We start from the raw sequence: 244,912 nt of genomic DNA on the forward strand, positions 1-244,912 counted from the left end.
GGATGGCATCCAGCTAATGTATCTACAACGCTGTCATTATCCTTTTAATTTTTTACTTTTTGTCTTTTTAGGGCCACACTTGCAGCATACAGAAGTTCCCAGGCTAGAGGTGGAATCAGAGCTGTACCTGCCGGCCTACACCACAGCCACAGCAACCCTAGGATCCTAGCTGTGTCTGGGACCTCTGTCACAGCTCATGGCAACGCCAGATCCTTAACCCACTGAGCGAGGCCAGGGATCGAACCCGCATCCTCATGGATACTAGTCGGGTTCATTACCACTGAGCCATGACCCGAACTCCTGTCTTTATTTAAATCTAAGCTTTCAGCTAGGAGGCCAAAGACACAGCCCCTTTATAGTCTATTAAACCTGAAAAGTGAGTTCATTCATCAAAACAAGTGTCTATCCATCATCTACGGATGGTCAAGAGAAACCTGGGCCCTCAGGGATCACACAGTCCGTTGGGGTAGACAGATGATTTTTACGGCAAATGGACTGAAAAAATGAAGAGCTAAGTGCTGTCAACTGCGAGGGGGTTGAGACGCTGCGGGCAGGAGGGACGAGCTGAGGACAGGTTCGCAGGATGAAGACTCTGGGGAGGGGAGGGCTGAGGCCCTCGCGGCTTGGACCGGTGGGAGCCTGGGGTACGTGTACGGCTGCGCAGCTGAGCGGGCTGTGGATTTGTGGAGACGAGTGTGGAATGTTAATCCGACCCAGAGGGACGCGGGCAAGGGTGTTGGGGGTAGAATCAGTGGTACAATCAGCCTACCTTAAATAAAACCTCTTGTTCTCCGTAGTGTCAGCCTGGATTCCCAGCCCTGGAATTTGCTGAGGCCGAGCGGTGGCCAGAGAATCTCAGACTAACAGGTCTGGAACCGGGGAGCACACCTTGCCTTCTGGGGAGCACAGAGGGAAACCAGAATGTTTTCTTGTGTGCTTCGCTCCTCACCCAGCAGCGCCTGACTCCAGGAGGCTGGGGAGCATCTGGCTGCTTAGAAAAGATGCAAGAGTTGCTGAGCTTAACTGAGATGGGGACGCCTCTTCCAGGGCTAGCAGCAGGCACCCCTTTATTCTAGGGGAGAGCAGAGAGAGACAGAGCCAGAAAGTGCCAGCCTTGGATGCAAACAGGATCCGGTCCCGTCCTGCGAGTCCCCAGTGATGAGCACCGAAACCCCATTTTTTCAGTCGGTGCTTATCCCTTGAGTGCCTCCGACTCCGGAAGGCTTGTGGGAGCCCCTTGAGGAACAAGAAGCTTGTTCCATCACAAAGCTTGCCGCCAAGTTGAGAGAGGAGACGTGTACACAAATCACTTTTTTTTTTTTTTTATTATTTTCCCACTGTACACAAACCACTTTAAGTTAGATAAGTACCAATTGCATGATTCACAGTGTTATATGGGCTCAGAGAAGGGATTGTTTATCCTGTAGGTCATCCTAAAATGCCACGGCTGGAGAGGGGGCCACCTGATCCAAAGAGAAAAGCTGAAAATCTCCAAGGGTAACATAATTAGAGCTTTAAGTAACACTTGACTCCGTCCTGTTCCTCACACACCATCAAGCTCCGTGCCACCTCCGCACCGCACACCACCTGTTCCTGTTCCTTCTCCCGGGGACACGCTTCCGCCTTCACATGGTCACCTCCTCCAGGAGGCCCGCACTGATGCCGCCAGCTCCTCACCTCTCGCACTCTCACGTGAGCTCCCGAGAACTGGAACCGCATCTCTCTGCAGTTCTATCCCCAGGCCTGGGAAGCAGTGCAAATGCTCAATAAATAAATGATAGTGAATGATCGGAAACTGATGAACACCTACAGTTTAGGTATGTCCACCTCCGGAGCAAATAAAAATAGAATTCTGGAGTTCCCGTCGTGGCGCAGTGGTTAACGAATCCGACTAGGAACCATGAGGTTGCGAATTCGATCCCTGGCCTTGCTCCGTGGGTTAAGGACCCAGCATGGCTGTGGCTGTGGCGTAGGCCGGTGGCTACGGCTCTGATTAGACCCCTAGCCTGGGAACCTCCATATGCCACAGGAGCAGCCCTAGAAAAGGCAAAAAGACCAAACAAACAAAAACAGAATTCTGCTCCATAGAGGTGTTTTACGTTAACTAATCAACACAATTTAAGTCTCCCAAAGTGCTCACAGATGCTCTGCCGCTTGACTCTCTTCAGACTGGAGTTTCCCATTCAGTATTTGCTCAGCTCTGCTGAGAAAATTCATCAGAAAACAGGAGGGGGAACAGGAAAAGGTACGGGGAGGGAAGGAGGTGGAGAAGGAGGAGAAAATTCACTTTCTGGACTCCAGAAAGCCTCAAGCACCTACACCTAACCTCCCCAGTCAAAACTCTGATTTTCTTTTTTGTGCCCTAGGGTTTTTTCCCCTATGGAACCAGCTTCTCACTTCGTCCCGCCATTTCCCTATGACCCGTTTCTCAAAAATGTCAGGCTGGTTTTTCCACATGAGTTTAACCATATGCCTGGAGTTGGTATTGTAAAAGTTTGGCTCTAACTTGTGATTTTGCTGGAGTTCCCACTGTGCTGCAAGGGGATCAGCAGCCTCTTGGGAGCGCTGAGATGCAGGTTCGAGGATCCAGCACAGTGGGTTAAGGATCCATCATTGCCGCAGCTGTGGCTTAGGTCGCAACTGCGGCTTGGATCTAATCCCTAGCCAGGAATGCCATATGCCTCAGGGTTGCCCAAAAATGAGGAAAAAAAAAGGAAGGAAGGAGGGAGGGAGGGAGGAAGAAAGAGAGAAAGAGCTCAATATAACTTGTGATTTTACTGTCATTTTTGCATCTTGGCACCACCAGGCCTCCTTGCCACTTGACCGAATGGCCCCGTGTAAGGCACTAGTGTGGGGCCCCAGGGTGTACCCCCCGGGGGTTTCCTGAGATGCACAAGATCTGTCATCACTTGAGAGAAAGAGCATGGCTCCCACTTCTTCTTTTTAAAAAAAGACTCCATTAAAACAACCGAGAATTGCAATGTTAAACAAAAGGAAAAATTCCAAAATATATTTAGCAAATAGAAACTCCTGTTGAACATACAAGAAACTGTTCATGGTGATTCCCTGGATTGAGGAAGTGGGAATGGGTAGCCTGGGCAACAATGTTGAAAAAAGAATTTTTCTTGTATACTTTTTATCCTTTTGCATTTGGAACCGTGCAAACGTATAACTATTTTGAAAATTAAGTGAACTGAATTTTCTAAAAACTTAAAAGACATATTCATGTGAAACTATTTTTTAAATTACTAGGCACTAGCTAAACAATTTTTTTTCTCTTTCTTTTTTTTTTCTTTTTAGGACCACACCCGCAGCATATGGTAGTTCCCAGGCTAGGGGTCTAATCGGAGCTACAGCTGCTGGACTACAATCACAGCTCACGGCAACACCTGATCCTTGACCCACTGAGTGAGGCCTGGTATAGAACCCGCAACCTCATGGTTCCTAGTTGCATTTGTTTCAGCTGCGCCGCAACAGGAACTCCAACAATTTTTTTTTTTTTTTTTTTTTTTGGTAATGCAACTTAGTCCAAGCCTAGTTCTTCTTGTCTGAATCTGCCTACACAGAACACATACTCGAACTCCAATACTTCCTTAGGACTCTCTTTGGGCTTTTCTGCCTGCATTGGCTCAGACTCAGAGAGTTAAGAAAGAGAACAGTCTCTTTACAGAAGGGCGAGCTTTTTGGCCTGCCTCAAAGGGCTGGCTATGGGTGCTTTTCCTGCTCTGTCAAAAGGAAGAAGTTGCGAAGGAAGTGAGAGATGGGAAGAAAGGAAGTGAACCCAGAAAAATCTCTGTTCTCATGTCCCTGGAGCTCCATCCTCCAGGCCCAAACAGAAAAGAGATGAAAGGACCGCAGTGCCTCACGTGATCATGTAAGCAGTGATCACATGACCACCAACACTTGTCCTCAGAACAGTCCTGGGCTTTTCCCAGCACAAGAAGAGTGCTCTTCCTCCCAGGCACCTCTGCATCCTAACCTTTGCTGGGGTTGTTTGATAGGTTTTTCTTTCTTTTCTCTTTTTTTGGCTTCAGACTTTCCCAGTTCCCTCTGGTCAATTCTACCAAGCATGGTTGAAAATTTACTTTTTTTTTTTTCTTTTTAACAACAATTATGCACAAGAGCAGATATAGCTGCTTTCTGGCATAAACCTTGAGGATACACAATGATAGGTGAACCAGAATGTCTGTTAATAGGTCGTTCAGAGAAGAGGGAAACACAAGCCCATCTTTCCAGGCCTCAAGTCTGGGCCTGCTTCTCCTGACAACATACAGTGTCCCCAGAGCCACTGCTTCCTCATCTTTGCTGCCTCTAAGCAGTAAGGTGTTTTTTATTTAAGGATTCCATTGTCAGTCATTACTAAGAAATAGGAAATAGGCAATGAAAATAATAAATAAGAGAAAACACATTTTATAAAGGTCTGTGGTCGTTAGCAATGCTAGAAACACTAGCGGGTTGCAAGTGAAGAATTAGCGGCTAAAGGCTTGGCCGAATCCCTCCCCTCCTCCCCCATGGGATGTCCAGTTTGTGATCCTGAACAAGCTCTCACCCTCTAAGCTCCGGTTTCCTCATTAGACAAAGGGGGAGACCCCTACTTCACCAGGCCGTTGGGAAGATTAAGGGAGACACTGCACACAAGGACTCAGAAGCACAGGCAACCCCCAGGATGGATGAGATAAAAAGTGCATGGCTGTTCTGCTGGAATCTTTCGTCTCTTCTCAACAGGATAATTCAGTCAGAACAGTGCATGGCTGCTTTTTCAAAGAAGAAGAAATCCACAGTAGCCAAAGGTAGAATCAACCCAAGTGTCCACGATGGATGAATGGATAAACAAACTATGGCAAATACATGTAGTGGAATATTATGAATTCCTGGAAAAGGAACACATTTCTGACACATGCTACAGTATGGATAAGCCTTGAGGACACTGTGCTAAGAGAAATAAGCCTAAGCCAGTCACAAAAGGATAACTAGTGTATAATTCCACTCCCGTGAAGGACCTAAAAATAGTCAAATTCATAGAGACAAAAAGTAGGATGGTGGTTGCCGGGGGGCTGGGAGGAGGGGGAAAGCAGAGTTAGTGTTTGATGGGGACGGAGTCTCTGTCAAGGAAGATGAAAAGGTTTTGGGTACAGATGGCGGTGATGGTGGCACAACAGTGCTTAAGGTCATTGAACTGTATGCTTAAAACGGGTTAAAATGGTAAATTTTATGTTATGTATACCTTGCCACAATAACACCTGCAGCATATGGAGGTTCCCAGGCTGGGGTCAATCAGAGCTGTAGCCGCCGGCCTACACCACAGCCACAGCAATGCCGGATCCAAGCCACATCTGCAGCCTACGCCACGGCCACAGCAATGCCAGATCCTTAACCCCCTGAGCGAGGCCAGGGATCGAACCCGCAACCTCGTGGTTCCTAATTGGATTCGTTTCTGCTGCTCCACGACGGGAGCTCCCGGTGTGTTCATCTCTGCTGAGTTCCCTCGCCTTCCCGTCCCCAGAGCACAGATGTCTTCGGTCGGTCGCCACACTGATTTGCCTACACGCCCGCCTCTTCTGCTGCCCGCTGACGCTCCACCTGAGGCATGTCTTCCCAGAGCTCCCGAGCCTCTGCCAGGCGCCCCTGCTCCGTTGTGAGTCGCCACCGGGACGCAGGGGCTACAGATGCACCAGGCACATCAATGGGTCAGCGTGAAACCGGGCCTCAGGCCCCGGTCCCCTACCGGCCCTTTTCAAGTGCTTCTCCTTCATGGGCTTCCCTGGTCCCGAGAGTCACCTGGACTCCCTCTTTCCCACCCGTGCTGACCCTCTGGATGGAGTGACTCAGCTTTTGGATGGCGCACGAGGCTGGGCACTTGGCCCCACGAGACTCCGCTTCCTGTCTCTGCTCCCTGACGACTCTGGGTCTGCCAAGCGGCTGAGGTCACCCTCTGCTTGTCGCCACCTACGGCCAAGGAGAGCAGGAGCCACCAGAGCCCGAGGCTGGAAGGCTGAGCGCCATCCATTTCTGCCTTCCCTCCTCCGGCCCCCGTCAGTTCTGCCTCGGGACCTCCCAGGGTATGTCTTTCCTTCCGAAGCCGCCCTCCCGTCCTGCTGGTCAGGGCCGTGGTCCCCTAATGAGCCACTGCGCCAGCCTCCGCTGGCTCTCCTCAAGTCTCTGGCCCACCTGCCCTCACCCCGACGCAGGCCTTTCTCGCCACGACAGCCGGAGCCGTTGTCCCCAGATGCAAACCTGGTCCTGGTGCTCTCCTGCTGAGCCCACAGGCCCCCGGTGCTGCAGGACCAAGGTGAAGTTCTTTGCCAGAACAGGCCCCTCACTCGGCCCCCAGCCCCTCCCCCTCATCATTCCCACGCGCAGAGGGCTCCTCTCCCCACCGCCTTCCACCCCCTCTGCCCTGGCCCACGCTGCTCCTCTGCCCAGGGGAGGCATATGGTCTGGCCTGCCCAGCGCAGTCTCTGTCTACATTGGTTCTGTGCTATTCGTAACAGCCTGCCTTTCATTCTCCAAAGTGTCCTGCTTTGGGCAACAAGTGATGGGGCCACACTGCGTTTGCCCTCGTTCTTCACCTGGCCAACCTCTGCCCATCCTCCATGACCTGCTGGAGGTTGGGGGCCGGGGGCGGGGGGGAGCCTTGCCCGTCTCCTGCAGGGGACACCCCTCCGCCTTCCCGGGCAAGCGCGTGACAGTGTCCAGCACGGCGCACTGTTAGGGAATTGTCTGTCTGCCCTGCTGGACTCCTTCGGCCTCACATACCTGCTCAGCCCCAGCTCTCAGGAAAGTCCCTGACATAAAGCAGGGGTCAGCTTGCATTTGCTGGAGAGAATGGAGAAGATGAGTTCCTTTATTAAGTGCCCGGAACACTTTCTTAAGTGTTCCAGGTTCTTGGCACAAGAGATGAACATCCACTTTCTCCTGGAGTTCACCCTGAAGTGGAGGGGACGGGCATGAGTTAGTTTCTGAACAGAGGACGGGCGCAATTTCACCCCCAGAGCTGGGCTGGGGTGAGCTCCCCTGGAAGCACCAGGCTGTCTAAGGAATGAGGGCCGCTCTGGCCGAAACAAGCATTCAAGCAGAAAGGAAGAGGCACAATGCCATGAGCAAAGCCGGGTCAGAGAGAGGCGGGATGCCGGCTTTTAGGATGGCAGAAGCGGGCCCCTAGCGAAGGAATGCGGGTGGCCCCTCAAAGCTGGAAAAGGCCAGGAAATGGATCCTTCCCAGAGTGTCCAGGAAGAAATACAGTCCTGTCCAGACCTTGATTTTAGCCCCAAGACCTGGGTCAGACATCCCATCTTCAGAATAAAAAGATAATACATTTCAGTTCTAAAAAAGAAGATGCGGAGTGCCTTAGTGGTTCAGCGGTTAGCAAACCTGACTAGCACCCATGAGGACTCGGGTTTGATCCCTGGCCTCGCTCAGTGGGTTAAGGATCCTACGTTGCTGTGGCAGTGGTGTAGGCCAACAGATGTGGCTCCGATTCAATGCCTAGCCTGGGAACCTCCATATGCTGCAGGCGCAGTCGTAAAAAAAAGACAAAATAGGAGTTCCCATCATGGCTCAGTGGTTAATGAATCTCACTAGGAACCATGAGGTTGCGGGTTCGATCCCTGCCCTTGCTCAGTGGGTTAAGGATCCGGCGTTGCCGTGAGCTATGGTGTAGGTTGCAGACGCGGCTCAGATCCTGCGTTGCTGTGGCTCTGGCATAGGCAGGCGGCTACAGCTTGGATTCGACCCCTAGCCTGAGAACCTCCACATGCCGTGGGAGCGGCCCAAGAAATGGCAAAAAAAAGACCAAAAAAAAAAAAAAAAAAAGACAAAATAATAATAAAAAAATAATAAATAAAAAAGACGCAAGGAACAGATGCTGGGCAGACACATCCATCTGGGGTAGGACCCGGGACGGATGACCCACTTCCAGGCCAGAGCCACCTGTGGTGATGTCTTCTTTCCATCCCATCAGCTCACCTCTGGGACAGTGTGTTAACGTAATTCAGAATGTTCTGGTAAAGCCGGGGATGAGCAACTGCGCGCACACATCACGTCAGAGCCTCATCGCCTTTGCCCCAGTACGCGGTCCATCTTGGCCTTCCTTGCTCCCTAACTCTAACGTCAAGCACCCCGGTAGTCATGTTGAGTCATCACAATATCAAATCTGTAGAAAAAGAGCTACAGGCGGATGGTTACCATTCAAATTATTAAAATAAAAACTAATCAACAGACCCGAAAGTGGCAATACGGTCTGTTCCGTGAACAGCGTTCCAGCAGAAGTCGGCACCCTGCGGACGGTAAGCAGGGCGCCAGAGCTCTTTCAAATTAGCTCCACCCGGGAAAGGCCTCAATACCTTTCTTTCTGGGACTATTGTTAAATGGCCTGAGAACGTCTCAATCCTATAACCAAAGCACTTGGTTTTTTTAGGGCTGCACCTGCTGCATATGGAATTTCCCAGGCTAGGGGTTAAATCAGAGCTGCAGCTGCCAGCCTACACCACAGCTCATGGCAACGCTGGATCATTTATCCACTGAGCGAGGCCAGGAATTGAACTCACAGCCTCATGGATACTAGTCAGGTTCATTACTGCTAAGCCACAAGGGGAGCTGCCCAGAGCACATTCTTTTTCATTGTTGTCGTTGCTTTTTAGGGCTGCATCTGTGGCGTATGGAGGTTCCCAGGCTAGGGGTCAAATCGGAGCTGTAGTCTCTGGCCTACACCACAGCCACAGCCACGGCAGATCCGAGCCACATCTTTGACCTACACCACGGCTCACGGCAACGCTGGATCCTTAACCCACTGAGCAAGGCCAGGGATCGAATGCACAACTGCATGGCTCCTAGTCAGATTTGTGTCCACTGAGTCATGAAGGGAACTCCAAAAGCACATTCTTAAAGACAATTTCTTCTTAGTTTTTTCCTTAAGAGATGACGGATTAGCTGCTTTCAGACGAGAATATCAAGCAGGCATTTTCACGATATCGGTAATGAAGTTGGTTGGAAAAAGTGAGAACTACATCAGGAAACACCGAATGAGTGATTTTGTGATCTCTTCTAACGCCTAGGTCCAAACAACCCAGCCCGCCTGCAGGATGGCGACCCCCAGGGAGTGTTCCCATGAGGCCGGACCCTGCTCCGTCCAATGGTCCATCACCTGTTTGAACCTGAAAGGCATCGCTTTTTTTTTTTGGCCAGGTCTGCAGTATGCAGAAGTTCCTGGATCAAGGATCGAACCCATCCCACAGCAGTGACAATGCCAGGTCCTTAACCCAGTTAGCCACTAGAGAACTCCTAAAAGTTGTCACTCTCAATCGGTCCCCGTTCATTCCCCTTTCATCCTGCCACCACTCTAATTTAAATAATTGTCCCGCTTCCAATACTGGGGTATATGTCTTTCTTCTTCTATTTCTTTTCTTTCCTTTTTTATAAAAACTTTCAAGCATACAGACAAGTAGAGGGAATAGGAAAATGCAACCAATTTACTCATCACCTAGTTTTTCCACAAAAAAATTTACATGTAGTAAAATGCAGGGATTTTAAGTGTACAACATGTTTTGATAAAGGTATATACTTGTGGGGAGTTCCTGTCATGGCGCAGTGGTTAACGAATCTGACTAGGAACCATGAGGTTTCTGGTTCGATCCCTGGCCTTGCTCAATGGGTTAAGGATCTGGCGTTGCCGTGAGCTGTGATGTAGGTTGCAGACGCAGCTCAGATCCTGCGTTGCTGTGGCTGTGGTGTAGGCTGGCAGCTGTAGCTCCGATTTGATTCCTAGCCTGGGAAACTCCATATGCCACAGGTGCTCTGTAAAGAAAAAAAAAATTATTGAAGGAGCTCCTATGTGGCTCAGTGGGTTAAGGATCCAGCATTGTCACTACAGGAGCCGGGATCACTGCTGTGGTGCAGGTTCAATCCCTGGCCCTGGAACTTCCCCATGCCCCAAGTGGAGTCAAAAAAAAAAAAAAAAAAAGATTAGTTACATTAAAAAAAATCACCCACGGACTGCCAAACTGAACCAAGTGTTTAAGGAAACGTATGTGTGACACATTTTCAACTCAGCATAGGTGACTACAGTGCCTCAAGTACGCTCGGGAGAAAAGTTCACCTGTGAAGTAACTGGGAATTGGCCTGGAGATTAAGAGGCTGTTAATTTTGCCATCTTTTAGTTATTTTGTTCCATTACGGTATGTTTCTGAACTTGGCATGGGGAATTAAAAAGCTGATTTTCCAGTAGAAAATTGACAGAACACTGTAAACCAGCTATAATGGGAAAAAATAAGAATCATTAATAAAAGAAAAAAAAGCTGATTTTCTACAGTCAGACATTCTTAAAGGAGTTCCCTGGTGGCTCAGTGGATTAAGGACCCAGCATTTTCCCAGCCTGAGGAACTTCCACATGCCGCAGATATAGGTTAAAAAAAAAAAAAATCTTTTCTGCGATTATAAAATTTTGAAAAGGCATAAAGGTGTAAAGAAAGAAATTGAAGTCATCCACGATCCACCATTCAGACAAAACCACTGTTAACATTTGGGTGTATTTCCTTCAGTCTTTTTTTCTCTGCAATTTGAACAAGATTTTCTCTGCCCTGGGGCCCTGGATTTGGCTCTGGTGCTGAGCCTGCGGGAACTCACAAGGAGAACGTTCTGGTTTCCAGCAAAGCAGCGTGGTCTTCTGCCTTTGCTCACGGATGACTCTGCTTCTCTTTCCTTACGTTGTGTTCTAGCCCTGCCCCCACGGAACCCACAGCTATGGTCTTGCGACCCTACTTCAAGTCTTCACTCAACCTCTGGTCCCCTCATCACGTCCTGATCAGGATCTCCAAGCCCTGGCCCTTCTAATCCCTTCACTTCATCAACTGGACGCTGAAACCAAATTCCTGGAGCAGATCTGATCTTTATCGTACCTTTCCCCCAGTTACAAGCACTTTCCCACGGCATTAAGAAGCTTCTGTAAATTGAAATGCAGTGGTTGCATATTATTCTTTTTTACGTTTGGCCATAATTATCTCAACCATTCTCCTCATATTGACCTTATGCTAGTTTCAATTTGTCACTATTATGAATAACATTCCAATGAATATTTTTGTAAATAAATCTTTAGCCATATATCAGATTACTTTCTTATGTCTGGTGCATAGAAACAAAAGTATCGACATTAAATATGGCATAAAGTTATTTGATACATATTGCTAACTTAATTTCTAGGGAGAATGTGCAGATTCCCACAGCAAAATATCATGTGTCTGTCTTGTTGCATTGTTGCCAGTCTTGTGCATTGTTGTCAAAATAAAGAACAAAAGGGAATTTAGGAGTAGAAAGGAACTTTCTCAACCTGATCAAGAGCCTCTGAAAAATGTACAACAAGCACCATAATTAATGGTTTCAGATCAATGCTTTCCTCCTAAGATCAGATCAAAGCAAGGATGTCCACTCCAACCGCTTCTATTTAATGATGCATTATTTTAAAATATTTTCCAATATGAAATATTTAAAATCACAGTGCATTTTAGTTAGTATCTCTTTGTTTCTGAGAGTAGTTTATGTTTATTAGCTCTTTGTATCTCTTATGAATTATGTATCTGTAGTCTTTGCCTATGCTTCCGTTGGTGTTTTTTTAAAATTATTTCTGTGAGCTCTCTGTTTTTTTGCCTTAAAGATTTATTTCTACATAAACCAGCTATAATGGAAAAAATAAAAATCATTATAAAATTTAAAAAGATTTATTTGTACACATTTGTAGTTTGCATTTTGAATGCCATATTTTTGCAATACAGAATTTAGTTACATTTTTAACTACTGAGTTTGTCTCTTTTTACATTGCTTTTATGCTTAACCATTTCTTCTTTATGGTACTACCTGGTACTACAGAAACTATACTGCTTCCATATTCAAGAACTAGTGGGGTAGTTCAAAGCCCTATTACCAATTTTCCTATGAAAAATTTTTTTCTATCTGGCAACTGATGTTATTTGTGTCATTTTAGTGCATCAGCACGGAAAAAAAAAAATGCTGCATAGCACAGAGAACTGTACCCAGTATTCTGTGATAGTCTCTGTGGGAAAAGAATCTGAGAGAGAGTGGATATGTGTGCATGTATGGCCGGGACGCTTTGCTGCACAGCTCCAGCGCAGATCCATCCCTGGCCCCAGAACCTCCCTATGCTGTGGGGGTGGCCAAAAAAGAAAAGGGATAGATAAAGGAGACTAAATAAGAAGAATGGTTATTCTCATGTCCCATCAATCAGTACTTTATTGGATATACTGAGTATTGACGTCTCTAAAGGTCGTTAGTCTAAAAGGGAAGGATGATGATCTTTGTTTATTTGTTTGTTTTGGCCGCCCCGTGGCATCCGGAGCTCCCAGGCTAGAGATCAGATCCAAGACACAGCTGCAAACTAAGCCACAGCTGCAGCAATGCAGGATCCCTCACCCACTGTGGTGGGCCGGGATTGACCCCGAGTCCCAGGGCTCCCAAGATGCTGCCGATCCCATCGGGTCACACCGGGAACTCCCTCCGAGGATGATATTTTAACGATACTCTGTTAGTTTGTAAAAGTGACACTAAAGAATCTTTTATTTGACTATGTGTGGTTTAAGTCATGTATAGTATCACCAGGTGACTAGCTGATAAGTTACTGTATTTTTATTATAGTTCATATTTTTGTCTCATAATCAGCTTGGATGTGAGTCAGTAAGACAAGATGTACCTCAGAGTAACTACTTTCCAGAATTAATATAAGCATAAGATGAATAATAAGATTTTTATGTCAATGTCCTCAACATAAAACAAAGGGAAAGTCCAGATGAAGCAATTTAAGAGACTAATTTAGACCAAAGAGCAAGAAAGAATCCCAGATCACTGAGCTTCCAAAAAGAATTCATCCATCAAGCACAATTTCAAAATACATCAGTGGAAAGAGAGGAAAATTGCGCTACACAGCACTGCTGAAAGGCAGTCTGAACTGGAAAAGGTTTTAGCGCAATCTGAGCCCTTAGCTCCCTGGCCTGCTCTGCTTCCCCTGCACCCAGTTCAGTCCAGGCTTTCCAGAATGTGCTTTCTGTCCCAGCACAGTGCCTGCACGCAGCAGGGACTCAATGAATGGTAGTTCTTATGAACAGCTTTTCAGTAGGTTCTTGGGGAACAGAATCAACACTCCCGTGAATACCTAACCCTAACCCTAACCCTAACCCTTACCCTAACCCTGGGGCCAGGCTGTCTGGATTCAAATCCCACATCTGGGAGTTTCCATCATGGCGCAACAGAAACGAATCTGACTAGGAACCATGAGGGTGCTTTCAATCCCTGGCCTCGCTCAGCGGGTTAAGGATCTGGTATTGCTGTGAGCTGTGGTGTAGGCTGGCAGCTGTAGCTCCAATTCGACCCCTAGCCTGGGAACCTCCATATGCCGAGGGTAGGGCCCTAAAAAGGAAAAAAGAAAAAAAAAAAATCCCATATCTGTTATGAAGCAACTGTGTGACCTTCCGCGTGGTTTTCTCTTTTTCTCTTTCTTTTTTTCTCTTTAGGGCCGCACCTGCAGCGTATGGAAGTTCCCAGGCTAGGGGTTGCATTGGCGCTGCAGCTGCTGGCCTATACCACAGCTCATGGCAATGCCAGATCCTTAACCCACGGATCAAGGCCAGGGATCAAACCCTTATCCTCATGGATACTAGTCAGGTTCACTACCACTGAGCCACAACGAGAACTCCCAGCATGATTTTCTAACTTCTGGGTGTCAACGTACCCTGATTGAAAACGAAAATAACAGCATCATAGGTTTATGTCAGGTTGAAGGAAGACATGACATGCAAAATACCTGGTATACAGTAAGCATTTGAGTGAGCTATTCACACGCAAGGGAGAGCAAAGCACAGCCAGCTGGATAGTTTCGGTCTGTAACATTCCCTCCAAGTAAAACAAAACATATAAATACCTTTCACTGGCCACTGAATCAGGTTCAGCTGCACGAAATGAATAAATAACCCCTCCACACACACATACACCAGCAGTTTAGGAAAACAGAAATTAATTCCTCTCACAGATAAAATAACCCAGAAAGTAGGCAGCCCAGGACTTTTCCAGTGGACACATGATCTGGGTCCGGGGGCCTTTGGTTGTACTGCCCTCCCTCCACAGAGAGCGGCCTCATGGCCCTGGAGGTGCTCTGATCTCCTGTTCCAGGCAGTGGGGAGGAGCGGGGAGGGGGCGGGGAAATGGGCTTGCCCTTCCCCCTTTAAAAACACCTGTCAGTAGGGGCACCCAACACGTCCATCAACCCTCCATTGGTCAGAACTGGTCTCAGAATCCCATTGAGCTCCGAGGAAGCTTAGAAAATAGCCTCTCTTCGGCGGGGGTCAGGTGCCAGCGGATCACTGCGGGTCCGAGTACGAACCCAGGAGAACGGCCATGGGGGAGGCAAAGGGCGCTCCCCAGCAGAGCCTAGCAGCCAGCAACTGCTCCGAGCACGAAATAAAATACTATTTAAGAGAAATGAGGGCAACCCGCAAAGGTGTTCATTTGCTTCCTTATTTGTTAGGCCGCAGTTGTTGGGAGTTTACGGCGTTTTATGTTTTAATCCTAAGAGTTATGGAGAGGTTTATGCTCCCAGGCTCCCGGAAACGCTCGCCAGCGAGTGTCCACCCCATTCCCACCTCCACGCTCAGAGAGCAAAAGGCCTCAGGGAGGATTTCAAAGAAAAGCCACCAGACGGCTGACAGCTCCGAACGCTAAGACCTAGCGCAGACTTTAAGGAAGGGGCGTGAGTCAGGCAGGGCAAGAAACGGCTAAAGGTTGACAAATAATCGTCTCCTGCGGCACAAAGGACTCTGCCCCGGGAGAGACGGGAGCAGGAGCGGAAGGAGGAGGGCCGGTCGTTAGCGCCACTAAGACTGAAGGCAAGGGGAGGAGAGGCAGAGGCGACCTAGGTTGACCTGTAAGGAGCAAGGGTCTGGCAGGAAGGCTGCTAAATACCGCAGGTGGAGAGTACACACGGACGTCCCTGAACGCGGGGGTATTTGCATATGCTCCTCCCCCAAGGCGGGGCTGGGGCGGAGGGGCGGGGCACAGGTGGGGGGCGGGTGAACGCTTGCACCTCACGCGTTTCCTTTCCCGAGCCCGATTCGCTCACGGAATAACGATGTTTCAGGGCTCAGAGACGGGGTACTGTGTTGATCTGAAAGACAAGTCCTAGTTTTGCATGTATGGAAAAAGTAATAATTACATACTTTCAGTAGATTGAAGAATAGATCCTACAGAGAGGGAAGAATTTTCCGTGTTTTAAGATACCGGTAAAGGAGTTCCTGTAGTGGCGCAGCAGAAACGAATACGACTAGGAACCATGAGGTTGCAGGTTTGATCCCTGGCCTCGCTCAGTGAGTTAAGGATCCGGTGTTGCCCTGAGCTGTGGTGTGTACATCGCAGAGGCAGCTCGGATCTGATGTGGCTGTGGCGCAGGCCAGCAGCTGCAGCTCCGATTAGACCCCTACCCTGGGAAGCTCCATAATGCCACTCTCCTTTTAGGGTATGGTCCTAAAAGCAAAAAAAAAGATATCATTAAAAAAATTATAGGAGTTCCCGTCGTGGCGCAGTGGTTAACGAATCCGACTAGGAACCATGAGGTTGCGGGTTCGGTCCCTGCCCTTGCTCAGTGGGTGAACGATCCGGCGTTGCCGTGAGCTGTGCTGTAGGTTGCAGACGCGGCTCGGATCCCGCGTTGCTGTGGCTCTGGTGTAGGCCGGTGGCTACAGCTCCGATTCAACCCCTAGCCTGGGAACCTCCATATGCCGCAGGAGCGGCCCAAGAAATAGCAACAACAACAACAACAAAAAAAAAAAGACAAAAGACAAAAAAAAGAAAAATTATAAATTGTAACACAGTGGCTTTCCAGTCAAGATAGTACAGCAAGATGCATTTCATCCTCTGCAAAACATTAAGCAATGCCAAACAAAATATACCAAACAGAACATACACAGAGTAAAATAAAAAAGATAATAAGACAATGACTTAGGAGGACAAAAAAGAGGAAAGGCAGGAGCTGATGGGACCTGGGCCATGGGTCTCCAAACAGGCAGTAGTTCCAGACAGGCAAGGGTAACTGAGAATCCTGCCCCCTGTGGTGACGGTGATGGGGACAAAAAGTGCCCCACCTGAGACTAAAGACCAAAGCCAAGGTCACTGCCGAGGCCCTGGGCTGGGACACAAAACCCCGTTCTTCCTCTTTCCTCTCTCCTTCTCCAGACCCCAGCCCACAGGGGGAAGCCCCCACCCCGACCCCGGGGTGCCCTGCAGCTCCCCAGAGCTGAGTAAGATGCAGCTGCCCTTGGTGAAAGGGGGATGCAAAGGATGGGCAGGCCTTTCCACTTCTCTCTCTTCCCCTCTCTCTGCTCAAGTTCAAGTTTGCTGTTGCACTTATATCTTCATTTCGTCTGTAACGGTAAAAGAAGTGCCTCGTAGAGCGGTTCATCACAAAAACAGGCAATGTAACTGACCCCTTAGAAAAGGAAAAGCATTTTGTCTCATGATACCTATGCCTGATCAAGTAGAGTATTTTCTAGTCTCTATATCACTCAAAATCCTATTTTAGTGAGTTTTCTATTTGTTCTATGACTTCCTTGTACAGCATTTGTTTTCCTCAGTTTCTGGTTTCCTTGTGTGTGCATGTGCGTGTGTGGGCGCACACGCATGTTTGTATGTAGTTATGCAAATGTCTTCATTTTGTCATTAAGTACTTCCAAATTCTTAAGTATTCAGTGCGTGTAATGAAATCTATTTTCTTCCTCAAGACGATCTTCCGGGAGCCCTCTGACTTCCTGTTTCCATGCGAACCGACAGCTTCCCAGGCCTGTTACACACGTGACCCCCGCGCTCTCTGCAGTGATCTGGGCTGACTCCCGGCTTCAGCTTCCTGGGCGCACAGCCCCCTCTTTCTTAGATTCCTTCTCAGTCCCGGAGGAGCACATCCTCAATTCATTTTCTTTTTCAGAAAGGGAATATGTAGCAGTAAACTCTGAGTGCTTAACATTTTTTGTTTGTTTGTTTGCTTTTTAGAGCCTCACTTGCAGCATAAGGAAGTTCCTAGGCTAGGTGTTGAATCAGAGCTATAGCTGCCGGCCTACACCACAGCCACAGCAACGCCAGATCCTTAACCCGCTGAGCAAGGCCAGGAATCGAAACCGCAACCTCCTGGATACTAGTTGGATTCGTTTCTGCTGCACCACGGTGGGAACTCCCCCAATACACTTTCTGAAGTAAAAAAAAAAAAAAAATTCATTGTTTTCTATACTAATCGATTTTTTCCATCTGAACACTTGAGTTTTTCTTCAGGGAAATTATCATTAGTTGTTTCTTTAAACCTTTTCTTTCCACTCACTGTTCTCTCCTCCTGAAACTCCTATGATAGATTCTGAATCCTCCTTGTCTCTGTACTTTCCCTCCCTTTGCTCCATGTTTCAAAATGTTTCCACATCTGGAGCTCCCCACATGGCACAGCCCAAACGAATCTGACGAGGAACCATGAGGTTGAGGGTCGGATCCCTGGCCTCACTCAGTGGGTTAAGGATCTGGCGTTGCTGTGGCTGTGGTGCAAGCCGGCAGCTGCAGCTCCGATTAGACCCCTAGCCTGGGAAGCTCCATATGCTATGGGTGCGGCCCTAAAAAGACAACAACTACAACAACGACAAACCAAAATGTTTCCACATCCATAACCCCTGGATTACTGTTTGATCTTCCTTCAGACCTTCCACTTTTGACTTTTCAGCTTAGCAATGATGTTTTTAATTTTTGAGAATTTTGAATTTCCTGACTTCTCTTTTTTTCATGGCCATCTGTCCCTATTCTTTTTTCCAATAGATAAATAGTATATCTTTTGGAGCTCAGATTAGACAGTTCTTTTTTAAGTTTTGTTTCTCATCTCCCACTCTCTGAAACCATGTGTTTTACTTATTCAGACTGGTCTTTCATAGCAGTAGTTGCTTTTAAATGTCTTTCCATCTCTGCTTGACGTCGCTTGCCTTAGGAGTGATGGGATATATTGATTTTTTACAGGCAACTTAGATGTGTCTCCTTTGCAAACAGTAGGTCCATTTATCCCAAAGGCCGCTCTCTCAGCCTACCCCCACCCCCAACCCCACCCCCACCAGAACAGGGGGTGGGTACAAGTCTGTGTAAGTGGGCCTGTCCTCCCCACCGGCAGGCTTCTGGGAATTGCCGGAACAAACTGGAATCCCTGGGATCTTGGACACCTGTGCCTGGGACTCCAGGTGGGGGTCCCGAGTCTCAGCTCCCGCCCTGCCTCAATCAGCTTTGACCCCAGACCTTCACCGTGGGGTCTCCTCAGGCACAGCTTTGCCTTTGACACCAGGGCTCCCAGGGCGGCAGCTGGCCAAGCGGTGCTGCTCCAAGTACCTACTGGAGGGGGAGGGCGCACCGACCGGGCCGCTCTGTGGCTGGTCCTTCCCATCATCGCTCCTCTCCAAACCTGCTGACTCCACGTCCTGGAATCCCTCCAGAGCTCTGCCAGGAAGAACAGCCATCACACCCATGGTGGCCTGGCTTAACGTCTCCTTCTGCTGCAATCCACTTTCCACCCACTTTCTATCGTCTGTAAATACTCCATAGTGTCTTGTCTGTGGATGGAGCTTTCTTATTCTCAAGGTCTCCGTGTCCTTCCACTGTTTTCCTATATCCTCTCCCATTCCACTGGGATCTGCTGGGCTCTGGGCAAGAAGAAGACAGACACAGACACAGCCCCTCTTCTCATGAGGTTTAGACTCTTGAGTAGAACAGACAGCTCAGGGCGTTAGCAGAGCACGTGTTGCAGGAAGATGCCCCGACCGGATTTTCGGGTGAGGAAAGGCCTGCAGAGGAAAGGCTGCCCAAGCTGAGATCTGAAGGATGACCAGGTATGATGTGGGGGCCAGAGGATGGGTGTAGGGGATAGAAAGGAGGGCGGAAAGGCATTCCAGCCTGAAGGAAGGGCATGTGAAAACGAGTGCTCCCTGCGGGTGAGAGTGGGCAGCACGTAAAGGGCCTGTAAACATCCTTATGCCTCACAGGATAGACTGGCCCGAACAAGCTTCCCCAGAGAACTGCCCACCTGTGGCCTAAGACCACCTCTTTCCTGCGCTTTTGTTTCAAAGGACGGAAGGGAATCGGCATCTACAAAGGGCTCCTGCTGGAAACGCTGATGCCGATTACCTCCTAATTCTCTCAATGGCTGAGACGGACAGGAATTATCAGTGCCAATTTAGAAGTAAGGAGGAAATCAAGGCTCTGAGAAGTGAAGCAACTTGGCCAAGGCCACACAGCTAGGAAGCGGTAATGCTGGGACTTTGACCTGTTGTCTCCGTGGGTGAAGCATACTTTGCTACAGCAGCTGCCAATATCTTTTCTTTACAATTTTAAAAGTTGTGCTAAAATACGCATAACATAAATTTTAACATCTTAACCATGGGGTTGTATTTGCTTTTGTCTTTTTCGGGCCATGCCTGTGGCATATGGAAGTTCCCAGGCCGGGGTCGAATCCAAGCTGCAGCTGCCAGCCTACACCACGGCTACAGCGATGCAGGATCCAAGTCGCATCTGCAACCTACACCACAGCTCACGGCAAACCCAGATCCTTAACCCACTGAGCAAGGCCAGGGATCGAACTCACATCCTCATGGATACGAGACAGGTTTGTAACCGCTGAGCTACAACGGGAACTCCTCTTAACCATTTTTAAGCACACAGTTCAGTGGCGTTACGTACGTTCATATTCCTATGCAACTATTACCTCCATCCTTCCCTAGAACTCTTTTCATCTTTCAAAACTGAAACCCTGGGAGTTCCCCGATGGTGCAGTGGGTTAAGGATCTGGCTCTTACTGCTGTGGCTTGGGTTCAGTCCCTGGCCCAGGAACTTCTGCATGCTGCAGGTGTAACCAAAAAACCCCCTAAAACAAAAAACCCTGAAACTCTGTACCCGCTGAATAATAACTCCCCATTTTCCCCTCCCCGTAACCCATGGCAACCACCATCCTACTTTGTTTCTCTCGGAGTTTGATGACTCTCAGCACCTTCGTGTTCTTGGAATCGGGCAGAATTTGCTTTCTGTGGCTGCTTTATTTCACTTAGCATAATCCCCTCAAGGTTTAGCCATCAGCACCAATATCTTTTTAATACCTCATACTTCCTGATAATATCCAAAAGCAAGAATATGCCCCAACTGGAGCTGAAAGTGGGAAGAATTAGGTTGTGATAAAACTCAGCATCGTTAAGGAGATTGTTGAAACAGTGGTGAGTCAGCAGAGGACAGGAGAATTTTCAAAACCTCAAATCCTGCGCTCACTAGTGTGCGTGTAAGAGCTCTGACTCCGCTGTATATTCAATAGCCGGAAAGTGCATCCTGTCCTGGCAGCCGAACTTTAATTGATCCAGAGAGCTTCCTGCCCAGTAACATGACTCCTAAATTCTCTTCCTAAGAAAGGAACCCTCTCTTAACATTGGAGCAGGACCCAATTATTCACCATTTATCAGCTGTGCACTGTCACACACCAGTATGGTAACTCTTTCCATTTGCATCTCTGACCCAACCTCCACCTTCTTTTCTCTGCCTTGGGTCCCACAGGCTGAGCGATAGGATTGGTTTTTAGTTGGACTTGGCTAATTGGAGGCACCAGCAGGAGATTAGAGAGTGTTTGGCATATTTATTACCCTGGCTTTCTCTCAGCAGGGTTGCTGTGGGTTGGCTGCTCCAGAAGCAACAGTTCCTGACACCTAGTATGCACCTGCTGATCTGGAAAATGCTTTCACCACCCCCTTCTTTATCAGCAAAAGAAAAAAAAAAAATTAAAAGTAGTTTGTTTTCACCTGTCAAGGACGGCACTCTATCCTAACTTCCTGCCTCAGGGCTGGGACACATCCTGTTGTCATTATCTGGCGGGACCTTGTTTGTCCTAATCGTGTAGAGAGCAGGAGAATTTTCCAGTTGGTCCTTACTCTGATGGCATCATGCTCACTAGATTCAGGGAGCAGGAGGTGGCCAGCGCCCAGTGCACTGGTAGAATAAACACACTGTGAGCTGGGAGAAAAGCCCGGGAAAGTCCAGGGGCTGCCACACCAGTGATGGTCCTGGGGCCCAGTACTCTGGGACATGCTGGAATATCCCCTTCTACAAGTGAGGGACAGCTGTGGCACCCTGCCCCACGTACCACGTAGGAGACACAATATTTAGGATTTTATCTTATTTCTTGCTTTTTAGGGCTGCACCCACAGCATATGGAGGTTCCCAGGCTAGGGGTTCCCAGTCACACCAGAGCAACGCGGGATCTAAGCTGAGTCTGCAACCTACACCGCAGCTGAGGGCAACGCCAGGTCCTTAACCCTGCGGGGCTGAGATCTAATCTGCTGGCAATGGATCCACACTGAGACCCTGAATCAGCGCCGCTTCCCAAGGGATCAGCCAGAGACCTGATAGAAGATGACATCAACAACGGCCCGAACCAGCCTCAGAGACATAGATATTTGCTACCCTGATGGCTTTGCCTTCCCTGCACGCCCCCGCCCCCTGCGGCCCCCGCAGACTTCTGCCCGCACCAACTCTCCCGAACTTACAGAATGCCTTATCTACGACCACACTGTTGCCGCTCAACACCTCCTCCCCAAAGGAGACGCATTTTCAGAGGTGATGTAATTTACCAGTGGGAGTCACTGGCGTTATCACCTGCTTCGCTCCTTAGAAAGAGACTGCTTAACAGAGTGGCTGCAGGGCACAGGTACGGAGCCAGCAGGGAGGCAGTCCCTGCAGAGGGGTGCTCTCCTGCTGGATGCAGTCAGTTCCACAGACCAGCAGCCGCGCCATAACCAGACTGCCGTGGTCTGGGAACCACAGGGTGGGGCAGGAGTGGCCCTTCTTACCACGACACCAAACAACCATCAAATAAGACGTGCTTCCTGTGTGACCTTGGGCTTAGCAGCCTAGGAAGGCTATTTCTGTCAGGGAACACAGACTTCCATCCCGTTGGAAGTTGAAACCGAGTCTGATCCTCAGCCGTTTGGGGCTCCTCGTGCATGAGAACTTTTAAGGTCTACTCTTTTAGCAACTTTCAAATATAGGACACAGAATTATTAACTCTAGTCTCTGTGATGCACGTGGCGTCCAGGATGTCACGACCACCTTCACCGGGGCCCACTCCTCCCCTTCCCTCCCCCTCCCGGCCCACCCCCAGGCCGCCCCAGGAGAGTAAATACCATTTGTACTCTGTATCTATAAATTTGCTGTTTTATTTTTTAGATTCCACATGAGTGATATCATATGGTATTTTTTTCCTCTGTCTTATTGCACTTAACATAATGCCCTGATGTTTCACCTGTGTTATTGCAAATAACAGGATTTCTTTTTTATGACTGAATATTTACATGTATGTATGATCACATTTTCTTTAGCCATTCTTCCATTTCTTTGGGTTGCTTCCATGTCTTGGCTATGAAAAATAATGAACATGAAGCTACATGTATCTTTCTGAGTTAGTGTTTTGTATCCTTTGGATAAACACTCAGGAGTGGAATTGATGTATCATACATATTTGTTTTATTTTTAAATTTCTTTTCTTTTCTTTTCTTTTTCTTTTTTTTTTTTTTAGGGCCACACTGGCAGCATGTGGATGTTCCCAGGAGGCTAGGGATGGAATTGGAGCTGCAGCTGAGGCCACAGCCACAGCAACACTGGGTCCAAGCTGCATCTACAACCTATGCTGCAGCTTGCAGGAACTCCAGATCCCTAACCCACCAAGTGAGGCCAGGGATTGAACCCACATCCTAACAGAGGCAACATCGTGTTCTTAACGGCTGAGCCACAATGGGAACTCCAATTCTTCATTTCTAAGTAGTTTTTACATCTTCTAGAAATATCGACATTCTTTTGGCTGGATTTTCACTGGGTTACTAAATAATAACATTAACTTCGAATAGCATCCTTCCCACAAATTTCACACTAAGCTGCTCCTTTTGGAACTAGACAACAGCAAAGGAGGACAAAATTAAATAGTCTAGACAAGGAAGAAAAAAATCTATTTTCAGTTTGTATTTTATTAGAGGTGACTTGCCAGCCTGATGATAAAATTATCCAAAATAAAAAGGGAATGAGTAGCTCCACAAAAATCTTCTTTATTTGTTCTTAAGCCCTTCCCTGACTTATGCATAGAACTACAATTCTTGGTGACTTCAGCCAGAGAGGCAGAATTTGCATCTAGCTAATGCTCGCAGAAAAGGCAGAAGTACTGTTTCAGTCTTACTGTGAATGTCCTTATGGATGTTTCTTATGCACTTGTGCAGAAGCTTCTGAAATTTTAGGTTCATGTGTCCTGGGTTCGGCAAGGGCAACTTCAAGTCCTCCTCTGAGGAGGCTCGCAACCCGGAATCCGAGCTCCAAAGGCATAGAGAAGCTCCCTGGACAACATCAGGCTCCATGCGGACACCCAACCCATCCAGCCCGTGACTACCATCCTCCAAAGTGGCAGCCAGAGAGAGGGGAAGCGGAGCCGGGACGCGAGCAGCAGAGAGGAAAAGCCACCTCCTCGGGGCTCTCTGCCCGGCTCTGCCGGACACCCTGCAGGTCGCGGAGAATCCCAGCGAGTGGCCAGTGGCAGAGGCTGGATGCAGACCAAATTCACACGGATTTCTGCACCTGGCGGCGCCCACTTGGCACAGACGCTAGCTGGCCGACCTCTGCCTCCCGGGCCGCACTGATCTGACCCTCTGTGCCTGAGAGAGAGTGGAAAGCCATCCCCGATTCTCTCACCAAATGCCCGAGGCAGGGGAAGCGTGAGCGGGGTTTGCAGGATGTCAACAGGGAGGGGTCTTCAAAAGAGTCCAGGTGAAAGGAAGAGTGGACACTTTGCTGATTTTCTGCCCTGGTCACGTAAACCTCCATCCCAGGGCCCCCGTCCAGTGCTGGCCTTTGGGGGTCGGACACGCCGAAGAGGACCACCACGTGTCGCAGGGCCAGGCTGTCCTGGATTTACCTATTCCGAAAGAACTGAGAGCACTCGGGGCAGATGAAAAGCCTTTTGTCGGGCTAGCACCTGAGTGGGAAGCTGCACCCCTACTTCCAAGGTGGTCCCACGAAAGGGGCAGATTAGCAGCTTCCAACTCTGAAGACCCGCAGCCAAACCTGAAGGGGTCTGGACTGGATGCTGCTTATTGATGGGGACCAGTAATATCACACCCACGTCACCCACTCCCCCGCCTTGGACAGAAATCAGTGCAAACAGCAGAGCAGAGAACCCCAAACTCACAACAGCAGTGAAGACCCGGCAACAAAGATCGTGGTGGCCTTGTTCAGAACCCTAAAATCTACTTTTTAAAACTAACAGTAACAAGTGGAAAGCTTAACAAAGGAAAAAAAAAAAAGCTAAATTTTGGCAAAAGAGCTCTATGGCTTTATTTTTTCTTTTTTTTGGCCACAGCCATGGCATGCAGAAGTTCCAGGGGCCAGAGGTCAAATCCAAGGCACATCTGTGACCTACGTCCCAGCTGCGGTAACCATGGATCCTCAACCCACTGCGCCAGGCCAGGGATGGAACTCACAGTCCCACAGTGACCTAAGCCTCTGCAGTGGGATCCTTGACCCACTGAGCCATGAGGGAACTCCTCTGTTGCATTTTAACTTACCTTGCTACCTCCCCCCCCACACCCCAACACAACTGCAGACTTGAGGCCAGAAGCCCAGTTTCCTGGTGCAGGTTACTGGTACCAGAGGGCCCAATACTGACCTTATTCTCAGAGAACTGTGGTTCTGCACTCGACCCCTATGGTAGCTCCTTGAAGGATCTCTTTAAGGGTTGCACACAACTTCTTGGGTGACATTTACCGAAAACATTTAAAGGCAAATGTATTAGCTGCTGCCACCTGCAATAAAGGATAACCATTAGGTCAGGCAATAGAAAGACCAAAAATCCTGGGAAGAAAGAAGGGCATAGCTCAAGGAATAAAGGCTTTGAAAAGCTTCTGTGTTTTCAAGGAATCTAGAAGCCCCCATGCGTGCCCGGTCTGCACGTGTGCTCAGTAAAGTCTTGACATTAATAAACTAGCAAAATATGTTCATTACTAAAGCTGAAAAGGTCAACATGTATTACTTATATAGCAAATTGTTTAGAAAAAAAAATCTACATGTCCCGGAGAACCACAGAAATTTGTGGGTCTTTTTCCTAGACCATGTATCATTGAGTCAATATAACTTACAATTTGTATCCCCTGCTAAAATGCATACTTCTCAGGGGCACGGATGTGATTATCAAGTAATGACCAAAAACGGCGTGCTGAACGCCTCTGCCCCATGCTGGTCCCTTACTGCTCCCGCTGTGTGAGTCCATCTCCTCTGGGAAGTCTTTGTGGGTCTCCCAGAGGAAGGATTGTGCCGTTGGTGCTTTCACAGCCTCAGCTGGTGCTTCATGGCCCAGATGAAAATTATTGCTAAATAATCTTCTAATTACTAGTTAGGACTCTGTCTCCCCCGGAGAATGCGTAATTTCCCTGAAGGCACAGACTTTGTTCCCATCTCAGGAAGAGGTTTCAGTATCAAAAGGCACATTACAAATAGTTCAGTAAAAGATGAATGAATACATATGTCCTACTCTAGAGGATTTTAGCAAGAAGGTACCCTCTAATTTTGTAGGTGTTGTGATTCTGGTCTGCATGGAGAATGATGACGTAGAGGGGTGCATGAGGAAGGCACTGGGGACGAGGTGCTGGCATTCAAAGGTTTCCTGTCAAAAGTCAATAACGACAAAGTATACTTTTTATTCCGAACATTTGTAGTAGTTTCTCACTTTGGTGTCCTAGGTTTCAAACACATTGGCTTAAAATTTTCCTTCTTGGGGGGTTCCCATTGTGGCACAGCAGAAACAAATCCGACTGGGAACCATGAGGTTGAGGGTTCGATTCCCGGCCTTGCTCAGTGGGCTAAGGATCCAGTGTTGCCCTGAGCTGTGGTGTAGGTTGCAGATGCGGCTCGGATCTGGCGTGGCTGTGGCTCTGGCGTAGGCCACCAGCAACAGCTCTGATTAGACGCCTAGCCTGGGAACCTCCATATGCCTTGGGTGCGGCCCCAAAAAGACAAAAACAACAACAAAAAAAACAAAAAACAAAAAACAAAACAAACCATGTCATTTATTTATTTATTTTTGGCTGTACCACAGCATGAAGAAGTTTCAGGGCAGGGATCAAACCTAAACCACAGCAGTAACAAAACCAAATCCTTAACCCCCTGAGCCACCAGGGAACTCCTAAAACTTTCCTGATTAAAAGATCCCGTTGATAAAATATCCCTCAAATGGAAAGAGACAACAGTCTTTCAATAAGCGAATGATTAAACCACCTGGGGGCATCCATACCATGAAATACTACTAAATATTAAGAAGAAAGGAACTATTGAGAAACACAACTTGGATGAATCATCTGAGTAAAAGAAGCTGACCTAGGAATTCCCGCTGTGACGTAATGGTCTCGGTGGCGTCTCTGCAGCTCTGGGAAGCAGGTTCTACCCCAGGCCCAGCACAGCGCGTTAAGGGTTTGTCGCTGCTGCAGCCACAGCATAGGCCGCAACTTCGGCTGGGATCAGATCCCGGGCCCATGAATTCCATAAGCTTCGGGGTGGTTTAAAAAAAAGAGAGAGAGAGAGAAGCTGATCGGCTGTGTGATTATTTAACATCCTGGAGGCGGTAGATTCTATGGCTGAAGGACAGGTTGGTGGCTGCCACGGAAGGTGGGTGGAGGCTGTGGGGAGGACAAGGGGCGGCGGCAGCAGGGAGACTTTGCCGGGCTGGAAGGGCTCTGGGGCTTGACCGCAGTCGTGGTCTGGGAACCTCTGCAGGTGATAAAATGGCATGACACCACCCCCGCACAAGGCGTCCGTCACCTGGCTGGTTTCCACTGTAGCTCTATGAGTTACTGCCACAGGGGGAGACCCGGTGAAGGCACTCGGATCGCTTTGTACTTGTTTTACGGCTTCCACAATTATTTCCAAATAAAAAGTCAAAAAGAAAGGAGGAAAAATGTTGGCGCGGGGAGCTACGTTTCCCACAGGAAGGCCTGCAAATCTGTCGCACCGTCCCAGACACACGTGGGAGGACACGTGTCCCAGGAAGGAAGCGCATCTAGAGGAAGGTCCCATGGGACTCAGCACCCCGGCAGCAACCTGCATTGGCTCCACCGTCCTCCTAGAGGCAGCCGCTGCTTTGGCCGCCGGGTACAGAACGGACGCCACTTATCACGTGTACTTGGAGAGGCAGGAGCCTGAGAGAGGCAGATTCCTAAGGTTCCGCCTAAAAAGTCTGGAGGTTGACAAAGAATCTGCCTCTGGTCATCCACGAGGCTGACCGTCTCCCATGACAGTCTTTAGATCCCGAGGTCGAAGTCTGTCCCACCACCCCCTCTTGTCCTCAGGAGTAAAATCCTTCAATTCTATACATGAGAACCATAGACTCCGTTCTTTGATCACGAAAATAAAATGCCACCCACTCAAAATTCTAGAAGAGGAAATATTTTTTTTCCTGTTGAAATGTGAATAACACAGGTCCTGCTAAAGAATTCTATTTATCTCTTCTATGCATTTCATAAGAATTCATTAAAATATCTGAGGGGGGAAAAAAGGCAATGCTGAAATCCATTATCATGCGAGCATAATATTTGGTCTCCACGGCGACCTCAGTATTCTGTCACCACAGTCACTCAGGGCAGAGGCCTCCCCAGACAAGAGCCAGTGTTTGAAACAGCTTCACCGAGACGTAACTTACACGTCGTAACCTTGACCCATTTCAACCTTATTTACTGCATTCCCACAATCTAATTCTAGATGGTTTCCTTCCTCCTCAGACTAAACCCTCTGCCCAACAGCTGTCAACTCTCCTCCCAGCCACTAATCCACTTCCCATCCCCACAGGAGAGTCTATACGAATTGAATCACACGTGTTCTTTTGTGTCTAGCGTCTTTGAACATGTTTATGTGGCATGTATCAGTTATTTTATTTCTTATTGTCAACGAGCTGTCTTTGATACAGATTATATAACATTTTGTTTATCCACTCACCAGTTGATGGACATTTCAGTTGCTTTGACTTTTTAGCTACAGCGACTATGGGTGCTCTGAATATTCAATGCGAAAACTCTGTGTGTGAACATGCATTCATTGCCCCTGTTAGCCACTATAGTAGGTGTAAAGCAGTAGCGCCTGTGTGTGTTGTGTGTGTGTTTTCTTTTTTATCCTTTTCCGACTGCCCCGAGGCAGATGGAATTCCTGGGCCAGGGATCAGACCCGAGCCACAGACGCAGCAGCGCTGGATCCTTTAACCCACTGTGCTGGGCCGGGGATTGAACCTGCGTCCTGGTGCTGCAGAGATGACGCCAATCCAGCTGTGCCGCAGTGGGAACCCCTCCCACTGTAGTTCTGACTTCCACTTCCTTAATTACTAGTAATAGTCAGCATCTTTTTATGTGCTTATCAGCCGTTGTATATCTTCTTTTTAGAAACATCAGTTCAAATCCTCTGCCCTTTTAAAATACATGGGGTCATTTTTAGTGAGTCGTTAGAGTTTTATGTTCTTAATGTAAATCCCTTACTGAATACATATGATTTGCAAATATTTCTCCCATTCTGTGGGTTTTTTCACTTCCTGGCAAGTGTTTTTTGAAATGCAAAAGTTTTAAGTCTAATTCATTATATTTTCTTTTACCCCTGTGCTTTTGGGGCTATTTCTAAGTAATCACTGCCAAAAGCGACCTTGCTTTGTTCTAAAATTTACCGTTTTAGCTCTTACATTTAGGTCTATGATCCACTTTGAGTGAACTTTTCTGCGTGGTGTGAGGTTGAGATCTAAATTCAGTTTTTTGCCTAAGTGGATCTTCAATTGTCCCAGAACCATTTTTGAAGGCTCCTACTTCCCCATTGGGTTTTCTGGATACCATTGCTAAAAATCAATTGACCGTAAATGTAAGGGTTTATTTGTGGGCTTCTTAATTCTATCCTATTGATCTATGTTTATCCTCTTGCCACTATCACACATTACTGTAGCTTTGCATTAAGTTCTGAAATGGGGAGGTGTAGTTTCTCAAGCTTTATTCTTCTTTTTCAATATTGCTGTCTGGATCCTTGGCATTTCCATGAGAATTCCAGCTTGTCAATTTCTAACCCCCCCCAAAAAAGCCAGCAGAGATTTTAATAGAGTTTACACTGAATATGTGGAACAATTTGGGGGGGGGGGCATCTCTACACAATATTAAGTCCTTTTTAATCTATGGACAGAGAATGTTTTCCCATGTATTTAGGTCTTCAATTGCATTCAACAATATTTTGTAATTTATAATGCTGTAGTCTTGTATTTTTGATAATTTATTCCAAAATATTAACTAGACCTATTATGGTCATTTTGCAGTATATACAAATATCAAATCATTATGTTGTACGCCTAAAACTAATATGTTAATTATACCTCAATTTAAAAAAAGAATGTACAGCTGAAATTTTCCTCTAAGTACAGCTTTCATTGCAACCCATAAATTTTGGTATATTTCATTTTCATTCATCTCAAAGTATTTTTAAATTTTCATTATGATTTCTTCTTTGATCCATTAGTAATTTATAGCATATCATTTAATTTCCACATATTTGTGATCTCCAAATTTTTCCTTATGTTTCCATTGTGGTTTGAGAACATACTTTGTATTTCAATTATTTTGAACTTTTTGAGACTTGTTTCATGGCCTAGTATCTAGTCTATCCCAAAGAATATTCCATGTGAACTTGATATGTCTATTCTGCTATTGTCTGAATATTCTATAGATTTCAGTTAAGCCTAGTTGGTTGATATACACATTTTTTTTGTTTTGGTTGATATCTTCTTCTAATTTTCTGTCCGAGTGTCCTATCCATTACTGATAGGGAATCCACCTATTATTTTTGAATTTTATAATTCTCCTTTCATTTACCTTCTGTTTAGTCTTAACACTAACCTCGGAGTGAACTTTTACAAAAAATAAGTCAGATTATGTCACTCCTCTTCAAAATTCTCTAATGCCTTCCCACCTACCCCACCCAAAATTCAAGTCAAAGTACATACAATGCCTAAAAACCCCCTTATCTTTCACAGCATTCCACACCAGCTCCCCCTCCTCCTTGGCCCAGCCCACTGCCAACACGCCAAACCTAACACTGCTTTCATGCATCAGACACTCTTTGTCCACACTTGCTGTTGTCTTTGCTTGAAAGGCTCTTCTCTCAGACATCTGCATAGCTTCCTCCACTTTTTCAGATCTTTTGCTCAAATGCTCTTCTCAGTGAGGTCTTCTCCGAACACCCTATTTTAACTAGTGATGTTTCATCATTTCCCCTTTCCTGTTTGGTATTTTCTCCACAGCACTCATCTCCATCTGTCATAATATGGATATTATAACATATAGAAATAGTGTATTATTTCTTATACGTCTTTCACCTCTTAAATGTAAATTCAAGAGCACAGGGATTTTTGTCTGTTTTACTGCCACATACCTCCAGCACTAGATCAGTGCTGGTCACAGAGCAGATGCTCAATGAATGTCTGCTCCCTGAATGAATGAATAAATGAATGCCCTGAGCACTGCTGAGGAAACCAGTCAGCTGAGCAGCAGACTAAGTTGGACCCACTGTCAATCTCAAGTGGCCATAAATCCCAATTCATTCTGTTACTCTAAGACTCTGCAAGTGTGAATGATCATTTTCTTAAAATCCCATCATTTTCTTTAAATTCCATTAATACTATTAAAATTATTCGAATTAGGAGTTCCTGTTGTGGCTCAGCTGGTTAAGAACCTGACTAGTATCCATGAGGATGTGGGTTCAATCCCTGGCCTTGCTCAAAGGCTTAAGGGTCTGGTGTTGCCACAGGCTGCTGTGTAAGTTGGGGATGCAGCTGGATCTGGTGTTGCTGTGGCTGTGGTGCAGACTGGCAGCTGCAGCTCTGATTCGACCCCTAACCTGGGAACTTCCATATGCCCTGGGCGTGGCCCTAAAAACTAAAAAAAAAATTACTCATATTAACAATGACCCAATTGGATCACCCTGTGGCTCCCTTCCACTTCCATCTTTTCCAGCTCGGTTTCCAAATATTTTTAAAGCATTCACTATATGCTAAGCACTGGAATACAGAGTAGTACACCTATAAGGACTAAATCCTAACCTTTATGAAGCTTAGGTTAAAATTTTCTGAAATGCACTGCGCCAAAGAAATCAGACCACTCTCCTCAGAAGTTCCCCGTCTATTTTACTCTCTGGTTTCAAGTACCTTCTCCTAGATCAACTAAAATTAAATAGAATTCTAGCAAATGCTTTAAATTGAACCTTACCAGTTTCATGCACATAAATCGGTTTTCAGATACTAGCAAAACCAAGTTTTAAGCATCACAGATTCTTGAAAACTAGTTTGAAGAAAGTAGTTGGCAGTGGAATTTGCAAAATTTGAAAGCTTTGTAAAATTAGCAGCATTAAACTAAGGTCTGAAAAAGGTTATTTGCATAACATTTTATGCTTCAACTACAAACTCCAGTGCTAAAACTTTCTAAAAGCATTTCGTATCAGTTATTTTGCAGACGCATTTTGATGTCATTGTGGTTCATTATAATGGTTAAAGCTATTGTCCGTTTTCCAAAAAAGTCTATTTCAAAAATTCCTGGCATATATGAAACTGTAGCCAGAGTAATTTTTCTAATGGCTAAAAAGGTTTTAGTCTTTTGTCAGCAAGTCCTGTAGTCAAAATATTTCAACCACAGATTCTTCTTTATTCCATCAGACTATAGCCAAGTACCTGAATGACAGCAGAGAGGCAGAGACAGGACACTGTGCCAGTCAGCAGAAAATTCTGAAGCTACTCAGAGGACAGAAGCCTAATTGCTTACCTATTTCATTTAACAACCAGTTTTGAGAAACTTCTGTGGATTTCTTTTTAAAGTTTCTCCGAGAGCAATTTTAATAAGCATAAGCAAGTCCTAGCTCCATACCTATCTGATTTTCCCACAAATCTGACCTGCTGGACTAATACGCAGTTCCACTAGAAATCTACAGTCATGACAAAATAACAGTGAAGCAAATCTAGCTTACAAGATAAATTAAAAATCCAAGAACTTCACTTCCAGGCAATTCAGCAAAGTTGTACAGTTGCCATTGGAATTGTGATAGGAACTGAATTGACTCTATAAATCGTTTTGAATAGTATGGACATTTTAACAATATTAATTCCATCCCAATCCATGAGCATGAAATATATTTCCATTTATTTGTGTCCTTTTCAATTTCTTTCTTTAATGTCTTGTAGTTTTCAGTATATAGGTCTTTCACTTCCTCGGTTAAATTTACTCCCAAAGTATTTTATTCTTTTTGATTTCAGTTCAGATTTCAAGTATCTAAGTTGAAGTCCCCAGGCTAGGGGTTGAATTGGAGCTGCAGCTGCCAGACTACACCATAGCCACAGCATCGTCAGATCTGAGCCGCATCTGTGACCTACAGCAGAGCTCAGAGCAACACCAGATCCATAACCCACTGAGCGAGGCCAGGAAACAAACCCACATCCTCATAGAATACTAGTCGGGTTTGTTACTGCTGAGCACAACAGGAGGACTTCGAATGAAAATTTTAATGTAAAAAAGATTATTTTGCATAATTATACTTCACAATATGTTTTTCAATTATTCATCGTACTTCTGCCTCATTATTTTAGCTATCATTACAGTGACATTTTCCTGGAGACATGAATTTTCATTATATACTTTCTACACTAGAAACTCCTCATCGGTTCTTACCTGAACTTGTCTTCCTGCCAGTCCATCCAGACGACGGGCAAATCCAACAGAGTTGACTGATGTCCTATGTGAGTTCCCAACTAAAGCCCCACACCTAAGAGGGCAAATCCATCTTTTTTCCAAGCTTAGAAAACTTGCCCTGCTGGAGATAAACTGCCAAAGTCACCTGAAAAGCCAAAATAAAGCAAAACATACTCTGTTAATACTCTTCCGCAGTGTAAAGTACAAAAACAGAAACAGAGATGTGAATTTAGGTTTTTTTTTTCTTTTTTTTCATTTTTGGCCACCCCATGTCATATGGCGCTCCACGGCCAGAGATCAGAGCTAGTCTTGACCTAAGCCTCGGCTGCCTAACCCACTGTGCTGGGTGGGGCTCGATCGAACCTGCGTCCCAGCGCTCCCAAAACACCACCGATCCCAGAGTCACAGTGGAAACTCCTGAATTTACTTTAATGACCAAAAGTCGTGGGGTTTTTTGTTGTTGTTTTTTTTTTGTCATTTTAGGGCCACACTGGCAGCATGTAGAGTTTCTCAGGCTAGGGGTCAAATCAGAGCTACAGCTGCTGGCCTACACCTCAGCCACAGCCACGCTAGATCCGAGCTGCATCTGCGACCTACACCACAGTTCATGGTAATGCCGGAAACTTATCCCACTAAGCGAGGCCAGGGATCGAAACTGCGTCCTCATGGATACTAGTCAGATTCATTTCCACTGAGCCATGACAGGAACTCCAAGTTATGGGTTTTGATAAGTATTTTACTCAAGTCTGAGGCAAGATCAAATTTGCTTCCTTTTAGTAAATCACATTCCTGCTCATGGGCTGAACTTATGTTTTAAAGCTACTGGATAACTTTCATTTGTCCGAGTTTTTAAAGTCGTTATCCATTTCTCTGAGTTTTTTTTTCTTTTTAGGGCCAAAGGTGTGACATATGAAGGTTCCCAGACTAGGGGTTGAATCGGGGCTACAGCTGCCAGCCTACACCAGAGCCACGGCAATGCGGGATCCTTTAACCCACTGAGGGAGGCCAGGGATCAAACCCACAACCTCATGGATACTAGTCGGGTTTGTTTCCACTGAGTCACAATGGGAACTCCCCTCTGAGTTGTTAAAGTTGAGTTTTTAAAGTTGTTTTAAACAGAGACTTTCATTTCTCTGAGTGTTTAAAGTTTTTGCATATGTACAATGCCTTTACATAAGCAAAACCTACTTTCTTGCAGCTCTGATTCAACCCTTGGCCTGGGAACCTCCATATGCTGCAGGTTTGGCCCTTAAAAAAAAAAAAAAAGTTCAAAACCCAAAAAACCTACTGTCTGCCTGTAATATCCTTACCACTTATCCTCTGGTGGATGGCTGCTGTTTCATCAAGTTCAACCTTTTTTTTTTTTGCTTTTTAGGGCCGCACTCACAGCATATGGAGGTTTCCAGGCTAGGGGTCCATTGGAGCTGCAGCTGCCAGCCTACACCAGAGCCACAGCAACTCAGGATCCAAGCTGCATTTGTGACCTACACCACAGCTCACGGCAACACTGGATCCTTAACACACTGAGCAAGGCCAGGGATCGAACCTGCATTCTCGATACTAGTCAGATTCGTTTCTGCTGAGCCACAAGGGGAACTCAACTCCTTTTTTCATGCAGGGGTTCTTCTCTCCCACTCCTTCCTCTAATACAGGTGCGCAGCCCCCACACTGCTCACAGCCAGCACCCGTTTCCCGTCTCCTTAGCACACTGTAGCACCCTCTTCCTCTGCAGACTCCTTGTGGAGCCTGGAGGGCAAGGATCATGTTTTACTCACGTTTACAGTCTCATCCCTCAGTGCAGTATGTGATTTAATCTAGGGCCTTATAAATACTGAATGAATTTTGAGTTTTCGTACTTTCTACATTTAATTTACTTCCTATTTCCATGTTTCAATTCTTTTCTTATTCTTTTTACTTAATGCAAAGTGATCTCAAACGAGATAAACTGACCGTTAGACACTTAAGAAACCACTTTGGTTTTCATATCTGTAGATGGAGCTGGTGATACAAATCTACTTTAAAAACCTGTCGTAAAAATAAATGCCTTACTATCTTCAGAGGAAAATGTTAAATAAATTTTTAAAAATATATTGGGAGTTCCTGCTGTGGCTCAGGGGTAACCACCTGACTAGTATCCACGAGGACGCAGGTTTGATCCCTGACCTTGCTCAGTGGGTTAAGGATCCAGCGTTGCCAAAAGGTGTGGTGTAGGTCGCAGAAGTGGCTCAGATCTAGCATTGCTGTGGCTGCGGCATAGGCCAGCAACTGCAGATCTGATTTGCCCCCTAGCCTGGGAACTTTCATATGCTGCAGGTGTAGCCCTGAAAAGCAAGAAAAATAAAATAAAATAGGGTTTACTCTGGAAAACCGTTTGGCAATTTTCTATGAAGTCAGACATATCTTATGATCAAGCAATGCTCTAAGTATTTACCCAGAGAGATGAACATATATTCACAAAAATATTTATGGCAGCTTTATTCATAGTACCGTTAAATTATGTTTTTTTTTTTAATTTTTTTGTTGTTGTTGTTGTTTTTTTTCCTAGGGATGCACCCTGGGCATATGGAGGTTCCCAGGCTAGGGGTCTATCAGAGCTGTAGCCGCCAGCCACAGCCACAGCCACAGCAATGCGGGATCCGAGCCACGTCTGCGACCTACACCACAGCTCACGGCATCGCCGGATCCTTAACCCACTGAGCAAGGCCAGGGATGGAACCCACAACCTCGTGGTTCCTAATCAGATTCATTAACCACTGAGCCATGACGGGAAGTCCCCAAAACCCCCCAAATTTCTATCAGGAGGAGAATGTGTAAGTGAACTGTGGTATACGCATATAGTGGAATACTTCTTAGCAACAAGAAATAAATGGAACTACTGGTATAAGTAACAACATGACTGAACCTCAAAAACATTAAGCTGAACAAAAACAGCCAAATAAAAGAGTACATACTGTACAGTACCATTTATATTAAAGAATAGGCAAATCTAGGAGTTCCCACTGGGGTGCAATGGATTAAGGATCCAGTGTTGCCCTCAGCTGTGGTGTAGGCTGCAACTACAGTTTGGATTCAATCCCCGGTCCTTGGGAATTTCATGTGCCAGGGATGTGGCTGAATTTAAAAAAAAAAAAAAAAAAAAAGAGGAGTTCCCGTCGTGGCGCAGTGGTTAACAAATCTGACTAGGAACCATGGGGTTGCAGGTTCAATCCCTGGCCTTGCTCAGTGGGTTAAGGATCCGGCGTTGCCATGAGCTGTGGTGTAGGTTGCAGATGTGACTTGGATCCTGCATGGCTATGGTTGTGGCGTAGGCCAGTGGCTACAGCTCCGATTCGACCCCTAGCCTGGGAACCTCCATATGCTGCGGGAGTGGCCCAAGAAATGGCAAAAAGACCAAAAAAAAAAAAAAAAAAAAAAAAAAAAAAGAATAGGCAAAAACTAATCTATGGTTATAGAAATCAGAATTGTGGATGGTTCTAGAGGCGGAGGGGGATTAACTGGGAAGAAGCATCAGGAATGTTTTCTTTCTTTTTTGGCCGCCCAGTGGCATATGTAGTTCCTGGGCCCTGATCAGATCTGAGCCTAAGCCGCAGCTGTGGCAACGCTAGATTTTGGAAAGGAAAAAGGATGTTAAGAAAAAATGTGAATTATAGACTTTAGTTAACGGAAACACGCAATACTGGTTCACTAACTGTAACAACTGAACCATTCTAACGTGGACTGAAGTTTGGGATTTGTCATCAGCCTCCACACAGAGTAAAACATGACCCACTGCACCTGCCAACCACGGCACCGACAGGCGGATCTCGGGGTGGAGATCAGGAGGGAGGTACTCTGTGCTCTGGGGACACTGGAAGAGCAGGTCTTCAGATACATTTTCTTTCTTTTTTTTTTGGTCTTTTTGCCATTTCTTGGGCCACTCTCGCGGCATATGGAGGTTCCCAGGCTAGGGGTTGAATCGGAGCTGTAGCCCCCGGCCTATGCCAGAGCCACAGCAACGCTGGGTCTGAGCCGCATCTGCAACCCACACCACAGCTCAAGGCAACGCCGTATTGTCAACCCACTGAGCAAGGGCAGGGATCGAACCTGCAACCTCGTGGTTCCTAGTCGGATTCGTTAATCACTGCGCCACGTTGGGAACTCCAGACAGATATTTTTAGGACATTTTATGAGCCCACTTCTTGCATCCCCTCATATCTAGAAAAACACTAACACCTTTCATGGTGACATCTGCCCCATGTGACAAGAAGTAGCCTTCACAAGACCAGCAGCAAACTTTGTAATATTCGTGCATGGCTGCACGCACCTCCCCCTCCCCCTTTATCACTTACATCTTGATAGTTCCCCTTTCCTCCAGGCGGCAGTATTTCAGAGCTGGCTGAAATACTGCCTTCTGGGCTGTACCTAGTGGACAAAACAAAAGATGTCAAGGTCAGTCACTCCAAAGTTGGGCCAGTTAGCCCTGAAGGAACTCAAGAAAGAAATACTGGCCCAGGGCTGGTGCGTATCAGAGGAGTGATTCCTGTAAGCCCAGACCGTTGCATCTTTCCAAAGAAACTGGTTTTCTGTAAAACTTTTTCTGCAAATCTGGTTTTCTGTAAATCTTTTGTTCCTCATACTCTCTCTTTGTTACAAAAACTCATATATCCTTGCTCCCCCCCTCACCTCTTTGGAGTGGTCTCCCAGGCTTAACTCCTAATTTAATCACCACCCCCCCAGCCAGGTATTCAATACCCAGCTCAAAAATAGTCAAGAAAGTTAAAGCCTCCCTTCTACCCCTTTCTTTATAGTCTCCTCCCTATCAGACAATACCACACTTCTAAATTAGATTTTCAGTTCCTTTTATTCCTGGACTAGTTTCACTACATATGCATGTATAACAAAAGCAATATATAACATTGTTTTACATGTTTTAAAATTGCACCTACGCGAATTCCCACCATGGCACAGTAGAAACGAATCTGACTGGGAACCATGAGGTTGCAGGGTTAGATCCCTGGCTTTGCTCAATGGGTTATGGATCCGGCGTTGCTGTGAGCAATGGTGTAGGTCGAAGACGCCGCTCGGATCTGGCGTTGGCCACCAGCTGTAGCTCCAATTAGACCCCTAGCCTGGGAACCTCCATATGCCCCAGGTGTGGTCCTAAAAAGCAAAAATAGAAAAAAGAAAAAAAAACTGTACCTACATAAATCTCCCTCTTTCTGCTTCATCACATTTCTAGGTTCAGTCTTGACTTACTGGCATATAATATTGCGTCCTGTGAATATCCCATGTTTATGCTCTTATTGATGGAAGTTTCCAATTTTTTGCTCCTACTCACAGTGGGGCTATGGACACCCTTGTCTACACAGCAAAGTTCCTATAAAATACACAGTTAGGAGCTGAATGCTGGAATTTGCTCTTTGGATATTTCGGTTTTACTAGAGTTTGCCCAATTGCTTCAAGGTGGTCTTAACATGTACGCACCTACCAGCAGGTGCGGAGGATGTTTAGACGCGTGGAGGAAAGAGCTGACTGAAAGACATACAAATTGGATAATACACTCTCTCCACCACCACTTGACTTCTGTGCCCACGCAGTCAAGTCTACAAGCGGCAGCTAAGCGCTCAGAGGAAATAACCAAGCGCTCCCAGCGGCCCCACAAAGCAAGCACCCGCCCGCTTCCGGCGTGGCGTCTGTCGCAGGCTTGACGTCAGCACGCTCGGGGCGTCGCCGCCCGGGTGGCGCCCTTGAAGGCCCCTTTCCGGGCTGTCTGGCAAGATCCAAGTGTCCGCTTGCGTGGGTCGAGCACCTCTTTTTCTCAAGAAAGGAAACCATTCTCACAGGCTCTTCTGGTTCCTGGGGACGCTACCCGCCCCCAGAAAAGAGTGGCTGCGGGCCGGCGTCCCCTCAGGCAGCGCCGCGGGCAGCCCGCAGGCCCTTGTAAGGCGCGCGCGCGGCCCCGCCTCCTCCTTTTCGGCCGGCACCGCCATCTTCCAGGTAGGGCCCGCGCGTGGCTCCCGGCGCCCGGCGTGCCACCGGCGTGAGCGCCAGCGCGGCGGCCGCGGCGGCCGGGCGTTGGGGTTCTGGAGAGACTGTCCAGTCCGCTTCGGGCCCGCTGGCTTAGGTTGGGGAGCTATGTCCGTCCGCGGCGGGCTCGGGCCTGGGCCGCGGGGCCGAAGGCCGGGCTCCGACGCCGCGGCCCTGCTCGGGGGACATGCGCTCGAAGCACCGGGGAGAGACACGTGGTTCTGTAATGTTTTCGGTGTGGTGTCCTAATCCCCGTTTGGGAACTTGCAGCGTCATGCTGTGGGGTAGAAGTTTAGGGTAGTGGGAGCGGGTTTAAAGTCAGCCGCCGGCCTGAAGCTCCGGTGAGGCCTGCGTGTGTCTGAAAGTCGGGGGTCGTGTGTCGGTGAACCACACAGGTGCCCACTGCGTCGATCGGCATAAGGAAGTCCCGGCCTTTCGTTGGTGATGCAGGAAATGATTTCTCGCGGCTTTAATTCTGGGCTGGGATCACAGTTGGACAAAGGGAGTAAACTGTGCTGCGGGTTCTGTTTTCGTAACGCCTGGACAAGTGTTGAGCGGAGGAGGGATTCATGAGTAGCCGAGTCAGACCTAACGTGAATAACCACTACATCTGAGTCTGGTTATGCAAACTGCGGGTTGCATTCCGTAGTGGGTCCCATTTTTGGAAGTATTACAGAATTTAAAGCATCGTTGCTTGGGACGTTAAGTATTATTTTTAAAAACGCGTTCGTTTGTGTATTCAACCATGTTCAATTTCTAGCTCAAAAAATGGGTCTAGTGGAAGGAGCGTGGATTCTGGAGTCAGAAGTGACTTCCATTACGGATTGTGCCACTTTGTGACTCCACATAGTGAGGTGGACCTGCAAGCATGTCTCCTTGTTTATGAACTTAATACAGAGTTGAGAATTAAAGCTGAACTTGTGCTGCATAGATGCTTAATGCCTTTTAAAAGGAAGGCTGCATTTGTTTTAACAATGGTTTGCTTCGAATGGGTTGGGTGAACCGTTCTTGTGTGTCTTCTTGCCACACAAGTTAACCTGAAAAAGGTACTTGGGTGTCACTGTTCTTTACGGTTAAGGGGTGGTAGGTAAAAAGAGACTGGTTTATGTTGGAACACTCTCAGAAACCTAAGCTGGCCTTCGGTTTATTTTGCCTTGTGGTAGGAGTAGTTGCTGGCAATGGTATGTTCTCCACTTGGATGATTTGAAGCAATGAAAACCATTTTCTGACCTTTGGGGAAATAAAGTGAAAGGTTCAACTTGTGAAAGCCTATTGATGAGTTCTTTGACTACTATTTACTAGTGATAATCCCTTTCCGAGTGCTAGGAATTGCTCCGTGTTTTGTAGACATTACCTTAGTTGTAAAAGCATTAACCCTATTTCACATGGGAGGGTCAGAGTTTAAGAGTAGGTCTCCCAGCAAATACTGGGCAGAACCTATGTCAGAATGAGTTCAGTGATTTTAAAGCCTACTGTATGTCCTCCTGTCTTATGTTTCCTTGTAAACCTAGATGTATGAAGTGAGCTAGTTTTGACAGTTAATAGATGTTGTATAATGAAACCTGTAGGTTGATAAGAAAGGGGCTTTAGTCTGTTGTGTTAAAACGCAAGACTGAGTTTTGTCATTGTCATGTCCCCGAACAGTACGTATATCTTCTAGTTAGCAATCCCAGTGCTCTTAGCAGTCTAGGCTGGGTTCTCCTGATTAGTGTGGCACAAGTCCTGTTGTGTTTTTATATTCTAATAGGAAAAGTACTGGTTTGGATTTTTAAATCCAGTTCGGCTTTTTAGGAGTTTTAAAGTTATAGAACTTAGGTGGTTTTGGCAGAAAGCTTACTTGGTAAAATAACTTGAGTTTGTTTCTGTTTTGTTTTTACCCTTTATAAGAACCATGCTGAACCGGCTTTTTAGATACTGGCTTGATTCTGATGTTTCTACCGAAATGCATGCATTTGTAATTACACGTTTTTTTTGGTTAAGGGGCAAGTAACAACTTTGCAGTTGTATTTGACTATTTTATGTTTTCTGGTTTCAGTAATTCGCCAAAATGACAAACACGAAGGGAAAGAGGAGGGGCACCCGCTATATGTTCTCTCGGCCTTTTAGAAAACATGGTGAGCAGAGTCACACTCCTTGGGGGCAAGCATGGCATACATTCGTGTTTTGTTTGCTGTTTGTTGTGGTTCGTATATATATATTTACTTCTTATTTTTAGCTTTTCAGTCTTAATATTGACTATCAGGTTTTTTGTTTATTCCGCAGGAGTCGTTCCTTTGGCCACATACATGCGAATCTACAAGAAAGGTGATATTGTAGACATCAAGGTAAATTATAAGATTGAGGAAATGACTCAAACGAGTTTGAGAGTGTAGCGTGGCTACTTTAGTTTTACTTGCAGAAACCTGAGTTTTAAAAGTGCTGTTTTGAATCTAAGAATGTTCTCGTTGTTCTTAACAGCTAATGGGAACAACTAGGGGAAAGGGTGGTGAGAGTTTGTGCGGCGCCTGTCCTGGCGCTCTGGAGCTTGATGATGATGCTCTTTTTGATTGCTTAAAGCAAAGTGAAAATGACATTTCACCGGCTCTGAAAGCTCTGGAGTTGTCGTTTAAAGCAAAGGAATCTTAGGCTGTCTTTCTTTGGGTTTAAAAGGAAGGGGAAATTGCTGGCATAACATTTATCTCCTTTCTTAACAGGGAATGGGCACTGTTCAAAAAGGAATGCCCCACAAGTGTTACCATGGCAAAACTGGAAGAGTCTACAATGTAACCCAGCATGCTGTTGGCATTGTTGTAAACAAACAGGTTAAGTAAGTGACGTCGTAGGATTCTTTGTGGCTACTTAGTCTTCCCTCGCATCCCCTTTTCACTTTGCCAATTGGACTTGTGTCTTTATTGGTCATTCAAATGGGGAAAAGAAAATAATCCTTTTAAAACTCAAGCGAACTGAGTGTTTGTCTTGTAACCTGTCAGAGGAAACAAGTTGTGATAAACTAACTACAGGGTCTTGTGGAATGTGTTACTAACAGCCGTAGTTTTCAGAGGATACAAAGTTTAATAAGCTGTAAATTTTATGAGCAGTAGAGTTTGAGTTCTTTGGTGTGCTTCATCAGAAGAGAGCCTATGTGGTGTAGGCCAGCAGCTATAGCTCTAATTCCACCCCTAACCTGAGAACTTCCATGTGCCGCAGGTGTGGCCCCAAAAAGACAAAAAAGAGAGGGCCCCATTTTTAATGGGGATGTTGCCTCAAGGCCCCATACAGTAAGGGTTAGTAAATAATTATAAATTTGCTATCATCTTGTTGGTTTTTCCTGTCTGTGGGTAAAAAGTTTCCTGGTTTAATTAGTAAATGAAATTGCCAAAAGAATTTTCTGAATTTCAGCTGTGGTTTTTTTGTTTTTTGGTTTTTTTTTTGTTTTTTTTTTTGTTTTTTTTTTTTTGTTTTGTCTTTTTTGCCATTTCTTGGGCTGCTCTCGCGGCATATGGAGGTTCCCAGGCTAGGGGTCGAATCAGCTGTAGCTGCCAGCCTATGCCAGAGCCACAGCAACGCAGGATCCGAGCCGCATCTGCGACCTACACCACAGCTCACGGCAACGCTGGATTGTTAACCCACTGAGCAAGGGCAGGGATCGAACCCACAACTTCATGGTTTCTAGTCAGATTCGTTAACCACTGCGCCATGACGGGAACTCCTCAGCTGTGGTTTTGAAGAAACATTTAAGAGTTTTTTTCTTTTCTCCAGGGGCAAGATTCTTGCCAAGAGAATTAATGTGCGTATCGAGCATATCAAACACTCTAAGAGCCGAGACAGCTTCCTGAAACGTGTGAAGGAAAACGATCAGAAAAAGAAGGAAGCCAAAGAGAAAGGGACTTGGGTTCAGCTGAAGCGCCAGGTAAGTGACTGGCAGGGGTTCTTGGTACTGAGTAGGTACTTAGCTCTGGGAGCACTTTGAAATTGAGTTGCAGTACTCTACATAATTATTCCCTCACCCTTTTTTCTTCACTAGCCTGCTCCACCCAGAGAAGCTCACTTCGTGAGAACCAACGGAAAGGAGCCTGAACTGTTGGAACCCATTCCTTATGAATTCATGGCATGATGAGTGTAAAGAAAATAAAAGACTTAGATTGTAAAAACGTTTCTCTTAATTGAATGGAAGTGTTTTCTCCTCCTCCAAAGAAATATTTAAAGCAGGTTTTGTGTTCAAATTCAGTGGGTGGTGTCTTTACTATTCCAAGTTTAATTTTTTTTTTCTTTCTGAAAGTTTGAGGTTGTTGAGCAATATAAAACGGACTCCTTGATAAGTACTGCCAGGTACTTGTTTATAAAACATTTGTACTAGTTTGAAAATAGTCTGAAGAATTACCTATTGTATTATAGTTAAACCCAAGGAAAGTTGATTACTCATAATTGCATCATAAATAGCTATGTTTCAAAGATTAGAAACTGAAACAGTTTATTTATTTATTTATTTATTTATTTTGTCTTCTTGACATTTCTTGGGCCGCTCCCACGGCATATGGAGGTTCCCAGGCTAGGGGTCCAATCGGAGCTGTAGCCTCCGGCCTACACCACAGCCACAGCAACTCGGGGTCCGAGCTGTGTCTGCAACCTACACCACAGCTCACGGCAACACCAGATCCTTAACCCACTGAGCAAGGGCAGGGATCGAACCCACAACCTCATGGTTCCTAGTCGGATTCATTAACCACTGCGCCACGAAGGGAACTCCCTGAAACAGTTACTTAAAAAACATTGTTTAAAGTACCCTCCTGCTTCTTTGTGAGTTATGTGCTGGTTCTTAGTTGTTGGTATCTTTCCTGCAGTAGTGTTCAGAAAAGTGTTTAAAATAACTATTTCAAAAAATAACTATTTCAAAGGCTAAACAGCATTTAATGTTCTGTGGCATTATAAGCACTTTGCTTAATGTACTTAAAAGATTGGAGGGGTTCCCCTGTGACACAACAGGTTAAGGATCAGGTGCCTCTACTGCTATGGCTCCAGTTCAAGCCCTGCCGCAGGTGTCACCAAAACTTTGAATAGGTATCTTTTGCCCATTTTACATAAAATGAAGCTAAAGCACAAATAACTTGCCAGCAGTTACAGGTGCAAAGCGTTGGACAAGGATTTGAACCCAGGCATCTTAGTCACTGGTGCTGTATTGCTGTCGTTGCCACCTTCCCCCCACCCTTTTTTCTTTGCTTTTTAGGGCTGCACCTATGGCATATGGAAGTTCCCAGGCTAATGGTGGAATCTGAGCTGCAGCTGCCGACTTATACACCACAGCTCACAGTAAAGCTGGGTCCTTAACCCACTAAGGCCGCGGATTGAATCCAAATCCTCATAGATACTAGTCAGATTCGTTACCGCTGAGCCACAGTGGGAATTCCCCTATTTATAACTTTAGTAAAGGCTGTGAATAGTTTAAAACCTTCGGTTTTATCTAGTGAACTTCAGTAGTAGTAGAGCTGCTTTGGAATCCAGCAAACCTGGTTTTAAATCTTGGTAAATTCCTATCCCAACGTAACTCAATAAATGGTGGTTATTAATTGCCCTTAAAAACTCACAGCATTGGGTTAAGAATCCTATTGCAGCTGTTCTGGTTGCCGTTGGGAGGAGCAGTTTAAATTAGTGGCCTCGCATTGCCACAGCTGTAGCTCAGATTCAGTCCCTGGCTGGGAACTTCTATATGTTACAGGCGTGGCTATTAAAAAAAATTCACATCCAGTGGTAGAGGGTTGTGTTTAAGTCTGCATTAGTCACTTTTATTTGCTACTACCACAGAAAATGAGAACCTTAGGACCTGCAGCAGTTGGCATTCCTATCTATCCTGTTTTTCAGTCTAAGTTGATGGCACCACTTAATGCACCCAATTGAAGTCATTTTAAACTATGGTCAGTCACTGCATGTTTTAAGAATTCTGTTTCCTGGAGTCCCGTCGTGGCTCAGCAGTAACAAACCCAACTAGTATCCACGAGGAGACAGGTTCGATCCTCAGTGGGTTGAGGATCCAGGATGGCTGTGAGCTGTGGCAGCTGCAGCTCTAATTTAACCCCTAGCCTGAGAACTTCTGTTTGTATAATCCTATTTCCTAAAGACCTTTCATAGCCATTTCTGCTTTCCTTTCTTGCCCCTTTAGTCTCACTCCATTTCTCCCTTAAACTACTATGGCAACTTCAAGGCTTATTGGTCCCCTTATTATGTTGTAAATTAACTATCACCCCCACCAAGGGTGGTTATGCAGATTCCGTAGGAATCCATGTAAAATGTGGTGTCGCAAATCCTCAGTAGCTGCCAGCTTTCACTTCATGATCTGCTCATGGAGAACTTGGCAGTTGGGGTTGATGGAATAAAATGCTCCTATCTTTGTTCCAAGACAGGGGTGTTTGCGTCCTTTCCTGGGCCTGAGATCAGGGGCTATGCCTTGTATTTTACACATAATAAAATACAAGGCACATAAAAACCTCTCAATGCTTCTTTTTTTTTGGGGGGGGGTCTTTTTTGCTATTTCTCGGGCCGCTCCCGTGGCATATGGAGGTTCCCAGGCTAGGGGTCCAATTGGAGCTGTAGCCACCGGCCTACACCAGAGCCACAGCAACACAGGATCCGAGCCGCGTCTGCAACCTACACCACAGCTCACGGCAACGCCGGATCCTTAACCCACTGGGCAAGGGCAGGGATCAAACCCACAACCTCATGGTTCTTGGTCGATTTGCTAACCACTGCGCCACGATGGGAACTCCTCAATGCTTTTTTTTTTTTTTTTTTTTTTTTTTAATGTATAGGCATCTTTATTTTATGTCCAGTTTTATTTTTCTGTGAATTTTCTGAATTTTGAGGAGTAACCATTTTGCTCAGGAGTAATTTAGATTATTAAATCCCTCACGATGTGGAAAGATCAAGAGCTCTCACACATTTCTTTCTTTCTTTTTTTTTTTTTTGTCTTTTTGCTATTTCTTTGGGCCGCTCCCTCGGCGTATGGAGGTTCCCAGGCTAGGGGTCCAATTGGAGCTGTAGCCACCAGCCTACGCCAGAGCCACAGCAACGCAGGATCCGAGCCGCGTCTGCAACCTACACCACAGCTCACGGCAACGCCGGATCGTTAACCCACTGAGCAAGGGCAGGGACCGAACCCGAAACCTCATGGTTCCTAGTCCGATTCGTTAACCACTGCGCCACGCCGGGAACTCCTCTCACACATTTCTTTGTTCATTCTCTAGCAAGTCATGTTATCCTTGCTTTCTGTTGCTTCTGTAAAATGCGGGTATCATGTATGAGTTAGGAATTGGACCAAGTGCTTCCTAGATCCTTTAGCGAATGTCGAGTCTGTAAATTCATGTTTAACTGATCAAATGAAGTATAATTGTGACCCAACCCGCCAAAAGGATATGGGCGAGCAGGATAACCTTTGGTTCAAGAGGGCTGCTGAGGCTGCACGCGCCCGGCTCAGGGGAGTTGGTCAGTAGGGCGGGTGACCAGAGTGGGAACTCTCCCATCTGGTGTGTAGAGCAGCAGTTTTGTAAGACATCAGCCAATGGCAATACTGCGAATATGCATAAAACATGAGATTTCTCACACACACATTACTGAGTTTAAAAGGTGTTTTTCAGATTCTTGGTTCATTTTGATTGCTTTCCTAAAGGGTGGTAGCAGTTTGTATCCCATGAGTGAGTGAAAATGCTTGTCTGGGCACTCCCAGCATTGCTTATTAGAATTGGGTCTTTGCTAATCTGGTAGGAGAAAGTGTTGCATTATTGAGCTTGGCTTCTGGCAGCTTCTGAAACAGTGTCCTGGTTTCCTTTTACCGCCAGTGTAGTCTTTGTGGGGCCTTTCTGACCTCCAAATACGAGGTCCCTCTGTATTCCTACAAAGTCCTGTATCATCTGGCCGTTAATGTTGTACGCTTTCCAGTCCAAAGTCAGATTCTCTATGTTAGGGGATATTAGTGGCTCTGCCCAGGAAAGAGGTGGAGGTCACGCACCACTGAGGAAGTTGCAGTGCAGGAGGAGCAGCACAACCGCACGTCCTGTTTAAATCAAGGCAAAATGAGGCACCATAGAGTAAAAGGGAGAGTGGATGTTCACAGGGTTCTTGTTTTCCATTATTATTCACGGTCTCTTGTTTCCTTGACTTCCTCCCCCTACAGACTTGTGGGCGTCAGCAGATTGAACAAGTGGCTTCTCCTGTGCTTTCCTAATTTCTTTAGTAGCTGAATTTCCCAGGCCCCCACTGCAAATCCGGCTACCGCCGACACTGCCATAAAGGAACTATTCCGAAAGGTTTCCCGGTCTTCCTTGATGTTCCACGTCTCACTCATTTGGAAAGCTCTGTGCACTCGCACATGGATGGAGCACGATGTATGGAGGCCCCTGATGGATGTCGAGTGCCTGGATCGGACAGTAGTTACATTAATTTTTTGAGGAACCTCCATACTGTTTGCATAGTGGCTGCATCAATTATAGGCCCACAAGCGCACAAGGAATCCCTTTTCTCCATATCCTTACCCACAATTTTTTTTTTTTTTTCTCTTTTTAGGGACGCACCTGCAGCATATGGAGGTTTAAGAGTTACTACAAAATGATGGCTGTAATTCCCTGTGATGTGCCATGTAACCTTCATAGACACAGTTGTTTATTTTTGTGTTTTTTTATTTTGGTGGCGTCTTTTGCTATGTGGAAGTTTTTTAGTTTGATATTGTCCCATTTGTTTTTGTTTCATTCTTTTGCATGTTTTGGCTTTCCCAGTGCCAATTATTGAAAGGACTGTCCATTCTCCATTATATATTGTTGGTTCCTTTGTCATAAATTAATTGTCCATACATGTTTGGGAAAAAGAAAAGGTATTTATTTTATTTATTATTACTTTTTTTATCTTTTTGCCATTTCTAGGGCCGCTCCCGCGGCATATGGAGGTTCCCAGGCTAGGGGTCTAATCGGAGCTGTAGCCACAGGCCTATGCCAGAGCCACAGCAATGAGGGATCCGAGCCGCATCTGCAAACTACACCACAACTCACAGCAACACCGGATCGTCAACCCACTGAGCAAGGGCAGGGTCCGAACCCGCAACCTCATGGTTCCTAGTCAGATTCGTTAACCACTGCGTCACGACGGGAACTCCAGAAAAGGTATTTAAATAGAAAAGTAAGAAATAAAACTATTTGCAGATGACGTGATGCTATACATGGAAAGCCCCAAAAGCTCCATCAGAAACTTTTAGAATAAAATGTATTCATTGGTTTAGGATTTAAAACCTATGTAGAGAAGTTATGTTTTTATAGAAGAAATATTGAGAGTTCCTGTTGTGGTTCAGCAGTTAACAGATCTTGACTAGCAACCATAAGGATGCAGATCCCATCCCTGGCCTTGCTCAGTGGCTTAAGGATCCGACGTTGCCCTGAGCTATGGTGTAGATCACAGACTTGGTTCGGATCCTGTGTTGCTGTGGCTGTGGTGTAGGCCAGCAGCTACAGCTCCAATTCGACCCCTATCCTGGGAACCTCCATACACCGCAGGTATGGCCAGAAAAAGTGTAAAAAAGAAAAAAAATTCAGAGAATCCCACTTAAAATTTCATTTAAAAAAAATTTAGAGGAGTTCCCGGCGTGGCGCAGTGGTTAACGAATCCGACTAGGAACCATGAGGTTGCGGGTTCGGTCCCTGCCCTTGCTCAGTGGGTTAACGATCCGGCGTTGCCGTGAGCTGTGGTGTAGGTTGCAGACGCGGCTCGGATCCCGCATTGCTGTGGCTCTGGCGTAGGCTGGGGGCTACAGCTCCGATTCGACCCCTAGCCTGGGAACCTCCATATGCCACGGGAGCGGCCCAAGAAATAACAGCAAAAAAAAAAATTTAGAAATAGAGGAGTTCCTGTCATGGTGCAGAGGAAATAAATCTGACCAGGCTCCATGAGGTTGAGGGTTTGATCCCTGGCCTCCCTCAGTGGGTTAAGGATCTGGTATTGCTATCAGGTGTAGGTTGCAGATGCGGCTCGGATCTTATGTTGCTGTGGCTGTGGTGTAGGCTGGCAAATGTAGCTCCTATTGGACCCCTAGCTTAGGAACCTCCATATGCCACAGGTGTGGCCCTAAAGACAAAAAGCAAAAAAAAAAAAAAAAAAAAAAAAAAACCCACTAGAAATAAATGGAAGGGGGTAGAAGACATACATTGAACTGAGACGTAGGTCACAGAAATTGAAGACACAAATGAGAAGATAGTTCATGCTCATGGACTGGAAGAAAATACTGTTAAAATGCCTCTACTACCCAAAATAATCTACAGATTCTGTGCAATCCTGATAAAAATTACAATAGTATTTTTCTTTTTTTTTTTTTAACAGAACTAAAATAGTTAATTTCTGATTATCAGAACAGTGTGGTGTTCATATAGGAACAGATGAGAGATCAATGGAACAGAATTGAGAACCCAGCTATAATCCTGTTCAGATTAAGTTCGTTGCAGTTGTACCGGAGTTCTCACCCCAGCCTGCTCTTGTCATTCCATTTATGGGACCAGTGTTCTCTGTCTTGCTCTCCACACTCTGGTGCCAAGATTTGAAATCAGAGGGCTTGCTTTTGGATAAGTGACTAAACTTGTCCAGATCTCAACTTAGAAGATAATTTTTGGAGTTCTCTTGTTGCACTGCAGGTTAAGGATCTGGCTTTTTTTTTTTTTCCTTTATTGCTGTGGCTTGGGATCATGGCTGTGGTGAAAGTTGGGTTCCTGATTTAGGAACTTCGGCATGCTGCAGGCACAGCCCCTCGCCCCCAAAAAAGGACACTTTTACCCATTACACAGGATACGGATTAAGAATTAAGATGGAGTTCTCTTGCGGCACAGCAGGTTAAGGATCCAGCGTCACTGCAGCAGTTCTGGTTTGATCCCCGACCCGGGGACTTCCACAGGCTGTCCCTGTGGGTGCCCCCGCCCCCCAAAAGGGAAGATAATTGAGAAATTTTTTTGTGTGAACTCAACAGCAATGTATAAACGTTTAATTCACAATGGGGATGTTTGTGAAAGCAGGCAAGAGTGTCTTACATGTTGTCCTCTCAGTAAATGTTTGATTAATAGCTGTTCTTCGTGTTCTGTACCAGCCCTTAAAGCAGAGAGTAGAGTTTCAGTGATTTGTGGCTTTTGAATTGAAATAAAGTAGGGAGCAGGTAGAGGACAGAGGCACATTTTTTTTTTTTTTTTTTTGGCTGGCGAAAGTACCTGAAGGCAGAGTCAGAGCCTTCAGCATCAGTATTCAGGGATTGAGGATAGACAGAGATGGTTAATGTGGGGTGATAAATGGTGCTAAAAGATATTAGCCCCTGGGAGAGTTTCGACTGAGGGCTAGAAATCAAGTTTATTCAACTAATGAAGAGTTAATAGCTTGCCAAGCCTGATGCTATTTGCACATTACCAAATTCTACCCTGCAGACTCATTCTAAACACCCACAGATTTGTGTATTCATATCTGTGCCTACACATTTCTATTATCTTTTTAAAACCACTTCAGCATGCCTGTGTTATATTGTTTGCACCACAATTTTACGTAACTCTGGACACAAACCCAAAATGAAATGGAATGCAAGCAGCAACAACTTAGAAAAGGCTATTTATAATTCCACTGTTGAGTAACAATGTCTGCATTAAAAGGTCATAGATGATCTTGTATGTTTGCAAATGCAAAGAACTTTCCAAGAGGAATGGATTAGCATGGATCCCGATTGAATCCAGTTGATTCCATCGTGCGTGATGCAATGGATCCCGATTGAATCCAGTCTGAGCAAAAGGGCAGTATAAGTGCAAAATGCAACATAAGCATCACCCGGCAGGGGACAATCTCGGGCATCTTCCTTATGAGGCCTCCGCAGCCTAAAATGATCCTAAGGGACTGAGGTGAAGAGAGAAGCTCCTGATTCAGCCAAGAAAGGGCTCTCTTCCCTTGAAGTTCTGCGTTTTTACTTCAGGAACGTGAAGGGTGTTTGTGGAGGATCCCAGCGACTGTTGCTCAGCGGGGGATCCCCTCTTCCACTGCTTGGTTTCTAAGGGGTAGCAACGCGTGTAGCCTCCAGGGAGATGCTGGGCTTCAGGTCTTTCCAGTCAAGCTGGAGTTGAATGGGACACTGCCTTGGGAACAGCCAAAGGGCAGTGCAGCTGAAACAAGCAGTTCATCTCAGGGCAGCCCCTGGACCACTTTTTTTTTTTTTTTTTTTTTTTTTTTTTTTTTGGTCTTTTTTTTCTAGGGCTGCTCCCACGGCATAGGGAGTTTCCCAGGCTAGGGGTCGAATTGGAGCTGTAGCCACCGGCCTACACCACAGCTCACGGCAACGCCAGATCCTTAACCCACTGAGCAAGACCAGGGATCGAACCTGCAACCTCATGGTTCCTAGTCAGATTCCTTAACCCCGAGCCCCAACAGGAACTCCTGCTGGACCGCTGATAAAGTCAAGGTGTTAGATACTGGTTATGCACGTGACTTCTGTCTTCTCCAGTTCACAGAGTGAAGACACCATCCATCACTGAGTCGGTGTGAACTCTCAGTAGGGACCTCGAAAGGCTGAGGTATCACTGTGAGCTGGGCACCCAAGACAAACTCTAGAGCCCCTGCCTCCTGGGAGACAGACAAATAAATACTCCACCAGGAAATAAGGACAGCTGGGATCAGTGCTGCTGACGAGAGGGCCCTGAGAGGGAGTAACTGCTGTGGGGTGGCTGCAGTGAGGAGAGCGCGCTTCCCCGAGGGAGGGACAAGTAAACCAGTCCCCATCTGTTTCTTCAAGTGAGAAGTGAGAGCAGGAGGGCTGGAGAGGGAGACGGAAATGGAGGCAGTAGGAGTGACGGAACTTGGCCATCAATCCCTGTGCAAGCGAGAGGGGTTAGAGTTCAGGCCTCCGGTGGCCCGACTGGGACTCTGGGCTGGAGGAGTCGCTGGGCTCCCGGGTGGGCAGAGGCGCATTCGTTAGTGTGGTGGATGCAGAAGTGGACTCTTCTCCTTGCCCGTCTCTGCCTCTCAGCCTTTCCTATGAGACCTTGCAGCTCCGTTCGCCAAGGAGTGCAGGGCGTTTCCCCAGCCCTTGAATTTGGGCTGGCCCTGTGACTTGCTTTGGCCAGCCATGCAGCAGGGCTGATGGGTCCACACTGGAGCCTAGGTCTCTGGAGGCCTGGTACACTTCCACTCACGCTCTTGGGACTCTGCTCAGCCTGCATGATTCTGGAGAAACATGTGACTCAGACACTGCCCGCCCCCACCCCCCACCCCCGGCCCCGCCAGCTGACTATTGGTCAGCTGTATCAGGACAGCTGTTCTGGAGCCACTAGCCAGCACTCCCTCTGACCCACCATCCTGCACTCTCCCCCTCCTCCCATTCCCAGCTCACCACAGCCAGCTCTCTGCAGATACACGAAAGGATGAGTGTGTCAACATCAGCCAAGCCTGGCCTGGGTGAGGTCGTCACTGACCCACAGACTTGTGAGCAACTGTGAGGGGCTGTTTTAAGGCATTCAGTTTAGTGCAGTTTGTCAAGCAGCGAAGGCTGATACGAGCAGGATGGAGAGGGGCCAGTAAGGATGGGAATGCCGGTACCGCAATTGGACCTGTGAGGCTAGAGCAGGGGTGGCCAGAGGCATGAAAGCGTTCCAGCCCAGCAAGGATAAAATCCCAAGATTGTTTTTGCCCGGCCACGGTGGGCACCAAGACAGCCGGGATTTGACTTTGGTGTCCTCTTCCTCGCACCTCCACGCCCACCCTAAACTCCACTTTATACCTTGAAGTAGGTGCTTGAATAATGAAGCAAATGCACGACTCAAGTCATAGGACTGTATTTGATGGAGAATTAGTCTAGGGCCAGCGCCCTCAGTGGATGGATGGAATGCCTAGAGAGCGCTGAGTAATGAGTCCAGTCAACCAGCGCCAGCAGCCAGGGCCTGCGCTGTAAGCAATTACTGCCCCCAAGGAGGGGGGGGTCTTCGCAAATCTGGAGTCAGGGCTCTTTCCCACTCCTCTCTTTTAGCTAATAATGTCACCCCGCAGCAGCTTTCCAAAATAAAAAGGTTAACACTTGGCAGGAATTTATCCTTCCTATCATTGCAAAAAAGGCGGCTGTCTGCCCTTTTTCCTCTTTGCTTCGTCCCCCAGCTCATAATTCTGATCTCAGTTTCTCCCACTGGTCTAGTGATCCAGGCTCGCCTCTGTGGGACAGAGGGGGCCGCCAGGGCTCTGCGGCACAGTGGAGGCTGGATCTCTAGGGCCCGGGGGCTGGAGCCGCGCAGGTGCCCGCAGAGCGCGTCAAACGGCTGGGCGATACGCACGCCGCGGTGACGGTACCTAAGCTCTGCGGCTCCGCCCCCTCCGCGCCGCTGCGGGAAGGGGAGGAGCCAGAGGCAGCTCCCACGTCCCCCGCCCCGCCCCGCGCGCCCAGCCCTTTAAAAGAGCCGGCCTGGACAGCGGCCCGGGCCGCCGCGGTCCCCGCACAAAGGTGTCCCTGCCTCGGACCGTGCGCTCCATGCGGCCGCCCACCATGTCCGGGCACTTTCTGCTCGCGCCCATCCCCGAGTCCTCCTCGGACTACCTCCTGCCCAAGGACATCAAACTGGCCGTGCTGGGCGCCGGCCGCGTGGGCAAGAGCGGTGAGTGCCCCGGGGACAAGTCAGGACTGGGGGAGAGCCGGGCTCCCGGCAGAGGGGAGGTCAGGGCGCAGGGAGGACCCGGACGTGTCTGAGACCGTGCCGGCCTCCCTTCGTCCACCCTCCCGGTCTCCCGCTGCTTCCCCGCAGCTTCCCCTTAGGGGCGTTCGCCAGGTGGGCACCTGTTGAAGAATGGGGGCTGGTGCGGCAGATGGCGCACCCACCTCAAAACCCGCGGGAAGCCATGGCCCCATCCGTGGCTTTGCAGAGCCTGAGGCTGCGGGCAGTAGCCGCGGCCTGGCACGCCCTCATCTCCCCGAGACCGTCCGGGTTCGACCTTCTGGTCCGAGTCCTTGAGGTGATTTTCCTATCTTTCCAGCAATGATCGTGCGCTTCCTGACCAAGAGATTCATTGGCGATTACGAACCGAATACAGGTTAGATTCATTTCGTGCTATTGAGGCTGCTGGCTCTGATTTTCTTTTTCCCGATGAGCGTGTGAGAATTGACAAACCAAACTCTCCCTCTTTCTCCAGGCAAGTTGTACTCTCGGCTTGTGTGCGTGGAGGGAGACCAGCTCTCCTTGCAGATCCAGGACACTCCCGGGGGCATCCAGGTAGGGACAGCCCGGAGCAGATGCCTCTCCCGCTGCCCCTGAACCCCTGAGCCAGGTGTCTAAACACGCCTGTTGTGCGTGTAGGTGCAGGAGGCGGCTGTCCCCAGGTGGGGCCAGTCCTTGCGGTGTTAGAAACCCTCCGAAATGCGGGGCGGGGAGGGAGAGTGGGTGGTTAGAGGCCGCCTCCACTTGTCCGCCACCTCGGAAAGTGATGCTTAATTTCTCTTTGCAGCCCTGGCCGGGGGCATCGCTGGTTACACCGGTCTCACCACCTGTCAGAGCTCAAACCCTGAACACAGCTATGGGGACGGGCCTGGGGAGAGGGTTTTCTCTCCTAGCAAGGGCAGCCCAAGTGCTCCTGTTTCTAGCTGTTCCTCCGCAGTAGTTGCTATTGGATAACCTCTTGGTGAGCAGTCAGGAATGTAACTTGATTAACAAGTTACTAATTGCTCTCCCTTCTAGGGCTTGCGGAAGGACAGAAAAGAGGAATTTGTTTCTGTAACATTCTCAAGAAGGACATGCTAAAAATATTTTTATGGGCTTGGGAAGAGATATTTATCTTGGCTTATTTTCAAAGTTTTGTTTATTCTGAATTGGTTCCCTAAAAATTGCACCATCCTGAGTTGAAAGTTCTCATTGAAGTCATTCTTCAGTCAATCAGCCCCTTGGTTAATCACAGACTACCTGCCAAGCAAAGGGGTTAAAAGAAATGCATTGTAACAGCTAATAAAACCATCCAGGCAGGGAGCTTGCCTGAGAACTGGCCCTTCCATCTCCGAAGCGTCCGTCCTTCTGCAGAAGCTGGAGAGAACCTGACAACTATATTTAGTGATGTCTTTTTCAAATATTCTTTCAAGAGCGGCTTTGATGTTCTCTCTAGTCTCTCCCACCGAGGGCTTCCTTGATCCCAGCTCTCTGTGCTCTTTTCAGGTCCAAGACGGCCTCACCCAGGCAGTGGACTCGCTGTCCAAGTGCGTGCAGTGGGCAGAGGGCTTCCTGCTGGTCTATTCCATCACAGACTATGACAGCTACCTGTCCATCCGCCCCCTGTACCAGTACATCCGGAAGGTCCATCCCGACTCGAAGGCCCCCATCGTCATCGTGGGCAACAAGGGGGACCTTCTGCACGCCCGGCAGGTGCAGACGTGTGATGGTGTCCAACTGGCCAACGAGCTGGGCAGCCTCTTCCTGGAAATTTCCACCAGTGAAAACTACGAAGACGTCTGTGATGTGTTTCAGCATCTCTGCAAGGAAGTGAGCAAGCTGCACAGCCTCGCCGGGGAGAGGAGAAGAGCCTCCATCATCCCTCGGCCGCGCTCCCCCAACATGCAGGACCTGAAGAGGCGCTTCAAGCAGGTTCTGTCCTCCAAGGCCAAAGCCCCCTCTGCCCTGGGGTAGACTCACATCCCAGGAACAAGGCTCCTCTTGGTGACTCATTCATGCAGCTACAAAGACTGGGGGTCGCCCTTTTTAACCACCCATTCAGAGTTTATTTTTATACAGACTGTTGGTTTTCAAGTGTATGTGTATTTCTGAAAATTCAGTGATCGCCTAGAAGTTGGATAGTTTTTTTAATAACATTTTTTTTTTTTTACTGTAACTGCTAGCCACTTTTCCATTAAAGGCAAATGGCAACATTGCTCCTTGTTTTTAAATGTCTTTTTATAGAAATCATACTTGCACTAGAGCCCAGAACTGCTCCCAGCTTGCCCTTGGTCTGAACTGTGATTGGTGGCTTTGGCAGGGAGGGCTGGGGGGGAGAGGCAATCTGCTGTGGGAGAGATGAGAGCCTGTGGGGGAGGAAAGGAATTTGAATAACTGCAGGATGTCTTTAATGAGGGCACTTTGCCAGGCATGAAGTCGACACCCTGTGATTTTCAAGGGAAGGGGTTTATTGTGCGCAGATGCCAAAAAATTATAACATGAATAACATTATTTATGGGTGCAAATGGAAATTTATCCTCTCTACCCATATTAAAAAAACAAGCTCGGAGTTCCCTGATGGCCTAGTGATGAAAGGATTTGGTGCCCCTGCTGTGGCCAGGGTTCCATCCCTGGCCCGGGGACCACTGCATGCCACAGGCATGGCCAAAACCAAAAACGAACAGGAGTTCCCATTGTGGCTCAGTGGGTGCAGCCCTGGAAAAGACAAAAAACAAAACAAAACAAAACGGGAGTTCCCACTGTGGCCTGCGGGATCAGCGATGTCTCTGCAGCACTGGGATGCAGTTTTGATCCCAGGCCAGGCACAGTGGGTTAAGGATCCAGCATTGCTGCAGCTGCGGTTTAAGTCACAACTGTGGTTTCTGTCTGATTCCCCCCCCCCCGCTCCCGGGGAACTCCATATGCCTTGAAGCAGCCAGAAAAGAAAGCAAACAAACAAATCTCTTTTCTGGCATTTCTTTTCTTTTTTTTTTTTTTCCTTTTTCTTTTTTGCTTTGCTTTTCAGGGCCGCATCCGCTGCATATGGAGTTTCCCAGGCTAGGGGGTCAAGTCAGCTACAGCTGTGGGCCTACACCACAACCACAGCAAACCAGATCCAAGCCACATCTGTGACCTATACCACAGCTCTCGGCAACACCGGATCCTTAACCCACTGAGTGAAGCCAGGGATCGAACCAGCCACCTCACTGTTCCTAGTCGGATTCTTTTCCACTGCACCACAATGGGAACTCCTCTTTCCCAGAATTTCCCTTGTCAGCAAGTGCACCCTCCCTGTCTCCCTGAGCCTCAGCAGTGGGATGCCTGTCTCTCTGCAATTTCTCCCTAAAGCATCACTCAGCCTTAGTCCAGGCCTTTTACAGCTCTTGGCTGGACTGGGAGGCAAGAGAGGTGGCCTCTGACCCTTTGTTCACCCAGAACCGCCTCACCCAAACCCACCATGATCCTTCATTGAGAAAACGCAGCAGGAGTTCCTGTGGTGGCACGGCGGAAACAATCCGCTTAGGAACTATGAAGTTGCAAGTTCAATTCCTGGCCTCGCCTAGTGGGTTAAGGATCTGGCATTGCCATGAGCTGTGATGTAGGTTGCAGATGTGGCTTGGATCCCGTGTGGCTGTGGCTGTAGCCAGCAGTTGTAGCTCCGATTTGACTCCTCGCCTGGGAACCTCCATATGCCACAGGTGCAGCCCTAAAAAGTTAAAAAAAAAAAAAAGAGAGAGAGAGAAAACGCAGCAGTTTCCCCTTAGGTACTGGATAAAATATAAACACGAGGCGTGGAATCAGGAGCATTCACCCACTTCTCCAGCGTCTTCCTCCTCTGCTTCCATCCATTCCAACAAGCTCTGCCTTTCCCACGCTTCCCAGCGCTTTCATGCCTTCCTGTTTTGTCCTGGTCTCCACCAAAGCATCTTTCAAGTCCCGAGTCACGTGGTGCTTTCAGCGCCTTCTCTGAGTCTTCCTCTATTCCTGTAACATTTGGGTTATAACCCAACCTCTTCAGGAAGCTATTTGTCACCCCCGTTGGAAGGAGCACTCTGTGAGGGCAGTGACAACATTTTGTGACTTTGTATTCCAAGCTTCCAGCCCAGGGCTTGCACACAGACTAGTAGGTTTTCAGTAAATATTTGATGAATAAATGAGTGACCACAGGATTTTTGGTGCCAAGGACAATAGTGGCAGGTTACACATGAAAAAAACATGTCAATTCACTTCTGTAGAAAGAGGACAGGCGTTGTTCTGAATAGTTTTCTGTGTTTGTCTTTTTTTTTTTTTTTGGCTGTGCTCAGAGCATGTGGAAGTTCCCAGGGATTGAAACTGAGCCACAGCAACCACCTGAGGCACTGCTGTGATGGCACTGGATCCCTAACCCTAGGAGCCACCTGGGAACTCCTCCATTACCTTTATTTATTTATTTATTTATTTTCTGCCTTTTGTCTTTTCTAGGTCACATCTGCAGCCTATGGATGTTCCCAGGCTAGGGGTCTAATCAGAGCTGTAGCCACCAGCCTACACCACAGCCACAGCCACGCCAGATCCGAGCCACGTCTGCGACCTACACCACAGCTTACGGCAACACTGGATCCTCAACCCACTGATAGAGGCCAGGGATCGAACCCGCAACCTCATGGTTCCTACTCGGATTTGTTAGACACTGAGTCAGGGCGGGAACTCCTCCGTTATCTTTTAAATGCGCCTAATCCTTGCTCTTGGCATATCCTCGGAACAAAAAGAGTTCTTCTTATCATTAGCCGCTCCTGCTCCCTGCTGCCCATCTTAACATCGAGTGTGGACAGAACAGCTGACCCTCCTAACCCTGGCCAAGCCCACAGGGTGCTCCAATTGCACCTGTGCCGGGGCTCCTCTGCAGCAAGAGCTGAGCTCAAACATCCCATGGGAAAAACGTAAATCACAATGGAACAGCGCAGGAGGTTTCCCAAGGCGGCCCCTGAGCCAGCTGATCCAAGTGAGTGGCCTTGCGGACAGGAAGTGCCCTTGAGCTCTCCAGGGTCCAGAAGGACTCGAAGGGTCAGAAGATGAGTCATGGGGCAGTTCCCGAGGGAGGAGCAGCCTCTGTGCTCCAGCAGCTGGAGAGCCCAGCAGAATGCGCGCCCCAGGCCGCTCTCCTCCTTCGGCATCGCGGCTGATCATTTAGGCCGCATGGCTGATCATCCAGCCCCGCACAGGACCTGGCCTCCCCATCTGGGGGGACCGCAGTCTCTCCCTCCTGGCTCTCCTGACAGCAGCAGGACCCCTCGAGGGCCAGGTGCTTGGAGAGCATCCAGAAGGTTCCTGAGGTTGCAGGAGAGGGACCACGGGGTGTCAGGAGGCGGCTGGGGGCGGATGTTGTGGGATTTCTGTGTTGGGCAGTGGCTCTGAGGCCTTGGGCTTGACTGGGCAGTGCGGGAGCCCCTGGAGAGGAAGCTGGGTGCGGAGGCAGGCCCTTCTGTCTGGGTGGGCGGCGTCATCGGAGCCCTGAGCATCGTTATACTAACGCTGGGGTCAGAGCCGACACATCAGGCAGAACATCAAACCCTTGGGCGGCTGTGGACAGGACAATTTATACGTTTCCATCTAGCGGTTTTGCCTCAACGCCAAGGGTCCTCCTCAGCGCGGGGTCACCTCTATCCTCACGACGGAGGAGGAATGGCAGCGCCTCTGGTCCATCTTCACCCTGCCTCTCTTTCCATCGCCACCGCCCATCCTCCTGCTCAAGGCTCTGCTTTAATTCGGCCCTTAAACTGCAGACTGATTTAATTAATGCGCCTATCAGCGAGGTTCTGGAGGAATGGACAGGATCCAAATGGCCAAATTGTACCTTCCCTCTGCAAACATTCTGTGCTTCGCATGTGACTCAAGAAAAGCAAATGTAACTGATGGAAAAAGAAATCAATCGTAACAGAAGAAAATAGACTTGTTTGCCTGGTGTTGAGGTGAAGGGTACAATGGAAGTTCTAAAGTCTATCAATATTCATTTGGAGAAATAGATGAACTAGCAGGGGACGGTGAACAAAAGACCAAATAGAAAAGACCAGATGACTGTTCAGGCATGAATGTGGGACTCCAACAGCTTTTTTTTTTTTTGTCTTTTTTGTCTTTTCTAGGGCCACACCCACGGCATATGGAGATTCCCAGGCTAGGGGTTGAATCGGAGATGTAGCCGCCAGTCTTCGCCACAGCCACAGCAACATGGGATCCGAGCCGCGTCTGCGACCTACATCACAGCTCATGGCAAAGCCAGATCATTAAGCCACTGAGTGAGATCAGGAATCAAACCCGAAACCTCATGGTTCCTAGTCGGATTTTTTTTCCATGGTGCCATGATGGGGAACTCCCATTTCACTTTGTGGTGCAGAGAGACTGGCAGAACCTCTGCAGTGCCAGGATATAGGTTCAATCCCCTGCCCAGCACTACCTGGTGTTGCTGCAGCTGCTGTGTAGGTCACAACCTTGGCTTGGCTCTGATCCCTGGCCAGGGAACTCCGTATACCGAGGGACGGAATTAAAAAAAAAAAAAAAAAAAGGGAGATAATACTACCCATCAGGCAGAATTGTTGGCAGGGCCTGGCATATACAAGGTACCCAGATAGTTGTGTTGTCTCATGATCATTATTTTTTAAAGGTACATTTTTACATAATGAAGATGTCTTAGGAAAAAGAGAGCTTCTTGTGCTTGCTTGTGTCCACTAAAAGATATGAGCAATTGCTTCAAAAGATGTGATTTTTCCCATTTCGTATCTGGGAAAAAGAAGGTTTGCAGAGGAGCAGTTATTCCTTCAATAATAATGCCTAAGAATGATTGATCTTTAGTATGTGCTTATTCCTTGATTTTCTCAATAATCCTTTGGGTACAGTTATCATCACTCCCATCTTTCAGATGCAGAAATTGAGGCTCAGAGAGTTCACACCATGGCCCAAGGTCACATAAGCCAGGAAACTAGAAGGCCTGGCTTAAGGAAGAAGAAAGGATTCCTGCCCAGGCCTTTGGGGGGGTGCCAACATCTGTGGGAGCCTCCCAGGGATTCTGTTGCCAGGCACTGGAGCCCTGGAGGCGGAATCTGCATTTTAACGAGCTCCTGGAGAGGTCCGGTGGCTGGATGTCTCCTATTTGGAGCTTCTTGCAAAGTCCCAGTCTGGACTCACCTGAGGCCTCCTGGGAAGTCAGACTTGATGGAGGAAGGGGAGGTTGCCACACAAGGAGCAGCCAGGTGCCCCTGCTTTGGGCTTGGTGCTGTGGCTGGTGAGGCTGGTGACGCTGACCCAGGGCTCATCAGCACTGCCTGGCAGGGCTGTCCTTCTCTGAGGGCTCCCTCCCTGAGTCGCCGCTTTGAAAACCACCTTGGGTTGGGGGCTCTGGGCGGGAGGTTTGGTGGTGGGCACTACAGACACCCGTGGACCCCAGGGGTGCCCTCCCACTGGCTGCACTGTCGCCGACCAGCACCTGCAGGAAGAGCCGCCTCCGCCCCAGCCGCTCTGCTTTCTTTTCTCCTGGAGGCGGGAGGGCAGTTAGCATCTCCAAGGGGACGAGGAAGGGTAGCGAAGGTCACCTCCCCCTCCCGGGGGGGCTCTGGGAGTGAAAGGTTTCCCGCTGAGTGGGAAGAAGCCGGGAGCAGAAATTCACAATGCGCACTGCGGGCTCCGCAGGCTCAAAGGAGGCCGAGAAAGTAAGTATCTGGCATTTGCAGCATCTGCTGTGGTAGGTGGTCCTCGCCTGCTCCCAGACCTACATAAGGTGAAGCTCACTCCAGATGAGACCCAGCCGGCGAAACAATTGCCAAAGGCCACGACACAGTAAATGATGACAGCAGCAAGGGCCGGGCCAAGGCGTGTCCTGGGGCCCCTTAAAAATGAAACCAATATGTATCTGACACGGGGGACACTGGGGCTCTAAGATATTAGGCGAACCCCCAAATTCTGTTAGGAAATAGCGTGCCATGGGTCGAATTGTGTTCGTCCAAAAAACGATATAGTGGACGCTTATCTCAGAAGGCAATTTTATTTGGAGACAAGGGCCTTACAGAGATGATGGAGTTAAGATGAGGTTATTAAGGTGAGCCCTCATCCCCAGGTCAGGGGTCGAATCAGAGCTGCAGCCGCCGGCCTATCCCACAGCCACAGCAACTCAGAATCCGAGCCGCTTCTGCAACCTACACCACAGCTCACGGCAATGCTGGATCCTTAACCCACTGAGCAAGGCCCGGGATCAAACCCACAACCTCATGGTTCCTAGTCAGGTTGATTAACCACTGCGCCACGACGGGAACTCGACTGTGTCTTAACAATGAAGGGAAATCCGGTTATGGGCGGACATGCACGGTGGGAAGGCGAGGTGAAGAGTCAGGGAGAAAACCACACAAGGGTGAAGGCAGAGACTGGGTGCGGGCCCGCCAGCCAGGGAACCCAGAGCTGGAGGAAGGCCTGGAGCAGACTGCTCTGCAGGATCTTCAGAGGCGGTTTGGCCCAGCCCTCAACCTGATCTTGCCCTCTAGCCTCCGGACAAGGAGACAGTGTGTCTGTTGTGTGAGCCCCTGGTGGTGGTGCTTCGTTCCCAGAGTTAGGAAATGGCTGAGCCCACACAGAAGGGGAATTGCTCTGCACCCAGACTGGGGCCTTACCCACTGCACACCTGGCAGCCAGCCCTGGCAGAGCAGAAGGAAATAAGACTCTGCATTCCATTCTTGAGTTCTGGATTAGTGGGGGTTTTTTGGTCTTTTTTTGTCTTTTTAGGGCCACACACGTGGCATATTGAGGATTCTAGGCTAGGGGTTGAATAGGAGCTACAGCGGCTGGCCTACACCACAGCCACAGCAACGCAGGCTCCGAGCCGTGTCTGCAACCTACACCACAGCTCACAGCAATGTCAGATCCTTAACTCACTGAGTGAGGCCAGGGATCGAACCCACGTCCTCATGATTCCTAGTCGAATTCATTAACCACTGAGCCACGATGGGAACTCCCTTGAGTTCTGTATCAAGACGTGGGGCTAGCAGCCATCAAAGCCTTGAGTGACAGCCTGTAGCCCTGTCCTTACTGAACACGAAGTGTGTCTAGTAGGAAGAGCTGCTCTCAAAAGTAGGATGGCCTTAAACACCAGGAGACACCTGCACCGTTATCCAAACAGAATGCTGTGTGTTCCTCCCTGATGAGTCTGCTAATGTAGCATCTTTATTAAATCACACGAGGGCACAAGTGACTCCCCGAGTGATCTGATTCTCAGGCTTCATAAACAAGAAGGGGGCACCTGACTGGCAGGTTTGGACAGAAAGGCCTTGGTTGCTCGAATGGTCCAGCTGCATCGACTTGGCACAGTTAGAGCCCATCAGTCCTCACAACTCCCCAGGAAGGGACAGTCTGGCCGCCATAGACACCTCTCCTCATTGTCCCCAATCCCCCGCATGCTTTGGGAAGCTACACCTGTGGTGCTCACCTGTGGTTCTGCATCAGGGGCACTTGGGGGGTTATGGGGGGCTTGCAATAGGCTCTCACTGGGTCTCAGAGGCCCATCACAGGCCACAGGGTCGGCTTCGCTCAGCTCCAGGCCATCCCAGGTTTGAAAAGCAGTATCTGTGTGAGCCACCCGCATTCCGTGAATGGTTTACAATAAAGTCATTCAACTGGTGACAGATTTAGATGCTCAAAAAACAGGCAGTCACATCACTTCTCGCACTGACATGCAAATCCGAATGCCCCCTAGGATGATGGGCAGGCCCAGGGCAGCACAACCTTCCAAGTGGAAGAACACGTGTGCTGCCTCAGCCAAGGCAGCCTGTCGCCACCACTGCTTCCTTCCTTCATCCTTTCCCAGGAGGAAGGATGCTGTGCCTTCCTCCAGCCCTTCTGCCTTCTCCTTGATCTCTGCAGGTTGACTTCGAGCTTGTCAGAGGCAAGGGGCAGGTGGTGAGGTGGGGTCCTCCCCTCAGGCAGCGGCAGTCTTACCTGCCCGCCTAGAGGGGCAGCCCGCAGGTCTCCAACAGAATCCTCTTGGATCCTGTGAGACCTTATCTACACATAGACTCTAAACCTGGTTTGTGTGTTCTGTTTCCTGGTCGGATTCGTGTGTGTTCCTCCATCTGGAATTCCTTCTGCCCATCAAGCTCTTAGCCTATCTGCATGTGCAAACTCAAATGCCCCTTCCTCCATGGAGTCCCCTCTGACCTGCTCACGCCTCCACCCTGGGCACCCATCGTGTGGCAGGTGCTTGATCGATACTGTTAAGTGAGTGAGTAGATGAACGAGAGGATGAAGGGTTCATTGCCTCTGATGCTCTTTGGGACGCTGGTTAGAGTCACAGGATATTAGAGCTCAAGTGGGCCTGGGGGACATCTGGTCCACAGGACAGCTGGTAGTTGCCAGAGGTTGGATTCAATTAATGTGAAGTTTACATCTTCTTATTCTGTCTGCGCTGGGAGGTTGGGCTGCGCGAGGTCCCTTGGCCCGGGCTCTTTGCTTTGACGTAGTTGAGGGTGTGCGCTTGCAGGTGCAGTGTGCTCAGGAACCAGGAGTCTGATGTTTGTAAATACTCCTTTACACGGAAGCATTAAGGGGAGAGATTGTTTGTATAAGTTCTTCCTGAAGAGTCTAAGGGTCATGGGATTGGCCATGCTTCTTGGACCTTGGAAGCCCTTCTGGAACAGTCCATGTCACTGGAGCCAAGCCACCCTCTGCCTCCATCCCCAGCTCCCTTTCCCAGCCATGGAACTGCTCGGGGGACTCAGAGAAGTTGGTCACGCCCGTGACTGTCGCTGCGTTTCTGTGGTTGTGCTTAATTCCACTGGGCACTTACACCGGGGGCAGGTGTTCTCCAGAAATGACACCCTTTGTTCGGGGCTGAATTATGTCCCTTCCAAATCATATATGGAAGGCTTGACCCCCAGGACCGCAGAATGGGGTGCTCTTTGGAGGCAGGGTCTCTAAAGAGGTGATTCAGTTAAACAAGGTCATTACAGCAGGTCTGAATCCAATCTGACTGGTGTCCTAACCGGAAGAAGACATTTGAATAGAGACGCACCCAGAGGGACGCCCATGTGGGGACATGGGAGAAAAAGGCAGGTACAAGCCAAAGGGTGAGGGCTCCGGGGGAAACAGCCCTGCCGACCCCTGCATCTTGGACGTCTGGTCACCAGAGTCATGGGAACTAAGATTCTCTTTGAAACCACCCAGTCTGTGGGGCTTTGCTGGGCAGCCTGCATAGACGAATGCCTCTTCTCTTAGGTCCAGCTTGGGGAGGTGCATGCGGGCTGATGTGCTCAGTAAGACAGGCAGGCGGTCCCTCCGTCTTCCCCCGGCCTTGAGATCATAATCTGGGGCCCTCAGCCGTGTGAAAACAGCCTACTAGCTGCGAAGGGTTACACACCCCTAATTCGTACCCTGGTGGAGACCAGGCCCCATGTCTAGGCTTCTCTGTGATGCCCTTGGCATCTCCTGGAGGGTGAGGCTCATGGTAGGTAGGTGCCTGGTAAATTTGGGGTGGCCAACTGAAAAGCAGTAACAGAGGGGCTTTCTGCACTGCCTCAGGTGCTTTGGGTCCGATGGGACAGTCCACCTCCCGCCTGGGTGTGGCAGCTGCCCTGCCCTTAGCTAGAGTCCTAGACTCAAGTTCTGTCTCCGTCTAGGTGGCAGAGAATTCCATCTTTGTCCATCCACGTCCCAGCTCCTGTGGAGCTGCACCAGCTTTCGGCAGTCCTGGGGACAGTCCCCCAGAGTCACTGATTCCATCACTGATCCAGAGGGCCTGGCTTCCCTGCCACTGCCCACTCCACCATGCAGCTCCATGTCACACATGGCCCGTCTGGCCCATGGCACCCAGGCTCCCACCTCAGGGCCTTTGCCTTAGCTCTTCTCTTGGCCTGAACGCCCCGCCTGGTTAAATCTCACCTTCTGGGTGAGGCCCACCCTGACCGGGCTCCTCACCAGCAGAAGCCTCCTACCCCACCTGGTGGTCCTGCCTTACTTCCTCCACAGCATCGTCCCTTATAACACGCTGTGTATGTAACTCACCCAGCGCTGATGCTTACTGCTTACCCTCCGTCTGCCCTCTAGGATGTTTACCTAGGCACTGACATATGCCAAGTGCCTAACCCAGCACCCAACCCAAAGCAAGCATAGAGCAACTGTTTGGTGAAAGAATGAACGAAAGAATGCTGAGGAGGACATGGTGGTGATATTCCTTCCTTATGGGAAGGATGACATATTCAGCCCAATGGATTTTTTGTTTGTTTGTTTTGACCACGTCCAGTGGCACGCAGAAAGTGTCCAGGCCAGGGATCGAACCTGAGCCACAACAGCCACAATGCCGGATCCTTAGCTCACTGAGCCAGAAGGCAACTCTGGATTGTTTGTTTTTTGAAACAGAGAGAAGCTGTAAGATTTTTGCCGTAAGCGTTTAATAATGGTCACAGGTCTTCCTTATGCATTTTTATATGGGCTTATTGAGATTTAGTCAGCTGAAAACAATACATGCTTCACTTTCCAGCTCCTACCTTCTTGGCTGGTTGAATGCTTTCTGCCATCCATGGTCTTGACTAGCTTGTTTTATCCCCCCATGTTGACCCCCAGCAGGGGACAAGGGGAGCAGGAGCCTCAAGACTGAAGGAGCAAGGCTGGGGGGGGTGGTCATCGATCCATTGCCCACAAGGGCAATCGGCAGAAGCAAAGGTGTTTCCTACTGGTAATTGCCGTTTGCTTTGGTGTAGCTTTCTGGGGACTTCACACAATTTTCGAGGATGTTCCCTAACTCAGCCATCAAATTACAGTGAGTGAAGCAATCATCCACCTTTAGGAGAAAAGAGGCTCGGAAAGATCACGTGCTTTGTCCACATAACTTGGGTGTGCTAGCACCTGTGGACCAGAGCCCTGTTGTAATGACCACTCCTCCACCCTCTCCACGCCACACGCTGCCTCGTGCAAATGTTAAGAGTTTTGTGCCGGAGCTCCCATCCTGGCACAGTGGAAACGAATCTGATTAGGATCCATGAGGACGCAGGTTCCATCCTTGGCTTCTCTCAGTGGGTTAAGGATCCTGTGTTGCTGTGAGCTGTGGTGTAGGTCACCGATGTGGCTAGGGTCTGGTGTGGCTGTGGGTTGGCCAGTGGCTGCAGCTCGGATTCAACCCCTAGCCTGGGAACCTCCATATGCGGTAGGTTCAGCCCTAAAAAAGACCAAAAAAACAAAAATCCCCCAAAAAGCAAAAGAGTTTTGTGCCAACAGCCATTCCATCCACAGCGTTAAGGTGGCATCTTCGGTGATATAATGCAATGGTCATAGTATACTATATGTAGTATATTTATACCTGCATATGTTGTATACATATCATATGCTGTATAGAAATAGGCATGGTTCTAAGTAATGCTTTACGTGTATTAATATTACTGAACCTTTCAAGTTGGGCCCCAGGGGTCCTCCCGCCGCGCATTACTTGTGTGGACAGAACAGGGCTGAGTTTGGTTCAGCAGCAAAGGAACTCCTCGCCTTCCGACTGCTCAAGCAGACGGGCAAGCCCACCGCGGGGCGCACGCTCTAGGCGGGGCTGCTTTATAGGCTCACTCAGCTGAGAAGGGGCGGGGTTCTTGCCCCGCAGGCAAAGGCGCAGGCGCAGCTGTGCGGCTTTCCCTCCAGATTGCAGTGCCGGGTGCAGCCTCTCTGCACACGGCCCGCCGCCATCTTGGCTTGAGTGTGGTGGGCGGAGCTTCTGCACACGGCCTCGAGCTGAGGCGTCCTCCCTCTGGTTCGTGGCGCTGTGTCTGGGAGGCTGGCTTCGAGGTGTCTGCACCCGCGTCTGTGCGCCAGGGAGGCTAGAGCACAGGAAAACCAAGGTCAGCCTTTACTGTATCAGCCAGATTCTATTTTCGTTCCTCGGGAATTGTTAAGCGGCTTTGCGGGTGGCATTGACACCTCTCGACCTCGGGTCCTGTTGTCATCACCCCATTGCACAGATGAGGAGACTGAGGTACAGGGAGCCGGCAGGTTTGCCTGGCTGGTGAGAGGCAGACCCGAACTCCCGGCCGAGCTGGAGCCGCCCCTCGCCGAGGTGTCTGGTTGGAGATGCGCCGGCTGTTTGCCTCCTTCTCCGCTGGTTGGAGGGTGAGCGCTGGGGCCTGGGGGGCGCAGCGAGGGCTCCCCCGCCGGGGTTGGGGTTTCTCGTTCCCTCCCTGTGGGATGGTTTCGGGTCCCCAGCACAGCGGGCACGTGGCAGGTGCCAGTGAGAGGGAGTGGCCCGAGCTTCCTGCTGCCTGTCGCTCCCTGGCCGCCTGGGCATCCCCCGGTGCTGCTGGGAGGCTCTGCGGATGAGGGCGGTGGGTCGGGCCGCTTTCCGGGAGGGTTCACACGGGCCCCGTGCCTCTTGGCGTTCTGCCTGCTCCTTTGTGCGTGTCAGGGACCGTCGCCGTGTTGGAGAGGTTTTATCAAGCTCGCGGGAGCTGTCGGGTGGGTCTCTGGTGTCCCCTATGCAGACTGGCACTCATCGCAGGGGCAGGTCTCCGTGCAGCCGGGGACCTGGGGGACGAGAAGCAGCTTGAGTGTAAACGGGCACAGCCCCAGGCCTGCGTCCTCACCAGCCATGCACCCTCCTCAGTAGCAGTAACAATGACATTCCTGGGCCCTCCCCGTGGGCTGTTGATCCTGTTTAAGCTGCTGGAGATACTGCAGTGAACACAACACAGGCTCCTGCCTTACTTAATTAACCAAACCAGCACAGCCTCCCACAGAGACAGCTTCCTCCGTGAGGCCTTCCAGAGTCTACCCTTGGCTTTAGATGCATTCAGAGGTGTGCAGGTTGAGGCTGAGAAGCCTGCGGGCATGTGAGCTGAGATACTGGGCCCTGGGATGCACTCTTTGAAGCTTGGGGAGAGATTTGGGAGTGAATGTGTTTGTCCAAAAGGAGGGGTGCAGTGGGAGGGCCAGAGGGAGGACAGCCAGGGATGGAATCAGGGGTGGGTGAAGAAGAGAAGCCCATGGCAGCGCCAAGGGGATACGTGAGAGGCCTAGGGGGAGCCAGAGGGGTGTGGTGGTCTGGAAGTCGAGGATGGCTGGAGTGCCAGGGCAGAGGGTGTGCCAACAGCAGCACCTCTCAGTGAACGTTTGGTGATGCTTCAGCAACAGCTGTTTTGCCAGCACACTTAATTCTTTTTTTTTTTTTTGTCTTTTTAGGGTTACACCCACAGCCTATGAAGGTTCCCAGGCTAGGGGTCCAGTCGGAGCTGTAGCTGCTGGCCTACACCACAGTCACAGCAATGCCACATCCAAGCCGAGTCTGCCACCTACACCACAGCTCACGGCAATGCCGGATCCTTAACCTGCTGAGTGAGGCTGGGGATCGAACCCACAACCTCATGGTTCCTAGTCAGATTGGTTTCCACTTCGCCATGACGGGAACTCCCAGATTTTTCTTTTTACTCTGTTGGGAGGGAAAGCATTTCCAAAATGTGCAAGTGTTAACGATGTTCAAACAACCTCTGAACAAATTAAAGTGACGAAGGAATAGTCATCCTTGACTCAGTCCCTCGAGGGCTTTGACCCAGTAGACAATCTTCCCGTTAGATTTCCAAAGGGCATTTAGTGGCCCAGGTTAGGATTCGATAAAGGACATGAAATGAAACATTGTATCTGGGCTCCCAGCTGGTTTGAGTTAGGGTGTCACTGTTCTGGTGCAAAGTGACATGGCAGAGTGATACAGAGGGCCAGTGGGCAGAACAGCTTCTTCAGCTTCAGATCAATACCTATGGCAGGAGCGCCTCAAGTAATTTAAGTTTGGCTTTTTAGTTTCACAAAGGAATAATTTCAGTGATGCTAAAAATGGGAGTTCCTGTCCTGGCACAGTGGGTTAAAAATACAACTGCCGCAGCTTGAGTCACGTGGAGGTGCGAGTTTGATTCCCCAGCCTGGCGCGGTGAGTTAAAAGGATCCAGCGTTGCCGCAGCTGTGGTGTACGTTGCAACTGTGGCTCAGACTCAGTCCCTGGCCTGGGAACTTTGATATGCCGTGGGTGAGGCCATAAAATTAAAAAAAGGAAGACTGGGAAAATAACAGAACATGTCAGAGAAAGGGTCACACAAAATATACCACTAACGTAGCTGAAAATGAATTGTAATTAGTGCTGAGGCCTCTTCCTTGCTGAGCAATGTCTGGTTGCAATGAAGGCTATGGATTCCAGCAGAATCCATGTTCAAGGGCAGCAAAAGCGGCTGACACGTGGAGGCCATCAGCCCAGCACGGGCGCTGGAACAGCAGGGAGTGGACAGACCCTGCCCTGGAGGCTGATGAGCTGAACCCTATGCAGGCTGACCTGGGAGGGGCTTTTCTGAAAGCCTCTCTCTCCCTTTTGTCCCAGGATGAAAAGGATTAGAATTGATTCTTTCCTCAGCTCTCAGTCTGTAATTACGTACAAGTCCTTTGATACGCGCTCCTGTCAGTTTGCATCAAGTGCCAGTGGGAGCAGACTGGGGTGCCTTATCATCGCGTGAACCCCACTGGGAAGGCAGAGAGAACGCACTTTCAGAGAAGTGAGATGGGAAATACTTGTCCTTTTTCAGTCATGCAAACTGGGGTGCGTAGGCAGGCAATAGTCAGCTGCAGAGGGACTCCGGCAGATGGGGAGCCTTGTGCTGTCAGCCAGTTATCGGGCTGGTTTGACTACTCTGAATCAGGAAAGCAGTTGTCTCCATATTTTCAGTGAGGTCTGAAGGAAAAGCTATTTGAAGTTTTCACCACTGGCAGCTTCAGAAACTCTCAGTTTGGATCTGTGGGCCCCCGTTCCAGACACTGTTATTCATTTGATGTGCTTTTTAATAAGCACCCTAGTTGTTCCCTCTGCAGAAGTCTCCAGAACATACTTGGAGGAATGTGGCCATAGGAGCCCAGAGTTGATCAGAGTGAGACTGAGCCAGGGAAGTTCCCACTGCTCTGTGGGCCTTGTGCTAGTTCCAGTTACTTGGCAACTAGCTCCTGCTGGCATTAGGCAAATCTAGGGTAGAATTCCCTCACCACCCCTTATTATGTAACCTTGATGGAAGAACCCAGCGTCTCCATCCCCTGTTCATAGTTTTTTTTTTTTTTTTTGTGAGGAGGAAGTGAGATGGCACGTGACGTGTGTAGCAAGGCATCTGGCATGTCTGAGCATCGGAGAAATTTGCATTATTGTTGTTGTTGACCTTTTCTCTTGAATGACTCCTGCTCATCTTCATATCCATAACGTGTGTTCCGACAGAAGTTTTATCACTTGGCTGTCATATAGAGCTTAGTCATGCAGGATAGGACGTTGATAAAGGTTGGTAAATCCCTTCCAAGAGAGTCTGCTCTCATTTGGCACCAGTTTTGCTCCTCGCTGGGAAAAGTCTTACGGAGGCTCTGCCAGTGTTATTTTTCAAAATATTCTACCTGTTGCTTTTCCTTGCCTCATACAGCTTCGGGCTGACGTACCACTGCTGGTACCAGGATGATATAGGACAGTGGTCTGAGGCTCTGTAGGGTGAGAAACCAGGCGTGAGAGGGGAAAGTGGCCCAAGTTCATGCTCCAAACACGCCAACGTTGGAGATGAAACAGGTAGGGGGCGGTAGTATGGTTGGAGTGGGCAGGTGAGAATACGTGAGAGTGTGATGAGTCAAGGGACCAGCTAAGTCAGTGGAAACCAGAGCACTCCACAGACCAGAAGCAGACATTTGAGGGGAGCCAGCACCAGCAGGGCTGAAGGGGTCCCCAAGGTCTGAAGCGTTGGGAGGTGTGAGCTTGAGAAGAAGTGAGAGGCTTCAGCACCTAGAAGAGTTGTGGTAGGGGAGGTCACCCCTTGCCCAGGCAGGGAAGCCAAGGATTCCTGCAGGAACCGTTAGAAATGATTGGACTGGAGCCAAGACGAAGAAATGGAAATACCTACCTGGCCGGTGACTTGCCAGGGGGAGAGCAGGTGCTCCAGGAAAACCACTGTTCGGTGCCTTGAACAAGTACGAATTATAAGACACAGAAGAAACACTCTGCTCAGTGCACAGGGTGCAAAGCACATAGTAGGTGAGCTGCAGACACTGGCTGGATTGGATCTCATCCAGTTAGGAAAATACGTTTCAGGCCTCTTTTTCACTTGACTTCTCTGTGGTGAGGAATTTGGGTTTGGAGAAACCTCTGTTTTCTGTGCAGTGTGAAGTGGAGAAAACACAAGCACTCCTAGTTCCTTAAGCCAGGCTGTGTGGCCTCCCTGATGAGTGGGAGTGCGCTGGCAGTGCTGATGGGGTTTCTGTCTGACAACACTGCCCTGACCTTCCTGTGCGTCAGATGTCCTGCTAATTGCTTGAAATGACGGCACAGCTCCGGAGGGCAGAGCAGCAAGCGAGGCTGTGACAGGGAGGAAGAGCAGGGGAGTCATGCCTGGAGACGCTGGGTCAGAGCAAACCCGTGGTGTGGGTGGTGCCTCTGTCCTGCAGCCAGTTAATGGGGCGAAAACCACTGTAACTACGCATCAGTGGCGGAGATGGGGGTGGGTGGGGGACCTCTGAAATCCCAGCCAGGTGGAGGGGTGTCTTCTCTGTCTCACCCTTTGCTGCTGACCATGCCTTGGCTTGGGAACCAGCGCCCAGATAATTAAGGTCTTGTCCCCTTTTGTGTGTGAGGAAAACACTTTGTTTTAAAACCACTATAGGAGTACTCTTGTAATAGTAGGTTAAGGATCTGACATTGTCACTGCAGTGGCTTGGGTTGGATCCCTGGCCTGGGAGCCTCCTCATGTCACACGTGCGGCCAAAAAAATAAAAATAAAACCACTATACATCTGCTTAAATATACAGTTTGTTACCAGGGTAGGGCCAGAGCGTCTTAGAAATGGTTTCAGCCACAGCCCAGGATTTGAAAACCATAGGAGAAGAGAGGAAATTGATAAATGGGATAGTTTTTTTTTTTGTTTCGTTTTGCTTGTCTTTTTAGGGCCCCACCCACGGCATATGGAGGTTCCCAGGCTAGGGGTCCAATCGGAGCTGTAGCCACTAGCCTGTGCCAGAGCCACAGCAACAGGGGATCTGAGCCGCATCTGTGACCTACACCACAACTCACGGCAACACCAGATCCTTAACCGACCGAGCGAGGCCAGAAATCAAACCTGTGTCCTCCTGGATGCTATTCAGGTTCATTAACCGCTGAGCCACGCAGGGAACTCTGATAATTTGTATTTATTAGTAGTTATTTTGTGTTTATGTGTCAGATGACAGGAAAGAAGTTTAAGGTAATTTGGTAGAAATGCCAACCTGTTACAAAAAGTCACTGTTGCAAAGTGTTTTTCTTCATCCATTCAGAACATACCTTCTGAATATTTGCTGTGTGCTAGGTGTTGTGTTGTCTTGCTGCACAGGGGCAGGAAGATAAAAGGGAGTTTTGGAGTTCCTGTTGTGGCTCAGCGGAAACGAATCTGTTAGTATTCATGAGGACACAGGTTTGAGCCCTGGCCTCGATCAGTAGGTTAAGGATCCAGTGTTGGCGTGAGCTGTGCTGTAGGTCGCAGATGTGGCTGATCCGGTGTGGCTGTGGCTGTGGTGTAGGCCAGCAGCTGTAACTCCGATTTGACCCCTCGCCTCAGAACTTCCATGTGCCATGGGTGCGGCTCTAAAAGAAAAAGTGAAAAGAAAAAGGTAGTTGCAGGCTGGGGTCATCTGATCACCAGTTACCTATCCTTGCTGGTTACTGCTGAGATGGCCACCATCGTGGGCTGCCTGCAGGCCTCTGGAGCTTCCTGCTGGGCGTTTCTTCTCTGCCTGCAGTCACTTCCCTGAGGCAGGGCTGCAGCCCTGCCGCCCACTTCTTCCAGCAGGAGAGACTCTCCCTCTAATCCTGGGATGAAAGAAAGCCTGATTCAGGAGTTCCCGAAGTGGGCTGAGGAGCTTGTGTTGCCGCAGCTGTGGCGTAAGTCACAGCTGTGGTTTGGATTCCATCCCTGCCTGAGAACTTCCATAAGCTGCAGGTGCAGCCAGAAAAGAAGAAGAAAAAGAAAGCCTGATTCTCACCACACCCCAGATTCTCCTAAAGATCTTTGGTGCATCCTCAGTCCTCTCCCCATTGTAAAGATACAATACGTATGCTTCCAACTCTGACATTTATGTCTGTCTATGGGATCCTCTAGAGGCCCTTAAGGGCTTACGCTTCTGGGACACCAAGCCAAGAGACTTGGCGGTGGGGTGTCTCTGCATCTGTTCTCTTGCATCCTTCATAGGGCAGATGGTATTAGTTGGCTACCAAATATCCATTTCAGTCTCCTTACAGGGCTTGTAAGGGTGCTGTTGTAAGAACACGAAATGGGAGGCCACAAAAGTGTTTTTAGATCATATATGCATTTCCAGGCATTTTGGCTGCAGTGTGATCACTGAATCAGGATATTAACTAGGGCTGGAGCAAGCTTTGGCCACTGGGAGGTTGTAGGTGAGTCAGGAAGATGAGTTCTTTTTTTTTAAATTTCTTTTTTTTTTTTATTTCTTTTTTCTTTTTCTTTTTCCATTATAGGGTTCTGTCAGTTTTCTGCTGCCCAGCAAGGTGACCTGGTCGCACATACATGTACACATTCTTTTTTCTCACATCATCCTGCTCCATCACAAGTGGCCAGACGTAGTTCCCAGTGCTATACACAGGATCCCGTTGCTTATCCATTCCAGAGGCACTAGTTTGCATCTATTAACCCCCAATTCCCAGTCCCTTCCTCTCCCTCCCCCTCCCCCTCGGCAGCCACAAGTCTGTTCTCCATGTCCATGAGTTTTTCTGTGGGAAGGTTCATTTGTGCCATATATTAGATTGCAGATATAAGTGAAATCATATGGTATCTGTCTTTCTCTTTCTTTCTTTCTTTCTTTCTTTCTTTCTTTCTTTCTTTCTTTCTTTCTTTCTTTTTTTTTTTTTGCCTTTTGTCTTTTTAGGGCCACACCCATGGCATATGGAGAGTCCCAGGCTAGGGGTCTTATCAGAGCTACAGCTGCCAGCCTATGCCAGAGCCATAGCAATGCCAGATTAGAGCTGTGTCTATGACCTACACCACCGCTTACGACAATGCCGGATCCTTAACCCACTGAGCAAGGCCAGGGATTGAACCCGCAACCTCATGGTTCCTAGTCAGATTTGTTTCCACTGTGCCATGACAGGAACTCCTGTCTTTCTCTTTCAGACTTACTTAGTATGAAAGTCTCTAGTTCTATCCATGTTGCTGCAAATGGCTTTAGTTTGTTCTTTTTTATGGCTGAGTAGTATTCCATTGTGTACATGTACCACACCTTCTTAATCCATTCATCTGTCTGATGGACATTTAGGTTGTTTCCATGTCTTGGCTATTGTAAATAGTGCTGCAGTGAACAGGCAGGTGCATGTCTCTTTTTCAAGGAAAGTATGGTCTGGGGATATGCCGAAGGGTGGGATTGCTGGGTCATGTGGTAGTTCTATGTATAGTTTTCTAAGGGACCTCCATGCTGTTCTCCAGAGTGGTTGTAGCAATGTACATTCCCACCAACAGTGGTGGAGGGCTCCCTGTTCTCCACACCCCCTCCAGCATTTGTTATTTGTGAACTTATTAATGACGGCCATTCTGACTGCTATGAGGTGGTATCTCATAAGTAGTTTTGATTTGCATTTCTCTAATAATTAGGGATGTTGAGCATTTTGTCATGTGCTTGTTGGCCATCTGTACATAGGAAGATGAGTTCTATTCATTCATCAGGGGAAAACCAGGTCTAGGCTATGAAAATGCAGATCATAACTGGAAATTATCACAGTATTTGTGAGATTTTCACTTTAGTTAGCTCCAAGTCGTAAAGGACTTTAAACAACATATCAAAAGTATTGCTGATTGGCAGGTTGAGTTCAAGATTATAATTGTTTGTTTTAAACAATGATTTTGGACAGAAAGGACGCTCCTCTCTTGTCTCTTGGTTCACAGTGCCTGCTGAACCCCGTGAGGCCAGTGAGCATGGGCACCGCGTTAGCTGACCTTTATCTTCGTCGTTAGTGCTTACGCTTAGGGAGATGCCAGGCAAGTGAGTGGTAGGCTCAAACCTCACATCCGTTCCTTGGTGGTAAAGCCCCCTCTGCGCTGTCTTCCTTGGGTGACTGCAGGAATGTGAATGTACCTCTTTGGAAACTGCTCGGCCTGGTCCTGGTCCCTGAAGGATGTTTGTCTTTCCGGAGGGAACAAGGACAGACACCAGTGACAATGGGATGAGTCTCAGAGAGCCCCAGCTGGCATTGCGCTTGAATTATTTAAAGGGCTTTTTGTTGCTGTTGGAACGCTTTTAAACATCCTGCGGAGAGGAAGAGAAAAAGAACGGAAAGAAATGTAGAAATGAATGAGAACTGAATTGCAAAATCATAGAGCAGTAGTTCTAGCTGCCGGATCTGCCGGATCTGCCACGCCAACCCAAGATCTCCCTGAACAAAATGATTTCCTTTCGTATCACTCTGTGTTGCTGTTTTTATCACTCATTGTTCATCTTAAACACAGGCTGGGCAGGAAGTTCTGTCTCAAAAAAAAGCTGCCTTCTGTGGTGCCTGGAGGTTTATGTGAGGGTAATACTAAGGTGATTTTCCACGACTGTCTTGGGTGAAGGAAACTGTTCATTGTGGATGATATAAGCAAATGAAATTTTACAGGCTCATAGTACTTAAACAGTTGTTTTTCATTTGTTTGTTTTTTAGCTGCTGTACCTGTGGCAATATGGAAGTTCCCACACTAGGGGTCGAATCAGAGCTGCAGCTGCTGGCCTACACTACAGCCGCACCAGATCCAAGCCATATCTGAGACCTACACCACACCTCATGGCAACACCAGATCCTTAACCCACTGATTGAGGCCAGGGATCAAACCTGTGTCCTCATGGATGCTAGTCAGGTTTGTAACTCGCTGAGCCGTAATGGCAACTCCTCTTTGCTCATTTTAAATTCAGGGTTTTTTGTTGAGTTTTAAGAGTTCTTTGTATACTTTGGCTATTAAGTTTTTCTGTCTTTTAGGGCTGAACCCATGGCATATGGAGGTTCCCGGGCTAGGGGTCTAATTGAGCTACAGCTGCTGACCTACACCACAGCCGCAGGAACCCCAGATTGAGGCGTGTCTGTGACCTATATCACAGCTCACGGCAATGCCAGATTCTTAACCCGCTTAGCAAGGCTAGGGATCGAACTGCATCCTCATGGAAATAGTCAGATTCAATTAAGCTGAGCCTCAACAGGAACTCCTGGATATTAATTCTTTATTAGATAGGTGTTGTGCAGTTCTTTTCTTCAAGTTTATGGCTTATCTTCTTATGGTCTTGACGTTTTTCACAGAGCAGAAGTTTTACATTTAACTAAGTTCAGTTTACCGATTGTTTCTTTCATGGATTGTGCCTCTGGTATTGTACCTTAAGTCATTGCCAAACCCAAGGTCTTCAAGACTCTCTCTGGAGTTCCCGTTGTGGCTCAGCGGAAATGAATCTGACTGGCATTCATAAGGACACAGGTTCAATCTCTGGCCTCGCTCAGTGGGTTAAGGATCTGGCGTTGTCATGAGCTGTGGTGTAGGTCACAGACTCAGCTTGGATCTGACATTTATGTGGCTGTGGTGTAGGCCAGCAGCTACAGCTCTGGTTTGACCCCTAGCCTGGGAACCTCCACATGCCGTGGGTACGGCCCTAAAAAGACAAAAAAAAAAAAAAAAAAAAAAAGAAGACTTTCAGTTATGCTATCTTCTATGAGTTTCATAATTTTGCATTTTACATTTAGGTATACGATCCATTTTGAGTTAATTTTTGTGAACTGTATAAGGTCTGGGTTTAGATTCTTCTTTTTTCTGTACAATGTCCAGTTGTTCTAACACCATTTGTTGAAAAAAACTATCTTTCCTCCATTGAATTACCTTTGCTTCTTTTTCAAAGGTCAATTGACTGTGCTCTTATGGGTCTATTTGTGGGCTCTGCATTCTGTTCCATTGGTCTACTTATCCTTTCACCAATATCCCACAATTTTGATTATAGTAGCTTTATAGTAGGTTTTTTTTTTTTTTCTTCTTTTTAGGGCTGCACGCATGGCATATGGAGGTTCCCAGGCTAGGGGTCTAATCAGAGCTACAGCTGCTGGCCTACACCACAGCCACAGCAACACAGGATCTGAGCCGCATCTGTGACCTGCACCACAGCCCATGGCAACACCAGATCCTTAACCCACTGAGCAAAGCCAAGGATCGAACCTGCAACCTTGTGGTTCCTAGTCAGATTCGTTTCTGCTGCGCCATGATGGGAACTCCTATAGTAAGTCTGAAAGCTGGTTAATGTCAGTCTTCTAATTTTGTTGTTCTCCTTAAATACTGTGTTGGCTATTTTAGATCTTTTGCCTTCTTCATATAAACTTCATATAAACTTTAAAATTGATTTGTTGATATCTGCAAAATAACCTTCTGGCATTTTGACTGAGATTGCATTGAGTGTAATAGGCGTGCGTCTTTGTTGAGTGTCTACCTAGTAGTAGAATTCCTGGATCATAGTGTAAATATATGTTCAGTTTTCCAAAATGGTTTTGCAAATTTACACCCCTACCAGAAGTATGTGGGAGTTTGAGTTGCTGTATATTCTTACAATATTTGGTGTTTTTCCTTTTATCTATTTTGGTAGCTGTATAGTTTGCATTTCCTTGATGCTAATGAAGTTGAGCACTTTTCAGATGTTTATTGACCATTTGGATATCTTCTTTCCTCAAGAATCTGTTCAAATCTCTTGTCCATTATTTCTATGAAATATTCTTTTCCTTATCAATTTGAAGGAGCTTTTTCCTATTCAGAATGTAAGTCCTTTGTTGAGCATGTATTACAAATGCTTCCTCCAATATGTAGGTTCTATTTTTACTCTGCTAATGAATAGAATTCTTTTACTATTATCCAACTCACTTTTTCCTTTTATTATCAAGGTTTTTGTGTCCTAAGAAATTTTCTTCCTTCAAACATCAATGTTCAGAGCAAAATTTAGTTGTCACAGTGGGGCTGTATGTGGTGGTGAATTTATTTATTCATGTATCCATTCACTCCATGAGTGTTTATTTCCTGGTGTCTTTATATAATGGGATTCTATACATCAGTTTAAAATAAATGAACTATAGCTGCATGAATTAACAAGAATGTATCTCAAAAGCAAAGAAACAATGAAGTTCAGAGTGCCTAGAAGATTCAAGTAATACAAAGTAAAATAGTAGGCAAAATTAAACAACATGTTCTGTAGAAACTTATATAATTGTGGTGGCCCTCAAGGAAAATGAGGGATTTATTGATATAAAAGCCAGGCGTCTGGGTACCTCTTGGAGGGAGGAGGCGGGGAGAGCACACAAGAGCTTCTGAGAGACTGGTGAAGCTCTTTCTCCTAAGTTGGTTGATGGATCCAGGTGTGTATTTTACAACTCTTACATCTGTCCATATAAAGACTGTGCACTCTTGAATGTAGGACACAGTTACAGCAATTTTAAATAAAAAGATGAGCATTTAGATTGAAGGGACAAACCAAGTCTTAAGCAGAATAGATAAATACATGTCCTCACAGGACATGGCAGAGTAGAACAGCAGAGCATCAGCAGGCTGGAGAAAATCTTCCAAGCCGCTAGAAGGACAGGTACCTAAAAAACAATGATACTTTTTGGTCTTTTTAGGGCCACACCCAAGGTATATGGAAGTTCCCAGGTCAGGGGTCAAATTGGAGCTGCAGCTGCTGGCCTACCACAGCCACGGCAATGTTAGATCAGAGCTGCAGCTTTTGGCCTCACCGGATCATTAACCAACTGAGTAAGGGCAGGGATTGAACCTGAATTCTCGTGGAGACTATGTCAGGTTCTTAACTTGCTGAGCCACAAGGGCAACTCCAAGGCTCTGATATTTTCAAAGAAGAAAGGTTGAAAATGAAAAAACCAGAAAAGGATGCAAAACTTTTACACAGAAAGTGGGCATAGCATGGACTGCATGGAGGTGGAAGTACCCCAGGCTGATGGCCTCAGGAGGGGAGAGGGGTGGAGGCCTGATGAGGAAGTGACGTGTGATTTGAGGTGAAAGTGACGAGGGTTAGTGGCTGTGCACAGACCTTTAAGCAGAACATTCCGAGGGTCCTAAGGGAGGAAGAAGCTGAAGATGTTTGAGGAGTAGACAGGTCGGTACACTGCTGAGAGAGGTGCAAGAACTATGTCAGGAAGGCTCTTGGAGGATGTTTGCATTTTATTTTGAGTGCAGTGAGGATCAATTGGAGAGTCTCTAGCAGGCGAGTTCCAAGATCTGTCTTTAAAAAGATCCTTCTGGGAGTTCCTGTCCTGGCTCAGCGGTTAACGGGTCCAACTAGGAACCATGAGGTTGTGGGTTCCATCCCTGGCCTTGCTCGGTGGGTTGGGGATCCGGCGTGGCCGTGAGCTGTGGTGTAGTTTGCAGATGTGGCTCGGATCCCGTGTGGCTGTGGCTGTGGTGTAGGCCGGCAACTATGGCTCCAATTCGACCCCTAGCCTGGGAACCTCCATATGCTGCGGGAGCGGCCCAAGAAATGGCAAAAAAGACAAAGTAATAATAATAAATAAATAAATAAATAAAAAGAATCCTTCTGGGTGTTCCCATTGTGGCTCAGCGGGTTATGAATCTGACTAGTATCTATGAGGATGCGGATTTGATTCCTGGCCCCTATCAGTGGGTTAAGGATCCGGCATTGTCTTGAGCTGTGGTGTAGGTCACAGACGCTGCTGAGATCCCACAATCCTGTGGTTTTGGTATAGGGTGGTGGCTGCAGCTCCAACTCGACCCCTGGCCTGGAAACATCCATATGCCGCAGGTGTGGCCCAAAAAAGCAAAAAAAAAAAAAAAAAAAAAAAGGATCCTTCTGGCTGCTGTGTGCAGACTGCATTCTAGAGAGTTACAGAGAAGCAGGAGGAAGCAGGGAAGTCACTTGGTGGCCAGTAGAGTTATTCAAGAGGGGGGAGAGGGTGGCTCGAACCAGAGTGGGTGGAGTGGACTATGAAGATGTAGACAGGCTGGAAATAGGTTCTGACAGTTAGGGCGGTGGGAGTTGTGGTTTATTAATTGCCTATACAGTCCACGACAGGGAGGAATCAAGGCTGACTCTCAGCCCAGGACTTGAACAACTGGGTTGATGTCGGTGTCTTTTTGTTTGTTTGTTTCCGTTTTTTTTGTTTCCGTTTTGTTTGTTTGTTTGTTTGTTTGTTTTTTGCTTTTTAGGGCTGCACCTGATGCATATGGAGGTTCCCAGGCTAGGGGTCGAATCGGAGCTACAGGTGCTGGCCTACACCACAGCCACAGCAACACCAGGTCTGAACCGCGTCTGTGACCTACACAGCTCATGGCATCACTGGATCCTTAACCCACTGAGCGAGGCCAGAGATTGAACCCACAACCTCATGGCTCCTAGTCGGATTTGCTTCTGCTGTGCCATGACGGGAACTCCTATGTCAGTATTTTTCACTGAGATACAGAAGATAAAGGGACTGCAGTTTGGATGAGTGGGTACCAGAGATTGCAAATCAGCAATTCTGTTCAGGTTTGAAATGATTATGAGCTATGAAAAGAAAATTATCAAGTAGGAAGGTTAGAGCATATTTCAGCAATCATCTTCTAACAATAACATTGTCCTACTAGTGAGAAATCACCGTAAGAAGTTTTCAAAAGTCTTCAATACGATCTAGTCTCCCCTCTTTGTTTAAATTCTCCTGGTTATTCCAAGTGTCTTCCTTTTTTTTTTTTGTCTTTTTGCCATTTCTTGGGCCGCTCCTGCGGCATATGAAGGTTCCCAGGCTAGGGGTCGAATCAGAGCTGTAGCCACTGGCCTACGCCAGAGCCACAGCAACGCGGGATCCGAGCCGCGTCTGCAACCTACACCACAGCTCACGGCAACGCCGGATCGTTAACCCACTGAGCAAGGGCAGGGACCGAACCCGCAACCTCATGGTTCCTAGTCGGATTCGTTAACCACTGCGCCACGACGGGAACTCCCCAAGTGTCTTTCTTGGTTGTTCTTTTTTTTTTTTTTTCAAGCCTGGATTTGCTGTTTCTCTCATTATATGTGGTTATAATGGCTCTTTAGTCTATTTAAATACAGACCAGTTTCTTACTTTTTTGTGTGACACTGATAAATTTTTTAAAGTCAACTGTATTTGAGATATAATTTAAATTTAATAAGCTGCAATCATTTCAAGTGTACTGTTCATATGTTTTGACCAGTGCTTACATCAATATCATCATCACCCCAATCAAGATACAGATTTCTCTTATCCCAAACAGCTCTTTCATGCCCCTCTGCAATTATCCCCCCTCTGCTCCTGGTCCTGGGCAACCATTGATCTGCTTTCCACTATCATATTGATTTTCCGAAGAGACGAGGTCAGTTTGTCTTGTAGAATGTCCCACGTGTCTGTCTAGCTATTGAATTTCCTGTGTGCTGCACTTAGAACTGAAGACTTCATTAAATGCAAGATAAACAGATCTGGGGAACATACTTCAGAGGTGACACGAGTACTCCATGTTGCATCACACCAGGAGGCTCAATGCCAGGTGTGCCGTCACTGGGGACACCAAGTTTGCTCCCCGGGTTGCGCCCTTGACCCCAAGGGCTTTTCTTTGTAAAGGTGAATTGTTCCCTTGAAGTTTGCAAGTCATCTATGGGGTGGTACTTTGTTTCTTTTTTGGGGTGGGTCGAGGTGGTACTTTGGAAATGACCAAATATTCTCTCTCCCCACAGCCTTTACCCAGTGGTTATAGGATTCATGGATGGTTCTTGCCTCAATCACTTAGTTCATAGGGAGTGAACCAAATGATGATTTACTAATTCTGCCACTTCTGTCTTTGTTATCTAGTGTTCTTTGGTAAAGAAGACCATTCTTTCATGAACCAGGGAGGAACTGCTGCTCCTAAAAAGGCAGAGTAAATACTTCTTTACTCTTAACTGCAGTTAGGGAAAATGTGAGCATCGAAAAAGGAAAGAAAACAAACTGTAACTGAATGTAAGATACTAAACAAATAAAACTCTGATTTAATTTTATTTTCGGATGTGTAATACAAGCGTTAAAGGTGGTTTAATGCAGGAGTTCCCGTTGTGGCTCAGAGGAAATGAATCTGACTAGTCTCCATGAGGATGCAGGTTCGATCCACGGCCTCGCTCAGTGAGTTAAGGATCTGGTGTTGCCATGAACTGTGGTGTAGGTTGCATACTGCTGAAGCTACAAAGTTTTAGATGAGGCCGCCAGAGCCAGCTGTCCCAGGGAAAGAAGCAGCCTTTTCTTGTACCACGTACAAGGAAAAAGCCAAGTATATCTGAAGAACATCACATTGTCAAAGTTCTTGTTGCATTAGTACTTGCTAACAAGCGCCAAGGAAAAGCCTGTCGCTGTGGGGAACTGTCTGGGAACAGTTTAGTTGACCTTGAGACACAGTCTTGAGGAGGAAGAAGGTCTTCAAAGGTGGCCTTCTGGTCCATGAAGCATTAGACATTCATCACAGTCTTCTTGCTGACATCGTAAGTGCACGTGGGTTGAGGGCTTTCACTTTCCTGTGTGTGTGACAAAAAGATGTGTATTCAAGAGGGCAGCTGGCCTTGAAGGTGTCAGCTGGAGCGATGCTGTCTGTTGGATGCTGTGAATCTGTGTGCTTTTGACAGTTCTAACATGTTACTCAGTTCTTGGTTGGTACGATTTTTTTTCCCTCTGAGAATATCGGAGGGTCCAGATCTCTTCGTTCTACCAACATAAGTCACTTACTTGGGTGCTTTGAGGACAAAAGGTCAAACCAGACATAGATGCTACCCTTGAGAGGCTTCCACAGTAAGACAGGGGTTCTCAACTTTATTTTTTATTCATTTATTTTTATTTTTATTTTTTGTCTTTTTGCCTTTTCTAGAGCTGCTCCTGAGGCATATGGAGGTTCCCAGGATAGGGCTCTAATTGGAGCTGTAGCCTCTGGCCTACGCCACAGCCACAGCAATGTAGGATCCGAGCTGAATCTGTGATCTACACCACAGCTCACATCAACGCCGGATCCTTAACCCACTGAGCAAGGGCAGGGCTCGAACCCGCAACCTCATGGTTCCTAGTCAGATTTGTTAACCATTTCACCATGATGGGAATTCCAGGGGTTCTCAACTTTGATCACGCGCTGAAATTGCTTTGGGAAGCCTTGAAAAATGCTGAAGCCAGTCTCGCTCAAAGAGGTCCTGACTCACCTCATCCAGGATGTGGCTTGGGCATCAAGTAATACCAATGTGCATTCAAGGTTGGGAATCATTTCAGTAAAGACAGAGGCTCCCGAAATCCATCAGCTAAAGAAGAGGAACACTTTCCAGCCTAGAGGAGTGACATTGCTACTCATTGTGCAAGTGAAATTAAAGTTACTGCTCTCTTTGAAGGTCATGCACACTTACTCATGCACGTATGTGTTATGTGTGTGTGCACGTATGCATATACCACGGAAGTCATACACTCTCGCGATGGAGCCAGTGACATAGACGTAATCAAAGACAATGTACCTGCCCTCACCCCCCACTCCCACACCAGCTCCCTAGCAGGGTGCTCCCCACTGTAAGTGCCCCCCACCCCCCACCCCGTGCAGGCACCAGGCTCCTTTCTATGCATTTTGAGCACCATTACACATACGTACCTCAATTTCTACAAAAGTGAGATCAGGTTATGTAATTGGATTTTTTTTTTTTTTTTTTTTTTTTTGTCTTTTGTCTTTTGAGGGTCACACCTGTGGCATATGAAAGTTCCCAGGCTAGGGGTCTAATCAGAGCTACAGCTGTCTGTCTACATCACAGCCACAGCAACGCTAGATCCGAGCTGCATCTTTGACCTACACCACAGCTCACGGCAACACCCGATCCTTAACCCACTGAGCGAGGCCAGGGATAGAACCCGCGACTCCATGGTTCCTACTCCGATTTGTGTGGTTTTTTTTTTTTTTTTTTTTTTTTTTCTTTTGCCATTTGTTGGGCCGCTTCTGCGGCATATGGAGGTTCCCAGGCTAGGGGTCTAATCGGAGCTGTGACACCAGCCTATGCCAGAGCCACAGCAACGCGGGATCCGAGCCGCATCTGCGACCTACACCACAGCTCATGGCAACGCCGGATCCTTAACCCACTGAGCAAGGGCAGGGATTGAACCCGCAACCTCATGGTTCCTAGTCGGATTCGTTAACCACTGCGCCACGACGGGAACTCCCCCTACTCAGATTTGTTAACCACTGAGCCATGACGGGAACTCCCAATTTTTCTAAAATTTTAACAATTTTCATGGCTGCATTTTTTTTTCCTTCTTACTTATTTATTTATTTATTGTCTTTTTGCTATTTCTTGGGCCGCTCCCGCGGCATATGGAGATTCCCAGTCTAGGGGTTGAATTGAAGCTGTAGCCACCAGCCTACGCCAGAGCCACAGCATCGATGAATCGTTAACCCACTAAGCAAGGTCAGGGACCGAACCCGCAACCTCATGGTTCCTAGTCGGATTCGATAACCACTGCGCCACAATGGGAACTCCTCTTCTTTTTTGGCAGCTCCACAGCACATGGAGTTCCTAGGTCAGGGATCAGATCTGAGCCACAAATGCAACCTGTGCCGCAGCTACAGTGCTGGATCGTTTAACCCACTGTGCCCCACTGTGCTAGGCTGGGAATTGAACTGTCGTCCTCGTGCAGCAGAGATGCCATGGATCCCATTGAACCACGGTGGGAATTCCTGCAGCTACAGTTTTTAATGGCTGTTCAGTGTTCCTGGCTGTTTGGTCTGGGTTATTCTCTGGTTAACTTAGTCTCTCCTGATACGGACATCTTTTTCTGGTTACTTTTGTTTTAATTGATATAAAAACTCTTAGAGCATTAACACAACAACAGAAACAGTTAAACAAGCAAAGTTAAAACTAGGAGTCAGAATCTCATTCAGATTTAGTGAAGGATTTAGTCATTGATGTCTTATGAAAATCACAAACCTTTGTTTTTAAACCTGGGACCACTTCTGACTTAATTAAATGCTCATGCTTTAGGGGAAAAAAAAAAGAAATATTGTTCTGGAAAATAAGTATGGTTTCTAGTGGAAACTGTGAGAGGAACATGAGTGTGCGAATTTTTGAGTGGGAGGAAGACAATTAACCACAGCTCGTTAGACTGAACCAGGAGGGCGCAGTGCTGAGCAGACAGCCCTCCCTCCATCTCAGATCCCTTCCTTACTTTCGTTGACGCCCAGGCTGGTTATGCGCGTACATCACTCGGGTGACTAATCAGATGGGGGCCTGGAAGGCTCATCTCTCCTCCTGTCAGTGGTGTCATCAGCAAGCGATGTTGAAGGGAAGCAAATAAGGAAACACTTTCACGAAATCGCCGCTGCTATTGTGGGAAGTGTCACCTGCTTCTGAGAAGTCCCAGCTGGCAGTGAAGCCCACAGGTAGATTTTCTAGGATAGAATGCACACGTGTAAGCCTTCAATTAGATGTTCGTTTCGTCTCAAGTAAAAATCACACCGTGCCCTGGCCCCCACTTCACCAGCTGCCTGGAGCACAGCGTGGAAGGGAGGTGTTGGTTTGGAGCTGAATGAAAATACCGAGTCACCCTAGAGGTAACAGCAGATGAGGTCCTGAGAGCTTAAGAGGGCCTGAGAGGAATTCTCTGATGCTCGAGCCTGGCCCTCTGCTGGCCCCCGGCTAGTCCTCGTTAATACTGTAGTTTATCAGGCTTCTTAGACTAAATGTGCTTATTGAGAAACATAGCTTCTTGGGGTTTAGTAATGGACCTTTTCCTAGGAAACACATGAGAGAAAGAAAAACAATCAGCATTCCCAGTCAGGCAGCTCAATTTCCCCAGAACGTTTTTCTCTTCTAGTAAATAACTGTAGCAGGGAATTTCGGGAGATATGTCTGGGAATATGCCCAACATACATCATATGCTATCCTAACGGAGCCAGGAGCTCCCGAAGCGTCTGCCTGGGTGATGCTTTCTTGGCCCAGTTCCACGTTCACACAGAGGGCTGCGCCACAGGCTGCAAAAAGACTCCGCTGGAAAAACGTGGATGTGAGCACGAAGAGGTGATGCCAGACCTTCATTTCAGACATGTTTTACATGTCATTTTTTCCTAAACACTTCTCAGGCGCGCCCACAGAAATGTAAAATGTCTTCGGAAAACACGCTGGGCAGCGGCGCGAGGTCGCAGGTGGTTAGGAGGGAGAGGAGATGGGGAGGCAGAGCGCCTGTGGGTGACCTCGAAATCCCCTGCCTCTGGAATGTCACTGCCTTGGTTCATCCCGGACGGTCTCTTTAATCTCATCCCATCTCTGCCGGATGATGCCAAGGGCTGGGGTGACAGCAAGGTGCTTGTGACCCACACCCAGGGCTTGGTCCCACGCTGGAGAGTCCAGCCCTGTTACCAAGGTCTCTGATGGCCTCACTCAGGTTCCTGGTATTGGGGCTTCCTCAAGCTTTGTTGTTTCAGTAAGTCTGGAGGTAACCGTGACATACTGTTGAGGGTGTGAGTGAGCATGTGGCGGCTTCAGTAGCAGCCTAGGGGATTTTCCCTGTCAGTGACGGCTGTTCTGAAACAGGCCGGCCTTGAAATGGGCGATCTTGGCCCAGAAGTAGTTCAGTGTCCACGCAACGCCCCTTTGGAACCTCCCGACCGGGTACCCTCCTGACATCACCTCCCAGGGCACAGGATGGCCTCTCTGGGAGGCTTCCCCCGAATAGCACACAGACATTTAGAAGGTCCCGGCAGCAGACAGCAGGGACTGTCTGGGGAGGGGTGTTTTACCCTGGCCAGCAGGCTGGTGTGCGAGCAAAACCTCGAAGTAGAGTCATCGAGGAGACGGCAGGATCTCAGGCTCAGGAACAGGACAGCACCTCTCTGGGGATAGGAAACTCCACTTAGCACACAGTAGCTGCTCAATAAATCCTTGCAGAATGAATGAAGAGCCAGGAAGCATCTTGGCCAGCAAAACAAATAAGGATGACAGCAGATATTCCCATAAAACAAATGCTGTGCTCAAAACATTGCTGCTCAATATTTGCACCAGAACCTCCCTCCCAAGGGAAGGGTGGGAGGATGCTTCCCCAAGGGGCACCTGCTGTGGAGCCCAGGGGACGGGGAAGACGTGTGCCGTGGACAGTTACCAAACAGCCGCACGTGTTTGTCTCAGGTCCTTCTCCCAGCCTCGCCTTGGACCAGCTCCTGCACACTCTCCATGAGATGGAGGCCTTTTGTAACTCCTACCCTCTGGGCGTCCTCTAAGCCTGTGTCGGTCCTGATGGCCAGAGCTGCCTCCTCCTGTCCTTCCATGTTCTTCCAAAGGAGATGCTGGCTGGCTGCTTCTGAGGCATGGCCCTGACCTGGGGCCACAACAGGACAGCAGTATGAGGGATGCCAAGGAGAGAGGCAGGGGCCATTCAGGGTACAGGTTGTGGAAATTAGGGCAACAAGAGGAGGGATTTCTTACCAGTCTGTTGACTATCAGAAAACCACAGGAGTTCCCGTCATGGCGCAGTGGTTAACGAATCCGACTAGGAACCATGAGGTTGCGGGTTCGGTCCCTGCCCTTGCTCAGTGGGTTAACGATCCGGCGTTGCCGTGAGCTGTGGTGTAGGTTGCAGACGCGGCTCGGATGCCACGTTGCTGTGGCTCTGGCGTAGGCCGGTGGCTACAGTTCCGATTCAACCCCTAGCCTGGGAACCTCCATATGCCGCGGGAGCGGCTCAAGAAATAGCAACAACAACAACAACAACAACAACAACAAAAGACAAAAAGACAAAAGACAAAAAAAAAAAAAAGAGAGAAAACCACAGACCTCTGCTTGGAAGGACTGTAAAACGAGAACAGCCCCTAATCTGTGCAGACTCCATAAACATGTGCTTGTCTGAAGGTAGAGGATGCTCCAGGCGAGCCCATCAGGCTTCTGAGATGCCATGATTCTGTGGCCCCAGCCTTACACAGCACCCACCTTTCGCGATGTTATGTGGCCCAGTTTCAGACAAGTTGTTTGATCTTATTTTTACAGCTGAGGAACTAGGTCATGGCATGTTGAACCATTTGCCCAAAGTTAGACTGAAAGCGGCCTTTTCAGCTGTCTCTGTCCTCTGAAGAGATTCCAAAATTGGTGAAGTTCTGGTTTTAGGCTTGTAATTAGCCCCCAGAAAATGATGACAGATCACCCTGCTACATTGAGGCCAGTCTTCTTTCCCCAGGAACTTCACACTGTCCCTACATGAGCAGTGCATGGCCCCGTTTCTTGTTCTCATAAATGGGAAGATCTGGCGCTGCAGAAAGAGCGGATTGTGGTTGACAGGAGCCCGGAGCTCGTGCCCATGCTCCCTTAGAGCATAGTTTCCGTGGGGAGGGGAGGTGTTGCATCTGACAGAAGTCCACAGGCTTAGCTTTTGGAGGTCACCGAACCTCGGCTTGCACACCTGGATTCTGATGGAACTCGGAGGTTGCATTGTGGAGTGTTAGTGGCCCCAAGTGTCTTTGAAACCCAGGAAGATGTGTCAGTTTAGGGGTTCCGATGACTTCTCCTTATGTCTTGGGTACGCTCCCTCATTTCAAAGTATTCAAGGCCATTTGATTGGCCCTGGATTTTCTGGGTTGACTCCTGGATTGGGAGGGACCTTAAGCCCAAAAGTAGTCAAGGCCATTCACTGCTCACTCTGGTCCAAAATCTGGGAATCCACACCTTCCCAAAACACACACCCCATCCACATTCTCAAATGTTTATAAGGTCTTTCCAAAGCTGATGCAAGTCTTGACTTCTGGTGAGTACCCAGGCTCTCCAGTGTCTGCAGTGCCACCCTTTGGCCACCAGCAACAGAGGCCACCGTCATTGTTGGGGTCAAGGTTGGAGGAAGGAAGTCCAACTTGAAGACATAGTTTGATCCATATTTCGATCAGTCAGAACGTTATGTGAATTGTATTTTCTTTGGTGCCCAATTCTTTCCATATTTAACGTTATATTAGGATCTAGTGACACAGAGGAAAGAGCATAACCTGGGTTTGAATCTTGGCTCTGCCACTTGCAAGCCACCTAACCTTGGACAAGTAACCCAATTTCCCTGGAACCTCATTTTTTTCTCTCTGTAAAATAGGAGTAATTACATCTGTGTCAAAGGGCTGTAGTGATGGTAAGAGCTAGCACATTGTAGGGCACTGGGTTTCCATCTGGCAAGTGGTGGGTGCTTAGTGAATGGTGGTGTAGACAGAGGAATTGGGTTGTTTGGTGAGTGTCCTCATCTCCCAACGAGAGGTGCTGCATCGTTTTCAACTTCCATTGGACAGAGTAGGGGTTCCCCACTTCACCCAGGAGCCAGCACTCCTCTGAATATCTGACACCTGAGCTCACACTGCTGGCACCTGAGGCACCAAACTGTCTACCCCATGAAAAGGCCACGGGGGAGTTCCCATTGTGGTGCAGTGGAAATGAATCTGATTAGTATCCGTGAGGTTGCAGGTTCGATCCCAGGCCTCTCTCAGTGGGTCAGCAATCCAGCGTTGCTGTGAGCTGTGGTGTAGGTTGCAAATGCTGCTCAGATCCTGTGTTGCCGTGGCCATGGTATAGGCTGGCAACTGCAGCTCCAGTTCGACCCCTAGCCTAGGAATTTCCATATGCTGCAGGTGTGTGCACCCCCCCCCAAAAAAAAGGCCATGGTCATGTTCCTCTGACGCTGTTGGAACCTAAGCCCTCTGCTGAGGACCAACCCTTTTCGGACCTCCCTAGGCCTCCTGCCTCTCAGCTCTTTCTCTGGAGCGGGCAGAGAGGACGGAGACTCATGCAGTCTGGCTCCTTCTTCTGCCTGAGTCCAGCATACCCAAGTGAGGGATGACTGAGATTGCTGGTCGTGGCCCACGGCGGTGGGTTGGGGGGTAGGCAGTTGTAGCATTATTAGTAATGGCAGTAGCGTCGAATTACTTCTGAGGATGTGTAAGCTATAATTACATCTCTTTGTGGAATTGATGCATGTTTTTAAAAGTGACCTGTGGAGTGAATTTTGGATCGTCACATCTTATTTTTCCATTGACTTGTGTTATTAAATAGAAATTTTTCCTTTAGAAGAAAAGATGGATTTTAATAAAATTCCATGAAGGAATCCATCACCTACACAGATTATTAAAGTATTTGTATGAAATCCTAATAAGGATACAGAAAATCGGTTACAAAATAAGCAAAAGCTTTTGGGTGTTGTTTTCATGTTTAACGCAATTGTCTAATGCTTTACAAAAGAAGCAACAGAGACAGCCCAGCTCCAGAGGACATTCTGGACAGGAAGTCAATTTTCATGAGCTCTTTTCTGAAACCATATAGCAGCATAAAGTGCTATTACTCTGTTACTCAGATTCTGTAGTCTAGAATTTTGAGAATCTAATCTGTGGCATAATTACCTTTGATTTTCTTAGCGTTTTGGGTCCGATTGAATCCAGAAGGAGAAACAAACGTATGATGTAGTCAGGAGCATTGTATCAGTCAGGATGGGCTAGGTTTTGCTGTGACAACCAGCAGCCCCAGCGGGTTCTTTGTAAATTGACCAGGAGCTGTACTCACTAGAGCCATTCAGGGACCCAGGCTGGCAGGGCAGCTTCGCCTGGCACGCTGCCAGCTGCTAAGAGGGAAACAGAGCTCTGGGGGTTCACGCCAGCTGTGAAGTGCTCCGCCCACGAGAACCAGAGACCTTCTGCTTTTCATTCAGTGCTGGAGCTAATCACACCGTCCCCCTCTGCAGACAATTCCGATGCACCGCCTGTGCTGCGCCTGGGCGGGGAAAGGGTGTTTGGGGAGCAGTGCTGATGTCCACCCGTGGCATTTGCTGATACTGTGTCTGCCGTCAAAGAGGCTGGGAGGAGGCAAAGCAGGGACGCATGCCCGAGGAAGGCAAAGGCAGGAAGCAAGTCTCCAGAGAACGTACATGGAACCAGCTTCCTAATTCCCAAACAAAACCTGAGAAAGGTCATCACCAAAAGACCTTCAATGAAGAAATTCATTGCGTGCTCAGTGCTGGGTGTAGGGAGGCTTCAGTGGGGCCACTCTGGTCCTTTACTTCAGGCAGGAGTAAGATGCTTTCAGATGGAAGGTCTGAGATTAGAGATATGATGAATGTGGAGTCTGTTGTTTGCCTGTTGCCGCTCTAACAAAATTCTGCAAATGTCAGGCTTAAGACAACACAGACCTATTTTCCTACAGTTCTAGAAGTCAGAAGTCAAAAATTAGTTTTCTTGGGCTACCGTCAAGGTGTGAGCAGGACTGGTTCCTCTGGAGGCTTTGCAGGGAGAATTGTTTCCTTGCCTTTTCAGCTTTTAGTGGACACCTGCATTCCTTGACCTGTGGCCCATTCCTTCACCTTCAGGGTGCATCAGTCTGACCTCCGCTTGCGTCACCACGCTGCCTTTTCCTCTGCTCCAAATCCCTCTTGTTCTGACCATTGGGAATACACTGGGCCCACCCAGATCATCCAGAGTAATTTCCCATCTCAAGATCCCTCACTTCATCGCAACCTTCAAAGTTCCCAACTCCATGTAAGGCGCCACGTTCACGGGCTCCAGGGATTCGGCACAGGCATCTTTGAGGGGAGGGTGTCATTATTCTGCCTGCCACGCCAGGTAAGTCTGTACCAAAACAAGGTTGGAGCAGACAAAGTAGACCTCAGGGCAAAAATCATTCCTAGAGATAAAGAAATACACTACTTATTTGCCCATCATTTGTTGGTGAAATTGTCAGTGTACCAGGAAGACACAGTAACTTGTAACATGTGCGTCCGTCATGGAGCTTGTCGACATCCTTCAGCCAAAGACCCGCACATAAACATTGGGTGCCGGCAGTTGCATGTACAAGTCAAGGAAGTACAGCCTGAGGAGAGTTAGCTCTTCATGCATGGTGGCTGCTCTGCCAGGTCCCGCTGCGCTGAAGAGGCTGTCAGTAAACAGCATTTCCAGGCCGTCGATCCGTGGGAAGGCCCTTCCCCGCTTTGAATGGCTGAGCCTCGTGTAAGCCTTGGTCCCTGCTCAGAGCTTCTGGGACTGCGTGTGGGGAGGGCTGTGTGGACCTCATGCCTCTGCCTCTTGGCTGACCCTGGACTTTCTGTGGTCCCCTGTGGAGGGGACCTCACTGAGGCCACTGGCTATTTCCGCATAGGTCCCCCTTTGTCCCTGACTGGTCAGGCAGCCCTCTGTCACAGCCCACAGGCCTGGATGACACTATAGCCCGCTCTGGCCCATTGTCCAGGACCAGAGCAGCCCCACTGAAGCCTCCCTACACCCAGCTGTGAGCACACACGCTCCTGGTGCTGCCATCCCTGACCAGCCTCTCTGCCTCCTCCCTCCTGCATCCTCAGCCTTGCATGCCGTCCACTCTTCCTGCACGAGGGTTGCAGGGCCTGTCCTGATGCCCGCACCTCAGAGCTGGCATCACACAGCGCTTCACCATGCTGTCTGGTTTACAGGCTCCTCCCCACGGCTGGCAGTGTTCGTGTCCTCATTTTGAAGCTGAGGAACAAAGCTTCAGTGGTTGCATTTCCCACTTTAGTGAGCTGAGAGGCCTGGCCACTGCCGGTACCACTCACATTTCACCCATCCTGGGGCACGTTCCCTTCTTTATCCATTTACAGGTGGTTCGAGTGATGAAAATGTGATGAGAACCAGGCCAGGTCAGGGGACAGAGAGTGGCAGCCTTGGAAGAGTAGGGGGCAGTCAGGAAAGGCTTCTTTGTAGAGGCAGTGAAGGCGACATTTGGCAGAGCCATGTGACAGCTAGGAGAGCAGTTTCTGCAGAGAGAACAGCAAGTATAAAGGCCCTGTGGTGGGAGCCAGCTTGGCGGGCTTAGGGGACCTTTGGTAGGTATAAGGGGACTGTGTGGGCTGAGCCCAGACCATGCAGGGCTTTTTCTAGTGGAAAGGGGTTGGAATTTTAGCATAACTCTGAAGGGAAGCTGGGAGAGGGCTTCAGCAGGTAACTGATGAAAACTTGTGTCTGGCACAACCTGAGAAGAGCTACGTAATAGGGCTTAAAGATGAATGGAAATTCATAGATTTGGAATTTGCAGTGTGGCTAGAAAAATGCAGCAACCACACACAAGGGCCATGCTTGTGTGGGGGCATGATTCCGTGCGTTCTCTCTCTCTCTCTCACACCCCCCCACAGTCTCCCCACGGGTGGGGCTTGGGCTCCCTGCTGCTGCTAGTTGTGGTCACCCCACTGCCCTCTCCTTGTCATCCTGGCACCTCCATCCCTCAGGTTGAATTCCTGCTCTAAATCATGGGGATGGGAGCCTGTTTTCACAGTTGGATGCTAAATTGTACCAAACTGGAGATTTCTACCCACTAGTGTCCAGTGAAGACTCAGACTGGGCCACATATTCTCACTAGAAAGGGGCATGGAAGAGACAGAGGGACAAGTCGTGTTTGAAGGAATGACTCCCAGTGAGGCTGGAGAGTGAGAGGAGAAATTCAGCAGGGGAGGCAGGAGCCCAGCAAAGACTTGATCTCAGGAAAACATGCTGTGGAGCCTGGCCTGGCCCCTCCTGCGAGCGCTCTGGGCCTGAGACCCCTGCGTCGTCCAGACCGAAGCTGTGCCCGGCAGTCACTCACCAGAGCCGGGGAGCTGAGGCTGCAGTAAGAGGGGACCCGAGGGACGGTTCGTGGGAGGGAAGAGGAGGGGCGGGCTCTTGCTGTGCTCAGGGGCGAGATCTCTGTAACTTGGCAGAGAAATAACGCTTTGGCTTCCTCCAGGCTGGAAGGAGACCCTGGAGAGCAGGGCCCAGCTCAGTGCAGGCAGAGAAGGGCTCAGAAAACCCCTGCCGAGCCTGGCTCCCCGTCACCAGGTCAGGAGGTGTCTGGGCCCCGCTGATTCGAGGGTGTTTGCTCTTGGGTTGTTTGAGCTCAGCAGGTTGAGGACCCACCATTGTCTCTCTGAGGATATAGGTTCAATCCCTGGCCTTGCTCAGTGGGCTAAGGATCGGTGTAGCCATAAGCCACAGCATAGTTTACAGATGTGGCTTGGATCTGGCATTGCTGGGACTGTGGTGTAGGTCAGCAGCTGCAGCTCCGATTTGACCCCTGGCCTGGAAACCTCCATATGGCACAGGTGCAGCCCTAAAAAGAACAACAACAACAAAAAAACCACAGAAACACACTTGGCAATGCTGCTCACAAAGCAGTCTAGGTTCTGCAGGTAAATTAAGAGTTTCTGGATCCAAGATCAACCTAAAAGCAATTGCATTTTGATACAATTGCAACAAACAGAAGATGACACAGGAATGTGAAAGTTTGGGAAAACAGCTATTTACAAGACTTCTGTGGTCTTTATGGGGCATGAAAGAGGACCCAGAGGATCAGCTGTGAACAGTATACACAGAGCAAAGACTCGATGGTTTAAAGATGTCAAGCCTCCCTAATTCATCTAGAGTCGCAGCAGCCTCTGTAAAGACTCCAACTGCATTCGCCCTGTGGGGCCCTAGAATCTGATTCTGGAATGTACGTGGAAATGGGAAAGCCCATTCAGGGTCAGGGTTGTGGTTCCCTCTGGGTCAAGGAGTGGTGTTCTTCTTCATCTGGGCGGTGGTGACTCTAGTGTGATACATGTCACATTTTAAAAAGCATGAGAAACCCAAGCAGCAGTAGAGAGGCTTGTCTGAAAAGGAGCAGGATCGCAGAGGGCAGTGATGAGCGGGCTACTCTGTGGTCCAGGCAAGAAGTGACAAAGTCTGAACCAAGTACTGGCTGGAAAATGGCGAGGTGAGGGCGGCATCATAAAGCCCTGGGCGGCTGGACCCCAGGGCATCAGCGCCTGATGGTGTGCTGATGAGGGCGAGGGAATTGTCTCGAACATCCAGCGATTCCCAGGTTTCCAGCTAGGAGACGGGATGGTCCGTGGTGGGCAGGGTAGCAGGGGTGGGTTGGAAGCGGTGATGCAGTCCGTTTAGAGCAAGTCGAACTCGGGGAACTTGCGGGAACATCTGAGTGGGTTGTCAGATGCGAGGATTGCAGCTCCACAGAGCCAGTAGCCAGCTGCCTTTGAAACGCCCTGCTGCTCAAGATTGCTCCAAGTAGTTACTTCCTCTTTCTACTTGTCAGAGGGGCCAGGCTGGTAGTTTTGCAGCCTGAGTCACTGGATGCCCTTTCTCTGGTGGTTCATCTTTCTTTCCCGCAGCACAGAGTTTAATGATTTTTCAGGTTCCTTTTCCCTCAGTTGTAATGTGGAGGTGCTCAGTCTGGTACTTAAAGAAGCTTATTTCCCATGTAAGCCTTATTAGAAACCAATTCCTTTGCTATAAAATGGCCATGAAATAAGCTCGGCTTCCCAAGCTAAGTGGAGGAGTGAGGCACAGGAAGCCCCAGGTAGGCAGGAAAGGCGGGGCGGGCGTGGGGTGAAGGAAGGCATTAGGTTTCTTTCGGCTGCCGGGGAGGTTCTGTCCGCTCTGTGGGCATAGACTGCCCCTCTGCAGCCGTGTCTGGGGCAGGAGGACCTTCCTTCACCTATCCAGTCTGGCGCCCTCTGTGTGAACAGACAGCCCAGGCAGGTGGAGTGACAGTCAGCTGGGGCTGGGGGCAGAGGGGCCCGAAGCCCACGGTTTGAGGAGCACTCAGCTTCCACTTTGATGACCCTGGGAGGACCACCTCCTTGGAGTTTGCACCCTGGGCTCCCTCTTGCCTTGGCTAGCAGTGGCCAGCAGGGCTGCAGACTCAGGATGAGAACTCTGACGTCCTGACGCCTGGTTCAGTGCTTTCTGCAGTACTGCTCTCTTTGGGCTCATCTTTGGCAGTTTGGCTCAAACTTTCTCCTCCGTGAGGCTGTCCCTCTTTACGCCAGGCCCCCTCTCTCTCCCTGCACTCTGCTCATACTTGGAGCATTAGATTGTGTCACTGAGAGGGGAGGCCCCCCTTCCAGGAGTGCCCCAGGCAGCGCCAAGCAAGGAGGGACTGAGAGGGCACCGCTCCGAGCAGTGTCTCCCTAACAGGGAGAGCGGGGGTGTGGGAGAAGTCCGGGCCCGCACTCGTTTGCTTCACAGCTTGTCTCTGTGGACTTAGAGGGTGTGACTGTTGACTAGACCTTCTATGAATCACATGCCCAGGGTACAAGCAGGCTTGAGCTCATCAAAATAGCCCCACAGCAGCAACCTCTAAGCTGAGTAACCAAGCCCCCCAGCTCTGTAGCCTGCCTCTGCTGGACTGTGTTCTGGTGGGTGGTCTTCCTGTTACCTGCTTTTTAGGAACTGCTCCACCCCCACTCCATCCAGCCTTCCATCCGTGGTGACCACCGTGTTTTTACTTCATTTTATTTTATTATTTTTGTTTGCTTTTTAGGGCCACACCTGCAGCATATGGAAGTTCCCAGGCTAGGTGTGAAATTGGAGCTGTAACTGCTGGCCTACGCCACAGTCACAGCAACGCCACATCCAAGCCGTGTCTGTGATCTACACCACAGCTCACAGCAACACCGGATCCTTAACCCACTGAGCAAGGACATGGATCAAACCTGCAACCTCATGGTTCCTAGTTGGATTCATTTCCTCTGAGCCATGACAGGAACTCCACGACCACCATGTTTTTAATAATGCACCCTGGCTTCCCCACTACAGTCCACTAGCCCGGGGGCGGGCAGACAGCAAAATCTGAGCCAACCGCTCTCACGGGAGTTTAGAATTGGGCCTGATAGAAACAGAAAGTGGATCTGGAAGGGAGAGGAATGAAGCAGAGGGCAGAGGGGAGCAGAGATGAGAGCCGGAGAGGTGGAGGGCCGTCTTCCTGTGATTCCATCCCTGTCTCTTCCTGGGCACAGTGTCCATGGATAGAATCCGTGGGCTTCCCTGGGTCATGAGGGTTGCTCCTTGTGACCGGCAGAGGCCTCGTGAACTCAGAGGTCAGCACAAGGGCCCTCAGTGGTCCCTCTACCCTGACGCATCCACCTGGCCTGCAAGGAGTCTAGGGCCTGGAGTCTGCCCTGCTCCCGCCTCCACTGTCCCAGAAGGAGGGGGGAGTGGGTGTTGAGAGCAGGTCCATCATGCCCACCTGCCTCCCTCAGCTTCCTAGGTCGATTAAGCAGTGGCCCTCCTAAGAGTTCAGATGCGTCCCGGTCCTGTGCCCACCTCACCTCAAGCAAATCCAAGAAACTGTCTCTTTTGTAATGAAAGTTCCAGCCATCAGAGGGAAGCTGGCTCTGAGACCATCCTTACAGCTCACACCTGAGGGGTAGCTTGCGACTCTGCGCTTCTCTCCAAATGTGTCGTTTTGGGAGAGTAAAGCCAATAGGAGAAGCAATCTCTTGGGGTTATGATGGCTAAAAAGACTCGGCAGGTGAGGATTTAATAGAATGCAAATCAAAGGGAGAGCCCAGCCCAGGAGGGTAGAAGGCACCTGGCTCAGCATCCAAGCCTGAGGCTGCGCTGGCTCTGAGTTCCTATTGCAGAGGCATTGCTGGGGCTCTGAGCAGACTGCACAACAGTGCAGAGGGCAGCTGGGGCCCAGGGGCCCAGGCAGGAAACCACTGCTGACAGATGGGATGGTTCAGAGGCCAGCCACTCCCATTTTGGAATTCTCCAGACTGGGTTCTTTCTCCCAGCTCCCTCGTCTCCCTCCCACCTTTCGGCAGAGGGGCTGGACTGGTGAAAGGTGGGAGGGAGATGCGGGAGCTGCCTTAGAGGGAAGCAGCTTCCAGTCTTGGCTTTGCCACTTGATAAGTCATCTAACTTCCCCACCTACAAATATGAGGGATCATTGTTGTGACTGGCTTTTCTTAGCTCCACTTTAACTCCACATGTACTGTAAGTGGGTCATAAACATTAAATACAAAGACGACACTGAATGGCGACAGGCTTGCGAAGGAGCCTCGCCGGGTGCCTCCGCCATTCCTGCCGTTGCCAGGGCACTGCCACGCTGAGGACCGCTCAGTCAGAATTCCCCAACACTGAAGATTCTGGAAGAGAAAGCTCAGTCACTGCTCACAGCCTCACCACTCCCAGTTCTCATCCAGGAAAAACTACTCATGCCGCAATTATTTTCAAGATGGGGAAGAGAGGAAGGAAATGAATAATTAGGAGGAATTGAAGAGATGCAAATTTCCCTTTGCTGGGAGCTGGTAGATGGCTTTTTTCATCCCATTTAATTTGCTTTACTTTCCACTGAGGAGAGGAAGGAGAGGGGGCTGGAGGTCAAGAAAGCAGAGAGAGAAGAGAAAAAGAAAAACTTGCTGCTCTAGGAAAGGCAAGTTCTTGCTATTCTATCAGAAAAATAAAACTACAGGAAATTACTGTGGGCGAGGAGGGAGCCATAATCCTGTACGGAAACCGCTGCAAGGGACGTGTGCCCACCTGTCTCCTGGGTCCCCGTCCTGGGGCTCTGTTCACTGCGCCTGGGGCTCCCGCCCCCGGCTTTCCTAAGCGGACTGTGCCTTGAGAGCAGATGACTACAGTCTAATCATACCACCCCTGATCTTTGGCTAAAAGCCCATTTAGCAACCGCTTTCCCCTTTGCTGATTCACGCAGAGCCAGGCACCACAATGGGTGCTTGGCGTGGACTCAGGCTTCCTGAGGGAGCCTACGCAGGGCTGCCCAGGAGGAGGGCGCCGGCTTGCCTGAGGATCTGGGGACCCTGGCAGGCAGTCTCTTTGTGGAGGGCTCCCTGAAGGAAAGAGCTGCTACTCAAGTTGGGCGAGCCTCCCGGACCCATGCTGTTCCCAGCACGTAAAGCAGAGCACCCCAGGCTCCCCATCTCGACACTTACTGCAGTGGGTTACACCTGTGCCCTGCTAGCCTGTGCTCCCCAGGAGGCCAGCTTGGCTTTTGTTCTATTCACCACTGTAGGCCCCGCATGAAGGGTGAATAAATAGAAGGTATAGAAGACTCATTGGTTGGGAGTTCCCTTCATGGCTCAATGGGTTAACGAACCCGACTAGTAACCATGAGGATGCGGGTTTGATCCCTGGGTCAGATCCTGCGTTGCTTGGCTGTGTTGTAGGCTGACAGCTACAACCTACAACTCTGATTCAACCCCTAGCCTGGGAACTTCCACATGCCGCCAGTGCGGGAAAAGACATCTAAGACCCCCTGGGGCCTGTCGCCTACCATCTTTTTGCCCACCCTGCACTTAGCTCTGTGGAAAAGTGCACAAAGAAATGGCCAATGGAGGAGTTCCCGTCGTGGCGCAGTGGTTAACGAATCCGACTAGGAACCATGAGGTTGCGGGTTTGGTCCCTGCCCTTGCTCCGTGGGTTAACGATCCGGCATTGCCGTGAGCTGTGATGTAGGTTGCAGACGTGGCTTGGATCCCGTGTTGCTGTGGCTCTGGCGCAGGCCGGTGGCTATAGCTCCGATTGGACCCCTAGCCTGGGAACCTCCATATGCCGAGGGAGCGGCCCAGAGAAATAGCAAAAAGACAAAACAAAAAAACAAACAAACAAAAAGAAATGGCCAATGGGGAGTTCCCATTGTGGCGCAGCAGTTAACAAATCCGACTAGGAACCATGAGGTTGAGGGTTCGATCCCTGCCCTTGCTCAGTGGGTTAAGGATCCAGCATTGCCGTGAGCTGTGGTGTAGGTCGCAGACGCGGCTTGGATCCTGCGTAGCTGTGGCTCTGGCGTAGGCCGGTGGCTACAGCTCCAATTAGACCCCTAGCCTGGGAACCTCCATATGCCCTGGGAGCAGCCCAAGAAATGGCAAAAAGACTAAATAAATAAATAAATAAATAAATAAAAATAAATGGCCAGTGGGAGTGGAGAGATGTGTCCTCTACAACCAGGACGGGGCTCAGCAGGTGCCCTGGGAGCCAGCAACTGGAGCAGCCATGGTGATGGACCAGTGTCCTCCACAGCATCGGGGGTTTGGTTTCTTCCACGGTGTCCGTGTTGCGGTTCTCCAGGCTTTGGGGCAAGCGCCAAAGGTCTCCTCTTCCCATCCCACCAAAGTGGGCCAAGGCAGCAGGGGGAGCTCATGGGGATGTGGGGGTCCAGCCCGGCACGGCCAGGGCCAACTGGGAGAGAATTGGGTGGAGAGAGAAGGCCTGTGCAGCCCAGGCCTTGGGGATGCCAAGACGAGGTCTCGTGGGCACGGCCTGAGGAACTCGGGAGCAACAGTTTGCTCTAATTAGCTGGACCGCCAGCAGGCAGCTTTTCTTCATCATCTCACTTTGCTGATGGAGAAGCGGCTGAGCGGCTGGGTTATTTGCGCCGGGTCACAAGGCTGGTGCCTGCCCGACTGCCTCTCTCGATGCCACTACATCTGCCTGAGTCCTGTGTGACCTTGAGGCCCTGAAAGGGGACCTGGCACTGGGGAGACTTATGGAAATCAGTTGAGCAGGCCCAGGAGGCCACCACACCTGTCCAAGGACGTGTCCTGAGAAAGGAGCTCTGGCTCCGCCATATGGTGGGATGTATCTGGCTGCCCTGGGGTTGTGTCCTACGGGCAGAGTCTTGGTCAGAGGAGAGAAGTTTGCAGCCAGGAAGGCAAGATAGGGTGTCTGCTCACACACCAAGGAAGGGGTCTGCCAGGCTCCGCCCGCGCGGGAGTGGGGAAGTGAAGGGATGCTGCCAGTACTGGGCACGCTGCTTCAGGGGTCCCGTAGCAGGGCCGTAAAAAGAGGTGAATTGTCAGAGGCAAAAACCCACGAAGGATGTTCTGCCACATGGAATAAGTCCAAAGTAACTGGTTTGCTGAGCATTACCCACCACAAGGGAAACCATAACACATCTAGCTTAAAAAATATACAGAAGATAAACACAAGCTGACTTGCCAACTGGGGCCTTCATGGTTATTTTTCCAGAGAGGGCTAGAGTCAAGGGCCAGGCCATCAGTTCAATAAATATTTACTGAGTCCTCGGGTTTTGCATGTTCCTGATGCTGCCTTGGCCCAGGTACCGCATGGCTGCTTGACATCCAGCCTCATCGTCATGTTGTTCTGCCTGAAACCCAAAAACAGGTCATCTGGGTTTGGAAGGATACATGTCTCTCTGGGAAGATAGGGGTTTGGGAGGCAAGACCCAGACCTTTTAAGGACAGCTGCAGAGAGGTCTCTCGTGCTCCCGCAGGAGGGCGGAGGAAGGCTGGGGTTATTGCAGGAGAGTCCCTGACACTGTGACTCATGCTTGACAGTTGCTAGAGAAGCCACTTTGCAGGTCTGCTGAAAACCTCATGTGTCCTACTTAAGGGACTGTGTTCTGGGTTGATGGAGATCTGATAACACGTAGTAGTTCTGTTCAGCCCTCACTCTGCAGCATCCAGAACAGCCTCCTCCTGGCTGAGGCCCAAGCATTCCGAGGCAGGGCTGGAGAGGCAATTGGAACAGCTCTCCCTTGGAGTGCTTTGCACATGCTGTCTCTGTCAGGTGAGACACTGACTTAATCCAACAGAGGACAGTGCGCAGGCTCAGGGAGGTTCAGTGACTTGCCCAAGGTGACACAGCGAAAGAGGAGCAGAGCTGGGATACGAGGCTCAAGCACTCCACCCTCTGGCCTCTCCCAGACAGGGAGGCTTCAAAGCTGGATAGTCTGGGAAACAGCCATGGGCTTGTGCTCATTAAGGCCACATCCAGGTCTGGAGCTTCCTCCTTTTTGGTGTTTGCTTCTCCCCAGAGAAGGAAATGCTGCAGGTGTCAGCTGCAATTTCCAAGGCTCAAGGAGCATCCATTAGACAAAGCATAGGTACCAGCAGATGCAGACTGGACTCACTGATGGAGAACGTTCAGATTTGTGAGAAGCCAGTAACACAGTTTACAAATGACAATGTCTAAATGGTGATTTATATGAAGCGGAGTTGATACAAGGTACAGGTGGTTTATATATGTCTCCTAAAAAAATCACTTGTTCAGAGGTAGAAAACTCAGGTGGCCTGTGGCCCTGGCAGGTGGCACAGAAGTAATAGAGACGAGCCGGCTTAATCAAGGTACCTCTGCAGCTCTGGGTCCTGGGGGGAGAGCGGCCCTCGCAGGCGCTGCAGTTGCAGGCAGGTCAGACAGTCCCTGCTGTGAGACCAGCCACACCAAGAGGGCTCTGGCGAGGCTGGGAGGATGTCAGGCGGGGGAGGAGTGCCTTCCACGCTCTCCTGTCCTTTCCCTGAGGTCCTGCATCACGGTACTACTCAGGCTTGTCGCCGAGACGTTCGTTCTCTTGTTCAGCCAGCCCCTCTGGTTCATCCTCATCCTTCGTTTTCTGCTCACAGCCTGTCGGGTGTCATGCTGAGCTGACATGCTGGTGATAAAACATGGAGAAGGCAGCCCCTGTCTGCAAGCTGCTCAGTGTCTAGGAAGGAGATGGACCTGTTACAGAAGTTCAGTTCTGTGGGTTAAGCGTGGGGCTGCTGTGCCTGGGAGCGGGGTTGGCCTTCCCCAGAGAGGAGCGCCTCCAGCGGGGTCCTCAGGATGAAGGGAGTGTCGCCGGGTGGGGGCGGCGGGCAGGCAGGCAGGGACAGCTCCGTCAAAGGCAGCGGGCAGCCGTCACGTGCGGTTGGCTAATTCAGCAATCCTCTGGCCACCCCGGTGTCCAGTCCCCTGATCAATCCTAAATTCACCTCGGGGTTGTTTTTCTGAAAACCTGGTTACTTCCCTGCTCCAACCCTTTCATGGTTTAGGACCAAAACCCCAGTGTCTTTTTATTTTTATTTTTTGGAATTGGAGAATATATAGTAATACATTGATTGACAATATTGTGTCAGTTTCAGGGGTCTGAAAGCTGACATCACCTCAGGTTATTTTTCCATTATAGGTTATTCCAAGATGTTGCTTAGAGTTCCCTGTGCTGTATTGTACACGCTTGTGACTCGTCTGTCTTACGTATCGTGGTTTGTATCAGTTAATCCCACCCTTCTAATTCATGCCTCCTCTGCCCTCGCCTTCCCCTTTGGTAACCATCCCTTTGTCTTCTGTGTCTGTGAGCCTGCCCACAAACCCAGGAATCGCCTCCGTAATGGCTCTGAGCAGTGATCTTCGAGATTATCGTCCATCCTTCTCTAACTGCTTACAAATTCTGTTTTGTGTGGTTTCCCAGGCCCTTCTTGTTCCTCTCACTTTAGCCACAGGATGGGTCTCATCCCTCTTATGAACGCATGTGCCATTATCTTCGTCCCCTTCCTCGGTTTAAACATCCCTCAGGTGTGTTTTAGGTGACATTCCCATGATGTCACCAAGCTGCCTGCCTCTTTTAACTTGTTCTGGTGCTTCTTAGATCTAAATTCCACTCAGTTCTGCTCTACAAAACCTTTCCTGAAGTGTACTAAGAAGTAGAGTGTCAGGATAATCACGAGCATGACTTCTGAAGGCAGGCTGCCTGGGGTCAGGTCCTGCCTCTTCCACTTCCTGGCTTTACAGCTCTGCCCTTCAGTTTTCCCATCCCGGACCCGTGGGTCAGAACTGCGGCTCGGCTCTAATCCCTGGCCCGGGAACTCCACGTGCCACAGGGTGGCCAAAAAAGGAAAAAACCAAAGACACCGTATCTGAGGACTTTGTCTATCTACTTGCCATTCAGAATGAAGGTATGTATTGATGGACTGTGGGGGTGGCACAGGTATTAGGACTGTATCTGATCCAACTTGGACTCGGAGAGATTTATCTAGTAGGTACGTCTGGGAAGAAAAAAAGATGTGATTTGAAAGCTGATGATTACTGAGACTAAGTGATGCATATATATGGGCTTATTAAACTACTTTTTAAGACTTTATGTATATTTGAAAATTTCTATGATAAAATTAAGATTTTAAATGTAACATTACATTCACACAATGGAATTTTATTCAGCCTTAGAAAGGAAATTCTGATACGGGCTGCAGCACAGATGAATGTTGAGGATACGGTGCCCAGGGAAACAAGCCAGACACAGAAAGACCAATACCGTGTGATTCCACTTACAGGGGGCACCCGGAGTAGTCAGATCCGAGACAAAAATTACGGCGACTGCCAGGTGCTGGGGAAGTGGAGGTGAGGAGTCAGTGTTTAATGCCGACGGAGTTTGGCTTTGCAAGAGGAAAAGAGCTCGGGAGATGGATAGTGGTGATGGTGACGTACGGACGTGGCTGTTAATGCCACTGAGCTGTTCATTTAAAATTGGTTTAAACGGCGAGCTTTATGTTATGCGTATTTTACCACAGTTAAAAATAAGTGAGATTTGGCGTTCCTGCTGTGGCACAGTGGGTCAGGGATCGGTGCTGTCTCCTCAGCGGCTTGGGTGCAGCGGGTTAAGGGTCTGGCGTGGCCGCAGCTGTGTGTACGTCATAGCTGCCACTCAGATTTGAACCCTGACCCGGGAACTTCCACATGCCATGGGTGTGGCCAAAAAAAAAGTTTAAAATTTTCTTAATAAGATAATTTGACTTTACTTAATAAGTAACTAATAAAATTAATTTATTAACTAGATTGCACCTAATTAACACCTGGGGGAACAAAAGTGAACACAGCGTTCCTGCCATCACTAAGGGCTCGGTAACTAGGGGAGTTAAACAGGAAGGTGCCGGTGTCGGCGCACCATTGGGACCGGGAGTAGGTCAGCAGTTACCGGGCCGTGTGTGAGTGTGTGTGTGAGAGAGAGACACACACACACACCCGCCACACACCGGGGTGGGGGCAGCTTGATGTCTCAGGGAGGGCCCCTCCTTCTCCGCAGTCAGAGTGTCTGCTTTCAGTCTGTGACTCCACTGATCTAACCTCTTTGAGCCTCGCTTCCTTATCTGCCTCGGGGCCAATAACAGGCCTTCCTCACGGAGCTGTGGGGTCAGCACAGCTCTGACCTTGCCAAGGGCTCGGGGGACCCCGCTCGGGCTCCTCAGTACCCCTGCGGAGTAGGGGATGTGGCGCCCAAGCCTGACCCTGGGACCAGCCTCCCCTGAGGCCAAGTAGGACTAGAGCTCCCACCCTTCCCTCCTCTGCCAGGGACACCGGCCAGGGACTGGCTGCTGCGGTGGAGACCTGGGGACACAGAGGAGGATGCGAAGGAGTTCATGTTCCGTGAAAGGCCCAGGCGGGAGGTGGGGGGAGGCAGGTGTTTGGCAGCTTCCCTCCCTCTGGGGACAGAAAGACCGGTGGGTGCCGCTTCTGCAGGTTTGAACCAGGCCCCACTTCTGAGGCCACAGCCCCACCTGGTGGCACCTCTCCATGCCATCACCTCTCTGGCCGGAGCCAGACTGTCACCGTCTCCAACAGACAATCTGCTTAGGATTTCAAAACCCAACACCATATCTAGTGTCCTTCCTCCGCTGTCAACCTTTGCCACTGGGAAAGTCATACTCACTCCTGTCCCAGTGAGACTTCCGTCTTGGGCAGAGCGTTCTTGTCTGAGGGGAAATGCCACTTCAGTAACATAAATCCAAGACACTCTGTGCCCCCTGGATTGTTGAGAAGTGCCCGTTTCTCTAGGATAAAAAGTCACTTTCCAGGAGTTTCCGCTGTGGCACAGTGGGTGAAGGATCTGGTGTTGTCACTGCTACAGCTTGGGTTGCTGCTGTGGTGCAGGTTCGACCCCTGGCAGAGGAACTTCCACATGCCTTGGGCATGGCCCTCAAAAAAGTCACCTTCAGAGTTCCCGCTGTGCGGTACTCAGTTAAAAATCCAACTGCAGCAGCTCAGGTTGCTTAGGAGGCACAGGTTTGATCCCCAGCCAGCACTGTGGGTTAAGGATCTGGTGTTGCTGCAGCTTGGAGTAGGTCGCATCTGCAGTTCAAAATCCATCCCTGGCCCAGGAATTTCCATATACCTCAGGTAAGCCATTAAAAAGTCACCTTCCAGGATGATACGTGCAAAGGTGGCCTCTGCCCTCAGCACATCTCCTGCCTCATCCTGTGCCCACTGCTCCCCCTCAGCATCCTGCCACAGGCTGTGCACCTGCCGGTCCCTCTGAGAACGGCCTTCCCTCCCTGGCTGGCTCCTCAATGTCATTCCAAGCCCCACCCAAATGCCACCAACCTAAGGTGGGCCTTCACACTGTACCTCTAGGACAAAATCATCACTTGTCCTCTCCCTTACAATGCCAGGAAGTATCTGCTCCTTATTTGTTGCCTGTCTCTTTCCCACCTACAACACGAGTGTCGTTCGTATTTCATGTCTGCCAACCTCGTCTTGTTCTCTGCTTTCCTGGCAGCAGATGGTGCCTGGGCTGTAGTCAGCCTCCAGACTGTTTGATGAATGAATCCTAATTTGTCTTTCAAGAATGACAAAGTTGGGAGTTCCCCTCGTGGCTCATGGGAAACGAATCTTACTAGCATCCATGAGGACGCAGGTTCGATCCCTGGCCTCGTTCAGTGGGTTAAGGATCCTGCGTTGCCATGAGCTGTGGTGTAGGTCGAAGACGCGGCTCGGATCCCGAGTTGCTCTGGCTCTGGCGTAGGCCGGCGGCTACAGCTCCGATTTGACCCCTGGCCTGGGAATCTCCATGTGCCACTAGTGTGGCCCTAAAAAGACAAAAAAAAAAAAAAAAAAAAAAAAAAAAAAAAAAGAATGACAAAGTTGGAGTTCGCATCGTGGCTCAGTGGTTAGCGAATCTGACTAGGAACCATGAGGTTGCAGGTTCGATCCCTGGGCTCGCTCATTGGGTTAAGGATCCAGTGTTGCTGTGAGCTGTGGTGTACGTTGCAGATGTGGCTCGGATCCTGGGTTGCTGTGGCTGTAGTAGGCTGGCGGCTGCAGCTCCGATTCCACCCCTAGCCTGGGAACCTCCAAATGCCGCAGGAGAAAAGGCAAAAAAAAAAAAAAAAAAAGAATGACAAAGTTGTGCATGCTCTTCTTTAATTGTGCAGAAAGCAGTGAGGTCACTGAATGTTTGGACTGGCCTGTCTCCCAAGAGATCCCTGACGTTGTCAACTCACTGAGCCAGCGGCCTGTACCAGTGTGGCTGGGTCTCCCTTTGCAAAAGTCTTTCCACGTATCTCAGCCATCCTGTCTCTAGCATGGAGTTTTGTGTCTGTGCACATGCTTGCACGCCTGCCCTGGCTCCTGTGCCCTCTGTGCAGGGTGAGTCAAGGAAGGGTATTTTGGTGTGGGCCCTTCTTAGGATATTTTTGCTGCTTAGGAGACTAAAAGTGCCCTAGGAGGGTGGAAGGGCAGTGATTAAGAGCCTCCCTCTTGTGCTTACACCATTCCCGTGTGCAGAACCTCAAAGAATAAAGAGGCCATTTAATTTCTGAGCTTTGGCGCCTGCTAACCGTGACTGCCAGCAGGTGTCGCTGTCCCACAAGGCATGAAGTGGGACCAACTGGTAAACCTGGGTGGGGGGAGGGAAATGGGAAGAGGCTGGTCCTAAAGCAAGAAGATGAGTGGCGGCCTCTTCCAGGTCACTTGTATCCTGGTTTACTGCCTGAAATTAGCACGTGTGTGGTCTGCTAAGCTCCCAAGAGGGTTCACCTTTCAGTTAGTTTAGTTAGCTTATTAGTTATGTTTTACCCTTATTTTTGTTATTTGTTTTCTTTGCACTTTCTCTGTTGGTGATCAGCACCAAAGCTGCTAGGGGTTGTTTTGTTATGATGAATGACATGGTTCTTTTGGCAAATATGTATTAGATGTGTACCTGGGGCCAGGCCTGGGTGATCCGTGGAGGAGCAGGTGTGGTCCCTGCTCCCAGCCTGGGGTCCTGCCCTGTGGGAACCCACTGCAGGAAGTCAGTGAACTGGTGGCGCCAACCAGAACTTTGGTCAAGGGGCGGCAGGTCTCCTGGTTCGCAAATAACACTGTTGAAGCTCTCCCCTCTTTAGTTCCACCTGTGCCCTCCTGCCTCTCAGGGCCCGGGGTTCCATCACCCTGTGTCACATGAGATGTTTTGCCAATGCCTGTGTCTTCAGGGTTTGTCAAACATAAACGACAGTGAGACCAGACTCCAGTGTGCAGAGCGCAGGAAGAGGGTTTTCTTCTCCCAGGTCCCCCAAACACCCCCCACGCCCTCCTGTCAGGCTTTCTGCTGGGCCCTGAATCAGCCGACCTTACGGGGGTCCTGCCTGCCACATCCGGGTGAGAGACGCCCTTTGCTCTCGGCCCCACCCCAGCTTCAGTCTCTTCTGTGTTTATCCCACCCTTGCTCCTTTGAGCTCATCCTTTCCCTGAAAGGGGGAAAAGAGGCGAGACAGCTGAGTAGTGGGGCTCCTCTCAGCCTCCTTTCTGGGGTTCGTTAGCATTCCCAGCATCTCCCGGCATCCTTACTTCTTTACGCACAACCTAAGAAATGCTCCCTAGGGAATCCCTTCCTGGTTGTTTTTCAAACTACAGCATATGTTAAGCCTGTGCTGATTTGGGCTGATCGACAGCACTTCCATAAACTGTTTGGGGCCAGTGGGTTTGGGCTCAGTTGGACCAAACCGGGACCTTTCCGCCAGAGCAGGTGATGGACACCCTCGAGGGGTTTCCTCGGCCCCTCTGGTCTCCAGCACTCAGCTTCCCTCCTTCCCTGCTTCCCACCCTGTGGCCCTGGCTTTTTTAATAGCATTTTGAGCTAATCAAGAAGTATAAAATATGAAAGTTACTGAGAGGGAAAAGTCTATAAACTGCCGCCTTCGTACAGCACTATCAGTCTTGGTTTTCAAAGCGAAGATCCTTTTGTTAAGAGCTAGTTTTTAAAAAATTATAGTTGGTTTACAATGTGCCAATTTCTGCTGTACAGCAAAGGGACCCAGTCATACACACATAGACATTCTTTTTCTCATCTGATCTTCCATCATGTTGTAAACTAAGAGACTGGGTATTAGATTTTGTGTTCTTAAAGGGATAAGGCCCAGAGAAAATACTTTTTCTGAAATAAGAAATGTTTGACGAAATCCTCAATTCCCAGTGACTCTCATAGAGATGAACTTGCTCCAGGTTATATCCCAATAGGCTGCTGTGTAAATCCGTGTTTTCTGGCCCCAGCGGCTGTGCTCAGCCCTGGCCGTGTCTCGCGTGTGCCCCTACAGCTGACCCTGTGACTTTTCTCCGGGTGTCCATCTACTGGCTTTGCGAGGCGGCGCCGTGGGGAGGGAGGTGTCGGTGTGGAGTGTGCATGGTTTGCTTCTTAGCTAGTCCATCCCTGGACCCGCTGCCTCAGTCCTGCCTCACGAGCATTAGTTTGTGGCGCCTCCTCTCGCTCCAGAGCCGCTGTAGCCCCCTGATTCATTCAGATGGGCAAGCTAGTGGCACTGCCACTGTGTGCACCCTCCTGAATCCATGGATCAGTGCCCGTGGAGGCAAAGATCTCACACACTGGGGCTTTCATCTCTGTCCTAAGAAATTTGACATTTTCAGAAATTCAAAAATCAATTGGCAGGGAGCCGGCTTTGTCCGTCAGATTATTAATGGCCCCGGAGCTGACTAACTGTATTTGCACAACCCTTCAATAAACAGCTTCGACAACAACTAGGGTGGGAAAGACAGCACACCCCCCCATCCAATCAGGACAAACGTGAAGTATTGATTTCACCACCCCCTCCTCCTTCCCCCCCGCTTTCAAAACATACTTAGAGTCTTATAGCAGGGGAGTTGATCATTGCCAAGCCCCTGTGTCACCAGGTCTTGTCTGTTTTGCTGCCATTGCTCCATTAGCTGGAGTCACTTGCAAGATTTCCTAGACCAGGGATGCAGACAGCTGACTCCTGGGGAAGGGCAGACATGAAAGGGACACCTGGTTGGGCCCCGGGAACTCCAGGTAGCCCTTCCAGATTGATCACTTCTTGGCTCCTTGGAAAGATGCTGCCGTAAACCTCCCCAGGAGGCTCTGGCCGTCCCAGAGCCACTGCTCCGAAGGCACTCCTCCTGGGAAGGCAGGGAGCAGCGCCTCAGTCGGAGCCTTCAAGATCTTTGTTAGGCTGCTTTCTGTCTCAGACTCTGTCTTGTGTGTGGGAAATGGGAGGGATTTCACAGGAAGGTCTTCTGGTCAGCACCCCGGCCGTGCTGCTCTGCTGGCCTGACAGCCTTCTCGGGCCAGCTGCAGTGACAGGCCGGCAGCGGGCAGACGTGCATCTTCTCCTGCCTCTTCATTGTTCCCAAATGTGATGTTTCCACACAAATTAACTGGCTCAAGTCCATCCGCTTTAATGACTAATTAAACCTGTTTTGTGTGTTCTTTTCCTCTTTCTGGTGTTTTTAGCTCCAGTGTGACGACACTGCCACTCTAATGTTTGGGGCTGAGGATAATCTCTTAAGGTCTGTGGGACACCTGCCAAACAATGACAGGAGATACGGTGGGGGGGGGGGGCAAGAACACGGAGGCTGTAGACAGATGGGTTTGTGTTCCTTCATTCATTCAACAAACACTACACACCAGGCCCCCAGCTGCCTCAGTGTCTGCCACTCGCCCCGATTCAGCAGCGGGTGGGGTGGGGGGTGAGTTTGGACGAATTCTTTAAAGCCCCTGAGCCACAGCTGTCTCACCTTAGCCACGCAAACACGACCCTTCTGGGTTTCCATGAGGTTTTAAGCGAATGACACAGAGCCAGTGTTTGGCAAGACTCAATAATTTTTTTGTTTCTTTTTTCCTAAGGGCCAAATGCATGGGAGGGAAGCAGTTTTGGAGGATAATTTGATCCATAAAACCTCAATTTTTTAGTCAAATGAACCCCGTGGAGACATGGCCACTCTCCTGTAGTTAGCACTGTGTAAAAAGCAAGGCCTCTGACCCCTCTTCGTATCTTTAAAAAGTTTACTTTACCTGGGCAAACACGAGGTATCAAAGAAACAAATAGGAGCAACACAAAAGTTTGGTTCTTCCAGGCGGGAGTTAATTAGACTTAAGCAGCCCTCAGATGGCGTCTGGACTGTCAAGTTTTAGGATAACAGTGGGAGCCGTCTTGGATGAGGGACCCCAGCGGGGCTCACTGCTTACCTAACCGAATGAAAGCATGTCCCTCTGGGCTGAACTTCCCTCCACCTGAACGAGGAGGAGTTACGTGCGGGGTGGCCTCCCGTCTCCCCTCTGCTGGCCTCCTTCCCTCCCCCCACACCCCCGGAGCCCTGCCTAGGGGTCAGGGCCGTGCTGCACCCTGAGGCACCTGCCCTTGTGGAGGACCACGGTGCCCTGCGGGAGCCCCAGGGTGTGGGAAGACACAGGTGGCTTGTTTCCATTCTGGTTGCGGCCAGTGCGGCCCCCACACGACATCGACGTTCTGTGAGCTCAGGCTCGGAGTGGTTGCTCATATTTTTCTGCTGGTTTTCCGAGTGATTCTGGAAAGGTGGACGAGGAGGAGAGAGACACAGCTCATCAGAAAGGGCTTCGTAGGGGAGACGCATCAGCGCAGATGCGGTCCCTGAGTGAAGCTCTGGGGAGACCTGGCCGGGAGGCTGGTGCCAGGACAGGCAGTCAGCACTGCCTGTGCACTCGGGGCTGGGGACCTGGTTATCTTGTCATCTGCTTCCTGGTACTAACTGATGTTTTAAAATCATGTGTCCGGTAACTTCTTTGTCTTAGACCACGGGATATAACATGACTCTGCCCTTAGATCTAGACAATAGCCTTCCTTCCTCTTTTTTAAGAATTGTGGTGAAAAACACATGAAGTTTGCCCCCGAACCACTTTAAAGTGTGCAGCTCCGTGGCCCTGAGAACACTCGCCCTGAGTGCAGCTGTCACCTCCACCTTCTCCAGAGCCGTCATTTGCCCCAGGTGCACCCACCATTCTACTCTGTTTCTATGACTCGGACTGCTCCAGGCTCCTCCTGCAAGTGAGCTCACCCAGCAGCCCTGTTCCTTCTGCTGTGGGTGGGGGGAGGGTGCAGGTTCACCCCGGACCCAGCCCTTCACGGGGAAGGAATAATGGCATGACCACTGGGCACCTAACGTGTCCGGACAGCACCGTTCCCAGGGCAGCCTCGTGCGCAGGCTCTGCTGCCACAGAGATTCTGCCCAGGGGTCGCCTCGGTCCTCAGGAGGAAAGGATTAGGGGTAACTCTGGAGCCAGTCACCCCTCTCCTTGGTCACTGGCTCTAGAGAGTCCCTTGCAAATCATCCAGCTCACTTGCCCTCTGAGCCTTGAAGGGCTCCCTCTCTGGGCCGCACTCCCTGCGCCCGGGGCCGCCTGGGTCAGGGGCCTCTCCCTGGTGAGCCTTTTCCTGCATCGGCCCATTCTGTGAGCCTTTACGCCTCCCCGCCCCGGCATTAAGTCCGTGGAACTTCTTACTCGAATTCACTGGCCCTTTGCGGGTCGCTCTCCGGGCACAGACCCTGCTGGAGCAGGGACCGCTGCTCACTGCTGTGTCTCCCAGGCCTGGCCGGAGCAGACGCCCAGGTCTGAGAGCACCCCCGACGGATGGAGGGCGTGCTGGGAGAGGGGCGGCAGGCGGGGGAGAGCCTGAGCAGTTCTCTGCCTTCCGCTGAAGTGTAGTCTCAGCCGGATCCCCGGAGAGTTCTGGACCGTCAACAGCACCGCAAAGCCGTCCCGCTGTGGAAGAGGGGGCCAGGCTTTTGTACCTATAGTTGGCGTAAGCTTCCAGGTACTTCCGGGGGATGTGGTGCCCTTCGGAGGAGGGCAGCTGTGTTAGCAGCCAGCACGCTCACCCGGGGCTCGTGGGGCGCCACAGCGCAGTGTTTGTCGAATGAATACTTGTCGAAATTCATGACGAATCTGCTGTCTCGCCAGCGTTCACCGCGTGTCTTCTCCCTGCACCGTCTCAGTCCGGCCGGGAGCCGCGCTGGGAAGCGGTGCTGATGGTGCAGGGGAAGAGGTGGACGTCCAGCAAGGCCGGGCGACGTGTCCAGGACACACGGACAGGGTTGGCCGCCAGGAGGCGCACCCTTAGTTCCGCTGACCTGTGTCCAGGCGAAAGGCATGCGCAGTACCGTTTGCGTTGCACGGGCAAGACCAGGTGCCTTCAGCCCGCGCGCTCTCTCTCTCTCTCTCTCTCTCTCTCTGTAGTCAATTTTTATTCAGAGCAGGCGTATCCTGTGGTTTCCTCACCTGCGTGCTTTTCTGAGGTTTGGGCCTGTGCTCACCTGCAGGGCTGCTAAGCGTGTAAATACCAAACCTGAGCAAACCCCGCCCCCTCCCAGGTGGCCTTTCCCTCCCCTCGGCAACGCTGTGAGCTGGAAGGGGGCCTGAGGTTGATGTCTCGGTGGGTGCTAGCCGGCGAGTACTGCCGGGGCAGCCCGGCCGCTCCTGTTCCACAGCCCTGCCTGTCCCAGGCTCTGGGCCGCCTGGGTATTTGTCCAAATTAGAGTTCGTTTACTCTGCAAACCACGCTCATGCTTCTGTGGACACTGAGCAGCTGCTGCCCTTGTTTGCACGGTGTGGTCAGCAGGCCGACAGCCGCCCTGGACAAGCCCTGGGAGCTTCCGGCTGGAGGGAGCAGCAGGCATGCGAGGAGCCTCGGCTCAGCATTCCAGAATAGTCCCCAAGAAATAAAGCATTCGTGCAAAAGTGTAAACAACCCCAAGACACCCGCGAGGGGCAGCCTCTGGGCCCTGACTCCACCAGGTGCCCTCGTTCTGAGCAGGCAGAAGCTTGGCTGGTGGTTTCTGAGGCAGTCCATACAGCAAGCCTCCTGGGTTTATTTACATCCTGTCCCCCTGAAAGTGGCTTAACCTCTCTGCTCTCAGTTTCCTCCCCTGTAACATGGGGCTGAGGATCCTGTTGGGAGGATGACTTCCGCTAATGATAGAGGGGCTTCCAGCAGGATCCGCTACACGGTGCATTCTCAACATAGAAAGTGAGCATTTATTTGTCTTTCTCTGGCTAAGAGAGTGCCCAGTGGTGAGGGTTTGGTGCTGGGAGTGGTGCGTTATTTCCAGTGTAAAGGATCCTTCCAGGCAGGAAATGGGCAGCATGGAATGCTTGTCAGCACTTCACAGCAGAGTTTGTTTGGAGCCAAGAACCGTGGCTGCTGGATGTCCTGAGCTTCGGCTCAGGTCTGCTTCCTGTCGCCTTATCCCTGATGAGCGTCTGCCATCCCACCGCACGTTGCAGGGACCCTTCAGGTCTCTCTTTGGAGACACTCACTGTGGGGCTAACCCTTGCTGGCCCCGTGGGGAAGTGAGCATCAGTCCCTCTGTTCATGCCCGACGGGGCTCCTCGAAGTTTGCACGTGGTTTCCTTACACATTCATTTGTTCCATCTTGAAAGTACTAGGCAGATATTTAAATTTTAGTGCTGAATTGAGTCTTTGTGGGCCCTCCAGGGTCAATTTCCAGGGGTCTTGCCATGTGAACCACAAGCAAAGTCTCCTACAGCTGCTTAACTTCCATCAGCAGCAAAATAAAATGCTATTCCATGAACAAGGCCCACAAGGATGGCGAGCTCCTTCTCAGACTTCATTGCCCGCTATGCCGCAAGCTGCACCCCACGGGCTTCTCCCCGGTCAGGCCAGCCACGTCCTTGCCTGGCCGTGAGCTGCCGTGCCCACCGTGAGGAGTGCCCTGCAGAGCCCTGACCTGGCAGTGGGGTCTGGGTAAGGGAGGGGGCTTTGGGAAAGCCCAGGTGATTCTTCTTTGGAAAGGCTGGACAACGAGGATCTGTCAGTGAGCAGTAGGCTTGTCACACCCCTGTGTCCAAGCCCAGCCCTAGACATTCTGGTGCCTAGCAGGGCCATTTCCTGGCAAAGGTGAAGAGAGGGTTGGTTGCTATCTGCCGTTGCTGATTCAGTCAGCTCTTGACCCAGTGAGCAAACACATGCCCGGCTCTTGGGCAACAATTAGTGTCTCCCTGACGCCCAGCCCAGCCCCACTCTGGTGGAGTCAGCATCTGCATGAGCCTCCCTTTTTATTGGGTGGCTCCCAGTCAGTAGGAATTTATAGACACAGCCAATCCTTCCAGGTACGATTATGCTCATAAGGTACAGGGGAAATTGTCCAGCCACACCCTCTATTTCTCAGCAAGCAGCAGGGCCCTGTCCTGATTTTGCTGCAGGTTTTCTGTTTTCCTGTCACGACCAGCAGGGGGCACTGTGTAACCACACAGCACCTTTCCAACAGCATCATGAACAGGTTCCCCAGGTCCTCAGTGACCTGGCCATCCCTCTACCTGCAGAGAGCGGTGCCAGGCTGTATCGACTCTGGACATCTAACCTACCTCTGACCTGCACCAGGACACCTGGTTGTGTGACAGCAGCACCTTCACAAGATCAGAGAAGTCTGTTTAGCAGTGTCCTTTTTCATTGAAATGATAGATGTCTTGTGCTGAAGTGACAGTGAATTTATTGACTTGGGTTGAATCACGAAATGATATTGACACCAGCTCTTTACACTTTTGCCCTTCCACAATTTGAAAATTGGTCTGTTTGCTCCAAAGAGGTTCAGAGCATACATCTTTAATTGCATGTGTATGTTTAGGTACTGTTAAGAATTGAGGAAAGAATTGTGTAAAAAGAAAACATGAGTATTTTTTAAAACTCAGATTTACTGAAGAAAAATAGACAACAATATTTAGCACTTTTGTGTCTAGTTCTTACATTGACCTAGCACAGAATAGGAGAAATTTTGGTATCAATAACAGCAGTATTTTGGCACCAATAACAAAACTGAAAAGCTTTTTTAAAAAAGCTATTCTGTCAAAAGATAACTGATGCACCCAGAGATGTACAGAACAAACAGTAGCAGAAATAAAATAGAGTTAGATTTGTGGGAAAGGGTTTTGCAAACTGTAAACTGCTAAAGCCGGGCCATGAGAGGGGAGTGGTATTTGAAATAACAATATTTTCCAGAGTTCCTGCGGTAGTACAGGGGGTTAAGGACTATTGCCGCAGCTCGGGGCCCTGCTGAGGCATGGGTTTGATACCTAGCGGAGTGGCCAGAGAAATGGTAAAAATAATAAAGCTGCTATAAATATCTATGTACAGGTTTAAAGAAAGAGAAAGAAATAACAACGCTTTCTAAGATAAAGGCTAGCTCTGAAATATCAGCTCTTTGCTGTTTCCAGGTAGCGATTTGCCGTATCCACCAATGAGCCTTGGCTGCCCAGACAGCCCCTACCCCCTTCCCCCACCAGGGGGCTCCCTCCCCTCCTCTTTTCTGCCTGGTTCTCTTTCCCGACCCTTCCTTTCACCTGGAGAGGCCCCCATCCTCCTTATCCTTCCCTTCCTGTCCCCGCCCCCAGCCTGTGGTGCAGCCATGAAGGCCTTTGGGAGCAGCAGCTGAATAAAGCGGGCCTCCAAGCCCAAACCCACCGAACTGAAACTCTTTCTGTGTCTGTCGCCTCGATTAAGGGGAAGGTGTGGGATGAATTTGTGTATCCCGACGCTCAGCACAGTGGGGTAGGTCAGAGGCATTCGGCAAATTTTGTGAGCTTCTGCTACACTGGAACCTCAAAAAAGGGTGATCAAGGTTGCATGGAAGCAGTACCTCGAGACTCCATTGCTGGTAAATTTGGATAATTTAAAAATCACCAGAGGCCTCCGCCGTCAGGTTTGACACAACTTTCTCTTGCGTTTGCTTTTATTTTAGAGCTCTCCTTCCCCTCGTCATGGCAAAGGGAGTACTTGGCATAAACCATGCTTCTCTAATTATTGGAAAGCTTTTTATTTTATGTATTTTACTTACATATATCTATCATATATTCGCTCACTCAGTGTTGGTGCTGTTATAAGTTACACATGATTGGCCTCATTTTCAAAAAAGGAAACTAAATTTCATGGAAATAATAAATGACATTGAAAGCCATGAGATAGAGAAGTGAATTTTTTTAGAATAAGAAAAGAAGGAGTTCCCGTCGTGGCTCAGTGGTTAAGGAATCCGACTAGGAACCATGAGGTTGCCGGTTCGGTCCCTGCCCTTGCTTAGTGGGTTAAGGATCCGGCGTTGCCGTGAGCTGTGGTGTAGGTCGCAGACGCGGCTCGGATCCCGCGTTGCTGTGGCTCTGGCATAGGCCGGTGGCTACAGCTCCAATTCGACCCCTAGCCTGGGAACCTCCAGATGCCTCAGGTGCAGCCCTAGAAAAGGCAAAAAGACAAAAAAAAAGAAAAAGAAAGAAAAGAAATGACAAAATTTTTAAAGCTGACGATACCATAAATACTTCAAAAATCTAGGAAGATATACAATACTACCTGATATACCTCTATAAAAGTTTTTCTTTCATTATAAAAATCGTAGGCTATACTAAGACAAAATGTACATTTTAACCATTTTTATTTTTTATTTATTTATTTATTTTTGTCTTTTTGCTATTTCTTGGGCCGCTCCCATGGCATATGGAGGTTCCCAGGCTAGGGGTCGAATTGGAGCTGTAGCCACCAGCCTACGCGAGAGCCACAGCAACACGGGATCCGAGCCGTGTCTGCAACCTACACCACAGCTCACGGCAGCGCCGGATCGTTAACCCACTGAGCAAGGGCAGGGACCGAACCCGCAACCTCATGGTTCCTAGTCGGATTCGTTAACCACTGCGCCACGACGGGAACTCCTGATGAAGTTCTTAATTCCTATAGTTGGGCGTGTGTATTTCCTTTATGGTTGATGATTTTGGTGTCCTGTTGAGCAAAAGTGTCCCCAGCTAAAAGTCGGGAAGATATTTTCCTATTTCGGTCTAGAAATTTTTAGTCCATCTGGATCTGATGTATGGTGTGGGGGCCAAGATGTGTTATGTATGTTTTATACATATTTATATGTATATGTAAAACCAGTTGCCCTAACCCCAATTATTGAGAAGTCCATCCCCTGCCCCCCTCTGCACTGGAACTTTTTTTTTTTTAACTAATAATTCGTTTGACCTTCCCCCAGTCTACTTTTTTTCAGCAGCTGGTGTGCCCTCCCTTTCCAAGATGAAATCCCTCAGCCACTCTGTCTTCCTGTTTCCCCTCCCTGGGACTTGAGATCTTCCTGCTAAAGCAGGGCTAGGCTAGGGATGATCGTACTGAGTGAAGTCAGTCAGAGCAAGACACGTCTCATATGGTATCCCCTGTACGTGGGATCTAATAAAAAAAGACACAAAAGAACTTTTTTATTAAACAGAAATGAACAGAAATTCACAGATTTCAAAAACCAGTTTTGTGATTGCTGTGGATGAAACCATGGGGGGAGGGAAGAATCGGGAGGGCGGGAGTAACACACACACTATCGTATAAAATAGCTGATTAGTGAGAATCTGCTGTGCCGCACAGGGAAATCTACTCAATGGCGTGTAATAACCTGTATGGGAAAAAAGAATGGCTATATTTATATGTATGACTGATTCACTTTGCTGTACACCTGAAACTAAGACACATTGTGAGTCAGACATACTCAATTACGTTTGGAGTTCCCATTGTGGCGCAGTGGAAACGAATCTGACTAGGAACCATGAGGTTTTGGGTTTGATCCCTGACCTCGCTCAGTGGGTTAAGGATCCAGCGTTGCCATGAGCTGTGGTGTAGGTCACAGATGCCTCTCAGATCTGGTGTTGTGGTGTAGGCTGCAGCTCTGATTTGACCCCTAGCCTAGGAACCTCCATATGCTGCAGGTGCGGCCCTACAAAAAGCAAAAAATTAAAAATTAAAAAATTAAATGAAAATTTAAAAATTACATGTGTATGTACGATTCGTATTTTCCCCTTTGAATTAAAATGGATTTTCAGAGGAAAAAATAGGCCGGGGTGGGGATGAGGAGGCAGTGAGGCAGTGGGTCCTCATGTGGTGGTGCATTTATCTGATGCGTCTGCATGCTGGGCTTCTCTTCATCCTCTCAACCCCCTGGAACTTTTTTTTTTTTTTTTTTTGTCTTTTGTCTTTTCAGGGCCGAAACTGCGGCATATGGAGGTTCTGAAGCTAGGGGTCAAACTGGAGCTACAGCTGCCGGCCTACACCACAGCCACAGCAACATGGGATCTGAGCCATGTCTGTGACCTACACCACAGCTCACGGCAACGCCAGATCCTTAACCCACTGAGCAAGGCCAGGGATCGAACCCACAACCTCATGGTTCCTAGTCAGATTCATTAACCACTGCGCCACGACGAGAACTCCCCCTGGAACTTTTGATGTAAATCCAGTGTCTGCGTATCTGTGGATTTATTTCTGGACTCTGTTCTGTTCCATTGGTGGCTTTTCTTTCTTTGCATCAGTACCACATCGTCTTAATTATCTATAATAAGTTTTGGTAACCGGTACTGTAGAAACTTTGATTTTGTTCTTAGCTATCCTTGGGCCTTGATAATTTCCCCATGAATTTTTTTTTTTTTTTTTTTTTTTTTTGTCTTTTTTGTTGTTGTTGTTGTTGCTATTTCTTGGGCCGAACCCGTGGCATATGGAGGTTCCCGGGCTAGGGGTCTAATCGGAGCTGTAGCCACCGGCCTACACCAGAGCCACAGCAACGCGGGATCCGAGCCGCGTCTGCAACCTACACCACAGCCCACGGCAACGCCGGATCGTTAACCCACTGAGCAAGGGCAGGGACCGAACCCGCAACCTCATGGTTCCCAGTCGGATTCGTTAACCACTGCGCCACAACGGGAACTCCTCCCCATGAATTTTAGAAGCAGATTGTCCATTTCTAAAACAAAATAAGTGGCTGGTATTCTAATTTGGATTACGCATGGGTCAGTGGATCAGTTTGTGGAGTAAAAGTCACTTGACTTTTCTGTGTCCCAGACCCTCTCCTGAAAGGACAAGGTAAAAACGCTCCTCGAGCCGTCATGAGCATCGCATGAGCAGTAGGTCTGCAGACTGAAGGAGGAACCGCGATAGAAATGCTGACTTTTTTAATGAAATGGGAAGGCGCACGTGTGAGGATTGGGGCACAGTCTTCCGACAACAGGTTGTGGGAAGGCTGAGCAGCCCTGGAGTGGAGGGAGGAGGGGCAGAAGCTCCCACTGCCCCCCGGCCTCAGTGGGTCCTCTCGGGGTGACCGTCTGCTGCTTGTCTTCTCATGTCTTTTACGTTGTAGCCTGGAAGCTGAGGATGGAATCGTGTTTTGATTTATTTGTCAAACACGCCTGCTGAGTGTCAGGTCCAGTTCTGTATGGAGTGTCCTCCTGGGGAGGGGGTGGCCAGGCACCACTGATGGGGAAAGATCCCTCTCTGTCCCCTGGCGCGTGCTCTGTTGTGTGTGCTTGTGTGATCCGGGCAGGATTTAGGGGCCCTCCTTCTCTCCTAGTCAGCCTGTTCAGGAAACGCTCCCAGCCCCAGCGCTTCCTTCAAAGGCTTTCCTGAGAATCCCTTGAACAAACACCTCTGCAAGGAGGACTCCCTGGCTGAGGCTCTGCAGCATCCTCTCATGGCTCATTCTCATTCCTTTGGCTGCCGAGCCGTGGAGGGTGACCACGTCTGTGCCACAGGCCGAGTCCCTGCTCCCAGGGCTGCTTGAGCGGGGGGAGCCAGAGCTCTCAGGGCTCCAAGAAGGGACGGCATTCTGTGTTCTCAGCCCCGCCAGCTGGCTCTGCTCTTCTGCCCTATCTAACCCTGGGGGCGCAGGGGGGTGCAGGGGGCCGAGGAGCTGAGCAGGGGGACCCCTGACCCCTGGGAGGGGAGACCCGCTGAAGCCTGAGCTCGGGCTGGGATGCTCCGTCTGCGGTTTGCTCCCCACCTCCTATCAGAGCAGCCCCCCTGAGGGGATCCAGACCCGGGCGGGCCAGCGGCGGGCAGGCCTCTTAGACGACGGGTACCCGGCAGTGGGGGTGAGGAGGAAGGAAGACAGCGAGCGAAAAGGGACACCCCCCCCCATAAAACCCGCCGCAGGCTGTGATCAGCGGGGCCTTTGTTTAGAGCGGGTCTAAACAAGCGGTGAGCCTTTGCGCGGGAGCCATAAACTGAAGCCTCTGGCGGCGGCGAGGGAGGGACGCCGCGCTGGGGCCGCGGGGCTGCGCCTGGCCGGGCTCCGAGTGGCCTCCTCGGGGTGCCGCCCAGCCCAGGTCCAGAGATCGCAGGCCCACACGGGGGGAGGGTTGTGGGTCCCCCTACTTGTTGCAGGGGCCCAGGGACAGTCCCACGTTGCCGGCTGGGGGAGAGAAGAGGGCAGGGGGCCTGGGCTTTGTGACATCCCGAGAGCCAGCGCCGCCGGCGGCTGGGAGACCCCAGTCAGCCTCCCCCCTCCTCTGCGAATTCCTTTATAAAGGACTCCAGGGCGTTACGCTAATGAGAGGGTTGGAGGGCAGTCGTTTCTGGAAGAAATGCCTCTTAGGCCCGACTTATCACCTGGAAAGGTGTCAGGAGGCAGGTTTCACCCTAGGGAGTGACATTCCTCAGGAGCGCTCCATGCAGATGTGGGAGAAGGTGGGGTGAGCTGGTCACACCTGACGGTCCAGGGAAGCAGCCCTGAGCTGTTCCTGTGGTCACGGGATCCCTGAATTCAATGGGCACCACGGCGGGGCTCGCCAGGACATTGTATCCACATAGGTCCTCCTGCTTCTCAAAAGACAGATTCTCTAGGGTTCCCATTGTGGTGCAGCAGAAACGAATCCAGCTAGGAACCATGAGGTTGTGGGTTCGATCCCTGGCCTTGCTCAGGGGGCTAAGGATCCAGTGTTGCCATGAGCTGTGGTGTAGATTGCAGACGCGGCTCGGATCTGTTGCTGTGGCTGTGGTGTAGGCCGGCGGCCACAGCTCCGATTCAACCCCTAGCCTGGGAACCTCCATATGCTGCAGGTACAGCCCTTAAAAGCCAAAAATAAGTAAATAAATAAATAAGTAAATAACAGATTCTCCCCAGGAGTCCGCGTAATGGGATACTTTTGGAGAATGGCAGGGTCACTTGAAGCCAAGGCAATTCTTGGAAAGGGTACCATGCTCATGTCATGGGGCATCATTTGTTGTTTGTGCCCGGAAGGAAAGGCTGCCAGGCTTTTTTGCAAAAAAAAAAAAAAAAACAAAAAACCACATAGGGAGTGCCCGTCGTGGCTCAGTGGTTCACAAATCCGACTAGGAACCCTGAGGTTGTGGGTTCGATCCCAGGCCTTGCTCAGTGGGTTAAGGATCCAGCATTGCCGTGAGCTGTGGTGTAGGTTGCAGACGGGACAGGGGTCCCACGTTGCTGTGGCTCTGGCGTAGGCCAGCTGGGAACCTCCATAAGCTGTGGGAGTGGCCAAAAAAGGCAAAAAGACAAAAAAAAAAAAAAAAAAGAAAAGAAAAAACCACATGGAAGTCATATTCGTACTAATAAGGAAGTGAGTTATGAGAGGCACCTGAAAGATGCGCCAGGTTTTCCCTTTAGAATTTTGTGGGGACTCTTTGGCTGGCACCATTTGTGGAAGGGGTGCTAAACTCAGTCCTCCCAATGCAACGCCCACATGGAGGGAGTCCTCAGACGGAGACAAGGATGCCACCACCACCAAGACCGCGCAAGGCTGTCAGCTTCCCCGCTCCGGGGATCTTAACAGAGGCGAGTCCCTGGGGATCGTGTGCCCTGGGTCCTGAAAACCAGGGCTTTTTTGTGCGGGAGCAAACAGGACCTGGAAGGATGTGGGCTTTGCGATTAGGCAGTTGGGTTTGAATACCATCTTCTCGACGTAGTAATTGGACGAATGGCTACACGTCCAAACATGTTTTCTCACCTGTAAAGTAGGGGTGATAATCCCCTCCCCGCCCCCGCCCCCACCGCCCTTGGTGTGAGATGGTGGCGCTCCGGGCATGACTTCGCTACCCCTCCATCCCTTCCTTCTTCCCAGTGAAGCGAAATTTAGCATCACCCCTAAAATTCTGGAAAATGAGAAACTGTGATAACAGAAGTACCAAAAGCGAATAGGTGAGCTCTCTGTCTGCCAGGAAACATCTCAGCCCTTCCCCAAGGACATGCAGTTTCAGGTGTCCACACATCCTGAGCAAAGCTGGTTCAGGACTTTTGTTCATTCATGCGGTACGTGCCGGGTGCTGGGCCCTGGCCAGGCCATGGGGAGACAAACGGATGACTTGATCCCTAGCCACAGGACAGATCCCAGGAGCGGATAAGCTCCCAGGCCCAAAGGACCTGGGGGAAATAGAGCCCTGCTCTGCCTTGCTTGGGGGCGGGGGTGGGGAGAACATGGTTCCTGCTTAAGTAAATCTGGAGAAATGATGCTTTCTTAGAAAATAAGTCTCAGAACTGTCAAAATGTGGCAACCAAGTACCAACAAGAGTAAAAGGAAGTAATTGGTGGTAGATTGGATGACTTTCAATAAGAGTTATTTCAACAGTAAGTTCTCTTGTCAAACATGCGTGAGGTGTCCATTTGCAGAACTGCACAGATATGAAGACACGGAGCCCGGAAAAGCGTAACAGAGAAGCTGGAGGTGGAACAGCCAGGGAGAACACTGACTCCCTCCAAACAGCTGACACTAGGCTGGAACCGTTAAGAGTGGAATGAGAAGCAAAGCTTTTTGTTTCCCAAGTGCCCGTTTTTGAGCCACTAAATTATTTTAGAGACCGTTCTCCCCTGTAGGTCACGTTCCTTTCCTGATCCCCCGCCCCCGGCCAGGTAGCAGGACCACAACGGAGGCAGCAGCACTTCTTGGTGAGGAAATTTGCACTGGTGCTGGCGGTCTCCATGGAGAAGGGAATGGGGTACCTGTCGGATGAGCAGGTCCGGAGAGAACGGGGAAGGTTTGGAAGCGGCTCGAGATGTACCCGTGTCCTCGAGTTGGCCAACTTTCTCCCACGTTTTCACGGTGATTTCTTGGGTCCCCTGGGGGGTCCTGGCCTCGCAGTGCTGGGGCCTGAGAGAGGAGCCCAGACGAGAGCGGGAAATGGAGAGGTTCCATGTGTGGTGAGCGTCGACTGAGAGGCAGGCAGGACATCGGACCGCCAGGGGACCTGGTTATGGTGGCCAAGATGAGCGTGGTCCCTGTCACAGCCAGGGAAGCTGGGGAGTCAAGGCCAGACCCCTGCACACTCTGCAGCTCCTCTGTTTCCCAGGCAGGCAGGATATGTGCTTGGTGGGGTGCCGGTGCTGGGGACCCAGAAACCAGCCAGCCAAGGAGACGCCTGGTTCAGTCAATGCTTTTTTTTTTTTTTTTTCCATGTGGCATATGGAGGTTCCCAGGCTAAGGGTCAAATCAGAGCTATAGCTGCCAGTCTACACCACAGCCACAACAACAGCAGATCTGAGCCACATCTGCAACCTACGCCACAGCTTATGGCAATGCTGGATCCTTAACCCACTGAGCAAGGCCAGGGATCGAAACTGCATCCTCATGGATCCTAGTCGGGTTCGTTTCTGCTGGGCCACGACGGGAACTGCAAGGTTTCCATTCTCTTTTCATTCTGGCACACAATAGAAACCTAAGTTTGACACTAAAGCAAACATGAATTTTTTACAGATTAGAATGCAACCTGTATGTGGATGTTAAAAAAAAAAATCTTCACAACATTTTAAGTTTGCCTGGGACTCTCTCAGGCCAGCCCTTGCTGCACTCAAGGCCCCTTTGTGGTCCCATCTTGGGGTCCTCTGAGTCAGCTCATCATCCACTGTGCCTTAAGCATCACAGGACACCAAGAGGGACTGAACATGGAAGGGGACTGCAGGGCTCAATGATGCCATCAGCATAGAAATACGGCGGGTTTGGGAGAGAGAGCTCAGCTCTGCCCCAGGAGGAGAGGGCGGGTGGGGCGGCAGGCCGGTGGGAGGTGGTGGTGTGGGGTGTAGGGGGTGGGAGGAACAGGAGAGAGACAGGCAGGCTGGAGTCAGGAGAGGACAGTCTGGGGGGAGGAGCATCTAATGGCAAAACTGGGAAGCTGGGCATGGAGTTTGGGGCTGATGAGGGAGGCACTGGGGAGCCATGGCCAGCAGTACAGTTCAGCGGCATGAACTCTGGACAAATAGCCGAGTTCAAATCTTGGTTCAGCCACTTCCTGGCGCTGTGACCTTGGGGTGTTACGTGGCCTCACTGTGCCTTAGCGCCCTCTTTTGTAACAAGTCCCTACGTGGCAGGTGTGTTGCGGGGCCAGTGCACAGCACCCTGTGGGGCAGTAACCAGCAAGGCTGTGGACGTGCTGGTGGGCAAACAGCGCTGAGGGGCCAGAGGTGGGCAGGTGCTGGGAGTCTGCAAACTTAGAAACTTTAGTCTAAATTAAGGGACATGCATCTGCTTCCCTCATATCACCTTCTAAGTCATGGGCATTCGGCAGCTGTCAGTCTGCTCAGGCGGCTCTAACAAAGCACTGCAGACTGGAGGCCTGAACCGCAGGCCTCTCCCTCCTCACAGTTCTGGGGCTGGATGGCTGAGATGAAGGTGCTGGCAAGTTCTGTCCCCAGAAGGCCTCTGGCCTTGGCGTGCGGACGGCCATCTTCCCGCTGTGTCTCATGCTGCCTTTTCTCTGTGTCCGTCTGTGACCTAATCACCTCTTCTTATGGAGACACCATCTCACGGGAGCAGGGCCCATCCTAACAACCTCACGTTAACCTAACCCCCCCTTTAGAGACCTGTCTCCAAGTACAGTCTCCTTCGGAGGTCCTAGAGGTTAGGACTTCAGGGTGTGCATTGGGGGGGGGACATAATTCAGCCCCTCAGAGTAACTGTAAGCTCTCTGGGCGCACCCACCAGTGCGTGGAGATCTGGGGAGGTGGGGGTGCGCTGTGGGGGCCTCCCAGCCCTGTCCCTCTGTCTGGCCCTCCACCGCCTCTGCTGGACAGGGGCTGGAGTTGGGGGGCAGCATTCCAGCCCCGTTTCAAGTCTTAAAGCTCCTCACGGTGGCTCTTCAGAATCTGCTTTACTGAAAATTTGTAACATGTATGTCCCAGCTGCAGTCACACCAGCAACCCCCAGAAAAGAAAAAAGGGGACGTGATTGGGGTTCCTAGATCTGTTACAGCCCAAGGTAAGTTTGCAGAGATGCTGGAGCAGGGCAGCTGGGTTCTTGAAACTTCTAGGAGACAGATAGGTACAAAACCAAAGGGAACAGAGCAAAGACGACAGCCCTTCCAGTTTGTGAAACGTGAGCTTGAGCCGCTGGCCCAGGTGCAGGAGGAGCTGTGGGAAGGGGCGCTGCTTGGTGCCCTGACAGCCAGGAAGCCCTTTGAACACAGGACGGGCGCAGGGCCTGGGAAGGACCCAGATGCTGGCCAGGGAGTGGGGAGAAGGGGTTGAGAAGAGGAGAGAGGACAGGGTTGGGGTGGGGTGGGAGGCACAGCTGGGAGCAGAGGGAGAAAGCTCGGTTTCTAGCAGATAAAAGCGAAACTGAATTTTTGACAGCTTCTCTTAAGGCAACTGTGGCCTATTTTGCTTCATCTGCTTCTGCTATCTAAGTGATGCACCTCAGGGCTGAGCTGAGATTGCTCTCCAGGTATTTAAGATCTGTTATCTTCTGCTTGGAAGATGCTAGGTGGGTTTCCTGTTTTCTTACGCCTGCTCCCTCCACTCCAAACATGGCTTGGTCATCCCTGCGGTCAGTGAGTACTGCCTGTGTGCGCCAGGCTCTGTGCCACCCGCCACACTGTGCAAACACAGCGACCTCCTTCCCGCCGTCAGAGGGAACGCGCAGACCGCCCTGTGCTTCTGTCTAAATGCTCCCCTCCCCGCCCCAGGAACCAGTGCCACCACCTGCCTTGCTTGAGTCATTGAAAGTCTTTTTCGTTTTCGTCTTTTTATTTTATTTATTTATTTATTTATTTTGAAGTACTTTTATTATTTTATTAAAAATTTTTTTTTAGTTTTAAAATTTTATTTATTTATTTATTTTGCCTTTCCTAGGGCCGCTCCCACGGCATATGGAGGTTCCCAGCCTAGGGGTCGAATCGGAGCTGTAGCTGCCGGCCTACACCAGAGCCACAGCAACGCCAGATCCAAGCCGGATCTGCGACCTACACCACAGCTCACGGCAGCGCCGGATCCTGAACCCACTGAGCAAGGCCATGGATCAAACCCACAACTTCCTGGTTCCTAGTCAGATTCGTTAACCACTGCGCCACGACGGGAACTCCTGTTTTTGTCTTTTTAGGGGCACACCTGCGGCATATCAAGGTTCCTAGGCTAGGGGTGGAATTGGAGCTATGGGTGCTGGCCTACACCACCGCCAAGGCAGTGTAGGATCTGAGCCAAGTCTGCAACCTACTCCACAGCTCATGGCAATGCCGGATCCTTAACCCACTGTGCAGGGCCAGGAATCAAACCCGTGTCCTCATGGATGCTAGTCAGATTTGTTAGCTATGAGTCACAACAGGAACTCTTCACTGAAAGTCTTGAGTAGGTGGGCTGATAGAAGCTCCACTGAGGAACTCCAGAATATTCCTAAACACGAGAACAGTGTAATGACCCCCATTCCCCCACCCCCATCTTCCTCATGGCTAAGCTTGTGTCTTTTCTGACACTACCCCCGCTGCCAGGTTATTTTGAAGCAAATCCCAGATAGCTCATCCTCTGTAAATATTTTAATAATTATGTCTCTCTCTCTTTTTTTTTTTTTTTTTTTTTGTATTTTTAGGGCCGTACCTGCGGCATATGGACATTCCCAGGCTAGGGATTAAATTGGAACCATGGCTGCCGGCCTACACCACAGCCGCAGCAATGCCAGATCCTTAACCCATTGATCGGGGCCAGGGATTGAACCCTCTTCCTCATGGATACTAGTTGGGTTCGTAACCCACTGAGCCACAATGGGAACTCCTAATAAGTATTTCTAAATGGTAAAGGCTCTAAAAACTAACCACAAAAATATCACGCCTAAAAAATGAATGATCATGTTCTCAATTTCATTCGGGTATCCAGACGATGGCCCCCTTCTCTGATTGCCTAATCATTGCTTGAGCAGTTTGCTTCTCTGATTGGGATCCATATGAGACACAAGGCCTGTGCCCTGGGATATATGCCTTGCGTACATTCTGATCTGTAGGTTCCCCCATCACTACCCCCACCACCGAAACGGGGTTTTCTCTTAGCGTTTCCGACAGGCTGAAATTTGCTGATCAAATTCTTGAACATCTGCTTCTATCCCTTGTATTTCTGTGGGGTTTTTGTTTTTGTTTTTTGTCCTTTTAGGGCCGCACTGGTGGCATATGGAGGTTCCCAGGCTGGTGTCGAATCGGAGCCACAGCTGCCAGCCTGCACCACAGCCACAGCAACACCAGATCTGAGCCGTGTCTGCAACCTACACCATAGCTCATGGCAATGCTGGATCCTTAACCCCCTGAAGCCGGCCAGGGATCAAACCCGCATCCTCATGGATCCTAGTCAGATTCGTTTCTGCTACACCACAACGGGAACTCCTGTCCCTTGATTCTTGATCCAGGGCTTGGTTAGGGTATGTGTGCATGTAAGACAGCTTTAAGGTGTGGTGTTGGTTTCCATTAGCAAGGGTATACTGTTTTTCTCTCTTTTGGAATGTTACTGATCCTTGTCTAGATTTATTAATTTGTTTGGAGTTGCATCATCCCCTAGCTGGAATACTGTAAAGTGAAACTCCCTTATAAATTCTTTGGTTGGGAGTTCCTGTTGTGGTGCAGTGGTTAATGAATCCGACTAGGAACCATGAGGCTGCGGGTTCGATCCCTGGCCTTGCTCAGTGGGTTAAGGATCTGGCGTTGCCGTGAGCTGTGGTGTAGGTTGCAGACTCGGCTTGGATCCCGAGTTGCTGTGGCTCTGGCGTAGGCTGCATCTACAACCTACACCACAGCTCATGGCAATGCCAGATCGTTAACCCACTGAGCAAGGGCAGGGACCGAACCCGCCACCTCATGGTTCCTAGTCAGATTTGTTAACCTCTGCGCCACGACGGGAACTCCCTGGAAGCTTTTTGATACACTCTTATATGTGGTAAGACTATCTCTTCTCTTCATCATTGCTCTTTTTGAGGGTTTTCCTAGTTCTTGCTTGTACGCAAACCATGTTTTTAAAGTTTTAAGGAGGATCCACACAATTGCAGTACATAGACATTGTTTAGATCTGCATTCACACAAAAAGTTATTTTTATTTTTTTTTTTTTTTGTCTTTTTGCCTTTTCTCCCGCAGCATATGGAGGTTCCCAGGCCAGGGGTTGAATCGGAGCCGTAGTTGCTGGCCTACGCCAGAGCCACAGCAACGCAGGATCCGAGCCACGTCTGCAACCTGCACCACAGCTCACGGCAATGCCGGATCCTTAACCCACTGAGCAAGGGCAGGGATCGAACCCGCAACCTCATGGTTCCTAGTCGAATTCATTAACCACTGCGCCACAACGGGAACTCCAAAAAATTATTTTTAATAAAGGTATGTATCAAAGCAAAGGCAATGCTCATATTACATATTTGATAAAATTAAGTGCTTATAGTTAATGTGTGGTAACTGATAACGGTATTGAGGGGTCTTTTTTTTTTTTGAGTTCTTATCCTTTAGAGATACACAAGGAAGTGTCACAGATTAAATCATAATTTGTATTTGCTTCCATGTAATTAGGTGGTGGCTGGAGGAGATATAGATGAAACAAGATGATCAGAATTGATGATTACTGAGGCTGGATGAAGGGTCCTTGATGTCCATTTTATTAGTCTGTTTACTTTTATATATGTTTGAAATTTCCCATAATAAGTTTTAAAAAGAGAAAGGGGTTTCAAGTTCTAAACGTTTTTTGAAATGTAGAGTAGGAGTTCCTGTTGTGGCGCAGTGGTTAACGAATCTGACTAGGAACCATGAGGTTGCGGGTTCGGTCCCTGCCCTTGCTTAGTGGGTTAACGATCCAGCGTTGCCGTGAGCTGTGGTGTAGGTTGTAGATGCAGCTCCGATCCGGCATTGCTGTGGCTCTGGCGTAGGCTGGTGGCTACAGCTCCGATTCGACCCCTAGCCTGGGAACCTCCATATGCCGCGGAAGCGGCCCAAGAAATAGCAAAAAGACAAAAAAATAAATAAATAAATAAAATAAAATCATACCCCCCCAAATAAAACTGACCAAAAAAGGTGAAAGATTTATACACAGAGTACTATAAAATATTAATAAAGGAAAATTTAAAAAAAGAAATGTAGAGCAATATGAAACTTTAAAAAGAAGAGTGTTAGCAGAGAGTGAGTGCTTTGCATCAGGAAATTTGCTCTCGGAAGGGGCACTGCAGAGCACGGAAGTGGGGACAGGAGGTTCAGTGGCTACGAGGACAGACTTGGCTGAGGGCCAGGCGCATGTGCTAATCTTTTTCTCTATTAAACATTTACCTGCAACTGAACTATATCCTTTTCTGGGACTTCAGCGTTCAATATAGGTAGGTGTGCCCTGATTTACACACCAGATGAGTTCCCGAAAAGTTGGGTTTAAAAGTTCTCTGTGGTAATTGGCAGCCTAGCATGTTGTTCAGAGTCCGCTTCAGGCCGTTCTTGACATTCTTAAGTGTTCCCAAAGGCCAGAACAGAAGGATGCCACAAATGGCCCTTTTACAGGACTCCTTTTATTTTTAAGAAATGTGGTTTTTCGAAATAAAGCAGTATTATAGGTTACCGACTATAGACTCCCTATTTTGCCCCTTCCACCCTTCAGCACTTACAAGGGGAATTTTGTTCAGGGTTTAAAACTAGCCCTCAGTGTTGCGGTTTGAGTTCCTCTTGATTTCCTATCTGAGGACAGGCAGATTGGGCTCCTTGCTTCCCGGAAGTTAGCACTTTCTGTAGTCTTTTATAAAACTTGAGTTCCTGTCGTGGCTCAGTGGAAATGAATCCAACTAGGAACCATGAGGTTGCACTTCGATCCCTGGCCTGGCTCAGTGGGTTAAGAATCTGGCGTTGCTGTTGTGGTGTAGGTTGCAGACGTGGCTCGGCTCCTGTGTTGCTGTGGCTGTGGCGTAAGCCTGTAGCTACAGCTCCAATTAGAGCCCCAGCCTGGGAACTTCTGCATGCCGACAAAACACACACACACACAAAATAAATAAATAAAGACTTAGGAAATTGGGAAAGAGACAAAATACAGACAGAAAAGCTGGGGTGTCGGGGTGAGGGAGGAGGGAAGCCAGCATTCCTTCATTCCCTTACAATTCGGTACTGTCTACATATATTGCTTGTTAAACATCAGTAGAAATAACTCCTTGAAGAAAACAGTTCTGCAGGGACTGAGATGAAGATGGACTCAAATGCCGCAGCCCAGAAACGGAGCTCCTGAAATGTCCTTCAGAGAAATGCATGTGCACCTGGACACCAGCACAAACTGCAGCAAGACTGTTCACGGCAGCCCTGGGAACAGCTAGCGGATAAACACAGAGCTGAGTGTTGACGGATTGAATGATCAGACGGCAGTACACAGAGCTGAGTGTTGACGGATTGAATGATCAGACGGCAGTGAAGACGAATCACACGTGGCTACGTTCAGTAACACAGAGGAACACTGCAAAGGAGTGTGGCCAAAAGACCAATGAGAACGCACGCGTTTTGTTTATAAAGGATGTTGCTAAAGGAGGCGTCCGTAAATGTTAAACAATAGGAGCAGTGACAAATAGGAGTATGTTAAACCCTTCGGTCGACTGCAGAGAACCGGGCCATTGTCAAAGGCAGGACGGTGGTTATCCTGGTGGGGAGCGGAAATAAGTCAGAGGGACAGAGAAACGTCTGGAGTCTGGAATGTTCTGTCAGCCTGATTGGCGAGTGTGCAACCTAAAGTGACTTCTTAAACTGAGCATGTATTTACACACTCTTTGCTGGATATGTTTTACCTTTCTCAGTGTAAAAGGTTAAAATAAAAAGTTAAAGTGCTTTTAAACATTCATGGAAATAGGATTTGTTTTATTTTATTTATGTATAATTTGATATGTATATATATATGTATGTATCACTTCTAAAACAGCCATTGTGGGCATAATTGTAATGTCACTAAATTGCTCAGCCGTGTCACTCACACTTAGGGAAAGAATGTTGGAGGCGTTCCCATCGCAGCGCAGTGGAAACGAATCTGACTGGGGTCCATGAGGACCAAGGATTCAATCCCTGGCCTCGCTCGGTGGGTTAAGGGTCTGGCTTTGCTTTGAGCTGTGGTGTGGGTCGAAGACACGGCTTGGATCTGGCGTTGCTGTGGCTGTAGGCCAGCAGCTGCAGCTCCAATTTGACCCTTAGCCTTGGCAACCTCCACATGCTGTGGGTGCAGCCCTAAGAAGAAAAAAAAAAAAGAATGTTGGAGAAACAACTAGAGATATATAAGGGGATTAAACATCTAAATATGTCAACAGCAGTGCTTTTTCCTGAATTAACAGTTCGGAAATGCACATCTTGAGTCCATAAGGGAAATTTGTAAAGAGAAAACATAAAATGGACAAAATAGTAGCTCACAGGGGGAGATTGAGAAGGTTTAAAAACCAGCAAACCCCATGTATATATATCTATAGATATATAGATATCTATATATATATATATATATATTTTTTTTTTTGGTATTTAGAATAATACTTTTTTTTTTTGGTCTTTTTTTTTTTAGGGCTGTGCCTGCAGCATATGGAGGTTCCCAGGCTAGGGGGTCTAATCAGAGCTGTAGCTGCTGGCCTACACCACAGCCACAGCAACACGGAATCCAAGCCTGTACCACAGCTTGCAGCAGCACCAGATCCTTAACCCACTGACTGAGGCCAGGGATGGAACCTGCAACCTCATGGTTTCTAGTCGGATTGGTTTCCACTGTGCCACAACGGGAACTCCACACTCCTCTTTTCCACTCTGTGTGTGTGTAGGGTAAGGAAGAGGAGATGGTTTTGAGTAACGAGGAGAAGTGTCTTGACTATTATGGCAAGTGCAGGCTCTGGGGGCCTTAAGGATTTGCCGTGTGGTCAGCAGCCAGCAGAGCCCTTTCTAGGAAAAGATTATCATAGCTATCAGCCAGTCAGAAACTAGCATAGGATGCCTTTCTAGATTTTAACGTTGGTTAAGGGAGTACATGCATATTAATACATTAGGGATTGTTAGCGCTATGTAGTGCTCCAGGTGGCTCTGGGTTTGAGAAGGGAGAGCCACCTGCAGAAATGCAATGACAATTCCCCATATTATCACCGTAAGTAGCAGAATCACTCTGAGCAAAGAGAAAGGAGGGAGCCCCTGATCCTTATTGCACGCCTGGTACCGTGCTCGTCGCTTTCATGTACAACCTCATGCAATCTCATCAGCTACTTCCTGCAAAGCAGGTCCAAACTCCAAAGGGCGGACTCTTTGCCCCCATGTCACAGGTGAGGAAACTGTGATTCAGAGCAGGAAATTAACCTGCACAAAGAAAGTGGCAGCACCTGCAGAAGAGGGTGAATTTCAATCAAAAACTTAAATTATGGTAATAGACAAGGTATCAAGAAAATGCAGATGCTTTATCTAATACATTTATAATAAATGAGGACTAACTGCTCAGCCGAAGTAGATAAATATTCAAAATGTGACCCACTGCAGTCTTCCTGACTTTAAGACTTACTACGTAGTTAAAATCATCACGACTGTGAGCTCGGTGGCGGGATACGTCTGTCGATCAGTGGAATAAAATAGGGAGCCCAGTGTATTGGATGTATACCAATACAGTCAACTAATTTTTTTTTCTTTTCTTTTTTTTTAGGGCTGCACCAGGGGCACATGGAAGTTCCCAGGCTAGGGATCGAATCGGAGCTATAGCTGTTGGCCCACGCCACAGCAATGCCAGATTCAAGGTTCTTCTGCGACCTACACCACAGCTCACCACAATGCTCCTTAACCCACTGAGCGAGGCCAGGGATCGAACCTGCATCCTCATGGATACTAGTGAGATTCATTTCCACTGAGCCATGATGGGAACTCCCAAATAACTAATTTTTGATAAAGGCATAAAAATAATTTAATGGAGGAAGGATAGTCTTTTTGAAATATGGAGCAATTACACATTCACAGGCCAAAAAAAGAGACCTTGACCTGATTCGCACGCCTTAAACAAAAGTGAAATGGATAATGGACTCAGGTATGAAATAGAAAGAGGTCCCGCTGTGGAGCAGTGGGATTGGCGGCATCTTGGGAGTGCTGGGACGCAGGTTTGATCCCCAACCCTGTACAGTGGGTTGAGGATCCAGTGTTGCTGCAGCTTTGGCTTGGTTTGGAACTGCGGCTCAGATCTTATTCCTGGCCCAGGAACTCCATATGCCGTGGGGCGGCCAAAAAAAAAGAAAAAAAAAAAGTAAAACTGAAACTTTTAGAAGAACCGTGGGAGAAAATCTTCAGGAGCTAGGACTAGGAAAAGTTCTTAAACTTGACACCCAAAGCATGATCCATAAAAGGACAGAGTGATAAATTTGACTTCAAAATTTAAAACTTTCGTTCAGTGAAAGACCCTGTGAAGCAGATGAAAAGACGAGTTACAGGCCAGGAGAAGATATTTACCAAATATCCAAGAAAAGACTACTATGTAGAATATATAGAGAACTCCTAACCTCAGCATGAAAAAAAAGCAAAAAAGCAAACGATTCAATTAAAATACGGGCAAAAGACAGTTCCTGGAGAAGGTATGCAGATGGAAGTAAGCCCATGAAAATGTGTTCCCATTATTAGCCATTAGGGAAACGAAAATTAAGACTACAAGACCACACCCCGCATTTCCCAGGATGGCAACAATAAGAAGCAGTGCCAACACCGGTGCCAACAAAGTTGCAGAGAAACTGGATCACACATATACATTGCTGGTGGGAACATAAAGTTGTACCACCACTCTGGAAACAGTCTGACAGGTACTTAAAAAAAAAAAAAATTAAAGGGAGTGCCTGTCATGTCTCAGTGGAAACAAATCTGATTAGTATCCGTGAGGATGTGGGTTCCATCCCTGGTCCTGCTCAGTGGGTTGAGCATCTGGCATTGCCGTGAGCTGGGTGTAGGTCATAGACGCAGCTTGGATCCTGCGTGGCTGTGGCTGTGGCTGTAGTTAGGCCTGTGCTGTAGCTGATTCAACCCCTAGTCTGGGAATCTGCAGCCCTAAAGGGGGGAAAACAACCACAAAAAACTAAGCATAAATGTACCACACGAGCCAGCAACTGTACTCCTGGACATTTATCCCCGAGCAGTAAAGACTTGCCATTCACACAAAAACCTGTACACCCGTGTTTATTTGTAACAGCCCCAAATTGCCACCAACTTCGATGACCTTCAGCAAGTGAAGAGAGCACCAATGGGAGCCCGTCCCCCCGTGAAACACCCCTCAGCAGGGAAAAGGAGCAGATGCTGATCCACAGCACCGCGCGGGTGAAGCTCCAGCGACTCATCTCGGGTGAGTGACTATCTTGCGTCTCTGCCACGTCCCTGGACCCAGGGGCCGTCTGCGGTTCTGCAGTCTTTGTCCGCCACGGGTCTTCCATCAAAGGCTAATTAAGGCTTTGGCCTTAGAGGCTTTCATGAACAGTTTGAGGACAATCAATATTATTGTCCAAACAAGTCAGCCTGCGGCCTTCCAAATGAAGGGTTAGAGAAATGAGCAGTGTTTACAGTTAAGGATTTTCCTGTCTTCCGAGAGCAGCAGTTCCGACACTTTTTGATCTCAGGATCTCTTTACATTCCTGAAAGTTATTGAGGCCCCAGAGTTTTTGTTTGTGTGGGTTATATCCATCCATATTTACTGTATTTGAAACAAAGGCCCAGGAATTCAACAAGCATTTTATTAATTCACTTAAAAACAGTAATAAGGGGTTCCTGTCATGGTGCAGCGGAAATGAATCTGACTAGGAACCATGAGGTTTCGGGTTCTATCCCTGGCCTCGCTCAGTGAGTTAAGGATCCGGCGTTGCTCTGAGCTGTGGTGTAGGTGGCAGACGAGGCTCAGATCTGATGTGGCTGTGGCTGTGGCGTGGACCGGCAACCATAGCTCCCATTGGACCCCTAGCCTGGGAACCTCCATGTGCCGCGGGTGCAGTCCTAAAAAGCAAAATAAAAATAAAAACAGTAATAAATCCTTTACATGTTAGCATAAATACTTTATTAAAAATAATTATGTTTAAAGAAACAACAAAACAGTGAGAAGGGTATCATTGCTTTCCTTTTTTGCAAATCTCTTTAATGTCTTACTTTCTAGTTCAGCCAGGTTCCCATGTGTGCTTCTGTCTGTTGTAATCTCTTGGTTGGGGTGAGGCATAGAAGAAAGCCCAGCCCTTCCCAGATATGTCCTTAAAAGGGGGCTCAGCCCGCCCCCCCCCCCCCCGGATCTGTAGACCACACTTTGAGATTAGTGATCTGGTGGATTTCCTCTGATTTCATGGAAGTTCTCCTTTCCTCAAGTTTCAGAAGACGTGCAGAGCTGGACTGTTTGTTCAAGTCTTTGGACGACGTAGTCCTCGCAGGCAACCTGGGGAAGAGTAAACTGAGAATTGAAGGTTGAAGGAAAGCAGTGTCTCCGGCAGGCTTTTGTGGGGAGGGGTAAGGTCTGTTTTTTCTTAAGAAGAGCCCTCTGAAGGCAAGGGTTCAGTGAGCTTCTGGGGACTGAACAAAGCTCCTGACCCAGCCCAGTGCCCAGGCTACACAGGTGACCCGGCCCTGGGAAAACGGGGCGTTTGCAGCCGCTCTGGAAAAGCAGCGTCCCTCTTAGCTTTCCTTTTAACGAGATTAGTCGTGCTTTTCCCCTCCTTTTTATTTCACTGTCTGTGGGCCCCTCTTGGCGCTCATGGTAATGTGATTAGCTGGCCTGTGGCCCACATGGAGGCCACTGTCACAAAGATCTCTGCTTACTCGAGTGCACCTCTCTCCTGAAAGCAGCATCTCGTGTTTGTCATCACGGGTGTTGTGAACCCCCGGATGCCAATGGAAGGAATATTTATGACACCCTCCTACCTCCCCCACCCCCATAAAAGTTGATTCAGGGAGACAGTTAGGGAAGGAATAGACAGAAGACAGATGTGTTTCCTTCCCCAGATGCCCAGGAGCTTCAATTGTTCTGCATATGTCATGACTTTTTACGGCTCCCTGGAAATGCCTCTTTTGACTTTTAAAAAGGTGCCAAAGTCAAATATAGGTAGTTTTAGTAATCTCACCGGATGCTTCAGCTGGCTAGAAATCCTCTGTCAGAGGATATGCACAAAGCGTACCTTCCTCCTCTGTCTGACGGACGGAACTGGGATTTCTTTGCGTTTGTATTTAAGACTGATCGTGCACATGCAAGAATCGACAGTGTCTGGTTTAGACAACAGATGTCTTTCATAAATATTTAGTGGCTCAGTAATTGTTTTAAAGGCAATTTATGTCCTTATAACAAAAAGACGACGAAATGAACAGAGAACGTGGACTTTCGTGTAAAGTTTTTAAACACATTTTAGTCTGTATTTCTGATTTTGTATAGCACTTTACAAAGCTTTTTGCTGTACAGTCAACTCATTTGATCTTTACAGCCACATGGTTTGGAAGAAGCTTTTTTTTAAATTTTACTTTTTATTGGCATACAGTTGGTGTAGAGTATTGCATAAATTACAGGTGTACAATATAGTGATTCACAATTTTTATAGGTTATACTCCATTTATGGAGTGTATGTAAAATATTGGCTATCTTCCCCGTGTTGCACAATGTATTCTATTTTTTATTAACGTCAGTTGATTTACCATGTCATGCCAACTTCCGCTGCACAGCAAAGTGACCCAGTCATACATATATATACATGCTTTTTTTCATACTATCCTCCATCAAGTGCAATATAATTCCTTTTTTTTTTTTTTTGGTCTTTTTGCTATTTCTAGGGCTGCTCCCGCGGCATATGGAGGTTCCCAGGCTAGGGGTCGAATCGGAGCTGTAGCCACTGGCCTACGCCAGAGCCACAGCAACACGGGATCCGAGCCGCGTCTGCAACCTACACCACAGCTCACGGCAATGCCGGATCGTTAACCCACTGAGCAAGGGCAGGGATTGAACCCGCAACCCCACGGTTCCTAGTCGGATTCATTAACCATTGCGCCACGAAGGGAACTCCCGAAACTTCTTTTCTTTCAATGCAAATTGATAAATCTGATAATCTCTGAAGGACAAGATGGGTTTTTGTGATTTTGATACTTTAGGTTAAGCTGAACAGGAAAATGTCCAGGATTGGAAAATTTTTCAGGCTGTGATGCTGCATTTTTATCCATTCTCGCTGTGCTCCTCTCTCTTTAAAAACTGTCTGCTTGGGAGTTCCTCTCCTGGTGCAGTGGAAATGAATCTGACTAGGATCCATGAGGACGCAGGTTTGATTCCTGGTCTCTCTCACTGGGTTAAGGATCCAGAGTTGCTGTGAGCTGTGGTGTAGGTCACAGACGTGGCTCGGATCCCACGTTGCGATGGCTGTGGTGTAGGCCAGCAGCTGCAGCTCCAATTCTACCCCTAGCCTGGGAACCTCCCTATGCCTCAGGTGTGGCCCTTAAAAAGGAAAAAAAAAAAAAAACAAAAGACAAAAGCAAGTCTCTCCGTTGGGAGTTGAACTCACGTCAGATCATCACGGTGCTCCTGTGTGCTTCCGGCGTGATTTCAGAGAGATGTGTGGAGGATGCTGGGTGTCTTAGAGACCTGCTCCACTGCCGTTTCTCCTTCAAAACCTGGAGCCAAGAAACAAATCCCTGATGGACAGGAAAACGACCAAAGAGAGCAGAGCCACGAGGAGATGTTTCGAATACAAATATCACAGAAGTGCGAGGCCCAGTGTCTTCTCCTCTGGGAATGTCCTTGGCACCCTCCATCTAAAAATGCTCATTTCTGGGCTCTCACCTCAGCGAGGCATCCTCAGTGGTTTGCTGGTAAACGTTCAACAGGCAGCTCTTTGGCGGGTGATGCGTCCGGATCTGTAGAGTTTGTGATGCCCTGGCTGATGGGGCATCACCATGACATGGCTGTGCCAGGGGCTGAGAGGAGAGGCCTCCCACAGGCTCGGGCCCACCCTGCCCCTGCTCCAGCCCCCCTCTGCCCACACTTCTGCACCCGCTGTCTCTCCAGGGAAGTCACAGGCGTGGTGAAGGCCAAGAGTGACCTGTAGGGTTTAACATCATCCTTAGGGCACGGCAGCCGCAATAGCAAGTCCCCCGTAAGTTGTCACCAAGTTGCATCGTTATTACTAGTTTTGTCATTGCTGTTGTTGTTGTTAGTTAATATATATTGAATTTAAATCTGCTCTTGTAAGAGCTTCCTTTTTATCATCTCATGTGCTGTGATGAAAGTTAAGTGTACTAGAGACCTTGGGAAACGGTGTAGCAGTTTCCTCCAAAAGGACAAAATGGAGTAAAACCTTTGAAGGATATACTTAGACAGTTGTTAAGATGATACATTCTATGTCGTGTGTAATTTTTTAGCCACAGCTAAAACATTTTTGCATACAGAATTACCATACGATCCAGCAAGTGCACTTCTGAGTGTGTTTATGCAGAAGGATTGGAAACGGGAGCTTGAGCAGCTGTCTACACCCGTGTTCATGGCAGCTTTGTTCTTAGTGGCCAAGAGCTGGAGGCAGCCCAAGTGTGCATCGACAGATGCACGGATACATAAGATGTGGTCTGTACAATGGACTATTTATTATTCAGCCTTCAAAGGGAATTCTGACCCAGGCTGCAACGTGGATGGACACTGGGCACACTTTGATCAGTGAGATAAATCAGTCACAAAGGAGCAAATATTGTATGATTTCACCTACGCGAGGGGTGTAAAGTGAGTCAGACCCACAGAGACGGAAAGCAGAACTGAGGCTGCCAGGGGCAGGTGCGGGATGGGGACGGGGAGCTGTTGTTTAATGTCTATGAGGTTTCAGTTTTGCGGAATGAAAAGAGTTCTGAGGGTGAATAGTGATGAAGTTTGCATAACAATCTGCAAATACTCATCACGAGTGATCTATACAGACTAAAATGATTACGATGGTAAATTATGTTATTCGTATTTTACCATAATTTAAAAAATGTTTAGGAGTTCCCATCGTGGCTCAGCGGTTAGCCAAGCCGACTCGCATGCATGAGGACGCAGGTTCGATCCCTGGCCTTGCTCAACTGCTTAAGGATCTGGCGTTGCTGTGAGCTGTGGTGTAGGTTGCAGGTGTGACTTGGATCCCGCATGGCTGTGGCTGTGGTGTAGGCCAGTGGCTACAGCTCCAACTGGACCCCTAGCCTGGAAACCTCCATATGCCGCGAGTGTGGCCCTAAAAAGACCAAAAGACCAAACAAACAAACAAAAAAGTTTGATGGCTGGGAGTTAGGGGTTGGTGGATGCAAACTGTTACATTCAGAATGGGAAAGCAGTGAGCTCCTACTGTCGATCACAGGAAACTATATCCTGTCTCTTGGGGTAGAACATGATGGGAAGATAATATAAGAAAGGGAACGTGTGTGTATGTGTATATATCTATATATCTGACTGGGTCGCTTTGCTGTACAGCAGAAATTGGCACAACACGGTAAATCAACTATACTTTAATCAATAATTTTGTAAAATTAAAAAAATATATAGAATGTATTATAGGAGTTCCCTAGTGGCTCAGGGGTTAAGGACCTAGTGTTGTGTCACCGCTTCAGCTCTGGTTGCTGCTGTGGCTCAGGTTCAGTCCCTGGTCTGAGAACTTCGTCATACTGTGAACATGCCAAGAACTTCCCACCCCCCCATAAAGGAATGTGTTAGAATAAATATCTTTAATGAAAGAATCGTTATCAGACTTACACTCTTTCTGTGTCTGGAAACCAGCGAGTGATGTTTGCGTCTCTTCATCTCTCCTCCTCTTGCTCCTTCTTGCCCTCCAAGCGTCTCATCCTCTGAGCGCCTCGTCCTCCCTGTTCTCTCTTTTCATGCTGCTCCTGTCTCCATCCTTTCTTTCTTTCTTTGTTTCAATTGAACTGTAGTCGATTTACATTGTGTTTCAGGTGTACAGCAAAGTGATTCAGTTATACATACATATACATCTAATTTTTTCAGATTCTTTTCCCTTATAGGTTATTACAAAATACTGAGCATAGTTCCCTGTGCTATACAGTTGGTCCTTGCTAATTATCTATTTTGTGTATAGCAGCGTGTTTATGTTAATCCCAAACTCCTAATTTACCTCTCTCTTCACATTTGGTAAACATAGGTTTGTTTTCTTTGTCTATGGGTCTGTTTCTGTCTTGTATAGTAGTTCATTTGCATAATTTTTTTAGATTCCACATATAAGCGATATCATATATTTATCTTTCTCTGTCTGACTTACTTCACTTAGTATGATAATTTCCAAGTCAATCTATATTGCTGAAAATGGCATTATTTCATTCTTTTTTATGGCTAATATTCCATTGAATACAAACACCGCATCGTCTTCCTCCATTCATCTGTGGATGGACATTTAGGTTGTTTCCATGTCTTGGCTGTTGTCAGTAGTGCTGCAGTGAACATTGGGGTACACTTTCAGTGAACATTGGGGTATTTTTTGAATTATGGTTTTCTCTCTGGATATATGCCCAGGAGTGGGATTCCAGGATCATATGATAGCTCTATTTTTAGTTTTTTAAGGAACCTCGCAACTGTTCTCCATGGTGGTTGTACCAGTTTACGTTCCCACCAGCAGTGCAGGAGGGCACCCCTTTCTCCACACCCTCTCCAGCATTTGTTATTTGTAAACTTGTCGGTGATGGCCATTCTGATTGGTGGGAGGTGGTGCATCATTGTTTCGATTTGCATTTCTCTAATTAGTGATGTTGAGCATCTTTTGGCCATCTGTATCCTGTCACCATTCCTTTGTTTTGCTTTGCTTTTTAGGGCACCCCCCGCAGCATATGAAGGTTCCCAGGCTAGGGATCAGATCAGAGCTGCAGCTGCCAGCGTACACTACAGCTACAGCAACGCTGGATACTTAACCTATGGAGCAAGGCCAGGGATGGAACCCACATCCTCATGGATTCTAGTCGGGTTCTTAACCTGCTGAGCCAGAACGGGAGCTCCCCTGTCACCTTCTTGATGCTGTGTGTGTATGCACAAGCATTTGCTAATAATTCTCAATCGTCAGATACAATTCTTCTCCATTTCACCTACAGTTATCAATGTCATCTCCCTGCAGAAACACGTGTCTGTGGCCTCCCTTATCAAGTTCCCTTATCAAGGACTTAGGCGAAGCCAAAGAGCTGCCTCAGATAAAATCTCAGAATCCCAGGACAGCAGACAAAGGATGAGGAGTGGTCAGAAGGGAGTCAGAGACCCACAGTTCTTTCAGCCCCCCTCCCCCCCAATTGCATGGTCTCAGAAGAGTGCTTTTGAGGCCTCTCCCCAGTTCTGCAGAAGCCAGAGTGGGCAGGTCCGTGAACTGGGTGCCTAGACACTTGAGCTCTCTTTTCATCTCAGCCACAGAATTGTGTAACTCCAGGCAAATCATTTCTCTTATATTCATTCAACACTTAAAAAAGTTCATATTCTGGAGTTCCCGTCGTGGCACAGTGGTTAACGAATCCGACTAGGAACCATGAGGTTGCAGGTTTGGTCCCTGCCCTTGCTCAGTGGGTTAACGATCCGGCGTTGCCGTGAGCTGTGGTGCAGGTTGCAGACGCGGCTCGGATCCCGCATTGCTGTGGCTCTGGCGTAGGCCGGTGGCTACAGCTCCGATTCAACCCCTAGCCTGGGAACCTCCATATGCCGCGGAAGTGGCCCAAGAGATAACAACAACAAAAGACAAAAGACAAAAAAAAAAAAAAAAAAAGTTCATATTCTAATTTATTTCTCTATAAACTGGAATAACACAGTGTCTTACAGTTTTTTGGTAAAGTTCAAATATATGAGTTTTTTTTTTTTTTTTTTTAAGGGCTGTGGGTGCAGCATATGGAAGTTCCCAAGCTAGGGGTCAAATCAGAGCTGCAGCTGCCGGCCTACACCACAGCCCCAGCAACGCCGCATCCAGGCTGTGTCTGCAACCAACACCGCAGCTCGTGGCAGCGCCGGATCCTTAACCCACGGAGTGAGGCCAGTGATCGTGGACGCTCGTTGGGTTCGTTACCTCTGAGCTACAGCGGGGGCTGTGGGGTTGCGCTTTCTAAAGGCACAAGATGTGACACGTGCTCACATGTGAAGAGATGCGACAGCCCTGGTTGCATGTTGTAAACACACTGGTGTGAAGGGTTATGTTTCTTTGGCTCTTAGGCCCGTGGTCTCAGGGCTGGTGCAGACCCGTCGGTACCTACCGTGCGGATCCACACGTGCGAAGCACTCACACTCGGTTTTATCGTTAGCACCAAACGTGTTTCTTTACTAAATATTCATTCAGTGTCCGTTTTTGTTGCATGGTGGTCCCTATAGTCTGGGTGACTGTCTTTGAGAATGGTGACCAGAAATCACAATCCTGTTTATCACAACCTATCGCAAATGTCCTCGGGGCTCTCCATTCCTGGTCCTGTACGTATGTTTTATCTAAATTTCCCAGATTTCTGGATTGGGCAGAAGAACAATATTTCCAGTTTCTGTTAAAGTTTTTTCCAAGTTCCCGTCATGACTCAGTGGTTAATGAGTCTGACTAGGAACCATGAGGTTGTGGGTCTGATCCCTGGCCTCGCTCAGTGGGTTAAGGATCCGGCATTGCCGTCAGCTGTGGCGTAGGTCGCAGGTGTGGCTCAGATCCCTCGTTGCTGTGGCTCTGGCGTAGGCCGGTGGCTACAGCTCCAATTCAACCCCTAGCCTGGGAACCTCCATGTGCCGCAGGTGCGGTCCTAGAAAAGACAGACCAAAAAAAAAAAAAAAAAAAGTTTTTCCCCTACGTTTTTATTCAAGCTGTTCTTTCCCATAATATACAATTTTATTTTCAGAAGTGAAATCTGGCCCAAATTTGAATGGAAATATTTCAATGAGAATTTTATTCCAATTACTTTGGCTATTTGTCTGTAGTTATTCTGGGCGTATATCAAAGGATTGTTTTCTGCTTTGGGTTAAGTATTGTTCAGTCACCAATTTCTTGTGAATGAATGATCTTCTGGGACTCATGGCGAGTCCCCACTCCCGGCCCAGGTGCTGCTTATAGAATGTTACTCGTTCCTCGTTCTGAGAAGGAGGTGCAGCTTCACCACCCCCACCCCACCCCAGTCCACCAGCCTCATCAGGGAACTTGGACTTCTGGTGTTTAAAGACAGATATTCTGGGAGTTCCCGTGGTGGCACAGTGGAAACGAATCTGGCTAGGAACCATGAGGCTGCTGGTTCGATCCCTGGCCTTGCTCAGTGGGTTAAGGATCTGGCGTTGCTGTGGCCGTGGTGTAGGCTGGCAGCTGTAGCTCTGATTGGACCCCTAGCTTGGGAACCTCCATATGCGTGGGTGAGGCCCTAAAAAGCAAAATGAATAAAGACAGATATTCTGACTGTGGTCCAACATGGACACCTGCATAAGCTCACAAAAGAGTCTGTGGTTCAGATGGCCAGCTCAACTAGTTGTGGAACCCCAGCCCGTTGGGCGGGGGCTGGGGGAAATGGGAGACAGGGTGGAGCAGCAGTAGGTTCCAGATAAAGCGTGTGCACACAGTGTGTCTTACTGGGCCTAGGAATCCTCCCCCCGGCCCCCGAGGACAGGAGGGAAGCCCCTGGTGTGTTAGGATACCCATCAAACAGGCGTGCAGGTGGAGGCACGGAGGGAGCAGATCTCTGACGGGGTGGTCTGGGTGCCCCGGGAGGTGAGGCAAGCTGCAAAAACCAGGCACTCTGTGGATCACTCCTGCAACCTGACCCTCACAACGTGAGATGAGCTGAGAGCTCAATTTAAGAGAAAGAAAGGGGAGGGGCATTTAAACTTCATCACTTAAGCCCAACAAGAAATGCTCCCTCCTCCAAAAACTAAAGAAGCGCATTTGTCATCAAACGACCTTTCATTTAAGCAGTGATGTCAATACGCCATCTGGGCACAAAGAAAAGAGTCCATTTGAATGTACGTAAACGCTGTTAGCATTCAAGTTGTTCAAACTGTGGGTGACAGTTGTGTTTCACCCAGTGCCGCCTGCATCCTTATCTCTCCAGTTGCTCTTGGAAACCAGATTGCGGCATCTCGAGGTGGGCGTTTCCCCTGACTACGTGAAAGGAGCTCATGAGGCTGCCTGCTTTTCCAGGCTTCTGAGGTCAAGGAGGATTGTTCAGTTTTTCTGTTCACGCCATTACTTAGAGCTGCCACGAATAGAAGGTACTTATCTAACTGTACCTTTCCTCTAGTCTCTTGCAAAGAGCAGACTTGAGTGTTCAAAGCTCCAGGATGGCTTCCAAATGAATGATTTTCTTGTTTTCCCAAGAAGATCACAGGTGAGGGTTCTTTTAAGAAGAGAATAGTTTCAGTCTCTGGGACTTCCTCACTGGAAGAGCACGTGGGAACAGAGATTGGGAGCAGGTCCGGAAGTGTCCGCATGGAAGCGGGGCAGGGAAACGGCCGTCCCTTCTCTGCAGGGCCCCAGCTCATTTCAGCAAAAGAAGTGGGAGTGGAAGATGGAGAAAATGTTTTTGTCTGGTTGTATTTTGAAATGAATGAGCCCTTTTTGAAAAACGTTAAGGCCTATTGTCATTAAGAATTAGGTACTCCTGGAGTTCCCATCATGGCTTGGTGGTTAAGGAATCGACTAGGAACCATGAGGTTTCGGGTTTGATCCCTGGCCTTGCTCAGTGGGTTAAGGACCTGGTGTTGCTGTGAGCTGTGGTGTAGGTTGTAGATGTGGCTCGTATCCAGAGTTGCTGTGATTTTGGCGTAGGCCAACAGCTACAGCTCCAATTAGACCTCTAGCCTGGGGACCTCCGGCCCTAGAAAAGACAAAAAGACAAAAAAAAAAAAAAAAAAAAAGAATTAGATACCCCAGAGATCCCGCTGTGGATCAGTGGAAACGAATCTGACTAGTATCTGTGAGGATGTGGGTTTGATCCCCAGCCTCGCTCAGTAGGATAAGGATCTGGCACGGCCCTGAGCTGTGGTGTAGGTTGCAGATGTGGTTTGGATTTTGCATTGCCGTGGCTGTGGGGTAGACTGGCAGCTGCAGCTCTGATTCAACCCCTGGCCTGGGAACTTCTATATGCCATGGATGCAGCCCTAAAAAGAAAAAAAAAAAAATTATGTACTCTAAATAAAAGAAAACCTTGAAAATTTCCACACTTGACCAATAAAAGGACTCATGCAACTGCAGGGTGAAAAGGTATATTTTTTTTTAGTTCCTTGATGAAACATCGCAAGACGTAGATGTCGTACATACGTATCCTGGGACGTGCCCTTTGATATTGGAATTTGAGTTTTATGATCTGCCTGCGGTTAACATTTTTGGTTAAGTTTTTAAGGAAGAGAAAGTTGAACAGTTTTAAAAGCCAACACCTTGCTTCTCAAGGTATAACCCGGGGCAGATATTTTTATGGCTGCACTCGGCTTTCTGTCACTGGCTGGCACTGGCTTCCTAATTCTCAAACTGCTTCTAGCATTTCCTCTTTATGGCGGGGCTGTGCTTCTGTTGGGGCCGCCAGTGCAGACCTGTCTCTTGGTGCCCTGTAGACAGGCTGTGCAGCCTCAGCTTAGTCCCGGGGTGGGCCCAGGGCCCATGGCTTTGCTAAAGGGGGGTGACACTAACGGGGGCGGGCCAGGCATAGACGTGGCCAGATTATAAGCTGAGGGAGGATGGAATGGGAAACACTGTGTCTGGAAGAAGAACAGCCTTTCCTAAATCACAGCTTCCTGCACTGGAACGTGCGCAAAGGTGTGCCAGGCCAGCTGGTATGGGCATCTTCAGGAACCTTCCAAGTCAGTTATTAGACATGCCATCATTAATCATAAATCATGTAAAAAACGAAAGTGGTAAAACTCAGAAATGGTCACTTACTATTTTTTTTGACTGCATGTTGACTGTTATCTCTGTTCTTGCGGTTATTTGGGTTCTTGAGGGGGCTCTACACGGGGTGCATTATCGGGCATCTCTTCCCAACCCCATGTCCAGTGATGTCATGTCCCTGGGTGGACATCGGCCTTCGGGGGGCTGGGTGCACCATAGAAATTGCCTACATGCTTGATTTCTTGTCGAATCAGTCAGGGCCTGATTATAAATAAGGGCTCGGTTTATTGTTTGTGGATCGTCTAGACGTGAGAAAGTGACAGGAAATGTTAGCCCTGCAGATTAAACTTAACACGCGCATTATGTGAGGCGCTGTTACGTTGTGAGTAGCTGCAACACCAACCCCTCTCCTTCCAGCACATGAAAATAATTGTCTGACGAGCAAAGGATTCGAACACATCATTGATAGATAACTGGAGTTTGGATTTAGTCTTTGTTGTTTTTCTGTTTCTCTCAAGCGAGAACATCGACTAGCTTGTGGGAACCACGTTGTTCATCATTTGCACCACGGTTTGGCCGCGGGAACAAGACTTCAACGAGAATCAGCTGAAAGCGTTCTGTGCGAATCAACTGGCTGGATGGAACTGACAATCAAGAGGATTGGATTTTTTTTGAAGTTCGCAGATTGTGTCACACATCTTCTGCCTCAGTAAAATTTATAATAAATGGATGCTTAAGTACATCACACATATTTTAACCTCTGAGAGCTCGTTGCTCGACATGTGCTGCGTTACCACGGTACACTGGTGTGAAGCCATTCCAGGCTTCTGGAACTTTTAGACAGCAGCCCACTTTGACGAGCTAAAACCTGTATGGCCTGCCTACTTCGACCAGTTTCCAGGAGAGAGAGAGAAAGAGCTCCTCAGATCGATCATTCGGCAGAATTCTGCACACTTTTCACTTTGCAGTGGAGGCATGGTGGGTTCACGTTTGAACCTCAGTGCGTCGGTGGAATGACTGGACAAGTATAGGCAGATGCTAACTCACCCCTACACACTGCAGGGCTCCTCGGACAGCCCACAGCTACCCAAGTGAACTGCAGCAAAGCTAAATCCACGGTCAGCTCTAACCTAAAGGCAGGAGAAGCTGCAGTTGTAAAGCATGACCAGCTCAAGACAGATATTCGGGTATTCCTCCCCCAAACTGCAGAAATCACAAGTTTGCCTCCCCCAGACCCAAGCGTCCTGCAGCCAGGCGGCTGGGGGCCCCGGGGGTGGGGTGGGGGCGGCCTGAGCAGGGCCCCCAGTTATCCAGTCCTGCGCTAATTTTACTTGGTGAAATTGGGCTAACTAATGACTCACGGTTAGGTCACAAATAATTAGGCATGAGTCATCTATAGATGCGAGTGTCTGCGACTTCCTGTCATTCATACATGAGAAAGGAGAGGTGGGTCCGCACTTGGCCTCGTTCCCCTGCTTGTCTCCTGCACAGGCGGGCCGTGTGGGGGTCTCGGAAGCCCCCTCCTGGCCGGGTCTGGGACGCTCTATGGACCCTGGACTTCTCACACTAAACGTGCCCTCCTGCAGATGGGGCTCAGCCTTGGAGTCCTCCTGGCTCAGCCGGGCCGGCCCTGCCAACTCCTTTCTCCATGGACCTCCTCCCGGGCACCGCCGCGCCTCTGGGGCCAAGGCGGTCGCAGCGTGTCTGCAGGGGGCACCTGGCCACACTCTTCCGGGCGGAAGGCCTTCCCCGGCCTCTGGTCACTGCGAAGGCCCAGCTGCGCCCCAGGCAAGGGGGCGCTTGGCCAGACGGCCCGCGGTCATCCGCATCAGGCCCGAGTGGCCGGTTATCTCTGCCTGGGAAAGTCTGGGCCGGCTTCGTGGTGTGCCTTCAAGAGCTTATCTTTCTGTTTATTTATTTCTCCCGATCGAAACAGCTCTGGCCCACTGACAGACCCGGCACCCGGAACTGACCCGGCAGGCAGACCTCCTCAGCGTCGGTTGAGAGTTGATTTGGGGGTTAAAGGTTGCACTTTTTGAGAAAGGTAGTCAAACATTAATGACAGGTAAATTTCTCTCTTTCGCCCCGTGAGTTGACTGGGTGATCCTGTTTGCTCTGTGAAGCGAACCGTGTTTGCTAAGGGTAATTGAAATCGCAGCGCAAACGACCTTCCTGATTTCCTGCCGCCTCTGCGCCGCTGTGGCAGGTGAGCCCTGCCAGGCGCTGTCGGGCACCCGGAAACGGCCTTGTCGTGCCCAAGACCCGCTCCTAACCAAGTCCCCTCCCTGGTATTTTTGAGAGACGTTGGATTGGAGGCTGGAGGACCTTGGACCCTAGGAGCTGGTACTTCACTTGTGAATGTGGTGCCCAGGAAATTGGAACCTGGGGGAGTTCCCCTTGCGGCTCAGCCGTTAGCGAACCTGACTAGCATCCATGAGGACGCGGGTTCCATCCCTGGCCTTGCTCAGTGGGTTAGGGATCCCACATTGCTGTGGCTGTGGTGTAGGCTGGCAGCTGTAGCTCCGACTGGACCCCTAGCCTGGGAACCTCCATATGCCACAGGTGTGGCCCTGAAAAGACAAAAGAGAAAGAGAAAGAAAGAAAGATTGAAACCTGAGGAGTCTGCCTTCTATTGTGGAAAACTGTTTTATTCTTGTCTCCGGCCCCCTGGCTCCTGGGTGACCTTGGACCAGCTTTGGAGTCGACATCTAGAAAGTGATATATTTCATTGATGTCCCTCGTGCTTAGAGCAGTGCCTGGCACTTAGCAGCCGCTTGTCGGGGAGGGGGGGTGTGCGGGGGTGGGGGGCAGCACCTGTTAAACCAGCAGGTGAGCCCTGTAACCCTGGCTGCTCACTGCCTCCGAGCCACCTACCATCTCCCTGGGGAAGTGGCTGTTACCTGAGATACAAGGAGACAGCAGGATGAGACGAGCAGAGCAGGAGCTGACCCCTGTGCACAGCCAGGTGGCCTCAGAAGGAAGTCAGCAGGCTCAGAGGCCCTCGTGGGCCAAGGGCTGAGGCCGGGCAGACGCCTCCACGTCTGCCGGGCAAAGATCAGGCTGGCCCGGGTGGGGACTGATGAGCGTAGAGGAGCAGGAAGCACAGCCCAGGTCAGCCTCAGAACACAGGGAAACAGCTTGTTTTAAAAATCTGAACTGCCTTCTGTCTTGGCTGACTTCAAGAGCGTGGCTGCCTGTAACAGAGTCTCTCCCACTCCAGGCTTGGGATGCTCCTGGGTGCCTGGAAGTGTCCACCCCTTCCTGAGGCTCTGCAGGTGCCGTGGTCTGTGGTCCTGAGGCTTGGCTTTCCTAAATACAGCCCAGGAGGCCTCCTCTCCCATCATGGGGCGGCTGCTGAGAAGGGGCCCGCGTCAGTGGAGGCGTCTGCAGGACCATCATGCTCTGCGCAGCGGGCTAATCCACATCAGTCACCACATGCTTAAGAAAACGTCTCTTGGGAGTTCCCATCTTGGCTCAGCGGTAATGAACCCGACTAGTATCCGTGAGGACTCGGGTTCGATCCCTGGCCTCGTCGGTGGGTTAAGGAGCTGGCATTGCTGTGGCTGTGGTGTAGGCTGGCAGCTGAAGCTCTGATTCGACCCCTAGCCTGGGAACCTCCATATGCATTGGGTTCAGCCCTGAAAAGAAAAAGTTCTCTTATAATGAGTGTTGAAGAGGGGAATACCTCTGAGGTGTTGGCTTATTGGAGGGCTGAGGGTTTAGTGCAGAAAAGCACAGATGCGTCTCCAGTCCCAGCTGATGTGGATTGGCCAAGCTGCTTAGGACAGTCCTGTAGACGCCGGTGACACAGGGGCTTAGAGGAGCAGACAGCCCGAGCTCAGGCAACATTCTGAAAGTTGTCCCCCAGCCCCGGGGGGTTTGCTCCCTGGGTCTCGAGGCCACAGCGTGTGCTGGTGTTTGCCCTGATGAAAGGTTCCCAGGAAATGATGGATGCTTCCAGTAGCAGGAATCCCTGACCCCTGCAAGTGGATGCTCTACACCTTGTCTCATCTCTGACGAATTGGACTCAGGGAGTGTGGCTGCACGGCTTTAAACAGCCTTGGAGAGTCATCTAATTATTATTTTTCACAGTATAAAAATCCAAACCACATCAGTGAGGCAAATGATAAATCTCCGGGGATCCTCATAAGCCGGTGTGGCTGTTTACTTTGATCAAATCACACACTAATGACCAAATCTGGATTTGATTATGTGTCTATAAAGATAACCAAGGACCCAGTGAGAATAACTGTGCAAGTCTCTTCAGACAACAGCGAGCCTTACAGCGCCAATAACATTTTTATCAGGTAGTTAAGTTAATTACCTGTGGTAAATGTGTTAGCAGGACAAGTGTAGATTGCTGTAAACATTTGCCGACCATTTAAAAATGCTGCCCAGCTGTATGGGAGGACTCGAGGGTACCAGGGTGTGCAGACGCACCAACACCACCTGACGTCATATGAAATCTGATGCAAGTTGTAGGCTGAAAGCTGTGTGTCTTTTTTCCACCACAAGGTGGCTCTGCATGGTTTCTTCTAGGAAGAAATATCAGCTCTAGGGCAAATGCATGTTTGCGAAGCAGCTGCAAGCCCTGGGTGATGGTATCCTTAAAACTAGAGGGCCAGTTCTTTAAGGAGCCTCTGTACTGCCTTCTGTGGTGGCTGCTCCAATCTACATTCCCACCAACAGTGCAGCAGGGTCCCTCTTCTCTACTCGCCAACATTTGTTGTTTATAGGCTTTTTGTTTTTTTGGTGTGTTTTTGTTTTTGTTTTTTATACTTTTTAGGGCTGCACTCGCAGCATATGGAGGTTCCCAGGATAGGGCTCTAATTGAAGCTACAGCTGCCAGCCTAAGCCAGAGCCACAGCAACGTCAGATCTGAGCTGCATCTGCACCCTCCACCACAGCTCCTGGCAACGCCAGATCCTTAACCCACTGAGCGAGGCCAGGGACTGAACCCGCAGCCTCAAGGTTCCAACCTAGTTGGATTCACTTCTACTGTGACCACAACGGGAACTCCTTGGTCCTTGGTTTGATTTTTTTGGGTTGTGTCTATGGCATATGGAAGTTCCCAGGAGGATTGAATCTGTGCCACAACTCTGACCCCAGGTGGCTACAGTGACAATGCCAGATCCTCAACCTGCTGAGCCACAAGGGAGCTCCTATTATCTGTGGATTTTTTGATGCTGGGCATTCTGACAGGTAGGAGGCAGTACCTCACTGTGATTTTGACTTGCACTTCTCCAATAATTAGGGATCCAGCAATTCCACTCTTGGGCATGTATCCAAGAAACCAAGAACACTATTTTGAAAAATATGTGGCCCCCTAGCGCTCTTAGCTGCGTCATTTACAGTAGCCAAGACAGGGAAGCAGCACAAGTGCCCATCAACAGGTGAGTGGATAAAGAAGATGTGGTGTATATACACGATGGATGGTTACTCGGCCACAAAAAAGAATGAATACTGCCATTCGGAGCAACATGGATGGACCTAGAGAATATTATGCTTAGTGAAATTAGTGGGGCAAGTACTATATGATATCACTTATATGTGGAATCTAAAAAATACAACAAACTAGTGAATGTAACAAGAAATACTCGCAGACATACAGAGAACAAACTAGTGGTGAGCAGTGGGGAGAGGAAAAGAGCAGGGACCAGACGGGGAGGGATTAAGAGGCACAGAGTCCTGTATATAAAACAGACTGTGACCATGTACTGTTCACCTAAGGAACACAGCCAACACTTTAGAGTAACTATAAATGGAGTAGAATCTTTCAAAATTGTGAATCACTGTGTTGATAAATCAACTGTCCTTCCATAATAAACACGGGCAAGTGATTCATGAGAATGCTAAGGGCAGGAGCCAGAGCATAGGATACAATGAAAGACAGATAGAAAACTGATAAATAAAAAACAAACAGGAGCTCCCGTCGTGGCGCATTGGAAACAAATCCAACCAGAAACCATGCAGGTTCGATCCCTGGCCTCGCTCGGTGGGTTAAGGATCCGGTGTTGCCGTGAGCTGTGGTGTAGGCTGCAGGCTTGGCTCAGATTACCAAGTTGCTGCGGCTGTGGAGCAGGCTGGCAGCTGTAGCTCGGATTCGACCCCTATCCTGGGAACCTCTATATTGCCATGGGTGTGGCCCTAAAAAGCAAAAAAACACAAAAAAACAAAAAACATGTAAAGAGAAAGAGACCAAATTTTTAAAAATCAAACGTAATAGCAGAAAATATAAAAACATAAAATATATAGTACAAAGTATGTATTTTTTAAATTCCATAGAAAGGTTTAAAAGATAAAGCTGGGAGAAATCTTACAGTAAACAGAGCAAAAAGATGGAGTTCCCCTCGTGGCTCAGTGGTCAATGAATCCGATGAGGCTGCAGGTTTGATCCCTGGCCTTGCTCAGTGGGTTAAGGATTCGGCGTTGCCGTGAGCTGTGGTGTAGGTTGCAGACACGGCTTGGATCCTGTGTTGCTGTGGCTGTGGTATAGGCTGGCGGGCTACAGCTCTGATTGGACCCCTAGCCTGGGAACCTTCACATGCCACAGGTGCAGCCCTAGAAAAGGCAAAAAGACAAAAAAGAAAACAAAACAAAAAAAACAGAGCAAAAAGGAAAATAGAAATGAACAGAGGAGACCCTTAGCGGATGAGGGCCTCGCTTAAGGAGTCACTCGAAGAAGGCTCCAGGGATGCGGGACATGGTGTGTGCCAGAGGACAAGTGTCCACTCTGCTCCCAGCCCAGTGGCAGAAAGGGGCCCCGCCAAGAAGCAGCACTGTGCCCGCTGGGGAGCTTAGGACTGCAGAGTCACAGCAGGCCTGGGGGCAGCCTGTCCAGACTGGAACAGGTCAGAAGGGCTCCGGGAGAAACTTCTCCAGGAAGGTAGACCTCTGTGGCCCCTGCTGCGCCGGAGCATATTGGCAGATGGGGACGGCCAGGCGCTGGGGGTTGGGTTCAGCTAGGGTAAGTACCAAACACAAAAGACCAGGTAAACAGAAACACTGACCGCTTTTAAACTCAGTAAATTCAAAAGTTTAGCAAGAGCGAAAGAGAAACGAGAGTTTGCCACTGGCTCAGCTATTGATAGCACTGATATCATCCCATTAGGAGAAGCACTGAAGGCTGGTCTAAGCGAAGCTGTGGCATAATCCCAGCCACACGGCAGGATGGAGTGCGCAGGTCCTGAGGCCGACGGCCCAGGTTCAAATCCGCAGCCAGCCCTGATAAGCCGCTTACGAGCTGCGTGTGTGGGCCGTCAGTCATGCTGACTCAGTTTCCTCATCTGTAAAACGAGGATTGTAACAGAGCCGTTGCGTAGGGTCTGGGGGAATGGTGAATGAATTAACACGTGTGAAATGCCTAGAACGACGTCTGGAATGTGGTTACATTCTTTTTTTTTTCTCGTGATGATTTTTATTTTTTCCATTCTAGCAGGTTTACAGTGTTCTGTCCGTTTTCTCCAGTGAGAGCCTGCTCTGCAGCACTGGGAACTGTCTGGTCACTTAGGATGGGCCATGATAATGGGAGAAAAAAGAATCTACACGTGTGTGTGTGACTGGGTGCCCCTGCTGCACAGTAGAATGGGGTTAAATTCTATATGAGAGAACCCAGTAGTGCCGTCCATTCAGAACCATCTAGGAGAGTGGAGAAAGGGTGTGTCTGCCTCAATCTTCACATCCCCTAGGGAAAAACAAAGGGAAACGCCTAAAACTGAAAAATCAGGAAGCACCACTATGAAAATGCTATTTAGGGACATAAAGGAAACTACCCCCCCCAAAAAAAAAGCTGAGATGAAGTCAGATTGTTGCTTCTGGAGAACTAGCGATTGGAGCGAGTCCGGGGCGTGGGGGTGGGGCCTGAGGGGGGCAGAGGCATATTGTTTTTTGGGATAAACCATATAAAATGATCTTGGTTCGCCAGGGCAGACCCTGAGACAGGATTTGCGGGCGGGATTTCTGAAGGAAGTGCTCCATGTGGAACTAGTGGGGGACAGAGGGTGGGGACCCCTACAGGCAGGTTGCGGGGCTGCCTCTCCTGTCCCCCTGGCTGAGGCCACAGGCCACAGGTGGGGGCTCTGAGCCCCAGGGTGCGCCCTGGGAGAGTGCTGGGCGCTGGCACCTGCCCCGAGGCTGGTGCTAGGCCTCAGAAATGTCAAACACCTGGGAGGTGGCCTTTACATCGATAAAGATCCTAAAAATCTAGTTCAAAACTTTTAAATTTGCATTTCCAGCCAGACTCTCCCAGCAGGGAGAGGAGCAATAAAACCAGCTCTTCCCCCCACAACCCCCGGGGGGCGCAGTCTCCCGGAGGCTTCACACCTGCCTTCCTCTCAGGTACCCGAAAACCTCAGTGCGAGCTTTCAAGCCTGAAGTAAAGGACCAGCTTCTTTCCTGAGCCGCTAGAACCTCCTTCCGCGTGAGGCCTAATGCTGGGTGACTGCTGCTCAGGAATTGTACTCATAATTTATTGCCCTCCCCCATGCAATTTAAATAAAAACAATAGCGCTTAACACCTTTAGTACAATTTTAGTTCAAATTTCAATACAAGTATACTCTTCAAACAGCACTTTTTTGCACATACAACCAGCAACAAAATTTTTTTTTATCTTTTGTCTTTTTAGGGCTGCACCAGCGGCATATGGAGGTTCCCAGGCTAGGGGTTGAATTGGAGCTACAGCTGTCAGCCTACACCACAGCCACAGCAACGCCAGATCCGAGCCACGTCTGCGACCCACACCACAGCTCACGGCAACGCTGGATCCTTAACCCACTGATCGAGGCTGGGATCGAACCCGAAACCTCATGGTTCCCAGTGGGATTTGTTTCCGCTGCGCTACGACGGGAATCCGAGCCACAAAAGATTATTGCTCCAAAAAACTCTGAAAGACAAAGCAGCTTTTTTTCATTTTCTCCCAGATTTACATACTTTCATCTATTGCTCAATAGAAGCTTCATAAAGAGTGTGTGTGTGATGTCCTAATTAAAACACATGAAATCTTTCTTCACCAACCTTGCTGTAAGCAAGGGGCGATGGTGCTTTTCTCACACTTTTAACTGCTAAAACAGCGCTGGCCCCAGCGACCTCGAGGTGTTAGCTTGGAAGCTCTGGGGTGCCACCCAGAGCAGAATGGGGTGCTGGCACAGCATCCCATGCAGAGACCGCCCCCCCATAAATCCCTGAAAGAACCAGCCTTAACCCATAGCAGGCGGGTCCACGCCCTTGTTGCTTTCTGCAGTCACCGGGCATCATGAATGTTACGTCTGTGTGGGAGGCGGGAAGTCAGCCACTTGTGTGTGAGCGAGATTGGTTGTCACACATCACCCCACGGGAGCACGCACTCCCTCGAGGGATCAGTGCCACCTCTCTGGGGCTGCGCACCCCTGGGGACGCTGGAGGAGCCACTGAGCAGGAGACCAGCCCCACGGGGAACAGTCACGAACCCCAGGACAGAATCGTGACCACAGAAACCAACCCAAAGGTGTAACATTCCAATCAAGGTGGCGGCTCCAGTTTGTCTCAGCTGCCCTAAGTGTTACTTTTGAGAAATCTTTGTGCCACTTACCCTCTGGGGCAGGAATTCTTAACCTGGCTCTACACTCCATGCAGTCGTGTGCTGCGATGTGTGTGGGTCCTTTCTGGGCGTGGCCCCCTCCCCCGTTGTGAAGGGGGGCTGTACCAGTGACAGAGGAAGAGCTTTGGGTGTGCACCGGAGTGTCCACCTTTCCTGCTTTTGGTGGAGGAAATCCCGTGAAAACCAGTTTCTCAGACCTTCTGTCCATGGGGCAACAGCATGGCAGAAGCCCTGGGGAAGAGAAACGTGGACAGAACCATCTCACTCCGCTCCGGCTGCCCAGAGACGAAGACGTCTTCTCTGTTCCTACAGGGCAGAGGCCGACACGGGCGAGGCAGCCGCTCCGCCTGCCTCGGCTCACATGCTCTTGCTGGAAAATTCTAACTTGAGACGGGCCGTTTTCTCTACACGTTTGAACATTGATAGAGGTCCTCGTAAGATTCTGGGGCCGGTTTGTATCATCACAGACATCAGAACAGTGGTTTTCTAGGATACATTCTGCAAGTTCTGGAACACGGCCCCCGACACCCCCAGGAGCCAGGAGGCCTGTTCCCTCCCCATCCTCTCTCCACACACCCCTCGATGGGGAGAGAGATGGCTGCTGTTTCTGAAGCTGGCCCCGGGGACCAGCAGGAAAAAACTGGACCGGGGCACCCCAGTGCTTTCATCATCTCCCTCTGTTCTGCACTGCTGATCAGAGCCACAGGGAGGCCGGGCAGCCCCAGAACACGGGTTTGGAATAAGACCCAATAGTGTGAGAGCACCCTCAGGGCTGGAGCCACCTGCCCCCCTGGGGGGAAGGGCTGGAGCCCAGGCGTCCCTGTCCTCTCTAGGGGGACTGATGTGAAAAGACATCCGTGTCACAGCATCTCTCTGCTCCCGAGGGAACTCTGGAGATACCGTGTTGCAGAGTTGGGGCTTTCTGATTGAGGGCTTCCAGGGAAGGCACGTGCATCTCGCCGGCTGGCTCCGTCCATCTACCTCCCCCCCCCCCGCCCCTCCTCCATTCACGCAGTGACTTCACAGCTACTAGAAAGGGCTGTGTAACAGGCCCTGCTTGGTGTTTTTAGCAGCTGCATTACAGAATCTCCCTTTTCCAATCTGTGATTCCCAAAGAAAGACAGAAAAGGGAGAAGAGAGGCTGTCACAGGTGTGTGGCCCTGGGCAGAGAAGCAGTGGCATTTGTGAAAGCTTGGGTGGGCGGCCGTGTGGCCATCACACAGTCCATTATACACGACTCCTCAGGCCTCCTCACCTGTGAGTCAGGAGAGTAAGGTCTGCCTCACAGTCTTAGGGGGAAGGTTAAGGGAGATGAAAGGCAGATATAGAAATCGGCCTTGGGAGTTCCCCTTGTGGTTCAGCGGAAATGAGTCTGACCAGCATCCATGAGGATGCAGGTTCCATCCCTGGCCTCGCTCAGTGGGTTAAGGATCCGGCGTTGCCGTGAGCTGTGGTGTAGTTCTAAGATTCACCTCAGATCTGGCGTGGCTGTGGCTATGGTGTAGGCTGGCAGCTGTAGCTCTGATTAGACCCGTAGCCTGGGAACCTCCATATGCTGCAGGTGCAGCCCTAAAAAGACAAAAAAAAAAAAAAAAAGAGAGAGAGAAAAGAAATTGGCCCCAACTGACTTACAATTATTAGGAAGAAAAGGGGGCTAGTATTTCAGAGCCAATTCATGGACTACAGGGAACTTGTGAGGCACAAGGACATTTTTAAAAAAGAATCATGAAGGATTTCCCATTGTGGCTTAGTAAGTTCAGAACCCAGTGAGTACCCATGAGGATGCAGGTTTGATCTCTGGCCTCGCTCAGTGGGTTAAGGATCCAGCATTGCTGTGGCTGTGGCGTGGGCTGGCAGCTGTAGCTCTGATTCCACCCCTAGCCTGGAAACCTCCATATGCTGCAGGTGCAGCCCTGGGAAGGGGAGGGCAGGGGAAGAATCATGGCCATGCTAGAAAGCAATCACTGGTTCAAGGAAAAAATTAATGTTTACATGAAATGCTATCCTGACCAGTAAGCGTTTGAGCAGGGGAAATGCCATAGAAACGTCCACTGTTGTTCCTGCTGCCTCTTAGCAGTGTGAGGAAAGCCACTGGCTCAGACAAGACGTTTCTGTTGGTGCCTCCCGTGTGCCCAGCTCCGTGCTAGGTGCTGGGACACAAAGAGAACCAGAGGCACAGACCTGCCCTGCAGAGCTGTCGCTGCCAAGAAAGATGAGCCAGGGAATCTCTGCCAAGCCCGTTGGGTGCTGTGAGGGGAGGGGCCGGGAACTTGGGGTTGGAGCGGCCACCTGGCCAGCTCTTAGGAGGCACTTCCCCAAGCTTCTCCCTGACAGACGAGTGGGATTTGCTGGTTTTGAGGGACAGCAGGGAGCAAGGAGGAGAGCATGATACAGCCCAAGAGAAGAGTGTGTAGGGGTGGGAGATGGCGGGTGGGACACGGGCAGCGGGAGTGATGAGGGTGCTCAGCGGGCTTGGACCGAGCGGGAGTGTGGAGTGGGCCAGGCTGGGGCATAGCAAGAGGCAGGGCTTGACTCGAAGGGCTCTGGGACACCACGGAAAGCCCTGGTGTTTGCGAAGGTGGAGAAAGGACTGGAGAGGGCGAGCCTGGCTGCAGGAAGCACCCGGAGGTCAGGTGAGACCTGGGCCGACTGGACAGAGGTGGAGGCAGTGGGGGAGAAGGGAGGTGGATGGTTGCCACCCCGAAGGCAAACCACAGAGGACTCCGGGGCGAGGACTGTTGCTCAGCTCTGCCGGGGGCTCAGTGAAAAAAGCTGGCTTTGGAAATTATCAGACACGACCATCTCGTGCAGGCTGTGGATGGAAGCTGTGCGCACTCAAGCACCTGATCCCGTGGGTCATCAGGGAGCAATTAGGCCTCGCTCACTAGATGCAATCTGGCTGCTCCCGGCTCCGATGGATTTGAAGTAGCTGGGAGTGATTAAGCCCAGGCCCGTGGCGGTACCCTGGCCGGGCAATTACAGCTGCAGGAAAATGCAGTGATCTGACTGAAGCGAGAGGAGGGCTCATCAGAGAAGCCAGGCGGGAACTGCGTGGTGAACAGACAACCAAGAAGGGGATGGTCCCGGGCCTCAGCCCTGTCCAGGCTGGTTCCAGCGGAAGTCGTGGAGGGCGGTCCAAGAACAGGTGCTGAGAGGGCGAGGACTCTGCTGACAGAGGACAGCCGGGAGCAAGGACGAGGGTGCAGCTGCCGCCGGGGGCTCTCTCCTGACTGGTTAGATCATCAGCAGCCCCAGAGGCTCCCTGAGAGATGGGGAGACGGGCTGTATTGAGAATGTGGCCGAGGGGTGGAATCGCTCTTGCTTAATCCTTCCTTGGCCACCCTTGGGCTGACCTTGGCCGACATGAGTGCTCATCCATGCATTCACTTTTTGTCAGAGCCAACATTCGAGAACCTAGTGTCAGCAACAGTTTACAGATGGGTAGAACTCCACGGTTGGCAAAAATGCTTTATGCATATTTTCTTTTCTTTCTTTCTTTCTTTTTTTTTTTTTTTTTTGTCTTTTTGCCTTTTCTTGAGCCGCTCCGGCAATATATGGAGGTTCCCAGGCTAGGGGTCGAATCGGAGCTGTAGCCACCAGCCTACGCCAGAGCCACAGCAACGCGGGATCCGAGCCGTGTCTGTGACCTACACCACAGCTCACGGCAATGCCGGATCCCTAACCCACTGAGCAAGGCCAGGGATCGAACCTGCAACCTCATGGTTCCTAGTTGGATTCGTTAACCACTGCGCCACGACGGGAACTCCTGTATTTTCTTATTAATCCTTACAGTCCTCACGCTCTGTGAGGTGGGTGTCATGGTCCTCACCCGGCTGATGAAGAAGCCGGGGTTCAGAGAGGTCAGTTACTGGCCGGGTTCCCATGTGATGCTGGTGATAACTGGGAGAGGAAGGCAGGGCAGCATCTCCTCAGTTTCACAGACGAGGCAAAGCAGGTTGGGAAGAGTTGCCCGAAGTCATACTCAGGTCGTTGGCGGCACTTGAGGCTGAATCCAAAGGTCTTGCTAGAGGCCTATCAGAGAAGGAACGGGGATTTAAGGTAAAGGTGTGTTTATGGGATAAGGTCCTGGTGCCTGCTTGATCTCTGAGGACGGTGGCCCCAGCTGACTGTCTTGGCTGTGCTGGACCAAAACAGGAGAAGTAAACATTGGGAGAAAAGAATAAAACTGGTGTTAAAGGGACAGTACACTGAAGGTCTTTACGGCTGTTCGCACCCGAGCTGTTTTGTCCAGTTATCGCCGTAACCACATGCACTCTTGTCACACGCTGCATCCGATCTTTGGGTAGGAGGGAGGGAACTCGTGTCATGGCTGGAGGCCGGGGCGTCCCTCCTGTCAGAACCCCCTGAGTTCAGGACTGCCTGGTCGAGAGTTATTCTGTGTATTGAAAGACGATGTGTTAGTTATGCTGCCTAACAAATCACGGAGTTCCCTTCGTGGCTCAGCGGAAATGAGTATGACTGGCATCCATCAGGATGCAGGTTTGATCCCTGGCCTCGCTCAGCGGGTTAAGGACCTGGTGTTGTTTTGAGCTGTGGTGTAGGCCGCAGACGCGGCTCATATCTGGTGTGGCTGTGACTGTGGCTAGCGGCTACAGTTCCGAGCCAACCCCTAGCCTGGGCACCTCCCTATGCCACAGATGCAGCCCTAAAAAGACGAAAAAAAAAAAAACAAACCCAAATTTAGTGGCGTAAACCAACACTTATTATTTCACAATTTCTGTGGGCCAGGAACCTGGGCGTAGTTGAACCAGATTCTCTGCTTCAGGGTCTCTGCCAGGCTGCAGTGAAGGAGTCAGCGGAGTTAGGGTCTCATTTCAAGGTTGGACGGGGGCAGGATCTGCTCCTCAGCTCCCATGGTCATTGGCAGGATTCAGTGACCTGCCAGGGCTGCTGGGCTGAGGGCCTCAGCTCCCAGTTGGCTGTTGGCTATTGGCCACCCCCCGTCCTTTGTGCGTTTCTGCAGCACGGTAGCTGCCCCATCGAAGTGCACAAGCCCAGAAGGTGATGCACTTCTGTTAGGAAGATGCAAGTGCCCGTGGTTCCGCCCCTTCCATCACCCGCTTCTTCTGTTAGTTGGAAGTAATTCCCGGTCCGGGCCACCCCCAGGAGCGGGTAACTGCACAAGGGTGTGAATGTCCGGAGGCGGTGATCGCTGGGAGCCGTCATCAGCTTGGCCAACCGCCACTCAAGTGCAGGAACAGAAGCAAAAGTCTGCAGCGCGTGGGGAAAAAGGAAAGGCTACTAGTTTTGGATGGCTTCTTATGCTGAGCCCTGTGCTGATAAGCACCACGCGGGAAATAATTGTCTCATGTCATTCTCACCACAGCCCTGTGGCATAGGTATCATCACCCCCCATTGCACAGACGACAAAAACTTCCGAGGGACTAAATAACTATCTCAAGGTCCAATACTAAGTGCAGAGCCGGGACGAGTTAGGGTGCCAGACCCCCAAGGCCATCCGTTTGACCACTGCCACCTCTGAGGGGCCTTTTTACCTGTGAACTCCTACCTGCCTCCTTTCTGGGCCCACGGTCACCCCCTCGAGCCTGGGCCTCAGTCCCGCCAACAGGGACGGCCTCTGAGCGGGTCTTCCTGACTCCAGGAGTCCCCTTCTAACCTACCATAGGCACTCTTCAGTGCCATAGTTGTTAGCCTTAGAAGGTATAAGACTTGCCTGACAACTGTGGGGGCAACTGAGGCCTGGAGCAGTTTGGGGGAGGATGACCCCCAGGCTGGATTCCATCCATGTGGTTGGGGAGTCGACTGATTTGATCCCTGGACACCTGTTTTGATGGGTCACAGCCGACTGTGGGAACCAGGAGGACCAGGCAGGGCCTTCCTCGGGTGTAACTGAAGAGAGTGAAGTAAAAACCAACCAACCATGACGGGTCCTTTAACAAATGCAGATGGTGAGAGAGGGGAGAAGCCGAGGGGGATGGTGGCCCCTCACTGGGACGGGAAGATACTTGGGGGGGGCGGGGCAGAGAGCAGTTTCGAATATGCTGAGTTTGAGGGTCTGTGGGTTTTAGATGATTTCAAAGAACTACTGTTCATTTTGCTGGGGATAAAAATAGAACTGAAGATGGAGTTCCCGTCGTGGCTCAGCGGTTTATGAATTGTGACTAGCATCCATGAGGACACAGGTTCCATCCCTGGCCTCACTTGGTGGGTTAAGAATCCAGCGTTTCCGTGACCCGCTGGTGTGGGTCGCAGACACGGCTCAGATCCTGCGTTGCTGTGGCTGTGGCGTAGGCCGGCAGCCTAGCCTCCATATGCCATGGGTTCGGCCCTAAAAAGCAAAAAAGAATTGAAGAGAATATTTTATGTATATGTGTATGTGTAGATACATGTTAGAGCGAATTGTCAGAACGAGAGGATGCAGCAAAGTGAGACGATGCGGTGAACTCCTGCAGGCATGTGAGTGAGCGAGCCGGCAAGACACACGCACACGCCCTTGCAGGCACACACAGGCATGTACACACGTATGCACACCTGTGCACACAGGAGATGGATGGGAGTGGTCGGGAGATGTCTGGAGAGCAAACAAAGGAGTCAGGCTGGGGAGCAGAGGCCACCCAGACAGACACGGACTGCAAACAGCTTGATCCGTGGGGCCTTTTGTGATGAGTGTGGTGAGAGCTCTGTGAATCTTTACACGAAATCCCCTTTCACGTGGAATAGTTTGCGTGGGATTATGTTCTTTGCACACCAAAGATTCCTCGATGAGGATATTCCTGTAAAACCTCTGAGAGTTCACATGATGGTTTCATGGTTACTTTCATTTCACTGAGCAATAATGATTAGGCCTTAGTGGGTACAAGTCAGCTTGCTACTGAGAGTTCAAGAAGAATAAGATCCTTGGATGGGTTTAAAAAAAAGAAAAGAAAAGAAAAGAAAGGAGTTCCTGTCGTGGCTCAGTGGTTAACGAATCCGACAGGAACCATGAGGTTGCGGGTTTGATCCCTGGCCTTGCTCAGTGGGTTAAGGACCTGGCTTTGCCGAGAGCTGTGGTGTAGATGTTGCTGTGGCTCTGGCGTAGGCCGGTAGCTACAGGTCCGATTAGACCCCTAGCCTGGGAATCTCCATATGCCGCGGGTGCAGCCCTAGAAAAGGAAAAAAAAAAAAAAAGAGAATGTGATCCAGTCTTTGCCTTTAGGGAGATTAAATCAAGATTGGAGAAGGAGGAAATTACAAGCCTGAATAAAAATAACCCAGCACTTTGGAGGGCTGGCTACTCAGTGCTGCAGAAAGGAAGGGCTGCGGAAGTTCGAAGGCAGAAGAAACGAGTGGAAGCTGGGAGCCCATCTAAGCACTGCCTTGGGATCTCTGGTCCCAGCGGGGCGTGGGCGCCTTCTGCTGGGGGAGGAGGAGGTCCTTGGCCCCTCCTTCCTTGCGTCCGCTCCTCCCCCAGGGCGGGCGGGGCCTGAGCCGGCGAGGGGCTTTCCCGGAGCATGCGCGAACTTGGGCCAGGGAGGGGCTTCCCGGAGCATGCGCAGACGCGGCGCCGGCGCTCCAGCCCCGCCCCGCCCGGGCCGCGCTCACGGAAGTGCAGGGGGTTAGCGCGCGCAGCGTTCCCGGGGAGTTGTCGACACCGGTTCGCGGCACGTGGCTCAGCACGTGGCTGGGTTCCTGGCTCCGGGCGCCCTGGAGCCGCCGGCTTCCGTCGCCGAGGCGGTGTCGTCCTTGACCATCGCCGACGCGTTTATCGCGGCCGGCGAGAGCCCCACCCCGCCGCCTGCCGCTCTCCCTCGGAGGTTCATCTGCTCCTTCCCCGACTGCAGTGCCAATTACAACAAGGCGTGGAAACTAGACGCGCACCTGTGCAAGCACACGGGGGAGGTAAAGAAGCGGCAGGCGTGGCCCGGGAGGGCGTGGCATCCAGACCGGGGACCAGTGATGCGACGCGCGCCAGGTGGGCTCTGCCCGACGGTCCCGCGCGTTGATCCGCAGGGCAGCAGCTCCTGGGGTTGCAGGGCGAGTACAACTTGGGCTTCACCTCAGAAGCCAACCAACTATGCCTTAGATCAGGGAAGGACCGAGGAGGTAGACAGGAAGTTCTAGGACCGAGGTGTCCTCGCCATGGGACCAGGGCTCAACAAGCAACCCTTTCCCCTTCTTCACCTTTTTTTTTTTTTTGTCTTTTGTCTTTTATTGTTGTTGTTGCTATTTCTTGGGCCGCTCCCGCGGCATATGGAGGTTCCCAGGCTAGGGGTCTAATCGGAGCTGTAGCCACCGGCCTACGCCAGAGACACAGCAACGCGGGATCCGAGCCGCGTCTGCAACCTACACCACAGCTCACGGCAACGCCGATCGCTAACCCACTGAGCAAGGGCAGGGATCGAACCCGCAACGTCATGGTTCCTAGTCGGATTCGTTAACCACTGCGCCACGACGGGAACTCCTTTTTTTTTTTCACCTTTTTTTTTTTTTTTGTCTTTTGTCTTTTATTGTTGTTGTTGCTATTTCTTCCTTTCCCCTTCTTTGCTCTTGAGTGGTGGCCAGTCACCATCCCGTAACATGTTAATATGTGCGTAGCTGGAGTACCCCGCTCCCCTGCCCTTAAAGGCCCCGCCTCCTGGGACCAGAGTGGAGGATAACTTCTGATCACTGAGGTTTTCAAGCAGCATGTGTTCATTCTTTGGTGATTCAGACTAGCCTGGAGAGCAGCAAACAGGACAGGCACAGCTTCTGCTGTCACGTACTTGTGCTTTAAGCGGGAGAAGTAGGAACTAAGACAGTGAAGAGGTCTGCTAGAGGGTGGTCAGGAAAGGTCTCCCTCTTGGCCTGAATGAGAAGGACAGGTGCCAGCCAGGCAGATACTTGAGGGGAAAGAGAGCTGCCAAAGGAGCCTGTGCTCCGGGGGAGTGGGCGGGTCCAGTGGGATTGGGTGGGGCGGCCTGAACAGCAGGCCTTCGTTGTAGGCCGGGGTACAAATGGGTTTAGAGCTTGGATTTCATTTTGAGGGTAGCAGGAAGCCTTTGGGAGGTGACAGGTGAGGAAAGGGGGGCTCGTGGAGGCCTAGGAGTCAACCCGGTTTCCTGGCCTTTGCTTCTCATGTGGCCTCAGCCGAAGGCGCTTAACCAGGGTTGCAGCTCCTGCCTTTGCCTCAAGCATCTTCCTAACTTAGAGGCCACTGCTCCACTTGGCCTTAGGCTCCCCGTCTTCCTCACCCTCTGCAGCATTTGAGGACTGACCGCTTCCTCCCAGGACCTTCTCCACCTCACTGACCTTATCCCTGGCTCCTCTCCCGCCCAGCTCTCTCTTGGCTTCTGACCCTGTGACAGGCTTCACTCCTGACATCCTTTGTGCTCTGCCTCCCTGTCCTTCCTCTCACCCATTCTGCCCACTCTCTGGGCTCTTATCACCAGGATATCCAAGTTAAACTCATGAGCTGTCTTTGGGATACTGACACTGCCAGCTTCTTTCTTACAGGCTAGAAAACTTGGAGTCCTCTCATCTCAAATCTCACACAGTAACATGACAAATATTTTTCGATCCTGCTCCGAGACAGGTTGTGCAGAGTTCTGTGAATCCGCCCCAGTAATCTGCCCAGTCTTCCTGTCCCTGTACTTTGCTGCCGTTACTGTCATAGGAGGCCTTGGTACCTCCTCCTTGGACTGTCGGGGGGCTTGTTTTCCATAGTTGAATACACTGGACTGGCTGCATGGGAGGGTGGGTTTTTGCTTTCCCTATGGATTCGGAGTGGAGGCCCTTCCTCCCAGCTCCTGGGTCCCAAGTGGTGGTTGCCCTTCGGGCCGTGAGCTGTGTGTGTGCCCTGGCGCCTGTGGACTTTCCCGGGAGTGACCCACTCTTCTGTAGGTGTGTGGGGCATTCTCTGAGCAGATGGGGCTTGTCCGGGGTGAGTCAGAGCCTGCCCCAGGCTCTGGGTGGGTGAGATGATGCTCTGAGGGATGGATCTGTGTGCACAGGCCGTGCCAGTGGCAGGCAGGAAGTCTCTTTGGGGGTCACTGCTGAGGCCTGGTGTCAGGTTAGGGGCGGGTCCACAATGCTCTTGTGTGGCTGCAAACGCTGCCTGCTTGTTTCACATGCTGTCCCTAGAGCAGAAGCTGCTACAGCAACTCATGACAAGTTGCAGCATCTTTGTTGTTGTGTAGTCCCAGGTGGGAGCACCGTGGGCCTCGTGTAGCAGGCGCGCAGCTCTTGCTGAGTGGAAACCACCCCTGTAGACAGAGCCCATGGCTTTGCCCATCAGTTTATTGCTTTAAATAACCCCAGAGTTACTGACGTGGGCAGGATGGACAGGCTTCTTCCTTCCCTGCAGAGACCGTTCGTTTGCGACCATGAAGGCTGCGGCAAAGCCTTTGTCCGGGACTACCACCTGAGCCGCCACGCCCTGACCCACACCGGGGAGAAGCCCTTCGTGTAAGTAAAGAGCCCACGTGAGGCCTTTGAAGTGTTTGGCACAGAGACTTAGTGAGAAAGTTGGGTGATGACTCAGGAGCTCAAGAATGTGGAGCTGCTTTTCACCCGCATCTGCTGACCAAGAGGGACTAGGTTTGGAATGTGTGGAAGAGTCGGGCTTGGGGGGGTCCTTGGGCATGACTTCCGGGATGCGTTGATCCTGAGTCTGCATCCTCTCGTCTCCCTCTGAGGTCTGTACCACATGGGGAATCAGCCTCGGAAAGTGCACAGCTCAGACCAGGTGGCAAGTGGTCCCCTGGCAGCTTCTGGGCTCTGTGCAGTCAGGGTCTTCATGATTGAGCGAGCTCCCATGCGCATGAGAAGGTGGAGCTTTAAGAGTTTATCTTACATTTCTTTCTCTTTTTTTTATGGCACATGGAAGTTCCCGGGCTGGGGGTAGGATCTGAGCTGCAGCTGCCGGTCTACACCACAGCCACAGCCACACCTGACATTTCTTTCCTTCAAGCACCTGCTCCTCCACGGTGCCAGGGTTCATTTGATTCTTCTCAGGGTTGCTCATTATCTCTGAAAGGGTGGATATATTGCTTGTCTTTTAAATTGGCTACTTTAAAGCAGTGGAGCTCAGATTTGGGGTGTGTCGGAATCACCCGGAGGGCTCGTTGAAGCCCAGAGGGCTGGCTGCCCCCATCTCCTTCCTGATTCATTGGGCCTGAGAATTTGCATTTCTAGCAAGTTCCCAGGAGATGTGGATGCTAAATTTCAGAAGCCTAAAAAAGTGCATCTCATTGTATGATAATCACATCTCACTGAGAGGCCCACATGGTGGGCTTAACACTTAGTAATTGGCTCAAGGCGATTGTATACTCTACTTGGGAATTTTAGGCTTTTATAAAATTGGAGGATATGCACAACTTAAAATTTCCCTCCCCTTGCTGTGTGGATATTTTGCTTTATACAATTTCCTAAAAGCTGTGCAGCTAGCGGCTGTGATCAAAAATTCAACACAAAATCAAACTTGAAGAAGCATTTTGAACGGAAACATGAAAACCAGCAAAAACAGTATGTAGTAAGTATGAATGATTTTCTATGCCTAACTTCTCTGAATATTTTTATGCTTCCTGCCTGTGTTTGTAAAATTTTCAGCACCCAACTTTATGCATCATATATCTGAATTTAGTCCAAAACTTGCTATCATAATAATGGTTTTTTTGAAAGGAAGTGTTTTTTGCTAGTTAAAGTATGTTATTGGTAGACTCCCCCACATGAAACATGTTTGCTCTTTCAAATGTGTCACTGCAGAGTTCTTGCTGTAGCTCAGTAGGTTAAGAGCCTGACTAATACCCATGAGGATGCAGGTTCGATCCCTGGCCTCCCTCAGTGGGTTAAGGATCCAGCTTTGCCGCAAGGTACAGCATAGGTCGCAGACGCAGCTCGGATCCCGCATTGCTGTGGCTGTGGTGGGGGCCTGTGGCTGCAGCTCAGATTCAGCCCCGCAGCCCAGGAATTTCTATATGCTGTAGATTCGACCCTAAAAAGAAAAAAAAACAAATGAACAAAAACCAAAAACAAATGTGACGCATAATTCTTCAGTGACTGCATGGATGAAAGTAGCAAGTATGTAGTCTCTGCGCTGTTTTCTTTGAGAGAATTTCGTTATGAACTGCTCTTTGATTTTTTTCAAGACTAACAAACCTTTACTAAACAGTGCAGCTTTGAAGGTTGTAAGAAGACCTTTAAGAAACACCAGCAGCTGAAAACCCACCAGTGCCAGCACACCAACGAACCGTTGTTCAAGTAGGTGCTTTACAGAGTGAGATCTCTTAATTCTCAGGAGGGAATAAGATTAAATGCAAAGGTTGGGTACAAATGTTTCGAAACAGTTTCTTTTTTTTTTACTTTTTAAGATTAAAATTTTAATTAAAGTGTAGTGGATTTCCAATATCATGCTAGTTTCAGGAGTACAGCACAGCAATTCAGTTACACTTATGCACACAGATTCTTTTTCAGAATCTCTTTCCATATGTGTTGTTGCAAAATATTGAGTATAGAGTTCCCTGAACTATACAGTGGATCTTTATTGGTCAGAAACAATTTCTTAACATTTTCCTGTTAACCTAAACAGTGTATGCCCATTTATATATTGGGGCATTTTAAGTTTGCGTTTCCTTAGAAAGGAAAATCGCATTTTATTTCTCTCTCTTTTTATTTATTTATTTTTTGGTCTTTTTTAGGGCTGCACCCAAGGCATATGGAGGTTCCCAGCACAGGGCTTTAATCAAAGCTGCAGCTGCCAGCCTGCCCCACAGCCACAGCCACGCCAGACTGATCCACACCTGCAACCTGCACCACAGCTCATGGCAATGCGGGATCCTTAACCCACCGAGCAGGGCCAGGCATCAAACCCACAACCTTATGGTTACTAGTTGGGTTTGTTACCACTGAGCCACAACGGGAACTCCACGAATCCCATTTTCATGACTGGTTTGGTTGTGGGAAGGGGAGGTTTGGCAGGATGAGGACAAGGCGGTACCCGTAAGTGCAGCTCTCTCTGAACATGGGTCAGCTGATACCCCGGTGTTAACCCAGGTGTGCCCACGACGGATGCGGGAAACACTTCGCTTCCCCCAGCAGCCTGAAGCGGCACGGGAAGGTCCACGAAGGTGCGTACGGTGGCCTCGGTGCTCACGCCGACCGACAGCGGCGGTGCAGGTGTTTGTTCAGTCCTCTACTCGAGTCCAGGCTCGTCCTGAGAAGCTGAAGCTCTGTAGGCAGCAGCACCATGCTGCTGGTTTCGCTCTTGGCCAAAGAGGCACTGAGTGTTGCTATCTGTCCTTCTCTTGCCTGCCTGTGCCATTCTTCTCCCTGTTGGCATGCAGAGGGCTTGGACTGCAGTTTGAGGTTTTCAGACTAATGGGATTGTAACTTTGTTCTAGAAGAATTGATGAGAGCCGGCTGCTTGACTATTATCTGTTTCCATAAGGGATTTTTTTTTTTTTTTTTTTGTGACTGTGCCCATGGCATGTGGAAGTTACTGGGCCTGGGATTGGACCCGGGCCATAGCAGTGACACCAGTTCCTTAACCTGCTGTGCCATCAGGGAGCTCCTCTGTGAGGGATTTTTTTAATAATGATTTTTATTTTTTCCATTATAGCTGGTTTACAGTGTTCTGTCAGTTTTCTGCTGCCCAGCAAGGTGACCTGGTCGCACATACATGTACACGTTCTTTTTTCTCACATCATCCTGCTCCATCACAAGTGACCAGACGTAGTTCCCAGTGCTATACACAGGACCCCCTTGCTCATCCACCCCAAAGGCAGTCGTTTGCATCTATTAACCCCCAATTCCCAGTTTCCCCCCCCCCCTCGGCAACCACAGGTCTGTTCTCCACGCATGAGGGATTTTTGATACCTGCCCTGGACTTTTTTTTTTTTTTTTTCTTAAAGGCAAAAGAGTAGCTGAGGCTGAGAGGAAGCCTGATTCTTTTAACTTCTGTCTGATATTTAGTCGGACAAAACTCTGGCTGGCTGTTACCCTGATTAATCTAGTTCTGGTGCTTTGCACAATATCCATTTTTGTTCCCAGAGTTTTTTCCTGGGGTCTTCTGTTTTCTTTTCTCCCTTCCGTTGCTTCTTCCTACTTATTTGCAGCATGAAACATATGCGGTACTGACAGTAGCGGAAGCTGGGGGGGAGCCCAGTTGTCTTTGGTGGTTCACCAAGGGCACAGGACTCCTTGGCTCTTCTGAGTGAAAAACAGAGGCAGACATGGGGCGGGGGGGCCGCACAGAGCCGGGGAAGGTGTGTGGGGGCAATCAGAGCATCTGGGAGTCTGCATGCAGTGCCCCCAGCCCCCGAGTCCGCTGGAGGGAGAGCCTCTGTCAGGGACCTTGCTGGGCAGTTGTTTGGTTTTCCTGGAAAATAAAGTTTTCTGGGTTTTTATAACTACCTTTGAGACTGACAGGATAGAATACTTTTGGGAGGTAGGAGAAAAATTATATAGGTACCTAAGTTTCCCTACAATTTAGGGTTTTTTGGGTAATTTTGTTGGGTTTTTTGTGATAATTATTTTCCTTACCATCTAATTGTGATTGATTTTTGTACTGAATATTCACAAAAGGCCATCCACTGGTCTCTCTCTCTTTTTTTTTTTTTGGCAATAGGCTATATTTGTCAAAAAGAATGTTCTTTTGTGGCAAAAACATGGACAGAGCTTCTGAAACACGTGAGAGAAACTCATAAAGGTAAGACAGGTGTGAGTGGCCTGCTAGAAACTCGGCCCTGTGGGACCGACCGAGTGCATTTAAAGGGTGAAACGCTAGACGCAGTTTCTGCGATAGCTGCGTTGCGTGCGGGTTCCTCAGCTGCCGCCGCAGGAGCCGGGACCCGTGGCCCCAGGTCTCAGAGGCCTGCGCACACCTGGCCTTTTAGAGGCAGGTGGAGGGCGCCGGGGGTGGGGGTGGGGGTGGGGGGCTGGCGGTGTGCGGGACGGTTTGGAAGCAGTGCCCCCTGTGCTGGAGGACAGGGAAGGACCCGGCTCCACCCCCCAGCCCCACGCACAGAAGCCCTGCTCCTCGGCAGGCAGGCGGGCTGACTTTATCCGAGAACGGGGGGGTGGAGACAAAGCGTCGAGCCATGAAAACGAGGTCCCTGTCCTCCGACATGACCGCTCTCCGTGTCATCGTACGGTTTTGGGCATCGCATGCACGACTCGGTGTATCTGGGGTCGTTGTTCCTCGCGGGTGCACCTGCGAGACGGGCTGACCTGGCCTCTGCTCCCCCAGAGGCGCTCCCGTGCGGCGTCTGCGGGAGAACATTTAAACGCAAGGATCACCTGCGGCAGCACGCGAAGACGCACGCCCCCGAGCGGGACGTGTGCCGCTGTCCCCGGGAGGGCTGCGGCCGGACCTACACCACCGTGTTCAACCTCCAGAGCCACATTCTCTCGTTCCACGAGGAGCAGCGCCCGTTCGTGTGCCCGCAGGCCGGCTGCGGCAGAGCCTTCGCCATGAAGGTCCGGGCCCCCCCATCCTCCCCGTCCCCCCATCCCCACCCCGCCGGCAGCCCTCCCTCCCGCCCTCGCCCTGGGGGGGGGGGCGGGGAGGGCCAGGGCCGTCGCTCTTGCTGCATCGGGAGTGATTCTTACTGCAAGTCTGCAAACCGCCAGACTTGGCTTTGCCCTGGTTTTCAACGTGCGGCTCGCAGCATCGCTGGGGAACTTGCTGGAAAGGCACATCCACAGGCCCCACCCCAGGCTCACCCGGCCCGCAGCTCTGGGGGTGGGCCTGGGAATTGGTGTTTAAACAAACGTTCCAGGTGATTGTGTATTTATTTTTTAATCTTTTTAGGGCCGCACCTGTGGCATATGGAGGTTCCCAGGCTAGGGGTCTACTCGGAGTCGTAGCTGCTGGCTTATGCCACAACCACAGCAACGCCGGATCCGGGCCGCGTCTGCAACCTACACCACGGCTCACTGCAGTGCCGGATCCTTAACCCACTGAGCCGGGCCAGGGATGGAACCCATGTGCTCACAAATACTAGTCAGGTTCGATACCGCTGAGCCACGCCGGGCACTCCTTCCGGGTGATTGGTGCATGACTGAATTTGAGCTCCTGTGTGGCTCCATGTGCTTCCTATTTACGAGAGCACGCTGATACTGCCGTCGTCTAGGAATTGAGAAGGGAAGCGGGGACCCTTGTCTGGGTTTTGGTGTGACTCCAGTGGGTGAGAAGGAGTCCAGGTGAGGGGCCTATGCAGCAGACTCCGCCTGGTTGGCGCTCACTGCTAATCCTGCAGAGACTGAAGGGGCAGGGGCTGGCTTGGCACAGCTCCGACCTTGAGAAAGCCACCAGAACTGCCAGCAGTTGGTTGAGGACAGCAAGACTTGGGTCAGACTGTCCACTAGTGTTGGGAGTGCTGCTGACACAGTCAAAAGAGACTCCTTCCACCGGGAGGAGTTCAGAACTGCCCCCAACTGCGCAACCGCCCTACCCCATGAAAGAACCAGGAAGCCACTGATGGTGAGAATGTTATCAATGCCTAGCCTGGGTCCTGGGAGAGGGCGGTGACTTAGGGAACAGTTCTGCTCCAGTGGTAGAGGTCAGATCCCTGAACAGAACAGACCAGAACAGAAAGAAGGCCGACAGTTTATTCAAGTAACTCGGGGGGTTTTCACAGTAACGGACACCAGACGGCAGTGTTCACACACACGGCTGTTTCTCCCTCCCTGCAGCAGAGTCTCAGCAGGCACGCCGTCGTGCACGACCCCGACAAGAAGAAGATGAAGCTCAAGGTACGTTGAGACCACTTAGCAAGCAGTTAATCTTCAAACATAAATGGCTTAAACCAGATGCAGTCTTTTTAGCCTATTTCCAGCTGCTAATTACTGTGTGATTCTGTACTATGGAAGGCAGTTGTGTGGACCTCAAGTTTTCTTTTTTTTTTTCTTTTTCTTTTCTGTCTTTTTAGGGTTGCTCATGTGACATATGGAAGTTCCCAGGCTAGGGGTCAAATCGCAGGTGCAGGTGCTGGCCTCCCCACAGCCACAGCAATGCCCAATCCAAGCCACATCAGCACCCTACACCACAGATCACGGCAATGCCCGTCCTTAACCCACTGAGCAAGGCCAGGGATCGAACCTGCATCCTCATGGAAACTATTCAGGTTTGTAACCCACTGAGCCACACCAGGAACTGCGGGACTTCACATTCCATTTCATGGCAGTAGCTGTATTGTTGTATATACTATGGTAGTTATGTACCTGATAGGTACCCAAGTCTGACAGTTTTAATTTTTTTTTTTTTGTCTTTTGTCTTTTTGTCTTTTGTTGTTGTTGTTGTTGCTATTTCTTGGGCCGCTCCCGCGGCATATGGAGGTTCCCAGGCTAGGGGTCCAATTGGAGCTGTAGCCACCGGCCTATGCCAGAGCCACAGCAACGCGGGATCCGAGCCGCGTCTGCAACCTACACCTACTACAGCTACAGCTCACGGCAACGCCGGATCGTTAACCCACTGAGCAAGGGCAGGGACCGAACCCACAACCTCATGGTTCCTAGTCGGATTCGTTAACCACTGCGCCACGACGGGATCTCCTGACAGTTTTAATTTTGAATTCAAATTACCACCATCCCTTGGTATCCGTGGGGAACTGTTTCTAGGATCCTCCAGGATAGCAAAACCCACAGGTGCTCAGATAGTTACATGAGAATTTTTGACTGTGCAGATGTCACGTGCTAACCCCAGTTGTTCATATGGCAGCTTTCTGTGCATATAACCTACCCATGTCCTCCCGGACACCTTATACCATCTCTGCATTACTTACAATACCCAATACAGTGGAAGTATTGTTGGCACATGGCAACTTCAAACTGCTTTTTGAAACTTTCTGAATTTTTTTCTTTTTGCGGCCGCCCCTGTGACATAGAGAAGTTCCTGGGCCAGGCGTCGAATTGGAGCTGCAGCTGTCACCTACATTGCAGCTTGTGGCAATTGGGACCCTTAACCCACTAAGCAAGGCCTGGGATCAAACACGCATCGTCACGAAGACTAGGTTGGGTCCTTAACCTGCTGAGCCACAATGGGGACTCCCTTTTTTTTTTAAATATTTTTGATGAGCTGTTGGTTGAACCTGCAGATGCGGAGGGCCAACTATGTCTTCCTTATCCCCAAAGGTGAAGCCATCTCGAGAAAAACGGAGTCTGGCCTCTCGACTCAGCGGGTATATCCCTCCGAAGAGGAAACAGGACCAGGGCGTGTCTTTGCCTAGAAGCAAGGCGTCGCTGGACGGCCCCGAGTGCCACGGGCCCTCCGCCGTCAGGATGCTGAGCCCAGCTGAACACGGGACTGCCCTGCTTGGAGGACCACAGACCAGCCAGCTCAGTTAGGTCCCCTCAGAAGCACGCTTTTATTAAAATCACTGGTGCAGCACGTCGGAGGCCCCATGGTTCCCGTCTTCTCTGCTCAGCGGGTCTCCTCTCGGGGGCCCCTGTGCCGCTCTGTTCGCTTCCTCCTTTCTGCTCAAGGGGCGAAGAACACACATCATTGCCTTTCCCCCTCTGATGAGCTGTGGCCTGGAAGAGAAGGTAGCTATTCCAGGCATAGTCTGGAGGATTTGGTTGCATAGCTCCTCCTAGAAAAGGAAAACAGCCAAACACTTGTGATTCTTTCCAGTGTAAGAATGCTGATTTTCATACCCGTAAAACCCAGCATTTTTGAACTCCTGCTATTTCAGGGACTTGCCAAATCAAACCGCACGTACCTGGTTAAGCTGATTGCAACCTGTACCGTAACCAGGCGGTTATACAGCCTCCATGTCACTGGGCTAATGCACTCGGGCTGGATAGTTCTAAATCCCCCGTCGTGGCACCTAGGGGTGTGTTTGGCCCAGGCTACCCTCTCGCAGAAAGTACAAAGCAGCGGGTTTGGGCTGCTTATCCCCAAGCTGTTAGCCCAGTGCTGTTCCCAACACTGGACACACAGACGTATAGGGGATTAGGAAGAAACAGACGTGCAGTTCTAGAGATTCTGGATCAGCTGGGCTGGGCCCTCGGCCTCAGTGATTCTAACGTGGAACTGGGGCTGAAGACCCTGCCTGTGAGCTGCTGTTGGATAATCCAACTCCAGAAGCACGACCACGCCCTCCAGCCTCATCCTGGGGCTGCAGACTGCTGTACGCTTCCTAGCAGACGATTGCACTTGAGAGGCAGTGCTTCTCATAGGCCTTTATAAAGAACAAACTGCAGAAGATGAACCCAAGTAGTTTTTAGTTTTCCTATTTAAATGTTAGATACTCAACAATTTGTAAAATAGAACAGCATGCAGCCCTTTAGTTATGAAGTAGACGGTTTTACGTGGCAAAGTATTTATGCCACAAGGAAAAAGTAATGTATGCACAGTATGCGTGCATTTTGAGAAACAAATTGGGAGTTCCTCTCGTGGCACAGGGAATCGAATCTGACTAGGAAGCATGAGGTTGCAGGTTCGATCCCTGGCCTTGCTCAGTGGGTTAAGGATCCGACGTTGCCGTGAGCTGTGGTGTAGGTCACAGACCCGGCTCAGATCCTGAGTTGCTGTAGTGTAGGGTGGCAGCTATAGCTCCAGTTAGACCCCTAGGCTGGGACTATCCATAGGCCGCAGATGCAGCCCTAAAAAGAAAAAGAAAAAAAAAAAAAAAACGACAAACAAATTGCAAAGCTACTACCATCACTGGGCAGAATTAGTGGTTATTTTTCTTTGCCTTTACATTTCCCAGATTTTCTACAGTCGTTATTTTTCAAGATCAGAAAACAAAACAGGCAGTGACTCGTGCCTGCTTTTACTTACCATTTTGTTTTCTGGCTCCTCTGCATTCCTCCCTTTCTTTATTGTAATTTGAACTTTGTATTTTTTCTCAATCCATTGCTGAATCTGTTTACTCTTGGTGTCCAAATCATGCTGTCCAATGTTTGAAGAAAAAGTCAGTTCCTTTGTCAGGGTGGGTCCTGGTTTGAAAGAGAGACTTGGTGCTAGTCCGTGTGAGGGCTTTATCACACGCGTGTCCTACAGCCTCGTGCCCCCGTCTGACTCACGTCAGAGACACACACAAAGTCAAACACCAGCGTCTTCCCTGCCACGTAAGAGTGACATGCAGCGCCTGCATTCGAGGTTACCTTTGTTTGAGGAAAGCACACAGGGGCCGACTTTCGAAGGACCCAGTGACTGCCTGTATCTCTTACTCTGGATGGTGGGTCAAAGGTGTTTGCTACATTTTCCTTGATGCTTTTTAACTTAAAGTAAGTGGTTCAAAGGAATTTTCTAAAAAGGAGTGCTTGTATTCACCCCCGCCTTGCTTCCTTAACGGCCCTGGCCGGCTGGTCCAGGTTTCCCATCAGCGCGTCAGCCCTGAGCCAGGCTTCTTGGGCTGGTCACCCTCTTTTTAATGTGACACCGTTTGATGTCCTTACCACCCTAGTTGGCCTCTTCTGGATATTTTCTGTTTCCTAGTCAGTGTCCCTGCTGTTCAGTGTGGGGCCCCAGAATTGACACCCAGCCTCACTGTGGCAGCCTGGGGCCACCTTCTGACCCCTCTGCTGTACACAGCCTTGTGGGATGACCCGCACTTACTAGGAATCCTGAGACAAACCTCTCTACTCAGAAGCCTGCTCACAGCTTCTCTAAGGCTCAGATGCCATGTGCGCTGGTGAACCACGTGGGTGAGGGCGCTGTGGCTGTAACGACGTGGGTACGGGGCACACTTCAGAGTTTAGGAAGTGCTCCTGTGTGATTAACCCAACCCTGCACCTTAGCGATGAGGGCAGGCGGGCACCCAGGACAGGGGAGCGGCCCACGTCATCACACTGTCAGTTACCGTGAGGCCCAGCTGAGGTCACAGGGGAAGGCGTTCCTGTCATTGTGGGGCATTTACCTCGTTTTCCCTCATTTCACACAGGCGTAAAGGAAGAGATACTGGAAACAATAACAAAAAATAAAGAAAAGAGGCATAGAAAGAAGCGAGGGATTAAAAAAAAGACACTGGAGGAGTTCCCATCATGGCGCAGTGGTTAACGAATGTGACTAGGAACCATGAGGTTGCGGGTTCGATCCCTGGCCTCACTCAGTGGGTTAAGGATCCGGTGTTGTCAGAAGCTGTGGTGTAGGTCGCAGATGCAGCTCGGATCCCGAGTTGCTGTGACTGTGGTGTAGGCCGGTGGCTGTGGCTCTGATTAGATCCCTAGCCTGGGAACCTCCACATGCCGCGGGAGTGTCCCTAGAAGAGGCAAAAAGACCAAAAAAAAAAAAAAAAGACACTGGAACCAGGGTGACACTTCGCCCTCCCCAGTTTTCCACTGCTCCGTTGTCACAAGGTGCCTCAGCAAACGCCAGATAAGCTGTGGGCACGCGGCCCTGAGGTGCTCGCGGGCAGACAGCAGGGCACCTACCTGGCTTAGGCTCGGCCCGCCCGGCCTCTCGGAGGCGCAGCCGCTCCTGGTGGATCTGCGCGCCCGTCAGGAGCTGGTACTGTGGGGGCTCAGCGCCCGGGTCCCGCCTCACCAGCCGCAGGTCCCGCTCGGCCATGAGCCTGATGACGTTGGCGCGGTGCATGTGGCCCAGGTCGTTGCCCTGTTCGTCCAGCACATGGATGATGCGCTCGTGGATCTTTCTCCCGATGTTACTAAAAGCCGTCTCATCCTTTTTTTTCTTTTTTCTTTCCTCCTGGGTGTCTTCAGTACTAAAAGCTTTTGCGTGAATGAGGCAGGACGGTCTGGGGGCAGAAGCGACAGGGTGCGGCGGGGCTGGCGACGTCTTTTGTCCCACGCGTTCACCCAGACATCTTGCAGTGCAGCTAGTTTCAGTCCTTATGGTTTGAAATGTTAACCTCTTTAGAAAAAGAGCAGCCATCCTAAAAAGCAGGGAGAGAAGTTCGTGAAAATTCACTCGTTCGTTCCCGAGATGTGAGGCTGTGGACGGAGGGCGTGTGGGAGCCTGGGGGAGCTCTGTCATCTGTTGTGTGACAGATCCGCGCACAGGAAGTTAAAACGTTACCGCATTTGACTGCATTTCTCCTGGATCTCACAGGGCCAACTCCACGAGTGAGTATTACCCCAGGGTGTGTTTAGGACAGTGCGGTACAGAAACCCCGGGAACCCTCTATCAGTACATCTGCTGGTCTATAGAAGAGAACACGGTTACGGGAAAGGGGACCCGCCGTGAAGGGAGCTGATCCGCTGGAGGGCTTAACCGGGACTCTCACAAAGGCAGCACCCTGACGTTAAAGGGCTGGCCTCATAAACGACGCTGACCTCTCGCAGGACCGCTGTGGCACTGCTACCAAAGTTAAGCGTTAGGCACCCGTGGTGACACTGGTTGGACTTCAGGCCTACAAGTGCTGCAGTGCTAAGTGGCATTTTGACTTTTTATTTTATTTTTTTGTCTTTTTGCTATTTCTTTGGGCCGCTCCCGCGACATATGGAGGTTCCCAGGCTAGGGGTCTAATCGGAGCTATAGCCACCGGCCTACGCCAGAGCCACAGCAAAGCAGGATCCAAGCCGTGTCTGCAACCTACACCACAGCTCACGGCAACGCCGGATCGTTAACCCACTGAGCAAGGGCAGGGACCGAACCCACAACCTCATGGTTCCTAGTCGGATTCGTTAACCACTGCGCCACGACGGGAACTCTGGCATTTTGACTTTTTAGTTGCTTGTCTACCTTACCGTGCTTGTCCTTCCATCTGTGCCCAGGCAGACCTCAGAGGTGTCTTAAGCGCCCATCAGAGACGAGCAAGGGGTGCCTTAGCAGTGCTTCCTAGAGAGTGCTCCCTGGGGCGCCTGCTCGAGCATCGCCTGGGGCGTTAAGCTGGGAACCCCCTCTGGTCCAGCTGTGACCCCATGGGGTGGCATGACGCCACTCCTCCCACCCGGCACCACCGCCCTCACCCGGTATCGACCAGTGATGTGGTGGGGGGTGAACAGAAAGTTAGATAACACCCAGATCCACTGCCCGGCTCCAGCCTCCCCCGAAAGCCGCACTTTAGGGTTAACTGCCACCCCCCCCCCCACTTAGGTATCCAGCAGTCACCCACGTCAGCCTGTGCTGAACTGAATTCCACTCTTCCACCTGCCCCGGCTCAGTCTTCCCGGCTTCTGCGATCACACGCATTCCCCTGCTCAGACCAAACTAGCAAAGTGATCCTTGACCCTCTTTTCTCTTACTGATGCATCAGCAGAACCTAATGTTCAGCTTCTTAAAATAACCAGGATCCAACTGCCTCTCACCTCCTTCGCTATGGCCGTGCTCCAAAAATGCCATCGTCCCTCACCCAGATCAGGTCAGAGCCTCCCGACCGTCCACTGTCCTCCCCAGCGCTGCCCTTGCTCCTTGTGACTCGCCGTCCACTTGGCACAGACTGCTCCTTTCTTTCACTATCTTTTTTTTGGTCTTTTTAGGGCCACACCCTCAGCATCTGGAACTTCCCAGGCTCCACGGGTCAAATCGGAGCTGCAGCTGCCGGCCTACGCCACAGCCACAGCCACACAGGATCCTTAGCCCACTGAATGAGGCCAGGGATGGAACCCACGTCCTCGTGGACACTAGTTGGTGAGTCACCGCTGGGCCCCAGTGTGAGCGCCAGCACAGAGTGATCCTTTACAACACAGGCGCCAGATCACAGCCCTCCGTGCTCCCATCTCAGGGCCGAGCCGCCCCTCTGTTCCAGCCTCAAAGGCCGCCTGCTGTCCCCGTAGACGCTGAGCGCGCCGCTCAGGCTGTGAGCCTTTCCCTCGGAGGCAGGTTCACTTCCTTCTCAGCGAGGCCTCCCGTCCGCTCTGTAAAAGGCCGGCGACCTGGCCTTTAACAAGGAGTCCCTGCTGACCTACACGTATCTGCACGGGGCTCTCATGCTCCTTCCTCCCAGGACGGGAGCTTCGTGAGAAGACGTGGCTTGTCCCTGCTCCCTCCTAACTCTGGCGCCCAGAGCCTGTCTCAGTCCGTGCAGCCGGCCTCGGGACCCACGGGGAATCGCCACGAGTCCCCGCACGGATGCCAAAGGCCGCAGGTGCCCGCGTCCCTCCCGTGGGAAAGGGTCGGGGTTTGCGGATGACCTCGCCCGCCCCCCGGACCCTGAGAGTCACCTCCAGGTTACGTAGCACAAGGGAAATGCCATGAAGGTCGCTGCCTGGCACAGCACATTCAACGCGGCTTTTCACGACTTCCTGGATTTTTTTCCCTGCGTGTGGTCAGCCACAGTTGGCCGCACCCAAGGATGCAGAACCTGTGGAAGTGGAGGGCCGACTGTAGGTGCTGAGTGAACGTGTGTACCAAAGGAAGCAGCCGGAAGGGAGGCGGCGTCTGCCGGCACTGAGCGCCCGGGTCTTTGGAGTCTCCGTCTCCACCCACCACCCAGATGCTGGTAAGTGCGCTCTTTCCGTTCTAAAGATAGTGAACTTTTCTCCTTATGTTTTCATCCTTTATTCAAGGGTTAGGGCCTTTTTTCAGGAGTATTCAGTCATGCTGCAATTTTCAGTTTTCTTCTGTTGATTTTCTATAGTATTGAATAAACCGTGAATAAAATGAGGCTTTACCAGAAAAACAACAACGACAGAACTCTCAGCTGACACTTCACATGTTCACTGACCTCAGTGAGGTTTGTGCCAGATGTTTCGTCCACAGAGAATGATTGACTGTCGGTCATTAACTGCAGGCCTCCAGCTGCAGATGCCGTAGAGGCTCTAGAGTGGGACGGAACTGGGTTCTAAAAGGCTGAGACCCTTACTGTCCAGTAACAGTCAGATACTTGTTGGTGGAGGAAGCCTCCAAACCACAAAAAAGCAGGGAAGTCTGAAGAGACCAGAAAAGAGACCACTTATCATCAAAGAAGAGCTGCAGCATCAAGTCCCAGCCCTCACTGAGTCAGGAGGAAACTAGCAGTCACGGAGGAGAGCCAGTGTGTCCTCTGTGATGAAGGATCAACACGTTCAGTAAAAGGTAGTATCTCAAAATGTAGGATTTTTCCAAACAAACAGCATAGGAACAAGTGGAAAGAAATAAGAAAAATGCTGAGGTCCTCCTAAGGTTGAAGACACAGTAATTTCACACACATCCCCCATTCTTCCTAATTATCATTATTTCTCAAATTTTCTTAAAGGAGTAATTTAATACTAAAATAAATTACATATATTTACAAAATAAAAAATTTCAAAATTTCAAAGAAAAACTGTAGAATTTTTTTTAAGTTTTAAAAACACTTTCCAAGAAGAGAAAAAGGCAGAAAGTAGAAAAATAGTGTTTTTTGTAAAGTTCTTTACCATTCAAATTTTAAAAGGCTTTAAATTTTCTTGACTTACACAGCAGTTAAACTTCAGTACTACCTAAATTTTGGCCTTGTATCAGCAAAATTGAAAATATACTTGTTTCTTCAAAATAAGCTTTTCATAGTAGAAATAAAAATACAGGGTTAAAAAAAGCCCTATATTACATTCGCATTGCAAATAGCAATATAAAGTGAAAGCGTTTAATTAGGGAAATTCTCAAACGTGTACAGAAAAAGTGTAATAAAGCCCTAAGCCCCCAGCACCCCTCTCCCTAACTCACAGCACTGGCCCGTGTCTCCTCTCCACCAGCAGCTCCCCCCGCCCTGACATCCACAAACCATCTCAGAGCAAATCCCGTCTCATCAGCAACGTTTCAGCCCGTCACTTCTAAGAAGTGAAGACTCTTAGCTTTTTAATAATAACGAATCCCAACGAATAAGCATTCCTTTACATTATCCAATAGCCAGTCTTCAGATTTCCCTAAGAGTATGATCACTTTGTTTTTATTCCACTTGGTGTCATGAAGAGACTCCCACCGGCCAAATGTCTGATAATTTAAACATGAGTGACTGAAGTTCGTTTCTACACACTGAGTATACAAGAATCTAAAAGCAAGAAAGGAAACTGGCCATAACCATGCGACTCTTACTTTGGAAAGTGGTTAGAGAAAAAGAACTAAGCATTTATCCTACCTGGTGAGGAAGAATTTTAATCATCCCCAGTTGATGAAGAAAAGCGTTCTTTAGAGGAGAATGCCGGCTAATACATGGAAAAGAAAAGTAAAAGTAACTTTAAAACCATTTTGCCACCTCCCATCAAACCACGGATGCAGAGGTCACGAGGTCAAAGCTGGTGAGAAAGGAAGGTATTCATACGGTCGCCAAGGGTGACCCAAAGAGCACTTCCAAGTTGTAACGGGAGACACACTCTGCCGTCGCCCTGGGGGCAGAGGTGGGGCTGGGCGTCCTGACACCCAGCATCCGCCTCTGCATGTCACACATGGTCCTTCTGGGAAGCAGTCCTGACAAGGTGTAGCCTGAACCTGGTCAAGCCTCTAGACGTAGCTTCGAGTTTCCAAGCAATACAAGGGCCAGACTCAGGAACAAATTTGATGACACTACGAGGCAACGATCTGACAAATCCACCGTGGGGCACAACACTTGTCTTTGAGTCTTAAAAAAAAAGTGTCACTGGGAACCTGAATGAAAAGACTAAGGAGGCATAAATCCTAGGAGTTCCCTTCGTGGCTCAGCAGTTAACAAGCCTGACTAGCATCCACGAGGACTCCAGTTCTGTCCCTGGCCTTGCTCAGTGGGTTAAGCATCCGGCGTTGCTGTGAGCTGTGGGGTAGGTCGCAGACGTGGCTCGGCTCTGGCGTGGCTGTGGCTCTGGCGTAGGCTGGTGGCTATAGCTCTGATTAGACCCCTAGCCTGGGAACCTCCATATGCCACGGGAGCGGCCCAAGAAAAGGCAAAAAGACGAAAATAAATAAATAAATAAAATGGTTTGGCAGAAAATATAGATGTAATTTGGGCAACATGCGCCGAATCTAGGTTATGGTTATAGGAGTGTTATTAATCTTTCAACTTTTCAGTATGTTTAAATTTTTTTCCTAATTAAAAAGTTTTTGGAAAAGAATCAACAGCCTACAGAGAGGAAACAGTTCACTAGTCGTACCACTGTGACTGTTCCAGCCTGCAGAAGCTGTGTGTTTACCGTCATTCAATCAACTGGCACTCTGGTTTTCTCTCGAAAGAAGAGAGTCCCCTCATTAGTTCTAAGTGCATGTCTAAGGGAAGCCCGTGGCTAAGGCACCTGGCCCGCGTAACAGCCTGCGTGTTTTACTGAGGCACATCACCTTTACTTTTCCAGCTGGTTTTCATCGAATCAAGCCGGAAGGTGTCTCGCCTTAAGTGGCGGTGGTTTCAGTTTGAGGGAGGATGTGTTGCCAAAAGTTAACACGTCTGCTTTGGAGAAGTGGTTCTCAGAAACCGCAAGCCCACCCTCATCACCTGGGGATGGTTTCTCAAAACGCAAGATGTTTGGAGTTCCCGTCGTGGCTCCCTGGAAATGAATCTGACTAGTATCCGTGAGGACGAAGGTTCGATTCCTCGCCTTGCTCAGTGGGTTAACGATCTGACGTTGCCGTGAGCTGTGGTGTAGGTGGAAGATGCACCTTGGGTCCCGAGTGGCTCTGGCTGTGGTGTAGGCTGGCAGCTGTAGCTCCGATTAGACCCCTAGCCTGGGAACCTCTATATGCTGTGGGTGTGGCCCTAGAAACAAAAAAGACAAAAAGCTGCAAGATGTTTGTTTCCTCACCCCCACTCCCTGCCCCTGTTAAGAAGATGTAAGAAAATGAGCAATAAAACAACATAACGTCATTGGGTAAGTAGTTGAAGCTTTAAGCTAGGGTGTCCGGGATTACCCTTAACCTTTCGAGGCTGATGCAAAATAGGAAGCCACTTTCTCCAATGAGATGTCTTTGATACCCCTGTCAGATATTTAACAGACCGAATGAACCAAACCCAAATCTAAATCAAAATAAAAATGCTTATAGGAGTTCCCGCTGGGGAGCAACAGGATCAACAGCGTGTCTGTAGCGCCAGGATGCAGGTTCGATCCCCAGGCGGCCACAGTGGGTTAAAGGTTCCTGCATTTCCGCACCTGTGGCGAAGGTCACAACTGTGGCTCAGATCTGACCCTGACCCGGGAACTCCATAGGCTTTGTGGCAGCCAAAACATTTTTTTAAAAAATGCTTTTATGTCCTTATGACAATACTGATATACTTAGTCACTCCTACAACTAGTGTTTCTGAGAATCCAAAAATATTTCAAAAGCCAGTTACTGAAAATGTACAGTTTAATAGTATGAGATGCGCATTTATGATTTCGCTCAGACCTTACTGAAATCCTGCATGATACAGGAGCCCCATCGATCGGTAGTTTTAAATTCGGGGGCTAACTCCATGTTCTAGAAGGAAACACAGAATTTCACTTTTTGTTGCTCCTTACTTGAGACTGGGTCACTGAGAGACTCCACATCCTTCAAGCACTGGAGGACAGACTGGCCTCAGCCCCAGAGCCCCTCTCTCCTCTGGCTTCGGCTCTTCTCCTGCAACTCCTGCTACTTCCAGTCCTCACCACTCTTCTTGGGCCTCTTCCTAACCCCACCCTCGTCCTAGGACCACGTCAGAAGCAGTGTCGATTACCTTATTCAAATGCACGCAACACAGGGTAATTTTAGTGTTTGATCCACCCAGTCGATGAGAACTGGAAATAATTTAAACATTGGGCACCGAGTGGGCAGTTCTAAATAAACATGCGGTACCTCCCATGCTTTGCGTCTCAGGCGAGCCGAGGGCCAGGTACTGTCCATTGTCACATTAGTCTTGTGAAAATCCAGCTCCTGCTGCTCGCCACACAGGCCAAGAAATAGTTTATTCAGAAAACCAGCAGAATGAGAAGGTGGTGGACTAGTGTCCCAAAGACCTATCTCCCCCAATTAGAATTCAGGCTTTTTTTATACTAAAAGGGAAGGTGAGCCAGTCCTGGTTCCAGCCAGACTTCAGAGGAGATGTTAATTTCTTCCTTCCTGCAGCCATTGACAGGCGGGCCTGGTCAGGATGCTTCCTATGAGCTAAAGGAAGGTGTTTTGTTTATTTTTACAGCCACACCTGGGCATATGGAAGTTCCCCATCTAGGGGTCGAATTGGAGATACAGCTGCTGACCTACACCACAGCCACAGCCCCGCCAGATCCTTAACCCACTAACCGAGGCCGGGGACTGAACCCAAATCATCACAGACACTATATTGGGTTCTTAACCTGTGCCACAATGGGAACTCCTAAAGGAAGATGTTTTACCTTAATTCTTATTACCTGGGAGGCAAGGTTCCCAGAGATGGGCCATTAAGTGTAATTTAAGCTTACAGGCAACATTGCTTTAGTGATTAACTTGTGATACAATACAGACTCTTCCTTATTATAGGACTTCTTGGCCCAACTTGTATTAAAAAGTTGGAAGACCGTACAGTGAACACGCCCATACCTATCCTCCTAGACTCCATCTACCTACCCCTCTTTCCATTCATTTTACGTACCTTTTGATACATTTCAAAGTAAGGAGCAGACACTGGTACACTTCATCCTCAAACGCTTATTACTGTTTCTCCTTTACTAGACAGTAAGTTCTTTGAAGCAGGGAACTAATCTCGTTTATTCTTTTCCTGAATCATGCCTGGCACAGGCACAGTAACCAGTAGTCGGTTTTCCAGGAACCGCCCCCCGCCCCGTACTTTCTTACATTGAAGCCTCTCATAGCATGCACTTGGAGTTGCAGCTCTTTTTTGCCTTTTTGTCTTTTAGGAGGTTCCCAGGCTAGGGCGTCTAATCGGAGCTGTAGGCGCCAGCCTACGCCACAACCACAGCAACACTGGATCGGAGCCGCGTCTGCGACCTAGACCGCAGCTCACAACAACACCAGATCCTTAACCCACTGAGCAAGGCCAGGGATTGAACCGGCGTCCTCACGGGTGCTAGTGGGGTTCCTTAACCACTGAACCAGGACGGGAACTCCTGGAACTGCAGCTGTTTAGTGAGAGAATTTATTGACTTCTTTCAAGAGTATTAAGTTTTGGAGCCTGGTAAATGATAAATGGGGTGGGGGAATCCCATGATCACTGAGCAACCTCGAAAACCCCACTACGACCTCCCTGGGCTGCAGGGCGAGCGGTCTGCCCCATCTCCCTCCACCGCGCAGGCCAGGTACTGTCGGGCGGGGCCTTCCGCGCCAGCCAGACGGGTCACGTGCACCCGCGACGGCCACGCCCATCCCAGGCTCGGTCCCGGCACCGCGCCTGGGGCGGAGGGTCGTAGCGACGCTCGGCGTGCGTGCGCGAGCAAACGTGCTGCGTCCGGATAGCCGGGCCTTAGGTGCGGGGGACGGCAGGGTTGGCGGCGCATGTAGGTCTTGCGGCTCCCGGCTGGGCGGTCGGCAGCTTGGGCTCGAAGACGGCTTTACATCCCTGCCCGACCTCCGACCGCGCGGCAGGGTCTACGGGGCCTCTCCGTTGGCGGGTGGGCGGCACTGACCTTCCATGGATAGGGACAGGGGACATGGCTGAGCGCAAGGCCGCGTCCTCCGCGGGCACAGCCGCACGATCCCTTCCTCCCGCCGCAGGTCCCCTGACTCGCGCAGTGCCCTTCGCCTTTAGCTTTACCTGTACCGGGCCGCCGATTGGTAAGGTTTGGCCGAAGGAGCGCGCAAACGGGGCTCCCTTTCGCCTTCCGTAGTAGGCGGGGCTTCGGCCTGCGTCTTTAAAGGAAAGGTGACGTGAGGCGGGGTGCTTCCGGTCGGCGACTCAACGTCCGCCGACGGAAAATGTCGCTGCCGAGGGGAGTTCCCTTCGTGAAGTTGGTGCCGGCCTGGCCGGCTGCTGCAGGTTGAGCGGAGACCAGAGCATCCCTTCCCCACGTTCCATTAAGTCGGCTCCAACCTTGCTGTGGCTGTGTTCACATTAGGGCTTAGTTTTTGTGCACGTCTTTTTTTCTTAAATAACATAGTATTTTGATATATACTTAATAAACTGCTTTATAAACGTCTTCAAACGTTTAAACGTCTGTAATCGTTTGTGAGTTCGGATGCACTGTCTAGAATTGCAGGTGAGCAGACAGACTCGGAAAGTAAAGGCTCCCCTCGGTTCCCAGGTAAGCGGTCTCTGAGCCCCATCCCGGGCAGGGAAGGTCCACGTGGTGCCGGTAACCTGGGGAGCTCGGAGCAGTCAGCCTTTTAACTCAGGAGGAGACTGGCGTGGTGGGTGCGTGGTTTGCTCAGCTCTGGAGCCTTTCTATCCCTGGGTGCTGGCCTTGCACCTGGTCTCTTCCAGGCTGCTTTGAGGTCACCGCAGGCCCCGAGCCTGCAGGCCGCTGTGCCAGCCCCTGCCCCCCTTGCCGCTTCTCGGGCAAGACGTTGCTCAGTGGCACAGCGGGAATCTGTGATCGGGACTCAATGAAGCCACCTGGTTGGGTACTTGCAAATCCAGCGGGACGCTTCGCTTTACTCTCAAATAGCTTCTCAAATCACGCATTACCTGTTTCATTCCAGACGAGGAGACTAGTTCAGCTTTAAGTACCTCCTTGAGAGCAAAGACCACGTTTCCGTTTCCTCATCAAATCCATGGCGTCGAGCAAAGTAGGTACTAACTGAAAACAGCCAAGTGGTAAACCCAGAAAACACTAGATGTGACTCAAAGGCCAAGGTTAGTATTTGCATGTTGGCCTTTTCCAAGTTGAGAAGAATCAGAGATTCATTTTATCCTGCCGCAAATACTCCTTAATAGCAGGATGTGCTTGTTTGGTGTAGATCTAGAGGTAAGAGTGACCAGCTCGGTACTTGGGAACTGCTCGCCTTGGTAAGTTACCTGCTGGCCGCCAGGCACTGTTCTGAGCCCTCGAGTTGCATCAAGTCATTTAATCTTCAGGAAAACCCAATCAACCCTATTTCACAGATGAGGGAACTGAAGCCTGGACAAGTTACATAATTTGCCCAGGGTCATACAGATGACAGCAGAGTCAGGAATGAAAACCCAGGCAGCCTCGTGTCAGAGTTGGCGCCCTTGATGCTGAGCATCACTTACAAAGTGAGTGAACCAGTGGAGTTACCAGTCTCTGAAGATATTAAGTGAAACGGGTGAAACTGATAGAAGAGTTTGATACCCAACTTAAGGCTTAAAGCTTGGTAAGATCAAGTCCTCACTGGTAACTAGAGCTACCTGCCACTATGCCTTTTGCAGCCCCTCTTTGAAGGTGCGTGTGGCCACAGTAGATCTGGGCAGTTTTCTCGATGGCCGTCGTCAGATACCAGCTGTTGCTGGAAGGCGAGGGAGGAGCAGAATAGAGTGAGCACAGCAGCCGTGCCTTCAGAGAGAGAAGCAGCAGCATTTTATCCCTTCTCTTGAACTCTGCTTTGACCTCCGGCTGACATGAGATGGGGCGTTTTGGGCTCAGCTCCAGTGGGGGCAGGCATGGAAGCCCCTTGAATAAAATGATAGTCAAGCAGGCAGCTGGCTCTTTGGGGACCCCTTCCTGTGTTTATGGCCTCCGCTTGCTAAGGCACCCTTCTTGCTTTGGGGGTGTGGTAACAATCTGACGGGGTCACCAAGCCCCTGTGAGCGCTGGAACGTGTGGACTCTGAAGTGTACGGTGCGCTCCCCGTTGTAACTGTTTCTACCCGTAAAGAGCCCCACGTGTGAAAGCGCAGCTCGTTATGACTCAAATCCTGGTGACTCGAAAACTTAGACGTTTTCCACCACAGGGCGACTTCGGTGTTCGGCTTCCTCGTTGGCCCCCAGTGACCCACCTCCCCACACAATGCCCCTGTCTATGCTTTGCTCTGGCGAAGGAGTAAAGGGCATATTCCGCCTCCTCTCTCCCCACTGGTGCAGAGGGAGGCCTGGGAGTCAGTTGCTTGGCTCGGGTCACTGAGACTCAAAACACCTGTCCTCTTAAAAAGACAAAAAGCCAAAAACCTGTCCCATAAAGTGTTCTTCTGGGTGATTTCTTTCTTTTGTTTTGTCTTTTTGTCTTTTTGCTATTTCTTGGGCTGCTCCCGCAGCATATGGAGGTTCCCAGGCTAGGGGTTGAATCGGAGCTGTAGCCACCGGCCTACGCCAGAGCCACAGCAACGCGGGATCCGAGCCGAGTCTGCAACGTACACCACAGCTCACGGCAACGCCGGATCGTTAACCCACTGAGCAAGGGCAGGGACCGAACCCGCAACCTCATGGTTCCTAGTCGGATTCGTTAACCACTGCGCCACGACGGGAACTCCTGGGTGATTTCTTCAAAAGTTGTTAACACTGGGCTGTGTCTCCATGATGCCGCAGGGACAGCCACAAATTAGAAGCTAATCTGATAATCCTGCAGTGTGATAACGAGCATTTATTTTGAAGTCCTCTGTGGGGTCAGATTCTCCGCATATTTTTTGAGCTGTTGCTCATGGGTTGCAGCTGGTTTATATACCCCTCCCCTTCCTCCATTAGACTGTAAACTCCCACCGGGACCCTTGCACTGAACAGAAGGATGGGCGTCTATTCCGTGGGAGAGCCTACACGGGGCAGACTGAATCCAGGGACGGCGTTGTCTTAACTGGCCACGGCGCTCTCATCACAGCGCTGTCTAATAACCCAGAGGGTCCATTCTCCTGAGCGTACGTTTATGAACTGGTTGAAAGGGATCAAGAAGCAAGGGGTGCCCGGGGCTGTGGCTGACTGCGGGGTAACCTCAGAACCTCCGCAGGATGCTCTCGGCCCAATAGCTCATGGTCGTTGTCGTGTCTCCTATCATAAGGCATGAAAGCTGGAAGCCTTCCCACAGAATCTACCATCATCCCCAGGCAGAACGGGGATTAATCCATTCTAAGCATGTTAAAAAAAAAAAAAAAAAAAAAAAAAAAGCAATCAAAACAAAAAGACAGCTTTTTTTTTTTTTTTTTTTTTTTTTTAAAAAAAAAAAAGGAAATTTCAGGCAAGGAGATGAAAGCCTGTATCAGCAGCTGTCTCAGTGTTCCCGGCAACTGAGAGAATCTTAAATGACCTAAATCCATCATGCGCCTGCTTCTCTGGGTTCCTCAGAAGAGCTGGAGCATCTGGGGACCACATCTGTGTTAAAACCCTTCACGGGCTCTCAGACTATGCTTCAATTTCCTTATCATGCGTAAAACTTCCCATCACATTAGACTCCAGAGGAAATGTGTATCAAAAATGATGGCACCGATTATTATAACAGGGTGGCGGTTGGGAATGAGCAAAGCAAATTTGTCTGAGATGAATGGCATTGTGACGAGTTTCTTTTAAAAGCTCTCATGTCTGCTAAGTAACAGAATATTTATGTATGGAAGGGCCATTGATCTTCTGTGAAAAGTCTCTTGTGCAACCGAATGAAGCAGAAAATAGGTTCGAAAGTCTCCTTTGGAAAAACAACAGGGCCATATGTTTCCCTTTCAAAGATGTTAAGTTTGGGGTGATTCAGTGAACTTTGGTCATTTCTGAAACACAGTGAAAACCATTTTCGTTACCATCGTAAGACGTCATGCAGCCATACGAGGGGCTGGAGGAATCATTATGGAACGTGCACCGTTGGATTCAGTGTGAGTCAGAGCAAAGCAGGACCAATAATTGCGTATTTTACACTCAAGTTGTAAACACGCATATGAGATCTGGTTACAAGGCTCTTTAAGGAAGGCAGGACTGACAGCAAATACAGTGCTAGTGATGAAACAGACCTGTGCTCTGTTTCCCATCTTTGAGGAAAATGGAACTAAAAGCAAATCATTCCCTCCTGGAAGCTTCCTCAGATGGGGAGTTTTACATGTTTGCTGTAGGGGAAACTCTTTCCAAGGTACGTTTCTGTCCTTGTCGGGTTGCTTCCCCCTGGAAGTTGCTAGGTTCCACCGCAAAGATTTTAAAGGCTGTTTTGCTGGCAGCCTGGGCTGCATCCATGACCTTACCCAAGGCGAATTGAAAGCTCTGTTTTTCTTCTTTCTTTCTTTCTTTCTTTCTTTTTTTTTTTTTTTTTTGCAACAGTAAATCTACCAATTTTACAGTCAGTTGAACAGCAATAGAAGAATTTGTTTAAAGTCTGCCTTCACAAAGAAAACCTGAACTGCAGTGGCTTGAATGCCTGAAGCTGCAGCGTGGTAGTGGCGGGGCAGACACTCTTACAGCTTGCTCGAGGCCACTGTCACCTGCTTCTCCGCACAGGTGCTGACCTCACGGTCGGTCTGGGGCCTCCTGACGGGGAGCAGGAAGGCTGGGCTTTTGTGTGTGACAGAGGACGCTTTTCCAAGGACGGGGCCGTTCTCTCCAGCAGCCTCAGGAAGCAGAAGAAAAAAGGTTAAGGGTTACCACGAGGGTCAGAATGGGTTAAATTGAGTTAACGTCGGAGGTTATAGCTTTTAACAAGAGCTTCAAGAAAACTTATTTGAAAATGCAATTTGTTTCTTCTTTGTCAACCATTATTTTTTTTTTATCCCATTGATAGTGACAGCTTAACAAAGTTTTTATATGCTGGAGGTTTTCATCCTTTAGAGGATAAAGAACTGGGTTCCTAAAAAGAGATGCAGGTGGAGAACTTTATAAAGCTTCCATAACTTTCAGATTGAGAGCTTTAAAATAGACTCCCTGCTTGGCTAAGTCAAAAATAATCTGTGAGGGGTATTTCAGAAAATCTCTATTAGAAAGGGAGGGCTGCTTCGGCAATCGGATGAGGAGGCTCTAATTTCTAGAAGCTTCTTTGTATTTCCTTTCAACAGTTCTGGTACAGTCTTTCCAGTTGTTACTCAAAATGACCAGACTCCTCCTCTTATATTTCCTCACGTGTACTTCTTCATGTTTAGGCAAAATGAGTGGTTTATTGTATTTCTAGGTGAGCAGAAAAGTCGGCCCCAGGTTTTCTGCCTCCGCTGCCGCCATGGCACCTGTGAAAACGATTGTGGCGAAGGGGGAAGGGGGGCAAAAAAGAAGCCGAGTCTCAGGTTTAGTCTTAATGGCACACACTTGGTGGAAGATGGCATCGTGGACGCTGCCGCATTTTGAACGGTTTCTTCAGGAAAGAATCAAAGTGAATGGAAAAGCTGGGACTCTTGGAGGAGGGGGCTAACAATCGAAAGAAGCAAAAGCAAGATTGCCGTGACTTCTGAGGTTTCTCTTCCCAGGAGGTGTGTGGGATATCTCACCAAAACATACTTGGACAAGAATAGCCTACATGACTGGTTACATGTCAGTGCTAACAGCAAAGGGAGTTATGAGTGACGCTACCTCCAGATTCATCAAGATGAAGAGGAGGAAGACGAGGGTTAAAACAGTTAAATGTAGGACTTCCCGTCGTGGCGCAGTGGTTAACGAATCCAACTAGGAACCATGAGGTTGCAGGTTCGATCCCCTCCGGTGTTGCCGTGAGCTGTGGTGTAGGTCGCAGACGTGGCTCGGATCCGGAGTTGCTGTGGTGTAGGCTGGCAGCTACAACTCCAATTAGACCTCTAGCCTGAGAACCTCCGTATGCCGAGGGAGCGGTCCTAGAAATGGCAAAAAGACAAAAAAAAGAAAAAAGAAAAGGAAAAAGATGGCCACAGCTTCGGTACATGCCCTTTATACTGGCGTCTCTCTTTAGTCGGTGTTTGTCATTCAAGGACTGGCTGCTGCACAAATTGGTCTATCAAAGGAGAGTTTGAAACCCACCCCTTTCAACAGGTGTGATCGCCCAGGACTGAGGATGAGTGTCCCGCATGACACACACACCTCACGTATTATGAACCCGCATTACTGCCATTAACAAGAGGCCAGACTTTTGTTTGTCTTTTCACCTTTTCTGGGGCCACTCCCGCAGCATATGGAGGTTCCCAGGCTAGGGGTCGAATCGGAGCTGTAGCCGCCGGCCCACACCACAGCCACAGCAACATGGGATTTGAGCCGCATCTGTGACCCACACCACAGCTCGGGGCAACGCCGGATCCTTAACCCACTGAGCGAGGTCAGGGATCGAACCCGCAACCTCATGGTTCCTAGTCGGATTCATTAACCACTGAGCCACGACGGGAACTCCGAGGCTGAATGTTTTAAAATGCTGAGCTTGGGTTTCTGGAGCTTCGAATTCTATCTGATGCTCAGCAGGTAAATGGAACCTGCGTATCCAGGTGCGGTTCTGTAATATGCGTTTGATAGCCTGATGGTTTCCGGTGTGGTGAGGCCTACTTTAATTATTATTTGGGAAATTAGATTTTTTTGGATAAGAGAATCTTCCAGATGCCTGAGCTTACCTCTCAAGTGAACACAAAACTTCTTACTTAGCATTTTGAAGACAAGTATTTTCTACAATGTATTCCAAATGTTCTTGCTTTCTGAAACGGGGTGTGATGAATACCGTTTTTAAGAATGAGAGTATCGGAGTTCCCACCATGGCTCAGCAGAAACAAATCTGACTAGGAACCATGAGGTTGCAGGTTCGATCCCTGGCCCCGCTCAGTGGGTTAAGGATCGGGCATTGTCATGAGCTGTGGTATAGATCGCAGATGCGGCTCAGATCTGGCATGGCTGTGGCCAGCGGCCACAGCTCAGATTCGACTCCTAGCCTGGGAACCTCCATGTGCCATGGGTGTGGCCCTAAAAACAAAAAAAATAATGGGACTATCAGGACTACGCACTATCACAGGTGGCATCTAAAACAGTCACGTTGTACTCAATGTCACTACACTGTGTGGCCCCAACTGTCATGATTTTTGAATTTGTTATTCTCCTTTTTATAGATTTTCTTACTCCTCTCTTGCCATTATATTGCTTGCTACCCCTTGCTGCTATAGCTTTAATAGTTCCCTCTGCCTCCTAAAGTTCTGCTCAGGGTCAAGTTCAGTCTCACCTGGCCTAATGCAGGCGTGGCTTAAGGGGTCCTGTATCTTTCCATCCCATCTATTCCACATCAGCTTACACCCAGCGGCCAGGATAACTTTGCTTCCATGAAGCTCCATTCACACCATTGCCTTGCTGGCAGAACGTTTTCCACAGCCTGCCTGCCTGCCAGATGGGCTTGTAATGCTGCACTCCAGCATCCATCGCCCTCCGAGGGGCATCTGTAGCCTGTGGTAGCTGACAAGTCACTTTGCCTGCTCTGCCCAGGCTGCTTTCACAGTCTTTGCTCCTGGACACCCCCCGAGAGGGGAGCTGAACCTGCCCCTGTGACCTCTCTTGTTCATAGCCGGTGGGACCAGGGCAGAAGCCCGACACAGGAAACCAGTCGACACGCTGAGACAGTCTGCAGAGTCAAACTGGGAGATTCCTTGGGTGTCAGAGGGTACGTAGGACAGATACTAATTGAATTCCCATCATCCTCCTCCCCGGGTCTTAGCACACAGCTGCCCAGAGTAGACAGTATGTGTGACCTTCCTTATAGATGGACATGGCTGCATGCTCACCTTCTGGCCAGTGGACTCTGTGTGTGTGTGTGTGTGTGTGTGTACATACATATGTTTATTCCCGATGAGTCCTGGGAAAGTGCTAATTTGTGCCTGTTACCCTGGTACAATTATTAATAGCATCCTCTTTCTTATTAGAGTCCAGTTTTTAATTTTATTATTATTTTACTTTATTTTATTTATTTTGGCCATAACCATGGCATGCAGAAGTTCCCAGGCCTGGGATCAAACCTGCACAGCTAGCGACCTGAGCCACAGCAGTGGCAATGCAGGATCCTTAACTGCTAGGCCACCAGGGACCTCCAAGTGTTCCAGTTTAAGCGACATATCACTCGGCCACCCTAAATAAGTAGCTGTTATGTGCAACTTCCAGAAAGTTCTTGCAGGAGGCGGGTGTGCTCTTCACCCCCTCCTCCTTTCTGCTGGCCCAAAGGTGGACATGACACCTGGAGCGTGTCCTGGAGCATGAGACTGGAAACCGTTGTAAGTGGAACATGGCTCCTGCCGGGGTGGCACCCGGGCCTCCTGATTCCCGACTGTGAGAGAGGAATAAGCAAGCTCTTATGCTGCAGCTGAACCGACTCTTCACCAACATGCACTTCAACTAAAAAGTCTATAAACTTGATTTCACGATACAAGCCAATGCCGCGTGCTCGCTGGAGTTCTCCACGCGGATGAGTTGGTCAACAGAGAAGCAGGACCATGAACTAGACGCGCACAGACGCCAGGCTGTGGGCCCTTGTGAAGATGGGGTGGGAGCCTTCACTCCCGGCCTTCTAACTCCACCTCCTGTGACCCCCGGGCTTTATTTCCCATCTTCGGATAACTCTTAGGTGGAGTTTCTTGCGGTAACTCTCTGTTGATTGGTGGATTTTCTTGCGGTAACTCTCTGTTGATTGGTGGGTTTTCTTGTGGTAACTCTCTGTTGATTGGTGGATTTTCTTGCGGTAACTCTCTGTTGATTGGTGGATTTTCTTGCGGTAACTCTCTGTTGATTGGTGGGTTTTCTTGCGGTAACTCTCTGTTGATTGGTGGAGTTTCTTGCGGTAACTCTCTGTTGATTGGTGGGTTTTCTTGCGGTAACTCTCTGTTAATTGGTGGATTTTCTTGCGGTAACTCTCTGTTGATTGGTGGATTTTCTTAGAGTAACTGTTTTGATTGAATGAGACGTCTTTCCGGCTTGACCGCTCTTCACCCACCTCTGCTGTTCCCCAACCGTGTCTGTGCTCTTCTGCTCTGTTGCTGCTCCACCTCCTGCCTGGAACCCAGCCCAAGTGCCACCTCCTCATGAAGCCTTCTCTGAGCCCAAGCGGATGAGTTTTCCCCTTCTCCCGACGCTGTCACTTTACCCATGCGTGTTCTGCGGCAGTGGCTTTTCTCTGACTGCTAATGTAACATGACTGTTGGCACATCCCGCCCTCTGCAGTGTCAGCGCGTCTAAGGCAGGGGCTGCGCCTTTGCTGATGATGTGGTCCAGGTGGCCGCCCGGGGCCGCATTTCCTTAAGGCACATCGTTGGTTGAACAGTTGTAGGCTGTGAAACACCCAGCTAAGCCCTTTCAAACGGAGTTAGAGATGGCCGACTTTCTCTGAATAAACTCTAGGAGCCCTGGTGCAAGATTTCGTGTCTTCTACAGGTTTTGCTTTCCTCTGCTGCCTTGGAGTTAACAGTACTTAGTGGGAGAGCACTAGGTGTTGCATTGCCGTTTTAGAAGGAAACTTTCTATTCAGGAAGCTCTCTGAGGTTGGCATCTTCTGTTGAAACAAACTTCTAAGTCACATGCCTACTACTGTAGTAATTTACTATTACTGAATTAGAAGCACTGAAAGTCTAAATAGTTGATGAAAAAAATCACAGAGGAAGTCGGTGCCTATAAAGGAGTAACAGCTAGGTCTGTGGATTCTCTTGGATGAATAGGCATGTTCTATAACTGCAACCTACATTCCATATACTCGTAGTAAGAACTGTCAAAGGGTTATCAAATGATCACATATCTGTAACGCTGGGCTGACCCCGCTGCCTTCAAGACAGAGAGTTCACAATGAAGTAGAACACCCAGTCTAACCACTTCTTTAATTCTTTGAACATGAGGGAAGGATTTTTATGACTGCTGTGTTCAAATGTTGTGGTGTTAACGCTCTCAGTAAAAAACAGAAATGCAACAGCAGATCCATGTGTAATTCTTACTGCATCTTTATCACTGTGAGAACATGCGACAGAATGATGGTGACTAATGAAGACAGGATGAGCAGCTCAAGTTTCGATGCCTCGTTATAGGCTCTCACTCACAGCCTTTGACAGTTTCCAGAGCTCCCTTTCACATTCGACCATCAGGTCAGGACATGCCAGTGTGGGTGAGTCTTTTACACTCATACTGGTTTAAGTTGCAAAAATTCCCACCAATTTTACCTACTTTGTTGTTTATAAATTGGAATGGACTTGAAGTTGTGCCTTTTGTAACTGGCCTCTAGCTCACTTGCTTTCTTGAGTTGGGCTGAGATTGCTGCTTAGTTACAGTTGGCACAACATGGGTGGCATCTTACCCCAAACTTGGTTAGGCCCGACCTTGCCTGCTTCCTATTCACCCCAGGTGTGGCCAGGGGGCTCTCAGGAGGGGGACACCTGTTTTCCCAGGCAAAGGTGCTGGCACGGAGGAAGGGCACAGCCAGACTGAGAAACACATTCACACTGTAAATGTGACAGAGTCAGAGAAGGAAACAGGACAGCGGAGATTCTGCCTGGGTAGGAGGTCAGGAGAGCCTGGGGTGGACACTGGACCAGTGAGGCTGAGCAGGAGAACAGACCCAGGGGCAGGTGGCAGGTGAGCTGGTTTGGCTCCTTGGAAACCTGAGAAACATTCTTGTCAGTGAAAGAAGCCAATCATGAAAGAACATGTAAGATTTTTCCATTTATAAGAAATATTTTCAAATGAAAAATATACTGAGACAAAAAGTAGATAATGGTTGCTTAGAGTGGGGGTGGGAATGGGGAATAATTGTAAATAGAAAAGAAGGTTTGGGGAGTTCTTGCTGTGGCTCAGTGGAAATGAACCCGACTAGGATCCATGAGGATGCAGGTTCAATCCCCGGCCTCGCTCAGTGGGTTAGGGATCTGGCATTGCCGTGAGCTGTGGTGTTGGTCACAGACACAGCTCAGATCTGGCATTGCCGTGGCTATGGTGTAGGCTGGCAACTGTGGCTCCAATTTGGACCCCTAGCTTGGGAACCTCCACAGGCCATGGGTGCAGCCCTAAAAGGACCAAAAAAAAAAAAAAAAAAAAAAAAGAAGAAGAAAGAAAAAAGGAAAGATTTTTTTTTGTTTGTTTGTTTTTTTTAACGGTGGTGGAAGGGGTCTAAAGTTAGTTTGCAGTGATGGTTGCACAACTCTATAAATTTACTAAAACTGGTTGAATTGTAGTAGTATGTAAATTTCATGGTATGTATTGGCATTATATCTCAATAAGTCTACTTTCTAAAAGCCAAAGGAAACATCATTGTAATAATACTTAAACCACTTCTAGGAAAATCTTACGATAGAAAAAGACCATCATTTTACCACATTTCTTTTCAGCATTGCGTCTGTTTCATCTCAGTGACCCGTAAAGTGTTCAGTGGGATACTAAATATGAACTACATTTTAACTTTCTTAAAATTATGATTATACAAAAAGAAGCTTGTACTTATGTCAATTTATGTGGTGTTGGATAGAAATGAGTTTATTTTCCCCAGTGAGTCAGAATTCCATGGACTTGAGGGTGCTCGGACTTTATACTTTCACCGTAGCCATTACGACATACAGTTTTAGCAGCATTTTCATGAAGTTTATGCTTAAAAACTATCACAACTTGAAAGTATCATTTAGTTACTGTTGACAGAATATTTTATTATGGAAAATGAAAGTTAAAATACAGCTAAAGTTCTGAGGTGGCCTAGAGGTTAAGGGTCTGGTGTTGTCACTGCTGTGACTCGGGTTTGATCCCTGGTCTGGGAACTTCTGCAGGCCCCAGACTCAGCCAAAAAAAAAAAAAACAAAAAAAAAAAAAACAAAAAAAAACACATTAATTTTGCATCAGAAAATCAGAGTTTGAATCAGGTTCAGTGAGAGATGGTTTATAAATTCAGCTTGTGTGTAAATAAGATTTCTTTTATAAATTAACCTGTATATAAACAGTAACACTTATTATTCCACGAGAACAGAGATGTCTGGTTTTTGCCAATAACTGTCTGAAATACTCTCATGCAGAGTTCCCATCGTGGCTCAATGGAAATGAATCTAACTAGGATCCATGAGGACGCAGGTTCGATCCCTGGCTTCGCTCAGTGGGTTGAGGATATGAATCCGGCATTGCGGTGAGCTGTGGTGTAGCTTGCAGATGGGGCTTGGATCTGGTGTTGCTGTGGCTGTGGCGTAGGCCAGCGGCTGAAGCTCTGATTCAACCCCTAGCCTGGGAACCTCCATATGCCAAAGGTGCGGCTCTAAAAAGTCAAAATAAAATAAAATACTCTGATGAGAGAAGGCCGGGCTAGAGCTGACCCCTCATATTCAGAGTGTTTGAGTGACCAAGGTGCCTGTAGAAGCTGCATCTGGAAGTTAGTCCTACGGAGTCTGCGAGAATCTCCACTGTCTTCAGATTCTTTAGGGAGAGTCTGGTCTCACTGGTTGTAGAGTTTCAGTGGCTGTGTTACTGCGGTGCCCTGAGGAGGCTGTGCCCAAAGGGAGTCAGGCCTCAGAGGACAGGAGCTCAGTGGTCTGGTGAATTGTGTCCCTAATTCCATGACAAAGGACACGTGGGCTTCCTGAGGGGGGCAGCACACACAACCATTAGCAAAGCTGCATATGAAAAATCCGTGCAGGAAGGTCTCTGACCACAGAAGGGACTGTCAGCCAAGCACGGGCAGTGGGATAAAAGGCCAGGGACAAAGGGACTTCACAGGGGTCAGAGGGCCCTGGGAAGTGACTTCCAAGCCCAGCACCTGCAGTGAATGCCCCCTCCCCCCGCCCCCGCCGCTCAGACCAGCGGAGGCCTAGGGGCAGCACTGGGCCTGGTGCTGCACTTACCGGCCATCTCTTGTGCAGCTTCTGCTCCTTTCTGGAAACGACACTGTGACTTGGCCCCAGCCCAGGTGACCCAGCCACATGTCCACGTGGAGAAGGGAGTGAGTGCCAGCAAGTTGGGCTCAGCCAGTAAGGACCACCCGGCATCTCCCATCCTGCTCCTTCTGGCATCTGGGCCTGCTTCTCCAGGGGCCTTGGGCTTTTTCTGCCTCCACCACCAGGGCACCAGGGCAGGTTTCGAGGTGCTCTGTGAATTCCTCTGGGATGCTCCTTTTTGAGGCTGCCGCCTCACAGGCCTTAACTGATGGAGGGTTTCTGTCTTTTTTTTTTTTTTTTTTTTTTTTTGGCTTTTTCTAGCCGCACTTGCAGCATATGGAAGTTCCCAGGCCAGAGATCTAAGGAGCTACAGCTGCCGGCCTACACCACAGCCTCAGCAACGCCCTATCCGAGCCGCATCTGTGACCTACACCACAGCTCACGGCAACACTGGGTCCTCAACCCACTGATTGAGGCCAGGGATCGGACTCGCAACCTCATGGGTTCCTAGTGGTATTTGTTTCCGCTGAGCCATGATGGGAACTCCGCTGTCTTATTTTTAGAAAGAGAATTCTAGGTCAGAAGACTGAGCCTCGACACCCAGGAGTCCTGGCCTGAATTAAGATCTCCTGCAGATCGCACTTGACCCTGGCCTGAAGGCTGAACGGCCTCGGGGCTCTGGTAATAATGATATAACATATGATATATACACATGTATACTGCTTACCGTGTATACCAGCCCCTCTTCTAAACATGTTAACATCTATTGTCTCATTTAGTTCTCATAAAAACTCTCTAATTAAGTACCATTATTGTTCTTATGTATTCTTTCATAAATAAGGAATCTGAGACAAGAGAGGTTAAGTAACTTGCCCGGGGTCTCACAGCTCATCAGCAGTGGAGCCGGGATTAGAACCTAGGAGGTCTGCTTCCAGAGTTCATGCTGCTATCCATGAGAGTTCAAATAATATTGTGCTATGTTATTTATGTAATAATAATACTAATAATAGTAATTTATTGTCAAATCACATATATACCTAGGTCTTACATAAAGTGAGTTATAATCCCAGAGCTTCCTTCACTTCTCAAAAACACTGCTGGGAGGTGACCCTAGAAGTCGTCTGCTAGAAAAGAGTATTTATACTAGTGTATACTTTTCCCCCCAACAATTCTTTGTTTCCCACGTGGAGGACAGAGCCACTGCGAGAGCAGAACCCGGATTTATTTCCTAACTCCACATTTGACCTCCTGTGCATCCTTGAGCGACTGGGTTCCACTCTCTGCACACCTGTGTCTTCGTGCTTAAGATTCGGGTCACATCACAGACGGCCGAGGCTCACACAAGATAGAGGAAAAGCCTTTGGAAACCATCCAGCAATATTGAAATGTAGGGAGTACCCGTCGTGGCGCAGGGGTTAACGAATCAGACTGGGAACCATGAGGTTGTGGGTTCGGTCCCTGGCCTCGCTCAGTGGGTTAAGGATCCGGCGTTGCCGTGAGCTGTGGTGTAAGCAGCTCCGATTAGACCCCTAGTCTGGGAACCTCCGTATGCCGTGGGAGCGGCCCTAGAAAAGACAAAAAGACAAAATATATATATATATGGAAATGTAAGCTATTATTCATCGCCTGATGCCATGTCCCCCCAAAATGCTCGTCTCTGAGAGCCCTCAGACTGCTGCACATAAACGGGGGAGATAAGCTTGGTAAACAAGTAGAACCTGCGGACTAGCAGTACCAGCGTCCCCTGGAAGTTTGTTAGAGAAGCCCTTTCAAGGTCTGTTCTCAGAGGCCGATTGTGGGCCGGAGCCCAGGCGCCTCGCCTGACAAGCCCTGCAGGTGATTTCGATGCGCTCCAAGGTTTGAGAAGCTCTGTTGCAGGGTTTTTTGTTTGTTTTTTAATTCATTCTTCAACAAATATTTATGGACTGTTCTGGAAGGGCCCATCACTAGGTGGGAAGGATAACACAGATGCTTTCCTTAAGCAGAGCAGGTCCCTTTTAATGAGCCCTTTCTCATCCTTCAAGGTGCTGCTCAAATGCCCCCTGGAGGACCCTCCGCCCGGAGCGTAGTGGGACTCCCCGCGGCGATGCCGCGGCTTCACCTGGGCTTCTGCAGCCTTCCTCCCACTCGCTCTTCGCATCCAGTCGGTGCTTCCGGCCCTCCGGCCTCTGCCCTTGAGGCCGGGCCTGCTCCTCCATCATCCTCCCAGGCTCTCAAGCGAAGCCCCCCTGCCCTCCGCGCGGTAAGTCTCGTCTCCATCCTTGGCCTCCTGTCGGCCTCCTCCAGGCACTCTTGCGACGCAGGGTGAGATGTTTCACGTCTGGTTTCCCCCTAAACGGGAAGCCTGCATTGATGATTTCGGGATCCCCAGAGCTTGATAACGTTCAGCAGCAGAAGCCCCCGGAGGGAAGTGACGGAGAGAGGGGGCGGGGAGGTTGGGGAGGGGCCCAAGGGCTCCTGCGCCCCAGGGGGGCCGACCTTGACCTTTTTTCTTTGTGAGCCTTCACCTCTGTTCACCTGTTGTGCAAACAGGATGGCTTGGCATGGAAGGGACTTTTCAAAGCCAGACTCTGGAAACTGACCTGCAAGTGTAATTAAACTGGGTAACTGTTTCTCCGGCATCTGCTCCACGTGAGGCACTGTGGGTGCTGCAGCCCCCACCCTGCCCTCACACTCCCCGGTGGGGGCAGAAAACAAGCACCCCGCTGCCCATCCTGAGCAGAGTGGCCCACGGTTTCACCAGGGCCCGAGACACCGATGGGGAGTGGCTCCCATGGGGAGTGGCCCCCAAGAGGGTGGCCACATGGGTGGTGAAGGACAGGGAGGACCCCAAACAGGGGCATTCCGAGTCCAGGTGGAGAAAGGTCCCGCCAGCCCTCCTGGGAGGGAAGGGGAAGCTGTCTACACCAGCTGTCTACACTGCCGTCCTAATCTGGGTAGGATAGTTTCCCCTGGCGCCGCCTACCCAGCACACATGGGGACTTCAGTCCACAGCGCGGATTCAGCCCTGCGCCCCCAGCCCCTCTGTACCCTCCTGAGGGTGAGTGGGGGCCAAGGACCCTGACGGGCGTTGGGGATAGTAGTTGAGGAAGTGGGTGTTGCCTTTGTGACTGCTGTCACCCGGCAGCTGGGCCCCGGGTCAAGGCAGCAGGGGAAACAGCATCCCTTCCAGAACGCGGCTTCCAGAGTGGGTTTTTGACAGTGGGCCCTTCCAACCCCTGCTTGCTCTGTACGTGGCTGTGGTGGCTGCTGCTGTCCGCTGGGACAAGGACAGACTCCAGGGGGAGCGTGTGATCTCCACGCCAGAAGCGGGGACACCTGGCCTTTCTGGGGGCGGTCTGCCCTCACCCCCAGTGTTTCCCAGTCAGAGGACAGCTGCAGCTGCCGGGCCAAGTGAAATAAACTGGGCTGGGACCTTGACCTTGGCACTTGTGCGCTGTCACCTCGGGCAGACTGCTGACCCTCTGTCTTTCCCACGCCTCTGCAAAGTGAGATGAAGGATTTAGTGTGTCACTGGACCGTCTCCCGTATATGAGAGGTGACAGTATTACCGCTCTCGCAGTTTGGTGATGAAACATTACAGGGAGTGCTGCAGGCTGGGCAGGATCGAGTCTCCGTAAGCTGCGGATGACCCGGCCACTCCAGCAGAACCCTTATCCTCGAATCTGCTCAACCTCGGCCTGGGAGGCGGTGGCGAGGCTGAGAGCGAGGTCCATTCTCTTCCGGGGTCCCTGTCAGCGCCTCTCCCCATCGGACCGCTGTCTCCCCCGCACTCGTCCCCACCCCCTTCTCTCCCTACAATTCTGCTCACAGGGAGAATTTCAGGCCCGTGTCTGGAGAGATGGTTTTCTGATTAGTTGGTGACGTGGAACCCTCTGGAAGACATTCTTAAGCCTTTGCAGATTTCCTAAAGTCACAGCCCTGTGCGAAGTCCCCTGTTCCTTCTGGAAATTCACAGCTGGCAGCCAGGGCTTGGGAGCATCCGCTTTGCGCTGGTGTGGTTCATGTGCCCGCTGTTCTTTTGTTTGGAGGTGGAAGCAGGAGGAGGCTGGGGGGGAGGAGGTGTGGCGTGTGGGGGACACAGTGGGGAGGAGCGAGGGGCTGGGGCCGGTGACAAGATAGAATTATGTTTGCAGCAGCACCGAGGCTCGCTTGAAATATTGACTCCTCTGGGGAGGTCGCAGCCCAGCCTTTGTGGTGCTTTCGGAGGGGCTATTTATACATTTTGGTTTCTGTTTCAAGGTTGCCTCCCTTACGGGTGACACTCTAGCTCTGCGAAGTAGTATTTAAAAAAGAAAGTAGTAATTACTAACTTCATACTCCGAACAAAAGCTTTCACATAAACATTCTACTCCCACTGCTCCGTGCGGGGAAGCTGCAGGCCTCTCCATCTCTAGCTAAAGCAGGCTTCTTGGAATAAATGAAATAAGGACTTCCACGCCCTTGAAGGCCATTGTATCTTGAGTTTTGGGGTCCATATAATGACTTTTCTCCTCATCCTTCACCCATAGCTGGGAGAAGATGGAGATGGAAATGCTTGATTTTTTTTTTTCCTCTTCTTTTTTGCTTTTTAGGGCCGCACCCGTGGCATATGGAGGTTTCCAGGCTCGGGGTTGAATCGGAGCTGTAGCCGCTGGCCTGCACCACAGCCACAGCAAAGCCAGATCCGATCCACATCTGCAACCTACACCACAGCTCATGGCAACACTGGATCCTTGACCTACTGATCGAGGCCAGGGATTGAACCTGCATCCTCATAGTTCCTAGTCGGATTCGTTAACCACTGAGCCATGACGGGAACTCCCAGAAATGCTTGATCTTAAAGCAACCTTTCCTTCTCACACTCCTGAACCTTCTGTCTTCTTCCCCATGCCTTGTTCAGCAATTTGCCAGAAACCTGGAGATTTAATATCAAATTCTCAGGACATGCCCAGTTGTTCTCTGACTGCAGCCGCATAAGAGATCCCAAGTGAGATCAGTGTGAGAACTGCCAAGCTGAGCCCCGATCAGCCCTCAGAACCACAGGAAATTGTGAAAGGCGGGTCATTTGAAGCCGCTAAGTTATGGAATAAGACTAATATTAAGGAAGTGAAAATACGCCTCTTTTAGGAAAGGGAAAAGATAATAGTTATCAAAATCTAAAAAGATATAAATAGCCTTTGAAGCAGAAATCCTACTCCTCTAATAGCCTAAAAAAAAAAGTGTTCAGGAGTTCCCGTCGTGGCACAGTGGTTAACAAATCCGACTAAGAACCATGGGGTTGAAGGTTCGATCCCTGCCCTTGCTCAGTGGGTTGAGGATCTGGCGTTGCCGTGAGCTGTGGTGTAGGTTGCAGACGCGGCTCAGATTCCCGCATTGCTGTGGCTCTGGTGTAGGCCAGTGTCTACAGCTCCGATTAGACCCCTAGCCTGGGAACCTCCACATGCCGTGGGAGTGGCCCTAGAAAAGGCAGAAAGACCAAAAAAAAAAAGTGTTCAACAAGCAAAAAAACTGTGCCTGAAATGTGTTCATTGTAGCATTATTAAAAAACTTACAGGAGTTCCCTTCATGGCTTAGCAGTTAATGAATCCGACCAAGAACCATGAGGCTGCGGGTTCGATCCCTGGCCTCAGTCAGTGGGTTGAGGACCCGGTGTTGCCGTGAGCTGTGGTGTAGGTCACAGATGCGGCTTGGATCCCGCATTGCTGTGGCTGTGATGTAGGCTGGGAGCTGTAGCCCCGATTTGACCCCTAGCCCGGGAACCTCCTTATGCCATGGGTGCGGGCCTAAAAAGGAATAAAAAAAAAAAAAAAAAAAAAAAAAAAAGCACCTTACAAATAATGTGATGCAGCAAAAATTAATGATAGGCTTACTACACTATGATACATCACCACCTGGCATAGTTAATTTGCTCTCTTAAATGATACAACAGAATCACTCTTGTGAAACTTGGGTGGGAACTGGTGCTAAACAAAAACACACACCTATTTGAAGTGTTTATTTCTACTTAAAGATACACAGTTACGTTTATTTGCTGAGGTCCTAGGTATTGTTTTCTTGGGGATTCTTTACTTTGTGAAGCATCAGTGTGGGGAGGGGGCTTTAGGTAACCATGCCTGAGTGATTTTTTTTTTCCTCCCAGTTTTCAGCACTTGTAAAGTGGTCATGCTTCAGTAGCCCCTAAACAAACACTACTCCCCCCCACCCTTTTTTTTTTTTTTTTGGCTTTTTAGGGCCACACCCGCAGCATATGGAAGTTCCCAGGCTAGGGGTCTATGCCATAGCCACAACAACCCAGGATCCGAGCTGCGTCTGCGACCTACACCACAGGTCACAGCAACGCCAGATCCTTAACCCACAGAGCGAGGCCAGGGATCAAACCCGCAACCTCATGGTTCCCAGTCGGATTCATTTCCGCTGCGCCACGATGGGAACGCCTCCCCTTTCTGACATCTAATTCATCACAGGAATCCTGCATGGTCATGCACTGTATCTTTTTAAACTTTTTGGTGAAGGAGGGATATTAGGAGAGTCTAGATTGTCTTTGTGATAAAATAAGGGGAGTCATGATGAAATTGAGAATTTGACTTTGGAGGGTGTTTTTATGTTTCAAAATCAACATTTTTAATGTTTGGAGAAATCCCTACCTTTAAGCCCAATAATGAAAACAAAATTCATTCCACACTGGATTCATGGGCACCCCCATGTGCCAGAGGCTGTTCCAGAAGCTTACGCACAGCAGGGAGGGATGTCACGGGCCCTGCCCAGGCAGGTCAGGACTCGGCTCCCCACGCTGCCTGGTTCCTGCGAGGACACTGAAGCTTGAGGAGGATGAGTAAGCGTCTCCATGTGGGGCCAGCCGGGATCTGCCCTTTCACTGTGCTTCCTGACTTCACGAGTAAGGTCCGTCAGGGAAGCAACGAGGCGTTGGTTCCAAACGTACAGCGTTCTGGAAAAGGCAGCCTCTGGAGGCAGGGGAAGGGGCAGGCTTGCCAGGGGCTGGGGGAGCGGGGAGGCCTGGAGAGAGCAGAGAGCAGGCGTGGCAGTGATGACAGTCGGGGACACCACGATGTGGCCCCACGTCACGGTGCACACGCCAAACCCACTGGATGCCCAACACCAATGCGCACCCTGATGGAACTCTGGGCTCTGGGTGGTGACGAGGCCTGTGTGGTTTCATCGGCGGTAACAAATGCTCCGATTCGGTGGGGGCGCTGACAGTGGGGGAGGCGCTGCCATGTGGGGACAGGGGAGTAGGGATCCTCTGTGCTTTCTGCTCCGTTTTGCTGTGAACCTACCGCTGCTTTAAAAAACAGTCTATTAAGGGAGTTTCCGTTGTGGCTCAGGGGATGAAGAACCTGATTCGTATCCAAGAGGATGTGGCTTCCGTTCCTGGCCTCGCTCAGTGGGTTAAGGATCTGGCATTGCCGTAAGCTGCAGCGTGGGTCGCAGATGTGGCTCGGGTCTGGTGTTGCTGTGGCTGTGGTGCAGGCTGGCAGCTGCAGCTCTGCTTTGACCCCTAGCCTGGGAACCTCCATATGCCGCAGTTATGACCGTAAAAAGAAAAAGAAAAAAGTCTATTTAAAAAACAACAACAACAGTGGAGTTTGAGTAAAATTAACCAACTAATCAAGTTGATGATGATGGCTAAGAATCTTCTGTGCTTACTATTGGGTTCATACATATATATTACATATGAAGTTCTCAATTCAAAATAGTTAATCAAGGAGTTCCTGCTGTGGTGCAGGGGGTTAAGGATCCAGTGTTGTCACTGCAGCGGCTCAGGTTGCTGCTGTGGTATGGGTTCAGTCCCTGGCCCAAGAACTTCTACATGCTTCGAGCATGCTCCCCCACCACCAAAAAATAAAAAATCAACAAAAGAAGAAATGGTTCAGAAAAGCAGAGACAGTTGGGTTTAGGTGGCAGGCGACTCTCTGAAATAACACACATCTGGATTCAGTGAACTGCCACCAACATAGGGACAGAGAGGCAGACTGCTCATTTTTTAAACTCCAGGCAGACTTTTTAGATCTGGGCTTTTCTGCCCTTTCTTCCATCTCTGGAACCAGGGGAGCTTCCTGGGCTTGTTTGAAGGGCGGATGCAGGCCTGGGAGGAATTGCCGAGCCCTGGAAGACTGCTGTTTATGAGGCAGAACATTGTCCCAGGAGAACAAGCCTTCTGTGTGTATTTAAAAATCAGTCTTTCCTGCTAATTACGTAACTGCCTCACTGCCAGGAGGCCAGCCGGGGCCACTCCCCGGGGAAACATCCAGGGAGGTGCAACCACAGGATGCCCCACTGACCTTGACCGGAAGGTAGGGAGCAGGGAGGAGGGAAAAGAGATGCCCCCAGATGACGTCTTCCTCCTGGATGGAGGCCCAAGATGCCTGGTGAAGCTAGAAGGAGTCAAAGGTCTCATCTGCCCACAGTGTGCTGGGTCCCGCCCACAGGCAGTGTCACCTGTCATTTTTATATTTAAATGACCAAAGCCCAAGTGCTATGGAGGGACCCGCCCAGGGGACTGCCTGGGGATGGTGGCCACTGTCTTTTGCTTTCATCCCCATGGGTCAAGGACAGCAGACACCGGCAGACCCAGGACTGGCCCAGCTGACGTGCAGGCAGCTAACGCCATGCCACCAAGGCGCCAAGTACGCTTGTCTGTGCCACTAGCAGCCTGTGTACAAGAGGGTGTCCAGGAGTGTGTCAGAGCCTTTGCTGGACGAACACCAGCCAGACACTCCACAAAACAAAGACTGGTTCCCCTGATCACTTGTAGGTGGAGCTGTTTCTATTTGGGGGCATTAACGTGGGAGCGTCGCTGCCCAGACTCCTGATAAGCATCAATCTGGCTCTCCTGTCCCCTTTCTCACCCCCCCCTGCCCATCTGATCTCAACCTGGCAGCTAAGGACGCTCTCTTTTTATGTGCGTGGTAAAACACACATAACGTCAGATTTACCATTTTAACCACTTTAAACACACAGCTCCGTGGCATCAATGCACTCACATTGTCGTGTCACCATCGCCAGCATCCATCCACACAACCCCTCTGTGGTTACAGTCCCAGCCACAGCAACCGGAGAAGAAAAAGAAATAACAGGAGTCCGTACTGGAAGGGAAGAGGTGACACTGTTACTATTTGCAGATGACATGATCCTGTGCTTGCAAATCCTAAAGACACCCCCAGAAAACTACTAGAGCTCATCAATGACTTCGGGAAAGTGGTAGGATACAAAATCAATACACAGAAATATGTTGCATGTCTATACACGAATAATGAAATTAAGGAAACAACCTCATTTACCATCACATCAGAAAGAATGTGAGTGACCTGTGCTCTAAAAACCGTATGGGGGGTGGGGGGATGCATTGGGGATTTGGAATGGAAATGCTGTAAAATTTGGTTGTGATGATCATAGTACAATTATAAATGTAATAAAATTCATGGAGCAACTGAAAAAAAAACTGTTAGACACTGATGAAAGAAATCAAGACTACACAAACAGATGGAAAGATTACCATGTTCCTGGATTGGAAGAATCAATACTGTCAAAATGACTTTACTGCTCAAGGCAGTCTACAGATTCAGTGCATCTCTATCAAATTACTGATAGTATTTTTCACAGGACTAGAACAAGGAATTTTAAAATTTGTTGTGGAAACACAAAAGATCCCAAATGCCAAAACAATCTTTTTGGCATATGGAGGTTCCCAGGCTAGGGGTCCAATTGGAGCAACAGCTGCCGGCCTACACCGTAGCCACAGGAACGTGGGATCTGAGCTGCGTCTGTGACCTACACCACAGCTCATGGCAACGCTAGATCCTTAACCCACTGAGTGATGCCAGGGATCGAACCTGCGTCCTCATGGATGCTAGTCAGATTCATTTCTGCTGAGCCACGATGGGAACTCCTAGCCAAAACAATCTTGAGAAAGAATTTTTCTGCTTCCCCAATTGAAAATCCTGTGCCCATTAAACACAAACTCACCATTATCCCCCTCCCCAGGCAACCCCCAGTGTATGTTCTCTCTGAATTTACTGGTCAGTGTATCTCATACAAGTGGACTCACATACTGCTCTTCTTTTTGTGACTGGCTTATTTCACTCAAAGTGACACATGGTGTAGCATGTGTCCTATAGTCTTCCCCTTTCAAGGCTGAAAAATATTCCATTGTTTGAAGAGACCAGATTTTGTGTATTGATTCATCCATGGGTGGACATTTGTGTTGTTTAGAATCTTACTTTGAAAAATACCAATCTGATTATATCCCTGCAAGTGGCTAAGTCCCAGCCTCTACCGGGGAGGCCGGGCTGTGCTCCCTGCAGGCTTGTCCTCCCCTCCTCTCGGGGCATCATCTCTGGGCGCCTGGTGGGCCCTGAGCCGGGGAAGCTGACCCCACCCTTGACAACCTGGGCCACTCACCCTGCAGGTCTCTGCTTGGAGGGCCCTGGCCCCGGGGCCCCGCCCAGATCAGGAGGGCAGTTACCCTCGGGAGCAGCCCCATGCATCCCCGCCCCCGCCCCCCCACCGGGGCCGTGTACACCTGGCCTTGGGCATCTGCTCCTGTGTGTGTGAGGCCTGTTTCTGCAGCTGGACTTCAAGCCCAGGGCTTTGCCCACTCTTTGCTTCTGGAATGCTGACTGCTGCTATTAATAACAAATGTTAATGAAGGAGGGAGGGGGAGGGGAGGGGGGGAGGGTGGGAATGGAGGGAGAGAGGAGGGAGGGGGGAGTGCTAGAAGGAGCACAGGGTGGAAGTTTGGATTTCACATCCCTCTCTGACCCTGAGCGGGGCTCCCGCTTTCCTGGGTGTCAGCTTCCTCCTCTGTCTCAGGGCCTTTGCATCAATGCAGCCTGTTTGCTGGGAGAGTGAAGGGGGTGAAGCACCAGCTCAGTGCCAAGCACGCAGCAGGGGCTCTGCAGTGCCGCTGCCCTCCTTTTCTTTGACACAAGTCCAGCCTGGAGGGGCTGAGGGTCAGAACTCTGTAGCCCCTCTAGGTGCCCCAATTGTCCTGCTCCACATACAGAGGGAAGAGGGGGAGGGTTCTGAGGCGCTGGGCACCTTGTGTGATCCAGAGACCTCTTTGCGACCCTGAACCCCCACCTCCTCACCTGAGCAGCTCCTCTGCGGGGTCTTCTCAGCCATGATGCTGAGGTTAGTGGGAACAAGCCTGTGGGGCAGCAGCTGGAAGTCCTCCTGAGAATTCGCCAACTTGCCCATCGACCTCCTCCTGCTCTGCGGAAGGCCAGGTGACTGTGCAGAGTCACCAGTGGCTGCAGCACTGTGCTCAGCAGGGAGCCAGGCGCATGTGCATGCCCACCCCTCACAGAGCCTGTACCCTGGGGGAGAGCAAACCTCCTTACAAACACCCAGCCCTGCCGACTGCAGAAGGAGGATTGCTATTGCAAACTCGGTGTGGAGCTTGCAAGCCTGGGTCTTGGCCAGTGAGGGAGAACCCCTGAGCTTGTGTCCCTAGATTGAGGCACTTCTTTCAGATCCTGGGCTGACAAAGGCAGCCTGGTTATGGGGGCATCTTTCCCCCTGGGGCTTCCTCTTCAAGTATCAGCCGGTCAGGTTCCTTCTATGCAAATCGTTTTGAGCATTTATGCGGCTTTTCATTACCATAATCTCTCCAGGGCCGTCCCCCTTAGCCTCTCTCCTTGGAAACATTTCGCAGGCTGGAAAAGCTCAACAGGGATGGAGAATGCACCGCGTCTTTGTGAGGGAGGTGGGGTTTTGAGGCTGTTGCCGCTGACTGCTATCTATTCTTACCCACTATAGCCACATCCAGGAAGCTTTATTTTTTGGTAAAGAACAAAATAAAACCAAGATTAACTAGTCCTGGATGAAAAAGCCCAGAATCTCAAGGGCGTTCTGCATTCCACCTGCTGCGTGCTCCTTGAGATGCTCTATGTCACCCTGGCGATGGGTGAGGTAAGGATGAATTGGACAGAAGATGTGCTCATCGCAAAAGACACTTAGCACCAAGCACCTGTCTCCTCCAGGCGGAGGGTTTATTCTGGGCTGGAGAGAGAGGGCTGGAGGGCAGGTTCCCACCACCGCCTTCTTTTCTGGGAGAGCGTGTTTTGTTTCTCTGCCAGGTAGGGCAGCAGGGGGCAGGGGCTGCCCTCCTCTGCTGCTGCCCACTTCCCCTAAATGCCACATTTTCACAGTTTGGCACCTGATTTGTATGCACACACGGGCCACTCTTGGATCTTGTATGTGGTGCCCAGAGCCTGTCCCCAATAGAGTGGGTTCTTTGTACCAGTGCGACCCCTGCTCTTGGTGGGCAGACGCAGGATACTCAATCAGCGGGCGTTAAATTGAATTCATTTCATGCTCTGGGTTGGGGGGTAGGGATTTTCTGGTTTTGAAGAGCCTTTGTTTCTGACGTAACGAAAGCGATGGTTCAGAACCACAAGCCAGATATAACCTCAGCTATGAAAACACACAGAGAGCTTGTGCACACATGTATTGGGGGAAAAAAAAAAGATTGCACCCTATCACCGTGATGTTAAAAGAGATTATATCTGGGAAGTTGGAATTTAGTTTCTTTTCTATATTTTTTCATAAAGTCTGTGGACTCCTGTATTGCTTCTGGAGTCAGAAAAAAATTTTTTTTTAATTTTACTTCTTCTATAAAAGTACCCTTGGCTAATTCTTAAGTAATCGTCAGGCAACATTTTCAGAGGAATTAATGAACAGCTTAGAGTGAAGCCTGGGAGAAATAGCACATGAAGTCGATACCTGAGGTTGGGGTAGAGACAAGGTGACAGAGCAGAAGGGAGGGACATGGCCCTGCAGGACAATGTCACTGATGTCACAGCTTTCTCACTGTGTATTGAGCTGAAGAAACCAGACACGAACGTTTACACAGCCTAGGGAGTTTCTGTTGTGGCTCATCGGGTTAAGAACCCGATATAGTGTTGGTGAGGATGCAGGTTTGATCCCTGGTCCCGCTCAGTGGGTTAAGGATCTGGCGTTGCCGTGAGCTGTGGTGTAGGTTGAAGACATGGCTTGGATCTGGTGTTGGTGTGGCTGTGGTGTAGACTGGCAGCTGCAGCTCCGATTGGACCCCTAGCCTGGGAACCTCCATATGCCAGGTGTGGCCCTAAAAAAGCAAAGAAAAAAAAGAGTACATAGACTGTGGTTTAATTTATGTGAAACACGAAAACGAGCCACCATAAGCCATGGTCAGGAGAGTCACTGGGGAGAGGTTGTGTGGCTGCTTTACTCTTCTTCCCAGTGGTTTCTGGGGAGGGGCCGTGAACGCGGGGGAAGAGGTGTAAAGAACTTTCGAGATGCTGGAGGTGTTTTTACATCTCGATTGCGTGGCTCTGTGGGTTATAAGTATACATTTGTTACAACTGAACTGTATACTTTAAAAGTTAAAATTTTAAAGTGTGCATTTTATTTTGTGAATATGATACAGCACTTTTTCTGGGGGGGGGGAATAGACACCTCTCTCAAAAAAGGAAAAAAAAACCCTAAACCCCACCTGCAGAGACACCCTGATTTGTAATTCACCTGAAAAGGGCATCTGTGAATTAGAGGAAAAGCAATGGCAATCATAAGAAGGAATAAAATTTGAATCCAGAGTAACCAAGACTTAAATATTAGGACTTTCATGAAGAGAGATAAGAAAGAAAAGAAGAAAAATAACCAGTGAAAATATATAATTAATTTCTTCTTTGTGGAGAGGAGGCCATTGAGTGCCAAGTAGGAATCAACCAAAACAAAACAAAACTAAACTAAATATAGTCTGATGAAATCTCTCAATTCCAAGGTCAAAGAGAAAAATTTATTAGAACCCCCTCCCTCAAAAAAATTACCCTCAGAGAAAAGAGAATCAAAATTCTTACCTATAACATCAAGCACTAGCAGAGAGTGAAACAATAGTCTCAGGGCCCTGAGAAAAAGAGCCGAGACTCAGAATCCACAGAGGAGTTCCCGTCATGGCTCAGTGGTTAAAGAACCCGACTAGCATCCATGAGGATGCAGATTCAATCCCTGGCCTCACTCAGTGGGTTAAGGATCCGGCGTTGCTGTGAGCTGTGGTGTAGGTTGAAGATGTGGCTCGGATCTGGCATAGCTGTGGCTGTGGTGTAGGCTGGCAGCTACAGCTTCAATTGCACCCCTAGCCTGGGAACCTCCATGTGCCCCTGGTGTGACCCTAAAAGGCAAAAAAAGACAAATATATAAATAAAATTGTGAAAAAAGAATTTTTTATTTATGAATAAAAATGGGAATGCATCTCATTCTTTTATTGGGGGAATTTCCTAGAAGTATTAGCAATGAAGTCACAAAGCAGGAACAGTTTTAAGGCCTTTGGAAAAAACTGACCAGTTGTCTTTCAGGAATGTACCACTGTGTGTTTCCATCAGCGTGGGCAATAACTACTTCATTGACTATTCACCAATATTGCATATTTTCATTTTTTAAAACTTAGCTATTTTGTGGAAAAGAAGGGCATTTGAGGATAGTATTTCTTTAATGATGAAGTCAACATTTTTTTCTAGATTTTTTTTTTTTTTTTGCTATTATGAATCCATTTATTTGAAACTGTAAAGTGGCTACTTGGTTATTTGTGTTACTTCTGGAAATTGTTGTATTCTGTAAGTCCTTTACTTTTCTAATGGAACATTTTTCTTGTTGCTTTTTATGAGCTCTTTATATGTGAAAGATATTACCTCCCTATCCTAGTTGGTTCAAATAGTCTCTCAATTTTCCATTTCCTTTCTAACTGATTTTTGACAGGCATTCACAACTTTTATCTTAAAATTTTTCTTACTGTATGCTTAAATAATTTTTTTAATTTTCCAAAGAGTAAAGTAAAATTTTTATTTGGCAAAAACAATTCATCTTAAATATCTTACTTTTTTTTTTTTTTTTGTCTTTTTGCCTTTTCTTGAGCCACTCCCTTGCGGCATATGGAGATTCCCAGGCTAGGGGTCTAATCAGAGCTACAGCTGCTGGCCTACGCCAGAGCCACAGCAACACGAGATCCGAGCCGCATCTGTGACCTACACCACAGCTCAGGGCAACGCCAGATCCTTAACCCACTGAGCAAGGCCAGGGATTGAACCCACAACCTCTTGGTTCCTAGTCATATTCGTTAACCACTACGCCAGGACGAGAGCTCCTTAAATATCTTAAATTCTTCCCCAGTTTTATTGAGATGTTATCAGTGTAAAAGACAGAGAAGTTTGAAGTGTACAGTGTGATAAATGGACTCATATTTATTGTGAAATGATTAGCACAAAAAGGTTAGTTAACACCTCCATCCCCTTACGCAATTACCGTGTGTGTGTGTGTGTGTGTGTGTGTGTGTGTGTGTTAATAACAGTTAAGATCTATTCTCTTAACTTTCGTGTATATTGTTAAGTATAGTTGCCATTAAATAGTTCTTATCCATTTAGATATCATATATATATATATATTTCTCATGTCTCTTTGTTTACATTTTACTCCATAGTTCATGTGAAATTTTAGTCTATATCACGAGGTAGGAATTTAACTTTCCCCTCCAAAATAAGCAATGAATTTTACAACACGAAACAGTCCTGAGCTCCAATCCTGGCCCGGGCTTGAATCACTCTGCGGCCGTAGGCGAGCTGCTTCCTCTCTCTGAACAGTGGTTTTCTCCTGCTGTAAAGTGGAGCTGGGAAACACCTACTGTGCTCAGTTACAGCGCTGAAGTGATGTGGTAGAGTCCTCACAAGTCGCCTGTTTTCAAGATCTGCGCAGAGAGTCTGAGATGTAACCTGCCTTCCAGCTGACGGTCTCACACAGGCTGGCAGGAGGCAGGAGACTCCTGCACCCGAAACACCCACTTCCTCGCCCGGGGTCCAGCAGGAGCATCACCCCGCGGCATCAGCTCCCATCCCCCAGGTCCAGGCAGGGAGAGGGCGGGGCCAGAGCGTGGCTGCCCTTCCTTCAGGGAGCATGCGTCGCTCTGCCTCTTTCAAGCCCCTTTGCTCTGTGAACATCCTTAAAATGATGGAACCAGCATAGTTTAGAGTCTCTCCTGCAAACACGCAGAAAACGGAGAACTAGGAGTTCAGGTCGTGGCACAGCCGAAACGAATCTGACTAGCATCCATGAGGACAAAGGTTTGATCCCTGGCCTCTCTCAGTGGCTTAAGCAGCGGGTTAAGGATCCAGCATTGCTGTGGCTGTGATGCGGGCCAGCAGCTGTAGCTCTGATTTGACCCCAGCCTGGGAACCTCCATGTGCCAGGGGTGTGGCCCTAAAAAACAAACAAAAACAAAACAGCAGAGAATTACCTCCTGAAACCTGCATATAGGAAATGCTCAATAAACAGCCATGCCGTTATTCTCTCTCAATAGGTAGATACTGTCCTTATTGTTTTTTCTTTTTTAGAAATATAATATTTATTCATTTATTTATTTTGTTAACTTTGATAAATATTACATTAATTAATTTTTTAAATAATTTTTTTATTTTCCCACTGTACAGCAAGGGGGTAAGGTTATCCTTACATGTATACATTACAATTACATTTTTTCCTCCACCCTTTGTTCTGTTGCAACATGAGTGTCTGGACAAAGTTCTCAATGCTACTCAGCAGGATCTCCTTGTAAATCTATTCTAAGTTGTGTCTGATAAGCCCAAGCTCCCGATCCCTCCCACTCTCTCCCCCTCCCATCAGGCAGCCACAAGTCTCTTCTCCAAGTCCATGATTTTCTTTTCTGAGGAGATGTTCATTTGTGCTGGATATTAGATTCCAGTTATAAGTGATATCATATGGTATTTGTCTTTGTCTTTCTGGCTCATTTCACTCAGGATGAGATTCTCTAGTTCCATCCATGTTGCTGCAAATGGCATGATGTCATTCTTTTTTATGGCTGAGTAGTATTCCATTGTGTATATATACCACATCTTCCGAATCCAATCATCTGTTGATGGACATTTGGGTTGTTTCCATGTCCTGGCTATTGTGAATAGTGCAATGAACATGCGGGTGCATGTGTCTCTTTTAAGTAGAGTTTTGTCCGGATAGATGCCCAAGAGTGGGATTGCGGGGTCGTATGGAAGTTCTATGTATAGATTTTTAAGGTATCTCCAAACTGTTCTCCATAGTTACTGTCCTTATTGTTGACACTTGGGACTGTCTCTGGGCTTCCCGTTTGCGTTTGTTTTTTATCAGTACCACGCGAATGCAGCTGATCTTATATTCTATGAGAAAGGAACATGTCAGGTTTTAGTAATCGCTTCTGTGTAAATGCTGAACAGGTGACTGATTTTACAGAGGTGGATATGGCAAGGTTGTTTTGGTCTTTGTCAAGGTGCCAAACTGGTGACGTGGAAAGCACCCCCCATTCCTTTTGGGCTCCACGCATATGTTGGTGAGAGAAGAAACATTTTTCTTTGACCTTCCTGCCTCCCTCTCAGAGGATGCCTTTGATTCTATTTAGAGCCGCTTGGATAATCCAGGGCAGTCCCCCTCATCCCCAGATCTTCAGTTTTGTCTCATCTGCACACCCCTTTCACCCTGTTAGGTAAACTCTGCAGCGTCTGAGGATTAGGCTGTGGACACCTTGGGGAGCCGTTGCTCAGCTGACCCAGCCAGCATCTCCTCGCGGATCTGGCGAGACTGGCCAGGATCAGTATGCCAAGTAAATAATTCACTTGCGAATGTCAGCCTAAGGATGTTATTTGTAAATCTGTAAAAGTCTGGAAGAGAAAAGTCACTTGAACACATCAACGGCTTTGATGTTTCTGGTTTTCTCTCCCGTCCTTGGCTAAAGGCTGATATAATTTTATGTAAATGCGGTCATGGGATGTCTACAACTGACTTTTCTGCTTTTTTCACTTCTCTAAAGTCATCTTAACAGGAGCAGAGTCTATTTTTAAATGATTCTCTACTGTGTAAGGGGTAAGGGACTTCCTGAAAACACCGGGGGAACGCCGAGAGGGACAGGGTGCACGGCCTGCATCTGCGTGCTCCTGGGCAGGTCCGAACCACGCTGTCTCCCCGAAGTCTAGGGTAGGGCCTGGAGACCCAGTCCCCTGGTGCCTCACCCCCAGGACAGCTTAAGAGGCCTTCGATGGAAAGTTAGGCATCTGTCTGACCCTTGCTTCTCATTTGCAATCCCTTTGCTTTCTGCTGGATGCAAAGGACATGGAGTTGCTGTGTGGATGGTGGCGAAGAGAAGGGAAAATCAGTGCATCGGAGGAGACGGGGGACGGATGCTAGCCCGCGTCCATTCTAAACTTCTTTCCAAACTCATCCCGGCCCAGCAGCTGAGCTATGAGAAGCCTGCAGCGATGGCCAGACGCTCGGGCCTCTCTTAACACTGGAAGCATTTCTTCCTGGAGTAACAGCTGCATGTGCCTCCCGCAGAGAAGGACAAGACCGCCAGCCATGAAAGCAGCCTGAAAGTTTATTCAATTCTGCATCCGAGGGTTCTTCTGACTCTGCCATGTTCTCTTTGTAAACCCTATAAATGTCAGGGGGAAGCAAATTTTACCGTAATAGGAAAAAAAGGAAAAAACAAAAACACAACAACCCGCAGCCCAACCCCGGGGCCTGTGGTTTCAGTAATTAGCTCAATGCGCTAATGAGAGTCTTCAGGGAGAACAGCATTAATTAATGGGTGAATTTCACTTTAATAAATGTATAGGCAATTTTCTAAATGCAGATGGCAGAGTCCGCCCTGATGGGTCTGCCTAGAGCCACTCAATATGGTAAGTGTCGGAGGAAAGTGGTTAATTTGTAAAATGCTTCATGATCCTGATTAGAGCGGAAGCCATGCTGATGTTTGCTTTCCAGTGAATTATTATTCATCCCTCCCAGGCTGAGAACCTGCGTCCCCCTCCCCGCCACCTCCACCGTGGCCTCAGGCTTTTCGTTGCTCCTATTGTCCTGAATGGGGGGGGACACCACTCTCCCTGCGGGGGGCCTGGGCTGGACCTCCCCTCTTGGTGGGCTTTCTCTCCCAGTTTCTAACCCCAAAGCCAGCCCTGGGGGAGCTTTATCTCCTGTCTCTGAAAACCATAAGTGGCCGGACCTGTGGTCCAGGTGAGATCAAGACAGTGCTTTAGGGAGTTCCCACTGTGGCTCAGCGGTTAACGAACCTGACTAGGATCCATGAGGATTTGGGTTCGATCCCTGGCCTCAATCACTTGGTTAAGGATCCGGTGTTGCCATGAGCTGTGCTGTATGTCGAATACATGGCTCGGATCCAGCATAGCTGTGGCTGTGGTGTAGGCCAATGGCTATAGCTCCGCTTCCGCCTCTAGCCTGGGAACCTCCATATTCTGTGGGTGTGGCCCTAAAAAGCTAAAAAAAAAAGACCCTGCTTTAGAAAAGCTGCCTCCCAGGACATGCGACACTCCAAGGCCACCCGTGCTTTAAGAAATCATTTGGTAGTAGTTGGTTACAGACAGCTAAAAAGACCAGAAAGGACAGGGTGCCAGGAGCAGAAATGAACGCCTCTCTTCGCTCAGTCCGCCCTCGGGGTGGCTTCCCTTCAGCTGCACTGTCAGGCAAACCTAGACTCAGGTGAAGCCGTGTTTCTGGGCCTCTGGGAGTGGCTCTCTCGTCGGCAGCTAGGGAGCACTTTCTTCACACCATCGGGAAGCCACAGCTACCATAAGATCCAGCTGCTCTGGATCTGAAAAATTATAGTCAGTCAAAATTCATCACAACCATGACCTTGCCCATAAAATCTCAGTTTAACAAATGCCCCATTAGCAAGTCTCAACTGGAAAACCCAGGCGAAGGAAGTGCTTGCGATCCGGCGTTGTAGGAATCACGGTGGGAAGGTGCTGCTGTTGCTTAGGAAGGAGAGCACCTGTTTGCAGCTGGATCAAACTCCTGCTTCGCTGGGCGTTTCCCACACTCACGGGGGACTCTCGTGTGCCCTGCGAACCTGCGTGGCTGTTCAGTGGATGAGTCGGAGGGGCTGCAGGAGCCTATGAATGGCTCCCACCTGCCCATCTTTGTCTGGGACCCTCTGAAAGGGAGGGAAGGACCATGTTCCAGGGACACTGGTATGTACCTGAGGTGGGGATTCCCCCCCCCAGCCTTCAGTGAGTAGTAAACCAAGGTAATCGGATGTTCTGTTCTGATAAATAGATTCTGAATCCAGCACAAAAATCCAGGATAATCAGAGGAGTTCCCGACATGGCACAGCAGTTAATGAACCCAACTAGCATCCCATCCCTGGCCTCGATCAGTGGGTTAAGGATGTGGTGTTGCTGTGAGCTGTGGTGTAGGTTGCAGATGTGGCTCGGATCCTGTGTTGCTGTGGCTGTGGTGTAGGCCGGCGTCTGTAGTTCTGATCGGACCCCTGCCTGGGAACCTCCATATGTGGCAGGCATGGCCCTTAAAAAAATTAAAAAAAAAAAAAATTCAGGATAATCAAAAAAATCCAGCAAAATTCAGGCGAATCTGTATGTTCCTAGAATTAAAGGATTTTTTTTTTTTTAAATGGGTGAATCCACAGCATGTGGAAGTTGCTGGGCCAGGGATTGAATCTGAACCACAGCTGTGACCCTCCTGCTGCTGCAACGCCAGATCTTTAACCCATGCCACCCCATGGGATGGCGTGATCAACCCAGGCCACCCCAGAGACAGCATTGGATCCTTAACCCCCTATGCCACAGCAGGAACTCCTCAAAGGATTTTTTTTTTAATGAATATTTGTTGTCAAAGAACCATGGATATATATATTTTTCTTTTTTATGGCCGAACTCACGGCATATGGAAGTTTCTGGGCCAGGGATGGAACCTACGCCTACAAAGCGACCTGAGCTGCAGCAGTTGGATTCTTAACCCACTGAGCCACAGTGAGAACTCCCTCAAAAGATTTTTTTTTTTTCCTTTAAGAACCGAAATGGAATTTGGGATTATCACGTGTTCACAGCTCAGATGAGAAGAGGAGGCCAGGAGGGGTTGAGATCCCTGCTCCAGGCCAGCTGGACAGAGCAGGAGACCCAGACCCAGCTCCAGAGTCCAGGACCCCAGAGGGGGCGGAGGCTGTCCGCTTGCTTTTTTCTCACAGCCCCCAACGCCCAATGTCTTCTTCTGGGGCCCGGCCATACTGGCATCATTGCTGTACGCCGGCTGGAGTCTAGCCTTTGGAGTTAATACGCTGCTAAATTTAGGCAAGAGCAGTGGACTTAGCAAAGTGAAGAAAGCCGCATGACCGCGTCCGGGCACCCAGCGGCTTCAGCAGAAGGAGCGCGTGTCCGCTGCACCTGCTCTCCCAGCGCATGCGTCCTGGGAAGATAGGCGCGCCTCGTTCTATGTGTGAGCGGAGAAAAGACGTGCATGCCAGACTCCCTTCCCTGACACTGGTTATCGGGAGCTGAACACTTAAAAACCAGTGCTAAGAGCATTCTTGCTAAGAGAAGAGAGAATGTGTGAAGCGCCAGGAGCCCATCACCTCCGCTCATGCCCCCTGGACCCTCCACTTGGACTGGAACCGGGTGTCCGACCCACCCCCTTCTCTGCTATGAGACAGCTGGGACCAAAGCTGGGGCTGTGTCACGTGCTTGGCGGTCTGTTCTGAAAAGCCGCGGCCCACGTGAACGTTGACCCGTTGCCATCCTGCACGTGGGGCCCATTCTGCACCTGTTCAAATACCAGGCAGACAGTGGGGACCCTGCATGTGGCTGTGCTCGGGTGCCCAGCTGGGGATCTTCATCGCCCTTAACTAGATTCAACAGACCGGCACCCGACCACCTTCTTCCCGCCGGGCGCTAGCGCTGGGGATAAGAGGGAGGGGAAAGCGGGTGCAGTTCCCGACCTCAGGAGCCCGCGGTCCAGTGGCAGGAAGCAAGCAAAACGGTAGTGGCCACAGTGATCAGGTTAGGTTACTACAGCCCCTTTGCCTTGTCTGGTCAGTACACCCAGCGCTTTGCTCCTCTGCCTCTTGGCTGCTGAAGGGACAGGTCAGTCTAGCTGGGGCCACGACCAGGAATCCAGCCACACAGAGAGATCAAGGGCAGCTTCCGGAGCCAGACAGACCAGGCTACTGTCTCTTTCCAGTCACCCACCAGCTGAATGACCTTGGGCAGGTCAACTGAGTGAGTATGAACCTATTTGCTCCCAAAGGGTGATACCTGGGGGTGGGGTGGGGGCGCCTGGCCCAGAGGCTGTTGGCTGCCAGGAGTTCTTGGCTGGAAATTCAAATGTGGAGGGCAGTTTGCTTTCTCTGATTAAGAGTGACATGGGAGGATTCCCATCGTGGCGCAGTGGTTAATGAATCCAACTGGGAACCATGAGGTTGCGGGTTCGATCCCTGGCCTTGCTCAGTGGGTTAAGGATCCGGCGTTGCCGTGAGCTGTGGTATAGGTTGCAGACCCCGCTTGGATCCCACATTGCTGTGGCTGTGGTGTAGGCCGGTAGCTGTAGCTCCAGTTCGACCCCTAGCCTGGGAACCTCCATATGCCACGAGTGCCGCCCTAAAAACAAACAAACAAACAAATAACCCCAAAACAAAAAAGCAAAGCCTTGGATCTAGGCAGCAGAATGGAAGGCTGGTCTCCAGGCAGGAAGGGCAGGCAGGTCAATGGCTGCAGCAAACGGAGTGGTGGCCCCAGACCGCCCCCCCCCCCAAGTTCTGTCCTGCATTTCATGAGTCAGAGAAATGGGGAGAGCACAGGGCAACACGAGCAAGAGGCCTGTGTTGGCAGCTACAGTAATCAGAAAGCCTTCTTGACGTTTCGGTCTTGTTCACCTTTCAGCAGAACAACTGAACTGAAGTCACACTTACGCCTGTGTCTGGGCCTGGCCATTCAGGGGCAGACAGGACCGAATGTTTTTCTCCCTCTTAATTTCCACCGGAAGTACACGGAGTGAGGAGACCTGTCCTGGGAATGTCTGTAGGAGAGTTTAAGTTCATAGTTGAGGTTTTAAAACTGCAATTTGAGCCCATTAGAGCGAGATTGGGCTACTGACATGCACGGGAAAACAGTGCATTAGCCTATTTCCTTCCCGTAAAGACCTGTAAAAGCCAGTGTGATTTTTGCAGAATGAGGTTATTGCAGCCAATAATCGGCTTGGGCGGCACCAGAAGCCCTGAAATCAAGCAGATGGGGTCAAAGCAGGGCTGTGTGCCTGAGAGTGGGAGCTGGGATCGAGGCTCTGTGCCTCGTGGGGAATGTGAACTAGTTCATCTGAACATCAATAATCAATAACACAACACAATAATCAGACGGGGTCAGGATCAACCCCATTTTATGGATGCAGAAGCTGAGGCTTAGGCCACTGGGATTCTGCTACCTGGCACAGGGATTGGAGCAGCCTCCTTGCAAAGCAGGCGACCTAGGTTCCGCTCTCCCGCCTCTGTACACACTGGCCAAGCGGTGGCTTTGTGCACCTTCCTGACTTGTGGGACCTCAGTTTGCTCATGTAAATAGCCCCGCCTCGCAGGGCAGCGGGAAGGTTAAAACAGAAAAGGCGCCTGCGTGCTCAGCTGCATGCGCACTCCCGGAGGCCCCACCCAGAGAGAAAGTGATGGGAGGCCAGGACCCTCCAGGCCGCTCCACGCACCTGCCTCCTTCTCCCAGCCCAGCGCGGGTGGCTCGAAGTCTCCTGTGTCACCTCCCAGCCCTACAGCTCCCCGCAAACATCACCGTCTGTGGGCAGACAATCCTCCAGCAGCAGCTTCCAGCCCATTTCCTGCCTTTGGATCACTGGGCTTCGTCATCTGAAAGCAGGCATAAGAAGTGGCCCGCCATTTGAGGAAACTTTGAGAATAATTAATCTAATTATTTAGAGTGCTTTGAACTCTTGAGGGACAGGGTTTATCATGCTGATGATCACGATTGGGACAGCGGGTGTAATTAACTATGTACAGTTTGCCTAGGAATCATGTCTTTGAAAACCATTATTTATAATTTTACAAATTGGATGGCTCCCTCCTGGTCAGCAGCCAGCAGGAGACTTTTGAAGCCAGCGCGGAGGGGCCTGGGCTGGTGTGTCTGAGTATCCCGAAGGGGATCGAGGACAACCCACCGCTTTGAGGATCCTTTGCCCCGTCAGTAAAACCACGGCAGCCCAGACTTCAGAATCAAAGCAGGATCCGGTCTCCAAATTGTTCTTCTTAAGCTGCCAACACCAGGTGGCAACCACATCCACAGGAAACCCACTTCATTCCTCCTTCCAGACCCATGGCCCGCCTGCATCTTACCTCTTCCCAAACCGCGGCGGGCAAGAAACCCATTTTGATAGTCTTTGAAAAAGCATTGGTTTCTTGAAGGCTGCCTCTGTTCTAAGTAAGAAGGAATTAAGACATGCTCTCTGCCTTTCACCTGGTCGGTTATGGTGGTGGCTGTGGAGGGGGATGTAAAGACAATTTGGGGTGGGGGTTTGGGGAGCGGGAAAGATGAAGGATGGGAGGGTACCTCTGGTGACCCTGGTGTGGATCTGAAGGGGATGCTGAGGCCGTCTTGCGTCGCTTTCAAGGTCTCAGAGGCCCCCTGCGACTGGAGTCCTGCCTTTTCTCAGAGGGGCCGGGATGTTGCGGTTCCTGATGCGGAAGACGTTTGCCAGTGACCGCGGCTGGAAGGCAGTGAGCGTAGGAAGGCTGAGGTTTCGTGTGTGGGGAGGGCGTCAGGACCAGGCACGCACGCGCACACGCATGCGCAGGCACCCCGGCTACCTGCGCAGGTGTGGAGCCCAAAAGCGGTCCCGCAAGAAGGATTCGGGCAAGGGAATCACGCGCGATCGGCTCTCACCCGTGCCACGTGGACTCTACTTGCCAGCTGGCCAGTGGAGGACTTCACCTCCAAGGTCCCTTCTGCCTGCTTCCCTGTTTCACGCGCCCTGGCAGGCAGCCCGTTCCGAGGCTGACGCACATCGCAGGTCTTGGGTAAGGCCGTTTCGGAGAGGCCGCTTCCTGCTGTGCCCACGGCTCCTCTTTCTTTGGGGGGGGCCTCTTTGCTGCCTCTTCTTAGCAGTTCTGTTGTTGCATGCACGCCTCACATGCTCTGAGTTCTTTGAAGATCGGGGGTGGGGGGGTCTGTGCTCGTGCCTCCCGTATTAGAATCCATGGGCTTCCAGAACACCCCACCCTCGTCTCAGCTGGAAGAGGAGGAAGATTGGGGGTGGGGGTGGGGGGTGCCTGGCCAGTGGGCAGTGTCTGAAGTGTATCCACAGAGCAGTCTGCTCACAGACCCGCTGGCAGAAAGCGTCGTGGCCGTGGAACCCTGTCTGCCACCCCGATGGGCTGCTGGAACCTCCCGGTTTAGTAACTGAGAGTCCACACCGCCTGGCCAGGCCTCTGCCTGCTGCGAAGATTACAACTTGTCTCAAGCAATGAGGGCTCCAGCGAGGGTGCTTGTGGGATTACGTCTTCTTAAGGATCGGTCACTGCCATGGTCCCGGACCTTCTGTCCCCTGGATGTCTGACTGAGGGAAAGCTATAGACTGTCTTGGAGTGGTTTGGTCTGAAAACGGTGACCCGGAAGCAATCCCTGACAGCTGTGTCAGGGAGATGGGCTTTCCGTGGTGTGGCTTTGGACAGCTCAGAACCTGCGGACCGAGGTGTGGGAGAAGAATTCCCAAGGTTCAGATGACAAGGCACCCTGAACCCTCTGGAGGGCCCTCCTCCCAGCCCCAGGATGCGGGGAAGGCAGAAGCCTTCTTGGGCGGGCATCCTGGGAGGGCGGGGGTGCACCCCCGTGCTGTCCAGTTGGTGACCGTCCAGCTCCATCTCCAGCTCTCTGCAGAGCTTTTCACCTGTCTGCTTTATTGTCCCGTTTGGAGCGCCTTTAAAGGAAGACCATCCCTGCCAGCACGGTGCTCTCATTGTCGCCCCTGGTCTGTTTACGCCCAGCTCTCTTTAGGGAGGAAAAGGCTGGAAACTGCATCCTAATGGCCCAATTAGTCCTAATGCTGTGCAGTGTTGACTGTTTAGTCACCACCGTATTGTGTACAGAACTAATTGTGGTGAAAGCAAAGGAAACAAACAGGCTACTAGAAAATAATTACTTGGAGTGTTTCTCTTTAGTACCTGTGCAGCGGATTTCATTATCGACAACAGCCTCTAAGCTGCTCGAAATAGTGGTATTTGTCATTTTCATAGAAACTTGATAATGACATTAATTTATCTTAATGGCCTGTTCTATTGTTATAAATAGTAAAATTAGCTTAAATTGTCTTGCTTTTGCTGGTTTTGGATGGCCGCGGAGGGCCCCACAGCAGCCGACGAGTAGATAATTTGGTGTGCTTGACAGATTTCCAATAATTTGTCATGTGGAGCATGAGTAATGCTAGTGCCATTAATGTTCATTTTCCTCTAAATTCATTACTGCCCTTTTCCCTTTTATCTTTTTTAATGTCTGGGCCATTTTTCTATATTTCAAGTGGAGCCACAGAGCCTATTCATATTCAGCCGGCTATTAACATTCTGCACATAGCGAACATCCCATAGAAAACAACTCTTTATGAAATGATGAGCCCGGTTGCTATTTGTGGCAGAAGAACAGGCAGGACGAGGGGCTTTACTGGTATCAGGGCCTGGGTGTAATTAAGTCAAATGTAATTTTAAAGAAATTTAAATGTTTTCATTTTATGGCAAAGGTAAAAGAGACTCAAGGGAGACTCTAAGAAGGTGTAAATGCATGAACCTCGCTTACTCTTCCCTTCCACCATCCCTCGTGTTTCAACTTCTCTGGGGCGTTTTATCAAAGGTGAGTGGGTGGCATTTCCTACCAATGTGATGCCATTGAATCCCCAAGAAATGTGATGACCAACTTTGTTTCTGTATGCAGACATGTTGACATAATTTCCGGAACAAAACACGAAGGCTGTTTATCATCAGAAAAACTCCTAGGATGTAGCTTGTTCACTCTTAGTGCCAAATCTTTGTCCGTTTTCTGCCACTCATGGGGAAAGACCACAGAATCGGTTGCTCTGTCCTTTCGGCGTCGTTTTGTAAGGCAGGCTCCTTTCATGTGATATGAAGGCTCTCAGACCGTAGCGTGATTAGAGCTTGTGATCATTTTAATAAGTTACGTGTGATGGCTTACAAACATGGAAAAAAGTGTGCAATATTTGTCCTGGACAAGAGAAGGGCCATTGCCGTCATTCCAAGTGGCTTTCTTTTTATAGCCTGGGCGGCATAGATGCTAAGTCCTGGCCCGAGTGGCACCATGAGCCATCCCCCTTGTACTGCCATTCTAGCTTGAAGTGCCTTTGTGGCCGCCATAGAAACATGAGTGTGTTTGGTGACAGATAGCCCTTTGTATTATAAGCTACACCTTTTTAAATAGGGGGCTCGACCAAAAAGAGGGGTCGACTTTCTTATGATGCTTTGTTCTCAGGATAAGGGAGCTTCTCCTCCCTGGATCCATACAAAACTCCCCCAGGGCTTGCCTGGTCTCGCTGGAGAGCCTAAGAAAAGAAGAGGCACTGATACTTAAAATGAGCCCTTGGCCATGACTGTCAAACCCAAAGTCTCCCCCAAATGATGACTTTCCCACTGAAATAGCAAATCAGCATTTCAAGAATCTTTCCTCTCCATGAGCCGAAAGTATTTCTTTTCTCCTCGGATACACTCAGATTTTAAAAGCAGCCTGTTCAGTGAAGTCAGCCAGATGAACTCCTGAGCGCAGGTGCGCCTTGGGCTCTGCAAACCTCGGGGAGGGGTAAAGGATGATGTACTAATAACGTGATGGATCCGAGGGGGCAATTCATAAAATATTTATCCTGAAGCAGCAAATGTGTCTGTCTGCTTTGTTCATTTGTAACATAATAGTTTAGGGGAATTAGGTACCAGCTAAATCCCTTAGTCAGTGTGGTTGGTTTCACCCAGAGTCCATTAGACTGGGTTATGTATCCGCTGAGGAAGACGCAGCCTGTCAGCGGCCCATAATGGATCATGAAAGATAAATGGAATTAGGCAATTGAATAATTAGCGTAGTCCCCACCAGAGCAGCTTTAAGTAAAGGGCGGCAGGGATTTCCATTAGAAACCTCCATTTCAGCGGTTAGAAATCCATCTGAGAAGATGTGGCTGCTGCTGAAGTTAGAGCCTGTTGTGGAACCAAGGGGAAGGAATCTCCCCAGGGGGTATCCTGGTGCCCCAAAGCCAGTGTTGGGTGATTCAGGAGTCATGATGCTGGGGGGACTTAAGCCCCATCTCCCCACCTAAGGAAGTCTCCTAAGCACCAGATTTGATGGAATTGAACGTCTCCCCTGGAGGGGCCTCAGGGTCTCGATCTGCTCCTCTGTCCTCGGCTTGGAGCACTAGGGACCTGCCTTAGAGAAAGGCTGTGCTGTGGATGGTGTGCCCTGGGCTTGTGCAGTAGACAACCTATACAGCCGTGCGCTGCCACCCTTCCAGGGCCACACCCCCACCATCCGGCACGTAGTCTGGCACAGGGAGGCTGCTCCCAAATATCTGGTGAGTGAACAACAGATTATTAGGACCCTTTACTGAATTCAGTGAGAAATAAGAGAAGACTCGTTGCAAGCAGAGGTGGCCCCTGGCTTGCCAGACACGATTAGATGCAGGGTGAGAGAGGAAGTCTTTGGACTATTTTAAAGAAACCCTGAATGCATTTCCTCACTCAGGATTCATTGAGTGACTGCTGTGTGCTGAGGCACAAAGAAGAAACACAGTCTCCTGTCTTGAGGAGCTTTGTGTCCACAAACTGGAAGAGGGGCTGTCCCCAGCCCAGGGAGCCCATGCAGCCCCCCCCACCCCCAGACAGCCTGGAGGAGGCTAAGCACCTGTGGGTGCCCTGAAACCTGCACAGACATTCAAATGCCTTCTTAGCCCAGCAGCATCTAGCCCTCCTCTGAAAAATGACGGCCGGAAGGAACCACGTCTTTTGCTGAAGAGGTGACTGCCCTGAGACGGAAACGCAAGATCCCCAGGCCTGGCTTAGCCTCTCATTCGCTGGGGATCCTGGGCCAAGTCACTGACCGTCTTTAAGCCCAGTTTTCTCAGCGTTCATGGAGTTGACAGCAGCCAGCGCTCAGGGTCCCAGGATCTGATGCGGGAACCACGGGCCTGAGGGGAACATGATGTCTGAGCAGACACGCCCATCACCACCCACGCGGAAGCTCACTGGGAGGCCTTCTTCCTTCTTCAAACACACATGCGTCTTGTCATCGACCGACCACACGCATCTGGATTTGGTCTCGTTGCCCTGTTTTATACAGAGCGAGACTCTGGGAGGCTCGGGGACGTGCTCTCATCTCTCGGCTGGGAACTGACGACCGGAGCAGGACTCAGACTCGGGTCTGCCGGGCACAGAGGCCCTTGGGCCGAGGGGTTTGTTGCGCCTGCGCAGAGGGGAGGTCCTGCGCAACAGGGGACATGCCAGCCACAGGCATATGACAGTCTCCTCGTGCAAAGCCCTGCCCTGGTGAAGGGACAGGTGCTCCTGGGGAGAGGCCCCTGGGGGCGTTCTCAGGGTGTGTGCCAATCTCTCACACGGTTTTCATCCTGCAAAGCCCAAACCTGCCACCCTTCCACAGCAACTCCCCCCACCGCCGTGTGTCCCCCACAACCCCCCGCCCCCCGCCCCCGTTCCGCTTTCTGCTGTGAACCTGAATCCTGCAGTATTTGTCTTTTGTCTTTTGTGACGGGCTTATTTCTCTGAGTGTAATGGCCTCAAGGTCCAGCCATGCTGCAGCCTGTGTCCAAATTTCCCTCCTGGTCAAGGCCCAGTGGTACCCCGTGGTGTGGACGCAGCACGGTTTGCTCATCTACTCGGCCATCAGTGGACACTCCAGTTGTTTCCACTTCTTCTTCTTCTTTTTTTTTTTTTTCTTTTTTGGCCGCCCCACAGCAAATGGAGTTCCCTGGCCCAGTGTCAATGCCAGAGCCGTAACCCAGGGTGCCCGGCCGGGGATCAGACCTCCGTCCCAGCGCTCCCAGGGTGCCGCTGATCCCGTTGTGCCACAGCGGGAACTTCACTTCCACTTGTGGATTATTGCGAGTAGTGCTGCTGTGAAGGTGGGTGTATAGAGCTCTTCAACACCCTGCTTTCAGTTTTGGGGGGCATATACCCGGAAGTGGAATTGCTATAATTCTGTTTTTTAATTTTTTGAGGAACCATCCTCCAGTTTTTCACAGTGGCTGCAGCATTTTGCGTTCCCCCCCCCCCGCAGTGCACAGGGGTTCTCACTTCTCTGCATCCTCACCAACACTTGTTACTTTGTGGTCTTTTTGTTTGGTTGGTTGGTTGGGTTTATTTTGTCTTTTTAGGGCCGCACCCTGGAGGTGCCCAGGCTAGGGGTCCAATCGGAGCTACAGCCGCTGGCCTTCACCACAGCCACAGCAACATGGGATCCGAGCACGTCTGCGACCTACACCTCAGCTCATGGCAACGCCAGATCCTTAACCCAGTGAGCGAGGCCAGGGATCAAACCTGCGTCCTCATGGATGCTAGTCGGGTTCATTAACTGCCAAGCCATGACGGGAACTCCTCCTTTGGTTTTCGACGGTGGCCATCCTAATGGGGCGAGGCGGTAGATCACTGTGCTTCTACCCATCTTTTAAGACCTAGGTTCACCCTCCTCTCTCCTGCCAGAATGCCCCCAACTTCTTCAAACAAAGTGAGCATCCTGCCTGCTCCCCTGACCCCGGTCCCCAACTTTAACCTGTTTGGAGAGAGCCTGAATGTATTTGCTTGTCTGCACGCCCCTCGGATGTTGAGTTCCGAGGCGGTGGTCCCATCCCGTCAGCCAGGTGTCTTCTGCATCCACAGCGCAGTAGGTACTCTGGATGTGTTTGCTGAATGGAGAAAAAAATGTTGCCTCACTCCTATTCGGGGTAACATTTGGTCGATGTACGGGGTTTGATTTTTCACACAGCTGCAACTTACCTAAAGTGCACTATTCTGAAGTGTGTGCCTCAGTGCACTTTTAAGCATGTTGATACCTGTGTAACCACCTGTTCAGATCAAGACAGGACATTCCCAGCGCCCTTGAAATGTTCCCTTGGGCCCCTTAGCGGTCAAATGCCCCCTCCCCAAAGTAACTCCTGATTTTATTTTCTGACCCTTGATGGCTTTGCCTGTTCTTGAATGTGTATACGTGGAACCCTGTGGTGCCTCCCTTTGATGCCTGGCCTCTTAGACTTTAAGTATCTGGCAGATCTGTCCTTGTTGCCGCGTGGGTCACCAACTTGTCCCTTTTTATTGCTGAAGAGTAGCAGTTTGTGTCAGTGACCATGGTTCATCTAGCCATTCTGTTGATGGACATTTGGGTTGTTTCCAGTTTTTTGTTTTGTTTTGCTGTGCTTTTCTAGGGCCGCACCTGTGGCATATGGAGGTTCCCAGGCTAGGGGTGGAATCCGAGCTACAGCTGCCCGCCTACACCACAGCCACAGCAACGCCGGATCCCAGCCACGTCTGTGACCTACACCACAGCTCACGGCAATGCTGGCTCCTTCCCTCATTGAGTGAGGCCAGGGATTGAACCCGCACCCTCATGGACTAGTTGGGTTCTTAACCTGCTGAGCCACAGCGGGAGCTCCCGGGTTGTTTCCAGTTTTTGGCTCTGGTGATGGAAGCTGTCCTAACCATTCTTGGCTGTAAAATAAAGACGCTGTAAGCACCTTACCTGTGTTGTGCGAGGGACGCTTTCTTTCTTATGTTCTCATTTCTCTTGTGTCCGTGGAATTGCTGGGCCCTCTTGTACGTGTACGCACAGCTTGAGCAGGGAGGGCCGAACAGTTCTTCAAAGTGCTTGAATGAATTTACACTCCCACCAAGCAATGTCCTTGAGGTCCTGCTGTTCCCCAGCCTCAGCTCCTCTTGGCAGTGTCCCTCTTTTGACAGCAGGTAATCTGGTGATTGAGCATATAGCTTTTTCCTGATCTTGGCTCTCATTTCCGATTTTTCTTTGCACCAAAATTTTATTTTTAATACTGATATTTTACACTTTATTTTTTATTTTTATTCTTATTTATTTATTCATTGCTTTTCTAAGGCCGCCCCCACGGCATATGGAGGTTCCCAGGCTAGGGGTCCAGTGGGAGCTGTAGCCACCAGCCTAACCCACAGCCACAGCAATGCCAGATCTGAGCTGCGTCTGTGACCTACCCCACAGCCACAGCAATGCCGAATCCTTAACCCACTGAGCGAGGCGAGGGATTGAACCTGCATCCTCATGGATGCTAGTCAGATCCATTTCCTCTGAGCCACGACGGGAACTCCTAATACTGATATTTTAAAATTCATTTATCACAGTTTCCTCTGACTAGTTAATGTCAGTGTGTCTGCCTCCATCCACATTTGATATAGGAATTTAATTTTTTTTGGGAACAGGGCTTGTGAAGCATCACTATTTAAGCAACTGGATTGAAACTCTGTCCTCACTGTAAGGTGACCAGAGCAGCAGCGTGGGGTCCAGAGGTCGGGCCTGGCCTGAGGTTGTGGGGGTGAATCCTGCCACTGCCACCAAGGCTGCTGGGTGGCTTTGGGCAAGTTCTTATACCCTCTTGGTGACTCAGTTTCTTCATCCATAAAATTGGAAAAGTATCAGAGCACATGCCTCTTGAAGTTGTGAATAGCGCTGAATAAGTTATTGCCCTTAGAATTACCCCTGGCACTGAGTTGACGCCTGTGAAATACTAGCCGTTATTGCCACTTGGTTGCTTCAATGACTTCTGTTCCCTTTGTTTTCTTCGTCCAGGTGGGTCCTAGTAACAGCTCTCAGGACGTGTAGGCATATTTCTAGAATCCATGCTTATTTGTTGGTTATTTTTCTGTTCTTCAGCCACCGTCACAGTCCATCATCAGTCGATAACATAGGTGATAATTATCCAGGAAGTGAGTTCTCCTGATTCTGCCTTTATTTGCCTTCCCTGGTGCAGTGTTCTCGCCGGCTTGTTTTTCCTGCTGGATTCTTAGTATACCTGCTGGGGAAATGTTCGTTCGTTTTTGAACTCTGTGATTTTTAAATTAATTTCTTTTTATACACGTTTTGCGAGGCTGCTTTTCCTTGACAGTCGTTACAGCATATTGGCTATAGCCCCGTGTTGTGCATTTTCTCCTTGAGTCTGTCCGACACCCAGTCGTTTGAACTCGATTTGTAATTAACTGTAGGACTGTTGATCTTGACTGTGTCGGGTCTGAAACAGAACCCAACGACCCAGCTTTTCAAAACTTCATAATTTCATAACTTTCTTTCAACAGACCCTGAAATCACCACGCCATGTTAATTTCCAAGCGTCTTCCGTGAAGCTGTTGTGAATGGGGTTGCCTCCTTCAGCCGTTTCTGTTTGTCTCTTGTGCCCTAGAAAGTCATTGATTGTGGTGGCCGTACGTCACAGCACGTCACTCTTGGTTGATCGCTTCCAGTGTTTTCCTGTTTGGTGAGGGAGATGGCCGATTACAGGGGGCAGAACACGGGCTTTGTGGCAGACAAACCAGACAGTAAACATACCGCCCTTCCTGACAGCGTGAGAGGCTTGGGCAAATTGCTGCCTTCCCGATGACGGGGGACTCCTTGCCAGAGAGGCCTGGGCCTGGGCCTCTGGGACTTCTTTCTTTTTCAAAAGTCACGTAAGCTGCGAGGTATACACCCAAACGCGTTGAAAGCAGAGTCTCAAAAGGATAGTTATATGCTGACATTAAAGGCAGCAGTAGTCGTGGGGACCCAAAGGCAGAAGAACTGAAGCACGGAGGACGGATAAACGAGATGTGGTCCCTCCACGCCACGGAATATTGATCAGCTTTACAAAGGAAGGGAGTTCTGGGAGTTCCCGTCATGGCTCAGTGGTAACAAACCTGACGAGCATCCATGAGGACACGGGTACGGTCCCTGGTCTGGCTCAGTGGGTGAAAGCATCCAGTGTTGCTGTGAGCTGTGGTGTAGGTTGCAGATGTGGCTGGGATCTGGCGTGGCTGTGGCTGTGGCTGTGGTGTAGGCCGGCAGCTGTAGCTCCGATTGGACTCCTAGCCTGGGAACTTCCATGTGCCACTGGTGCGGCCCTAAAAAGACAAAACAAACAAACAAGCAAACAAAACAGGAAGGACATTCTGACACATGAAAAAACCTGGGTGAACCCTGAGGATATTATGCTCAGTGAATAGGCCAGTCACGAAAAATGAAAACTGTGTCATTCCACTTATCTGAGGTTCTAGAGTAGAGTCGGATTCAGAGAGACGGAAGTAGAGGGGTGGTGGCCAGGGGCTGGGGGAGGAGGCGTGGCCACTCGTGTTTAACGGGGAGAGAGTTTCGCTTCTGCAAGGTGCAACAGCTCTGGAGGGGAGGGCGGTGATGGTTGCACAACAAGGTGAATGCGCCTAAGGCCACTGACCTGTCACTTTAAAATGGTGAAGATGGGGGAGTTCCCGTCAAGGCTCAGTGGAAACGAATCTGACTCGTACCCATGAGGACGCATGTTCAATCCCTGGCCTCGCTCAGTGGGTTAAGGATCTGGGTGCTGCTGTGGCTGTGATGTAGCCTGGCAGCTACAGCTCTGATTCAGCCCCCAGCCTGAATTTCCCATGGGTATGGCCCTAAAAAAAGACCAAAAAATTAAAAAAAAAAAAAGACGGTGAGGATGGTAAATTTTGTTATATGTATTTTATTACTATGAAAAAAAATAATTCTTTAAAAAAAAACCCACCGAGCTGGAGGTGGCATTCTGGAAACACATCCTTTAGTGGCTGGGAGTTAATGCAATGAAACACATGCTATGCATCCAAAGAATGCAGGGCTCAAATCCACTGACAAAGGTTTAATTGTACCCCTTTGATATCTCCTGATATGTAGTAAAAGGAATCATATTTGCTACTTTTTTTTTTTTAAAGCAACCCCAGTTTATTTTATTTTTGTCTTTTTAGGGCCACACCAGCAGCATATGGAAATTCCGGGGCTAAGCATTGAATCGGAGCTGTCGCTTTGATCTGTACCACAGCCACGGCAACAGCAGATCTGAGCCACATCTGCAACCGATGCCAGATGCTTCACCCTCTGAGTGAGGCCAAGGATCAAACCCACATCCTCACAGATGATGCAACGGGAACTCCTCGCTCCTTTCTTCAGTTAGCAGGCTGGAAAGTCAGTACCTCCAGGACCACACTGGGCTGGGGAGGGGGCACCAGGTGAGAGAGAGGCGGGCGAGAAGCTGCCAGTGCAGAATAATCATGTTTATAACACTAATTACGACACCTTGAACAGGTAGCATCGAGTGAACCTTTGCGCTAAAAATTTTGAAATCATTATTTTATTGATTATTCATAACAACCCACGAAGTAAGAATTATCGCAATTTTCCTAGCAAGAAAACGGGTTAAGGCAGTCAGAGAGAACAAAGGGGCCTCGTATTTGCTGCTCCTGCAAACGCCTCTTTACCCTGCAGGAGACCTGGACTTGTTATTTCTGAGAGATTCTTCCAGTTTCCTCTGTTCAGGGTGACACATCCCATTGAGGGCAGCCGATGGGCCTGGCTCGGGTCATGTGTCCTTTCCTGAAGCAGTCACTCAGGTCAGGGGAAGCAGAGAGATACGACTGGTTCAGTGAGAGATGGGGCCCTTCAAAACCCTTGTCTTGTTCCTAGTTTTTTTTTTTTTTTTTTTTTTAGGGCTGCACCTGCAGCATGTGGAGGTTCCAGGCTAGGGGTTGAATCAGAGCTGCAGCTGCCGGCCTATGCCACAGCCACAGCAACGCCAAATCCAAGCCAAGTCTTGTGACCTACACCACAGCTCACAGCAACACCAGATCCTTAACCCACTGAGCGAGGCCAGGGATTGAACCCGCATCCTCATGGATACTAGTCGGGCTTGTTAGTACCGAGCCCCAACAGGAACTCTCTGTTCCTGGCTTTAAGGGAGATGCGTCTGCACTTCGGCAATGGCCACAAAAAGGAGACTTGCAGCCTGTTTAAAAAGACCAAAATAGAGAAATAATAAAGTTCACAGCTAGAAAATATCGATACTGTAAATGTACTATTATAAAGATGTCTGTTCTCTCTGAATGAGCTAAATGCAGTTCCAATCAAAATCCCAGCAGTCTTGGGAGCTCCCTGGTGGCTCGGTGGGTTAAGGATCCGGTGTTGTCACTGCTGCGGCTCAAGTTCAAACCCTGGCTGGGGAACTTCCGCATTCCATGGTGAGGCCAGAAAAAAAAAATTCCATTGTTTTTCAAGGAACTTAGCAAACTGAATCTAAAATTTTATGTAGGAGTGAAGAACCAAGAATGGACAAAGAATTCCTGAAGAAGGAAAAAAAAAAAAAACAGAGGAACTTTCATAGCAAATAGAAGGTCCCACTGTGCAGCTGTTGCTACAGGGAAAAAAATGGAATCAGATTCCGGTCTGTGCCCAGGCACAAAGATCAACTCTAAGGAAGAAAGACTTAAACATTTGCGAGGCAAAACCTAAATAAAGGAGTGGACCAGAGTAACAGAAGCAAACAGAAAAATCTCTTCAAAACCTTCCCCAATCTAGATGAAAAGATTGGCAAATGCAACTACATTCAAATTAAGAAGTCCATTCATCAGGAGTTGTCAATGGGACGCAGCGAAAATGAAGCCGACTAGGAACCACGAGGTTGCAGGTTCGAGCCCTGGTCTTACTCAGTGGGTTAAGGATCCGGCGTTGCCGTGAGCCTTGTGTAGGGTGGCAGCTGTAGCCTGGGAACCTCCATATGCCACCGGTGTGGCCCTAAAACGACAAAAAAAGACAAGAAAAAAAAGAAAAGAAAAAGTGTATTCACAGCCTGGAAGTCAAGTTTTAGGAGATATGTAACCAATTAAGGACTCATTGTAAAGAACCACAAAAAATCCATATGAAAAAATTATACCACCCAACAATCAAGTCGGTAAGTCATGAGGAGATGTTTTTCAGAAGAGGAAAAATCAGCAGTAAATAAACTTAAGGCAAGATGACAATCCCATCATAATAAGCACACAAATGACAGACAAGTGAATGCTGCGATGCCATCCCATCACAATCGCCCGTCTTATAAACTTCGGGTAGGAATGTAAAATGGTACAGCCCCTCAGCAGACAACCCAGAGGCCCTGAGATCCCTCTTCTAAGAATGCACTCTTGGTTTTGCACTTGGACGCCAGGAGGCAACAGGAAGGATGTCCATGCGGCACTGCTCACAATAGACAAGAACTGGAGACAACCGAAATACGCGTTGACAGGACAGACAAGCAAATCACCCAGTAGAATAGTATATAGCACTGAAAATGGACCACCGCCAGCCACATGCAAAAATAACTGTTGAATTAACAGCATTTGGGTCTGAAGCGTTCTGAGCAGTTACAGAGGCAGAATGACAACTTGTACTTGGAGGGAAGAGGTGGAGGGCTTCCTGGAGGAGGTGGCATGGGCTATGAGGACCTGTCCATGATTTGTGTCAGCTCCCAGTTATGGTGTTTTGCCTGGATTGCACGTTGTCCCCAGCAGGTGGGCTGTGTATCCTTGCAGTTGTAGCCATGGTGTTGGGGACTTGCACCTGGAAACGTCTCAAATCCAGCTGCTTAGATGTATGCTAAAGTTTTAAATTATTAGAGTGAGAAAGGGGATTGAAAATTGATTCTGATGCTTTTATAACATCAAAACAACAAACAGTTATTAAGGCCTAATGTACATGAATGAAAAGGCAGAGACCATAAATGTCCAATTTGATGCATTTTTACCGAGTGAATTCGGCCTGGAGCCACTCCCGGACCAGAAACAAAATATTAGGAGGGTCCCAGAAGCCCTGTCCCCTGTGTCCCCTCCCAGGGTCTACTCTTTAAAGTTTTGGAAAATGTTCACCGTGAGACCAGGACCGCCTGTGTGTGTCTCTGGTCTAGGAATTAGATGGACGTGTGTTTGCTCTGTCCCCCGGCCCCTGGTGGGCGAGGTCTTCACCGTCACTGGTCCAGGCTCTGAGTTGTCGGCTAGGCGCTTGCTGGGCACCGCGGTCTCAGAAACACAGAGGGCTCCTGAAGGCTGCCTGCAAGGTGAGCAGCTGGACCTGGCCGCCTTCTGCCTGTGGCTGCAAGCTCTCGCCATTAGCATCAGCTAGAGCTTTAACTACAGCCCAGCAGGTGCCGGCTCCTGGGTCGGGGAACGTCTACACCCACACTCCCGGTGGCAGGGCCGCCCTGCGGTGACACGTGCCTTATGTGCAGTATAGAGAACAAGCACAGGGGACATGCACCTGTCTATACCCACACTCCCGGCTGCAGGGCCGCCCTGCGGTGACACGTGCCTTATGTGCAGTATAGAGAACAAGCGCAGGGGACATGCACCTGTCCCCTCTCTCTGGTCAAGGGGGGTGTGCACTGCATGATCTCCTTTGTCTGTGACCTTGTTTTCTTTGTGAGGTGGGACAGGCTGCCAGCCCCTCCCTGGAACAGAGGAAGACACTGGCAGGCAAGACGCTTTGCCCAGGGCCCAAGGCGGGTAGGAAGACCTGGAATTGGGTCAGGGTTCTCTGATTCCAGCTCAGGTGTCTGTCTTTGTTCCCACTGAGCCAAAGGCGAAGGAAATCAGAATTCCCTTAGGGCAGATCAACACGTCCCATGGTGTCTGAACTCAAGCGGGCCCCGCCCTCCTTCGAGACACAGGAGACTCGCTGGGGTTGCTGTGCCTTTGAAAGAAAGCCCAAGGCTACCTGGGTTCTAAAGCGCCAGGGACAGTTTCCATCTCGGCACCTCTTTGACCTTGAGTGGACTCTCAAGTTCCTGGGCCACTTTGGCAGATGCCCTGAGCCTCTGTGTTGGGGGAAATGACAGGGGATTCCCTTGGGGTACCTTGACTGTCCCCCAGCTGAGTTGGAGCCCCACAGAGACCTCAGGCTGTGGTGAGCTGAGCCGGGTCCTGCCAGCCCCCAGCAGCCAACTCTGCCATCTCCTCCCAACAGGGCCTTCAGCACTGCTGTGTCGGCCGCTTGAAACTGAAGGTGGCGGGAGTGTTTACACCATGGGAATTGGCAAGCGGTGCCCAACAGGGCCTCCCCTTCCGGCCCTGCACACTCCACAAATAGAAGGCAGTCCTCAGGGCAGATGTGAAATACCCTTGGCCAGAGGGCCATGTGGTCCCTATCTAGACGGCACTGTGAAGCCATATGTATAGTATTTGGTGTGGCAATCTTTGAATCTGTTTCTGTTTTGTGAATAGGTTCTTTTGTATCATTTATAAAATTAGACTCCACACATTAGCAGTCTCATATGACATTTGTCTTTGTCTGACTTACTTCATTTGGGATGATGATCCCGGGGTCCATGCATGATGCTGCCCATGGCGTTATTTCATTCTTTTTTACGGCTGAGTAGTATTCCGTTGTGTCTCTGTAACACAGTGTCTTTATCCATCCCTGGGTGGGTGGCCATTGAGGTTGCTTCCATGTCTTGGCTCTTGTGAACAGCGCTGGATTTGATGTTTTTGAAACAAAACATGGCAAGGAGGCTCTTCTGGGAGCTGTACTCATGCCAGAGGCTCAGAACAGGATAATTTGCAGGCTCTCTGTTCCACTGTGCTGTCACAGGCCACCAGCCACACGGGGCCTGAGGGGGGAGGCACTGACTGGTGACAGAGTCTGAGATCCTCGTGGGTCTCGTCGGTGTCATTTGCTGACCTTTCCCAGCAGGCCAAGCAGCTGTCCGTCTGCCTGTAGGAAATCCTGCTAGACCCTGGGCCACAGAGCTTTTCAGATCACGGACTGGGTCCTGGATTCTTCAGCAGGTAAGGAAAGAGGTGCAGGAAGCAGGGCTGTGAGGGGTCCTCTGTGATGCCAGATTCTCCTTCTCCAGCCCCACCTAGAGCCGGGTCTACCTGTGCTCTGCTCTGCTCCCCCCTGGGCAGCAGCCACATGGGGCCTGTGGCAGGGAAGGACAGGGGGCACCTGGTTAGGGGACAGTGATGCCAATGACAGGAGTGGCAGCCGCCCCTTTGGGAGCCCCTTCCAGCAACGTCCCAACCTCGAGGAGCCAGGAACCAGGAAGGAGTCCTGTCCATCGAACAAAGAAGTAGGTGTGGTTCTGCATCTCACACACACCAACCACAGACTCAGAGTGTGTGTGTCTCTGTCTCTGTCTGTCTGTCTTTCTCTCTGTGTCATCTTAAATGGCATCTCCTTTCCCAGTTGCCTCACCTCCAAACTGGCTGTGTGGCCAGGTGCTCCCCTGCTAGGATGTCTGCACCCGCTGTGGTCCAGGACTCGGTGACCTGCATCTCCTGCTCCTCTCACATCCTCCGCCAGCCCTCGTGGGGGGCAGGTGACCTGGCACAAGGCCCCACCACGGTCAGCCAAGTTCAGCTAATTAAGGCAACTCAAGCCAAGAAAGCGCAGAGTCCCCCCATCCCCGAGAAGGTGGGTACCATGGGGACAATGGCATCCCCTGTGAACTAGAGCTCTGTCCTCGTCCCTGGAGCAGCCCCCAGTCACTGTGCTTTGAGCTGATTGTCAGAAGGGCCCGGAGCAGATAATCGGTCCTGTAACCTCTTCTCAGGCTCACCCTCCTCCTATAGAGAGGGCCGGGGCCGGAGAAGCCTGTAGCCTTGTTTTGCACAACTGCAAGCACTAGCTGTGTTCCGACACACTTTTCCTCCAGTTCCCCAGCGGAACCCTCCCAAACCCCAGCTGCTGCCAAAGGAGCCTGGGGGACCTGATGGAGAGGCCCGGCCCCTACCAACTCCTCCTTGCTCCTGATGGCAGCAGGAATCTCAGAGCTGGAAGGGACCTCAGAGGCCACCTCCTGTAACTTCTCTCCCGAGACAAGGTCCCACCCCACCCCGTGCCCCGATGGCCACCAGGTCTCTACAGGAAAGGCTGAGACCTGGCTGCCTGCTGAAACGCCTGGTGTCGCCAAGCAGTGCCTCCAAGCCCGGCTGCACCCTGCAGTTCCCAGCGTGGTGCCTGCCCAACCTGCGGTAGAGACGCAGCCCCTGGGTCTTCTCTTCTTGCAAACTCACCAGCACAGCAGGGCTGTGCCCGGGGATCAGGCCAGACGTCTTGGTTTCTCAGTCATTCCGCAGATGGCAAGGCTTCCAGAGCTCCCTTCTGGACACAGTCCAGACTCCCACGTCCTCCTTCAGGGCGCCCGCGAGCACCGGCTCAGAACCGAGGTGGGTGGGGCTGCGCCCGCCGTCAAGCAGACACTGGGCTCCACCGCGTTCGGATAATCGAGAGATGCGTGAGGTTGCATGCAGACTGAACTTGTGCCTGCTTAGAATTTCTGAGCCGTCACCCCCATCTCGTTATTTACGCAATGAATTATTTAAACCTAAAAGATACATGGCTTTTAAAATCTCATCCTGGGGTTCCTGTTGTGGCTCAGTGGCTAATGAACCCAACTAGCATCCATGAGGTTGCGGGTTCGATCCCTGGCCTTGTTCAGTGGGTTAAGGATCCGGCGTTGCCATGAGCTGGGGTGTAGGTCGCAGACGCGGCTCGGATCCTGTTGCTGTGGCTGTGGTGTAGGCTGGAGGCCACAGCTCTGATTGTACCCCTAGCCTGGGAACCTCCATATGCCAGGAGTGCGGCCCTAAAAAGACGGAAAAAAAAAAAAAAGGCTCATCCTTTTGGTTTCAGCTTATGAAGGTCTTTTTGAATCCTGGTATTTCACAACAGGAACCAACCTTTCAGTTCTCCCGCCGGGCTTCCTGCTGTTTTGAGGTATAAAGGCACCCAGAATAGCCCCAAGGACAGGGCTCTGACCCCAGACCCCACCATCTCTGCTCAGTCGACTCTGGAGCATTGAAAGCTCTTTTGCGTCATTTGCATGTATTAGCTCTGAGTGTTGTAACATCTATTCCGTGTCTCAAAAATCTGTTTTTCAAAATCCCTTTCATTGTGGTGATTGCACTTGTAGTCCATTTGATGCGCAGTTCAGGCAGGCTGGGAGAGCTAGTCTTTTCTGGGGCCGTGTAATCAACATTATCTTAGTTTGAAGTGTACGATGGGATGATGCGACATTTGTTAGTTTGTTTGAGGGCTGCAACCCCTGCATATGGAGGCTCCCGGGCTAGCGGTTGAATCAGATCTGTAGCCGCGCTGGTCTACACCGCAGCCACAGCAGCGCCAGATCTGAGCCATATCTTCGACCTACACCACAGCTCATGGCAACACCGGATCCTTAACCCAGTGAGTCAGGCCAGGGATCAGACCTTCCTACTCCTCATGGATCCTAGTAGATTGGTTTCCACTGAGCCACAGCGGGAACTCCCCGATAGTTTTATATGTTATAAGGGATCACCAGAATAAGTCTAGTTAACATCTGTTCCCATGCATACCAACATAATCTTTTTCTGGTGATGAGAAAAGAAAATTTTTTTTGACCTTTTTTTTTAGGGCCACACCCACGGAATATGGAGGTTCCCAGGCTAGGGGTCGAATTGTAGCTGTAGCCACCGGTCTACAGCAGAGCCACAGCAACACAGGATCCGAGCCGCATCTGCGACCCACACCACAGCTCACGGCAATGCTGAATCCTTAACCCACTGAGCAAGGCCAGGGATCGAACCTGCAACCTCATGGTTCCTAGTTGGATTCGTTAAGCCCTGCGCCACAACGGGAACTCCTGATGAGAACTTTTAAGATCTATTTCTCAGCAGCTTTCAAACAGGCAGTACAGCGTTATTGACTATAGCCGCCAGGCTGTACATTAAACCCCATGGCTTATTTATTTTATAACTGGAAGTTTATACTCTTGCACACTCTTTACCCATATCTCCCACCCCACCCTGGCCTCTGCAAACAAGCCACCAGTCTGTTCTCTGCACCTGTTAGCAAGGGTTCCTTCCCCTCTTCCTTCCTTCTCCCTCCCACTCCCTCTCTCCTCCTCTGCCTTTTTCTTTCTTCTGATGCCACATACAAATGAGACGATGTGGGATCTGTCTTTCTCTGTCTGACTTATTTCACTTAGCATAATGCCCTCACTGTCCATCGTGTTGTCACACATGGCAAGATGTTCTTCCTTTTATGGCTGAATAATATCCCACTGCGCCTGCATGTGCCACAATTTCTTCATCCATTCAGCCCTGAGTGGACACATGGCTGGTTGCCCCAATTTACATTCCCACCAGCATTTCACCTGGGCTCCCTTTTCGCCACATCTTCACCAACACTGATTACTTGTCTTTTTTTTTTTTTTTTTTTTTTTTTTTTTTTTGGCTGCACCTGCAGCATGTGAAGTTCCCACACCAGGGACTGAGCCCACCCACAGCAGTGACAATGCCAGGTCCTTAACCCATGCGCCACCAGGGAGCTCCTCTTAACCATTTGATATTAGCCATACTGACAGGTGTCATCTGGATTTGCACTTTCTTGATGATTAGCGAGTTTGAGCCTCTTTTCATGTACCTGTTGGCCATCCGTGAGGGTTATTCTTACTAAAGCCTCTGCACTGTGCCGAATGCCCATAACCACCTCTCACTAATTTCTCCAGAATCTTCCACCGCATTCTAGGTGTACTGTTTCTGTGTCACTCACCCTCTTCCTAGCGTAATAAGGTTGAATGTGTGCAAAAAGACACAAGGAAGGTGGCTGTCATGGCTAAGCTTCTTAGGGGGGGTGGGGGCACTTTTCTGAGCCTCTGTTTTAATACCACTTACATTCCTTTACTTTTTATCCTTCTTAGGTTTTTTTTTTGACCACCAGCACCTGGTCTAACCTAATTTTGAAATTTCTCCCTTATGCCTCAACCTATAAAGATGAAATCCTGCTAAAGGGGGCATTTGAACTTGTTGGGAAGAAGTCCAAAGTGAATGTCCCGAAGCAGGGTTCCTAAAGTCCCCTCCCAGCTGTGGGGGAGACACAGAGGTTTGGAAACAGGGGTGGGAGGTGACAACTGATGGGGGAAGGGGTGATGACACCCCCATCATGAACCTGTAAGTGCCATTCTGGGGTCTCTAACGGGGAGGGTTCGCCTGGCTGGTTGCTTGATTTAATTCTGCATCTGGGAGTTCCCGTTGTGGCTCAGTGGTTGACGAATCTGACTGGGAACCATGAGGTTGTGGGTTCAATCCCTGGCCTTGCTCATTGGGTTGGGGATCCGGTGTTGCTGTGAGCTGTGGTGTAGGTCACAGACGTAGCTTGGATCCCATGTTGCTGTGGCTGTGGCATAGGCCGGCAGCTATAGCTCCGATTGGACCCCTAGCCTGGGAACCTCCATATGCCATGGGAACGGCCCTAGAAAAGGCAAAAAAAAAAAAAAAAAAAAAAAAAAAAAAAAGAAAAAAAAGAAAATTCTGCATCTGTAAAACAGGAAGGGTGATGCTTGCCAGGTTGGCTTGGCTCAGGGTCAGCAGGCTGAATTCCACTTTTCTCTCTGTCCCTTCCCGGCTCAGTGTCTGAAGCGAACACTCAACACTGTTGAACTTGAGTTTCTGTATTCTCCAACGAGGAGCCCTAAATCCCAGGGGCTGCCCATGGTTTACCCAAGCTGTCTTCATCAGAGTAACACACGACTCATCTGTTAAACAGTTCAGTTTTTATTTTGGAGAAACACCTCGCGCACAGAGGGCGTATGAGAAAGGTTTGCACTGTATGAATTATTTTCCCATTGGAAACCCAGAATCTTGCTCAAATGGCTTCCCAACCCACATTGTACTCAAGTATCCTGTTTGTTCCATTAACTATTCACAGAGTCAACTGGGGAGCCGCTGTTATTAATTTCAATGGAAAGCTAAAATGCAGTTCATTTTCTATAATTGCAGGCCCACGGTCTAAAGAGCCAGCAAAAGCTTTTAATCTGAGGCATTTTTAGAGGAGTATGATCAGAATTACATTGAACATCTTTTGAAGGTACATAATTATGAAAACCTCAATAACATAGACGTTCAAAGAGCCCAAACCATAGATGATAAACTCACATGCGGGGAACAAGGCAAATTGCCGTCTTAGTTCTGATGGAGAAACGACCACGGGGAAGGTGGGCAGTGTTTGCACACCTTGCTTTCCTAGTTTACTCCAGCAGTGTGAGCTCGTCATGCCGCACGGGAGGGGGACATGGGGGGTATGATCCCTTCGTTTCTGGAAGATGTGGGGGCCTCAGGGAGCTTGAACCTCGGGCTGCGGCCCCCTCGCACCCCTTTCGCGGGGCGGACTGCAGACCTGGGTGCTCGGGCGCGCGTGGGCGCTTCACGCAGCCACCAGGGGGCGCGAGAGGGTCTCTCCCGGAGCCGCCGGCCTCCCGCCGGGCAGGAGCCAGCGAGCCAGACCCTCTGCTCTCCTCCTGCGTGGAGACCGCTCCTGGGTCGCAGGCGTTTGGGCAGCGCTGTCATCACTGGTCCCTTCTCCCCTTCCCGCACAGAGGAAGGACAGTAAGAGGCCAAGGGAGCTCCCGCAGCAGCCACCTCCCCACCGCATGGAGGCCCGGGGGCGGGGTGGGGTGGGGGAGCCGAGAGCAGGACACACGTCCGCTTTCATTCCGAACTGAAATTCGTTGTACAAACACACCCACCAGGTGAGCTGCCCAGCGGAGCAGGTGTGCCAGCCCGGACTCAGTCCCTGCTCCCGTTCGGGGACGCACGTGCGGGGCGCGGAGGCCCGGGAATC

At 49.6% G+C, this 244,912-nt stretch overlaps 4 protein-coding genes, 2 long non-coding RNA genes and 1 pseudogene across 20 annotated transcripts; 5 read left to right on the forward strand and 2 right to left on the reverse strand.

Annotated features, from left to right (window-relative positions):
* Positions 1,310 to 38,458, reverse strand: LOC102162556. 4 transcript variants are annotated; one of them, XR_299180.3, is made up of 5 exons: positions 37,987 to 38,438; positions 32,784 to 32,949; positions 26,437 to 26,605; positions 24,734 to 24,869; positions 1,310 to 1,743 (listed from the first exon to the last, which is right to left on the reverse strand). It is a non-coding gene; the product is annotated as an uncharacterized LOC102162556 (long non-coding RNA). The 4 variants fall into 4 exon arrangements; XR_002336625.1 differs by lacking the exon at positions 26,437 to 26,605 and having other exon boundaries at positions 38,040 to 38,458; XR_002336623.1 differs by lacking the exon at positions 26,437 to 26,605 and having other exon boundaries at positions 37,987 to 38,457.
* Positions 38,514 to 42,944, forward strand: RPL21 (ribosomal protein L21). 5 transcript variants are annotated; one of them, XM_003482864.4, is made up of 6 exons: positions 38,514 to 38,780; positions 40,846 to 40,924; positions 41,073 to 41,134; positions 41,504 to 41,616; positions 42,549 to 42,699; positions 42,814 to 42,944. In XM_003482864.4, exons 2-6 carry the CDS (start codon positions 40,858 to 40,860, stop codon positions 42,901 to 42,903), a joined length of 483 nt encoding a protein of 160 aa, XP_003482912.1. In that variant the 5' UTR covers positions 38,514 to 38,780; positions 40,846 to 40,857; the 3' UTR covers positions 42,904 to 42,944. The 5 variants fall into 5 exon arrangements, with proteins under 5 accessions (XP_003482912.1, XP_003482913.1, XP_020921175.1 ...); XM_003482865.4 differs by having other exon boundaries at positions 38,772 to 38,907; XM_021065516.1 differs by lacking the exon at positions 38,514 to 38,780 and adding an exon at positions 38,930 to 39,045.
* Positions 53,175 to 55,662, forward strand: RASL11A (RAS like family 11 member A). The gene is made up of 4 exons (XM_003482868.4): positions 53,175 to 53,410; positions 53,787 to 53,843; positions 53,943 to 54,022; positions 54,953 to 55,662. Exons 1-4 carry the CDS (start codon positions 53,287 to 53,289, stop codon positions 55,418 to 55,420), a joined length of 729 nt encoding a protein of 242 aa, XP_003482916.2. The 5' UTR covers positions 53,175 to 53,286; the 3' UTR covers positions 55,421 to 55,662.
* Positions 67,117 to 155,208, forward strand: LOC110255796. Of its 2 annotated transcripts, none has more exons than XR_002336626.1 (3): positions 67,117 to 67,272; positions 135,098 to 135,247; positions 155,016 to 155,208. It is a non-coding gene; the product is annotated as an uncharacterized LOC110255796 (long non-coding RNA). The 2 variants fall into 2 exon arrangements; XR_002336627.1 differs by lacking the exon at positions 155,016 to 155,208 and adding an exon at positions 147,197 to 148,076.
* GTF3A (general transcription factor IIIA) lies at positions 160,072 to 176,064 on the forward strand. Its single transcript, XM_021066008.1, has 10 exons — positions 160,072 to 160,113; positions 163,835 to 164,113; positions 166,557 to 166,657; positions 167,627 to 167,723; positions 168,363 to 168,451; positions 169,244 to 169,317; positions 170,817 to 170,897; positions 171,438 to 171,667; positions 172,886 to 172,945; positions 174,323 to 176,064. The coding sequence occupies exons 1-10, from the start codon at positions 160,072 to 160,074 to the stop codon at positions 174,533 to 174,535; spliced, it is 1,266 nt and encodes a 421-aa protein (XP_020921667.1). The 3' UTR covers positions 174,536 to 176,064.
* Positions 172,784 to 186,767, reverse strand: MTIF3 (mitochondrial translational initiation factor 3). Of its 7 annotated transcripts, XM_005656840.3 has the most exons (6): positions 186,658 to 186,746; positions 182,131 to 182,197; positions 180,763 to 180,965; positions 177,569 to 178,029; positions 175,974 to 176,131; positions 172,784 to 174,780 (listed from the first exon to the last, which is right to left on the reverse strand). In XM_005656840.3, the coding sequence occupies exons 4-6, from the start codon at positions 178,026 to 178,028 to the stop codon at positions 174,565 to 174,567; spliced, it is 834 nt and encodes a 277-aa protein (XP_005656897.2). In that variant the 5' UTR covers position 178,029; positions 180,763 to 180,965; positions 182,131 to 182,197; positions 186,658 to 186,746; the 3' UTR covers positions 172,784 to 174,564. The 7 variants fall into 7 exon arrangements, with proteins under 7 accessions (XP_005656897.2, XP_005656898.2, XP_020921178.1 ...); XM_005656841.3 differs by lacking the exon at positions 180,763 to 180,965 and having other exon boundaries at positions 186,658 to 186,741; XM_021065519.1 differs by lacking the exon at positions 180,763 to 180,965 and having other exon boundaries at positions 186,530 to 186,709.
* Positions 191,775 to 192,294, forward strand: LOC100523917 (annotated as a pseudogene).

Source organism: Sus scrofa, chromosome 11, assembly GCF_000003025.6.
Source record: "Sus scrofa isolate TJ Tabasco breed Duroc chromosome 11, Sscrofa11.1, whole genome shotgun sequence".
Taxonomy (NCBI): Eukaryota; Metazoa; Chordata; class Mammalia; order Artiodactyla; family Suidae; genus Sus; species Sus scrofa.

What these genes read in the sequence shown, in the direction of transcription:
- GTF3A (XM_021066008.1), top strand. Translation starts at nt 160,072, where the DNA reads ATGGTCCTCACCCGGCTGATGAAGAAGCCGGGGTTCAGAGAG. An exon ending in AGAAGCCGGGGTTCAGAGAG is followed by an intron (nt 160,114 to 163,834) that starts GTCAGTTACTGG and finishes GCAGGGGGTTAG; the next exon opens with CGCGCGCAGCGTTCCCGGGG. An exon ending in TGTGCAAGCACACGGGGGAG is followed by an intron (nt 164,114 to 166,556) that starts GTAAAGAAGCGG and finishes CCTTCCCTGCAG; the next exon opens with AGACCGTTCGTTTGCGACCA.
- RASL11A (XM_003482868.4), top strand. Translation starts at nt 53,287, where the DNA reads ATGCGGCCGCCCACCATGTCCGGGCACTTTCTGCTCGCGCCCATCCCC. An exon ending in CGATTACGAACCGAATACAG is followed by an intron (nt 53,844 to 53,942) that starts GTTAGATTCATT and finishes CTCTTTCTCCAG; the next exon opens with GCAAGTTGTACTCTCGGCTT. An exon ending in ACACTCCCGGGGGCATCCAG is followed by an intron (nt 54,023 to 54,952) that starts GTAGGGACAGCC and finishes TGCTCTTTTCAG; the next exon opens with GTCCAAGACGGCCTCACCCA.
- MTIF3 (XM_021065517.1), bottom strand. Translation starts at nt 179,288, where the DNA reads ATGCGTGTGATCGCAGAAGCCGGGAAGACTGAGCCGGGGCAGGTGGAA. An exon ending in TCAGTTCAGCACAGGCTGAC is followed by an intron (nt 178,030 to 179,211) that starts GTGGGTGACTGC and finishes CCTGCTTTTTAG; the next exon opens with GATGGCTGCTCTTTTTCTAA. An exon ending in AGGAGCCAGAAAACAAAATG is followed by an intron (nt 174,781 to 175,973) that starts GTAAGTAAAAGC and finishes TTCCTTTTCTAG; the next exon opens with GAGGAGCTATGCAACCAAAT.
- RPL21 (XM_003482864.4), top strand. Translation starts at nt 40,858, where the DNA reads ATGACAAACACGAAGGGAAAGAGGAGGGGCACCCGCTATATGTTCTCT. An exon ending in GTGATATTGTAGACATCAAG is followed by an intron (nt 41,135 to 41,503) that starts GTAAATTATAAG and finishes CTTTCTTAACAG; the next exon opens with GGAATGGGCACTGTTCAAAA. An exon ending in GTTGTAAACAAACAGGTTAA is followed by an intron (nt 41,617 to 42,548) that starts GTAAGTGACGTC and finishes TCTTTTCTCCAG; the next exon opens with GGGCAAGATTCTTGCCAAGA.